Source organism: Rhinolophus sinicus, linkage group LG07 (assembly GCF_036562045.2).
Source record: "Rhinolophus sinicus isolate RSC01 linkage group LG07, ASM3656204v1, whole genome shotgun sequence".
Lineage (NCBI taxonomy): Eukaryota > Metazoa > Chordata > Mammalia > Chiroptera > Rhinolophidae > Rhinolophus > Rhinolophus sinicus.
In genome coordinates, this window is record NC_133757.1 from 101932776 (window position 1) to 102221133 (window position 288358).

Sequence of the window (288358 nt, forward strand, 5' to 3'; positions counted from 1 at the left end):
AAGTTCCCTTAGTCTTGTTACAAATTACAAGACTCAAGTTTCATTTGGTTTGCATGAATATGCAGACATAGTATTGCAAAACTCAGAAGAATACGCCAATATACTCACAAACCAAGTAAACTTGGGGGGGGAAAGTCCTAAAGTCTCACTAACACTAATCACAATACTTTTCTCAAGAATTCTTTTCTTTTTAACACTTTATCTAATTATTTATTTTGACATTCAATATTATTTTATATTAATTTCAGGTGTACAACATAGTGGTTAGACATTTCTATAATTTAAGAAGTGATCCCCCTGACTAATCTAGCACCCATCTTACACTATGAATACTTATGATCATATTACTGACTATATTCCCTATGCTTTGGTGATCCATGACTATTTTATAAGTACCAATTTGTGCATCTTAATCCCCTCTTTATCCATTCTTCCATCAATGGACACGCAGGCTGCCTCCACATCTTGGCCATTATAAACAATGCTGCAATGAATATATGAATGCATTCATCCCCTGGAAGGAGCATTTTAGGTTTCTTTGGACAAATACCCAGAAGTGGGATTACTGGGTCCTTCTTTGTCTCTTGTAATAGTCTTTCTTTTAAAGTCTATTTTGTCTGGTGTAAATATTGCTACCCTAGCTTTTTATTTTTCTGAATTTCCATTTTCATGAAATTTTTTTCTATCCATTTACTTTCAGTCTGTGTGTGTCTTTTGATCTGAAGTGAATCTTGTTGACAGCATATATAGGGGTCTTCTTTCTTTTTATCTCTTCAGCCACCCTATCTTTTGATTGGATCACTTAACCATTTACATTTAAAAGTAATTGTTGATAGATATGTAGTTATTGCCATTTTGTCTTTCATAGTTTTGATTTTTTTTCTTTTCATCTTAAAGAAGTCCCTCTAAGATTACTTGTAATTCTGGTTTGGTAGTGATGAACTCTTTCAGCTTTTATTTTCCGGGAGGCTCTTTATTTGTCCTTTGATTCTAAATGATAGCTTTGCTGGGTAGAGTACCCTTGGTTGTAGGTCTTTACTTTTCATCACTTTGAATATTTCTTGCCAATCCCTTCTGGCCTGCAAAGTTTCTGTTGAGGAATCAGCTGACGGTTTTATGGGAGCTCCCTTGTAGGCAACTAACTGTTTTCCTCTTGCTGATTTTAAGATTCTTTCTTTGTCTTTAACCTTTGGAATTTTAATTATGATGTGTCTTGCTGTGGGCCTCTTTGGGTTCATCTTGTTTGGGACTCTCGGTGTTTCCTGGGTTGGTATATTTATTTCCTTCACCAGGTTAGAGATGCTTTCAGTCATTATTTCTTCAGATAGGCTTTCAATTCCTTGCTCTCTCTCTTCTCCTTCTGGTACCCCTATCCTGCGAATGTTGGTAAGCTTGATGTTTTCCCAGAGGTTCCTTACACTCTCCTCGTTTTCTTGGGTTATTTTTTTTTTTTATTTTTGCTGTATTGATTGGGTGTTTTCTGCTACCTTATCTTCTAAATCTCTGATTGATCCTCTGCTTTATCTAATCTACTATTGGTTACCTCTAATTTTTCTTCATTTCAATTATTATATTCTTTATTTCTGACTATCTTCATTTTTATGTTTCCTATCTTCACTTTTTTATGTTTTCTATCTTCATTTTTATGTTTCCTATCTCTCTGTTGATGTTCTCTCTGAGATCATTGAGTATCTTTGTATCCAGTGTTTGAAACTCTGTGTCTGGTAGACTGCTTGTCTCCATTTGGTTTGCTTCTTTTTCTGGAGCTTTGTTGTGTTATTTTACTTGGGACATGTTTCTTTGTCTTCCCATTTTGGCTGTTTCCCTGTGTTTGTTTCTATGTGTTAGATAGGGTTGCTATGCCTCCCAGTCTTAGTAGAGTGGCCTTATGTAGTAAGTATCCTATGGGACATAGTGGTGCAGTCTCCCTGGTCACCAGAGACAGGTGTTCCAGGTGTGCCACTTGTGTCGGTTGTGTGTGCGATTTTGTTGTAGTTGAGCCTTGGTTGCTGTTTGCACAGCAGTGGGAGTGACTGACCCTCAGGCTGATTGGTTATGAGGAATAGTCATGACTACAGTGGAGGAGCTGTGGTGCAAGGGCTGACCCTACACAGCAGAATTTTCTTTAGCAGGGCTCTGGTGCATATCCAGTGCTCCCTTCAGCAGTGTCATCCTTGGAGGCAGCTAGATGATGCCCCAGCTTGGACCGAAGTTGGCCACCAGGTGTGTCAGCCCTGGGGCCTCCTGGGAGGGAACCTGCTGCAGGCCAAGTTTAGCTGCAGCCTGTGCCCTACCTGGGGCTAGCTGGTATGAGCCACAAAGCAATCTGCACTGGACTTGGAGGTGTCTTGAGAGGCCAATCGGCAAACTGAGACCTGCTGCTGCTAGTTCTGGGTTTAGGGCTACTCAGCCAAAGTTACGGGACATGCTGAAGTCAGATGCAGCTTGTTTGGGTTTTGTGAACCTTTGAGATATTTTATGAAAGCCTGCAGCATGAGCTAAGGCAAGTTGTATGAACAGAAAAGCTGTTGGAAGTGGCTTGGGTGGGTGTGGGGACAGAGTCCCAGAGAGCAGTTTCCAGGCTCTCGGCTTCACGTGGAAAGGTACTGGCTTGGTTATTAGATGGCCATCAGCTGTAATCAGATGGCCATCTGCTGTGGCTGGGTGGCCATCAGCTGTTACTTGTTAGCCATTAGCCCACTAATATAACTGCCATGGCTATGCTAGGGGGTTGGTTGGTTGGCAGAGAAGCACACGACAGATTAAGATCACGTGGCTCCTGCTTCCTGTGTTTCCAACCCAGGCTCTAGCAAGAATAGTGATATATCTCCCCTACCCTATCTATGGCTCCATTGGTGTTCCTTTTTGGCCTCACCATATGCTGCATTCTTGTGCAGGGGTCAGGAGCTGAGTCCCTGCATGACAGTGGGCCTACAAGTTGGGTAGGGCAGGGCCTGAGGCAATCACTAGGGTAGGGCAGATGAAAGGTGTTAACCAGTTTGTTGGAGACTTTGATATGGCATCTGCCTGCGTCTGCACACAGGAAGGAGAAGGGCTCAACAAAGAATGGTTTCTGTCAGCAACTCCATCGGGGAGAAAGCTGCCCCTCCAGCCCTCACCCGGAGGCTAGTCAATTCAGCTCTTACCGTATGTCCCTGATGCCTTTCGAGCTGCTGCCCCAGCGCTGGAGCTCAGAGCAAGCGAGTCCGTCAGCGAGTAAGTCTGTGTGCACATTCTTTAAGGGGAGTGCCTGGGAGTGCAGCTGCCTTCTGTCTTGCTCAGCCACAACCTCTGCTGGGTTTTACAGCCAGAAGTTATGGTGATTTCTTTCCCTGGCACTGGAACCCTGGGATGGGGAGGGGCTGGGGCCTCACACTCCTTCAGGGGGATGTCCACAGCTAAGATGTCCCTTCTGATTTTTAATGGCCACATGTGAGTGTGGGACCAGCTCATTCCATGTCTCTGCCCCTCCTACAAGTCTCAAGGTGGCTTCTTCTGTACGCATGTAGTTGTGGGCCCTTGGTTCAGCTAGGCTTCAGGTGATTCTCAATGATGGTTGTTCTGTATTTTAGTTGTAATTGATGTGGTCCCGAGATTAGGTGAGCACAGTGTTTACCTATTCTGCCATCTTGACCGGAAAATCTCTCAAGAAATCTTAAGAGAGCTCCTTTACTTCTTCTGTACTTCTGGCTGTGATATATATATTAGGTTGGTGCAAAAGTAATTAAGTTTAAAAGGTTAAAAATAATTGTAAAAACTGCAATTACTTTTGCACCAACCTCTCTCTATATATATTGCACAACCAATATATATATATTGCCTTAACCTTAAGGCATTTTTCCTAAATATTGAAATGTTTAGTATTTCTTACCCTTTGTCAGAATCACTATTGGCTCAGACTAACATGTATTTTCACCAAAAGAGTATATTTATTACTTTTTATATTTATATGAATATATTCATATGAAAACTGAAAGATAACCCCTGGGGTTTCCAAGTATTTTATTCACTATATCTCAATTGAAAGTATTTTACCCACATTAAAAAAAAATTACTTTTATATTTGAATTTTACATTAATTTGGTAAGTTTTGAAGTATGACCTCTTTATATATAGGGAGGATATATATATATATATATATATATATATATATATATATATATCCTTTATTCAAAAATAAATTTATTGAGCAACTAAAATCTAGGCACTGTTGAAGACCTTGGGAAAAATTCAAAGATATAATGTGTCATTTGTTAATTTATTCAGCAGTTATTACTGAGTGTACACAGTGGGCTAAATCTCAGAAATAGGCACTAGTACAGATATCTAAGTTAGTTAAGTCAGAGCTGTTGCTTGCAAGAATTTTAAAGTGTAAGTAAATTTTAATGTGGGTGTTAATTGATGTGGGTGAGTGAAAGCATGTGTTGTAGAGGAGAGGGGTATGATAGATTAAAAATGGCTGCAAATGCAAATTCTTTTTACTTTCCATTTGAGAAGCAGCCCATACCACTGATTACACATCCCTTTAGAGTTGTACCATTAGTAATACAACTCTTTCAGTAACTTTGCTGATTTATGTTTTGATTCTAGGGCTGTAGCCATGTGAAAATTGCTTTTGAGCCATGTCTCTCTCCCTAGACTTAGTTACAAGTACTTTATGCTTACCAGCCCTCCCTGGGACTAAGTTCTGTGTCACTGTTCCTCTGCCAATTTTATCCAACTGAAGAGAATTATTGGAGGTCACAGGAATCCAATCAGAAATCTTAAAGAAATTTGTGATTGTCTCAACCTTGATTTGTTTTTGCCCTAAGGCTGTGTCATGAGTATTAATCAGCATTTGTAGCTCAAGGGATTTCTGGGTTTTGTCTTTGACTAACTAGAAATGAGAAACTATTGCATTTTCCAATCCTCCAGGTTTCCTTGGATTCTCTCTGTCCCCTTGCAAACAGTATAGATCTTTTCTGAGCTTATTCTTTCTTTAATTAGCTTTACAAATATATCAAATAACAACCAATTTTAAATACCAAATATGTTAAGTACATTCTCAACCTCCCAAGTATTTTCATTGAAAAGTTCAGCCAAATATTTCTTTATTGCAACATGGGTTGCCATTTTCTGGACTCCTATAAGTTTCCTTGCCACACCCAAGACAATGCCAGAACTATCCATTTCTTTGTTATTATTGTGAAAAACACCTCACTTCTTTGTATAAATATCTTCATTCATCAGCTTTAAGTATATTATGCTTCATTACAAAAAAGAAAAAAGAAAAGAAACTGAAATAAAAAAAAATACCACAGTTACTGAACTTTGTTGGCCTTACTAAGATGTGAATCAACGAAAGGAAAGGATGACGTATAGGCATCCATTCTATGTAACTAAAGACTAGATGCTAAAATATCATGTTTCTGGTATTTACAGAATAGTTTTAATATACTAGTTATTATTTTGAAGTCAAGCTGAAACATATTTACTCCTTGCTCTCACCATAAATGTCTTTATTAAAACAGTGTACTAACTTTCCTACTGTACACATACTGAAGTAAATGAGCCTGCGTAATGCCATTTAAATCTGGTACTGCATAAGTTATGTGTAATTCATAATATAAATATCAATGAGAAGTGACAGTGCTTTCTTGATCTATAATATCAAAACCTGCAAAAGAGAATTTATCACCCTTTTGGACAAATTTCAATGTCATTAAATCACCAGAGTGCTGCACTGAAGTATATTTAACAAATAAGGTGGCTTTTAGTATCACCATGATACTGTCAGTCTGCCTGTCAACCAGGTTTACCCTGGGTTTCCATTTGAAAACTAAGAAAAATAAGTTTTTGTATACCATGACCAGGCATAAAGTAAAACTTCTTCCACTACTCACCCTCCATCCTCTCCTCCCAGCATCGGTAGTGGGGAGTTTGGAATTCTTTTGAATTATATAAATTTTTAGCCTCTATCTTTCAAATAATATTTACATACAAGGGTCAAACTTAGAACAGTCATCCTGAGGCTTTACTGCCAAAAAGGAAGTGTGAATCGCAGCCGAATGTGCTTCTCTGACGAGAGGAATTTAGCTTATCCATTCTCAGCACCTTTAAAAATCTCACTCAGCACCTGATAGTCATTTCAGAATGTTAACAGATCTCTGGCACTCTACAATAAGCAACTGTATCTGTGCCATTAGCCTTGTACATGTGTCCTAATATTCAGCCATTCTCTAACCATTATGTTATCCATCTGTCAGATCTCATAACTGCAGGGATAAGAGTAAAAGTTTCAGTGCTTCTAAAGGAATTTTATACCAACTGCTGATGTCAGTTTTCCACCTGTTCGTTTTATAACGAGCTCAAATTTATAAGGAGAGGTCTGTGTAACTACTTTCAAGGCAAATTGTGGGTCCATTAGTTCCAGAGTTAGGACTGTCACCTCAGTTTCTCAGGGTAGTGTCATTTCCTTCACTCACCACAGTGGTTTGACCTGCACTTGGATATAAGCCAGAAAATACTGGAGTGAGGGAAGAATGAAGTAGATTGAACAGAATTTTAATTTTTTAGAGGCATCTTCTTCACCTGAAATCTCCTCTTGTTCATAAATCAAAGTTGAGTATAAGACCCAAAAGTGACCTAAGACCCAAATAACTTAAGCCTGGATTGTCAGATATAACCCCCAGTTCTCTATTGTTTTCTTCCACTTTTCATGTGTAATCAGGGCAGCTTTTGTCTGAAAACAAATGACAGAATTAAATACCATGAAATCAAAATTTAAGAACCATCGCTTACCTATTAGAATGGCTAAAATCCAAAGCACTGACACCACCAAATGTTGACAAAGATGTAGAATAACAGAACTCTCATTCATTACTGGTGGGAATGTAAAATAATACAGTCATTTTGGAGGATGGTTTGGCAGTTTCTTACAAAACTAAATTCAAACCATATGATCCAGCAATCTTACTCATTGGTATTTACCTAAATGAGTTGATAACGTATGTATACACAAAAATCTGCACATGAACATTTAAAACAGCTAAATGGATAAATAAACTGTGGTGTATACCGTCAATGGAATATTGTTCAGCAATAAAAAGAAATCAGTTATGAAACCATGACATGAAAGAACATTAAATATATATTGCTAAGTGAAAGAAACCAATCTGAAAAGACTACATACTGTATAATTCCAACTATATCACAAACTGGAAAAGCGAAACTATGGAGACAGTAAAAAAGATCAGTGGTTTCCAGGGCTTCAGAAGGAAGGAAGGAAGGAAGAAAAAACAGAGGGAGGGAGAACAGGAGGGATACACTTTTAGGTCAGTGAAATTATTCTGTGTAAAACTGTAATGACGGATTCATGCCATAATCCATTTACAACACATCACCTGGAGTGAACCCTAATATACAACACAAACAGTGAACCCGGATATAAACTACGGAGTTTAGTAAGTCGTAATATATCAATATTGGTCCATCAATTATAGCAAATGATTATACACTTCTTGCATGCTATAACATCTTGCATACTAATGTAAGATGTTAATAATGGGAGAAACAGTGAGGAAGCGGGAGGTATGTGAAAACCCTGTACTTTATGATTAACTTTTCTGTAAACTTAAAACTCAAAAAATTAAATTCTATTAATTTAAGAAAAAGAATTTAAGAAGATAGAGGTGTGCAAAGAATTAATTAGGTTACAACATATGGCATTATGCATTAAAATTAATTGAACTGATTCTATATTATACATGACCTAATTATAGTAGACATTACTTTTTATTTCTTATCAATCCCAGATATATTCAGAAAATGTTTAAAAGTGTGAGTACTGACCCAGTATTTGCTATGTGTTTATAAGCTATATATTTTTAAAACAGCTTGTTCTCTAAAGAAGCATATATTTTTTAAAAGTAAATATTCTATTTTTAAATAATTGAAATTAGAGGTACTTTAGTTACTTATATTGCATTCTGCCACTGCCATAGTTAAAGTTACATATTATCTATTGCCTTCCTAGAATACTCATTCACTTATTTTCTCAACATATGAGGTCTGACAATTAAGTTCATGAACTTGTTGCAACAATGTCGCTAATGTTTTTTGTTATCAGAGGGATTATTCATTACGAATTTGTACCAACTGGACAAACAGTTAAGCAAGTTTACTATTTGGAAGTACTGAAAAGGCTGCATGAAAAAGATGAAAACGACCTGAACTTTTCGCCAACAATTCATGGCTCTTGCATCACAACATTGCACCAGCTTACACAGCACTGTCTGTGAGGGAGTTTTTAGCCAGTAAACAAATAGCTGTGTTGGAACACCCTCCCTATTCACCTGATCTGGCCCTCAATGTCTACTTTCTTTACCCAAAGGTAAAGGAAGACATTTGATGACATTCAGGACATCAATGGTAATACAACGATAGCTCTGATGGCCATTCCAGAAAAAGAGTTCCAAAATTGTTTTGAAGGGTGGACTAGGCACTGGTGTCGGTGCATAGCTTCCAAAGGGGAGTACTTCGAAGGTGACCATAGTGGTACATAGCAATGAAGTGTGTAGCACTTTTTCTAGTATGAGTTCGCGAATTTGATTGTCTGACCTTGTATATTGAGTACTTACTACCATGTTTCCCTGGAAATAAGACTTAGCCATACCATCAGCATTAATGCATCTTTTTGGAGCACAAATTGGTATAAGACTCGGTCTTGTAATATAATATAAGACCGGGTCTTATATAGTATAATATAAGACCGGGTCTTATATTAATTTTTGCTCCAAAAGATGCATTAGAGCTGATGGTCCGGCTAGTTCTTATTTTGGGGGAAACACAGCATATGCTAGACATTGTCATAGATACTTCAATAGAGTAAGAGATAGAAATAAATGAAGTAAGATCTCTGAGCTCAGAGAGCACACACAATCTAATGACATAGAGACCGGTTAATTCTGTAATAAACAATGTTGAAATTTCAGCAGCTGAACACAATGAAGTTTAATTGCCAGTTTATATCGCAGCCTAATATGGATTGATGTGTGTGTGTGGTAGGTGGTAGAAGTTCTTGAAGAGGGCGGTGCTCCATACAGTGACTCAGAAATGCAGGTTCTGTCTACCTAGTGGCTCCATCAACTTCAACATGTGGTCTTAAAAGCTGCCCTAGAAGGAAAAAAGGAGGATAGGATGTGAAACACTAAGTAGGAGTTCTTATAGCCATGTCTACTAGTGATGTACATCGTATGGTCTCAACCTAAGTATAAAAGAGGGTGGGAAATAGAATCTTTCTATTTGGCGAGGAAGAGATGAAATGGGTTAACAGAGAACACAGTGTTTTCTCTGTCATACAGACTCATAAGAAAATATTTATAATACAATTGTGATAGTTGATATAGCAGAGATATGTGTGAGCAGTCATATTTTATTCAATGGCGGGGAGAAGGTTTCCAAAGACTTTGAATTAAAACTCACATCATCAGCTAATTTTCCCATTAAAATAAATGTAAGTCAGAGGAGATATGTTCTTGGATATTATAACTCTCCCACTATTTTAGTACCCTTTTGCTTGACACTTCCCTTTCATTTGCTCAACCTAGGCCCAATATTTTAAAGTTTCTCCTTTTAAATGAATTAGCAAAAATCGTCTTGCTGCGTTTAACCTTCTTGGCATTTCTTTACATTTAACTTCCATTCCAAAAATTGCAGCCACATTATTTATTCAGCAAATGCAGTAATGCCACCACTACAAATGACCTCCAGATGACACTGTTATAGGATACAAACATATCCTACATAATAATCTTATATAATAAAATGTAACCCATATCCCCAAATCATCCATAGGCAGTCTGAGGCTCATAAAAAAGATACTGACTAAATATGGATGGCAGACATGTCTGTTTGTCAGCCAAATTGGTGCCATAATGTGGCAATAATGTTAGTATAGTTTACAATTTCCTCTGCCTGATAGCTTTAAAGTGCATGATCTTGATAAACATTTTGAATTTTTTTCAGATTTTCAACATCACAAAAACGTGACATTATTAATATTTTAACTATTTAGAATCACATAAGGAACTTTGCATAAAATGTGACCAATTTTATAAATCATTTTTCAATAGCCTCAGAAGCAACAGACCAATCTGTGGCAACTTTTCATCCTTAGGCATTTCCAACTCCTTCCCCATGTTAGCCCCAGAAAATTATAAATGAGAAGCAGATATTTCATCATGTTCTTCCATTAAGTAAAAGTCTTTATTCAGTACTACTAGCTTCACTATCTAGAAGACAAAGACCAATCCCTAAAGATTTTAAATACAAAATCACAATGAAAATCTACTAGATGCCAAGTATTTGAGAGAAACAAAACACAAAAAGTGTTCACAACCGAAACTTACTTTTCCATCTGTATTTTCTACCACTGTCTATTTTGGGCTCCAACAAAGCTAGCAGCCAGTCACTCCCTGACCACAAGATGTTTTTCCCCCTATCTCTTTGCTTAGAACATGCTGTATCAGCCAGAGTTTAGTGTAGTAAACAGATATTTTAAGCAGAAAGGGATTTGACACAGGAAATTAAATGCTTACAAAATGATGGAAGGGCTGGAGGAGCAGGAGTCTGGGGGTTGCTACTGGACCGATGAGTTCAAAGACACACTTGATGCTGATAACTGGACCCAGGTATGCTGATCTGACTCCTACAGTTACTCTGACTGCCTTTAGATCCACTAGACACTAAAATATTAAGTCTGACTGTTACAACTATCTATGCACTCTAACATCTCTGTGGCTTTATTTCCTAGTTAGCCTAGCAGCAAGAAAATGGCTTTTTCTGCACAGCCACATTCCAAATTTCACATGAATGTATCCCAAAGATAAGGCGGCAGGAGGTCATCGGTTACCTCCTGTACTTGCAGTGGGGAAGTCTGAGCAGTGTAACATCATGGATGCCACAGGCATCTTAATTCTTTTCATGTAGGAGCCAAGAGAATGAAAGTGGAGCTAGAAGCAGCAATCTGTCATGTTAGTCAGGAGAGGGGGAGGTTTGGTTCCTTCTATGGTTGCAGAGTCAACTTTTCTTGTCTGAGCATTGTTTATGTGAGTTAGCAACATCATGGAGACTGGCTACTAGCAGAACCACTTTTTACTTTTTCATGATCTTAACAGTGCGTATGTTATTGTATACTGTCTTTATAATCTTGTAACAGGTCTTTAATTACTTAACTTACAGGCGATAAGTTCTCCCTCCCATCTTCCTACCTGGCTCCAACACAATTTCTTGATTAAATCACTTAATGATGTCCTATTCTATATTGTTTGCTATCCTAACTGGGTGCTTTACTATAATATTACCAGACCATGCTTTTGTTCACATACTTCCCTTGGCCTGAAATGGGCTTGCCTGTGTCATGTCCGTTTAGGATTTTATTAATTGCTTGTTGATTTACCATGAAATAATAACAAAAATTTTATTTATAATATAACATATAATAATAACATACATATTATTGCATATATATATATATATATATATATATATATATATATATATATCACTTATTATGCCAGTACAATGAGGGCATTGACACTACATTGAATGACATTGACATTCTGGTTAAGATTAGTCATGGTACAAGAAAACTTGAAATGTCCTAAAAATCATACAGTTCACATGTGAAATTAACTGGATGGAGCTTTTCTTAATGGCTACAGTCTCAAAACATGTGTAACATATTTCCAAAAACAAGTGGAGAATCTGAAAAAATGATTTCTAAACCATGAATAATAAGAAATAAATTTTGACCCAGCATGATATAATATAGGAATGAATAAACTGTTTTTCTGTTCTCTCGATAGCAGATGTAATTACAAAATTATGATCGTGTTCGAATGGTCCAAAATGGCTGCTAGAGCCATGGTCATTATGTTTGCATTTCAGATAACAGGATGGAGGAAAACCTGGGAAGGGTATACTGAGATCCTTCAAAATAGATTTGCATTATAAAACAAACAAACAAAAAGCAAAAAAAAAAAAGAAAAAGTCATTTTTGTTACCATTCATTGGCCAAGTATAGTCACTTGGCCATAACTAGCTGCAAGGAATGATGGAGAATGCCCTGATTTTTTTCCTCGACTTCAATTTGTCCATTAAACTCTAAGGCTGTTCTTACTAAGAAAGTAAAGCAGAATAAATATTTGTATACTGCTAGCTGTGTCTGCAACAGCTCTTTTATCCTATCTTCTAAGAAGCTATTGCAATTATTACACTTTATTTCCAAGAACTTGTTTAGGCCCTGGCCCTCCAGTTTCTTCCTGATTTCTGATCCATTGTTTTAACCTGATATTTTTGATTATTGTTGTTTCAAAAGAGAACTTCTGGTCATTCTTTTGGACATCAGCCTTACTTCTGAGTTGGCTTCTTCCTAACAATGCCTGTCAAATCGTAGCCTCATCTTGGCTCAGCCAGTGAAATCCACAGGCAAGTTATCCTGTCCCTGACTTCCAAGCCTAATTCAGTTTGTTATTACTCAAGCCTGAACCTAACACTCTGGCTCCCTTCTTTTCTAGGAGGGGAGATTATCCACTAATAGTCTAAGCTTTTACAATGTATACTGGAACATTTATTTTTGGAACTGTTTCTAAATTTTATGCGACAATAGATTTACATTTTTCAGACCAGTTGCTTAGTGACTACATTCATTTATTGTTCCACTCCCTTATTACCAAAAATGTGTTGACTACCTACCATGGGCCTGGCACTGAATAGCAGAGGATTCTTTTGTTGTCCACATTGACGTATTTTGACAGGACATACTCTCAGGATGCAGGAACAAAGGTAGGTTAAAGCTTGATAAGATTTTTCCCCACAACACTTTGCCACATAAAACAAGGAATCACTGTGTACTTTCACAGTGCTTCCCAGTCTAATATTTCAATATTTCAGGACAGTTATAGCTCATTTCCTTATTTATCTCCCTAACTCTTTCAACTCCTAGGTTTCAGTTGTTGGCAGGTATACTTTGGCACGTTCCAGTGGATAGTCTTATACACCTTCCAATAGGAATAGCTTCAAAGAATTAGCCTATTTACTGTTACGGATTATGCAACACATCATTTTTGACAGCCATAACACTACTTCCTGGAATTATGAGAACACATTGTACTTAACTGGCAATTGTTGGATAAAGTATAAAAAAAATCTTGCAAGAAAACAGTGTGTGTTTGATTAATTTAAAACAATTTAAAATGTTTCTTATATCAAATGCTATCTAAATATATTTCAATAATCCAGAAGATACAGTGGCAGCAAATATTTTTGGAAAGAATAAAGTGACTTAAAGTAGGCCTTTACTTTCAGTGAGGTCCACTTCTTGGCAAATCACCAAATGTGTGAATTCTGATACAAGTTTCCAACCAAAGAGGGGGATCAGAAGGTAAAGAATGACAGTATCTGCCAAAAAGGGGTTAATTTTATGTTCTAAAGTGTTAACTTGGAATTTCTTTGTCTTTAGCATCCAAAGTTTAGAAAATTAAATAAAATATAAAACATGTGCTTTTTCTATTAGGACCTTGAAAACTCCCTTCTTTCCCTCCTTTTCTTCATCATCAAAGTTATTCAAACCATAATCTATACTTTTTCAACCATTTTGTTATGACTTTTTCATTTTTGTCACTCAGAATTTGGAGTATAGCATTACTACAAGTATTAGCTGGAGTAGGATAAGGTTTGCTGCAGAAATAAATACATTTCTAAACTATAATGGATTCTCTCTCTCTCTCTCTCTCTCTCTCTCTCTCTCTCTCTCTCTCTCTCTCTCTCTCATTGTATTTATTGCCTACAGAAGGTCTGCTGCAAGCCTAGTGGCTCTCCAGGATACCTCTATGTAAAAGAGTCAGGGACCTATTCTGGTTCCATCTAGTGGCTCCAGAATCTCAGTATACAGCCACCACAATCACAGTGGTTGGAAAGGAGCTACCTAAAGGACCATCCAACAGATTTGCATTGCCTCAGCCCAGAAGTAACACATGGAAGTTATTCCTGCTCATAATTTATTGGTCATAATTAATCACATGGCTTTGCCTAGTGGCAAGATGTTTGGTAAGTGCCACAAATTCAGAAAGAAAAGAATCAGATATTGGGAAGCTTTAGAAGGTATACCATACTGCTTCATTGAAACCGCACTGTTTATTTTAAAATTTAACAATACTTTCCTAATGACACATTTATTAATTTTATTGTTTTCTTCATGCATTATTCTGTTTCAAAATTGGGATACACTCAGAAATCCTTTTGAACTCTTGGCCAAGGTTGCAGGCATCTAAAAAAAAAAAAAAAATGCAAGAAGATACCTTGGCCTCTGTGGTCTGCACCTCATGGAATTCACTTAAGTGTCCTTTCTGACCCCTTGGTCTGACCTACTGACTGTGATTTGGTGTCTCTGGTTGCTGTGGAGAATTGAAGGTAGCTACCTTTACATTCAGAAAGGACACTGAGAATAGAAACCACACTTCACTATCTATGTTAACAGCAATTTGCTAGTTTACTGTCTTTATTAGCATTACTTTACTTTCCCTGGAGATTCTTACCCAGGGACATGATCTGCTTATTCCTTACTAGATGTTTCTGAAAGACTCATTAACTTTTCAATGGAAAGCATCAATAGTTTGAGCCCTACGGTTCTTTGAATCCCTCTCCTCACAATCTTTACTTTGTTGTATCCAGCAGCCTGCACTGCTGTACGTACTCCTTACCCAGTCCTAATGAAGACCCTGCATTGAAAGATGCACTTTAAATCAGACTTCCTGTTGTCAATAAACTCCGACCTTACCCTCTCCTGATTGTAGCTACAAAGTTCTGTGGAGGTGGGGCTCTTTGCACCTTTGCCTGACCAATAGATCATGCTGGTAGTATTTGGGGAGCCAAGAAACTATTATTTATTATCTGGTTTCTGTCTTTTGCCTCACTAATATAAACAGAACCTTTGTTTAAAAAAGTTTACTTTTTTATAATTTTTAATTTCACTGCTGATTCCATCTGTTATAATTATTATCATCATCATTATCATCTTTGACTCTACACTTTATAGTCAAGAGTCACTCTGTTCCAGCCTCTGCCATGCACAAATCTGGCTCTCAGAACTCCAACTTGAATCTACCGTCCCAGACAACTGCTTTTCCAAGAGGACAGAGAAGGCCATTTATTTCCATTCATGATCCCACATTTCTCCAAGTTACCTGAAGTGGGTTGAATCGTGTGTCCCAAAAATGTATGTCCACGTGGAACCTCAGAATGTCACCTTATTTGGAAATAAAGTTTTTGAAGATTGTTGAGGATTAAGAGGAGATCAGATTGGATTACGATAGGCCTTAAAATCCAATGACCAGTGTCATTACAAGAAGAGAAGAAGTCATACAGAGGAAAAACAAAGGTGATGTGAAGACAGAGGCAGAAATTGGAGCAATGCATTGACAAGCCATGGGATGTCCAAAGATTACCAAGAGCCACCTGAAGCTAGGAAGAGGCTAATAAATATTTTGCCCTAGAGCCTTGAGAGGGTACATGGACCTGCTGACACCTTGATTTGAGACTTCTGATCTCCAGAACAGTGAGAGAATACATTTCCATTGTTTTAGCCCATTGACTCTGTGTTAATTTGTTAAGCCAGCCCAAAGAAGCTAATATAGGTTTTTACCTAAACTAGAAAAATTGGAGTCACCTTTTATTTCTTTCTCTCCCTTGTCGATTCCTATCCCCACTTAATTCCATGGCAAGACATTGCTGCCAAGTTGTATAAACTTTACTTCTTGGTGGTATCCTTTTCTCAGTCTTTGCTTTATGCTATGCATTCTTCATATCTCTGCTAGGTTAAATAAATCATAATATTGCTCTTACCATGTAAGTAAAAATTTTGAAAACTTCCCATGGTTCTCCTTTACTTATGAGTTAAATCAAAATTATTTAGTTTGATATTCAAGATCTTTGAATGACCCCACAATATTTCTAACTATTCTAATCTAAGATCCATTTTTTTGTTTGTTTGTTTCTTTTTCCATGAGTATTCTATGCTCTGCTACAATTTGTGAAAATGTAACATCCCTGTTTATTTATTTCTGGTTTTTCCAACCTAAAATATTAGCTCATTAAAAAAAATCCAGTAACTTATTTACCTTAAAAGAGTTATGTTTTGCCTGGTAATATAGCTATACGTGTGTTCCCCTTGACTTGTTCAACTAGACTATAATTTCTCTGCAAACCATTCTATGCCTTTACATCTGTTGCGCATATAGCAGGCTTATAAATTAAGTTTGCATTTGTTGAATTAACTTGAATGTGTTAACAATTTGAAACTGGTAAATTAAAAGACTCTGTAAGGTTGAAAACTTGGTGAGGGTGGGGTGGGCAGCAAGTTTGGGGAGATGGCACAATTAGCAAACCAGTGACATCAATCTCATTTAAGATACACCCATGTAAGGGCAAGCATGCTTTCAATGTTTGCTTTTTTTTTCCTTAAGTAAGCTAAGGTAACCTCAGGATTTATTTGGATATTGTATTATTGTAAATATGAAGAAAATTTTAAATGCTATAGGGAAGTTTTATGACTATACAGGGGTGGTATTCTACATGCATCATTATTTTGCTGAATTCAAAGAAAACTAGTTATCTACAGCAAGAGAAGTATAAAGAAAAACCTGTGCTTCAGTGGAAAACTGCATTGCACAGACTCTAGAGGACACCCTCTGGGTTATCTGGTTCTGAAACAATGAACGCCATTTTTACAACTCCATAAACTGGAGATAACTGATAGCAATGTAAAATATTCCTGTCTTAATACATGTAAATTCTGTCCTGTCTGATAGAGGTTCAATTGGCAATCTTCCACCATCATGTTAAAAACAAGTTTGGCACAATCATTTCAATATTCCTGATCTATAAATGTGTCCATTCTTTGGATTTTCTTTTGAACCAATTCTAATATCTTATTGGTTTCCTTATTATCAGTTTGATGAGATAATTAATATGTATGCATTTTTAGATCTATATAAAAGTCATGATTTTACCCTTGTTTGAAAATTAACTTTTAACGGAAATGAGTTCCTGTTTCAGTCTTCCTGGTATTATTATAAATTCTGGGTATTATAAAGTCTTCCTGGTTATATCTTTATTATTATTAATTCTGGGTACCCTACTGTTAGTAGGACATTGGAAAAAAACTGAAAATAAGAAACTAAAATAGTAACGAAACTGCAAAACTTGCCATAGAATGAACACTGAAAAAAATTGGGGAAATATAGGTTGGAGAAGAGTAATCTAAAGGAGAAATGATCATTGTTCTTAAGAAACCGAACGGGCTATTATGTGGAAAAGTGACTGGTTAGGTTTTATGAGTTTTCATCTGATAAATTTGCAAAATTGGGTAAAACTGACTGAGAAGTCAATTTTGACTTGTAAATCCAAACTTGCCAACAATTAGAACTATACAGAAATGGTTTAGTTAGCTTTAAGCCGTAAGGATTTCTTTCTGTCCAAGGGTATTCAAGCAATTTGGACAAAATCTTATTAGGATTACTTTACTATTGATTAAATCCCTGGATGGACTAGATACCTGTTGAGGATTTCAACCCAGAGCTATTAATTTCATAATTCAGTTAGATTCTGGTTGTATATGTGGATCGGAGCTCCTGGAACACTAGCACTAAAGAGGCTCTCCAAAAGTTATTGAATTCTTCTTCTTGTAGCAGGATGTTAAAATGAGGCTTTTCCTATTATCTGGGAGTTTTGGCTCGAGTCTCAAAGCTAAGGACAAGGAGTAAGAACCCTTGATGTGGGTGATTTAAGATAGTCACTTGTAGAGAATGGACTACTTGTCAGCTTGCCAGAAACATAGAAATGCATCTCTGTACCCAGCTGGGTGCTCATGAAGCTGCAGAAACTCAGGCCCTCTCTCCAAACACAGTGGCAAAGTAGTTTGTGATCCCCAAGGCTTTGGGAGTAAGTGGCTGGTTGTGACACTGGTGATTGATTCTTCCCTGGGAGAGTCAAAGACTAGGGTTGGAGTTACTTGAATATCAGAGCAAAGATTACAGCTGCCAGGGGAATGGCCAATCCTTAAAGAATTTGGTGGGCAAAAGAAGTGTAATATTTCCCAAAGCCAGAGGCAATAGCCTGGAAGGTAGCCAGGTGTGAGTCATCGGGAAAGAACGTGACACCAGCCAACTGCTCCTCTGTGAATACAGTTGGGGCAAGAGTTGAGTGGCAATTGTAAGGAAAGTGTGAGCCAAAAAAATCCACTGCTTAAGTTAGGAAACCGTGCAGTGTTAGAGAAGGGAGGTGGAGAGGGGAAAGGGGAGTCCCCAAATCCAATAGAAGAGAAATGTTATTTGGGCATTTGCCGTGACAGAAGGCCCACATTCCAAATTGCAAGAGCACCAGTCCCTTAAGAACATGTCCTTTCCCTCTCATTTTTCCCTGCTTTCCTCATTCTGGGGAGCCATTGGCAGCATGGTGAGAGGAGAAGGGATAATGGGGGAGCAAGCTGGGAGTGAGGCAGCCTACTTTCCCCCATGCTGAGCTGCAGAATTCATGGGCTGGGTCTGAGCTGGGACAGGAAGAAGCTTTGAGCCATTGAAATTATAACATTAGATTGGAGCAACATTGTAATAACTGAAAATGTGATTGTACTAATATCTGCAAGACCCTGGGAGGTGGAGCCTCTGCCTAATGTACTGTGCAGAAGCCGGGGAGAAGAGCCCAGAAGGCAGGTCTCTAGGGCTGAGGGGGGAGAAACAATGGTTGTTTTCACCTTGCGCTCCATCAGGTATGGCTAATTTTATGAACCTGCTTCAGCTGTCACTGCAATCATTCTTTTCCAAAAATAAGCTACTCATTCCTGGTCACGCTTTGCAGTTATGAGTAGATCTGGTGATAAAATGGACTATTCTGTGATTTGAATTTTGTATCCTTCAGTTAATACAAACCCCATAGATTTATTTAAATTGTTGAAGAAATTCTTTTCGTGGCCTCATCAGATGTGCAAGTTTTCCCTCTTTTCTGTCTTTATCTAATGAAGTAGAAAATGTAATACACATAAAATATAAAATGTAATACATTTTTGATATGAGGTATTTGAGAACATTAGTTTATCTCATATGTTGATGTGTGGCTGGAGGATTATTTTCTCCCCCTTAACTGCATCTTTTACCAGTGGCAGCCCATTCTCTATCCACTTGAAGCCTGGACACAAAACAAGTGGGTGGGAAGAAAAAAAGAAATACACACACACACACACACATATATCATAAAAATATATATACATATATACATACATATATATATACACACATATATCATAAAAAGGAGAGTTAAAAAAAATAAATTGAGGAGGAAAAGATACACACTTGTTTAACATAATCCTGGAACCTCATGTTGTAGAAGGTGTTCTAGCCAGAGGTTAAATTTTACATTTAAAATCTGATATTCTTTTAAATAGTCTATCTAGAGGCTAGATGATTTTGAAATTCTCTGTTATAACTCCCCCTCCCCCTCCTCCTCTGCCTCTTCCTCTTCTACCTGGGAGGTTGGGGGCAAAGAGAGGGGAAGGGATGGCTGAAAGCCAGGAGTGCTGGTTATGAAGGGATTGGGAGACTTGGGGAATGAGTGAGAAAATAAATTGAAAGAGAGGATCGGGGAAGTACTTGCTATAAGGTGTACCCCTAGAACAGAGACCCCATGTCTGGAAATTGAACTAGGACTAATGTGGAAAGAAATAGAGCACTCAAAAATTTTCTGGCTCTTTTTGGACTTTGTCTGGGTCAAAATATTTACCTGTTGTTCTTGATCCATCTCTGATTCAGTCTCCACACAACTGGAATATCTTCCTAAAATACCATTCAAATTAAGTCATTCTTCCTTCTTCTTTTTCCCCTTAGGACAAGGTCCAAACACTAGATTAGGCACAAGAACCCTATTTCCCTCTGCATGTTTGGCGTTGTCCCCTCCCCTTCCTCAGGAACCGGAAATATTGCATATCTTTGTCTCCATATTCTCAATAAGCTGTACTCCCTCTTGCCTCCAGGACCTAACACCTTATCTATATATTTTTTCTGATTAGAATTTTCTATCATTCCACATCTATTTGATTATCTCCTTTAAATTCTGGATATCTCTGCTTAGAGGCACCTCCCTCTAGGACAGCCTTCCCTGCCCCCCAATCTAGGTTAAGTATCCTTTATATGTTTTACAGATGCCTGCTTTTTCTTCTCTAATAGAATTTGATACATTATGCTAAAGGGGGCTTGTGCATATGTCTGAATATTCTGTCTGCCCTTGGGCTGGGTAAGAGCAGGAAGCTTTTTGTTACTGATTGATCCTTAGTACTGTGGAGGAGGCAGTTTCCTCTACCCTCAAGTTTCTTCTGGCTGATCTAATAATCAAATAGACATAAGATCAGCAAGAGAAAATAACCAAACTTAATGCATTCATATGTGTGGGAACCCTGTACACAAGAGAAGGTCAGAGACTCCACATTCATGAGAGTTTCAAAGATAGAAAGGGAACATGGGTATATAAGACATTCTGAGCTGGGGATGAGGTTAAGGTGCTTTGGGAGCTTCAAAGCATCATTGCAGAATGATAAGAAGAATAGATGCTTAGTAACTAGAGGTTTGTCCTGTTCTATAGATAGGGCAAAAGAGGTTATCTCTGATAATCTTATTATGGGCAGGGCCTCTAATTCAAGAATTCTAGATAGTTAGGGAGAGGCAGAAGTTACTCTTGAGCCTGCAGCTAAAGTTGCCTTTAGCTCAAAACAATCTGCATACCAGTGGCACATCTTGGGGTGACTGGTTCTGTACTTAGCACATGCCTGGCGCCTACTAGATCAGTGAATGACTAAATATTAAGGTTTAGTAGAACATAACATTTGTAAATTGGGTTCCTGGACCCAGTTTCAAAGGGAGGAGGAATTGTCTCCACACCAACAAACAATTCTCAGACATGGTATCTGAGAATTCAACTCCATTCTGATACTCTCTACCTGGAGATAGAATCATAATCCACAGGCTAAGCATTTAGACCTTCAAGAGTGCACCCCACCCTACCCCACACGCCCTTCAGATGCCCATCTTAAGCCCAGGCTATTAACCATGCTGCTGACTGACTGGACACAGATTGGAGGTCCCAAGGACCCTTTCCTTGGACTTCAGACTTCAGTCAAAAGTCCAGATTCTGACTGGACCATAAATCAGTGGTTCCCCTGGCCCCCTGCTTGAGTTCCTTTAATGTGCTAGAGCAGTTCACAGGACTCAGAAAGATGTTACTTACTAGATTACCAATTTATTGCAAAAGGATATAACCCAGGAACAGCCAGATGGAAGAGATGAATAGGGCAAGGTTTGTGCAAAGGGATACAGTGCTTCCACACCCAATCAAGTGAGCCATTCTCCCTGCATCTCTTAAGTGCTCACTAACCAGCAAGCTCTGTAAACCTGTCCTCTTGGGTTTTTATGGAAACTTTTTTACTTGGGCGTGATTGATTAAATCATTGGTCATTAGCCATTGATTCAACCTCCAGCCTCTCCCCTCTCCTTGGAGATCAAGGGGTGGGACTCAAGTTTCAATCCTCTAATCACTTGTTTGGGCTCCAGGCAACCAGACACATTTATTTCCCTCAACACAAAGGAAATTCCTAGTGTTTTTTGGTAGCTCCGAGTCAGGAACTGTGGATAAAAACCAAATATCTTATAAATCACAATGTTGAAATTTGACTGCTGAAATTAAAATCAAGATTTGTGGTTCTTGTCTTCTGAAGTAGAATCAGTGTCAGTTTTCCAACATTTCTTCTACAGTTCTAGAGTTTGATGTCAGTATTCATTTGATCTGATACTAGGACCTTCATCTGTGTTCCTGCAATTGCTGATATTTCTTTCTTAAAGACTTCTACACTTTATTATAAAAATTTAGTTATGAATCTGTTCTGTCACCAGATTGCCAAACAGAAGCAGCAACATGTATTCTTCATTTTGGTATTGGGTTGTTCACATAGTAGACATTCGTTAAGTGCTTGCTAATGTTTAATGGAACCTCCTACATAAAGTAATCCTTTCAGAACAGTGGTCCCTCTAGTGGTTAACTTATGTCAGTACATATTTTTATTTTGATAAAACTTTTATGAATCAGCTCATCAAAATATATAAAGTGAGAATTAAATTTTGGTCTATCAATTTTATTATATAACATTAACAATACTTTGTCTTTTGTATACCTTTTCAGTAATGAGAAAGAAAAGATGTGGAAAATAACTTATTAATAATTTAGAAATATTTTGAGCTTAGTACATGTGTAATGGGCAATAATAATTCTTTAACAGCACTTAAAAAGAAAATGTTTTTAATTTTTGAGGATATATTAGTATACGTTTTAAAATAAAATAAGTTAACCATCAAAATTTTAAATAATATTATTGTTTTTCCTACATTGCCATGCATCTGGTAGCAGAAAACATGATGACCCAATGATACACATTTCCTATTTGGAATCTATTAGATTTTGGATGCATTCATATGGTTTGGTCTGTTAACATTTGACTTAATGCCATGATTTAACAATATATATATTTTAAATCTTCTGTTCCTATGAGTGGAGCCTACCAGTTGTTGAAAAATTGTTATTTGATCTAAAATACTCTTCGCAGTTTTTATATTGTCTATATAGGAATGGAGAAAATAACAAAATATGAGAGACTCCCATTTGTACACATGTTAAGTGTACTTACAAGAAATGTTTTCTAGTAGTTTCATGATATAATAATTTACTTTTTAATTTATGCTCCTAATACAACTATCTCCATAAATTAATATGGTTAATTTCATTTTTAACAAATGTACTTTATTATACTCAAAAAAGTCTTTGGGATATCAGTCATGTATACCAATAGGGTTGACATTGCTGAAAACATACTTTTTAAAGCATATTATATTCGTATTAAAACATATCATGTTTAGATATTAGCTCACCTGTATATGCATTTATTTATTTAGTAAACATTTAATAAACATCTTCCTCATGCCTGACTTTGTGACACAATTCCTGTCTCAAGAATCTGGGGCTATTAAGGTGGGTGGTAAAGACATATAAATAGATAATTATAACAGAACATGGTACTTGAAGTAATGGAGATGTTCACAGACTCTTATGGGATCACAGGGGAAAGTCTTCTAACTCAACTTGGGGGTTTATAAAAAGTTTTCCGAGACAGGTGGTGTCTAAGTTGTGACTTAATATAGAAATGGTCATGAGATAGGGAGGAGAAAATTATAAGTAAAAGAAAGAAGGCAAGAAAGAACCCGATGTCTGGGAGAAAATTAGCTCCTTGATAATTTCCAGCAGATTGATGTTGCTGGAACCTAATGCTGAAATAGCAGTGTTGAGAGATGAAGGGAAAAAGGTAGACAATCTGATCATAAAGATAGTGCAACATTATTTTATAGTGATGGAGAAGAGCTAAAGAATTTTAAGAAGGGGAATGACATGGTCAAATTTGGAAAGAAGTGTGAATTTGAGAAAGATAAGAGCAGAAAGAGTAAGACCAATGAAGAGGCAGCTAAAATAGCTTAGGCAAAGATAATGAAGGCCTTAAATAGAACAATAGTAGTAGAACTAGAAGGGAAAGGATGGATTGAAAAATATTTAAAAGGTCAAATTAACAGTATCTGAACTATGAGGAAGAATGGAGGAATGGAGGATGACTTATACACTAGCTTGGATGAAAAAATAGCTACAATAAATTATTTTACAAGAGATGGAAAACCCATTTCAAACTGGCTTAAACATGAATTAGAATTAGTAAGTGAACTTAGCTAAATCAATGATATCAGTAACAAAAGTTGATATCAGTTTTATTTACTAGGTACACACAATTTGAAAAAGAAGTCAAAATTTATAATTCCATTTATAATAGCATTCAAAAACAAGAAATATTTAGTGGCAAATTTCACAAAATACTTGTAGACTGAAAACTACCATACATTGCTGAGAGTAACTAAAGACGTAAATAGGTAGAGGGATATAATAATTTCATGCATTGGAAGATTTATATTATTAAGATGCCAATTTCCTCCAAATTTATTTCATTAAGAAAGACATAAAAAAAAATTCCACCGATCCTGAAATTAAAACATGATGAATCAGACTTTTTTCAAAATTTAAATCACTTTGTTTTTGAAATATACCACTGAGTAACTAAAACGGCTAACCACACAATGGGAGAAATTGTTCTCAAAATTTCTAACAAAAGACATATCTAAAATATATAGAGAACTCATAATTTAGCAGGACAAACAGCCCAAGGCAATGGAAAAGCACACATTTGTTGTATTTGTTAGCTAGGTCTGCCATAACCCTAAGAAATAAATGACTTAAAAACAATAAAAAAGAAAAACAAACAACAACAAACACAGACTAGGTGGCTTAAACAACAGATACTTATTTTCTTACAGTTCTGGATATTAGAAGTCTGATATTAAGGTGTGGGTACGTTTGGTTTCTTAAGTCTCGCTCCTTTTCTTGCAGATTGCTGTCTTCTTTCTGTGTCTTCATCTGGTCACCTCCCCTTGCATGTTTCTGGTGTTTTGAATTGTGACCCAAGTTCTTCTTATAAGGACCCCAGTCATATTAGATTAGGGCCCAGCCTAAAAACCTTGTTTTAACTTAATCACCCATTTAAAGACCTTATCTCCAAACATGATTATATTCTGAGGTTAGGACTTCAACATATGAATTTTGGAGGGTTGGGGCACAGTTCAGCCCATGACACTTGTACAGACCCTTGAGAAAAGAAGAGTAGTAAATGGCCACTAAGAATGTGAAAAGTGGTGCACATCACCAGTCATTAGAGAAATGCCTATTAAAACCACAATAAGATATCACTACACACTCATTAAAATGCCTAAAATTAAAAAAATATTGACAATAACAATTATACAGCAGTTGAAGCTCTCATACGCTGCGGATATAATTATAAAATAGTACAACCACTCTGAAAAACTGGCAATTTCTTAAAAAGTAAATACACATTTCTCTTGCAACCTAGCAATTCCACTCACTCAAAGGTATTTACCCAATAGAAATGAACATGTATGCCTTCACATAAATGTTCCATGGTAGTTTTACTTATAATAGAAAAAACAAACAAACAAAGAAACTTCTAGATACTTGAAATGTCCCTCAATAGGTAAATACATAAACAAGAATAGTATGGTGATAGAGCAGTATACCCATCAGCAATAAAATGTAACAAACTACTGCTACTAATAACATCATGAATGAATGTTAGAATCAAGAAGAGTGAATGAAGCCATATGCAAAAAAGTACATATTGTATAATTCCATTTACATAACGTTCAATAGATTTTTTGAATTAAAAAGCAATCTGCGATTAACTCTTCAACTTCCTCCATTCTAGCTTCTGTCATTATCACTAAAACTGTTTTTGTACAAGTCACCAAGTTTCTATGCTTCTAAATCTAATATATTATTTTTCTAGTTTTACTATACTCTATCCTTTAGCTATAAGCCCTTCCTTTGGCCACTGAAAAATATACTTTTACTTCACAAGGCTGGCTTTTCTTAGTCTTCAAACCTTTTCTACCCAAAGTCTACATATTAGAGAGTCTCAGGGCTTCCTCTTGAGTTCTTTTTTTTCTTGATCTACTGTTGTCTTTTAGGACCTTGCATAGTGCCTGATACCCGTGTTTCATATGTTGAATAAAAGAAGTAAATAAAATACTGACAATGCAAGCTCAGAATGCATCTGCATTGATACAGTATTATGATTCATGATCTGGAAAGGGATATCTTTCTAAGATGTTAATAATGGCACTTTAAATCAAGTAAATACTACAAGATAAATTTATTTCTCTGTCCCTTCATTCTAAAAATGATTTTGCTCAGCATACTCAAATCAGATATATCCATTATATTGCAATTCCTCTTTATGATTCCTTTTATGTTAACATGGCAGTACACATCAAATAAGTGACAGAGATATATTTGAGCCAGATCTGGCTTTCTCCAGAGCATATGTACTTAATAATAATGATTTAACTATTTCTAGAGGAAAACAAAAGTTGTGGTTTATTATCCTTAAAAACTCAGCTTATTTGTCTATACTGTTGAAATGAGCTATATTTTCCTTGAGAAGACAAATAGGAAGCATATGACTTTAAACAATTTTTAAAACTTGATGTCTAATTCTCAGCAATAATTCTAAAAAAGGTAGACAGTATTATTTTAAATGTATGCATGCGTGATGGTTGCCCTGTTTTTAAAATATCTAATAGTCACCATGGTAACAAATGCAGAGTCTTCTCTGTGTGCTTCCTGGTGTTACCAATGTGAATAACAACACATTAGAGTCAGAAAGGCAAAGAACAAATCTATAGCAGAATATCCTGAGATAACTTAATTGTAATGTTTTCAATTTACATTTAAATATAGAAAATATTAATATTCATTATTATTAAACAATAAAATAAATAGTTCCTTTGTATCTAGAAAATATTAATATTAATGCAAACACAATTTTCATATGAATAGAAGAACAGACAGGGCCATCAATCACCATCCTTATACTCTGTGGAGTTCAAACAGCAAAGTCTTACTACTGCTGAATGACCACACAGGCCAAAACAGAAATTGGCCACTGTCATTTTGTAACTCATATTTATATAAAAAGATAATGACCGAAGGCAATATAAAAATCCTCAATTGGTAAACACTTGAAGATTAATTTGGATACTAGATTTTTCTAAACAAAAGGAAATTTTGATTATAAGATCTTTGTGTTCCTCCCTAGGGAGCTTCCTTCCTTCTTTTCTTAGACTCTAGTTTTCTTAGTTTTTGTTGTTGTTGTTTCTTTGTTTTAGATAATTTAAAATCTTCTTAGTATCATCTATACTCTGCCTTAGGCCAGAAATGTCTCTACAGCCTAGATAGGAATGTCTTTAAGAAATAATGGCAGCTTTGATGGTATATCCAGCTAAATGGAAGCCCTCTGGACTAATGTTGCTTTCCTCTAAAGAAAAAAAGTATTGTTTAACAAGCGGTTCTGTCCTCACAAGAAAGAATAGGAGAAAAAAAAAAAAAAAAAAAAAAAAAAAAAAAAAATATATATATATATATATATATATATATATATATATATATATATATATATAGTAGAAAATAAAAGAATTGATAAAAGTTTTTTAAAAAAGAAAAGAATTGGATATAGAATCAGAAAGTGTTCAAATTGGAATGAATCTTGAAATCCACCAGGTAAACTTTTGTTTTCCAGTTATGGAACTGAGGACAAGAAAAGTTAACTGTTGATGTCATATGTCTAACTATCGTAGACTTTAGAATTTCTGATGTAGAGCTCTTACTATTGTACCATAATATCCTACAATAAATTTACATCCTGGACCAATAATTTAAAACACTTTATGTATATTTTAAAACACTTTGAAAACCTTCAAAATTAAGTTAGTAATGAAGACTCCTAGTTTCAGAAATATGCAGCTTTCTCCTGTGAAACTTTATTCCTGATCAGTTTCATGAGGGACATTTAAATGTGGCTGAAAACCCCATATGTCAGCTGCAAATGCATTTCAGTATATGAAATGTATTAGATGAAACCTGCTAAGGGATAAAGAAAATATGGTTGTAAACAGCATTTTCATATCAATAAATACAATACATTTTTTTGAGTTTGAAAAGTCATTAAAGTATTAATTATATTTTATTTGAGCTCATTAAGGAAGTTTATTATTATATATGAATTTATTTTTTTTTTCAGAATAAAATCTCAGCATATATGCTGTTTTTAATGTAATGAATTGGTGTCAGATAAGAGGAAAAAAACATAAAGCGGCATGTTTGGTTCGTTCCACGGCAGTTTCTTCATTTTTTTAATATAGTAACTCAGAGCTGAAGTCTAAGATTTCATAGTAAAATTAATTGCACAAGGCACATGATGCAAAATGAATTGTCATTTCATTAATTTATTTTGCATATACATATTCATAAAATAGTAACACTTCATACCCCATTTTAGTTTGGTGGCTCCTAAAATTCTTCTACCCAGGCAGCAGCAGCAGTCAGCAATTATTATTTCAAAACCACATGCTTTCACACATCTACGTATTTTAAATTGTAACATACAAACTTTAAAATTTAAAAAGAAAAAGACATTCAGAATCATATTTTCAAAATATGGAGAAGATACTTTCATAAAAGTTATTTTTCAAAATTATGACATCTTGGATGTAACAGATTGACTATTAAATAGACAGAGACTTGTGAACCATCTGCTACGTAAGATTTATCCATCGAAAATAATTAACTCTATTTAAACCACTCAGGCAATATGAGTATGGGCTGTTTGCCAGGCTTTAGAAATAACTTTGTAATATCGGAATGAATGTTATTGAGTGTTTGTAAAAAGACAGATTTTGTACTCTTCCATTTTGGAAAGTGCCTGCCTGGCCTTCTTTTCGTTTCATCCAATAAAAAAGTTATGTGAATAATTTCTACTTAGGTGTGAGCTTAGAGATTAGTACAGCTTGACTGCTGTTTTTCATAATTTAGTGCTTCCTTGTACAAGATCCCCAAATTTGACTGTCAGCCAAGCAAGAAAATGAACTCCACATGGCCCGTCACCCTAATTATGTCAGAAGAGTTGTTCTTCCTTCTGTTTTTCTTCCATGAGGATTTATCATGGATGGATCTGCATTTGTCTACTTCACATTTTTTGTTAATTTCACTCAGCATCTATTAAAAGACGTGTTACATGGAACTCCACATGCAGGGGTAGACGATGCAGTGAGAAGGTGGGGCAGGGATGATTAGCAGATTTAAAAGAAGAAGAAAGCAAAATGTCTACCATCAAAGAGTTTATAATCAGTAGTAGAGATATAGCTAGAAGATATAACTATTAATGTCGGGCAGTGAGGTTTAGGATTTGCCTTGGAAAGTTTTTAGAAAGATAAGAGCCCTTTTCTGGTATTGTAGCAGTGATAGTGAAAAAAGGAGAGAAGTTAGTGAAAGTCTTTTTTTATTTAATCAAAATACTTAATGTTGTGTTCATTTTAGACACTATGGATTATAAAGTGTACCTACTGAAATAATAACTTTTTGGAGAGAAAAAAAATAGTTGCAAGTTTTACTTTGACATTGAATGTAAGACATCAGAAATGTTTAACAGAAAATAATAGTTTATTTCATAATTCAGAAAATTCAGATACACAATTAATTCCATATGCTACATGTTTAAAACATACAGGGCATGATATCAAAGGCTTTGAACACATTTAATTCCCACAGACTTCTGAGGTAGATTCTATTATTATCTGTTTATACTGTAGGCAAGTCTAATGCTATGAATATTAGGTAGGTGGTACACGTTTCCTAAACTGGTAAGTGACTAAGATGTTAGTTGTATCTCTGAATTCAGTGCTTGGATCATGACTGAGAGTCTACATTGCCTCCAAATATTGGTTGAACACCCTCTCTTAGAAGCTGAGTGATGGTCAAGTGCATGGACTCTAGAGAAAAGGACTTGAGTTCAAAACCCAGCTTTGGATTCTAGAGAAAAGTACTTGAGTTCAAAACCCAGCTTTCCATTTACCACCTGTATGGTCTTAGGCCATTGCTTAGCCTCTCAGTATCTTACTTTGCTCCTTTATAAAATCTATTAAATATAACTATATCATGTTTATTGTGAGAATGAAGGAATGGATATGCATAAAGTCCTTAAAATAGTGCCTGGCACATAGTAAATGTTACCTATTATTGTCTGTTAAGTACAGTATGTTAAGTGCTGTGAAAAAGATGAAAAGAAAAGTAAAATAGAATAGAGTAAGTTCTATATTATGTATTATTGCAGAAGGAGCATAAGAAGCAAAGACAGTAAGTATGAGGGCCTGAATTGTGGTGTGTCAGGAAACTACAAAGCACTCCCAGTAGGAGAACTGGGCATGTAAGGAAAAACAGATCGTGCCTACAGGAATATAGGTTTTATCCTGCAGGCAGTGGGGGGCTGAAACTTTTAGAGTGGGGCATGGGATCATAATCAGATTTGTATATTAAATAGATCAAACTGACAATCTGAGGACAGTATAGAGAAACATAAGCTAGATAGAGCAGGCAGAGAGCAGTTGGAAAGCCTTTGTGTAAGAAGTAGATAATACAAGAAAACAGAGATTATGTTCGTCGTGGAAACAAATGCAATTACAGATTAACTGGATGTACAAAATAAGGGGGGACTTGTTGAGGACAGCAATCATGTATTTTTACATACCTTGTAACTTTTGGGGCTCAACAGCATGCATTAATGTCCCCAACAGGTTGGTATTTTGGTAAAGTCCATGATACTCTCTAGGTTAGTGGTAACACAAACCCTGTCTCTCACTTATAATTTCTCCTTTATCAAAAGTATAGTAAGTCATCTCACTGACTCTACTTTTTTCTACTAATGACCTTCAGAAACTTATTTGAATACACGTTAAGTGTTTCCTTCATCATAGGTTGTCAGAAGCAGCAACATGATAATGGTGATTTTATGGCAAGGCTTTATTGCTAAGAATAAGGGCAACAGATCTTTTTCCTTTATATGATTTATGAAGATTCATTTCTCATTTCTATAGCCGCTGAATAGGGTATACAATCTAAGACGCAGTGACGTTTTCATTGACTAAATGCCTAGTTCCTGTATGCTTGGGGCACCATCCTTTTGATGTCAGACAAAATCAGAATGATTTACTATTTATTGTTGGCAATAGAATTTTAAGTTACGTATTTATGACTAGAATTGTGTGGAGTGATAAAATAAACACCCAATGTTTAATATCAATGTACATTTCAAAAGTTTGAAATGTATTTGTTGAGCCATTACATACTTAGCACTGTGCTAGATGATACGGTAAAGAAAAACCAAAACCAAAAAACAAAACAAAACACCAAACAAACAAACAAAAAAACCCTACACAAATAAACAAACCATGGTTGGAAGTGTCAGTTCTGGAACCAACCACCTGCATTTGAGTTCTGGCTTTAATACTTACAAATGGTGTCACCTTGAGCAAGTTACAAAACCTTTCCAGGGTTCAGTTTCTTATCTTTAAATGGGAATTCTGTTAATATTTGCTCAGAGAGTTGATGTAGCTAATTAATTTTAACAAGTGTTTGTTTAATAGTGGTGGAGGATTTGCTATTGTAGAATACTTCATTGTGAATATTTCAATAAAGAAAGTAATGTGACAGCCAACTCCACAAGTAGGCAGACTACTAGGGTTCCCAGAATGGGTGCCAGTTGATTTATATACCAGACTTCATAGATTCTGAGGAATAAGAGATCTCTTTCCCCAAGGAGGGGTTAGAATGCTGAATGTGGGTGTATACAGTGACAATAATCTTCAAACAGAAATCTAGATAAGCAGAAAGAAAAAGATATTAGGAAGTGCTTTGAATTTTTAAGATACCATTTTTTTTTTTTACAGATGAATAGTATAATCATCTGCCTCAATAAATATGAACAATAGTAGTTATAAAATTAGCAGCTTCTCACATTTTTCTATTTAGTTTTATGTGTCAATTTAAAAAGCCATTCATGGGGGAAAAAAGAAAGTATATAATTATTTTCCACTTGGTGTCCAATGGGACAAAAATTATATCAGTAGAGTCTTTTCACATGGTAGGTCCCTTCAGATACAAATGGAATTTATCTAAGGAATCAGAATTTCCACTGTAGACTTTGCTTGCCTGAGGGCTTAGCAAGTCACTAGCTAGTTCATGTAGCAGTCTGTGCTTTGCATAATGCCAACCAATCTACAAATACCTTTGTAAAATTATCAATGAAGATGCAAATTTAAACCCACAGACCAGGAATGTTAAATTAGAAACATGTGGAGTGATACGTAATGGAATTGTATAAATAAGAGAGGCCTAGACTCTGACATCTATAGTTAATCATAAATCGATTCTTCAAAGGGAGCAACTGGGAAAATGGTGTGTTTCTTCCCAGCCCCGATGCTTTCATTCAGTAGCAATCATGAGTAGGAAAGGAAGAATGATAATTCGTTCCCTTTGTCCTCGAGGACAAGAAGATACAATCTTTGAAGTAACTGTCCACAGATGGTCTAGACGAAGGCATCAGCTGGATGACTAACGGGCCAACATAAGCAGGACACTCATGATAGCCCACACTTAGGGTGCGCTTCAACCTCATGACCAGCTTTCCAAGGCCTTAGTCACCACCACTGTCTCAAGTAACCCATATTCATTTTGGCATAAATATTTTATTTGAGCTGTTCCAGGAAGATGGATGTCTAGCGTTGTATTTGCGTTCTTGAACATGTGGGAAAGTTCCTCTACATATCCCGTAGTATCGCTCGAATTAAGCAAAGGAGAAGAAAGTCATTGTGAGTAAAACTTAGAGGAGGCACATAAGAAAGCTTCGGATAAGAATGTGTTTGTTCCAAATTGGGCCTGAAAGTGTCAAATTAAAAGCACAAGACTAGAAGCGGAAGACCTAGAGTCCGACATTAACTGTACCTGTTTTTCATAGTGTCCCTCTGGGAAAATTGATTCTCCTTTTTGAGCTTCAGTTTCTCTTCAGTAAAATGGGGGAAATTCTGACCTTCCTCAAAGGATTGGTGGGAAGATTAAATAAGAACATATATCTCTAGGTATTTAACAATTCCTGCAATGTGATAGTAAATTTAGACATGAGTAACTCTTATTTCATTTTAATTTTCCATGGTTGGCCTTTATTTAACTATAAATCATTTTGAGCTGCCTGTAAGAGGAAAATATGACTTTTCCCCTCCTAATTTCATGAAGGACAGTGAAAGAAGATTCAGATGTTAAGAAAGGAGAGAAGATAGTACAGGAAGATGAGGAAAACATCAAAGCAAATTGTGATGATAAAAATAAAATTGGGAAAAAATAAAATGGTGCCTTCAAAGGTTGCAAGGCTGTTTTAGGATAGAATACAGCAAACACCTTTCTTATTATAAAGATGACAGAGATGACAAGTAGTAATAATGATAATAGAAAGGGGTATGAGAATGTCTTGAACTATCTGGAACTTCAAAAGCAGTTGAGGATACTTTTAATGTTAGATTAGTTAAGCCATATTTTCCTTTTTGTGACCAACAACACTTTCTAAATGTTCATTAAGTAGTGCGCTGAGGCTATCCACCTCTTTTACAAAGACTAGTAGCCAAGGAAAGGACTGCATTTGAAACAATGATCACAAAGTGAAACGGCCCTTCTCCCATGACCTTTGAAATAAGAGGGTCACTATCTGAGAAAGGAGGATCTGTAGCTGTGTCTTGACCTCTTTACTGTGATTTGTCACAATGCAGACAACAGCTTTCATATTCTCTACATGATTTCAAGAGAGAGAAAAATGACATCTTATTGACTGGAGGATGTGACCAAACACAGAGTCTGGCTGCTGTCCACGTGTTTAGTGATGCCCCTTGCTCTTAGGATTGTCTCACATTCCTCCAGTTCTGTTTTTGACTAATAACAATGTGATTTCCTTATTATTTACAACTCACTTACGTCTGTCTTTCCTTACCTTGGAATCACACTTTGCTTCTTTTGATAGTGTCACCATGATACTAAACAAATATTTAAACATTAAAACGTGGATACCCACACATAATTTATTTAGTTTCCTTGAATTCTGTAAAGTTCCTGATACTTGCCCTAATTAATGATTTCCAAACTTTTTTTTTCCCTCCCCACCACCACATTTTTTGTTTTGGTGATTAGTAGAACTTGTCTTTCCAAACCAAAATCCTAACAGCTAAAAAGAGGACTACCTTGATTGGACAAATTTAAGGAGAAACACCAGTTCATCTCTTGCCAGCCACTAAGATACCTTTGAGTTAGGCTAAGAAACCATTGTTGTAGTCATGTATTATCATTGAAATGCAATGCAGTTGAAAAAGTATTGCTGTCACTATCTATAATAGGTTAGAGAATCAAAGGACTCTAAGCAGTAAGAGGATTGAGACTGAATCCAGTGTATGTTTCTCATGCATAGAAAAGGGGCAGAGAGGATTTCTAGATCCAGGTTGTACTGTTTGTTAGTAGTAAAGACAGATGAAGCCCCTGGTCTCCCATATCCCAGTGAAATGACCTTTGGTTGTGGTAGTTCAAAGGTTACTCGGTCTCCCCTGTTTTTTTTTTTGGGGGGGGGGTCCTAACTATTTACACTCTTTGAGTTCTGAGTCAGACAGGCACTTCTGAGATTTTGAAAAAAGTTTTTGCATACTTAATTATGATTTCAAGAAAGAGACAAAAGCTTTGCTTCAATGGGGAAGATCACAGAAGGTCACACAAAGGCCAATTCCTGTTACCTGTTTCTCTCAGCCACACACCTTTAACTTCCCACCTCCCAACTCCCTTTCCCAAAAAGTCAAAGTTAAAAAGTATGGTTGTTCCTCTGAGAGCAGGGCCTTAGCAGAGCCCTCTATCATTTGCCACAACCAAGTAAAGCCATTCTCAAATTAGCAGCTGTTACACTGGGAGATAAAGGGTGATTGATCTAGAAGAATAAAATATAAGGAGTGTTTTACTATTTTTAAGTTGGAAAAACAAAGTATTAATGTATCCTAAATATCTAGAGATAGCAGGGTCATATGTTTCTCAAGATGGGATAGTTGGAAAAAAATGGAGCAAGGAAAGGATGACTCTAAGAGAGACTACTTCCTTCATTTCTTTTTTTTTTCTAGAACAGTCATTATTTCTGCTGTAATCAGTGGGCATTTACTTTACTTACTAATCATATCGCCAGCCCCTGGCCTATTTATGTATGTATGTGTTGCTTATTAACCATTTTGGAAACATAGTGGACACTTAGGTAGATCAGAGCTTTCTGAACTTCAGAAACTCATGCTCAATTACCTGGCGCTAAAATGCTGAAAAGTTCTGGGAAAAGTTTTAAAATAATTATGTGCATATGCTAGCATGGGCATGTGTGTGTGTGTGTGTGTGTGTGTGTGTGTGTGTTGGGTTTGAATCAGAACAAGAGAGCCAGAAAACTTGTATATTTGATTTTCTGAGGCAAAAACAGGTCCCAGTGGTTCCTGCCCTCCTGGGTGTTAAATAACTCACTAAATGGGTAGTTTGCTTTAAATCTTATTTCACTTGAAAAGATTTAGCAATGACATGAACCTTCCCTCCCCAAAATTATGATCGTTAAGAACGAAGTACATTCTACCATCTTCTCCAACAGGAATTTATAGGTAACTCTCTTCATGCATTCAGCCGGAGTGGGTACTCCCTAAGGTTTAAGAAAACATGAAAACCACAAAGAATGTTTGCTATTATTTTCTCTTGGTGGTAGAATAGATGTCTTTCCTCAAAGAAAATGCTTTAGGGCAAAACAAAGCCGTGTTCATTAAAATGTATATTATTTAGTAATTGTGCAGACTATGGATTATATAAAATTCGCTTTCAATACAAGGACCCTACTTTCCTAAGAAAGGTTTATAAGCAAAACAGAGCAGGAAGGCAGGCAGAGGATGAAGTGTTAAAAGAGATCAGCTAATTCCAAGGGCAAGAACAGTTCAAGAAAGAATAATGCAAGTATATGGAAAGGAAACAAGGCAATGTGGACGTGATTTTGTCTGGAGGTTATGGCTGGCGTTATTTATAAGGCAATTGTCAAATCAATCTGTAGAATATGGATGAGGCGAAATGCAGGGGTAGAGTATTATTCTAGATCATCTGTAAGTTTTCAAATATAACCTTCATGCTGAAATTCCAGGGAGAATGTAAGTAACTCCAATAAAGAAACCCGTCAGTCAATCAAGAGTGTTTATTTATTATCCCCCCTGGGCCAGGCACTGTTCTAGCTAATATGAAATGATACAAAATAAAGAGTAGTCATCACCTTTATAATCTCGTAGGAGCAAATGGATTTTATCTGCAGACATACACACACACACACACACACACACACACACCCTCTATGTGGGTGGTCAAGAAACTCAAGTATATGGACATATAACAGCCTTACTTAGTAAAATCATGATTCGAAAATTAAATTTACAAAATTAGAAAATCTGGGGAGTAGTTTTATTATAAATACAATCAAGCACTGTATAAAGATGTTTGGGTCAACGATGGACTGAATATACAACAGTGGTTCCATAAGATTATTATGGAGCTGAAAAATGTCTCCAGTCTAGTGACATAGTAGCTGTTATAACATCATAGCAAAACTCATTACTCACATATTTCTGGCGATGCTAGTATAAACAAACCTACTGCACTGCCAGTCTTATAAAGCATAGCACATACAATTGTGTCCAGTACATAATACTTGATGATGATAATAAATGACTGCCACTGGTTTATGTATTTACCATAATACACTTTTCAGTATTTTAGAGTGTACTGTTTCTACTTACCAAAAAAATAAATAAATAAAGTTTGCTGTAAAACAGTATGCAGTGTTATGCGACCTCATGCATCTCATGTTCACCACCTCTCTTTATTACATCATTTTCTCTTGTGTTTGACTAAATCTCAGTTGTTTCCTATGGTAATACATTGTACAGGCTTAGAGCCTAGGAGGCTATACCATACAGCCTAGGTGTGTAGTAGGCTGTGGCATCTAGGTCTGTGTAGGTGTACTCTATGATGTTTGAACAGTGACAAAAATCACCTGATGAAGCATATTTCAGCACGTATTGCCGTTGTTAAGCAGCACATGACTGTAGATTAAAATGCATTCACAAAGCATGTCTTTTATACAACAAATCTAATTATGCTATTAAAATTGGGGACACTCCTACTCCCCCTCACGTATCTACAAAACAATTTCAGGACGTATTTATTGTGCAAATGATGGATTCACATTGGTGTTGCGGAACTACAAACGTGAATTAAATAAGGCTGTATCCTTTAATTTTAAGTTCTTCAAAGTTAAAGATTGGGCCTTACATCCTGCACTCTGAAGATAGAAGGGGTAAAGGAATAGAAATGAATGGATGGGATAGGTGAGTAAAGGTTTCAAAGAGGAGCTGAGTTTAGAATTCTAAGAGGGGGAAAAAGAGGTTAGCTGGTCTCCGTTGGTGTCCAAATTCAGAAAGAAGGCTTGGTATTTTCAGCATGCCTGAGAAAAGAGCAGCTCCCGGTTTGGTCCAGGAATCTTTCCCTACCTAAGCACCCCTGGATTATTTTTCAGGGTCGCTCTCCTCAATAGTCAGTAGATGACCTTGCAAGGCCAGGAAGAGGGCATCTCAAAAAGAGGCATTTTGGATTCCACCCTATCAGCATACAAGTACGTCTTAGGGATTGAGCTGTCAGTCCTCTGATCCCTTGTGTAGTGCCATTCTTGGTAGAATTGTTTGCATTGACTTAACAAAAGGTTGAATGATATTTCTGATTAGCTTGATGTTCATTTAATTTAGCCCTGTAAGTATTCAAGCTTCAGAGGACAGAAACTTTGTGTTTTCACTGCTACAGTCCCAGCTCCTAGAACAGTACCTGACACAGGAGGCATTCGATAAATATAGTATTTGTTAAATGAATGAGTGTTATTTTGGTCTTTAGTCTTTACTTTTGCTTTATCCATCCTACTTCAGAGAGCTAGAAATTGGAGGGAACTTTATGAATTCCAGTTTACATTCTTCCTTAGGCCCAGAAACTCTGGCCAAGGGTCCTGGCCAAGCCCTTTGGGAATGAGGATCCCCTCGGAAATTAATGACCAGTCAAGGCCACGGGGCGGGGGTGGGAGGAGAGTTGCAAGGAGTTCTTCCTCACTTCTTTTTTGCTTTTGCAACACCCTTTGCCACGTATCTTGATCTTTATTTGGGGTGGGGGCGTCCTGTGGAAGGGGAACCAGGGGCCGCTCTGGCTGCATTCCTCACCAGGGCCCTTTGGGTCCTGTCTGTAGGAGTCCCGCAGCACCCCCTGGCTGTGCCAGCACCTGTTGGATGGCCACTTGGCGGCCCTAGCCAGTGCAAGCTGACGCGACCCGGAGTGCGCCTCCCGGAGCCTCAGACCCCCGCCCGCCCCCCTTCGGCCACCAGCGGGGGAGAGCGGCTCAGCCTCCTAGCCGCTGGCCCAGCACTCCGCCACGGCTCGGCCCACGGCCCCCTCCTCCCGATTGCCGCCAGCGGGGGAAGGTAGAGAAGGGGAGGGGACAAGCAAGAGCCTTGGCCCGCCCGGCCTTCTCTCTCTACCCGGTGCTGAGACGCCAAGCCGAGCCCCAAGGTCTGTGTGGAGCAGGAGGCGTGCGGGGAGAGAGCACAGGGAACGATCGGAGCCCCGCGGTGACCCCCAGCTGCCGAATTTCCCCGGACTTTGAGGAGTGGGGGACGCACCCAAAACAAGGTGAACTTTGATCTCAGAAAACTCAAGCCAGGTGCCGGGATCCGTGCTGCGGCGGTTGTGAACAGGCGGCGTAGGCTGTGCGCTGGGCTGAGGAGCGGGAGCCCCGTGGCCTCCCTCCGCCCGCTCCCGGGGCAGCCTCGGCCCAGAGACCCTCCACCCGGCTCCGGCTCCGCGGCTCCGGGTCCCGCGGCGGAACCTTAGCCTTGTTTCTTCCCCCTCCCCCTTCGGGGGTGGGGGTGGGGCGGGGGAGAGGGGCACAGGGAGAGCTGAATCTATTGGCAGCTTTGTGATTGATCAGAAAGTGCTCGCAGCCAATTTGGTTTCGAGGCTGGCTTCACGCGACCCTTGAGTTTTCGCCTCTGTCCTGTCCCCCAAACTGACAGGTGCTCCCAGCAACTTGCTGGTGACTTCTCACTGCTCCCCCAGCTCCCCCGCGTCCCCACCCCCTCTTTCCTCCCTTGCCTTCACCCCCACCCCCACCACTTCGGCACAGCTCAGGATTTGTTTAAACCTTGGGAAACTGGTTCAGGTCCAGGTTTTGCTTTGATCCTTTTCAAAAACTGGAGACACAGAAGAGGGCTCTAGGAAAAAGTTTTGGATGGGATTATGTGGAAACTACCCTGCGATTCTCTGCTGCCAGAGCAGGCTCGGCGCTTCCACCCCAGTGCAGCCTTCCCCTGGCGGTGGTGAAAGAGACTCGGGAGTCCTGCTTCCAAAGTGCCCGCCGTGAGTGAGCTCTCGCCCCAGTCAGCCAAATGCTCCTCTTCGGGCTTCTCCTTCTGACATCTGCCCTGGCCGGCCAGAGACACGGGACTCAGGCTGAGTCCAACCTGAGTAGTAAATTCCAGTTCTCCAGCAACAAGGAACAGAACGGTGAGTCTTTCCCCCCATCTCCCCCTTCTTGTGTCTCGCTGTGTGTGTTATACTGGCATTGTGCATTGGTGTGTGATGTACACCAGCCTGCAAGGGTATAATCGTCTTTCTACACATGCAAATGCGCGCTGCGTTCATTGGCATGGGATTTTGGAGGTTGCCGTGCAGTTTGCAGCAGCGGGAGCTGCCACAAAGCTCTAACAGGGCAATAGGAGTGCCACTGAAGCCTCACCTAAAGAGAGGACCTTCTGCAAGTGGTCGTGAACATCAGTTCAAACGCGCGTTACAGGACCTCTCCTGTACAGTTATAAGTTCAAGAACTGCCTCTAAAATCGAATCCAAAAATGAATGAGTCTTGGCATGTTTGACTTTACTCAGATTTTTTTTTTTTTTTAGTGGGTTGGGGGCTGTTTCAGGAAATGTATCAGCTGCATTAATTGAGCACTCTTAAGTGGAAAGGCATCAATTCATCAGTAAGTAGATAGGAAATATAGAGGTCAAGAGGCCATGTGGACGCTTTTAGGGGGAATTTAAAAATGTATTTCTCTGGTGCTCTTTTTTTTTTTTTTTTTTTTAATGTGCCTTTGTGTGTACGCTGAAGTCCTTACCTTTTTGGCTGTGTGTTTTTATATGTGTTGGTGAATGACTGCTATTTTGTGTGTGCGGGAAACGACTTAATCCTGCATAGGAAATGAGAATTACTTTTAGCTTTCAAGTGTACCTGAAATGTTTAGAAAACTCTCAGATGCAAGTTCCCTTGGGCTGGGATTGCACGGAGCTGGAAAAAGGCTCCTTTCATAAAGCTAGCGCAGCTTCAGGGTGTGTAATTTGCTTAGCCTCTGAACCCCATATGATTTACATCATTCAATTTCTAAACTCTTTTTCTCTTGATCTACCATTATGAAATCATTTTTGAGAATACTTTGTAAATAGAAATTTTATACTGCGCATGAAACCACAATGTTAATGTAGGCTGTCTAAAATTAGAATATTAAACACCCTGTTTACAAGTGGTGGCTCTTAATGTTATTTGAAAAGAAATGTACATGCTTTGTATGTCATCCATTCAGAATGCAAGAATGGTGTCACTTCGTTAACCAGGAGACATGAACACAAACAACATACCTAGAAAATCAGAATGGTGTGTACTGTATTTTTAGGTCTCAGCAACTTTTTCTTTATGTATTGGGGTGTTTCCAAGCTCCAACTTTGAATTTAAACTCTCTAAAGTGTTCATCTTGAAGGAAATACAGAAAATTCTAGAGTACAAAAATAGATTAAATAAGGATTCATAGGGCCTTTGCAGATACTGTTTGTATTTGTTGTGTGCGCAGCAATCTGTGGATCACATTTATGAGGCCGTGTTGATGTGGTTGCTTCTTACAACTTGCTAATATGATGGCACATGGCACCTGCAGGCTGCTTGAGCTGCTGATCAAAGGACAGCCAAGGGATCTATCTCTAATCACTGCTGCTGAGGACTGGGGGAAAGTGATCAAAGGAGCCACAGCACCAGCTGTACCCTGGCAGGAAACAGATCAGACCAACCTTTGTTCTTTCTCATGTAAAATAAATGTCCAGTTCAAAATATTGCTTCTTACTAGACAAGCGTCTCCAGAATGACAATGCCCAACATTCCTGGCTTCTGACTTCTATTTTTTATTCTTCCTGTCCCATATCATTTCTCCTACTGCTCTGACTTATCAAGCCTGTCCTGGCATCTGTCATCTTCCTGATTCCCTTTGCTATGTGTGCCTCTCATTGTCCTTTCCACGTCATTCTTTCTTGTGATCCACATACCATGATCACTTGGTAATGGGCCCCAGAGCTCTCTCGTGGTCATTGGCCACTTTGAACGAGTAGGATCACACCCGAGTGGTAGTTCATTAAGCCAGGCCACACACATTCTGTTGCCATCAGAGGCTGGGCCATTGCCATTCTTAAGATGCATGATGCTAAAAATAGCCTGGTTGTTTCCTAATCTGTGGGCAGAGGATTGGGCTATGTTTAGCTCTTGAGAGGCTGGCAGCAGGAAGTAACTAGAGGTAGAGGAACTTACTCACTCACCTTGTAGTTTTCAGCCTAAGGAGAAGTGAGGCAGGCCAGCACTAGGGGGCAATATAGAGCTATTTTCCTGCACATGCTCAGGTTGATTTTTATTCCTCAAGATTCCAAGATTTGAGGATAACAGGTAGGTGCCAAAGAAGATTTCCCTGGAATGTGAACAAATTTGTTAGAACCTCTTCCTCCTCCTCCTCCTCCTCTTCCTCTTCCTCTCCTTCTCCTCCTCCTCCTCCTCCTCCTCCTCTTCTTCTTCTTCTTCTTTTTCTTCTTCTTCTTCTCCTTCTCCTCTTCCTCCTCCTCCTCTTCCTCCTCCTCCTCCTCCTCCTCCTCCTCCTCCTCCTCCTCCTCCTCCTCCTCCTCCCCTTCTTCTTCTTCTTTTTTTGTGACTTTCAAATTTTCCATTCCGTATGTGGGTATTTTTTTTTGCCCTCATATTGAATTATGATTGGTTTTTGATGGACCTATTGCTGTTCTCAATTTAGATGATTGTGTATTTTTGTAAGTACAAACCCACTTGAGGGTTCCACAAAGAAAATGCCATTAGCCCAGTTTGTGCATTACATCATTTTGTGAAAGGTCTTCTAAGTGATAAATATGAAATGTTCACATTGATCTGCTGTGACTTTAGTTCAGTCCTGCTTTCAAGGACTCCTCTCCAGCAATATTCTCTTTCGTTGAGCATTCCAAAGTCTCAAATGATGTTGACTCAATTAAATCCCCAGGCCTGCTCAGTTTCAATATTAACTTGGTATCTCAAGAGGTGTCATAAATGGAAATCGATCGCTATAGCCGATGCCAGATATTTGGATTTAGACTGGAACATGTGGAGGTGCTTCAAAATTAGTTTTGAGGGATCAGTGTCATTTACTCTGCTACCTGGTTTTTGACTTACTACTATATTGCAATTTCTGCTACTTTACTGTAAAAATAGCTTTATCCTCCAATACTATAAGCTGTCTTTGTGTCCTTCATTATTAACCTTACTTCTAATCCTGAAATCTCACATATAAACTAAGGGTCTCCAGATTTAGCTTAAAGAAGGAGATGAAAGATAAAAACAAATTATGTAAGGTTTCTGACCTGTACTTTCTGTATGACCATAGGAAAACATTACTGTTATCTGTGTGCACTCATTTTAGAAGACAATGCCTACCATAAAATGAGTAAGTTCTGGGATGGCATTCTGAGTTGTAGCAAAAACCAAAATGAAACAAGTCTTACTTTAATCGATTACATATAGTCCAAATAGACACCAATCACAAAGTTGTTGATGGAGTGAGGCCTCATCCACCTGGTGTTATTGGTGAGCGATTTTAATTTACCCATAGACCCAAAACATGTTTCTTAATGGTCTCATTTTCTTTAACCATTTTGAGTGAAGATTTGGAATAGGCCTCTGTTAGTAAGGGTTATCCTTATAAACATCGTTTATTGTATGTGCTCTTTTCCATAAGGATGTTTTGGGGCCTGTAGGGCCATTGACTTTGGAGAAAAATGGTCCCCTAGTACTAGTGCCTTTCTGAGAATGTGTATCTTGTGTTTATGGCTTTTCTGTCTCTTTTTCTGTGTCAGCTTTCTCCTCCTCCTACGACCTATCTGTCTTTATCTAACAAAATTGTGCCCACCCCCCAACCCTTTTTAGGTGGCAGCTCCAAAGGAGTACTTTACTAAAAAAACAACAACAGATAATCACAATTCCTAGAAAAACGTCCAAGAGTAAATAGGCTCTGACTGAGGACTAAACGGACTTTCCTGTTATAGTGCGTGATCATCGTGACATTTATTTTTGTGATAGAGGCTTTAAACAACAACAACAACAACAACAAAAAGACAGAACTTCCTCCTGGTTCTCTGCTCTGTTTGAGATAGTTGAGGAAGTTGAAGAAGTAAATTGCCATTATGTAATAATGAATTTTGTTTTTCACAACAGGTAACAGAAAAGCCCTATTCTATGTTATGGTAACTTTTCTCCCCTACCAACTGTTATCTTTTACATTTAATCTGATGTATTTTGTTTTGACCTCTAAAAGGTAGTCAGAAAGTACAAACGTCTGGAAGAAGCTTCAAGGACTAGAATATCATTTGGTAAATAGTCTAACTGGATGCTAGGGTCTCACTAAACTTTCCCCAAAGGTACTATTTTGTAGAGCTCTGTCTCAGGCACTGAAGTCTTAGTTTTGTCTATCCTTACGTCCTCCTTCCTGAAACTTATTTCTTACTTACCTTCTTTATACTCTCTTCCACTTCATGTGTTTTCAACCTTTGTATTGCTAAAATTCTGTTTTATCTGCAAACTTGAATGGTTTTTGTAGGAACCAAATTCTAACGATAATATGATGTGTTATATAAATATAATTGAATCAATGCATTCATCATGTCCAGCCCCCTCCCCCCGCAAATGTTTCCAAGACTGGTGAAATTTTCTCCATAGGTTTCTATTAGTATAAAGCAAAATGGTGGAATTCGTAATAAAAGTCACTTCATTTACTTAGTCTAATTTTGGTGTTTCTGATTGTTTTATTTGGAAGTGTTATACATAGCCAGACTATCTCTATATAACTCTATATAATTTCTCTATAACTCACTTATGAAACAGTCTCTGTTTATTCTTTTTCCACCACTGCCTCCAATTGCTATTTTTTCAAACTTCCCTTTTCTGTCACCTAAGGATACCTGTAGTGGTTGATTTTCAGTTGGTACGCACTGGGACTAGTTTACAGATTATTAAATTCCTGAAATATCCCCAGTGGGTTGGAAAGGAGCCAGTGCTACTCTTCCAGGACAAGCAGACCATCTCTGGACCAGACTGTGGAGTTAATGCCTCTTTGCACAGCTCGGCACCTCTAAGACACTACTCCAACCCTCTTGGTCTTCTTCCTGATTAATTGGCATGCCTTCCAGATTGTTAAATTTTGACACTTTTATCTATGGACAATCTAATTCATATTGGACTTCAAACTTCCATCTCTTCTCTCTGCTTGACAGCTTGGGCGCAGCCCTTGGCTTGAAGGAACTGTAGTATGGAAGGGTATGGCCACTTTCAAGCCTCCTTCTTTCAGCTTCTTTGGTTCTAGTTCAAGGGTTGGGGCCTGGGATGTGAGATGGGGAAGGAGGACATGACACACATGGTAAAAGATTGCAAACCTTATTTGGTTTTCCTGCTTTCCTGGACAACGCTGATCAGCTGCTTTTGTGTGGGTAGCATCTTCCTGTCATCTAGATTAGATGGGTTACCTTTTCAGCAAGGTCTTTTTTTTCTGACCATTTAATCTAAATTAGCAAGCCCTCACTAGCACATCAAGATTAATTAACTACATAGCATGTATCATTCTTTGATTTTCTTCTTGTTAATTAATTAATTAGTTAATTAATTAATTGTGAACCTACCCCAACTGCTATCCCCATAGAATGTAAGTTCTCTGAGAGCATGGACCTTGCCCAACTTGCTTTCTGTGGGAGCTCTAGCACCTGCAACAAGAGGTGTTATATAGTATGTATCGATAAATAGTTCTGGATGTAGTGCCTTAGTAGAGTAAGACTATAGTGTTGACTAGAATAGCAGGCCATCTTTGAAGATCTCTTTTTGGTCTTGGAACTTCTACATTGTTTTACCATTGTCATAGGAAGATAAGCTTGTTTATTGATTGTGATAAGACATGTCTATCTGAGTACTCCTTTACCATCTTGTTGAACACAGTTGAATTTTGAACAACATTGATTTGACCTGAGCAGGTCCACTTATGTGCAGGTCTTTTTTTTTTTTTTTTTTTTTAAATAAATACAATAGGCCCTTCATATCCAGGTTTTGACATCTGTGATTCAATCAACCACGAATCAAAAACTATTTTCACATTCCCAACAGTTGATTCCTAATTGCAGATTGAAAATACTGTTTTTTGAATCCACAGATGCTGTGGGCCAGCTATAGTTAAATTTTGGGGAATCAAAAGTTATGCACAGATTTTTACTACGCGGGGATCGGAGCCCCTGCATTGTTCAAAGATCAAATATATACCATGTTACTAGATGAGTATATACCAAGTAAATGGGTAGGTTTCCTAGAACTGGTACTGCTTGCTCTCTTAAAAGTGCCATTGCTGTGTGTACCTCTATATTTTCTGAAGACTAGGCTGTTGTTGATATGGACCAAGGAGTCTTAAGAATGGTGAATTGTGAATGGTTGACATGCCTCTAAAATCAGTGTATTTTCTTTCCATCTTTTGCTTGTGGCTCATAGATAACTTGCAGGGGCTAGAAATCAGCAATAAATATGGTTCATGGAATGTGAAGACTGGAAAGATCCCAAAAGCTTATCCTCACAGATGTGTAAAGTAAGGCCTAGAGGGCTGAAGTGACTTCGTCAAGGTCACTGTTGAGTACAACAGTGTTAAAATGCTAACATGGTGACATATTTTTCTTTATGTGAGAACCAAGTAGGTGAATGGAATTCTAGTTTTAAAATTCTGATGCTTTGTATAAAAGCATTTATTGTTTTAAGGGATAGCATGCTTTGCAGGTTGTGAAAGGAGGCAGGACTGCCTTGATTGTGAAGCATTCTTTACAAGAACACTGAGGAAAACGATCTCTGAATAATCACATTAATTAAATAAAACAGATAATCTGACTAAGGTGTATTATAATATATCTGTTGGGGTAACAATGTGACAATTTGGCAAATGACTTGAAATGCTACCTTTAGAATTGTTACTATTACATATTCGGATCTTATTTTAAGCAGGTATACCAGATCCATTGATGAATGATGCTTATTTTAATATTTTGTTGATTAATTGATGACAGTGACGAGGATGATTGACATTGGAATGCATGGATCCATAGGGAGGGTTTTTAAAAAAGATAACTTTGATCATTTTATTTAGCAGGATGTCTCAGTGGTAAAACTACCATAGGAATGACTGGGTAAGCATGGCTTGCAAAGAACAGCCTACTATTCTTTTGAATGGCTTAACAAGTGACCTTAATTTTTATTTACTCTATATTCTGTAAGATATACTAATCAGAGGTTCAGATTTCTCTTTGAAGTCGAAAACATCATGAAAGAAATTCATAGCTGTGGACTTGAATGGGTTGCCTAAAACAGGATTAATTTACCTTTTTAAAAGTTTTGTTTGTAAAGTTCCTAAGTCTGAGAACAAAAGGAGCTAAAAAATATTAAAAAGAGTGATACTAATTAATTTGATCATCAAAGCCAAGTTATTAAGAGTGATATTTTTGGGTAACTTTAGCTCATTTTGTCTTTTACTTCATGAGCATCCGTTTTAAATTGAGTTTAGCCAGTTTTATCAGTTATCTGACTTCACATGAGCCTTCATGTGCCATCTTCAAGCAGTGATTTCCAGCGCCCTGGTGACTGAGCAACTTCCTCCCTGGACATTTGCCTGGTTTCACAACTGAACCATCTTTGCCAGGCTAGCTTCAATAATTTTGCTTTCTTGATGTTAGGCTTAATTCCACTTTTATTTCAAACTATGGTTTGTTTGTTTGTTTGTTTATTTATTTATTTATTTATTTTTGTACTTGACTTTCCCCCCATGGATAGTAGCTGAGCCATTTCTCAATCAAATAGGGTGTGTATTGTGTCCTTGCTGGGGTTTGGGGGACAAAGGCAAAGTGGGACAGCTGGTTCTTTGAGGGAAACCAACATCCCCAAACAGCACAAAGCACATTAAGGGTAAGTGCAAGGATCTAGATTTGCATTACTGCTGTGTACACTGTGTGCTGATAAGAAACCTGTAAGAGCTCCCAGGAAGGACGCTGGAAGGGCAGGATCTGTATGTATTCTTTGCAGGGAGTTTGGATGGTCTAAAGAGCTCTTAGTGAGCCTCTGGTTTTGTCATGCTTAATAATGACTCCCCAGGAGTGTCTGCTCTACACACAATGTTTGCAGACAGTATGCAGTTGATGTTCATCACCATCCCATGAGGTATTAGGAAAAACACCAAGGCTTCCCTGGCTCAGTAGCTTAGCCAAGGTCCCACAGCTGGTAAACGTTTGAACCTATGTCTGACTCCAAGCCAGGACTCAGGGCCACGTGCCTCTTCCTTCGTGAGTTCAGTGGTCTAATGTTTTATTAGAACATTGTTTTTCTTTTTCTTTTTTTATGATTTAGCAAATATTTACGAGCATCTGCTCTTTGCTAAGCTTTGCACTAGGTTCTGGGTCCACAAAGAATGAGACGCAGCCCCTGCTCTTGACAAGCTCTATCCAAGAGGGATGGCAGATCCTTCTTTCATCTCGTGGTCTATTAGTTCTGCGCTCCAAGTGCTCTGGGAACACAGAGTGCTTTAGCCGACTTCAAAAATCCTCTGTTGATTGACTAAGTGGTTGGTTCTGCCTGGAAAAGTAGTGCAAGGAGAAAAGTTCTCACAGAAGAGGTGACTTAGTTTTGAAGTGGTTCTGCAATTGAGAAAGAGGAACGATTCTAGGCAGAAGAAAGAGCCTGCATAATAGCACAGAGACATGCCAAGTCCTATGGTGTGTGAGAGACAAGAAGAGTCTAGTGTTGAGTATGAGCAGAGCTGGGAAAAGGTGAAAAGGAGTCCTGGGTGTGTGTATCCAAAAGTCCTGATGCGCTGTTTGCAGTATATGCTTCCTGCAGACTTTCCAGTTAACAAACAGAATAAAAGAAAAGGTCTTTGTGTTTCAGATGGAGTTGAAAACCCTTTATTTTCAGTTATTTTCTAAGCAGGCGTGGAGTAAGAGAGTTCTGCTTTGGGGTGTGTAGTTAACTGCTTAACTGTTGGAATTTTCTCCCAGTCATTAGGTATGTTTGGAAGTTCTGAACTTGTTAGAAGGGCAGGCTGCACAGCCTCAGCTACACTCAAATAAGCTAAGCCTGTGTCCACACTACTCTCTATTGCCTTCTTTATGTAAACAAAGAGCTATTTTCACACTTCATTCACAAAAATGGATGGCATGCAGAATGAGCTTGGGTGAGGGATCAGGAGATTGTGATAAAAGGGCGGCAGCTTCCAGCACACTGAATTAGTGTAATGAAGCTATTACATTGCAAGAAGCAAAGAAAACAGCCCTAACACTTTTAAGGGAAAGGATTTCAAGTTTTGTGGAAAGTTAATTCCTCTACATTGAGTAACTGCATCCTTTTCTAGTGAGGTAGGTTTATTCTGGTCCCTTGTATACAAGGCTAGAAATATTTTGTGGTATTTAAGGATTTGAAATAAATGGATTCTCTTGATGGATGTGTTATGTGTTATCTAGATGTCATGCCATTTTTTTTTTTTTTTGAGGCTATGCTCTTTGCATTCTAGGAAAATCTTGTTCATGAGTGGATATTATTTTAAGCTTTTCATTGTTTGCAAGATGGAGGTATGCTTCTGTACTTATATATGCCCAGCTGGCCAATGCACCTGCATTTTGATTCACTATAGAGATCAGAAACCCCGAACAACAGAAGTTGGACTTATGTGATACTTGTCTCATGTTGTTTCTGGCAGTTTTTTTTGCTGGGTATTTGTAAGGACATGTGTCTTTTAAAGAGTCATATTATTTATTTATTTCCCACTGAGGAATAAATCATAGCTGGTTTCCCATACTTCCACAGACATAATCACAGAGGTGATTAGAAATTGGGAATCCTTAAAGAATTATAATTTCTTTTTCTATGGCAGCAGGCAATGTTTAAAATCAGTGTACTAAGGAGGAACATATGCTTAAAATATGATTAAGATGTGAACAAATAGGAAGAAAGACATATTTAGTTCCCTACTAGAAATTTCTAACAGGGTTTGGAAAAAAGGGGAACCTTCAGGGTTCATTTGTGATTTATTGTAATGTCAACCCAAGACATGACAACGGGAAGGGTGCAAATTGTTTAAGAACACAGGAAATAACTTCTAGAGTTTTCAAATTGCTCTATGGAAATATACTAAAGACTCCTTCTTACTAGAGTGCGATTTGCTATAGTATCATCCATTCAAAGGACAGTTAGTTATGTGGACACTATAAAAACAAGAAAAAAGTTGGATAGTGCTAGTATGAAAAGCATAGATCTACACACCCAGAAGTAGAAAAAGAATGTACAGGAGGCAGATCTCTTCTGCTGGAAATATATTTATGGTGTGGGTAATAAAAGGTATTGGAGTACACTTCTTATTAAATATCATTTTGCTACTGGCTTTACGTTTATTTATAAACAAAAGGACACTCTATTTTCAGAGGTCTACATGAAAATGAATTGTCTCTGTAATACAAGAGACTAGACCTCACAGCATACTAGCATTTTTTATAGTTTCAGATGCAGTTTTATATGTTATGGATATGTATTATGGGCTCAACTGTATCTTTGCTTTGTATTAATCACAGAACTGCCTGACTATTTCTAGAAAAATCAACAATCTAAAAATAGCAGGTGTTTCCCAGGTCAAAACCTGGCCACGATGTTGGATATTGAGAGAGTCTAGATACCTAATTGATAAAATGCTAACCCTTGAAAAAGTGATTGTAATCTTTGCTTTCTTGAGAATATTACCAGGCTTAAGGTTTACAGGCATGATTAAGAATGTAAAATTAGGAATTGAATATTCTGTGTGTTTATTTTTAAAAAGCACTTTTTCTTCATGGTAGAAAATTTATCTTTAATCTGTACCGATAACTTTTAATAGGCATCAGTTGGGCACCCCATTAAACTAACTGCTTTAAAATGGTTTCCTTTTAGAACTAACATTTACATCCTAGGAAATCAATTAGGCTGTCTGGATTTCACATTTTCTTGCAATCTTCGTTTGCAGTCATTTCTGAGTGGTCAATCTACCATAGCAAAACACTTAGAGGTGAAAATCTTCTGGAAGAAGTGCAAATGCCACACTTTTACTTGGAAAAAATGGGGGGAAAATTGGACTTATTTAATGCATCTACTGAACATTTAGAACTGCATAAAGCACAGGAAATACTTTTGGTGTGTGGGAATGTGTGGTGTTTCCAAACTACAAACATTGTTTTGAAAATTTCCCCGGCAGTGGTGAATTATATGAGACCACGTCCATCTAAGGAGAGCTTGTTTAACTGGCTTGTGGTTCTGGGGCTCATTCAAACACTCTTAAACAAAATAAAGGGAATGGATGTAATAACTTCTTTATAGAAAGGCCATAAAAAGGTACAGGGCCATGTAAACAAATTGGGTCATTTGCTAGATGTTTAAGTGATAGATTTGTAGTCCAAATCCAGGGGTGTGTATTATAGTTTATAGTATCACAACCATGGTCTACCTTGAAAATGAGGTTACCAGCTTATTTTTTGTTTATTTGTTTGCTTTTCTTTAATGCATGAAAGCTCATTATTGCTATTTTATACTACAGTTTGAAAACATACTTAAAATTTTGAGCATTTACATTTATGTTTGTTCAACTTTGAACAATGGTTAGAAACCCATGTGTGAATTGTTGAATTGACCTGATTTTTGGTAGCACTGGGTTCTGTTCAAGGAAAATAAAATGATTGAAATAGAAATTTTCCTTCTGGGCTCAGACATGTCTAAACTAATTGTAAAATAATTGTTCTGGCTTACAAGAGTAGACTCATAACTACAACTATGTAAAGTAGAAATCCAACAACAGTTATGATTTACAGTTATTGTAACTATGCCAGTCTTGTAATAAAACCACTATTATAACCAATCTATTGTGACATTCGTTTGTCTTACTTGAGACCTAGGCAAAAAGTCCTACTCCAGGTTGTCTTGCTTTAGAGAGCTGCTTTATTGCATTAGGGTGTTAATTTACCTCCTCTGAAATTGGTATGAGGGTGTATCAGAATGTTCCAGTGGAGGGAAAGAGGGTGGTTGGGATTACAAGAATGTGTGGCCTGGAGCATTGGTGGTGATGACTAGTGGCGATGGAAGCCAAAAATAAATTTGGAAATTGAAGTGAAGAAAGGGAACTAAATAATTTCTATGTTGATACCCTAACATTTATTCATTCTGTAACTTCTCTCAATCAGGGTTGGCGCTCTTGGCCTTAAAGGAAGTGGATTGTGTAAGAAACCTCAGTAAAAATCAATGAGCCTTTCTAAGTTTTAAAAACTGATGGCATCATACCATACTGGCAACTTTTAAGTGTTACTGCTGGAAGTTTGGCAGAGGAAACTCCAGCTCCAGCTCCACAGGCCTACAAAACAACGGACAATGGTGCATATTATAGTTTCTGTGTAATGTGTGACTTGCTAGTTCCCTTTTTTTTTTTTTTTCTTTAATGAGTAACTTCAGGCTTAGGTGGCCTTCAGTCTATGAAAATCCTAAGATCTGCCTTTAAACTGGACTCTCTTTGATTTTGAAAACAATTCACTTTTTTTGCCTTAGTTACCCATTCACCTCTTTTGTGTAGCGCAGAGTTCTGCATGCTTGTATACTATCTAAATAAAAGCTCTCCAAAGTAAGGGTTCTACCACAAAATGCCACTTGTACCTGCCTGAAACTATGAGGCATTGTGGAAGATGCAAAGTTGGCTTAGCAACTTAGTTGCTGTCTTCAAGTAATTGATAGTAAAAAGGGGATCTAAGGCATGCTGCTAGCTATTATACAGAATAAAATATTAGGTAATTGCGTTTTTTGCAGTGATTTTTAATCTTTTAAACCACAGTTACTTTTGCACCAACCTAATACGTTGTTTGTGAAGATGCAAAGAAAGGCAAGATTATTTACAACAGAGCAATTGGAAAAGGCTTAGAAAAATTGTGAGGGGAGAGGTATATTTTGAGGGGTCTGGATGTGTAGGTACATGTAGACTCAAGGGTAAGGTAGAGCAGATTTTAGGAGATGGGAACGAGTGAGTAAATATGCAGATTAAGGAAGTATGGGAAATTCATGCAGTCTAATGTGTAGTTTGTTTTGACTGAGACCTCAGAAATAGATTCAGCAGGTAAGTCATTACACTGAAGAAGGGACACTGATGCATTACTGAGGTTTGACTAATTACAAGAGTGATTCTTCATGCTTCGCTGTGAACACCATTTTTGTTCCTCTCACCCAGATCTTCAGGCAGCCAACCTATGATTCCTCATGGTGTGTAGCAAATAGAGACAGAATGAAGGTTGCTGAAAAGTGAAGAATAAAATTAGATGGGACAGGAAATCCCACAAAACTATGAAAAGGAGGCAGTGAAGGAAAGGAAAGAAAAAGAGAGGGGGTGGGGAAACAAAAGGAAAAAGAGAAGAGAGAAATAAACCTTAAGATAGGTGGAAAAGGCTTCCAAGGATAGAAAGATAAAAGTTAAGGAAATTGGCCTGTAGCATAAAATACAACAGAGATTCAAGAAAATGAGGATCAAAGAATAAACAGCCCAGGATATTTCAATAGTGACAGAAAACAAAAACAAAAAACGCTTTGTTGTAATGAGAAGTATAGAGGTGGGAGGGAGAATAGTTATAAAGTGAAGAAGTTAGACATAAAGTGTTTAAGACTTTCGGGGAAGTTTTAGTGATCTAGGCAAGGAGATTTTGAAGTGGTTCCAGAATCAAGAAAGAAAGAGGAAGTAAACATGTTTTGTTTCTTTGTTTACTTGTTTGGTGAGTTTGGGAGAGATCCAAGAGAAAGGAAAAGGTTAACTATGTAACATGAGATAAGACTTTGGCCTGGAAAGTTCCTGGACAGTTGTTGATGGGACACAGGTGAAATGACTGCAGAGAATTAGGCATCGTATCAAAGTATTGCAGTAAGAATGGAGCATACATACCTGGTTGAGAAGTAGGCATTAAATTTTGGAAGAAGTGAGCCTTGAGACAAAGTTTGCCAATGTGAGAGTGAGAGGAGATGCAAGAGAAATTTTAGCAGTGGTTCTCTTGCAATGGAGTTGGTTGCTTTAGTACAACCTAGTGTTTAAAATAGAAGTATAAATAACATGAGAGAAAAGATAACAAAAATTGATGGTTTTGCTTGGTCAGTCCTCTAGAGGGATATCGAGATGATAAGTTTTGGGAGATAGAGATGGAAGAAAGAGTGGTGTTAGTAGGCAAAGAACATTCATGCAATGGCAGGAGTGAAATCATATGTAGTAGTAAACAATACTTATGGGGAAGGGAGTGACGTGGAAAATATATGGTAAAAGGCACATCTAAACCAGAATTAGCAAGAACTTTTAACCTATTAAAAAGCTACAGAGGTTTAAAACATGGAAAATTAAATGATCACTTTAACGTCCCTTACTCTATCTTTCTACTGCTGATCCCCTTAAAAAGTGTGCCCTCAGAAATCATAAAAGGCAAGGAAAAACGACTGCAAGCCTCTGGGTTCTCTGCTGTGGCGCTCTAGCATCTGCTGCAAGCACTCTAAGGTGTGTTGGTTTTTGTTTTGATGTTTTGTTTGTTTTCAGTAGCCATTAAAGCCACATAGAAATGTCTTGAGGATGGGTTCTGGTTATGGCAATTGTTTGCTCAAGAAGAGAGTATACCTTGATATGTGTATTCCATACTCTCTGAAGAGGGCTGTGTGCTGTGTGTGTTTGCAGAGTAGGGATTGTGTGTGCTCCTAACATGGGAATCTTTCTTTATGTATAATCATTGGCAACTTATACATGGAACTGGCGTGTGCTGAATAACCATGACCCTTACAGTCTTGATCAAAATACAATTTTTACTTGCTCCTGAATTTTATTGAGCAGGGGAAATTTTCGCTTATACCAGGACGAATAGTTCTGAAAGAACATGGTTTTTCAGCTCACTCAAGAGACAGAGTTCTAGATTAACTTCAACTATAAACACCCTCATGATTTGGAAATGATTGTCCAGTCCTTGGAATAATTAAAACTCCAAATGTGACAGATTGGGATCTCTTCTCTCCCTACCCAGGCCTGCTTCTGGATGGGAGGTTGCTGGGAAAGGAGGGGCAGGAAGAATCCTTGATGTGGGTGAGGGATTCAGCCTTCATGGAGAAGCTTCTTATTGCTGCTTTGGTATCCTGGTCCCTATCCTGTTGGTACATCAGACCCATTCTAGCATCCTATTACACCTATGTTTAGAGAACTGCCTACTTCTCATAGCTGGGCTTTCATTCAGAGAGAGCTGCAAGTCTGAGTGTGCAACTTACAACTAATAATAGTTTTTGTTCATATATCCCTTCACAAAAATTTAAAAGGTATAGTAAGTAGATTAAGCACACAGAAAAGTATTGGCAAGTTAATGAATGGATATTGACATTTCCATTTTTAAATAATTATATTTATATTTGTAATTTCTGCATTCTCACTGTCATCATTCCGAGCCAGGTGCTGTTTATCTAAACTGTGGCAAAAGTATCCCTATTCTTGGTTCTGCATCCAGGATTTCTGCATGCCCTCTTACCCGCAATCATCATATATAGGATGTTGATTCCAGATAACCTTCCTAGAGTAGATTTCTAGTTGTGTTTACTCCCATCAAACTTGGATCACTGCTTCTCAAATTTTAATATAAGAGTCATTGGGGGGGATCTTATTAAAATGCAGATTCAGATTTTGTAGGTCCTTGGTGGGGCCAGAGAATTTGCATTTTGGCAGGCTCCCAGGAGCTTCTGAGGCTGCTGACCTGAGAATCACACTTTGAATGAGAAGGGGCTACTCTGGTGTTCTCAAGGTCTGCTGTGATCTTACTTCAATCTTTCTAATCAAAAGTTGGCACAAAGCTGATCTCTGCTCACCCTAGAAATGAATCCATGTCTTTGTTCTCACAACTCTTTAACCAAGAAGTCATTTAAATCCAATAAACATCAAGGGCCATGTGTTCTAGTTACCATGTCACTTCCTGAAAATAGATAATCAAAATGCAATTCTTCAAGTACTTGATGTTGACAATCAGCGTGGCTTGTGATACACTAAAGATATGCTTAGAATGCTAAAGGAACCCAAAGATTTTAGTCATAAAAGGTTTTTCCAAAAGCTATTATTATTTAAGTTGGGTCTTGAAGGATAAAGAAAATTCATTAGAAAAGGAAGAGGAAGAGAGTTCTAAGCATAAGGTGTAGACTTATGAGAAAGCACAAAGGCTATTTAAAAATCAGCTCTGTCTGGTGGGAAATAAAATAGGGAATAAAAAGGAATTAACTATGGAGGACTTTGTCTGACATATTAAGGAGTGTGTTTAGACATTGTCACATAGATCCTCGGGAGAAGGCTCTATGTTTTCTGTACTAATTCCTAATGGAAAGGGCCTAATGGTAAAGGGTATTTTCCTCCATTTCCATCGTCTTACACCTACAATAGATTCCTAACTATCCCCTGAAGGATTCAATTTTAATTCTTTTGTTTTTATTTGTTTTTTTTGCTTTCCAAACAAAGAAACAAACAAACAAACAAAGACATCCAGTTGATGATAAAGGACAGAGAAGCTAAAGACAAGGACACAAGTTGGAAGGCATTTATAACAGGTCAGATGCTGGATGATCAGTAGATGGAGCGTCACAGACAGTTACAGCCTGTAGGGAGAGTGGAAGGGTAACCGTCATCTCCTTTATTCTATATATTCAAAGTCTACATGTATATAAGGCCCAGCCTGCCTGGGGCCCCTCCACAAAGCCTTCCTGTTTCTCTCAGTCTGGGATGTTTACCTTGTCTAAACTCCCAGAATAGTTCCGAGTTTACCACTTTCTATCTGAAATTCTAATTAGACATGTATCTTATTTTCCATAATTTTCAAGTGTCAGAGAGTAGCACGTTGAATGATCTTTAGCTTAGTATCCCATTGGATGGTAGATCTTTTAAGTGAAGTGAAAACAGCCCACTTAGACCTAACACAGCCAGTTCTGTTGTAGTTTTGGCATCTGGCCTCATCACTGATAGACTCTACAGAAGTCATATGCCTTATTTCATAACTGAAGGATGCAACTAATGTCTGGCTTCATTTTGAGGAACTAAAAGGGGATACACTGGAGGGCCTCTTAATCTTTCTGCTTAGACTGAGGAAAATGAATGTACAAAGCACCTTATTAGCAAAATTATAATGATGACTGCTTAGAATGTTATTTCCTCACCAAGAAAAAGAAACGTATCATTTTCAGGAAAATTATTTTTAAACAGGGAACTTTGCGATAACATTTATTGCAATCAATTTATTCTAAGAAGAGCATGGCTATCAAAAGTCTATTTTCAATTGTTTTTAATTATTTCCCCCTTCTCTTCTTTCTAGTTAACATAAGATATATTTTTATTTCAGTTTGCTTTTGTCCATATTTTGCTTTGGGGTTTTAAGATTGACAACTGTGATTTATCTCCTGGGAGACAAAAATCTTGAAAAAGTCATTATTTCAAAAATCACTCAAATAATGCATTTTTTTTTCTTGGAAATAAAGTCGATTTTCTCAGCTCTGATCATATGAAATTATGGGCAAGTAGTCCTTGTTCTGGCATGTGGACAAAACAGAAGCAGACCCTGGAGAGAGAGAGTTCAAAATTCATGGCAGTAAGCACATGTTCAGTATGCCAATATTTATGGTGTCACAACCAAATTAAAACCATACCCTCTGCTATTTACATAAGTACAGTACTCAGACTGCATAAGTTTATGTCCAGGTTTCTCAGTAGATTTAAGACAATACAAATGTTCAGGACTCTTAAAAACCAGACTATTTATTTTCACATTCATTTTATTTCTCTCTCTCAGAGAGAGAAAATTGTCTTCACTTATATTCCTTTTGAAGTCAGCCAGAATGAGAAGGGGAGACCTTTAGAGGGGTGAAGACCAGCTTTGTGCTTCCGTATGCAATGCATTCAGGGAGTTGTACCCTCAATTCTTAGTACCCGTGTTGGGGGCAGTTAAGAGTATCGGCCACTGAGAGTGAACGTGGGTTGCTTCTGAGATAGATGGGTAATTCTCAATCATTCATATCTAGTGTCTTACTCATGCTACAAGAGAACCTGTTTTGAAAAAAACCGACACATACTTTGGGTAAGAAGACATATTTTATGTCTTTTTATGGCAACTTTTAAAGTATTACCAGCTGGTAAATTTTTAAGAACAAAAAAATTTCAGAAGTATTGTGGGAGTACATCTTTTTTCTCTGCCTTTACAAGACGAAGAAATCTAGTAATTTAAACTATAATAAATAACAGTATGATGCGCTTGTACAGCAATGTGACAAAGATAATACAAAAATTACAGTGGTAATGTTGGAAATAGGTTTTGTAGAAACTAGCATATCACATTTGCTTGTGGATGTGACGTTTGAGTGTGAATGCATTCCTAATGATCCTTATGAGAGTCCTGGATACTTCCCAGATTCCTGCTAATTTTTCATTAGCTGAGACTCTGTCATCTAGAAAACAACCTGGAGAGGAAGGGACTAGAGTGCTCTGTCTTTAATAGGTTGGCGATTTGGCTCTTTGAGAGATGGTCATATAACTTAGTATCAACTGAAAATGTTTCACAATTGGTGAAGCAATCTTTTTTTTTTTTTTTTTTGACTTTTATTTATTTTAAGTGTGTTTTTCCAGGACCCATCGGCTCCAAGTTAAGTAGTTGTTTCAATCTAGTTGTGGAGGGTACAGCTTACAGTGGCCCATGTGGGGATGGAACCGGCAACTTTGTTGTTCAGAGCATCACGCTCTAACCAACTGAGCTAACCGGCTGCCCCGGTGATGCAATCTTTTGTGTAAGGGGAAAGATTTTCTTATTTATAACCTAAAAGTAATGTTTTTTTAAGAGCAACTCCTATGGGAGCAAATGAATCTTGATGATGCAAATCTTTCTTTCACGGTGGGATAGAATACAAGTTATTAAAGAAGTTACCTGATTTTTTGAGTTCAGTAATTTAAACATTGTGCTTAGGCTCTTTTTTGGTACTCCAAATATTTATTAGTAAAATTTCCTTTTGTCTCCTTAAAAAGACAAAATTAAACATTTTTTCTTTGTAAATGCTTGTCTTAAGCATAGACAAAACAGAAAACAAACTTTCCTCTGCCTCTTTTTTCAGACTAATTATCCAGTTGTTTTTATACCCGAGAATTTAAAAATGAACATAGAATTTTCACTAATGTTTTTATGTCTTATTTTGGTGCTGACAAAAAAATTAAAAAAACAACAACAACTATGCAGATTACTCTGGGTGTTTAAATTCTGTACAGATTAGTAAAAAATACCAAGGAAATTTGCTTGATCATGTTTTAGAAGGTTGAGGAAGATCACTGGCAGTTACAGTTCATTAGTAGGTCAATTTGTTGAATGTTTAGTGGTAGCTGTCTCATCTATCAGGCAGTGTCTTAGGCATTGGGGAGAATTGGCCTATGCTATTTACATTCTCATCTAGCTGCCAAAATTGATTTTCCCGTGCTGTATATAACTTAGGTCTTTGTACTGGAATAGATGCCAGGTTAAAGAATAGTTTATCTTAAAACATTAACAGATGAAGTTTCAATGCTGTTGATTGCTGTTGATAATTTCAATGAATGACCAAAAATATACTTTTACTTAAATATTCTTAAAGATTTCTATTTGATTTTCTGCATAAGAATAAATATTAATACTGACTTCAGTGAAAATTGACACATAACTGTTACATTTCCTAAGAAACTTGGCAGTATCATCATATGTCTCTGTTTAATAACTAATCCATAATTTAGGCTAACTTCATCATTTTGTGACTTGAAATTCTTTGTTTTTGGCTGTTTCATGATTCCTTTTATATTTTATAGAAAATACCGTATTTATTTAAATGCAAAGGGGATGTTGATAAAATCAGATATTTAAAAGCTCTAGAAAGAAGTTTTGCTTATTTGAAACCCAGTAGTTTAAAATGCAGCAGCTCCATCCTTTTGACTAAATATATTGTGCCTTATGTTCTAAACACGGCATTTTTTTGTTTGTTACATTTCAGTGTACATATTATAACAGGTTACGTTGCAAATAAGATAATGTGAGCAACGCTTGTCACTTTACTGTTTTTCGGAAAGGAAGTCTGAGGCAGAAGAATATTTCTGGGGGAAGGATCTGGGTTTTTCTGTATCAGTGTACACAATTTTCTGGCCGTCCCTTTACCCCTAAAATTCATGTTAGAAATGCCCCAGAGTTTTTAAATGTGGAACATTTTGGAATTCTGAGTACATTTGTGGGTTTAGGAATGGCTTGCTTTGACCCCTTGTGCAATGAGTCTGCAGTAAAAAGCAAGGATTTTATGTTTTCAACCCGATGGAGTGTGGATCTGCAAGCTCCGATTTTGGCTACATTCAGAAAGACCTTTGTCCCTCCAAATTAGTATCACAAAACTAAGGCAGGCTTGGAAATAGAGGCAGGGGTGGCCTTCATTTCATTGTTGGGTATCATGTGAATTGTATTTGCTAGATTAACACCATGATCTTGAATGTGAAACCATTCAGGAGTCTTGGTTAACTTCTGCCCCGTCAGGCAGTCTCATAGAAGATAACTGCCCTTTCAACAGACCATTCAGTAAGAAACAGAAACATCCACGAATTACAACTTGCATGGTTAATAGTCACTTCAACATTAAAATAATAAGAAGATGCTGTCATATTCACAAGCAACCATATATAAATACAAAAACATGTATATTGCACATTCCCTTTAAACTATTTGCCTATATTGATTGTGGCAGAACTCAAAAATTGAAAGAGTTAATAAGTAAATTTTTAAAATTATAAAAATAGACTGTTGATTTTATTTATTATAATGACTTATCAATTGGCATTTTTATTTTGACATTTTGCCAATTTTTGTCAATTTCAAAATTTTGCATTTCACAAATTTATAAAATCTTCGGCAGTTATAAATATTTCATAGATCTAATGATTTCTGAGTGCAAATAAATTTTCCAAGTCAACACTGCTTTTCAAATTTCCTATTGAACTGTAGAGAAGGGGAAAACAAACAAATACACACAAAAAACTTTTCCTCTACTTTTTAAAGTTCATTTACCACTGTGTGTGAATTAAGCTGACAAAAAACAGATTGACAGGAGAATAGGAAAACACATTTTGTTACTATTTTTAATTTTGTGTGCACAGGGGCTTCACAGAATGGAATGAAAAACCCACAGAAGCAATTAAACTAGGCGGCTTATATACCATTTTAACAAAGGGCTATAAATTGTGGGAAAGTGACTAGGGAATATATGGGGGAAACTGATGAAAGATAAAGGTTATTTTAGTGAAGTCTGTTTATGCATAGTCACCTCCGTCATACTGCTGTCCATCTCCAGTGATAAAGGTGTCTTTCATGCTGGTATGGGAAAGGGGGAGATATTTATGCCACCTTCACAAACAGAAATATGTGTTCTGCTTTGAGGCAGATAAAGGGAGGGCAGAAATATTTTCCTGTATCTGTTATTTCTCAGTTGCCTTCAGCTCAAAATAATCTTTATGCCAAGTGGTGTATTTTGGGATGTCTTTTTCTGGGCCCTTCTATAAACATTGGTTACAACGTTTGACTTTTTCTAATAGTATATGTAGCCTAGGAAAGGGTCATAGATGGTGCTGGTGGTGGTAGGGGATGCTGGTGCTTATGTACCTCTGAGTAATGCCACTCTTACTCACCAGTCCACTTCTTCTCTTCTTGTAGGTAAAGTTGAAAGTTACGAATAATATGTCATCCAGTCTTTAATTGCTTTTGCCAGGACTGAATCTATACCATCTCATTTATTTCTTCAAACATGGTATGGAAAGGGGCAAAGGGAAGCAGTTCTACACCTCATTTGTGCCATTCTTGATTTCTGTAGAAAATCAGAGGCCATTCTAGTAATACAACAGTTAGGAAATGTGAAGCATTCTGACTCATTTTATTTTGGCTTTGCACAGTATAGAAAATTTCTTGGCTAGGAAGGAATTCCTTTTCAAACTGCCAGTCCGCCCCAAACAATTCTCCTCCCTTCTGATTAGGTAGTTCTCTCTTTGCACAGACATTCTTCTGGGCTTAGCTGCTGTGTAACCTCCTAACCCCTCATTAATAATTTCCTGAGGCTGGTTTGTTATAAAGAAACACTGCAGAACAGACTGTGTGTGTGTGTGTGTGTGTGTGTGTGTGTGTGTGTGTGATTACTCCTTAATGACCAACTCAAAAGGTATTAATGCTCTGAAGGAAAAAACAAGTGAGCATTAGATTCCTTCCCCATTAGTTTGCCTGCTAATTAAGGAGATCACACCCTTAGGCAGAGGTAATGAATGCTTTTTAACTTCTCTCCACTATTCAAGTGAAATGGCTCATTTTCTATATTGTACACACATTTAAATGGATTGAGTGTTTAAAGGAATAATCATGAATCTTTCAAAGGCTTCTTAATATTAGGATACCAGATAATAAATGTGTCTCTTTTAGGTTCTTAACAAAAGAGTTTCCTCTGTCTGGTCTTAAAGAAATCACCAAGGAACCAAGTGTGTTTGGCGATGGGCTTTTGGGCTTCCACTCTTCTACACTGTAATCCTTTCTCACCTTTCTCAGATTTCAGCTATACATGCCATCAATGAATTTAACACTAGTCCCATGGTGGCCAGTAGAGCAATAAACGTCTCGTGAGAAGTGTTCGGAATTACACAAAGCTGTCATTACTCATGGGATATGGGGTAGTGATCAAACTGCTGTCTCCCTGGGGTAAAATGCTCACACTGTAATATCAGGTGAAAAAAAGCATGGAAAAATAGGATTTCAAATATTGTTGTTGTATGCCCACATAAATTTTTCCATGTACATAGAAGTACTAGAATGAAATATACTAAAACGTTTTTAGTATAGTATTTTATCAGTAAGGGCTAGAGGTAAACAGTGGGGCTGTTGATATTTTACTTCCTAAAATATATTTAGTATTTCCTAAGTGTTCTGTAATGATCTTGTAGTACTAGTATAGTAGAAGCAAAGCTTGCTAAATTTTTAAACCTAATTTAAACATTGGGGAAGGGGTCAAAAACAAACAACAGCTTTTATCCTATTCTGAAGGAAAGCACCTAAAATGCAAGACTTGTTTTTAGAAGCCTAGGAGATGGCATTCCTAGCGGTGGCCCTTCGGGGTTAAGATTTATAAAGTTGGCTCTTGGAAACTAGATGTGGATACAGTCAGGGCAAAAAAGGGCTGCTGCAGCAGTCGGCAAGGCAGAGCCATCACAACAATTATCTCTGTTGTTTTTGGCACTTTGCAAAAAATGTTTTCACAAGACCTAAGTAAGAGTTTTGTCTGGGAAGAAAGAAGATAGCTGCCAACACTTGGCACCATATGGGGTTTTCTTCTTTTTCCTTTTTTTTTTTTTTTTAAAGCTTAGTGTGTAGTCTGTACATCCTGCTCGTAAGCCTTAAAGATCAAGAAAATATTGTGGGTTTTCTCTCTCTCTCTCTTTTTTTTTTTTTGTACACTTGTTGGAAACATCTGGAACATGCCATTAGGTTGCACACCACAGCCTTTGTTTACAGACAAGTGTGTGATATAAACTATGAAAAAAAGAAAAAAAGAAAAACTTTGCCTTCCTTTGCAGCTGCATTCTGTGGCACATGGCAATCTAAGCTCAGTATTGACCATATAGACACATTTATTGAGATGGGTAGATTGAGAAAACATACATGACTTGCTTTCTAAGTACAGTCCATCCTTCCGACGTAGGAGCACCTTGTCCGTTACTGAAATCAGGCAGCTCCTGCCAGTGCTGCACTGGCCCTGAGACTGCCTTCTTCCTTAATTTGCAGTGCATAAGCTCATCTGTTCTGTGACTATCTTTTAGAAAAGCAAGAATAAACAGTATTTCCAGTTCCAGGTGTAAAGCATGTAGAAAATTCTTCTGCAAGGAATACTGTTTGGTTTTTAGAAGAAGCACTGCAGTTTATATTTATGACACTAAAGTTTCAGTTGAGGGAGTGGAAAAAGAAGACTAATAGTGATGACTTTGTTTTTATGCCTGTGATTATATCTTGACTAAGGCATGTCTTTTGGAATGTCATCCCTCATTAGTTCGCTTACTGCATAAGTAATGAAATAAGTAATAAATTAAAAAGCAAAATAACAAACAACTACACAAATATTTTGTTTCCTGAATCTCATTTTCCCATGCTTCTATTATTGTTCATTGTCTTGCCTTTATTTTGAGTAATTATTATGGTTCCACGTTTCAAATGAAAACTTCTGTCTGCAGAGTCTGGAACCCCTCAAAGGGCATTGATCTCTGAGACTCGGCCATCTTGGGGAGAACCCTAAATTAAAAGGGAATATTGAGTAGGGAAGTAAATTGGGAGGTTTTTTTTTGTAGGGAAGAAAGTGCCAAAGCCACCCTCTGTGTAAACTGTGGAGGGTGGGGTCCAATTATGGCAAGGGTTGGGGTGTCAAGCTGTGTATTTATACAGATCTTTAACACCCTTAATACGAGATAGCTAGTCAGTGGCTTCTGTGTGTTCATGCTACCCCCGCCCCCCTCCCACCGGCACCTCCTACCTTTGGTCTTCCATTGTGTTTACTTCCTAATGGCAAGAATTGTGAAGCGATCAGAGGGCCATTATTTTGTTCGTTCTGCTGACCTCTTCCCATTTTATACTTTAAGATTGGTGATGGTGACATCACCGCTGCTCCTGGGGTATCTGAGTGGCGTGGTTAATGCACATTCCTCTTCCATCTTTCTCAGCATTGACACCGCGATTCTGGTTCTCTACCTTCTGCACTGAAGTGCTTACAATTTAAAAATTATTGTAAGCGTTCTGTTACAGACTTGAAGATGATTTTTAATGCTTTTGTTCTGGAAATTTTCAGGTCAGACAGAGTCCTTAAAAATCTGAGAACATGCCCTGGGAGGGATGTAAGTATGGTCTTGTCATCCCTCAGCTTGTTTTCTAAGTGATGAAGTCATTTTCTTAGTCACGGAGTTCTTGGCTGCAGGACTAGAACACAAGTCTAGCCCTGGGCTCTGGGCTTTGTCAGCGTCATCATGACATGCCTTTCAGTTCAGGTTTGCTTGAATAGTCAATTTTTGAGAAAAGGCAGAAGCTCTTCCTTCAGTGACCTTAACAAATTTGAGCTCACTGTTGCCTTAGAAAAGGGATTTGTTTGTTTTAAAAAAAAATACTATGCTCATTAAATGAAGAAATAATCCAAAGACCGTTTTTCAAAACAGGTAAAAATCATGCTCTAACAGTCTTGTTTATGATTTTCATTCTTGTTTATGATTTTCATTGACAAATAAATGAAATCATCTTGGGTGTAATATTGTATAGCATACTTTAAAATGGGTTGGTTTCTTTTAATGGTTTATACATTTTGTGTTTCTGGTTGGTTTGTGTACCGTAGGCTCTGAAACAAGAATTATTACATTGACCTCAATCTGAGTGCATATTCCCTGTTCTGTGTGATAGATAAGGAGACATTTCAGAATTTCCCTTAAATTGATTGATTTTTAAAATTACTTTCCCTGTATCTTCTCTGTCGGATGTGAATAATATTACTAAGTAGTATTTCTGCCAGACTCACGGTACTTGTTTTTGCGTATTCTATTGGCTGTTTTAGGTAAGACATAATATGCTTATACTCCTTTTTTTATGAATATAATAAATGCTCTATAGTTTACAAGAAATATCAAGGCTAAAACATCTTGTTGTGGAATGATAAATATTACCCAACTAAACAGAGAAGAGCACAGACTGTGAACTCTAATTTCTTAGTTCTCAGCGGTTGATTTGAACAAGATGTGATTAGCTTGTGGGAGCAGAGGGTTGGAACCCTTCTGATAATGGCCCGGGTAATTCAGGAGTCCTAATTGAACTCATGAGTGGATCTCATCATAGAGAGAGCCTGGTACAGTATTGGATGTTTTTCAGATTAGAATTAAAACTAAACCTGCTGAGTCCGTGTAGTCATTAAAATTCCCAAGGTGCTTTTTGCAAGATTATGAGTTGTTAGCCAACAGGCTGGCCAAATGAGTAATTGCTCTGTCAATTGGTCCCTGCAATTTCATTTGTACAAGGTCACTGCATTCACTTCCTGAGCTAAACTGTCACATTAAGGAAGAGTGGCCTCTTTAACTGAGAGGATTGATCTCTTTAATTTACAAGCTCATAAATTGATCATTCTCCCCTCTGCCTCACCCCTTCCCCTGCTTTGGCAAAAGAGAGAGTCGTTTAGCTTCTATAAATTGGAGAATGTTTTTCCCCCTTTTCTTTTAAATTTTCGGGCATTGATTTAGATTTTATGCAGGAAAAAAATACTGCTGTCTTAAGTTCAGTGTATTGTATATATTGAAATTCTAGATGTTTACACTATTTATTAGTCTAGGAATGAATAGGGTGTGAATAGATGCTCCCTATTCATTTATTCTTTCAACAAATATTCACAGAGCATTTGTTACACATGCAGCATGATATAGACACAGGTGATACAGCAATGAACAGAATGTGCAAAACCTCTGACCTTGTGGACTTGACATTCTAATGAAGAGAGAAAGATGACAACGTACATAAGTAATTGTTGGGATGATAGGACATGATCAATGCTGTGTATTGGGAGAGGGGACATGTGTGGGGTTAGAGAATGTTTGTCATGCGGGGCGGCCTGCGGGGTCTCTGCTCCCGCTCCCCCACATAAGAACACAAGACACGGTGAGGCCAAAAAGGAACACCCACGGAGCCATAGATAGGGGAGTCATACCACTATACTCTCACTGGCGGCTGGGTTGGAGACACAGGAAGCAGGAGCCAAACTGTTCGCAACCCTCACTGCGCCGAGAGAATGTACCTGGAACAACAAGGGGTATTGCTGGAGTGGGCTGAGCAGATGAATGAGGCATTTTGTAGAGATTATTAAATTTGTTGGGTTGCGAATAGTGAAGGAATGGAAGAAATGTCATAGTGGAGGTTTAAACCAGAGTGAAGTAGGGAAGTGGTCAGATTGTGGATATTCTAAAATTTAGAACTGTTAGAATGTGCTAGGAGACTGGAAATTGGGTGTTGTGAATGGATTATAAGCAACAACCCTGCAGGTCTCCCCTATAGGTGTGAACACCTATCTTGGTCTTTGGCCTGCTCTTTGTCTTAAAAGTCTGTAGGCTACTTGTTAATTGCTCTAACTAGGTACCAGTAGATACATGAATTGTTTGTGGCAGTGAAACCATGTAAAAGATACAGGTTGGTGATGGATTTTGTTCATTTTTAATAATGATAAGTGATCAATGTGAATTTAAGATCAACAAAAAAGAAAGAAGCAAATGTTTGTTTCGGAAGAATATTACCAACTGCTTAGCTAAGTATAAGAATTTTTATTTTTATTAAAACAGAGGCAGGTTGTCCTACAATAAGAAATTCCATTTAATAATAAATATAGTTAACATTCATGGAATGCTTACTATACCACCACACATGCATTAATGTGTGCTTTCTGTACATTCATTCCTTTAATCCTTGCAAAAAAAAACAAAAAAACTCTGAGGGAGATTACTAGTAATGTTCCCAATTTAAGGAGAAGGTAAGCCAAGGTCAAGTGGCTGAGCAGGGATTTCGACACAGGCAGTCTGGTTCCAGCGTGCATGCCCTTAATCATAACATTATTCTGCCTGTAGTAGTCACTTGAATTTGTTAGAACTAAAGCTCTCAATTGGTTCGGAACTGAGCAGACTTGCTCAGTTTATGATTTCACTTCTTAAATGCAGAGTGGCCAATGAGGGCTGTAAATACCTGGGAGTGTTTTGTTGCCAACACCACCTGTTTGTTTTAAGGGAAAAACTGGACATTTGAGATAAAAATCCATAAAGGAAGAAAAGGCAGAGTGTGAAAATATGACTCAGGGAAGCTTGGAACTGAGAGCTAAGTCCTGGTTTACCCACTTGTTAGTTATGTGATCTTCCTAGCTCGATGGGGTGAAAATGAACAGGGGTTTCTAAAAACAAATTGGATAGAATGAAAAAGAAAAAGCTTGACACACGAGGCTAGCAAGACAATCCAGTGTTGTTCCACAGGAGGATATGAAAGAAATAATCTGCATGCATTTACTTAGTCCAGGCTTCTCAGACTTGAATGTTGATTTGAGCCCTCTGGGATCTTGTTAAAATACATGTTCTGCTTCGGTAGGCTTGGGTGGAGTCTGAAATTCTGTGTTTCATACAAGTTGATATGTGATGCTGATGCTGCTGGTCTATGGACCACACTTTGACTTGCAAGGACATCAGAATAAATGTATGACGTGCCATGGGATGCTACAGTGGGTAACATTTAGGTCATTATCAGTAAAACATTTTATCAGACCTTTGCAGGCATGAAGAGAGCTGCTTCATAGGTGTTTGTTCCCCATGCAAGGCTGCATCTCAATCATTGCTGATCTCTGTACTACTGATACATCTGACACTTTGGAGGTTGAGCCACACTTGCATTGTCTCTTACCCATTGGTAGAAGTTAACCTTAAATAGAAGTGGCAGAGCATTTAAGCATTATTGGTTAGATAGCTTCCTGGGGAAAAGAGTTCAAGTTTCTCTGGACTGTGAGACCACTAAGCACAGATGTTTTATAGGCAATACACACACTGGAAAGATAATCAATCATATTCGATGCCGGCTAATGTTCATTCTAGCATTATGATGGGTCGTTAAGTCAAACACTAACTCTAGCTGAGAGGGATAATCTGAGATCTACAATGTGTCTCTTGAACGTGTATTAATTACCAAGCTGAAATCTCAGAATTTCCCAGGGGTTTTAAACAGAAACTGTTCATTGTTTCATAGTCATCACCACTTGTTTGCTTTCTGATTATAGTATTGTAGTTATTCATACACACACACGCACACACACCCAAATAATGTATACCTGCATTATGCTGTTCCTTCAATTTATTGTTACCTATTTTTTTGTCTGTTTCAAGTCACGGTAATTTGTGCGCTCACTGTTTCTCAGAAGTTTTCAAACTTTGCTCTTCTAAGTTACTCGAAATGTAAACGGATAGGGCACTGTCATTGACCACAAATACGTTCTTCTTTCTTCCTCAGTTTTCACACAGCTGTAATGTTACTAGAAAAAAGGGACTATTTATGGGAAATGTGCTTTCTCTCCTCCTGCTGAATCTTAAAGGCTTATTTTCAAGGATTTCTAGAGCCGCCACCTGTTAAATTATAGTGGTCTTATGCTTTTTAGATATTTTTATCATGAAACAAGATATGTTGGAAAAAGAAAATACATTCGATGTTGGAAAAATATCATAGACTTTCTGAATCTTTTTTGCATCGAGCCCTTGGGCCCTCCTCTCCTGGCGAGTCTTCAGGAGAGCCTGTGAGCACAAAGGAATGGCATGTATTTATACTTGTGTAAATAAGATCCTGTATACTTTCCACTGAGAACATGCAGGCAGCCCTTTTATGGTCAATGAGGGGTTTTCCCTCTGGCCTTTGGATGGACCACAGGGCTAGGTGCTCAAGAGTGTATTTTTGATACCATCCATAATGGCTTCACAAGCTGGTTCCCTTTTATAAAATCTTAGAAGTGGTTTTGTTAGCCTTACTTTATTCGCTACTAGGTCATCCAGGAACTTCTGAAGGGCTTTATGCAAAAAGTTAAAGTTTGTTTTTTGTTTTTTGTTTCTCCCAAAGTTGCCTTTGTGCCTGTTCAATGTTTAGTTTTGCTACAGGTTCCACTTGCAAAATAGGCAATGTCACCTTATTATTTTGATCATAACTTGTTATGTTCAGAATTGCTAGTGTTTCTTTAAGGAATATATGGTATCTTACTTTATCACCTAAGTAACTTAAAATTTTGTCTTTGGTGAAGAGTCTCATGAATTCATATATCCAAAGAAATTATTAACCAACATGAAAGTTGAAAGAAGCATAATGGGTGAGTAATTTTAGAAAACATCATTGAATAAATGCATACTTGGTATTTTCTTGTGATTTGACATTATTTTTAATAGCAAGTAATATTAATATTGATTATAATAACATTTTAAAACTGATGCAATGTACAAAATGATAATCTTTCCCTCAGCACAGTGTTCTGTGAAAGATGGTTGGACGACTGCCTTTAAATACAGGATTTTCTCTGGAACTACATAGTAGAGACTGTGGAGAGGCATTAACTTTTCATGGCCCTGGGCCCCTCATCCTATTCAGTTTCTCATTTGTAAGGGAACACTTCAGTTTTAATCATTTTCTACAAGTTGCTCAACTGCTTGGAACATATTTTAAATAGCACTACTTATAAACTGTGTACATTATTAAAGAAAAGTTCTCCTTTGCCCCCTCCCCCGTCTTGCACTCACCTCATGGATCTCTACTCATCCCTTCAAACCTAGTCCAATAATCACTGTGTTAGTATGCCTTCCTTCTTAATTCACGATTCAGTGCTTACTGAGCATCAACTATGTGCTAGGCCATTGGTCTTCAGTCTTCTTGGTCTCAAAATTCTTTTACTCTTGTGAAGACTATTGTAAATGCCAAAGAGCTTTTATTTGTGTGGATTACATCTACTGATATTAATCAGGTTAGACATTCAAACTGAAGAAGTCCAAACATATTTATGAATTAATTTAAAAATAGCGATGATAAGCATAAAAATAATACATTTTATGAAACAAAATTATATTTTCCAAAGGAAAAATACTTAGTAGAAACAGTGGCATTGTTTTATATTTTTTGAAAATCTCTTTAGTGTCTGGCTTACTAGGGGAGACAGGTGAATTCTCATATTTGCTTCTGCACTCCGTCCACTGTGATGTCATACATTAGGTGATGTCAGAAAAAATGGACTGCACACTTGTGGGAAAATAACTTTGATGTCACAGAACCCTAGAAGGTTCCCGACACACACTTTGAGAACCTCTATGCCAAGCTGTGGGTATAGATCAGTGCTCAAGGAGACACCAGTTCAGGCCTTTGTGGATGTGGTATTTCTTCGCATAGAATTTTTTGTCTTAGGTAACACTTTTAACTGTGTTACAACTGTAAGTGTCGTGGTACAGTAACGGTCTCCAAAAAGGCAGAGATTCCTTGTTTTTCATTCTCACTCATGGGTTTATTTTTCTGGTTTACATTATTAAACATGTTTTCAGTGAAGAAATAAAATCAACTGTTCATAGTGTTGAATATTTTCTAATTTCTTTATTTAGGGCATTCACTCTACTAGTATAGACATAATTCAAAAATCTTAGAGAAACCTGGCTTAAATTTCTCTGGATTAAGTGCTATACCTTTCAAACTTTCTCAGGATAGTTGGAATATATACTCAAGTACTTAGGAAGGAAATTATATCATCAAATTTTAATATAATTAATTTGCTGTAATAAGATGGTTTTCTTTATATAATAGTTCCTTGCAAATTGGTAGTTTGATTCTTTAAATATGTATTTTTAGTAATTCACACTGTTCGGTGTTATAAAGGCCTTTCATATGTGAGGAATCTATCTGAATTACTGTTAATTGTTTCCGATATCATGAGGAAATGAGAAAATCAATTCTTCATTCTTTGTGTTGGATTGTAAGTAGGGAACAGTAGTTTCAGAAAGTAGTGTTGTAGACAAACTGCCATTGTTTACCAGTTTCCATGACTTTCTTTCCAGTAAGCCACTGACAGCTTTATATGTTGTAAACCCTATAGGTAGAATTCCATCTTTGTTCTGCTTTCTGTCAACATGAAATTGGTATCAGTGTTGACAGTTTCGCATCATACGGATAATATATAAGAAGTTAAGTTATAGAAGAAGGATCAGAGTGCAAAATCAAAATTATTATATAAGTACTTAGAATTAATATTTCTTAGAAGGACACATTAATTTGATTTCTTTTGAAGACACATTGATGATATAACATGTTTGTAAGCTATTTTACTTAAACAAACTAAGACTTAAATATACACTGATAAAAGATTTTCTTCATATATTTCATTTAGCTCACAATGCAATTCTGAAGTGAATTTCTCATTGCTATTTAAATGAAAAATCTGTTTTCTTATATATGAGATTTGTATAAATTCATCTTTTGAATACCTCTCTTATGAGCCCAATTTTATTTTTTAGGTTTATGAGAGAAAAATCCAGTAAGTGAGAAGAAGGCCTTGCTGATTATAGGATTTTCTTTTATGGAGGGTTGAAATTGCTTGTTCTTTCTTGTTTCTACATCTGACTCATTGAGTTATTTTTCTAGTTAATTTACACTGTTCATAATGTCAGCATTATAGGTTTACACACATGTTGTTGGATAATATAATTTGAGATATTATTTGGAACCAGAAAAAAAACATAACTTTAAAGTGGTGATATAGTAACTACAATAGAGGTTGGAGTAGGGTGTGTGGCTTGGCATACTTTTGAGCCTAAAGAATAATAATATGTAAATTAAATATCAAAGGATTTTTAATTAATAATAATGTGGGTTTAAATTTTATTAATCCAAAGTTTGAGAGAGAAGCCATTGTATAGTAAATTCTTGGGCAGTACTGAATCACAAAACCCAGATCCTAAGTCAGTATATCCTGTATTGGTTTTGACATCTATTTAATAGTTGGGGGTGGGTGTGAGGGTAAAGGTTGTGGGGACGAGAGAGAACTGAAGTATGGTGGAAATTATCTTCTAAGGGCTCTACTTCTGAAAATTCTGAATTATTCTTGACACAGTCTAGGCTTGAAGTTTACTCTCTAGGAAAACAATTCTCATCCTGGACAAACAAAACACAGATACTTTTTGAAACTCAGTCTATGGAGATGAGGGGCATATATGGATTTAACTAATCGATACATCAGGCTGTGATAAGAAGTTATACAACTAGCACATAAGCTGGGCATTTTTAGTATCACCTGCGTCCAGCCAAAGAGACTGGTAATTTATATTTTAATATTAACCTCCAATGACTTGATATCTGTGTATCATATATAATCAGAAAAGGAAAGATACACATTATGTTTATATTTTAAGTCCAATGAAGTGTGTACTTGACATTTTAATTTCCTTGAGAGTAAAGACCTGTGTTTGTTTGTTTTTTATTGTGTTTTCCTGTTGTTTAACATAACACATCGCATATGCAGTCAATTTCTATAATTTGTGATAGTTATATTCTATAAAGTCAATGAAAACATTGAATTAGCGAATAGTGAACTATTGCTTTTAGGGGAATTATAGGATCAGGTTCCTGCGAGCCCTGCTCACAATATTTTTGTCAATTGATCAGTATATAATATGGTTTCTGTTTCAAGACACTTTGTTTAAGATACGTGTTGATTCATTAACATTGAACTCCTGGCCAAAGCCACTATATCTGTTGTGTGAAGGAAGCTCATCTAACACAGAATTTTTCTTCATAAGGCACATCACACACCTCTCATGCTTATGAACACTAGATAGCACTTCAGCACTTGGGCTATTTAAAACAGTGAAATCGCCAATAAAAAGCACAAAAATGCGAAACGTGTCATTAAGCACACTGCCAGAAGGACAGTTGTTTACAGTATGAGAGCTGAAACAAGAAGGTGGAGTGTCACCTTGTTCCACATCAGCAGGGAATGTATTCCTGGGTGGCTCTGAGGTATTGCCACTCTGCAGGGGCACGTGTTCCCGAGTGACCACAAAAGTGCTGCATATTATTTTGGGGGCTGCAAATACATTTTAGCCCATTGCCAAATGAGCAACTCTGGAATCCACAAATGAGAATCTACTGTAGTTGGTTGGAATATTTCTAGTAAATACCTGAGCAACGTTTCATTTTCTCGGAAGGGTATGCAAGTAATACCTAGTGAGGTCTCCTGTGGGCCAGCATTTCATGAGCTTTCTTTCATTTGGGTGTTTAAGCAAACCTATGAGTTAGCTGAGTTTCTTGTGCAGGTGAGTCACTCGGACTCCCAGAAGTTATGGAACTTTTCCAAGGTCTTACAGTTGTGTGGGAAGTGACAGAGCTCGGATTCTCAACAAGCCTGTCTGGCTCCATCCACCAGGTGGTGACTATGATTAAATATTAACTCTCATTTCACACTTTTTTTCTCCACTCTTTGAGCACAAATAAAGTGTGTCATTTCTGGGTTTATTTCCTTTAACTAGACAAAGTAAATGTTATGCCTGCCTGGATATCTGAAAGCTAAACCTAAGTGCATTCATTTATAAAATTAAAAAAAAAAATGTTGCCCTTAGAAATGTAAATTGTAGGAACTGTGAAGAGGAATTTAATAGGGTCAGACTGCTGATCAAAACAGACTCTTTGGCAGATTAAAAGTTCCTAATAATAGGTTAAATTACTATTGCATTAGTGAAGTAAATACTCCCTTCTTACGCCTTTTATTTATACATTTTCTAAAAACTGAGCTATTTTTAAGCCAAATCATATACTATAAATGTCATGACCAGGCATTGTAAATATCTTTTAAATGTTGCTGTAGTATACTTTTTATGAAGAATATGGAACAATTTTGAAGGGAAAGAAGATTCTAAAATAAAATTAAAGCATATTCTACTACCTGAGAGTTTTCTGTTCAACAGATGTAGTTAAAAAAAAAAAAAAAAAGGACTCCTATAAATGTAATGTTTATAATTCATACAAAGATACATTCCACTGTAAGTATAAACCATTATTCTGAATAAATATCTCCACTTTACTTTAAGAGGATAGTGATCATAGCGAATGTCTGGGTGGTCCAGGGTTTCATGGGACTTGAGCTTTCGAGGAGTAAGGGCCAGTGGCTTCATTTCTGATATTACCATCCTTGCCTTTGTCTATTATCAGGGCCTATTGTCCAGGTGCAATAAAAAGTTAAGGTGTGATGTACTGCAAGATTATCTCCGGCAGTTTTGTCCTGGGTAGTAATAAAAAAGAATCACTACTGACCCTCCTCCCCCATCCTGTGATTGTCATGTGTCCTGAAGCATATAACCAAAGAGGTTAATGTGATCCTGGGCAACTTAAGCCTTCATGGATCTTTGTCTATAATTTAAGTGTTCTCAGTGGAAATACAATACTCTTCGCCCCGTAGCTTAGAGGCCCTCTCAACAATCTTTTTATTGTCACTGTGCAGTTATCTTTTCACAAGCTCTGCATTACTCTTGGGAAGGTAATCCAAAAATGTTTTAATAACAGGAAATGTTTGCCATTTTAGCCATAGTACAAAAGAATTCATGTGGATTGGCGAGCTGAGTCATACATCTGGTTTCAAGTTCAAAAGGTCAGAATTCTGAGGCTGTCACATCCTTTGCTTTTACAATTCTTGTCAATTTTGTCTATTCAAAATGATTTTGTTGCATTCCACACTTTTCTGGCTCCCTTTCTTGCCCTTCCGCAGGTAGTAGGGAAAGAAAGTTAAAATATGCGATGGGGTTACTGAACAGGGAAATGAGAACCAATAGTAAAGAGATAAGAGAAAAGTGAGGCTCAATTTCCTATATAATAAAAACATAAACCTAGATTCTTCATTGTGGCTTTTATTGCACGGAATCTCAGTTTTATAATGGAATTTTATTTTTGTTTACACTTGTATGACTATTGTGGTACTGCCTTATTTAAATAAAATGTCTTTTACGATAATGCAAATAATTCGGTCTACACATTGCCTCTCCCTCCAGAAAAACTAATAGCATTTTCTATCCTACAAATCTTTCATTGATCAAGATCAAATATCTTATTGCCTTCCTTCCTTCACCTCAGGTTATCTTAAGTCTCAGCTCCGCCGAAACCCTTTCAGTTTCTCAAATTTGATTTTTGCATGATTTTGTACATGTTCTTCCCATTGCCTGAAGTTCTTTTTTCAAATTTCTGCCTGGAAAATGCCAGCAATAAGGGTGAACTATCTAGAATGTTTTTAGTTTAATCTGCTTTTGAATAAGATTGTTTCTTAAAATTCAACTTTAAGAAATATTTGCATACGATTGATATAAGATACCCAGTATTCTCACAGTGACATACAGGTGAGGTGAAAATTAAAGTTGTTTTGGGGGAGTTAGAAATGTGAGTCTAGTGACAAATGAATCCAGCTCCTAACCCAGTTCATTTAGTTTAAATCCCAAATCAAATGGGAACCCATTTGATGTTCTAGCATCTGGCATATTACCGTCTGTGAACTGAGGATTTTTCCCCCCAACATTTCCACTTGTGTGGGCCCCCTAAACAGGGCTGTACTTCTCAGGATACTACAAGCTCTGGCCTGTCAATACAGAGATCTTGAAAGGGCCATTTGAAAGTAGGAAAGGTAGCTTGATATGAAACAAAGTCTTTAAAAATATTATGCGCTATTCCTAATATCCATAAGTCACCGAAGGATAAGTAACCAGGGACTATCTTCTGTTCTGCTCTGCTCTGCATAAACGTGGAACAGTAAATCATTCATTGAAGGAGGAGAAGGGGGAAGAGGAAAGAATTTGTCACTTCGGATAGTTCCTTTGTGTTTTTATGCTTTCCGGAAGGCTAGAAGAAGAGAAATTACAAATATGCAGATGTCATGGGGGCAAAATCAGTTTTTTAACTGCACAGTAATTCTGTAATTTAGTTTTTTGGTTGTTGTTTTTCAGCGATGAATAATTGATTTTATGAACTTGAAAAAATATTTTTATAAAATATGATACTTTTTCTCTCCTTTATTTCCGTTTTCTTCCCCTTGCTCCCCCAACTGGAATCTCACCTAGAGAGCTCAGGATGTAGAATATGTGATATTTTCATAATTGCTAAATTTTTAACAGATGGTGATAAATTTTCTTTGGAAGCAGAAGGTATTTAAATACTGGTTTAACATTATTTGCGTAGTACTTTTATTATTATTCAGTCATTTTCCAAAGGGTTAACTGATTTGTATGTTGTATTTGCTTGCTGGTTGTCATTTGGTACATTTTTTTTTTTTTTTTAACTACAGGTTTCCAAGTTGTTGAGGTTCTATAATGCTCAGTTTATGCAGGCGTCACTGTTCCCTTTTCTGTTGCGTCCAGTTGACCCTCCTAAATTGTCCCTCATGGATTCATGTATTGCAATTATTTCTACACATTTTTTTCCTTGAAAGAGTTCATGCACATTCTTTGAGTTTATCATTTCTTTGCCCGTTGTGTTTTCTTTTTGTTATTGTGTTTGTCTTTCTTGTACGTGTAATCATGTACTGTTAGCATGAAAGTCCTCTTGAGAACCACCATAGAGATAAACACTTGGTCCTTCAGTAATTATAAACTTTATTCTTATGACGAGCAATTTGATGAAAAAAAATGGAATCTCTTGTACACAGTGTTTTTCATAAAGTCTTTTATGGGTAAATTCTGTTCTTCAGGAGCCATGTACTAAAAAGTCTTTAAAGGCTACCATAAAAGGATGTTTCTCATAGTCTCTTGGAGAATGGTAAGAAGAAAATGAGCTGATGGATTTCAAATGAAGACCATCTAAAGAGATAAGTGTAGAGCATGGAACCGGGTGAAATAACTCTTTTGGTCCATGCATTCGCCTATCCTCTCCATCAGTCAGTCATTCTTCCCACCAGCATCTCACCTGGTAGTGTACTGTTCTGAGCCTGTATTCTTGTTACCCAGCCCAGGTCTTTTTTTTTTCTTCTCCTTTATACTGAACAATAATTAGTTCCCACCTCACAGATCCAATTGTGATATGTGAGTTTTCAATCTTTATAAAATCAGATAGATAGATGGAAAAGGTGCTATAAAATGATTGACAATATGGAAAAATGTAACCAAAATTGATAATATAAGTGAGGGCCGAATTTCTAAATGTGCAATGATTGTTCTTGGTACATTAATACAATGGAAAATATTATTCTGTAAAATGGAGGTGAAATGAAATTATGGCTTTTAAGTTTTTTTCTTAAACCCAACCAAATATATATTTGGGACCATACAAAGTGAATTATTTCCTTACATGGAATACTTTAGAGATGTATTTAATAAACCTGGTGTTTTAGCAATATCCACCACCTATCCCATTCAGATATTTTATCATCTTGCAAATTGAACTATTTAATGAACTATGAAATTATATGTCCTCCAATGTCCCATCTCTGTGGTTTTGTTCTTTAAATCTCACTCTTGAAATGCCCCAGCTTAAATGCTATTTTCCACTCAAAACTTTTATGATTTTGCCAGGTAGAAATAATCTTTCTCCAGAGTTTCCATAGTCCTTTTTCTGTTTCTCTTTTAGGACAATTACCCTGGTCAATTTTTAATCTTCAAGGGACTGTAGACCCTTCAGAATGAGGATTAATATATATCTTTACTTTCCCACAGTTCTCAGTGTAATGCCGTAAGACTATTTTATATTCATTAATCATTGAAAGAATGAATGAAAGAATGAGTTGTCTATGATTACTGAGGGACATTTTACAGTGACACAGTAAAATAAAGCATAACTTTATTATTTGCAATATGAAAGTCTGTCCTTCAAGCTCATTTCTTTGTTATATATAATACTGCCCATAGGTCACATGATCTAATCTCTTGCCTTCAGATGCAGTCATATGTAGATGACTCTTATATCTATCTGTAGTTCTGATGTTTCTTTGGTTCCAAACTTGGATATTTATTTATCTGCAGATATATAATAGGAATCACAACTTTAGCGTGACTGAAACAAACTTCATTTTTTTTCACAAATATACTTCTCCCCTTGTCTTCTTCCTTCTTAGTAAAAGGTACCATTGGCACTATCATATACAGAGCTGCGGATGAAGAGAGTATGGATTCTTGATTCCACCTCTTCCCCATCCCTTTTTACACATCCAGCTAGCTCATCAGCAAGTCAGCGTCTTCATATTAACATCATCTCTACTCCACTGTGGCAGTGTACTGAACCTCTGACTCACACTCATGATCCCACTATGAATTTGCAGCAGAGTAATCTTCTAGAAATGCAAAAAAAAAGATCTTGTCAAGTGTGTGCTTCCCATCTAGGTCTGTCTAGCACAATTAGAATAAATTCTGCCTTTCAGAGACCTGCGTGATCTGCTTTTATATGAGTCACCCCGTTGCTCCATACATTCTGTCCAGGTGACCTTAGATAAGCACGCCAAGCTTGATTCTTGTTCCTTCTGTCTGGAAATCTTTGAGCCCTCATCCCGTTGTTCATTTAGAATCCAGCATAAATGTCTCCTCCTCTGTGAGACTCCCTGCTGGCCCACCCATGTTCTCTGCGCAACTGCAGCACCTGGCTTTTATTGCCTGGGTGCCGTCTCTTCCCCCGGTGAGCTTCCCTTTGTTGCCCAGAAAGACCGAAGTGTAGTCGGCCCTCCACGTCTGCAGATTAAACCAGCTGAGGATGGGAAATAGTTGGAAAAAAATGTTACGTTGTTACTGACGTGGACTATGTATTTAGACCTACAATGGCTGTGTCTGTACTGAACATATACAGACATTTTTCCCTAAACAGTACAGTAAAATTTTCAAAGCATTTGTATTGTATTAGGAATTATATGTAAGCTAGAGGTGATTTAAAGCATTCGTGTAGGTTATATACAAATAGTACATCATTTTATATAAGGGATTTGATAAAACTCCCTTATCTGGACTTATATAAAAGTCCCAAATGTGGATTTTGGTATCTGCGGAGGTCCTGGAACCAATCCTCCATGGATACCCAGGGAAGACTGTCCTGAAGAATTGATTCTTTCTGCCCCATCAGCTCTCAGCCAATGGCTGATAGGATTTGATATATCGATACCCCAGCTCTCCACCCCTCAGAGGTGAAACAGAAGCATATCTATGTTCACTGGGCCCCAGAGTTTAACCAGTAGGATTAACTGATGTTAACAGTGGTAGCTGTCCTGACAAGGAGGCTTTTATTGGCTACTTGGTTTCCTTGTCTTAGTTCCCTACCCTCCTACTGATGTTTCTTCCACCTCCCAAATAAACATTTTGCCCCTAAATCCCTGTCCCAACGTCTACTTCTGGGAAAATCAAAACTAAAACACATGCTGTGACCACCAAAGGATCCCTCTTGTCTCTAACACATCACACCATTTTAATTCTCTGTGTAGCACTTATCACTATCTGATATTTCTTCTTATTAAGTAAAATGTATTCATTTTTTTCTTCCAGCTGAAATTTAAGAACTGGGAAAGCAGGGCGTTTTTATCATGTCAGTATACTGAAACTAAAAGAATGTCTTATATTATCACAGGTACTCAATAAATGAGTGGTGAAGAAGTGAGTAATGATTTTAAACAGAAAAAAAGGACCCAATTTGAAAAATGCAAATTGTAGGTTAAAACTGTTCAGCTGCTCATTAGTAGACACTCGACTGTGCACTAATGAAGTTTTGAACTTTAATATGAACGAGTCTTGTAGGGAGAAAAAAAATGGTTATTCATTTGACCAACATTTATTGAGTGGTTCTTCTGTGCATTTTAGACTAAGCTGCTTGGCTGGGGTGGCATATTAAGCAGCTCCTTGAAAGAATAACATTTCAACTGATGTAGCTAGGCATGGGGTGGGAGGCACAACATTTTTTTTTTTTTTAAATGAATAGGCATCAGCAATTCCTAACCCAACTCCCCACATCCATGTTTGCTGCTTTTCTGTCCTGTATCTGTCTCCAGACCATGAGCTACCAAATTGCAGGAACTGATTTTTTAAATCTCTTTGTTCCCTGTCTCTTGCATGTATTAGTAAATGGATGAATCAATGTTTGCTGACTGATTAGATGTCTGGTGGAGTGTGGGTTTATGTGTTATATGGTCCTTTTTTGAGAATTATATACGTTATTTTAAAAGAAACTAGTAGCAATTGTTGGTAATTTTAATGACACTAAATGGAATTTGGAAAAAAGATTCTGTGCTTTTATATTTCATTTAAAAAGATGACTTGAAAAAAATGGCTTTTGAAACCACTTCTTTGTTTATTTACAAAATAATTGCTTTCTACAACATTTCCTTTCAGTGCTAGCAATGAAAAGTATATAAAAATAATTAGTAACCACATCCAATCCTGATTTTCTATGTCTAGTCACTGAATAAAATTGAATAGTGTGGTTATTTTATCTTTATTGTTTTTGGGCTAGTTTAATGAGCTAATTTTTATTTATTTATTTTATTTTTTTAAGGCTCACAGAACATTGAGTTTGATTCATAGATTTAAAATAATCTTCATTTAGGGCTAGTTGGCATATAACTAGCTCTAGCCTTTTTAAATAGTATACTATAATTGTAGGAGAATGTGAAGTGTAGACATGATAAATTAATAATTATATCTGTTTATGAATATATGTTAATTTCCCCTATAAATTTAAATTTTATTTGAAGAACAAATTAATTGCTGTAATTCTTGCATCACATGAATTATTTCAAAAAACAACAAAATAAACATATCTGGGGATATTTTAAACAAACGTTGCACAAAGTCAAAATAGCAATGGCCAGGAATTTCATGTCTGATGTACAATATTTCCCTGAAGGGCTTGTTTATGTAAAAAGCTAGAAAATGCTAAGCTCGGTTTGACACTTTATCATGAACAAATGCCACTCTTCTGGACTGACTTTAACTTAAGCCATTATTAAGAAAAGTAAAATGGGTAGGCCTTGCTATGGGGTATGTAAATTACCAATTACCCTTTTTATACCTTTATTGTGTACATTATTTGTTACTTTTGCTGGACATTATTGTCATGGGGTTAATATGGTATTCTTGTACTTTATTATTATAAGAATACCACCTGATTAAATTAATAGAAATTAAACTAATTGATGGTATAATAATTTATTATGCTCCTATTGAACATTTGTAGGTCTTTGACTCTAAGATGCACTTTTTTCTTTTCTTTTCTTTTTCCTTTTTTTTTTTTTTTTTACAGTTTCTTATTGCCAAAGCTGTGTTCTACCTTAGAGTTGGAATACATTTAGTATCTTTTTTTTTTCCTTCAAAGCTGTTATTAAATCTATGATGGGTCTTAAAGTTGACCACATCTTAGGTATATTAATTATATATAAAGTGTAACCCTTTTAAAGTGTGAGGTATAATGATTTAAAACACATCTTTTTTGATGGGAAAGACTATAGGTTATCAAATGGCTGATTAGTGCACAAGTATTTGTCTTATTGACAAGGCAGCTGAGGTCCAGGGAAATTAAAAGAATTATTGCCACAGCTAATACATTTATGAGTAGAAAAAGGGGACTTTAGTAATAATGTTCATTATCTAACCCTTTAGAAATAATATATTATTTTAACTGTCATTCTGGGTTGGAGGAAAATCTCATTTCGTGTTGGTGGGAGAGAAAGCAGCAATGTCATTTCACACCAGGTTCCATTCATGAGTGCTAAGACTACAGCTGTGGCCCAGCTGATCTTTCCAACACGTTGGCCACTAGTCACATCTAGCTATGTAAGCGTAAACAGATTAAAGTTAAACACAATTTAAATTACATTTAAAAATGAATTTCCTTGGTTGCTATAGTCATTTTGAAGTTGATAGTCACATATGGCTAGTGGTATCGGAGAGTGCAGACATTCCAATCATCCCGGAAAGTTCTAACAGAAAGCAACATTTAGGCAATCACCTTTCAAGCTGGATGCATGAATGATGGGAAGGAAGCAACTGTTCCAAAACCAAAGGCAAGAGTTTCTGGGCAGAGAGAAGAAGAATTATAAAAGCCCTGAGTGGAGACTAACGTGGCCTGTTAAAGGGCAAGATGACCCGTCCAGCTGGAAGGGATTGAATCAGGGGTTAACAGACCCACTTGGGAGGTCAGCAAGAGACTATGTTGTGTAGGAAAACTTCGCAGGTAATGATAAGAACTTTGAATTATATGCTAAGAGTGATAAGAAACCACTGGAGGGTTTTACAGAGAAATAAAACAATCTGATTCATGTTTTAAAATCATCTAGCTTCTGTGTGGAGAATAGGCAATCAGTGGGCAAGAGTAAAAATAGAGAGCAGAGTGGGCAGTTAGGAAGCTACTGAGTAGTTTAGGTAAGAAAGATGATGGATTGTACATAGTAATTAGGGTAAATGGAGCTGCTTGGTATTTTTCTCACTTCCAGAATGACTATGATGTATTCATCTTTGTACTCTCATCCTTTCTTCCTTGTTCTTCCTCTGTCTTAACCTAACTTCCTACTGCTCCCCTTCCTCCCAGATCTTTATACTAGCCCATGTGGAGCACCCCCTTCCCAACACCATTTCACCAGATTCAAGCCCTTTCCCCTTCACTGTCTTCTGTGAATGTTCCCTCCCCCTTCTTGCATTAACTGGCTCACTTCTATTGCATCTTGTTCTCCCTCCCACACCTCTGCATGTAAACGTAGAGTGATAGTCATCAACGTCCGAGGACACTCCTACCTTAGTGAATACTCCTCTTTGGAGCTTCATGCTATTTCATCATACCAGCCCCTGCCATTCCTCTGGTTGTCATAGTAACACATCACACCCGTGGTAATTATATGTTACTTTTAATGTTTCTAGTATATTAAAGTTTCTAAAAGAGTGAACCTGGGTACATTTTGTTCAATGTTGTATTCTCAATGCCTACTATATGTGAGGCACTGAATGAATAAATAAATGATTTTTCGAGATTGAAGGTGGGAGTGGAACAAAAGATTCTGTCCTTCAAAATTCAGTACTAGTGAATTATATTTAACTGAATATGTACTTTGTACACTAACTGAACTAGGAATACACACACACACACACACACACACACCACTTAGCAGATGGATGAATCCTTGTGAAATAGGTACAATTCTATGGAGCCTCTCCTCAGGAACCCTTACAATATATTTTTTAATAGCCCTTATTACACTGATTTTCATTTCTTGGTTCCCCACTAGGCTGAAATCCTATAGAGCTGGTGATGGGCCACGTTTATTGTAATTGTCTTCATACCTATTATTAGCACAATTAGCAGTTTATTGCATCAATTGGCAATTGTAATAATCACTGTGCTGGGAGTATAAAGAGGTGTGTGTGGGGGGGCAGTGAATGAGAAGTATAAAAAGAGTTGCTGGAGAGGGAAAATTTTTGAGATGGAAAGTTAAATGTCAGAGAAAAATTAGAAATATCAACCCAGGAAGCTCAAATCAGTAGAAACGGCTCTCTGTATTTCTTTTAATAACAGAGTTCCCTAACAGGTTTGTAAGCTGTAAGTTGAGAATGTTTTTCCTAAGTGATTTTTTTTTCTTTTTTCTTTTTTTATGATAAACTTTCAAAAACAGGTAGTAAAAGAAAAGAACATTGGAATAGGAATCAGGAGGATTGTCAAGACAGAGTTGTAAGACTTTGGCAGGGACTTCACTTCTCTGGAAACCACTTTCCCCTTTTATAAAATGGGACAATTGGACTAGATAAGCCCTGAAGACTCTTCCAGCTCTAGTAATCCCTGATCTTTGATCATAGAGGTAAAATTACTCAGTTTAGATTGTCATTATACATTTACAATTTCAGGCATCACATTGGAAACATCTTTCTATCCCCTGGTTTAATCACCAAAGTGGTAAAATAAGTTCTAGTTTAGTGTTTTACTCCTGTCTTCCCTCCTTCTTTCCTTCCTTCCTTCCACTCACCCCGTCCCTCTTTTTGAAAATTTACACCTATCTACCTAACTCTCCAGATCCAGGATCACATTCCCTTAATAGCTAAATATACCCCAACCCATTTTTTATGGGGTAGTTCAGCACCACTTTCAGTGTTTTTCAGTCTGGAGAAGAATACTTATTCTCTGATTATCTATTACTCTGAATACCTGGTTATTAGATTCTTGGTCGCCACTCCTCTCCTTGCCACCACATGTGCTGTAGCTTTGCTCCATATCTGAAGCAGTTCCTCTCTTCTTTACTAGTGCAAAATGGTTATATGTTATAGACTTTAATTCCAGCCTTCGGGATAAATAGGAGAGGCAGACTCACCATGGTACGGAAAGAAAACAACTTAATTTTTTTTTTAGAAATCTAAAAGTTCTTGACTGCCTGTCTCATGGAGACTATCATTGGTTATCTTATTCATTAGCCTAACTTGCAGTCATGTTCTTACTGTTTCAGGGGTATATTATCTATTGCAACCCATCTTTAATCTCGACATCTGTCTCCCCAAGTCACAGATTTTCATTTTGTTATGCAGAGAAACTTAACTTTCAGTCTCTAACCACTAAGCTCCAACATAAGTTGGCATATACAACAGGGTTCATTATATTTTCCCAGGCTGATGATGCACTTAAAGCATATATCAGTCTATAAACTTGTAGACTAGAAAAAAATAGGAAAAGTTTTACAATTGCAGTTTTCATTTAAGTTGAATCAAAGCAAATTCTTAGGCACCTACAGGACAAACTACAGGCGTGTGTGTGTGTGTGTGTGTGTGTCTGTGTGTGTGTTCCCTTCCTTTTAGACTTTTCTAAAGCAGAATTTATATACTCTCAAAATACCAACACTTTCTCAGATCATTTGATTTTTCTTTTAACTGGGGAAGTCTGCTGATTTAAGCTAATTTAAAAATTATCTTGAAATTAAGGGCATTTTTCTTGAGGTAGTGCAGAAGTTTGGAGAGACTATAGAGTTTGGAGCCAGACTCTTCTGTATTCAAATTCCTGTCTCCTATTTTTAGTTATTTGATCTATAGCCTCACTGGTTTCCATCTGTAGAAATGGGGGTAACATCCACATCACGGAATTGTTCAAGGGACTAAATGACACAATGTTCAGGCAGTGGCCTACTTTCTATGTAATGTATTTCTTAGATATATTAAAAATTCAAAACAGGGAAGTTGACCATAGGCTTGTAAGTTCTGTTTTTGGAGAGCTACAATATTTTGAAGTTCTGGTTAAGCTTTCACAAATAATTCTGTCCGAATTAATCTTGTCTGGTCACTAGTCAAATGCCTACATGAAATCTCAGGTGACTGTAATGTGCTTTAGGTGCAGGTGGTTTCTCTATGACGTTATCCACAGAGGGGCCAACAACGCATTCTGGGGAGCCAAAACAGAAGTAGTGTATCATCACAGTAGTTCTTTTGTTTAATGTTCTTGTGATGACAATTTCCCATGCCAGTCAATTTTTGTACTTTTTATTGTTTAAAATCAGGAGAAATGCCATGCCTCCTGTGCTTCTAATTAAGTTTTTGTTGTTTTTGTGCTGTTTAGCAGTGGGCATCATTATATAAATATCTAAATGCTAAATTGGCATGTCTAGATTGAAATAAAGAATTGTGTTTACATAAATGAAGAGAATGAAGAGAGTTAAATTATTTAGTAAATTGCCTTTGATGAAATAATATACATTTCACCCACTATGCTAGTAATTAGGATAATGTGTGATGACTGTGCACTATAAATGTCTTCATATTTTATTATTTCTATTAATATTTTATTATTGCCTTAAAGCTAAGCTTTATTTTGTGAAATGTGATATGAGGGAATGAAGTTCTCAGATACTGAGATTAATTAAAACGTGCAAAGTAAGAAGAAAACAAAATCTTCATTTCATCCTTTGTACAATACAAAACACCTAAACCTTTATGTTCCATTTCTCTGATTCCTAAAGTAAGTTTTAGACATACTTGAACTTCCCTTTTTAAAAAAATTGGTGTATAATTTTACTCATATATAAGCAAATCTGTAGTTTATATTAGACTTAGGTGCTCTTTTAAGAAAATCTGGTTCGGTGAAAAGAGTTGTCTTCCTGGCTTGCAGACAGCTGCCTTTTCACTGTGTCCTCACATGGCCCAGAAAAAAAGAGCTCTGATCCGTTTCTTTTATAAGGACACTAATCTTAGATGGGATCCCCACCCCCATGACCTCATCTAAACCTCATTACTTCCCAAATGCCCCGCATCCATATACAATTACACTGGGGGATAGGGCTTCAACATGAATTTTGGAGGGGGCACAACTCAGTTCATATCACCTGCTAAATAGGCTTCCCGTTACCAGTCAGGATCTCTTTAGAAATGAATATAAAATTAAAACATGTTAGAAATTATCCTAGAAATAAATAAAAAAGCATGATTCACTTTTACAAGTCCCATTTTGCATTACACTCTGCTACCTAAAATATATCTGCTCCCTAAAAGAAATATGATCAAATTTTATTGACTTATTATGTAAACGTAGGAATATCCTTATAACTCAGGAAAATAGATTTTGGGTGACAGCTTTTGTTATTTTTTTATTATTAAAGTTTATTGGGGTGACAATGGTTAGTAAAGTTATATAGGCTTCACGTGTACAATTCTGTATTACATCATCTATATATCACATTGTGTGTTTACCACCCAGAGTCAATACTCTTTCCATCACCATATATTTGATCCCCTTTACCCTTATCTACCACCCATTTCCCCCTCTTACCCTCTGGTAACCACTAAACTATTGTCTGTGTCTATGAGTTTTTGTTTCTTTGTTTGTTTGTCTTGTTCCTTTGTTGTTTTCAGTTTTATATCCCACATATCAGTGAAATCAAATGGTTCTCGACTTTTTATGTCTGATTTATTTCACTTAGCGCAATAATCTTAAGATCTATCCATGTTGTTGCATGGCATTATTTTATCTTTTCTTATGGCAGAATAGCATTCCATTGTGTATATATACCACATCTTCTTTATCCAATCACCTATCAAAGAACACTTTGGTGTTTCCATGTCTTGGCCACTGTAAATAAAGCTGCATTGAACATAGGAGCACGTATATCTTTACGGATAAATGTTTTCAGATTTTTTGGGTAGATACCCAGGAGAGGGATCACTGGATCATATCTTTTTTTACATGAAGAAAACATAGATAATTAAATTGATTAGTAATAAGATGATAATTTTTTTATAGTTATCATGGAAAACAAGACATCTTTAATTTGTTTCTTTGTCAGAGCATTTACTTTCCCCTCACTGGTTTACCTGAAAATGGTATGTGCCTCAAATAAAATATAGTTTGTAATATGGTATATTTTGGTTAAACCTGGTAAGATTATTTGCAGAGATGCCAGAAGCAAACTAGACATATGAAAAACTTACCATAAAACCTAGGCCCTCACTTGCTTACACTTGGTTGAACAGGTTTCTGAATATATAGCCCCACAAAACTGAGCCAATTTATGACAAATGGCAAAAACAATGAATGTCTTAATATTTACAAGTCACATGCCATTTGTAGGGTTCGTATGCTTCATGGTATAGCTATACTGATGGATTTGGGTATTCACTACCACTGTTTGTTTTCAAAGAGAATAAATATATGAAATAAAGAGTGAAAGTATATCTAAAGTTTGCAGCTTGTGTATATCCAATCAGTCAATACTTATCCCTACTGTAACCACCATTTTAACACTTATCACTATTGATTATTTTTGCTTTTTCTTAAATTTCATACAAATGGAAACATAGTATTAATTCATTATTTGAATGTCAATAATACTTTAATACTTCAACTGTGAAATTATTGAATTAGATTAAATAGTAATATGTACCTTCAAAAAGCTACCTTAAGTAATATGGATATATTATGTATACATGCAGAAGTAATCATGGAAGAGTTATATAGTTATGACTGCTGATAAATTTTCCTTTATATTAGTCATTTCAAAGAGTTGTGAAGTTTTTTTATCCCTCTGTTAGTATATGAAGAATTGTTTCCCTATTTTTTTCTTTTTTTGGGTATTACACTTGATGAAAACTTTAAATTTACAGATTTCCAGTGTTCTTATAGAAATGTATTTGTATCTATTTTAATTCTTGATTTTTTATTTGGTAGATACCATTATCACCAATTAAAGTAAACGTCATTGATGTTAGAATTTTGAACCAATGTCTACATTGTTATTTATGTTTTTAATATATCTTTATGAAATAATTTAAGAATTTATTTAAATTACATAAGGTGATCATTTCTTAAAAGAAGTTTTTAATGCAAGTTTTGTTTGGTTTTTCTAAATGAAGTTTTCTACTGTGTTTTTTGATATCGATTAAATAGGGAACATTGAAAGCTTTGTTATTCATTATATTTTAAAGGGATATTATAGTCTCTGATACATTAAAATTGCCAAAACTAGAAGTAACTATTAAAAAAATACATATTAAACCCAACATTTAAACTAATATCCGTGAGTCTATACTGATATAAATAAATGATTGACTAAATAAGTAAATGAGGAGAGTAGACAAATTTCTTGTGTGGAAGAAATCCAATCATATATGTTCAGACTTGCTCTCCAAGTGGTGGAGCAAAACTCCCCACTCCTTAAGTATGATCTGCGCAACATAACTTTCTTCCAAAGAATACAATAAAAGGGAAAAGAGTAATTTTAGAGTGGAGAAACTTGACACATGCATCTTTGCCAGGTGATCAAGATTAGCATCAACAGTGATGTCATGTTGATAATATGTATTCGTGATATAATGTGATAAAAATGGCATTTTCTCCTGTGGTCTTCCTCCTCAAAATTCTTAACCCCACTGTAATCATGAGAAAAACTAGAGGCAAATCTTTATTAAGGGACATCCAACAAAATATCTCAAAATATCAAGATCATCCATAAATAAATAAATAAATGGAATGTCAGGGAAATTGTTCAAGTAAAGGTGATAAAATGATTAAATGTGATATCCTGGAACAGAAGAAAAATTTTAGGTAAAAACTAAGGCAATCTGAATACAATATTAACATTAATAGTAATGTTTCAATATTGATTCATTGATTGTGACAAATGTACCACAAGAATGTTAACGTTAATGACAGAGGAAACAAGGTTTAGAATTTATGGTTACTCTGAACTATCTTCATAATTTTTTCTGTAAATCAAAACTTTTCTAAAATAAAAGTTTACTTAAAAATTACATGAAAGTACATGTAATTGAGGGGAAAAAATTCAGTTGCCAAATTTAATTGAGCTATGAATAGAGCCCATCGTGTCCTCCTTTTTCCTCACATTGAGACTCCCTCAGAAAAGTGCCAAAGGAGAGCCAGAGACCTGTCTGCAAAGAGGAAATTATAAGTGCATTATGAATCAGAAGTCTATTTCCACTTTAATTATATCCCCAAACTTCAAAGATAAACCTTTGTCCATGCTTAGAACTTTTTGAAAGTACGTCATAAATCCTTTTTTAAAAACTGTCCCCCTAAGCTACCTTCCAAGAATTCTTAATTACAACTCAGTGAAAAACCAGGAAGTCAACTCCCATTACTCATCTGTCTACTCTTAAGATTATAGTTTTACATTCCATTGTATCACGTTTTACAAGTGATTATAAAAATACAGTAAATCAAAGGGAGAAAGTGTTTAGTCCTATTTTATATTACACAAAAGAGTAGGCCAAACCACCCCTCATCATGAGCCATAAACATTCTAGAATTTTAAGCAAGGAAATAGAAATTGAATTTCAATCACGATTGTTAACCATGGGCATACATTTCATGAAAAACAAGAACAGAAAAAGCTTAAATTTACTATCTTCAAAATTTAGAACATTAAGAAATCTAAGCAAGCAATATTCTTAAATGTTTGTATTGTTTGGGTACAATAAGCATATGACATACTTTAGTTTTTAAATTTTCCAACTTTATAACTCCAGAGTGCCAGTATGTAAAATGTATTTTACATATATTGCATGTATATATAGAGACATAAATATATGTGCATATGTGTAGACTATAAATGTGTCTTTATATATACTTACCCACAAACAGACGCACACACACACACACACACACACACACACACACACCCCACAACACAAGCAAACAAAAGAGGGAGCATCTTTCTTCCAATAATACTAGGTTTTGTGTATTACCTTTGATCACTGACACATTTGCATAATGGATATGTAGGTCGAGCTAAGATGTATGCTTGAGGTGGCATATCAGCAATATATTATATATTAAATGTGAGGTAGTTAGGACAGTTACGTTATTTTACTCTATTTGAGTGATAAAATGTATGAGTATGACTAGCATGCTTCTTGCGTAATACAGAAAGGCTTTTCTAATGTAATTAAAATAACACTGAGCTCTTTAATCTCTAAGTAGATTTACTTTGGTATCTGGGCAAATAGTATTTCCTCAGTAATGAATCAGTGGTTGGATGCACATATTTCTAAATAATGGAGAGGGGAGAACTAGATATATATTTTCCACTTTGACTTGAACCACTTGATCATTTAGAAGATCTGTTTTATACACATTTGGAGTGGAAATGTAGTTTTTTAGACGGAATGTGAAGCTTTGAAGTTGTAGGTTTGGACATGAGTCTTGTCTCTGGAACCTAAACCTCTTGTTATTTTGGTAAATGTTACTAATCTCTTTGAGTCACATTTCAGTTTACACATCAGCAAATTATGGGCAACTGTCTTATCTTTGAGAAACAAAATAAACATATACGATTGTGTGAATCCCTTAGCAAAATGTCTGGTGCAAAGACAGAATTCAAGAATGGCACTGGAGCCCATTCAGGGTTTTAGTGTGGATTCAATGAAACCATAACTATAAAATATCTAAAACAATGGCTGGCATATGGTAGACACTCAAAGAATGGTTTTCATTATTCAGCAGGTTCTCTCAGATTGCTGTGCTCGTCTTCTCTAAGAAATGCTTTTATTCACTAAGAAATTATCATTAATTTATTCCATAAAACTTGAGGGTTACATCTGAAATCAGTGTTTGTGTTCGGTTCTAAGTCTGTTCGTAGACTTTGCTAGCTCCAGCATCTTCATGCTTTTATATTTTGCTTATGTGTTAAGGAAGCACAGAATCTGGTCCTGCCAACACCACAGTGCCAAGACACTGCTGCTAACATATGGGAATTTAAGCCGGGGTGGTTTTCCCCTTACAGTGTTCAGTTTGCTTTAAAAGTCATTTTCTTTTTAAGAGATGGTCTCTAGGTAATTTTTCTTTTTAACTCATGCTTTTATTCAGCAAATATTTATTGGGCACCTTTTATGCCAGCAATTCTGCAGAAGAGAGAGAGAGAGAGAGAGAGTCATTGAGCTCATTCCAGTGGGGGTAAGCAACTAATAAACATCGAAGTGTAGCTATGTCAGGCTGTGAGGAGTGCTAAGAAGGAAAATAAAGCAAGAGTGACAGATTAGCGAGAAAGATAGATATGGTGTCTCACAGGTGCTGTTTTATGTAGTAGCTGAGGAAGTCCTCTCCAGGATGTACATTTGAGCTTCAGGTTAGAGTAACTAGTTGGAATTACTGTAAAACACATGCACACTCAGATGGAATTTTCTTAAAGCTCATTCATATTTCCTAAAGTTTATGCTACACAAAAATATTAAGAAATAATGAATTTTTATTTGGATCTTATACATGAGAGAACTAGTGTTTCGACAGGTGGGCAAATGGTGGCTATTTTTACTAAGTAAATGATGAGCTTTTATGGGCAAAGGCACTATTAAGTTCAAAACCCTTTCCATGTGTTATTTAATGTTCACAGTGGTTTAAGAATGTGTAATTGGCCCTGTTTTAGAGGTGATAAGGCTGAGTAAAATGAATTTCACTAAGGTCACTATTAATGACAGATGGAAAAGGATTTTAATCATGATCTCTTACCTTTAGATGAGCTTTCATCTGTGACTTCACATGACAAGTTAGGAGGACCACAAGGATGAAAACATGTCAGTTGAAAAGGAATTCAGCTCTCTACTCAGATAAAGAATAATGATCCTTCTCTAGCTTTACCATCTCATTTTAATCCCAATTGGATCCAGTTTTACTTGTAAATTGTAGTCTCATTGCAACAGAAAGACAGTTAAGTTCACAATCATTTTCAAAATTGATTATTCCACTTTCAGGAGTTATAAGTTTATTAGGTTATCTGGTTTTTGATTACCAACAAGACATGATTGAGTAGAGTTCTTAAAGGTAGGTATCACTTTGAATGGTAAATCATAGAAGTGAGATTAAAATTGGCTTTAAAAACAAACTTCTTTAAAAACAATCATTTTTGATTCTTACTTTCCTTCCTCTTCCTGCCAAACCTATGTAAATGTTTATTTTTCTCTATACTTCACTATATTTTAAAATTAGTTTTGAAATTATGTCAAGAGATCCCACGGAATTATTTGTGTCCCAAAAATGAATTGTCTAGTCTGTTTGCTGATTTTGGTAAGGCACATTCTTTTGCACACTTGGATTTGTTTCTGTTTCTTATAATTTGACAAGTGTATTGTCTTGAATTTCTGTGTCTAGACAATTAGTTTTATCAGTCAACATTTATTTTTTTTTCATTTTTGAGTCTCTTTCTTAATATCTGTTTCTGAAACAAATATTTTAGTTTTCAATTTGGATGTATTTTTCTACTGTTCATAGTGACAGCTTCTGTCATATTTACTTGTTAGTGTGTATTATTTGTAATAAGTATAGATGAAGAAGAAATACTTAATTTTACTATCTGGGAACATCATAAATTTTGATGATAAGCTCTTTTATCACTGTTGCTTAGTTTGGTGTGGTCTTTTTATTTTTTTTCTTTGATGCGGTCTTCTAATTGTTAGTGTACCCCATTAAGACTTAAATGTATACATACATGTGGTAGTAAGGCAATACTGTATTTTATTGGTTTGGTTTTATTTGTTTGTAATTATGATAGGTCTAACTTGAGCATATGTAAATGCCAAAAGGATGAAATTCCTGGAAAAGAAAAGTTCCTTAAGAACCAAGAAGGATTAGATGTTGTTGATATCAAGAAGAATGGGAGGGTAGACTATCATGAGCATAAGTAGAGTAACTTCAACTTAAGTAGGGGGACAATTGCCTCTTCCTCTGGACTGCGAAGTAAAGAGAAAGCACAAGCTGCAGTTAGAGACACCTTTGTGAAGACGCGGAAAATAGAGAGCAAGTATAGAATCGAGAAGCTTTGTCCGTACCAAACTCATTTATCTTATTCTCAATTATAGGTTCTGGAAACTTCTACTAGTGTATTTAACTTGTTTGTTAAGGTACCATAGCGCTTCATCTCATCCATCTTATGCAGGTGGCTGTGCATGAGTGTGAAGCTCATAATTTTATTTTATTGTAAAGCCTCAAACCAACAATAATTACTCGAAGTCTCAATCATGGTGAAGGGTTAAAGCAAACCTCTTCAGAACATAAGTTTTATGTGTCTTGTGCATTAGACACTCTCTTGTTTGGTGATTGAATTTTCCCATAGGAATCTCTAACAATGGAAATAACTTTAACTGTAAGTAATGTGTATCTACAAAAATACTAATGCTTATTAATGTAACTATTGATTATGAGCTTTCTGGAAATCTGTGTAGACTATTAAAAATATTGACTCATATTTTTTCTCATCTTTTCAACTCACATTTAATGTAGAAAAAAAGCTGTATAATTTTGCATCCTTGCTAGGCTCTCTTCTGATCGGTAAGGTAGAGCTCATTCAGTTAGTTTAATATGGGCAAACAATCATGTAATTTTAGGGTCAGAAAGTGTGTATAATAACTACAGGGGGAGAGAAGGCAGAATGAAAAGTAAAAGGAGACTAATCTGAAGTGTGTTGAGTTTAAGAGAATGATTTGGGCCAGAATATAGTGAATTCAAACAGTTTCCTTTGGGGAATTATTAAATAAAATGTAGCTTTCAAATAACTAAAAAAATAAGACTTATTCACTTTCTTTTTAATCAAATGTCTTTCTGTTTACCACAATAACACTTAAAAAGTTAACCTCACTGCCTCTAAATTTCCAAATAAGTTTCCCTCCTACTTCCTATTTCACACAGAAATCTGTGTACATTTAAGGGTTTCCTTATTACTGCAGAGGGGTATTGGCTGGCTTTCTGTATTACAGATATTAAATTATACTTCTCCTAAAGGGAGTGAGATCATCTCTGCCAAAAGTAATGCCATCATTTTAACAGATGGTTGATAGACACATTGTTAGTATTTTCTTGGCTTGATTTCAGTTCTTCATAGAATATCTTTCTTTCAAAAAAATCTATTTCCAGATACAGTACTTGGTGGTACTCAACACTTGCAGTTTTCTCACGAGTGCCTTTCGGTGGCCTCCCTTGCTTTTGTGAGCTTCATGTACCTGAATAGTTGAATTACTTTCTGTCTTCTAACTACTTTTGTTCCTATAGTAACTTGCTGTTCACATAGCACAGTGGAATCTGCATAGTTTTCTTTATTTTTTCACCTCTTAATGCACATTTAATGTGTTCTATGTGTCATTTTTCCAAATATATAACTGACATTCTGATTTGTTCATTGTCAATGTTGTATCTGTCTATTAATTAAAATTTACCAATTTAAAATTGTGATAAAAGTTTGTCTGGTTATGTTGGAAGTAGTAGCTATGATATAGGGCTGGAGGAATTTGTCGCATGTCATTTCTCTTTGCAGTCCAACAACCTATAGACCTTTGTGACCAGGTGCATGAAAAACTCCTCGATTCTTAGGTTCCTAAACTATAAAATGAAGAGATCACTTGCGTCTTAGGTTGTTAGGGGGGTAGATGAGAATATATTAAAGCATCTGACAGTCATAGATTTAGATAGTCATAAATGTAAGTGGAGAGCTGTTGATCCTCAAAAAATTTTTTGAGACAACAAGGAGTTGTATATCTCATCTTTCGACACTGTAAGGTTTTTAAGTATTTTTGAATTCTGCTAATAAGGATGAAAGCATGCCCTATATATTTCTAATTGTGTATTTGGTAAAAAAGGTACATTATGGTTGATGTATTAATCACTTTGGTTAATATTTAATTAACTAGAATTCCTTATCTTAACATCAGGTTTTCATTATGATTCATTTTCTTTGGAATCTTTCATTGAAATGCTATACTCATTTCTAATTTTACATCATTTTTGTGGAGATTTAACAAAGTTACCTTTTTTTTAATTCACTCAGTGAAAATAGATTAATTATTATAGCAACATTAATGTTTAATGTATTAATAATGCTTGTTTTCCTAGTAAATCATATTTAGCTCTTCTGTTACTTTACTAACTTTTCTGTTTCAATATTTCATTCTTCCCTGTTTACTTTCTTTCAGTTTTCTATGTGACTTGTTTTAGTCTCATGGTTTTTAAAACCACTTAGCATTTTATATATACTGTATATTGTATTATATACACGCACACATAGATTGTGTATCTCTTTGTAGAATAAAGGTAGAATTTATTACTGTTATAACACCCATGTTTTTATATTGATTTGTTATCTCAAGTTAGGTATAAAAAAATAGCATTTCAATTTTCATTTTTTTTATAGTGATTTGTGTTCACTTGTTTTTCTTTTTAGAAATAGAAGAGTTTGAGAACTAAGTGGCCCCTACATGCCGGTTAGGTCTGTTGTCTCACTATTAATAGTAGGGTCCCCATTTACTAGCACACACACACAAAAATCTCTGGACAATAACTTACCTGGTCATCCTGTGAAGCGCCACTTATATGGTGCAGGTAGTAGTAAGTTCTATAAGGAGTACAGAAAAAATGTAATATATTATCTGAACTCAAAGAACTTCTGCTTTTTTTGCAGAGGAAAGAGTAACATATAAAGTGAGCAATTCAAATTGGTTGTCATTTTGTACTAGCTTGCGTGTAGAATTGGTGAAATGAACTTCCAGGGGCTGTGAAAGTACCCTGAGGGTAGTAAAAACCAGAAAAGGTTGACTGAAGAATATGGGACAGGATCAACATCTAGAAAAGTGGGACTAAAATGAGTGAAAACCCTGTTGCTTGGTTTTTGTTCATTCTTCTGGTAACTTTTGAGACAAAATCTCTATCTTCTTATGTGTTAACCACAGAGCCTTTTTAATTTCCTATCTGGAAAAAAATCCCAATTATTTTGCAACCCCATGTTACCAATTTCATCTTTTGTTTAACAGATTTCCTGTTTACAATCTGCCTGTGAACTAGAGAATTAATCAGTTTTGAATCCAAGATTTTGGAGGTAGAATTATTTTTACATATTTGCTCAGTTTAATTGATTAGTTGCTGATTTTTTTTAAATGTTATGTTTAAATACGTATTGTGTACACTATAGTAATGGTGACACCAGCCCTGCTGGAACCGATCATTCATAAAGGGGAAACTATAACATCCTGTTGAAATGGTCTTTAACATCTTTGTGGATGATCTTAAATCTTAGGCATTAGCATAAATTTGAGGGAGAACTAAGTAATGAAGTTGCCCCGCTAGGAAGTGAGAGTGATAATCTAATTCATGAGATTTTACATTATATATTTATTCTATTAGGTTACCTATTTCTCAAAAGATTTTAAAATAGTTTTCAATTTAAAAAAAATCAAAATTATTAAAGTGTAGGTCATCAAAATTGTAAAGGGGAAATTAGTACACCAAAATTGTTGCTAATATATTTATGGCAATACAGTAATAAATTTGGACATGAATGTCCTTTTAGCCATGGAATAACAAATGTGAATAAATTATTAATTAGTTTAACAATTGCTTTTAAGCACCTTCTATATATCTGACACCTTGGGAGATGTTAGGAATAAAAGGTGAATGATATATAGTTGTGGAATTCAGGAAATGCACAATCTATAGGGAGTCTTCAAAGTCGAGTTGTGTCAGAGCAAAATTACTGAAGAGAAAAAAAATGTGACCTTTGGTATGCTTTATATGGATGCCTTTAAAATACAATCTTTGTGTATCTTTTTATTTGTATTTTTCATCTAAGTTGTTAAAACACTTTGAGTTTCTAAATTATACTTGTTTTTCTTGCGCCTTGGATTTCTTGGTGTACTTTACTGCTGGATAACCAAGCAGAGAAACAGACCAGTGAGAGCAGTAATTGTCCCAACTATTGCTTCACCAAGAATTTTTTTTTTTTTAATAGTGATGACGGATTTCAGAAATAGATCTAGTAAAGCTTATTTATTTATTTTTATTTTACTTATTTTTTTTGTTTCTCATATCCACAGGGGCCTTCTCACTATAAATCACAGGACTGAAGTTTAAAACATGTATTACTACTGCTTTATGTAATGAACAGATTAGCTCTTTTCACATTAACAAAATTAGACTCTTCTTATCATAACCTTTTTTTCCCCATTAAAATTCTTTAAATGACTTGCAAAATATTTTAAAGGAATGATGGCAAATACTGTTATTCTATTTCCAAATGGATAGTATTGCAATACAAAATATTGGGAAAGAATGTTATAAGGTCGTCTTAAGACTTGTCTGATGTTACCTAATCAATCTGTGTGTTGGAGTTGGTAGTAAGGACTCTGTCAGGCATGGGCCAGATTTCTCTACAGTTTCACTCCTAGGCCCTTAGTAGGAAGGTGAAGTCCACTAAACACAACAGCAAGTACATACCCTGTTTCCCTAAAAATAAGACCTTGCCAGACAATCAGCTCTCATGCAACTTTTGGAGCAAAAATTAATATAAGACCTGGAATTATATTATATCATATTAGATTAGATTATGGTAAAGACCAGGTCCTATAGTAAAATAAGACCTGGTCTTGTATTAATTTTTTGCTCCAAAGGCAGCATTAGAGCTGATTGTCCAGCTAGGTCCTATTTTGGGGGAAACACGTTAGTAGCTGTGCAAGCCTGAGCCCTGCCCTAGAGGATGACACAGTGAATAAATAGCTCGAGTGATAGCGGTGGAGTGCTCTGACTGTTAGTAAATGATACTGCTGTTCAATGAGAACGTGCGGTTCAATTTATGTCATTGGTATCATCATCTGCTGGGAAATTATAAATTCAACTGAAACCTTTCGGTTGAATAGTTCATTTATGGAATTCCTGTAATAAAAGCATATTTATGTTCCCATCCATATTTCAATTTGGTATTTATTTATAGTTTTCTCCAGTTTTTCCTACCATAATAGTCCTCTGGGATTGTTTTGTCCTTTTTAGGACCTCCAGTTTACCATTCATCAAAGATGAGGACAGTGTTCTGTTATGATTGTGTTTTATTTTTGTTTGAGAGTTGTGATAAGAGAAGTGATGGTACCATGAGAAAAGTTAAATAGTAATGAAAAAATCAGAACAACAATTTAAAATACACCATCGTCTAAGAACTGCTTCTGGGGAGGAGACCATTAATTCTGCTTTAAATGTGTTGTATTTTAGTTGCTAGCACGACTCAAAGCTCACTTGAGAACTCTAGATCACTTTTTTTAATTGTGCCTCAAGTTTTTTTAATTATTAACATCTTTAATTGGTGCTGACGAAAAATTAATTTTTAGTGAAAAATGGTCAAACTTTTAATTCAAGTCTTTCCCTTGGTATAAATGAACAGTGAATTATTCAGTCATAAAGCCAGCTACTTTAGTCATCATTATGTGTTAGGCCATGTGCTCAAGAAGGGAAAAAGGTTTATATTGTTTGTCTGAATCTGCACTTAACTTATTTAACTGAACACTATAAAAGTTTGCTCAAAGATTAATCTGAGGTCATTTTAATTTGTCTCTGGTTATTGGCCAGGTGGAAATCACTGTTTCTAAGGGAATGGTGACTCTGAGGGATAATGTCATAAGACATAGAGGGTAATGTCCCCAGCTTTGCCGTTCCTCGGTGAAAAATGTAATACATACGCATATGTATTACTAAATGAATATATGCAGACATACAGAAAATTGAATATATGTGTGATACAGAACAATTTATATGTTGAAATAATACATTTAGGGAATATTAGGTTTGTAAAAGGTATTATATAAATTTATATTTGCTCTTATGTTGCCTTAGCAGTATTTATATGCAATGTAATACAGTTTATTAACATTTGTTGTTGTTGTTGCTTTTTACAATAGCTTTTTACTCAACACATTTATGGAGCATCTATTTACTCTGTGTTATAAACTGAGTAAAGAGAGCCGAAAGATCTTGCTCCTGCTTTCAGGAGATCTCAGTTTAGTAACAAAGACAGACAAAAGGGGATGGTGAGCCTTGGTAGCATGGAAAGGAAGTTGGCTTCACTCTCAGTAAGTTACGAACACATGTGGTGGTGGGGCAAAGGGGACCACTTAGTCAGGACTTTACAGGAAAGCTGACGCTTTACTCAGGCCTGGAAGGTTAAGAGGAATAAGTTAGATGAAAAAGGACCTTCTAAGCAGAGGCAGCACATGTGCCAAATGCTGACACAGTTAACCTGAGATGAGGAGGTCGCAGAAAGTTGGCTCAGTTGGAATGATGGGTGCAGGAGCTGGCTCATCACTTTCAGACTAGCAGAATCTCAACTCTCTAAGAGGAGTACGCTGTTCCTTGCAGTGGTCAAACCCCTTGCCTGCCTGGTGTCTCCGCTGTCTGGATAAGTGCACAGGCTCCTCTTCTTTTGCGATCAGATTCCTGACTGCTTGTCTTTGTGCCACTCTATGGGTCACTACTTCTAATTGACACACCCCTTCCTCTCTGTTTCACTCACCTTATTTGACACATGTAGCTTCAAGTCAAGTCCCAGCCTCCTTGTAACCCCAGAAGCTAACAAAATGTAGAGCACTCAGCATGTATTAACTCAGACTACCTGCTTAAGTAAAAACAAACAAACAAACAAATAAATGAAAAATATAATCAATGAATCAAATAAATAAGAGAACCCATAAGCTTACTTCCGGGTACCATATACCTTTTCCCCTGAATGGTACTTGGACCATTCAACGTTTAAGACATAACTATTTGCATACAGCTTTATTAAACCTTTATAAATAAAGCTTGCAAGGCTATTAATTAGATATGAACTAGGTTTCATTCATAGAGAAAGCCAGTTGGCTGCTGTTGAAAACTGGGCATACTGCAAGATTAGAGAAAAATAAAACTATACATGTAAGTTTCAGATCTCCTTTTAATCTTGAAATTGGCCATACTACATGAATGAAATTGGTCCATTGCATTCTGTGAAGTTGTGTGGAGGAGCCTATGTATTCATGCTAATGAACAAAAGGTTCAAGTCTGACACGTGTACTCCAAATTACAATATTGGCATCGTAGACTTCTGGACAGGTGATGATGAATGTTATAGGCAGTGTGGCAATTAAAAACATTGGCCTCGAAAGTTATACCAGTTGTAATCCCAGTTTTAACACTTAGTCAAATTACTTTCCTAAGCCTAAGTATTCTTGCATGTACAGACAATAATACCTGGTCTTTCTCAATAACCCCAGGACAGTTTGAGGATCAGATGACATTGGATATGTCTTGGAAAGTATAAAATGCAATATAAATTAGATTGGGTGTATAATATGAAGGTATGTTTAGGGAAACTACTAGATCTGTATGTGAGATTTTATCATCATAACCGGGTAGATGAAAAGATAAGGAAAAAAATTGTAGCTGTGAATAGAGTTAAGTAATCATGGCTGAGGGGAAGATAGGCCTCTGTCTGGGCAAGAAAACTAGATTTCGGAAAATAATAGCTTTGAGTGAAAAATGAAAGATTTGTAATCATCCAGAATAATGAGTGTCTGAATTCTTCATCACACAATAATAGACACACAGTGTGTTTTTTCTCTCAGAGTTCCGAGGACAGTTCACAAAGGAACCATTACACACCGTGTAGTTCTATATTAGACTACCCCAGCAGAGTGAATAACTAAAGGAATTTAACAGATTGACTTTGAAAAAAAAACAACTTATTTTTTCTCCAGCATATAGTTCTTAGATGAACGGTTCCCTTTCTAATTATGTTAGAGCTGTATGTGCCCCATTTCTTCCAACATATTATGAATACTTAATGTGGGTAGCTACCGAAGGTTCACATACCCTTTGGTAAAGAAAGCAAAATTGACCAATAGTAATATACAATATTGTGTGTGAGGAAGGTGGGGTATTGGAGGATAATGAATGAAACATTAAGAAAGAATGATGTGAATTGCAAAAAAAAAAAAAAAAAGATAGAACAAGATTGAGTGTTATGAGGAGCACCAGATAAAAGAAATCAATCAAAGTTAGGCAGAATATACAGGAAAGGGACTTCTAAGGAAAGATTTCTGAGTGATGGACCAAGAAGAAGAAAAAGCATCATGTGATGGGGGGGTATTTTGATCTCAAACCTAATTTTATGTTGAAATTTATAATCAGAAAAGGTCTTGTTTTCTTAAGAGTGCTCTCAAACTAAATTAAATTGTAAATATTAGGTGGTATAAATATGTACACAAAGTTAATTTCTAAACAAATGTTTGTGTAGCATCCAATTAACTGATTGCAACCTTAAGTGACTTATCACAGTATTAAGGTTTTGAAAAATATTATTCATTTAATACCCAGATAAATGCAATGTTTCTGATAAATTCATAATGAAGAGAACAATATACAATTAGGGCAGTAGGCTCAGGGATCCATTTTCATTACTTTCATCTCCAATAGTAAAAACAAGGACTACTGTTCACTAACTCCGGGGTCTCTCCATGAGTCCCTGCATGGTTTGACATGAATTTAAACTATTGTAACCTCGTAGGACTCTTTGATCTATAGTACACATACATATGATAACCATGTTTGAATTTCCTGTTGATATTTATCAAGAAAATATTTTAAAATGGTGTTATTTATAAGGGCGATTCTTATTAGAAAGCTTTTTGAGCTATTATAGAAAGGGGTTGTCAGTTTTCTACTTTTCCTCTACTAGTTTAATCTTGAACACACATTTGTCTGTTCTTGTCCTGTCATGAAAATGGACTCCTAAATTTTCTTTAACAATTGATTGATTTCTTTTTTGTTTTTAGAAGAATGTTATTACTTTTGTAAGATTGTCAGTTAACCCATTTGTAAGATTGTCTGTTAACCCTAAGAAAGACTTAAAATATGTGACCAGAGACAAAACACCAATGCCCACATTTAATGATAATATACATAATCTGTTCTTATTCCTGAAAAGAAATAAGATTACAAATAGAAAATGGCACAGTAGATTTGAAATGAGTAGTTCAGTTGCTATTACCTTGCAGAACTAAAGGACTTTTTTTCTATCAAGTTAACAGTTAGATTTTTAAATAAATAATTGGTATATATGCATTCCTAAATCAGATTTTCACACCTTCATTAAACTACGATGCTATGAAACATTCATGGTGATCTTCCTCACATTTAAAGAATATATTATCTAATGAATGTTTGAATACAGAAATACGTTTTTAAGAGTAGGTCATATGGCTTTCTTTTAGTATGCATATTATGTGTATATACCTAGAAAAATTCTAATATAGTTTCAAAACTTAGGATATTTCTAGCTGAAGATAATAGAAGACTCAGCTCATGGCTTAAATATTCATTGTCTCATCTAACAAAACATCTAAAGTTAGCACAGTTTCAGGCTTACTTAACAAGTGCTCAATGACATCACCACTAGGTTCTTTGAACCTTTTTTGTCTATCATCCTCAACCTGTAGACTTTAGTTAGACTTCACGCTAGTGCCAGCATGGCCTCCTCACCTAGCTGTACCCACACAAGTCTCTGTTTAAGTACAACTTCCTCTTCATTGGACAGAATTGGGTCTCATGATCCTGTATAGAACAGTCACTAACCAAGGGACAAGGAGACCACCATTAATTGTATTAGGTCATTTATGATTCAATACTGGGCTGGGGAGGGTTTAGCCTCCACTAAAGGACCTGGTCACTTTGAGGAGAAAGAATAAAATCAAGATTCTGTTAACAGAGCATAATGAATGTAGAATGACAGCTGGGTTATTAAAAAAGCTGTGTCTGCCAAATATCAATTCAAAATATTTTATATAATCTGCAAAACAAACACTATTTTATATTTTTAACAGAGTTTAAAAAGGCACAAATCTCAACTAAACTACACATCTGCAGAAACAATCATTAAAGATGAAGTAACAGTTAATAATTTGGTCTTTATGTTTGACATGTTACTGACAGGCAACTGAAGTCTCAAAAAATTGCCCCTCCCCCCCGAAAAACATTCTTAGATCAGTAGTTATGATTTTATGTAAGAGACTTTACCATAAGTTTCTCTCTCTCTCTCTCTCTGCATATATACATATATATATATATACACACACATATTTGTGTTTGTGTATATATATGTGTATATATGTGTGTGTATACATGTATATATATACACATATATTTATATATATGTATATATATATATATATATATATATATATATATATATACGCATGTATACACACACACATGCACACAGTGCCAAAAAATGTATGCACTTTGTAAGAAAGGAAAAAACTATATTAAAATTGTAATACTCAATATATACCGATAACAAAAGATGAACACAAGTCACATTTGACTTTTGCAATCACAAGAGGTGCTCAAAGTGGTTACCATCAGCGTCCAGACACTTCTGATTATGGTGAACTACTGCTTGAGCAACGTTGACCAAAGTGTCCGCTTGTATACATTTTTTGGCAACCCTAGTATATATATAACTTTCCCCCCTTCTAATCCCCACTTAAGTGTCTATTCCATTTCCACTCCCCCCACGTCCATTTCCAGCTTAACCTGCTCTAGTTTAACTTTTGCAAGGCAACATTTTAATAATTTAACAAGCATTAGACAAGCATCTAGGTGATCATTATCAACCCAGGAGTTGTGAACTGTAGTGTAAGATTAAATATTAGTATGAGTGTGCTAGGACACTGAGGAAGAATTTCCAAAATTATTTTGTTATATTGGAAGCTGAAAATAAGGAATATAGAGGTCTGCATCTTACTATGTAAAATGAAATGGCAGCAATTTGACATAGAAGGTGAAATTTATATTTATATGACATTCATATTTAAATTGTTAGAAATTTAAAATCATAAAGACACTAGCTGCTTTCAAAGGGTTCCACAAATATTTGAAACCTCACTAAATGCATTTTAAATAGTTATTATAGTCTAGAAAATGTTGAAATGATGGTTTCATTGCTCAGTTTGTTTAACTCAATTCTACTTATTTAGTTTAGGACATGTATGTAATGCAAGATTTCATTGGATGCTATTAAAATAAAAGAGACAAGATAAAATAAGCACATATATCTTCTATTTATAGAGCAGAACTGATGGTAAAACACTTAGATATTACATGTTTATATAAGTTCTGTGTATGTGTATGCATGCACACACAAATGCATGTGCATGCATGAGTCCATTTTTCTCCTCCTATTTCTGCTTAAGTTAGGATATTCATTCTGAAATGTCTAACTTAAGAAATATTATCATTATGGTCTCTCCAAATATGCAACACCTGAAGCAACAGTGCCAGTAATATTATGAAAATGTCTTTCATCTAAAAGTTTATAATACACATATCTAGACTGGAAAGATTATTTTCATGAGCGGTTTGCCTAAGCCAAGCCTGAACTCCCAGCAAGTTGAGGCCTACAGATCCCATCATTCTTTTCTAAGAAAACTTTGATAAGATTCTACTTTTGTAGAATCCATTAGTGACTTAGTGTGTTTTATGACAGCAAGGTAATAATTTTGTACAAGTACATATGTAAAATCACTTTCACATAAAATATTTGCAGCAGAGAGTTTAGGTTCTCTGTTTGCCAAGCCTCGGCATGCCTGCATCTGAAGTTTGCTTCAGATAAGCATCTCTTTAGCCTCTACATGAAAGTGCTTGTCAGGTTCAGCAGGGCTTTTCAGAGTTAAATCAGTGGGTTCTTTCTCTCATTTTTTGAGAGAACTGGAACTTTTAAATTAATCCAAAGTAGACATTATGTAGCTAACGCAGCTGTACAGACAGAACAATGCCATCTGTGAGAGTCGAACAAACACAAACTTTCTTTCTGTGGATGACAGACCTCTGATATTAAAAGTTATATGCACAAAGATATATATATATATACACATATATATACATATACACACATATATACATATATTAAAATCAACTACAGAAACAAATATTTAAGCCTAATAAAATATAGTATTGTATACTTAAATATTCCTAAATATATCTGCATTTTAAATAATTAGTATAGTCTTTGGTTGCATGACCTATTTTTATTACAAGGAAAAGGGGGAAAATAAGGACGAATAATTCTTTAAATGTAACAAATGTCAAACATGCATTATTCATCTGATTTTATCTAATTAGTATAAAACAATAAATGAGATGTTATTGTGGAATCCTAATGTATTTGAATGTAAAAAGTACACAAGAACTATGAAGCATTCACTAAACTCTGAAATTGATTCACTTGCAGTTGTTTATATAGATAAAGAATTTGATCAGTATTCCTTCATGGATGCCAAGACTGAATTTTAACTAGAGCCTAGAACTTAAAATTTGAAAGAATGGGACTAAAAATGAAAACAAAAACCAAAATCAAACAACTACTTATGCAAGTAATAACTGTTATATTTATTATAAACATTTGATAGAATAAAACAGAGAAAAAAGGGAATAAAGGGCAAAATTGGGGAATTTACCATTGTTATGATTGACCTTATCAGTTTATTTATTTTATGAAAACAGAAATGAAGTCATAATAAACTTGATACCATGTTATATATTATATATTTCTCATTGTTGAAACTTGTTTGTAGAGAGTGTTGAAACGGTTGATCATGGCATAGAGTCACATATTGATTAATCTGTTTGCATATTCAATAAAATATTTTGCATTGAAATAGCTTTCTAATGTGTATATGATATTGATTTGGATATCAACAAATTGAATTCCATAATGTATTTTAAATTGAATATTAAAATTTCACTTTTCATTGCCATAAATAATTAACAAATCATCACACACGTCTAGATTAAAACATTTAGAAGATACTTATGTGGACAAATAAAAATACAAATAAGTGAACATTTTTCATTACTTTTACTTTTGTATCTTTAAAGAAGGAGATACGAAGAAGCAATATCTAGTGGTTATTTTAATTTTTGGATCCAGGTACTCCTTTAACTTGTTAAAATTAGCTTTATTATTGACCGTTGGACAGTTGGAAAGAGAAAGGGCTGGGAACTCATATCTGTGTCATATTTTTCTCTAGTCCAGTAAAGTGTAACTGCATCCCAGGCTAGGTTCTGAGTGATCTGTTAGCCGTAGGACACTCCAGGAAAAAGGAACGTTCTTCATTAGTAGCCCAATATGACCTTGGAAACCACAGAAAGTCTTTCCTCAAGCCTAGACTAGTACCTGCATATGGGGTCTGTTTCTTGTTTCCTTTACGTTAGGATGAGCCCTGGGTTTGGCCTTACACTTTTGTATCACACTCACTGAGAAAGAAGTTAGTTGAGAAGATAGCAAGTGCCCTCCCAAATGAATAGAGAAACTCAAGCTATCCTTCCTTTTTGTCTTCCCATAGGTTTCTTCATGATCTTGTTTAGCTTACCTTCTTGGAGGCACTCTCCAAGCAGACATGACCTTAAAAAAGGAAACGGATCCTTAGGGGTCCACGATAGAATACATACCTTTATTTCTTCTGCTTAAAGTCAGGGTGGATTAATTCTAAATGGCCAATTGAGATAGAGATCCTTAACTTCCCCCTCAAGATAGACGTGTGAGTAGTAAGTATTTACCAAAGGAGGCCCTTATCTGGTGTGCTTGGATTCAGGTCAGATTCTCTTAGCTACAGTGAAGGCTAGTTGAGAAGTAGCACAGAATCCTTAAAATGCTCCTCCTTAGATATTATATTGTTAATTAAATTTTCAAGAAATTGAGATAACAATTTAGAAAATAATAGCATAAATAGGTAGCTATAAGAGTATCATTAAGATGCTGAAAGGGTGAAAAAGAAGTCCCAGATCATCATTGATGTCCATATCTTTATCAAGAAGAAAGTTAAGAAAACACAACAAAACAGATAATATGTATATATAAAACAACACAATTTTATATTTTAAGTCTTTAATATTACGAAGTTCTCACCTGTAACCCTCTACTATGAAAAATTAACTGATGTTATAATCTCATAAGAGTTAAGCAGAGAAATAAGATGAAATCCTGATAACCAAGATCCTTAGTTATGCGAACAGTGACTCAAGTTTTTACAAGCTTCCTCAAACTTTTTCTCATAACACAGTATATATAAGCCCTGCCTCATGGTTATGTGTAATTCTCTATGATTCAATTTTCTCATCTATAAAATGGGGGATTAAATGGTACTTATTTTAAAGGTGTGGTGGGAAGAGTAGATAGAATAAGTAATCTGAAGTTTACAGCAGGATTTTTTCCTAATATTTTTATAGTTTAAAATAGTGTGAGGAAATTATTAGGAATGGATTTCCTTTCATTAAATTTGTAAAAGATATGGGTAAATGTTTACCTGCAATTCAGGTCTTATTTTTTTTTCCCCCAGAACAACAAAGTGTTTGTGTTTGATTAAGTTTCTGTTGCGACTTTTATATTTTCTTCTGCAGGAGCATCTATCATTCTTAGGTTGTCTTTCCATTCTTTGTGTTTCCTATCTAGTAATTTCTCCCGCATCTCAGGGTTAATGGTTTCTTAGCCTTTCACTGATAATGTAAAACAGTTTTTAAATTATTTCTTCAAGTTGCTGTGCTAAATCAATTTTGAGATACATTTTCCCCTCTCAAATTTGTCAGGATAATATTACTTTTTACTTGTGCTGCAATATATATATTTTTATAGTCTCTATTGATTTATTTTACAATTTACCTTATTTGAAGAGATGTCCAAAGAGATCTGTGTTTTACTGGAAGATAGGGTGTGTGGATTTCTCTCTAATGGGTCATGATATACTTGAATGTTGGTTATAGTCCCTCTTCAATCCTGTAACTAACTAGAGGGAAGGTTGATATGCTTAGATCCAGCCCAATTCCCGGTAAGGTGTGGTGTCTTTAGTATTTATTGCCTCTGATTTTGTTATTCTGATCCCAAGAAGGACATGAGAAATATATAAATCCCTCCATACACAGTTACTAGGTATATTTCTGAGAACATCCTGCTCATAATAGTTTACTTTCTGGACTGCAATTTAATGCCTGACAACTCTCATCTTCCTTCTTGCACTCATCAATTATTGTTCGTTTTCTGATAATTTCAATTTCTGAAGGTGCATACACATAAAAGTCTGTGAATACACATAAAATGGTTCCGACCACTTAAAAAATAAGTTTTAAAATAAAGGAATGTTTATTTAAACTGGTATAAATCCAGTGTTTTTGACTAAGAGGTAGCTGAAGGGAACATGTACTAGTATCTTCCTTTCTTTTTTTCAAATGGATTGGCTTTTTTGTTTTGGTTTGTTTCTTAAGCTAAATCATGGGTGAAGCGACTGATTTAGTTTTCATTTCAGCTGCTTTGACTTTATAACTCATGGAAATTCTCCTAAGAGAGCATAATATCTGTTTTTCTAGTTATAGTTTTTAGTGATGCTTGAGTTTTCAGCATTTTCCGTGGTCTGCCTTAGAAACCACTGTAAACTAAAGTCATTCTTACCTTTAAGTCTTCAAGACCACAGATTTAACAAATATTTTAAAATTTAAATAAATATTGATGCACAGCCAATGACCTATAATATTTTACTTTTTTAATTATTTGAAAATGGTAATCTTTATGGTATATATTAATTTTTCTTTTCTTGTTTATTGTAGTTAAGACAGTTTATTAACTACTATATAATACACAGTTATACTTTGTTATCACCTTTTGTGAACATCTCATAATTTAATGTCTCACATCAGAGCCAATGTTCAAAGGGTTGTTAGCCTCTTGATTTTGATTTTAACGTGGAAGCTACTTTCTGTCTAGTATTTGGCCATGCCACAATCTCATTAGTCTTATAGGTCTCTCTTGAGAACTACTACTACAAATAATGATATTTGCATATGTAACAATAAACATCAAATTTGTCATATAGTTGTAACTCAACTATTTGTATATCATATAGTTGTAACTCAACTATATGATTGCCTATAATTCATTTGTATGCCTGGGCCGTCAGTGCTTTTACCAGAAATGACTCGTGATAGTTGAGATATTTTCATAAATAACAACAAAGTCTTTGTAACACTAGGACTTTGGTATTCTTTGAATTACTTTGCATAGAGAACTAATTGTCTTTTGCTTACAGCTGATATTTTTCTTTTTTTCTTTTTCTTTTTTTTAACTAAATGAATACTTATCCATCATATGCTTTTAGCAAATATTTAAGAGCGTAGTAAGTCCAAAGAATGTGCTAGGCCCTTGGGATAAAACAATAAACACATCACTCTTGTTTCCATCTTTATGACCTTGTAGCTTTTATCCCATATTTGACATTGCATTTCATATGTTCACAATTTTTACCAAAATCATATTCTCCTGTGCTATCATTATTCCCTATTTTTTTCTTTTACTTAGTAACTTTTTTCTTAAATAAATACATTTTTTTAAACACTGTGTAGGAAATGCCCATGAAAACAGAATAAAACCCTAGCTCGCTAGGGTTGGGGGGGAAGAATAGTTTGACCCTTTCACTCACTCATTCCTTCATCTCCAACTCCCGAAGTGATTATGTAACAGCTAGTCTCCTTCCAAGCTATCCAGTTCAGAATCATTGTTCTGGACCACTGTTTCTGAATGTGTGGTAATTTAACCATTAGTGTTTCTTAATATGATTTTTAGGAATAAAAAGACACATTCTTTATTTTAACAGATAACTCACTTTAGTAGCTATTAAATATATATAAATTATATTTTGTTTCTTTCACTGAGTAACTTTTTTTCTTAAATAAGTATATTTTTTAAATTGTAGGAAATTCTATATTCAGTAGCTTAACATGAAATGTTCCAAAGGAAAACATAATATTTTGTGGCCTTAAGTAATTTTCAGTCTAGTTCAGGAGATAAAACTTAAACATATCCTTCAATTAAAAACAGTGAAGTCCTATAAGCTTAAATTGCAAAATGTGTGTCTGACAGATGGGCCTCAGGCATTCAGACAAGATGAGATCATTGTGTGCTATAGGTCCAGTGGCTTTGTGCAAGAAACCAGACTCTAGCTGGTCCTTTGAAGCCTTGAGTCAACAAGGTATTCCAATTGGAGTGCACCAAAGCGATACCACCAATGATGTTTGCTAATGTACGGGCTAGAAAAAACAAATCTGTAATCAGTTTTTTTGGAAAACCTGGTCTTGTTTGAACTCTTTCAGGCTGTAGACTCATTGCTCTGGTTCCCCAGAAATCAACACCTGTGCTATATTTTTTGACATTTGAGTTTAGAGTTGAGAGAGAGAGAGAGAGAGAGAGAGAGAGAGAGAATACATTTATGTATATATATTTATGTACCCATAAATTTCAGTATAATATCATAAAATCATATGAAAATAAACATAGTAAATGACATCAGTGTGACTTGTGTTAAAGTGGTCCCTCTGGTTATAACTGTATAGGGCAAAAGTATTATTTTTAATCTATAGTGGTAAATAGAGTTTTAGTGACCTTATATTATGTGTGGTTTTTCTTTAGAGGTTTATTTTTGTAATCTTGGTTAGTTTTTTGTTGTTTGTTCTTTAATTTATTAGTCTTTTCCTTTACAATGTACATTGAATTTTTGAAAACCAAAAAATTTGTAGATTTATTAGAAAACTGTTTGATAAATAGCCTTCAGAGTTATATAATTTACAGTACAAAATAATTATAAGAATGAATTCAATATATCCTAGGTGACATTTTTAGCTTTCTGTGATAAATACATAATCAGGTTTCTAATCTTCTGTATAATAATACTTAAATGTAACAAGCCAGCCTATACCTTTTATAAATAATCCATAGACTCCATTACATTTGGAATAATACTTTTAAAATAGTTTTTATTTAAGTTCGTGTCTAAAGTACTTAAGCGGTATATTCTAAGCAGCATATTCTCCTTAATAAATTGTTTTCCTGGAGTCTGTCAGAACTCATTTGCATTTCAATTTAGTATTTTAAGCACATATTATATTTAGTCCATATACAAAAACATAAACTTGTACATATTGAGCAAAATTTATTGAAAGCTTTAAAATAGACGAGAGCAGTACCAGATGAGGACGCTTATGCACGATCCATTAAAAAAGTAAATGTCTTCATTCATTTTAATGTTTTGATTTTACCTGCAATGTTCCTGATCTCCAAATTTATAAACCAAAAAACTCACAATGACATAGTAATTTTTTGGTTAGAGTAAGTCAGTCTTTGTTATTGCTTGTTTGTTTTTTTGATTTCCAGTCTTTGCCAGGAAAATATTTTTAAATCTAATCCTTTTTAGGCATGTTCAGCTATAAATTGCCTAGATTTGTTCCGGTTCCTGCCATTTGTCTCCTTTTTTTAGTGCTAATATTTGCAAGGAGTTTCTTACATACTTGCCATCATAAGCTGATTAAAATCCCAATGTTGGCATCTACCTAAGAGAAGTTGCAGCTGCTACTACAAACTGAGCAGTTAATAGGAAGGAATACCAAGGATTATGGCCTTTTCCTTCCCACATTGGTATTCTTTGCACCATGCAGTTAGCTGCTGCTTGTGAATAATCATTGTTTACCTATAGGATTTTCTCTTCACATTTACTTTTAGTATTTTGAAGCACTCAGAATTCAGTGCGTTTTTTTCTTTTTTCTTTTTACTTTTACCTTCCCCTTTATACAGTTTCTTTAATGAAGCTTTCAACAGTTTTACAAAGCAAGATATATTATACAAATAAATTGCATTAAAACTGGGTCAAACTTTAGAATACTGTGTGAACATGTATTGGTGAGTTACCCTTAGGAAATGGCTATGTATTAAAAGGATTTCTTCATTTTCATGGTGTTTATATATCAACTGCATAGGAATTGAATAATCTTTGGGAGCACACATTCCACATTTCTTTAAAAAAATAAGTTTAAATAAATAAGCCTTGTGGAAACAACTGTATAATATCAATTTATTTGTAAGTGAAAAGGAGAAAAGCCATTTTAATACAACAGGTATAATGTCTTCTTCAGAAAGATTATGGAGAAGAGTTAATTTTACAAAGACAGCATACTTAAAAGGAAACTATGTTAGAAGATAATATGTCATGTGATCATCTTTTTATTCAAGACTTAGAAACATTTCTTTAAGTTCACTTCAGCTTTCTGGTTTTATAACTCTATGAAATATTGTCTATCTTTAAACACTTCAAACTTTTGTTCTATTGAAATTCCTTTGGGTGAGATAAATGAATAGGACTTGGGGGGAGAGGAAAAATAGAATCTTAGGAAAGTAAAATAAGAAAAAAATATTTGTTAACATGTAATTAATGTGTAGAAAAAGGTGAAGGGAAGAAGAAATAGGTATAGACATGAAATGGGGAAGTAAGTCAATCATTTTTGTTTAGTAGACTCTCCTGATTTATTACGGGCTTCTGGCTATGATCCAGTTCTCCTAGTATCTTCTTCATGGATAACAAGATTATAATATCATAAAGCAGTTAAGTCAAATGGGCTGACTTGTATAATTACATTTAAGATATATCTTGGTGGGAATGCAGATTGGTGCAGCTGCTATGGAAGGCAGTGTGGAGGTTCCTCAAAAAATTAAGAATAGAATTACCATATGACCTAGCAATCCCTCGCCTGGGTATCTACCCCAACAATCTGAAAACATTTATCCATAAAGACAAATGTGCTCCAATGTTCATTGTAGCTTTATTTATGGTGGCCAAGACATGGAAATAACCAAAATGTCCTTCGATAGATAAATGGGTAAAGAAGTTGTGGTATATATACACCATGGAATACTATTCAGCGGTAAGAAAAGATGAAATAGTATCATTTGTGACAACATGGATGGATCTTGAGATTATAATGCTAAACGAAATAAGTCAGACAGAAAAAGTAGAGAACCATATGATTTCACTGATATGTGGTATACAAAACTGAAAACAACAAAAGAACAAGATAAACAAATGAAGGAACAAAAACTCATAGACATAGACAATAGTTTAGGGGTTACCAGAGAGTAAGGGGGGAGAGGGGATCTAGAAGAGGGTAAACGAGATCTAATATATGCAGATGGAAAGAGAGCTGACTCTAGGTGGTGAACACACAATGTGAGATATAGATAATGTATTACAGAATTGTGCACCTGAAATCTATGTAACTTTACTAACAACTGTCACCCCAATAAACTTTAATTTAAAAAAAGACATCATTAGATAAATATCAATTTATTAATTCAACAAATATGTATTGTACACCTCATATCAGCTATGTACTATTGTAACTGTACAATAATAAACAATACAGACAAGATCCCTGCTTTCAAGGAACTCACCATATGGAAGAGAAGGGCAATAAACACATATATTATATAAAATGATTTCAAAGAGATTTATGTACAGTTGACCCTTGAAAACTCTGGGGGTTGGGTCACCAACACCCATGCACAATTGAACACCCACATAACAATTGACTCCCCTAATCTTAACTACTGTCACAGCTTGGTATCCACGGGAGATTGGTTCCATGACCACTCCCACCGGAAACCAAAATCCATGTATCCCCTGTATGAAATGGCATAGAACTATGCGTACAATTGACCCTTGACATCTGCGGATTTCCAACCATGGATGGAAAATGCTGTCTTCCATCCGTGGTTGTTTGAGTCTATGGATGCAAAACTCAGGGACATGGGGGACCAACAGAATCATTATTGGAAAAAAATCTACATATAAGTGGGCCCACACAGTTTAACCTGTGTTGTTCAAGGAAAAACTTAATGTGTTAAAGAACCCATGGTAAATATAATTAAAAACTACCTTATTCATAACAACTACAAAATCTATACCTTTTAATTCATCTAAAAAATCAGATGTGCAAGATCTTTGTAAATATAATTAAAACTTTATTGAAATAGTAGCTAGACAACTATTAAAGCTATGAATATTACTTAAAGTAAGGTAGTTTCAAAAAGATTTGCTTTTGGTGATGGGGAGGGAACCAAGATTGAGAAAATGTTAACGTTTGACATTTTTGAGGAATATGGCAGTGGTTATTTTTTCCATGGTGTATGTTTTTATTCCTTATCCTTGAATTTGGCTTTGGAATGCTGTCAAAAATCTGATATTGGAATTTCCCACTTGACAGGGGTGCAATGGGATTGCCATTGCTCATTGAATATTTTGGGCAGTTTTATTTGGGTTTCCTCTATTTTCACTATCTTTGGAGTTGTGCAAATAGTCTTAAAAAGAAAAAAACCCACAAATACATAAAATGTAAATAATGCAACAGAGGAATACCATGTTTGCTGGTGGGAGAATTTAATGTTACAGTTATGTAAAGTAACCTCAAATAATTCTATAAGTTAAATGCAATTTCAATGAAATTGTTATAGAAGTTCATAGAACTTGGTAAGCTAATCTGAAAACTAATGTAGAGAAGTAAAGGGCCAAGGTATTAAAGTTTATTTGAAAACTTAGCAATGAAATGGTGTTTTTATACAAAAATAGGTGAATAGTACAATTAAAAAGAAAATAAAGACCAGAAATTGAGTCACCTACACATAGCAGTTTAATATATGAGACAGAGAATGGGAAAGGTCTAAACTGTATAATAAGGGATATTTAGAATATTGGCCATCCATACAAGACAATAGATACAATTACACATGATTCATATCATAAACAATTTTTTTAAACATTTAGGGGTGAAATATAAATTAATAGCCTTTTGACATTATAAGATAATAGTTTCTTAAGACACCAAAGACCCACAATTTGACTATTAAAGTTAAACTTTTGTTTGTGTGTGTGACAAAAATCAGTTTAAGAAATAAAATATAAGTGAGAACTATACCTTCTCATTTTCATTCAATTAAAAATTTACTTTAATAAAAGCTTACATGAACAGGCATATTTGATGAAATTAACAATTCAAGTTAATAACACCTGAGTGTATAACAGTGAGACAGGACAGTGCAGAAGCCTGGCTCCACGTCGCGTGCCCTTAACTCAGTAGGCGGTCGATGAGGTTATTTAGGCAGAGTACTGAAATCCAATTCTACTTAGAATATGTTCAGTACATGGTTTACTAAAAATTTCAGTTTAATATGTGTTCTAAAATATTATATCCTTCACTAAAAGATGAACTTTGTGGGTAACAAAATATATGTTTTTTTAATTATAATTTAACTCCTTCATAGAACTTTTATTATATTGAAATTTTTATACTATGAGTATATTGTTATACCGTATATTTTACAGAGGGGGAAAATGAAAAATAATGAGATCACAGTTCTTGACTGTCTTTTCCATTCCATTTACCCTCTTCATTAACAAGTAGAGAAGTGATGATTCCAGAGCATTCTATGAGCTTGAATCCAAGGATGATTAAAAATGTACTCGTTGTACTGTTTTATTATAAAATTTCTGCAATATACTTACTAAAGAACTAAAGGAGAAAACCTACTCACTGTACAGTTTTTAAGAAAAAAAAAAATTTAATTAATGTTATTGAATGAAAACAGTTAATTACCTATATAGGAGTTAAATACATATGGTAATGTTATCTTTTTAAACGTTCTTTAATATCCTTTATGGTGAAATATTTAAATTATATTGTTATAACCATTCTTGAAGAACCAAAAATAACAACATATGCAATCCTTGTGTTACTGCTTTTCTACCTGACCGACAGAGCATATTTTTGGCTCTGGAAAAAAAAAAAAAGGAAAAAGGTGGTGGGGGGAGTTTTTTAAAGTTGTCTCAAGTATCTCATGAAAATGAATCACTATCAATTTAGTCACAAAATAACTAGGATCAAATTAGATGTATTTGATGCCATCTGGTCTCCCTACACGGTTGGAAAGAACCACTGCTAGTACCGCTCACCCTGAGGGCACTATTACCAGTTGCCACAGAAAGGAGCAGGTTCATTATCAACCCATGCCTGCAGTTGGGTGGGGCCCATGCTTGTGATTACCTTTTTGTTCTCTCTGTTCATGATCTTAATCTAGTTCGAAGTTATGTCCTTAGCAGAGTGGTGATGATTATGTCTTCCTCACAGTAGATATTGCTGTAAGAGAGTTCATGTGAGTGTCTAATAGTTTCTAGTCTATTATTGGGACTCAAAAGCTTTAACTGCTTTTGTAATTTGCACTTAGAAACTATCATGGTAAATAAATACTTCTTGTGGAAATATGGCAGTGCAATTAAATGATGTGCTATATTCTTTAAGTATACTCCTCTTGATACCAAATCTTTAAAATTTCTCCAGAAAAGATATTATTTTTAGCAAATGTAAAGAATTATGAGCTTGTTCTCAATTACACGGTTTAGATACTTTTTTTTTCCGGAAAATACTTAAGTACTTTCATACAGCTGCATTGGAAATAGGTGAAATATTGTTATATGTAAAAATATTCTATACCTAATATATATAAATATATATAAATATATACACATACTATATATATATATATATATATATATATATTTATATATAACTTATGTATATATGTATATATTTTTAACCCACTCTAAAGTTCAAGATAGTCTTTCAAAATGCACTTCTTTTTAAATCCCTGATTGCTTAATTGGTTACTCATTTACACTGATGTTGTTGTACCAAAATGGCACTGTAGACCATCTGAGCATGGAGTGAAGAACTCACTGTTTTGCTTTATAAAGGACAAGTTATTTTTGGAGAAGGTGTTCTTAACCTTGATTTCGTAGGAAAAAAGCGTTCATAGATAGTTTCTAGGGGATGGATGAATACTCTGAAATTATATGCTATTGTGTGCAAACTATAAGGGTATGTGTTTAGATATATAATTTTCTGTTTTGAGCATCCATACCTTTCATCAGATTCTCAAAGCTTTCTCAAGCCATTGGTTTAAAGGATCAAAAAATAGCTCTTGCTTTTAAATGCGTGGTTCAAAAGTTTAACATACTTGAGGAATTCTGAAGCCTAGTTTTATAATTGGGGCAATTATAAAGAACAGAGGATTATAGGCATTATTTAGCAAATCATATCAAGGTTTGTTTTGTCTCAAAAACTTTCTACATTATTATATTCTTCTTTCCAGATCATCCTACTGGCATGCTCTTTACCATAATGGTGCTGCTGTATTATTCCACAGTCCATAATACTTACAATCAGTTCTAAACATTGCTTTTATACCTCTCATCTAAAAAAAAACCAAATACATAAATAAAGCATAAGGCTAACTAAAATGAGTTTGCAAGCTCCACACAGATGGTGGCCCCGGCTGGGAATCAATATTTTTTCTCATCATTATAATGAAATGATGAACAAAATGACATTATTTGAGAACCTGCTGTCCTTGACTTCTGATTTTTCAAAGATAATGGTGAAGGAATCTCAAATGTGAATTTAATATAACTCAATTCCATAGAAACCTATTTGATGATATGGCAATAGGTTGTTGGTGTCTTTGCATGTAATCTGAGGAATTTTGGTCAATTATTCTTAAGCCAGTGTTCTTCAGACAGCAACAGTAGTCCAGGAATGAACCCAAATGTCACCCTTTTTATCTACTAAATTTTCTTTGTAAATATGTTTGTAGGTGAAAAGTGAGCTTTATTCCTAGGCAGTTTACCCAGTCAAAAAGTATTTATTGAATGTCTATTATGTGTAAGGTACCATGTTATGCTTTGGGGGATACAGTAATAAAAAGCAAACAATGAAAAGAAAACAAAAACCTACACAGAATGCATGATCTTTTTGTGTTTGCTAATTAAATTACACACGTACTCAAGTAAGCAAATGAACATATATGTGAGAGCTGCATTCATGGTGAAAGATAAGTAATTTTTACTTTTAGTATTTTTCTACATTTGTTAACCCTAATGATTGACTGCATTTTTGCAATGATCTCTCATCTTCTCTAAATTACAATGAAATTTGTCATTTTTTAAGGAGTACCAAATTCTGGAAGAATGTTTATAACTAGAGGTAGAATTAATGTCAACCCTATTGTTCCAAGCAGTGAAATGGAGCCAGAATCCAGCAAATGAGTAGTAATTGGTAAAAATGTCTGCTGCTCCATTGAGAGTGTTAGAAACATCTCGCAAATAGTCCATTAAAAAGCAGTTAAACAGAGCAAGTTATTAGGATTGTTGTTTTTATAGTACTTACAAAACTAACAAACCTGCTGTTGTTTTAACCTACTTAAAATAAAATACTTTAAATGTAATAGATATTACCGAGTTTACAAAAACAAAGTACTACTTTGTGGGCTAAGTTGAATAAGGATGTAAGCAGGACAATATACACTTAAGAATTAATCACACATCTGTCCAGGTTGAAAATTTTCCTGGAGTCATGCGATATAGCATAAAGATAATAGGATTTAGATTCAAAAGATCTGGCTTGAAGGTTAATGTTGTCATTTGTCATTAGGGTAACCATATGTTCAAATTTTCTGGGGACCATCATGGTTTATATCTGTGGTCCTGACACAATAATACCACCCTCTTTCATTTTTAAAAGTGTATTGATTTGGACAAGACATTTTATGGTCAACTTACTTACTATGACAACCAACTGACAATAATAAAGTTTGCATAATACACTGGTTTTCAAGATTGTTGTGATAGCCAGAAAAAAACTTATGTATAAGAAAGTGTTCTGTAACCTGAAAATCATTACAAGAACTATAATGCAGTAAATAAATATTCATTTGGGCAGAGTGATTAAGGTGACTGAATAAAGGAGAGTGGTTTATTTTAATCAGTAATTCTTGAACAAATTGGTATTACTCTGGTTTGAGTAGTTGTGTGCCCTCTTTTCCTGAAGTGTGTTCTGTTGAAATCAAGTCATCGAGTATGACTACCAGGAATATTGAAACCTTGACTTTACTTGTAAGAAGGATAAGTGATAGGTTCCATTTAATTAAAATTTCAATGGGTTTCCTAAATTGAGTGAGGAAAATGGAACCAATTATTTCATAATCCATCAACATTCAATTCAGTTTGGAATGTTCTTAGTGTTTGCTTCTTATCATTTCAAGAGGTACTTACATGTCCTTGTAGTAGCTTTGAAAAATAATGATTTTTATTAGTTTCATAAGCCATTATTAGTGATCACAAATTTTAATGTTCAGCCCTATGAATTTGATATTAAGTGCTTAATTTCTCAAAGAAAAAAAAATTCATGTAGTGCTGTTCCTGAACCCCATTTTATTTCAGATGATTTATTTAATCTGTGTAGAATGGCTACTCGTTAGCCTTTTGAATTTTTTCCCCTGAGAAGCTGTTAGAGGACTTGTGTTAATTTGAAATAAAATAAGACCAATTAGTTTTTACCAATAGCAAATGAATTTCCAACAACTTCAAGGTCCCTTTATCAGTAGGAAGAAGAAACGAATTCTCCCTAAATTTGAGAAGCCATTAACTGAACAACCAGGAGGACAACCAAAACTTGGCAAGCAAGCATCAGCTCACCATATGGAACTTTAAAAAATATAGTTTCTGTGACAAGATGTTTGGGGATAATAATTACTACTTCACAGGGTTTTTAAAAACATTAAATAGATAATGTATATGAAAGCATCTGGCCAGTTACCTGCAATTCTGAGTACATACTCAATAGATATTTGTTGAGATCTAGGAAGAATGAAGAGTCAAGGGAATATATCCTACAGAATAATGCTCTTTCTTTTATTTTTTTCTATGCCAGCCAAGACCCTCTCCCTTAAAGATTGGTATTAATGACCATGATTAAAAGTTTATTTGACTCAGATAATCATTTTTACAAGCTTTATGTGTCTTTTCAATCATTCAAAAAATTTTATTTTTACTTCCAAAATCTGAAATTGAAGATTCTGAACCACCTAGATTAGGATTTGAGGTCATCAAAAGACTCAATTTTACTATCTCCATCTACTGGCAGGGAGGAACTATACCCAAGCATGTGGACTGGCATAGAAAAGAGGAGAAAGAACATTTAAAAGGTAAGCAAAACATATATTTTTATTTACTCTGAATTTTTCAAGTTTTCTTATCATACACTCTAATGTACTCTCAGATAATTAAGGTTGATATAATGAACCATATTAAGGAAGAGAAATTTGTTCAGGTGGTACGATATTTTTATCTGATTCTTCAACATGAACAAGTACAGATTTGAATGCCCTGCTTTCATAATGGGAGTCTTTTCTATTCTTGTACTTCTAAATTTCTATCTGGTCATTCCAATACTCCAGTGCTGTTTTCATATTCTTAATAATCTTCAAACTGCTGTGTGCTTACTGAAATATCTCTGCTCTCATTTCTGTATTTTCTGATACATTAAAGATAACTTCCCGTGGCATGTTATTTTGATTATTAATGGTGTAGAGAGAGTAGAAGTATGTTTCTCAAAGTACAATTGATTACTCTGGTGTTTCTTATCCTTTTTGTCCATCCTTCATTTGTAAGTATTTTCCTTTGGCATAAAATACTGAATAAAAGTTTCTTGTTAAGTAATGAGTAATGTCTTAATGCATATTTATATCAGGTTTTGTTTGTCTGTTTCTTTGGTACTTTGCCTCCTCATCAGAACTCTTTTGTTTTGGTTGACTTTTAACAAGAATACAACATGGCAAGCAAATTTTGAAGTATGCAACATATCAAATAAATATGTTGATGTTTGTGTGGTTGTACAGAAATAGATCTCTGTAAATTTAAATCATGTAGTTTAAATGATTAATATAGTTATTCTTAAGGCTTACGCTATGCAAATCTGTTTTTTTAAAGTCCTACATCTACTTGAGAATAAGACTAGTAGCCATTTCTCAAGATAATTACTATTGTAACACTTGCTGCAATTAAGTTTAATTTCTAAACTTAATTTGTACTTTTTTTCCTGTTAGTTTTGTCTTGCTCTTCCTCATCCCTTGGACATTTATTTCCATATCTTTCTTCCATTTTTTTGGACAAAATTCTCTTTCAGAAAAGAAATGGATGAATTTATAGGGAACACGGGTGGAGAGGTTTCAACATCAAAATTGGATTTCATGAGCAAGAATTTTCAAGGAAATGCTCTGTTCAAACAGGTCTGTTCACTTGCTGGGAGGTGTGAATGCAGCTGGTCCATTTATTTGCTGGCTGGGGGATTACACTCATGCAAACAGTGCGGATATCATAAAGAAGAATTCTCAAATCTTCTTGTGACTTCTGATAATGTCCAATCTGACAGACATAGCCTCAAAGTCTTCACTGAGATCAGATCATAGGGCAGTAGGTGTTTTTGAATAACGTTGAAGGAACTAGTGATAATGAGGTGTTTAGAGAGTAATGTCTTCTCACAAATGAAACTTCTGGTGGACTTTTGTAAAGTCCAGTTTAGTCCCTGTTTTGAGTAAAAGTATGTATCTTCTTGAATATCTCCCATCCTTCTCTTTTTAGATCTCTTGCCTCTGGATCTTTGGTTTGATTTTTAAACTATTGTTTGAAAGCTAGCTATTGCTGAAAAATTTTCTAATGGATATATTCAAGCCAATTCTCGAATAAAGTATAATTAAAGTATACTTAACATTTTCCTGTTTATGCTCATTCACTCTTTTATAATAGACAAGCCAGATGATAAAATAATGTAATCTCAGATGAAATAGCTTGGCATAATTAGGTAGTCTCATGATCGTTACTAAAAATGTCTTTGCTTTGAGAAATAAAATTTAAGCAACCTATTTTCCCACCAAAAGTGTGTTTTATTAGTACTTTATGGCTTTCATTTCTTTTAAAAGCCTCATATTTATATTTTATTCATATTTTTACATCACTTTAAGATTGACAAGAGTTATTGAGGGCAGAGTGTGGGGTGGGGAGGTGATGTTTTCCAACAGGCCAGAATGATTAGAACATTTATGAGCATACTTAATAGTTAATCAAGCCTACGAGGGGCAATCATATCCCAGTATAATTGCTCTTCATTTATTCCTGTTCTCATTTTGTGCAGTTACTACTGAAACCAAAGATGTTGCTATAAATATAACTTAAATATCTCAGATATTGCTTCCGGAAATGCAAATAATTTATCACTTACTTATAGCATTTAATAATAACATTAAAACATAAAATAGAAGGACATGCTTTGTATAGAAGTGACCAAATTTATTATTTTCCTTATCTTAGGATACTATTCATAAGGAATTCATAGGCTCATTGCGTATAAATTGTATACATTCTCAGAACATAAAATGCTAAATAGAAGTAGAAAGTAGTAAAGTCTCATTTTTCAGCTGTTATGATTGATGAATATGTTAAAACTGAAACAAATATATTCCTGATTTATTGTTTCTTAGGAATTATTTATTTTGCCTAATTGAGTGCTTACCTTAAAATAAAAATTTAAATGTATTTTAAATATTCACTAAATGCAATGGTGTTATTCGTTCTTTTCTCTGAAAGAGTAAGTCTGTATTGATTACCTTTTCAGTATTATTTTCCCTGATGAATTTTAAACATCTTCCCATCAAAATGTCAATATGGTATCTAGACATCGTGTGCACACAAAGAAGTAGGCAGCTACTTTCCATATTTGAAATTGCTGATAAATTCCAACATGAATGCTGTAAGTTAAATGTCCAGTGCAGGTAGAAAATTGACAGTTGTTGAATCTCTAAAACAGATGTGGTTCTTTTCTGAACATATTATCTCTTAACTAAGTTTATTTGTTTTTTTAAAGGTTATGTAATATGATTTGTACTTAATCATGTTAGCCAATTTTTGTCATATTTCATACAAATGTATTTTGCTACTTAAATACTTCAGAACTTCTAATATTTTATGTAAACTTTCTACAATGAATAATGGTTTTAATTGGACAAGATTAAATACTGAAAAAAATGAAATCAGTAGTGAATCTTTAAAATGAATGTTTCTTTTGTAATATGAATTAATCCTAGTTTGTCTCCATTCTGCATTCTTGTTTTGGCCTCTCTGTGGTACCTAAAGTAATGCACAACTTAACACAGAATGAAAAATAATAGCATTGCCCAAACATGTTTTACTATAGTGGTATGTGTGATTGTGTGTGTATACAATTATATTCATTACTAATTGGTTGTGAGATAAAGGCTTTAAGAAGATTCTGTGTTTATGTACTTGTCTATTTATCCTGCAGCATAACAGGTAAGAAGATTATTGCCGGTTTGTCTTCCATAATTGAGCCTTCATTTAAAAATGTTATATCCCAATGTATAAAACCAAAATGGGTTATTTTTACCATTACCTTAAGGCTAAAATACCATGCTGTCAAATCTTTACCATTTCTATATCTCATACCTCAATACCAGCACAATTTTATAGATTTTATTTGCTGTATCCTTTATGATGCCAATTCAGATATTTTAGGGCATGAAAAGGGAATGTTAATAATAATTACACCAGAATAACAGGTAAAAATCAAGACCACCCCTGGCAAACCCAAACATGTTCACTATATAATGATTTGGATGGTATGCATAAAAATTATTAACTCTAGTTGGCTTAAATAGTAAAAATGATCTATTTAGTCATGTACCTGAGAAGCCCAGAGATGGGATGAATTTATTGTGTGGTTTGAACTGAGATCCAGCTCCTTTTTTCTGTATTACTATATACCTGCCTAATTCTGTGCACTGAGTTTTTCATCAGATTGGATTCTATTATGATGGCTTAATAGTTACAGAAGTTCTGTACCTTATTTTTGCACCCCAAAAGGTCTAATCCCGTTCTACTGGGGGAAAAAAAAGCCATTGCATTCACTCTGATTGGCTCATTAGAGCCATCCATGCAGTGAGGGAAATGGACTTACATTGACTTTCCAGGCATGCTTCTGGGTAGGGTCAGTCCTGCTTTATTTATTCAGTGGCTGCTTCACAGTGGTGATGGGGGATGCTGGGAAGATGCTCACTATATTAACTCTCTTTCATTGCATATGGAAGATTTGCTATTAACTTCCTGAACACAGCCCCCCTTTAATAGTACCATTGTTCATAGTTAAACAGGAGCTAGTGGCTAAATTCTTATATTTCTCATTAGATACAAAATGAATAAATAAATAAACAAACAAACAAACAACCCCCCCCATTTTTAAAGATAAGGAAATGGCAACATTTCTACAAAGTTGTCCCTTTCCTCCTTCTTTAATCAACCCATAGAAGGGAATCAACAATTTGAAATCACCGCCTAAAAAACACTGCTTTTTGCTTACTCTATTTGAACTTCGTGAAATTGAAATTGTTATACATATGACTCATTTTGTATTATTTTACACAGCAATCTTCTATTTACTGTCATAACAAAACCTTGATACCTGAAAATAACTTTCCTCCCTCATTGGAGAATATTCTAAATATGGACACAGTTTCTCCTTTATATACATATTGATTTATAATTATCAAAGTGGCTAATTTATGCAATTATCATTACATTGAACTTTAAAGTAGCCTGTGATTATCTCTAGTTTGTAAAAAATAAATTGTGATATCAAGTGTCTTGCCTAAAATTACAAATTTTATCATCAATTGATTTATATATCAGAGTTAAGATAAAATAATAAATGTTATTGTGGCATTCTTAGAATGTGGCAAGATTATAGAATGTGTTTTATTTTTTTTAAATAAGTGAGTGTATTAAGAAAATGACAAATCTCAATAATGAATACTCTAATATCTATCACCTTCAGCTGAAATATATATGTAGATTATAATAGATAAATTTTGAGTAATATATGAAATACAAATTAAAGGGACTTTAATTGGGGAGGTGAATAAATTGTAAAATCATTTTATCCTTGTATGCACAGTCTCTAGGAACTTAGGAATTAAGGGTGAAATTTTAAATAAACATAAAATTGTTTTCAGCCATGTTCTGGGCTATTAAGTTTCTTTATAATATCAATATGTATGAGGTAGCGCCATGTGCTGGGCACAAAGCTAGATACTGGTATGACTTTTAATAAAACGTAGTTTTGCCTTCTGGGAATTCGTAATTTGGTAGAAAAGTAAGAAAGATCAGCCCATACATATGTTTGAAACATGCAGTCTTAAAGGAATGGGCACAGGAATAAAAAATGGCATTCTAAAAGAGGGAACAGTCAAAGTGGGTTTTGATAGTGGAATGTTAGTTTCCTAATATACCTAGTCTAGTAATGATACTAAATTACAGTCCTAGAAGTTGTCACATTAAGAGGAAAAGGTTTTGTTTTGTTTCTGATGACCCAAGCACCTGGAACAGTACATGAAACATAATAGGTTCTCAATATATGATTTTTGACTATTTGTTCCCTTGAGGAATAAAATGATTATCTTCTGAGATAAAATCAAGAACCTCAAATGAACATGTCTGAATTATACTGTTTTATGGTTTACTTAATAACAATCTCCTATTTTATTTTTCCTTAGTAAATATTTATTCTTGTAATTTGTAAACAGTTTGAGGTAAAGACTTTAATCTTACGATTGTCTTTGTTTTATTCTGCTATTGTTTTAAAGGTAGGTATGGGAAATGGTAGATTGAGCTGACGATAAAACAAAAATGAGTCTGAGTTTCCTTTTAGTGTATTAGACTGTTGTATTAAATATGAAAATGCACTTCTATATCATTTGGAATTTATGTAGAGATATTTGTTTACTATGTGGAACTCAAGTATATCTTCTTGCTATAGCATCTAAGTGGATCACGGTGAGATGACACTGGCTTTTCTAGGGAAAAAGGTGTCAGTCATGGAGCCAAATTAGCCATATATCTATATATATTCAAAACCTGAAGCTGAAGCTAAATAATAATGAACGTTAACTGTAATATATAAATATGTATATATATATAACTGTTATATATACATAACTGTATATAACTGTATATATATGTATACAAATATATATATATATATAGTCACAGGATGTGGAGTACAGCATAAGGAATGGAGTCAGTGGAATTGTAACAGCTATATACGATGTCAGAGGGGTAGTAGACTGGGGGAGGGGGGTTACCACTTTGTGAGGGGTGTAAATGTCTAACTATTACATTGGTTTATACACCTGAAACTAACAAAAATATATACCATGTTTCCCCGAAAATAAGACCCGGTCTTGTATTAATTTTTGCTCCAAAAGACGCATCAGGGCTTATGTTCAGAGGATGTCATCCTGAACAGTCATGCTAGGGCTTATTTTCCAGTTAGGTCTTATTTTGGGGAAAACACGGTATATATATATATATATATATATATATATATATATATATATATATATGTATATATACACACACACACACACACACTGATAACCAAAGATGAAAAAAAGGTGTTTGTTTTTTTAAGTATATACATTTTGCCCATGAGGTTTTATATATATACATATACATATACATATATATATATATGTATATTTATATATGTCATATGATTTTTACTATTGTTAAAAGTGAAATCTGTTAATTGAGAGTCAATGAAAGCAAAAATAGTGAAAACAAAAATAGCTATTATAAACAAACTAGCAAGATTAGGAAAAAAGATTAGGCTTAAAGAAGGTTTATCACATGGGGAAAAAAAGCAGCAGAGCAAAGCACAGATAAGACCAGTGAAAATGTATATTTATCAAGTAAGGATTTGAAAATGGATACTACTGCCTATTTCAGAAATACCTTTTGTTATACACAATGTGAAGGTTAATATATATTTGGAGGTAAACATATCAAATAATCTTATAGGATTTATGTGAAGTCTACCGTCTTATGGGTGATGCCGTGTCACCACAGCCTTGCCTATGTGAAACAGAAACCAGTATTTTTCACAACTCTAAAACTAAACCAAGATTGGAGACTCATTTCTTTTTACCTAATTGTTAATCTTAAAGTCCTTTCCTGTTCCAGTCAACTGAAAACGTCAGCATAAGGGAAGGAAATGGATGATTTATCTTTCTTTATGTTATATATTATCCAGAAACCTCTTTTTCAGTGTTATCTTTATTAATAATACAACATTTTCAATTGTTATGTTTTTTATTGCTTTTTATGAATCCTCTTATTCCTATCCTCTTTTATCTATAATAAATATAGCTTCAAAGGGACTAACAGTATGTAATGGATGGCAAACATTAGGAAATTATTTTGATTTCAGTGCTAAACTTACTGAATATATGCAATTATACAATGACTCTTATAAGTCAAATGTATGTATACATATATAGTCAACAATTATATTGAATTTACATTATTAATATCTCTTCTTTCCCTTTTCTATTTTTGTTTCATTTTAATTTTCAATACTTGTAACATAAAAGAGGTTGTGCAGGATAATATGAAATGGTGTCCATTTATAATTTTATCAATTTAGTGTGTATACACATTTTCATTTCTCATGCTAAACTCATCTATGATGAGCAAGATTTATTCTTGCTTAGGGTACATTGAAAGGAATATGTAAGTATTTTAGTGATTTGACTACAAACACGTGTTTTATTTCATTGGTACTTTCTTGCTGTGTACTGTCCATGTCCATTGGATATAGGAAAAGCACACGTTCAATAAAATAGTCACAAAATATATACTAGTCTCATCCCTAAAATACCAGTAAAGTTATATATTTGGAAAGATGATTTTTTTAAACAACAGAGTTATAAATGCAGAGTCTTAATTTGGTAGAATTTAATGTTCGTTGCTTTTTTTTTCCCTTTTTGATTATAGGCCTACTTGTTTGAGATTTACATAAAATTTTGACAGTCATTTCCGAATCATATGTTTTTGGTGGCAAACTTCACTTCATTTTGAGATGAATTTTTGGGCACAGCCTAGATTTTCAGGCTATAAATTATGTTTAGTTAGAGTTTAATGCAATTGTGAATTATAAAGGGAAAACAAAGATGTAGGTAATTTAAATATATGTATTTTATCCACGAGTTTTTTTGACTGAAGATATAAAAATAGAATTCAGATCTTTTAATAGCCATGTGGCTTTCTAGATTGTTCATGAAAAAGTAAACATCGCTATATTTGTAAAAAGAACCGAGGATATAAGGCATTTGTTTTGAGACAAAAAAGGGACACATATTACATTTTGATAAATCTGATTTAAAAAGTTAATTCATAAATAATATTAGTTGTAAAGTGTGAAGGACTCTTGATATAAACTACTGCTATAAACACCTCCTGAAATAATTAGATTATTGGAAAAAATTTAGAGAGTGAGGTAATACCTCATTTTTAAGAGGTCTCTTTGAAAACAGAGAATGTATCAATTTAATTTTAGTGGTAAATTATCATCAGTTTCTTAATAAAATCTGTCAGTGTACAGGAGTGTTCGTCTATCTTGATAGTTCTTCCTGTCTTCTTAGGAGATACACTGATACGAAGTTATTTGCATGCAAGTTATCGATCAATTCATATATGTTAAAATAGTCGACAGCAGTGTCAAATGTTATCATCCAGTAAGACGGAAGATGTTTCTGTGTACGTTACTTACTGCTGGGGACAAGTTTAGTCACCGAGAAGAATGACGGCATTAAATTATTTATTTAATTATAAACTCCATTTGTTTTCCCTCAAAACATATTTTACTAATATGGTATTCCCCATAATGTGAGCTGTGTCTTTTCAAAGAAAATTATATTTTTCTTTACGTTGTCTTCCTAATTATAATTTATGCAATATAAAATAATACTTACCAGACTGATTATTGAAACTGACAAATCTAAGAGAATAAAAAAGTTACTTTAAGAATCATAAATACAAGTAAAAATTTTTTGGGGTATTTTCATAATGAAACAGATTATATTTTTAACTTTAATAATATTCTAACTAATATGTAACCCTTGCCATTGTCTTTTAAATTCACAAATTTTCTTATAGCAATATTGTTAAATTGAATTTTATCAAGGTGAAATAATGTATTTTGCCTAACATAAATACTAAATGAAAAGTTGCTGTAGTTACTTCAATTGCTGTTGAACAATGGGGCAAAAAGAAATACTTACAATCCAAATAGTGTTGTGTATAGTAGAAGATGCATTAGGTTGGTGAAAAAGTAATTGCGGTTTAAAAGGGTAAAAATAATTGCAAAAACCACCATTAATTTTGCACCAACCTAATATTTGGTTTCTAATATTATATAAGAAATTACCACAAGCCTAGCAGTTTAAAACAAACACAACTTTATTTACTCTCAGCTCTAAGGTCCGAAAGTGGGGGACTGTGTGAGTGGGTTCTTGCTTAGAGGTTTTGCAAGGCGAAAATCAAGGTGTCAACCAGACTGGATTCCTGTCTGGGGTTGTTGAGACAAGAGTCTGCTTCCAAGCTTGTTCAGGTTCTTTCAGGTTTTTGGACTGAGGTACCATTTCTTTGCTAGCATTCAGCTTTCCACTGTCTTCAGCTTCTGGAGGCTTCCCTAATCCCTTGGAATATCACCTCCTCCATTTTCAAAGCCAGCAACAAAGAATTTCCCTCCTGTTGAATCTCTCTCATACTTTGGTTTTCTCTGAGTTTAGGAAAGGCCCAGCTTCTTTTAAGAGCTCAGCTTATTAGGCTAGTCCCAAGCAGATAATCTACTCTCTGATTAACTAACAATTATCAAAACTAATCATGATTAGAGGACTTTAATCAGTATTTGTATTTTTAAAACTAGAGTCATATCGAGTTTCTTTTTATGCTAATGACTCATTTGATAAATTCTTGGAGATTAGAGTCTTAACTTTTTGTGATTTTAGGAATCTAAAAGGGTTGTTTGGCATCTCAGTAATTAGATTAAAAAAGACTCATTGGCTATATTCTTTGAAGTATAAATATACACGGGTTTTTACTCAGTAATGTTAAAATAATATTTTTTTCCTGGATAAATTATGAAAAAAATGGTACTTGATTTATTTTGAAATGTGAATGAGAAAAAACAAAACAAAACAAAAAGCATTTATCTTGAAACATATTCTAAATATATGTTTATGTGTATGTTTTTGCTTTAGGAGTACAAGATCCCCAGCATGAGAGAATCATTACTGTGTCTACTAATGGAAGTATTCACAGCCCCAAGTTTCCTCATACTTATCCGAGAAATATGGTCTTGGTATGGAGATTAGTAGCAGTCGAGGAAAATGTATGGATACAACTTACATTTGATGAAAGATTTGGGCTTGAAGACCCAGAAGATGACATATGCAAGTAAGTGATCACACTTCAAATTCCAATGCGTATAACAACTGTTACAGTCTTTCAAGTTGCTTCATTTTGATGGTGTGATTTTTAAATGGCGACTTTTGTTCTGTTGTTTTTCTGGTGATTCAAGAGATTTACAACCTTATTTTTTAAGTTATGTTTCATTTAAAGTCTTCATTTAAATTTCGAAAGCACCTACATGTACATTTACAGTCATTCGTTTCTATCTATTTCTGAAAATAATTTGAGATAATTCATGGTAAAAAAATAACATAGAGATAGTAAAACAATTTAAAATAAGAAGTAGAGAATAAAAAGTCAAGTAAAGGAATGCAGTTGTGGCAGAAAAACTGTTACCTTGAGTGCTGAAAATTTTTACATTTGAGCCTCCTGATATGTACTAAATCAATAAAATAAACAATACGCTATTAAAAGAAAAAGCAGCATCCATGGGTACATACTATCCATAGTCTCCAGTATTCGTAAGTACACCTGTGGATACATACACACGCATAGGACTAAGAAGTTTAAATATTTCATCACAAAGAAAAATACAGTTCTGAAAGCTGAATTGGAAATTTAGGCTAACATTGTGGTTTGTCAGGTAGAAATTTATCATTATTCTCTTAGAAGCATTCATGAACTAAAGTCAGCTGGAGTATTTCACCCACGCAAAAGACCACCTACTGTATGTCATACAAATATTACTCTTTAAATCCTATGTGAATACACTTGTCAAGGTTGGGTGGTCTTATTGAAGATTTTTCACTTCAGTGGCATTTGTATATCATAAACGTATTTTACTTGAGCTTCTTTGTGGGGTTCTTTATTTTTTCTTTGATATACAAGTTAAAGGAGAATTTTTATTTTATGGTATATTAGAGATAAATATTTCTGTACAGATGAAATAAACTTTGTATGGGCTGTCATCACAATTTGTACCTTTAACACTTATATGGTTAGGTTTTTTTCACAGTTCTTTCTGCAACTATGCATTTCATCTATAATCTTATAGAACAGAAGCTGTTCTTGCTATCTATAGAGAATTAAAGTAGCAACTCTAGATCTCATTCATATTTCATATCTAAAAAAAAGCCAAAACCCATTTTTCCTAGCATTCATATAGGTAGTTTTTCACTGTGCTATGTATTGCACCACTTGTCTCCTTTTCATTTATAGGAATCCATAATCTTGTCAAAAATTGTAAAAGTTTTAAGATTTTGTCCTACTTGCAAAGTAGCAAATTAGCGCACCACTATTTATAGATGCTGATTGAAGATAGGAGATGTTTGGGTTAGAGACAAAAGACTATATCATATCAATAACACTAGCCAGAGTATTAGCACTTTCCTGTGCTTCTTCTCCTAGTTCCAATTCCCACAGGTGAGTGCCAAGAGGGTCACATGACGCCTGCATACCTAGTGGGTTGTGTTATAGGACAGAAGTATTATAGGTATGTGCAAATATGAGGGTGCATATAGGTGTGTAATGTACGTTCATAGTTAAATTACACAAAATTAAAGTATCATCTAGTATGCCTCACCTAAGTGGTTATTCAACTTCACATAATTTGATACTCAACTTAAGAAAAGTGACTCTTCCAATAGTTCTAAAATCCCTTCCCTTTGTTCTTCCCTGATTACACCTTCTTCTTGTCCCTGCAAATTTAATCGTTGTCTTAAGTTTTATTTTTCTTCACTCCATCCCCTAAGTTTCTCTATAATTTTGGCACATGTACATATTTCTCTATGTACTGTCCTATGAAAATAAATTATTTTTGCCTGTTTTGCAATATATACAAATGGTATAATACTATGTGTTTACTTTTGTGACTTGTTGTGCATTTCAAAACAAGCACAACTAAAAAGTATGTTTTTTAAAGTTAGTTCATGAAGCAGATAGCTTAAATCAGTTGTTTTCCCTGATGTATAGTATTCTATTGTATAAATAGTCAACATTTTTTGTCTGTTGTACCTTGATGAATGTTTGGCTTATTTCCAGTTCTCTTTGCCCAAAATACACGAAAACTTTTTTTGAGTCTATCTGAGAATGGTTTTACTGTCTCAAGATATTTATATTTTCAACTTTACTGGTAGAATTACATTGATTTTAAAAGTGAAAAATTTACACTTTTACCAACAATGTACAAAAATTTCTATTGTACCACATTCTCATCAACCTTTTGATTGGTCATTCTTTTGATGCTTTGGTAGTATGGTATGTGTAAAATTATACCTCAATATTAATTTTTATTTTTTCCTGATTACTAATGAGGTTGAGATATTTTCATGTTATTATCGGCTACTCATATATCCTTTTCTGTGAAATGCCTGTTCATGTCTTTTGCACAGTTTTTAGTGGAATGTTTGGCCATTTAAATTAAAATTAAAATTTTGCTTTTGAGATTTAAGTCCGTGATCCAACTGTACTTTGTTTTTGTCTATGGTGTGAGGTATCTCATAATATCCCCACATGATTTATTGAATACACACTTTGCCACAGTGATGTGCAAAACCAGCCAACTAGAAGATCAGATTTCTGTGTGTGATCTGGTCTGTTTCTGAGCTCTCTGTTCTGTTCCTTCGGTCAGCTGTGTTTATCTGTGTAGCAAAATTACACTGTCTTAATTACTGTAGCATTATAGAAGCTATGTAATAGGGAAGTCTTACCTCCTTTTCTTCTCATTTTGTAGCATCCTTGCACTTGCACTTTTTAACATATTTTTTAGGAGTAGTTTGTCAAGCTCCTTGAGAACTCCTGTTGTGATTTTTATTGCAGTAGCATTGACTGTAGAGATCATTCGGAGAGAACTGACATCCTTATACTGATGACTTTTCCTATCCTTGAGCACTTTATGTTTCTCCATTTATCAGGCTCTTCTTTAATGTCAATACAGTTTTAGAATATTCTTTATGAAAATGTTATGCATCGTTACTTAGATTTATTTTTATATTCTTTATAAATTGTTTCTAAAATCCTTTTTTCAAAATTACATTTCCAATTGTATATTGCTAGCATATAGAAATGCAATCAATTTTTAGTATTGATCTTATACTTGGTAAACTGACTAAGCTTTTTTATTTATTTTAATTCTGGGAATTACTTGGGATTTATGCAAAAAATCATATGGTTGTGAAAAAAGATTCATTTCTTCCATTCAGTTCTTTAACTCTTTTCCATCTCTTATTAAGCTATTGATTGTATTAGTAGGTAGCTCTGTCTTCTTGCTGATTTCAGAGTTTCCTTTAAAAAATTTAACTTTAAAATATGGAATAACTAGATGTACAGAATGTTCCAAAGATAGTACAGAGAATTTTCATGCACTCGTAACCCAGGTTCCACCAGTATTGCCATCTTACATAACCATGGCACATCTGCATAACCAAGAAATTAACATTTATACAATACTAAAATAAACTACAGACTTTATTCAAATGTCAGCAGTTTTTCCACTTTATGTCCTTTCTTTGTTTTAGATTACTGTCCAAGATAAGCATACTGCATTTACTCTCCTGTATCATTTTTTTTTTTTAATTAAAGTTTACTGGGGTGACACTTGTTAGCAAAGTTACATAGGTTTCAGGTGTACAATTCTGTAATACATCATCTATATATCACATTGTGTGTTCACCACCCAGAGTCAGTTCTCCTTCCATCACCATATATTTGATCCCCTTTAACCTCATCTACCACCCCCCACCCTCCTTACTCTCTGGTAACCACTAAACTATTGTCGGTGTCTATGAGTTTTGTTTCTTCATTTGTTTTTCTTGTTCTTTTCTTGTTTTCAGTTTTATATTCCACATATCGGTGAAATCATATTGTTCTCTACTTTTTTATCTGACTTATTTTGCTTAGCATTATAATCCATCAAAATCCATCCATGTTGTCACAAATGGCACTATTTCATCTTTTCTTGTGTCAGAGAGGCTGTGGAGAAAAAGGAATCCTCATACACTGTTGGTGGGAATGCAGATTGATGCAGCCACTATAGAAGGCAATGTGAAGAGGCCTCAAAAAATTAAAGATAGAATTACCATATGACCCAGCAATTCCTCTCCTGGGTATCTACCCAAAAAATCTGAAAACATTTATCCTTAAAGATATATGTGCTCCGATATTCGTTGCAGCTTTATTTACATTGGCCAAGACATGGAAACAATGAAAGTGTCCTTCGATAGATGGTTGGATAAAGAATTTGTGTTACTTATACACAGAATGGAATACTATTCTGTCCTCCTGTCTCCTTAGTCTCCTCCAACTGTGACTGTTTCTCTCTTTCCTTTTATTTCATTCCTTTGACAGTTTTGAACTGTATTGGCCAGATATTTTTGTAGAATGTCCCTCAATGTAGGCTATTCAGATGTTTCCTCACGACTGTACTGAGGTGTGTTTTGGAAAAGGATCCCAAATAGGTGATGTGGCCTTCTTCTCTTACCACATCAGAAGGTAATACTATCAACCTCACTTATCACTGATGATGTTAACCATAATAACTTAGAATTTCTCCTCTAGTAAGGTAATACTGTCCCTTTCTATGCTGTTATTTGGAGGCATGTAGTAACTAAGTTCAGCCCACATTCAGGTAGATAATGTTTAAGTTTCATCTCCTGGAGAGGGGAGTATATAAATATATCACTTGGAATTTTTTAGTAAAGAAAATTTGTGCCTTCTCTTCTCTTGCTTTTCCCCTTTCTTCCTCCCTTCCTTCCTTCTCCCCTTCTCTCTTCTACCATTTATATCAGTATAGACTCATTCATGTTTATTTTATTCCTTGTGTTATAATCCAATGTTGTCATAATTTACGTTGTTGTTGAAATTGTTCCATCTCTGGCCACTGAGAGTAAAGGGTTTGCTGTTAACAAATCTATATTGAGTATGATAATTGACGAAGATTTTTAAAAATTTATTATTTGGAGTACTTCCTTTTTTACTTTGCTGAAGGCATTTTTCCCCTTTGGGAAAATGTTTTTGATTCTTTTAATTTGTACATTTAAAAATAAGTTACAGTCCCAATGGTACTTCATACCTCAGCATGTATCACCTAAGAACAAGGACAGCTCCTATGTAATTTCAGCACTATTTTCATATACAAGAAATTTAACATTACTATGAAATGATTACCTAATATATAGCTGATTTTCCAATGTTTCCTAGGATTTCAAAATGTTATCACTTCTTTATTTTTTTCTTATTATGTTTTGATTCTGTAATAAATCACTTATTATATATTACATTTGATTATTGTAACTCCTTTCTTGGCTTCCATGACATTAGTATTTTTTTTAACAGTTCAGGCTATTTGTTCTATAAAATACCGCTGAGTATCAATTTGTCCTAATATATATTCATGATTAGGTCCTGCTTCTAAATTTTGGCCAGAATGTTCTCTAGGTGACGGGCCCTTTTGATTGCTCATAATGTCAGTTTATTGCATTATCAATGACATGAGTTTGCTTTCTCAATCCTGGTTTAGCATCCTGCCAATTTTGATAACGTGATGTTTCTATTTTCGTCCACTTGAAGATTTTTACAACATCCATTGTTTCCTTCTTTTAAACCGTAGCTCATAGAGAAGCATATTGCTCATTTTCCATATAAATGTATAAGGTTTTTAAATACATTTTAAATATAGATTTCTAAATTAATTGCATTTTTGATATAGCTAATCTGTCTGTGATTGTCTGAAATTTAAGATTCGGCTTCATTTGCTTCAGATCTTTAAATTTTCCAAATGTGCTTGAAATGAAGGTATAGTCTTCGTTTGTGGGGTACAATAGTCTGTCTATATGTGTCCATTACATCAATTTGTGTAATTGTGCTGATCACATCTGTATTGTTCTTGATTTTTTTTTTTCTTCTTGATATATCAGTTACTGAGAGAGGTTTTCCATAGAGGATAAATGGATTTATCAGTTTGACCCTACAGGTCTGTCAATTTTTGCTTTACATGTTTTTAACTTAGGCATACAAGTTCAGAGATGTGACATTTTTTGATCTTTATTAATGTTTCAGTTTTTTCTTCAAAGTATATTATGCCTAATATTAATAATGCTACATCAGGTAATTGTGGTTATTACTTGCCTGGCATTCTTTCTGTTCTTTTACTTTCAACTTTCCTGTATCCCTTTTTGTGCCTGTATGTGCACGTTAGTATATATGTCTATGTGTGTTTTGGTTGTCTTATGAAAGGATAAGTAGCATTACAAAGAAAGATTCAGAAAAAAAACAAAGCAAAACTCTATTTTCATTTAGGAACTTAATCTAGGACGTTGATTCTTGTTATGTACATTTTGGATTCAGTGTTACTGTTTATTTTGTCCATTCCATTTATACTCATTTTTCTGTGTCTTCAGTTTTCTTTCTTGCATCATTAGTTTACTTAGTCTATTTTTCTTTTCTACTAAATTAGAAAGTATAAATCAATTTCTGTTTTATTGTCTACCTTAGAAATGTATATTTAACTTAATATCTAAAACTAATTAATGTTTACCTTCTTCCCAAAATATGAAATTACCTGAGACCATTTTGACTACTGTGGAATGCTTACTCCCCAGATATCACACACTATGTTGATAAGGTAGAGCTGAGATAATTGCTTCACACAGAGATGGAGAAAACCACCTTGATAACTTCAGTAGTGTCTGGGGAGGAAACGAAAAACCAAATTTTGTTGAGAATTTAATGTTTGGTTTAAAATGGATCATTCAGTCTGGAGACTTGATTAAGAATGGGTAAGAATCAAGATTTAATAGTCTAGAATTGGTGGGAACAAGGCAAGGTTTACACGCATGGCTTCAGCAGTGTTAGATAGTGAGCTGTTGATGCTTTTAGTTGAAGGAGTTAATGTTTCTTTTGAGAAGTTCCTGTAAGGAACAGTAAAGTAATTTTCCTGAGCAATAACGAAGATAATAAAAACAGTAATGTCATCTTACTGTAAACAGTTCAGTGGATGGGGTGAGTGGTTTTGTCCTTATTGTCCAAGATGGATTGTTCTCACTATAGTTACCCCCACTGGTGATTGGTATGCAGTAGTTACTGAACGTGTTCTGTTTTTGTTTTGCTTTTTAACTTCATAAGGATGACATTATTTTTATTATTTTGTGTAATCCATACTTTTTTAGCTATACCTATGTGTCTACTTTTTGTGTTATACATTTTTTAGCACAGTACAGTCTTAAAAGTCTCTTAAGTGAAAGCCAGTTATTAGTAAATACTCAGTTCTTATTTATTTGAAAATTTCTTTATTTTTACTTTCATTCTTAGAAAGAAGATAGGCAGACTGGATATAAAATTTTAGGTTGAATGTTTATTTTTTTCTCAGTACGTTGAAGATACTATCCCACTGGCCTATGCCTGTTGAGCAGTCAGTTATCAGATTAATTGCTGACATAGCTGAATAGTTTTCCACTGGGTGGTGCATTTCACAGATGGAGACATGTGGATAGCAGGGGATGAGAGGGAAGGAACAGAGTTAGATCCAGCTCCAGGCTTCTTCTATACCACTTGTGGCCCATTAAACCCCCACTCTTGTACAGCAGGGTTCAGCAGATACCCTCAGGACTGCAGAGCATATTCACCCCAATGAAATCTTGATTTCTTATGCTTTTTCCCCCTCTTATTTCCTGGCAATGTAATTACACTAAAACCAATGCTTCATTTTATTTTATTTTTTTTTAAACCATTTATCAAGCAATTTTAGTTGTAATGTAACAAAAGGAGTTCTTCTGCTTAACTTTGTCTATCATGTGGCTAGAATGTAGACCTTTGTCAAACAAGATAAAGTTTTTTCCTGAAAAGGTCTGGTGTACTAAAATTCAAGCTTAAAATTGTTTTTTAAAAAATGGTAAAATCAACTCTTCTCCATAACAGTTTTGTGAAAATAAAATACAAATACTCCCTCCTCCCCTTAAATTCATTTTAATAATTTAAACTGCCCCATTTAAAATATTTTCTCAAGTCTGAAGCATACAAAGTATTGTCAAACTATGCAGTGAATGCTGCTGCCGAATGCCATCCAACGTAAAGGCAGGGATCTTCAATGTGGGAAGTCACGCATCGAATCTTCGTAACTGTGTGACAAATTTCCACTTGTTTGGTGCAGGCAGTCAAGTGTGAGCTATAGTTGAAAGAAGGTATATTTTAAAGTGTTCCATAAATCATGGATCATGAGCAACACATGAACATGAAATGGGCAAACGCTTTCATCCTCCATCATGACAATGTTCCATGTTACACATCGCTTCTGGTGTGGCAGTTTCTGTCAAATAAAAACATTACGGTGTGTCCTCATTCACCTTATCCATGGGATCTGGCACCATGCGACTTCTGACTCTTTCCCAAAGTCAAAATGACTATGATAGTAAACGTTTTGAATTGATTCAGGACGTCAAGGCAGCCAAGACAGAGTAACTAAAGATACTCATGAAAGAGGACTTGCAGAACTCCTTCAGGAAGTGGCAAGAACAGTGGGATAAGTGTGTTCAAAGCAAGAGGGAGTATTTTGAGGGGGATTAATGGAAGTGTGTCTTTGTTTTTTACTTGTGAATGTAAACAGTCACCATATTTTTTTGATCACACCTTGCTCATAAGAGTCTAAAACACCTGAACCACTCTTTTAGTTGTACCTTTAAAAGAAGATGGACTCAGATAAGGTGTTTCACTTTTTCCCTATAGCCCTACTACCCTTCTCAAATTCTTTTATAAAAAAAAATATAAAATGGGTTGTGTTTATGCTTTGAAGATTGATACTACAAAGAACAAAACAAGTCATATGCAAATTAGGTTTTATTGCTTTTATAGTCTGATAGGATATGCAGGCAATATAGTTGAAAGCATTAGAGTGGAACAAGTAGGGCAAAGATGAACTGTGTGTGTGTGTGTGTGTGTGTGTGTGTGTGTGTGTGTGTGTGTTATGAGGGTCTTTGATCTCTTATGGAAGAGCTTAGAAATCAGTATTTGTTTTTGTGTGTCCCTGTAAATAGGTGAATAAATGTAGAAGTTGAACACAGATGTATTTTGGGGGTTCTAGTCCTCTGCTTTGCACAGTTATATCTTACTTGTTATTTACTAATTGTGTCTTCTCCAATGCTTCTGATAGTAGTGACATATGGTGTCTTAGGAGGGCATATTTTCAGTGGAAAATTATTTTTTTTATTCTTTTTTGTTTGTGCTTCTTCTGATAAACTACTTACACACACACACAAACACATATATATACACATATATATTATATATATACACACACATATAATTATATATATAAAGATTTTACAAAAAGAATGATCATAAGAGACAGAATTTGTAAAAGGATGGATTAATCAATATGTCCAATTTAAAACTGTGCCTCTTATTTACCAAACAATTGAATTTCTCTTGGAGGAAATGCTATAATCAGTCTAATTAGGAAAAAAAAAAAAAGAATGATTTGTGAACATGCTAAATATGCTAAAAGAAATAAACAGATATTTTACTATTTAGAATTTAAGGTGATCAAAAATTATTTTTTTAATCAAAAGAATATATTTAGGACATTTTTTCTCTCTTCCTGCTATTTATAATAGAATTAATATAGCATTATTATTTGCTCAGTTATTTACCCTTACATTCAATAAGCACCCTCGAGTATGAGCACTGTGGTAAGTAATAGGGTGACCGCAGTGAATTCATCTATGTCACCACCCATGAATGGCTCATTCCATCATGCAGCTCATAGTCTGGGTAAAGAGGCAGACAAGTAAATAGACAATTAAAATAAAATACTGGCAATCCCAGGATATGGTAAATATGGAGTGCAGTTATTACTATAACTAATTATGGTTAGATAGCTTTGTTGACCATTTTCTAATTCATATCACAACTGTGTATCTTACTGATAAGTCTATAAATAATGGTTATTAATTTATTGTGGGGAATTTGGAGTGGATGAATTTACCCTGTTATGCAGACCTAAAAAAACTGAAATACTCATTGTCTGTGTTTCACTCTAGTAAATACAGCTTTCAAGGATAGTATAGATTTCTTATATCAATTTTACAATGCCAGTGTAAGCTGTGGGTGATAATATTTCATAAGGAAACAATTGTCTTATGAAAACTTTATAAAATATTCTTTCATTGCATGACTATACAACTGAAATAAAGGAAGCCAAGATTGTTTATTTAGCTGATAATGACCTTTGAGATCCATAAGTGCATCATAATTTATGAATTTATTTTCCAAGGAAAGTATTTTCATGAGTCCCTTAAAAGGACTGAGGAAAAGAAATGGCACCACTAGCTACTGTTTGGCATTAGTGATCCTAAATTTTAGCCCTGAGAGATCCTAAGGGGTCACAAGAAGCCCTTTACCTACATACTAATTCCCAGGATAAATCTGCAGAACTAAGCCTGAGAAGAAGTAGTTGGGCGTTGGACTTTAATTCAGAATTTCAGTCTTGTTCATGATGACAAGAAAAATATAGGGTAAACAACAAACATCAGTACCTTTTTAAGTTACACTGTGAGACCTTGCTGTAGACCTGATAAGGTTTGTCCAATGTTATGGATGATGGTATAGCTACTTTCTGTGGTATGCCCACCTCAACCACTGGGAAGAGGAAAGGGGGACCAGGTTGGTTTAGGGAATTTCTTATTCGCCTCCGAAACTTTTTTAAAGGCCCATCAGTGCCAAAGCACATGCACATTGGTTACCTAAACAAATCACTTCGGGAAGAACGGGGGCGTGCATTATAGTTGAGAAGGCCAATAATAGTGTCTGCTGTAGTGCTCTGTAATAACTAAGAATGAGGTAAGTAATAAAGCACAGAAAAATTGGTTATAATCCTGAGAGGAATGGGAATATAATGTGTGTTAGGACTCAAAGAATAGGTGAGACTTCAATAGCCAACTAGCATCTAATGGGTTCTCAGTATGTTAGTTCAAGCAATAAATAGGTGGATTAAAAAAGAATGAGTACTCCAGACAGAGACAGACTAGAGATGGCGTAAGTAGGAAATAATTTGCGAATGATGAGTCTCTCTGGAGCGCGTGATGCTTTGGAGGTGTGGTAATGGTGAGGCTGTGCTGGTGGTTTGGATCAAATTGTGAAGAACATTGAATACCAAACTGATGGATTTGAACTTCCTTGCTTATGCTGTCAGAAGCTAAGGGTTAAAAAAGAAAAAAGCTAAGGGTTGTGTTGCAGAACAGGGTCATATACTGGTCTATATTTTAGAAAGAGAATACTAACAGAAGCATGCAGAATAGATTGGAGGAGAGTTAGAAGGCAATTGGAATAACTGGAGAAATTTTTTATTTCTCAAACACAATACTTTACAGGTAGATATTCCCTCAGACTTACACTTTGCCTAATTCTTTACTGATTGATCCAGTAACAGAAAGCATACGGCTGTCTTACTATTGCCTCCTTCATTGTTTACAATCTATGTGTGTGTGGGTGGATGTGTAGGTGCCCACACACATATGTGCAGAGAAAATCTAGAGCTATCCCAATATATTTTTTTTTTTTTTAATTTCAAAAATACATTCTCTTTTGCACCAAGGCACAAGTTTTGGGAAGAACAAAATGACTAATTTCAACATTGCTGAAATTAGAAATATTTATACTAAAGACAATCCAAGGAATAACTTAGAAGGTTAAATGGACATTCTATTACAGAGAACAGGCCTTCCCCTTTTCTCTGAGGGTTATGCCAGGGTTACATGAGCTGTGAGAACAGCCGACAATATAGACCAATACTGCATCATGTCTAAAAATATTACAATTCTGCTACAGGTGTGTCTTAACAAAATATGTCCCTAATAGATAGTGGCATAAATTGATGTATGGTGGAATTCATACAAGGAAGTGTAACTTCAAGACCCTTTTAGTTTCAAGTGACCACAAATAGTTGGCCAGTGACTGTAACCAGCTTAAAAAGGAAATGTTTGGATTATGTTACCAAAAATTCCAGTAGTAGACTTTATCCAGGTTCTGAATGATGCCGTCAACTCTCTGCCTCTTTTTCACTGCCTTTGTAGAGTTGCTTCTCTGTGGTTGACTTCATTCTCAGTTAGTCAATCTTTACAAAATGGCCGAGAAAGACACAGAAGTGTCTAGATTTTAGCACTTGTAGTCTTTGAAGGAGACAGGAACTTTTTGTGCAAAAGTTCTCAGAAGAATTTTGATTGACCTAATTTGAACCAAGTATCCATCCCTGGACCAGTTACCATTAGGGGGTTAGGAGCATGTGTTACTGTCCTTGGCAAGATTTGGGATATGTACCCATCCCGCAGCCAAGCAATGGACTGTGATTGGTGGAGAAATGGTCCCTGAAAGCAGAACTGAAAGAGGAAGAAGTGCTAGTGTTGCAAAAATAACAATCTCCACTATTGATGATAAGAACGTAAAGGAGGTAAAGTGCAGCTTTCAAATTTACACTTACTGTTTTTTCTACCTGCACTTTTGGCCACGGAATAAAGTTCTCTTTAGAGTGAAGATTTTGCCAGTGCCCTTTTCAGCAACTCTTGAGTGTAGTAAGCTCAATGGCATAATTTATAGTTTTGTTATCCTTTGACCTCTGTAGCAATTACTTTTGTAATTTAAAAAAAAAAAAAAAGAAAACTTTCCCAAGGGGCCTTAAAATGAAGGGTGGGGATCTGACCAAGTCTGAGATCAAGGGACTCTGCCCTTGGCTAATGAGATGTTTCAGTTTTATGTTTTGAAATGTTCAAAATCAACATTCCAAGTAGAGAAAAAATGTATCCTGTAACTCCCAAAACTCATGTCTGGCTCACCCAATGTTTGTCTCTCACGAAGATTTTACCTTTTTCCTTGCATCTTATTCTCTCCTCTTCTACCCCTGGTTGTTGCTCTCGCTTCTTTTCCCACCATCCATTTTTGGTCATTGCCCAGAGGTCACTTTCCCACATTGGTTGAGAAAGAGTTTTACAGTTTGCACTCTTGAAGGATCTGGGGAATATTGTGATGCCATTCTTGTGCCCTTTCTTTCTGTTGCTTCCTTGCTCTCACTGAGGTAACAATGAGATTGCTTCTTTGGGATGTCCAATTGGCACAATGCTGAAACATGGACAAATTCTAGGACCAAAGCAATACCCATATTACTAGCTAGATAGCAAGTTGTCCCTATACTATTTTACCTAAACAGAAAAACCAAGCAAGAGCAATAGAGCACTAATCACTAATCATAAAGGACTTATAAATATGCAAAATTTAAATATACTCATAATTCTGCATTGGTGTTTCTTTTCTCAGTTTCTTCAATGTTTATGCAGTTATATCTCCAACATTAAGTTAATAACATTTTGCTATATGAGCTTTCAAGTAATATACTTTCTTCAATTCACCAGGCACCGACTCTTGGAGAACTAGACTGTGTTCAGATCCCAGCTCTTTTCAAGGAACAGCCTACCTTCTAAAGAAGTTGATCTTTAAATAGGCTACTGCCTGTGGCATTTGTAGTACAGGCAGATGCTGACTTAGTGTTTATTTCTAAGCAATTGGTGAAATTGTTTCTAATTTTTATTTGATTCCCCCGCTAAGGTTTTTGCCAGAGTGACTCAGAATAATCTAAATTTTACAAAAGTATTATTGTTTTGCTATGTGATTAACAAAGGTTAAATTAACATATATAACAAAACCCTTTCAAGTTAAGCTTAGAAGATTTCATTGCCTCTGATTCACGTGTGACAGTACCAAATGGAAGTTAAGCACCACTTTGCCTACTTCCTTGGCAGTGTGGGTCCTACTTACACATCCATTTTTGACAGAAGGAATTATAGGAATAATATATCCTATACTTGTTTACTGATGGTAAAGTATCATAAGTGTGAGTCCCAGTAGATTGATTCTGTGAAAGCAGAACCAACTATTATCATTCACAGAAACTTATAGGAAAAAACAAAGAAAAAAGGATTTTCTGTTGGCATATAGATAATCTTAAAGAAACAAGGAGAAAGTTATTTCATTGGATTGAAATATTTAAAGAAAGATGCTATAAAAGTACCTCACTTAATATTTCATTAAGTCAAACCAAGAGAATCTCATCTTAATTTATTACAGTGCTCTAATGGGTTTATAGTAGCTATGATTCACCTAAAGATGAGTTGAAACTGAGTGTCGGTTATGATGGATGCTTGCACAAGGCTTAAGAACAATTGGTAAGACCTCTGTGTTCACAGATTTCCACTCAAAGGTGGCCAGTGAGGAAAGAGGAGGTCAAAGGTCTCTGCCCCCATGGAGTAACCTTTGCCTTTGTGACACCAATTCAGAGCACTAGGATAGTAGGTGATCTAGATGCTTCTCTTTATGTAGATATAGAGAACTATGTTCTTATCCAAAATAAGGTAAACCTTCTTAATTTCTATCAATGGGGATGTTAGGTTAGTGGTACACAGAGCTGTATGTCTCTATTCTGTTACTAACATCCCAGAGGAGACCATGAGGAGAGGAGATTTTTCCTCCTGCATCAAGGTAATATTGTGAATGCATTTTTCAGTACACACATTACTGCGGCTACAGGAATCCTCCACTTTTGGAAGGTTTGTGTTAAGCCACTTCACTTTTACGAAGAGACCTACATTAGTACCTGGTTTTGCTAACTAAAAGAAATCTGAAGGATTTTTGCGTTTTCAAAAAAAAGTGAAATGCAAAAATCGCATTCAGTGTCTGTGTTGCAACTAGTGTTATAAAGGCAGCATGCACCCTGAGCATCAATAGCGTCACCAAGGTCCCTTCCTGGGAACCACACTCAGCATCTCAGCACTTCATGCTACGGCTTTGAACTGTGTCAGCTTTGTCTCACTTTATTTTCTGCATTTGTTAGCAAGATGTGTAGGAAGATATCAGACAGGCATAAGAGAGCTCATAAGGATGTTACACTAATTAAGCGTTTCCATAGCAGTGAACGAAATAAAGACACTGTGTACACATTGAATATGGGATCTGGGAATGCTCAAAATGTTTCCATGTAAATTAATGGTAATTGCTGCTTTGCTTTATGCCATTTCACCTTGCATAAGGTTTCATAGGAACACTCTACTTTTGCAAAGTGGGGGAAACCAGTACTAATTTAGAAAATGGGAATTTCCAATTGTGCTGTGCTCCAGGTACCGTACGATCACATAGCTTTCTTGATAGGATGAATTGGCACCTAACTTATGTGAGAGAGTTTAATTTATTAAGGAGAACACTGGCTTGGAAGGCCTAACATGTTTCAGATTCAGTTTTGTCACTAATAGCTGTATAACCTTGGTTAAATTACTTAAGCTGTTTTAAAATTATGTTCATAAGATATAATTTGAAAGAAGGGGATTGGATTCCAGATGAAGATGTTAAGTCTCTTCCAACACTGAAAGGTCTGTGTTCCCCTAGAATATCCACAGATAGATATATGGAGACACTAACATCTGTTCTGCCTTCATCCAAACAGGTTATATTTTTATAAAGTTCTTTGACAATATTAAATTTTAAGGTAATATAACTTTTCAGTTTCTATGAAAAAAAAATCACTTCCGATTTCTTAAACTGTTGATTTTTACATGATCTTTTGGATTAACAACCATTTTTAATGTGATATTAGTTTTAAATGGTAAATTCATAAAAATATGATAAGCCCCATGTTGTAATCAGTTCAATAAAAGGCATTTTCTGGAAATGCCACTACTATAACATTGTCCTGTCCATTGTCTCATCATCCCACCCCTCTTCTAAGCAAGTAGTGTAAACAGATTGCCTGCATTTTTCCTAATCCAGTCCCTTCCCATTTTTGAGCTTTAAGAATCTTTTTCCTTTAAATTACGTTTAATATGACAAAAATTTCACTGGTTGGAAATTCATCAGGTATTCAGTTGTTTCTTTTGTCATTTTTAAACTCTTAACTATATGAATCAAGACCATGAAGAATTCCTAAATGTAATTAAACGAAGATTTTTTTTATTCAATATGCTGCTGATAGTTATGAAATACTAAAGAACTTATCCACCACATTCAATACATTTTCAGACTTCATTGCCCTAAGAATTTTTTTTCCTACAAAAACGATTATTCCTCAGAGCTGTTTCAAGCACTTGGAAAAATGTTTGAATACATTTTCAAATCTCAAGGACATTACATTCCCTGTCTGCCTAGAGACAGACTGTTTCCCCATATGGCAGCTGATTTAACCCCCTACTCCTTTCTCACCAGAAACCCCATACACTAACTTCAAAAACGTCATCTACTTCTTGACCTTTCTATCTGTAGCTCTCCATCCTCAGTTTGAACATGCTAGCTAGTTCATGATATCAAAATATTTGTATAAATGGAACCCGTCATAATTTATTGCTTCTAAAATTATTTCATGGGATTGTGGTAGCACTGTTTTTGCTGAGCCATTGGGGTTAATCTCAGAGGAAATGAGGCCTGCATTATATGTTATCCTGGGGTGTTTTGAGGAAAAAAAAAAAAAAACAACTCTCTGATCAGTTTGCCTACTATTTGTATAGGTTAAGAACTTCCAAATAAATGACAATACTAGTACAATATTATGCTGCAAATTGTGACACGCCTCTTTTTAAATTTAGCAAAATTCAAATATTTTTGTTCATATACCTCAAGAACTTTAATATGAGGAATTTCTGAGAAGATAAAAAGGAAGTTTCAAAATCTATCCCAAGTTTTTCATGTAACATGCAAAGGAAGGAAAGAAAGAAAAAGAGAAGGGAAGAAAGAAAGAACAGAAAAAGGGAAGGAGGGAGAGAAATGAAAGGAGGAAGGGAGGGAGGGAAGGAAAGAGGGAGGGAGGAAAGGATAAGAAAGGAAAGAAGGGAGGGAAAAAGAGAACCTCTGAATGTTGAAGGCTCTTTGCAGACTGCATTCCTTTTCTGATATTCCCAAGTAACTGAGGACCTGGGTAGAGAACCCAGGCCCATAGGTGCCACGTGATCAAGGCTACCATTTATTGAGCATCTTCTATTTGCCAACCTCTGAGCTAAGTTAGTTACCTATGTGAACTGTAATCTTTTAGCAATCCTTCAGAGTAGGCATTGTCCTTATTTTACAAAGGAGGGTAAAGGCTGTAAGAGGATATAAAAAGTCTCCAAATATACAGAGTAGTAAATGGCAGGGATGGTATTCACACCTTTGCTCTGAGGCATCACGTTATATAAAAATAAAATTCTCACTATCTCTATTAATTGTTAGAGTATTTACTAGGCAAGAAAATCATCACTATCTGTCTTTCCTGTTCATCATAAAAATAAATAGAAACAACACCTTGTAAAAGAGTTGCATGGTCATACTAACAGTTTACTTCCTATTTGGTGATTTTGATAATAAAGTAGCGACTCGTGTACAGAACATGATTCTGTCCCAAAACTGTTCTCCAGTAATAAGAATTTGTAGTCATTAAATCTTTCACAATTGGTGCTAAGTTCAAGTTTAATATGCTCTGGTTTTCGGTGCTGTGGGTTAGATGATACGAGTTTATACTCCTATAATGAGAGAATGTGTGCTTAGTGACTGAGGGTAAAGAGGCTTGAGTGACCGAGCAGAAGCATTAACATAATCCTTGCCCTCGGTTAATATCTAAACTAGCCAGAGATACCTATGCTTGAAAGAAACAAGATAATATAAAAATAATTGCTAAATTGTCAAGAACACATTTGCAGAGTGTAGAAGGCTAACAGAAATGAACAGCCTGGTAGAAGGTCACCAGCAGGGTGGCTGCCGGGAGAGATTAAAAGTTGATTCTTACCTTCATGAATTCACCACTAGAATGTGGCCTGTAGCTGAGAAGACTCAAAATCTGATTTGAATAGCATATTGAAAGCAGTGATCAGTTTCTCAATGACAGGCTCATATTAACCAAACTCTCAAAATACCAACCTATACACCAGAATTAAACGCATACATTTAAGTGAAAACTAGAATGTCCAAAGTTCTGATTTGACAAAGAACAAAATAATCATTGATAGTTTTGTATGTGGGATGTGTGTCAGTGTATGTGTTGTGAAAGTGGATGATAAAATAAGGCCTGTTTCTCAGGTAGAGAAGTCTCACAGTGGTGTAGAGAAATGGTGTGTGGAAGGAGGAGGGGGAAGAGTAGGGGTTAGAGGAGCTTTTGTGGAGGCTGTGAAATCATCTGGATTCTGTTAATGAGAGCCTGAAATTATAGGATTTCTGTGTGAAGAGCGGAAATAAACAAAAATGTTTTGAAATAAACAAAAATATGTGAACCAACAATTTGTGGGATGGGCTGCATGTGATAAAGGAGAATGATTAATCATAGAACACTTGATAATTCATTAAGCTCCTGTTTAAGAAAGCAGGTGGGAAGCATTAGGAAAACTCATCTTCAGTCCTGCTTGTTACTTCCTTGGAAAAGATAAAATGTTTAGCCAAAGAGCGTGTTGGTAATAAAAATGAGGTGTGAGTTTACTAGAGAACATGTAATTAGTACTAGTTTTCCAGTCCTTTATTCAGTATACTGACCACTACTGAGGATGAGGTATATAAATATGGGTCCTCAGTTAGCTGAGCTTCCGATGGGATCTGAAAATGTCCCTAGTTGGAGCCAGATTTGAAAAAGAAACAATAAGATATCTAAACCATAGAACTAAAATACAGCACGTCACATAACAAGTATTAAGCTAGTGTGCCAAGTATATATAGCGAATCAAAGTGCTCACCACTTTGGTAATGGTTAGTATGTGAGAAAAATGAAGGATAATTAACATTATAATGAATTTCCATAAATAGTGTGCAATTTATTACTTTGAATAAAGTCTAGTGTCCTCCTTTTTAAAAACCTATTTGCAATTATTTTGAGAAAATTAGTTATACTTATTTGTAAATAGCAAGAATTAGAGAAAAAAGAGGAAAATGTTGAAGAGCATACATATTAGTTATATAGGAAAATTTCAACACCACATGTATAACCGTGATTATTTGGTAGCCTACTCTGTCTACATATATTTGTATATAAATGTGTATGTAAGCATATTATATATGCGTAAACTCCCCCATCCATCCATCCATCCATCCATCCATCCATCCATCCATCCATTTATCCATCAAGCAAAAGTCATTTAGTCCCTGTTATGTATGGACCAAATCCCATGCTCAATTTTGGGAATAGAAAGATTATCAGATGGGCCGCTGGCCACCAGAAAGCATTGACTAGTAAGGAGACAGGTATGCAAAAAATATAATTCAAAATCGTAATGGGTGTGGTGTGGACCATACTGTGAAACGTTGCAACCTTTGCCTGGAGGACTCACAGACAGCTTCTCTGAACAGGTCTTACCTCTTCAGAGCTGAAATCTGAAGGATAAGTGAAAATGTGCCAAGTAGAGTAGTGGAAGTAATATTATCGGTGGTAAGAGATTTAAATCAATCAACGTTTTAAATATTGAGCATGGAATCCTTTGTTTTAGAGGATTCCGTGCCCAATATTTTAAAAGTTGTCATTATGCAATTTCTAAGTATATCCCATGAAATGTGCCACCATTATGTGTTTGGAACCCATTAGTCATAACTTGGTGATATAAAGTACGTTCTTGACCTATGACAGGACTATTGTTGCTGGAGTTGCTTTCCTGAAAAAATGTGATCATATTTGCCATCTGGTGAAATATGCTGTCTCGCCCCAGCTGAGGTTCACAAATGACTAAAGCCCTGAGTAGCCCACAATTACTCAGTTGCTCAAAGGCCCACAAGTAGAATGGGAAGTTGGTGTGTTTCATCAGATCCCTGAAGTTTGGGCTGGGGGCACAGAGAGGAGGCCCGTTGCTTTATCTTTTCCTTTGTTGTTTGAAATACTTCAGTTTTCATATTAACTAAATGGAATGTGTCAGTGTTCATGCCATACATGCCATAGTGTCACATAGTAGGTGAAGCCTGGCGACATGAAGGTTAAAAGAAGAAAAGAAAGAAAAAAAGAAAGAAAAAGAGAAAGAAAAAGGCAGTTTCTGCCTTCAAAGAGCTTATATTCTGCATTTATTTTTAGAATTGCCCTATACTAAACAATAATTTAAAGATATTTAAATATGTAGTCTCTTATTTTAAACTCTAGTTCAAATGAAAATATAAACAACTTTGTAATGGAAAGTAGAGTATTTAACATCACTACAATTAGCTAAGTTATTGGACCTCAATTTTTGCCTTTATGCGTGATTATTAACATAGCTTTTCTGAACGAATGAGGTCTAGTTTCTGTTTGGTTCTGTTAAATTGCTGAAATAATAATATTGGAAGTTTTCTCACACTACCAAGTAATTTGGTATTCTTATCTTTTTATTATTTTCTTGTTTATCTATAAGAATAATAAAATTAAGAACTGAAACACATAATTGAAACTCCTTTTACAGGATTTTCAGAGAGGGAAAATGAGGTTCAGTGTAATAAGTAGGTAGATAAGAATTTCTGACTATGTGAATAGAAGTCATGAGACAATCCAAAAAAAAAATAAAAATCTCTCCTATGTTTTCTGTCAAGGAGAGAGAAATCTAAGAGAAAACATCTGGATCAAAAGAGGAAATGTAGTGAGTGATATATTTGAAACTGTTAAAAACTGCTAAAGTTTCTCGTAGCACAGAACCCTATTAAAGATTAGGGTAGGGATCCTGGATATAAAAGCACCTTGAAGAGGTAATTTTAACAGGATAAGGAAAGAAAGAAATACAGAGCAAGAGGAAAATTTTAAAAGTGAAAAGACGAAAATAAAACAAACCTGACGCCAAAACACCCTGCATAGGGATATTGCCCAGGAAGGTGGATTTAGCCAAGTGGGCACTAAGCCTAGTATTTCTTATTTCCCTTTTCATGCCGCAAAATATGAAGTAATCGCCTTAGCAGGACTTATTAGAGTGATCAAATGACCTAACAATCTGAAATGTTTCCTTCCATATGAAGATTTGTTTTGTTTTGTTTCTTGAGAAATGACAGTCTTTTTTCTTTTTTTTTCAACCTTATTCTCTAATCAGCGTCTGTGGAACATATAATCCCATATAACCCATAAATCTTTTGTCATTGGAAATAAAAGTGAACATGCAAGTCAAAAAGTTGTTTTCATACTTTTAACATGTGGTATGAATAGGGTGACTTGTTTCTCTACTTCCTGAAATTCTAAATTTCCCATGAAAGAGGTTAAATTATTTTTCTTCAGTCAAGATTTGAAATCTCAGAAATGTCATTAATGTCTATACTTCACTAAATTTCCATTAAATAGTTTATTTTAGTCTCCACAGACTCTGGTTCTCTAGTGAAGATTGATTATTTCAAAATTGCTGAGTAAACCCATATATATATATATATATATATATATATATATATATATATATATATATATATATCAGCTTTACCTAACTGTATCTCTGGAATCTACATTTTTTCTTTTTATGTTTTTAAAGTATTCTAAGAGATTAATTGCATAGATTGGTAATGAACATCCTTAGTATATACATTTACCTAAGAGGTAATTATAAAAATGAAATTTATATAAGTAGAATTTTACCTATTCTACCTATATTCTTAATATTTGTACCTTAAACACACATGTGTATACAGGTATATATGAACATGTATATATGAGCTCATATATATATGTGTGTATATATATATACACATTATATATACACACATATATATATATATACTATGTACATAATATATACATATATGTGTATATATATATATATGTATACCCACACATACATATATCCTATATAATGATCAGTGAAGAAAAGGTAGAAAAGCATACAGAATAGCAGTAAAATTCCTGTTAGTTGTTTGAAACATACTTATACCTTAAATTAGAAAGTTTAGGTGAATGAAAAACTAGAAAGTCTAGAAAACTAAGAATTTTCATTAAGTGAGGAAAACTTCTTCCATTTGTTAAGCATCTTCTTTGTGCTAACTCTCATTTTGTTATTGCCTCTTGGAACCACACTGATTGGTGTGACGTATAATAAGGAATAAGGGATATATTTCTTATCAGGAGAGTCAGATGGAGCATATGTCAAATGAATTTCAAAATGTGCTTTTGTGTTTTAAATGATGGCATTTTAAGGTATGATTTGTGCTACACAGTACATAAAAAGGGTTTTGTCCTCCAAGACAGTGTTTGCAGTCTATAGTAGCTATAGGTCATCCCCCTTCACTAGCTGTCACTTTGGAAGAGTGTTGTGAAAGAGACATAGTTAGGAGGAGACACTAACAATTTCAATGGAGGTGGTGTCACTTCCCTTGGTGGGATTAGAGTTTCTCCTAACCTGGGACCTGCATGGTCAGTCAGAGGGTATACCTTGCACAATACGGCAGTTGCTATGAATGCGTTTGCTTGGCTTCTCAACACTGTCAGTATTTTTTTTTCTTTCTCATTTCATACTACATTGGTATTTATAAGTTGGTTTCCATGGATATTGACTGTAGACAGTTATGATTTTGGTGATAACAGTGCTATAAAGAACTTGGAAAATGATAAAAATTTCTGGAAAATATTGTAGTGGGTAATGTTCTAATAACATATTTTGTGTATAAGCTGCATTTTTGTTTGACTACATACAGAAGATAATGTGATTTGGTTCTCAAACAAGAAAAAAAAAGCTAAGATTTTTAAAAATGACCTCTATTCTATCTAATTTGTTCCTTTGTTTTGCCAAAGAGGAACCTGAAGCCTAGAGCCATTTTATATTGAACACCTATTTCCTTAAATAGTCAGTTCATCAATCAGGATTGAAATGCTCTGCTCATCTGTTTGTGTTTGATAAAGTTCCATATATGGATCTGTTCTTACTGATTTCAAAATGTTGAATAATGAATTATGCTGGAAGGACTAAAAGTTGTTTTAAACTCTGAAAATATTTTTTCAGAATGCTTTTAGGAGAAATCATTTCATTGTAAAAATAAATATTCAATCAGTATAAATGCTCAAAATAAATATTTACTGTTTTCTGTAACATTTCAGGAACTATATTTGAAATACTCTAATATCCTGAAGAGGTGAACATTTTCATTTCACTTTGGTATATTATAAAACAAACTCATTTTCTCAATGTCACAGACGTGATCATCAAAAGGTAAATTTGTATATTTAAACAGATGACCTTTTTAAAATGCCTTATGCTGTTGACCAACCATTTAAATATTTTCTTTCAAAATCAGGCCTGAAGTTCTGGTAATGCTTTGATAAGTATTACATGAATTCTGGCCAATTTTTTTTTTTTTTTACTAAAAGTTACTGGGGTGACAATTGTTAGTAAATTTACATAGATTCCAGGTGTACACTTCTGTAATACATCATCTATATATCACATTGTGTGTTCACCACCCAGAGTAAGTTCTCTTTCAGATTTTTTTTTATCATGCCTCTTAAATGTTTGTCTCAGCCATAGATAAATACATATCTAGAGTACCTTGGTATTTCCAAGTGTAGCAAGAATGCAGCATAGATAAAAACTAAAAGAACCTAACATACAGCAAACTCCTTTACAGATGTCTTGATTGATGATATCATGACCTTTTAGAAATATGTTTAGGCCATGAAATTCAGCTATTCAAAGACTGTATGGAAAAAGTAGCCTGTAATTCACCTTTTGGTAGTGGTTTAATGTGGATTTCCTAAGCCTACAATAGTCTTGGGGTTGGATAGACAAGAAAGCATATTCATAACCCTTCCTATTTAATCTTAAATTGTGATGCCACTTAGGTAAACCTTAATATATACATTCCCATTTCAATATTCCTAAATATCCTAAGGTCAATAGTTGGGATGTATTGGAGGAGGTCTTATCTTTTTTCTATATCAACCTACCTCTACTGGTATACTCTCACTTTATTCTTAGCCTGTGTGTTGAAAGTAGAAGAGAAAATGACGAGGTAATAATCCATGAGAGAAAAATTTAGCTTTAGTCTAAATAGAATGTTGATTTCATTTTGTAAATTTAGTTCCTCAACTTTCTTTCAATACTACAGTGGTTCAGTTGTTGGCATATGTAATAAATGTAGATTGTCAATCATTCATATGAAGTGTTATTTAATTATTGCTAATTTAATAGTGACTCACTCAATATGCATCTAATAAATAGCTGCACACCACAAAGCTTCACACTATGTAGGCCGAAAGGTTAATGAGGATTCTTTTGTAAAACTAATTACAAGACAGTAATGAAGAGTACTAGATATGGTCCTTAGAGTAGAGTGGAACATGAATGCTTTACCAAATCTCTGAATTGATGTAGATTAGCTGTCTACATCTTGGTGTTATTTCAGTAACAGTACAATGATGTGATGTGGTGTTTCTATAAAAACACCTACACACGGATGGTTATTGATTGAGGATAGGCAATCATGCATTTCAATGAGTGATCAGTCTTGGGAAAAATATACCAAGCACATAGGTAAGTGTTTTTTGTATATTGACTCAATGAATCTCCATACCAGTCATAAAATTGATACTGTTATTGTGCTTATTTTATAGGACATAAAATACTGACACAAAAATTACATATACATCATTTCCAAATCTATTGATGACTCTGTCTTCTACTACAATGAAAGAAACAATGGTTAATAATAATGACAAATACATATATGCTTATATCGTTCTAGGCAGGTTAGATTCAGGACAGTTACACCCACATGGAAGAATGGCCAAGGAGGCCAGAGTCTGTCATAAATCAGCAGAAGTGATCTGTGGGACTGTATGAGGAGTTCTAGGATCTGCTATTCCACAGGGTGGAGTTTTCCATGGGTTGCATATGTAGTTGCAATGATAGCAATTATTTAAAAATAAACAAACAAAACTGACCACTTATTGAGCAGTATATTTGCAGGTACTATTCTAAAGACTCTATGTACACTTTCTCATTTAATCGTCACAGCAACCGGGAAACTGAATGGTTTCCCTATTTTAAAGAAGAGCATCTGGATAATTTAAATCAGAATTCTTAAAGGTGGATTATGAATCGTGGCATATTGAGCTGGATGAGTCTTTGTTGTGTCTTATTTAATTAGATACATGATCTTGTAATGGTTAAGAATATGGGTTCTAATTCCTAGAGCAAGGTTCCTACCCCAACTCTATTACTTGTAGCTAAAATGACCTTTGCCTTGTTACATTACCTCTTTGTACCTCAGTTTCCCCATTTTTAATATGGGAATAATAACAGTATTTATGGATAAGGTTGTATTTGAAGATTGAATGAGTTAATATTCATAAAGTATCTGGCACATAATATGTACCACATAATGTTCGCTTTATCACTGTGATTATTATTTCCTACAAACATTTAGAAGCTTTATTGGGATTTTCATTTAAAGAATTATAGTAAATTTATGCTTTTTTGTTCTGTAATATTGTATACATTTCCTCATATAACATTCATACTTTAGTGGTTATATTTATTACTGTGCATTTTTATAATTCTACTTTGAAGGACATTTTTTCCTATTCAGTTTCTGTTTTTTGCCATCATAAGGAAAAACTATTCGTATTTGTATATTGATCTTATATTCAGTCACTTTACTAAATTATTTTCCGGTTCTATATTGTTTTTAAAGCAAAAGACTTTGGAATCATTTTCTCTCTCATATGCCACACCAACTAAAATCAAATCTACCTGCAAAATACATACATACAGTATATAACCATTCTTTACCCTACAAACTCCAAATCAACCCATCCCACACCTGATTATTCCCAAGCTTTTCCAATCTCTGTCTTTACCCTACTACAGTCTGTTTTCAAGGGAATATATTGTCAAGTATGGTCATTTTTCTCTTCTGTATCTATTATGACACTTATTTTCTTTTATGTCTTACTAAAATAGCTAGAGCCTCCCCCTAAAACACTGAAAATAATGGTGAGGATAGCCAACCCTGTCTTTGTTCTAACTTTAATGGGAATGACTTTATTTAATATAAAACTTGCAGTTACATTCTGTTAAATAATTTTTACCGTAATTTAAAAGTTTCCTGCTATTCACAGTTTACTCAGTTTTATCTAAATAGTTGATTTTATCATGTTGTTTCAACATTTATTAATATGATCATATAGGTTTGTGTGTTTTTTTTCATTTTAATATTCTAAAAGGTCATTCCTACATTCATCCTCATATTCATGAACTAAATCCATACTCTGTCATGAAGTGTTGTATCTTTTAATTCACTGATGGAATGTTTGATTACATTTTATTTGAGATTTCTGCATTTCCTTCAATTTATGAGTGAAAGTTTGTCTTAATTTGTAATGTTTGATATTGCCACTTAAAAGATCTGTGATACAGATTTTTTCATTTATTAAACATTTGTATTTTTCTAGCTTTATTGAGACTTAATTGACACAAAACACTGTGTAAGATTAAGGTGTATGTGTTGCTTTGATATACATATATTGCTATATGATTAACACCATAGAGTTAGCTAACAGCTTCATAGTGTCACATAATTCCCTTTCTTTTGTGTGGTAAGAACATTTAAGATCCAGTCTCTTAGCAATTTTGAAGTGTATAATACAGTATTGTTAACTGTATTCACAAGATTTAAACTAGGCTTACTTTATTATTAATTAGGGAGATCTCTGTCATTTTTAATTTTGGTACAATTGCTTATATAAAATTGGAGTTAAATGTTCCTTTGAATTCAAATAGAACTCTCCTATAAACCCCATATCATTGCTTCTTTTTTTTATTGCTAAATGTTTGACAGTCATTTTCATTTCTTCTAGAGTTATTAGTCAGTTCACTTTTTGTACTTTTTCAGTCAACATCAATAATTTACTTTTTTAGTAGGTCATCCATTTCATGTAGCTTTTCAGATTTAGTTGGCATAAAACATACTTACAAATTTTAAATGCGTTTCATCTATGATTATATCTTCTTCCTTACCTTCACTGTAAATTCTTGATTCATGCATATTATCTTTTGCTCTCCTATTCTCTCACTCTCACACTCCTTTCTGAGAACCAGCTTTTGGTTTTAATTCTAAATTTTAATTTTGTTTTTGGATATAACTTACACCTTTTGATATTGTTAGTTTTTACCTTATACTTTTGTTTTTCTTCAGATTTCTAGCTTTATGGATTAAATTATGGGTTATAAGTTTCAAATATTTTTGTTTAGTCATAAGATCATTTTAATCTATTAATTTCCTACTATGTACAGCATAACTGTATCTCACAAGTAGAACTCTCATATTTCCATGAGAATTACTCCATCATGTGTCATCATTCAGTCCTCTAAAGTGTGCTTGTTGATTTGACTTACACATTTCCTACATAGGTTTAAACTGTTCCTAAAGAATTTTAGAGTCCCTAAAAACAAATATTACCAAATTAATGAAAATAAATACCTGTAAAATTTATGTGCCCAGATTACCAAGTTGACTGATTGGTTTTATTTGAATGAACCTTAACGTTTCTCCAGCTATTGAACAAGACCTTCTTTTTGGCCAATTTGAGCAAAGACGCACAAATTCTCTGCAGTTAAGCCTCAAATAAAGCAAATATAATCATATAAGCATATTTTAAATACAGTACACACCATCGTTTAGTTCTTAAGAGCATGAGCTCTGGAATTCAACTGACAAAATTGAACCCTTGGCTGTATATTTGATTGCTGTGTGACCTTAGCCAAGTTCTTAGCATAGAAAAAAATTATAAAATGTAAGACAGGCACAGTAACAGTAACAACTTTTTTTTTTAAAGATTTTGGTGAGGATTAAGTGAGCTCAGGTGTAAAAGTCAATTAATAAATATAATAATTATTTAAAAATATTTTCAATGTAAGTTAAAGCATGGATAAACATTTTGGTTTTCAAGGAGGAATTTCAAACTTATATTCTGTATATGAATTACATTGTGCTAAACTGAAGTATAAGCCAATACGCACTATAGAATAACTGTCATCTTATTAATTTTATTACCTTTCCCAACAAGCTCAGACTCCAGCTGACACTTGCAGAGCTAGGCCTTTTTAAGATCCACATCTATTTGTTGGCAAGGTTTCCACACTACCGTCAAGTTCGATAATTCATGGGGCAGATTTAATTGACAGGGTTTTAGTTAGTATGAACTAGAAACAGCCTGTTTTGCAGGGTTGGTTTATTTTTGTTGAAGGGAGCTGGGTGTCTGACAATTATGTTTACCAGTGAATTTATTTCTTTGGTATACTCCTTACAATTCTTAGGAGTAAGAAAGCAGTCCTCATGGCCTCACAGTTTTTAAATTCCCACATGAGAATGAAAATTTTGTCTACAATACCAGACTTGTTTGTTAAACATAAAAGAACATAAATCCTCCTGGGTCCCCAGGGGTATGTTAGAGAAAGGGAGTGATCATTATAAACCACTTAGCACTGTGCTCTCTGTATCATGTTGCCGTGAGAAAGTGATGTTTGATTGGCTCATAAAATAGGTTTAGCAAATCCTTTAAATACTGATGTGAGCAATTGTGCATGCTGGAAATTAATACCTGAGAGTGTATTATAAGATTACCATGTCTCCAGAGCAGTCATCTGGGCATGTGTGGATTTCTGCATTTAAGGATGATTGTGTTTTGCGATTTCACTTTTCTGTGTCAAATGGTTTTATCATTTCCCTTTCATTTGGCGAAGGCCTACAGATTTATTTCGTCATTGTTTTCTCTCTTCATTTTCTTCTTGATGTTTTGAACTGTTATATCAACCATCCAACTTCTGCACTGTATCCCATATTCTGTCAATGGCATTCTATCAGAAAAGATAAAACATTTCAAAAGATAGGGAAGGCAGCTGGATTGAATACAGTAGTCTTTTTCCAACCATGCTCTGTATTCCCAAATAAGTTAAAATTAAATATGGAGTCAAGTGGCAATGTTTTTTTTGTTTTGTTTTGTTTTTCTATTTTGAAGACTCAATAGCACAATGAGGCATGGGGATACTTTCCACGTAGATCTACCCTTGGTCTATTTTCCATGATCTTAAATATGATTTAAGTACAAAAAAAATGCTATATTTATAACTATATCCTTTATCAAGGGGATTTACTGTTTTCATTAAGAGGGAAAACTAAGCTTAAGTAAATAATTATATTATTAATAATTTTCAATTCCATAGACATTTAAACAATTGTTGGATATGACCATAAAATTAATGGTAGAATAATTGGATGATTAATATATGATACTACTTCTGAAAAAAAAACACATTAAAATGCCTAGTTTACTATGAAACAGCAGCATATGTTAAGTTTTTCTGTTTTATAAGCAAAGGACATAGTAATTTTTTAGATTTCATTTCATTTAACCTTCATGGAATGCAAAACTGTGTAGATTTTAAAGCACTATGATAAATATATGTGCCAGACTTGTATGAGCATGTAAGAATTAATTGCCAGCTGTCTACCGGCAAATTCAGAAATTGTTATTAAGATTAGTGTTAGTGTGTGTGTGTGTGTGTGTGTGTGTGTGTGTGTGTTGGTTTTTACATTAATGACATCAAATTCAGAAAATCTTCATGAAAAAAGTAATCATGTACTTGTCACTCTCCTCTTATTTGCAGGGCAGTGATTTTTATATAAGGATATAAGTTAGATAAGACAAAGCTTAAGACTTACTTGTTCCTTAATAAATTCTTAACATTTTTAATCCAGGTATTTCCATGTGTAGTTAAAAACTCCTTTTAAATTTAATCCAGTAAGATAGTTACATGAGTTGTTAGTTTTAACTTTGTTCCAGGTGATATTATTTTCTCTTAAAATGCTTCCACTAGAAAGATTATTCTAGGTATTTTGAAAATGGTGTGAAGAAAAATGTTGGCACTAAGTGTTTTGCCCAACCAGTTTATTGAAAATGACTTCATAACTGCCAAACCAATGGATGTATTTTGATTTTCATCTTCTTTGATCTTTCCTGGCACTTGGCGCCATTGGCCAGCTCTGCTTCTGGTAGACAGTCTCTCCTCCCTTAATTCTGTGCCATCACTCACAGTGGTTTCCCTGCTGCTACTTTTCAGGATGTTTTTGTTAAAAGACCTTTCCTTTCTACCCACGTTTGAAATGTTATTGTTTCCTGGCATTCCTCGCATATGTGATGATTCTGTCTATGTTTCTCCCTTACTGAAACCTCTGTGGCTGTGCCTCAGATGCTGCAAGGATGACAAACTCCGATGCCTACATGGGCGAGTCATATAAATAAATGAAGATCTGGGTATTTTAAAACTATGTAGAAAGTACGTATGGATTTTTAAAAACTAGAAAGACCGTATCCTATCAAAAGCTATTTCCATTTCGCCTGAGCCTCAACTGGTATGAAGAAATGAAGAGCCAACGTTCACTCCTTTATTCAACAGACACTGACATAGTGTTTACGACGTGCCTGGCATGTAGGTGCTAGGGATAAAGTAGTAAATTAAAGAAAATGCATCCTCTCCTGGAACCGACACCAGTTCTGGAGATCTGAGCTCTCATGGAGTCACACTAGAACTAATAATATTTAGTATTACCAGAACATCAGATTAAAAAACAAAAAACAGCAATGCAGATTTTTTTCTGTGAATTTCCACTTTTTAAAATGCTGTCTTAAATTTTTCAAAGAAACATACTTTCTATTAAAACTGCTTACCTGTTTGCAACATTTGGCCCACAAAATAATATTTGATTATCTGACTCTGAAATATCAATGCCTTCTCACCTGTACCTATTTTTTCCAGTTTGATCTTCAGCTACTCCTTTGTTTCCCATCCTCTATTCACAATTGACCATGCCTGGCCCCTTCTTTCTTCTATTACATCTTATGTATTGTACGTCTCGCTAGAATGCATTTCCATTTCCCCCCTTTTCACCCCTGGTCAATCTGTACTCATTGACAGTCCCCATGTTTCTTTGTAAACTGACCCTAATCTCACTGTATAGAATTACTCTTACTCTGCCAGTATTCCACAGTATTTCCTACCTCCCCTCATTAGAGCACTCACCAAAGTGTTTTATGGACCCTGAGCCCAAAAAAGCTATAGTTTCATCTTTGTATCCGGAGAATCTAGCATAGCACTTTGCACCAAGTCAGTGCTTCATAAATACTTGTAGAATGATTGACGAGACCTGAAATCTGGCTCTCTGCAAACTAGCAGTGGTGGTAGTCAGATAGGCACAGAACAAACAGATACTCTATGAACAGAAGGTTTATTTCAAAAGTAAATATCTTGATATAAAAATGACCCTTTGATTTAAAATGGTAGTTATCAACTTCTGTGTATCTGAAATAACAACTTAGGTCTATTCTACTCCACTCCTGGACCCCCAACCCTGCCATTTCCTGGTCCCACCATCCACATACACCAAAATTCCTGGAGTGGTTGGTTACATTGGCTGTCTTATGCATTTGTAATTTATAACCCTGGAGTTGTCACATGATATAGCAGAAATAGCCTCTCCTTTGTGTTCAAGTTTTCTTATTTATTGCTTTCAAACTTGTGAGGTTATAGTAAAAGGTAGGTATGGGTTGGGGGCAAGGGTACAGGATAGAGATGAGGGGCAAACTTTATTGAGTGGCAAATGGGTGCCAATGATGTTTTAGGTACTGCACATGTGGTGTCCTTTTTTCTTTTCTTAAAACATCCTTGTGAGTTAGGTAGCATTATCCTCAATTTAAGGACAAGGAAAATCAGGCTGAGACAGGTGAAGTTACATGCCATAATAGAGTTTGGATACTTCTTTGGAACCAAGATTTATAAGTAGACTTTATAAGTATAATGATATGTACTGTCCTTTTTCAACAATTTTTTTCTTCTGTAATTTCAATACAGTACAAAATATATTATTTTTAGTGGTTTGGTACTTTCTGAATTTAGACTTAAAAAAAAAATTTACCAATGGTTTTCAGCTTCCCTTTTAACAAAAGTTATGCAGTGTCCAATTTAGTATCCTGAGATACAATTCATATAAGCAATCCTCTATTTATGTATGCAGTCATTTTTAAAATACAGTGCCTGCATGCTATATAAAGCTGATATAATAACGAAGTAATTAAATATTAAAAGTAAATAAATATCAAAATAACATTAAAATACATAAATGCATATGTAGAATTACACCAGAAAAATAAAAGGAAGTAGTCAGATATTTGCATCTTTTAAGTAGAATCATTTGTGATGATGACAGCTACGAGTATAGACTGATGTGTATATTTTTAATTGTTTTAATTGTGATACAAATAGTATAAGTAGTGTTCCTGTTACTGATATGTTTTTTTTATTTTTGGGTTGTTGTTTTTCCCCAAAATAGTAACTCTTGGTAAAGTTCCAAAGTATTCAAACTTTCTCCTACTTATTTGATAGTTGAATTTCTGGAAAATTGGTCTTAAACTGAACTGCAAACATATCTATATTGATATGTGAGACAAATAGGTTCCAGGCTCCGCAGAACAATAGAGAAATATCACCTACATGAATGCCCAGTGAACTACTTGAAAGACATGGAGACTGTTGGGCAAATGCTCACTTTGGGGACTTTCCATTGTTGAATATCCATGGACCTTGCCTGCTAAATTTCATAGTGCCGTCCTCATCCCCAATCACTGAAATAACTTAAAATGCCTCTACAAATTTCCAAAACATTGTCTAAACGGGTAATATTGCTCTCTTGAGTACGACTGCTCTAAACCTTCCAAACCAAATGTAACATTTATTTTAAAAATTAATATTTATTCCTTATGTTTAAGATTCTCTATGTAGTGCAGTGTAAAATAAAAGTATGTACGAACGGATCTCTTTCTTCAGTGATTTAACAGCCTAAGAAAGAAGATGGATCACTTGCATATATATGAAAAATATGTGTTTATCAAAAAGAGAAAGATGACGGGGAACTGAGAACACCCAGAAAGGTCTCCATGGAGACAGTGCAGTACAGAGTGAGATTTGAAGGATGCGTATATGATGAAGTGGTTCTAGAGAAGCTTTTATCACAGATGAGGAAAGGGAGCCAAGAAGCCTGGCTAGGGTGAAAGAGTTATGTCACATAGTAATGGGCAGCAATAATAGGAATTAAGATTGGACAGCCGTCATGTCCAAATGGAAATTGAATTGAATATTTCATGAATTGAAATATTCAAATATGATTGCTTCATACAAAATATTTCAATTTTGAGATAACTATTTAGTGAATTTGGAGTTCATTAACAGTAAAATGGGAGGGCTATTTAGTGAATTTGGAGTTCATTAACAGTAAAATGGGAGGGCTATTTAGTGAATTTGGAGTTCATTAACAGTAAAATGGGAGATTAAAAGACTCATAAATCTTTAGCTAGGATGCATTTTTCAGTGTGTCTCTTTTTTTGGAATATCTGATTACATTTATTTATCTAGTTAAATTTGGTATGAACTCATAGCTGTGGTCCATAGACTCATTGCATGGACAGACATGGAATTTGAATGGCCAAAACAACAGACCATGGTTTTATGTCTCTGTTCTTTTTTTTTTTACTCTCTGCAGGTATGATTTTGTAGAAGTTGAGGACCCCAGTGATGGAACTATATTAGGGCGCTGGTGTGGTTCTGGGACTGTGCCGGGCAAACAGATTTCTAAAGGAAATCAAATCAGGATAAGATTTGTATCTGATGAATACTTTCCTTCTGAACCAGGGTTTTGCATTCACTACAACATCGTCGTGCCTGTAAGTACCACGTAGATCTCCCCTATATAATTTGGTCAGTTTTTCGTTAAGTCATTAACTCCTTCCCCACCCCAAACAGGGGAATCAGGAAAAACAAAAACCAAAACCTTTCTTTGACTGTTATTTGTTTTTTTTTGGTTTTTAAATAAACGTCACTCTGGTTATCACAAATAACTTAAATTACAGCACTGTAGATCATTGGTCATGTTAAATAACTTATCAACACAACCAACTAAAATGTTTTGTACAACATTCAGAAGATTATAGCGTACCTGTAACCACCCAACAGCAACACTGTCTGGTATTTCAGTGTTGATGGAAAATTTGATAGAGTAGATAGAATTTTCTCCTGAAAGAAATAAGAAAATGTGTGTATTTGTTGCTCTTACCATTTAAGGATCACCATCAAAATTTGGGTTATATAATGTCTTACTGAATTAATTTCAAGTTTGAGTCGTATTAAATAATAAATGATGATTTTAGTTTTCTAGCATTTTTGGTGACTTATATGATACACTTGCTTTTTGCTAAATGCTACTGTAACTTTGAAAGATGTAAATTTTGAAAGTTACACAGGACTCTGGTGGTTCTTATTTCTAAATTCATACATTGTTTTTGGAATGAATTCATTGTAGAGCTAGATAGCCAGTACTCTTTGATATTAATATCATTTTAATTAAATTAATGTCTGTATTGACTTAGTTCATGCTCTTATGTGATGTTTTACACACACACCCCTGCCCCATTACCACTAAGGTAGCATTATACTTTTCTGTATTCACCCAAAATTTATTTCAGATGTGTTTTATACAAACATGTACATAACATATTTATTTTTAGTTTTTTTCTGGAGAAAGGTAAGTAGTAAATATTAATTCTTTTCAAATCAATATTTTAGTAAAATATATTTTTAAAAGTAGTTGGTGTCTAAATTTTTTTACTTATCTTAATATTTATCCTGCTTGAATAATATTTATGGCCTTTTGTGCTTCCCCCCCAAATTTTGAAATTCTCACCAGAACTTAAGAAATCTATTTTTTTCTAATTGTAATTGTTATTGTATTTTTAGTTTAGTATCATGATTGCTTGAACCCTTTATTTTATGTATTATCACAAATAATATATCTATGTGTTGCCCTACAGCAGAAATATTGAAAACCCTTTTGTATTTTTATCACATTCTGCTTATAATAAAAATCCAGAAGTAACTATATGAATATGATTATGTCATCTAGCATAATTTTTTTTTAAATATGAAATTCTATCACCATTTAAAAGAATGTAAAATTGATATCTTTTGTGATTTTGACAGGAGATTTAGCAAATCAATAGGCACACCGGGAACACACCATGGTGTGGGCTGCGTGCATTAACATGTAGACTCTTATTGGATATAAAACAATGCACTCCGCAAGCTAACAATTTATGAGTCAAATTAAAAAATACGGAATCAATGCTTAACTTTTGAAACTTAGGCATTATTTAAGATACAGCTGAAAAGAAACAATAAAATGCAAACTGAAGTTTGAAAGTAATAATGTATTCATTTAGTAACATAATCATTTATTATATAAAATTGAAGTTAAGAGAGATAATGCTATAAATTTATACTGTGAATCTGGATCAATTTCCTTATATAGATTATTTAAGATATACATAGCTCTATACCATTATGAAATATTTTTAGTCAGTACAATAGATTTTTCTACCATTTCCTTTGTTAATTTCCAAAACTTTTCTTAATTTATTCATTTAATTTTTAATTAAATTTAATACAATTTAATAATTTCAGTTGGAAATGAAAAGTGGTAGTAGTAGACAAGGATTAAAAAAAACACTACAGGTAATGCTTTAATACTGTGATCATTTGTTTAAATAAAGCCACTAAGAATCTGTTTGACAAACTTTCATAGTATCCTGCTTCTCAGAATTTATGCTTCCTGTTTGTTTGTTTTAAGTCTCAGATGGCCTTGGAAGCCACGGCTACACTTTCACAAAAGTGTAGAGTCCACATTTTCAGTTTGAGTTTTAGCACATATAATGCACTTAAATATTTAAATACAAAACAATTAAATTTTTACTATGAAATATGTAATGGTAGATCTTGTAGCCCAGCAAGATTGTATTTATCCCAAACTTGTGACAAAAATAAACTTGAAACTGAGATTTTTGTGTTTTAAATGAATTATTCTCTTCCTAGTATATTAATTTAAATATGTATAAATAGCAATCTATCATGCTATAGAATAAAACGAAATCTAAATGTATATATGCCGACACCAAGGGTGTCCTTTTCTGATTTTATGACCACATGGGTTATCTTGTGCATTACCCAAGGAGTTGTATAGATTAACTAAAATACATAAAGATAAAAACACAGGAAATTTACAGTGCCTGGCTTCCTTCTGGGCACAGTAAATGCTTGAATGTTGAGTTGATCCTACAATTCACTCACCCCAGATTAACTAACAGAAGACTCACTGACTCTTGTATTTTTATCTGTAAGTGTATATCAGATTCATGAGCCCCGAGATGAGATAAAGAGCCATCAGTATCTTCTGTAAGTATCGCCCATCCTCTTCAGTATGAAGGGCTCTGCTCCCCACGTTTGACCTGTTACCAGGGATTTACTGTGACTAAGACCAGAAACTGCATCTATAAGATTTTAGGTGAACTGTGTATCATGGGTTACATCATTAAAGTTAAACTTAGAACATTTGTAAATAGTTATTGAAATGGTTTGATAAATTGTAAATATGAACTTTGGTGGACTGAGAATTGACATTCTCCCTACATCTCTGGAGCCATGTTTGGAATGGCAACTGTTGGCCTGTGATGGGCTGTAGAAAGTGGAGATGTGCAGAGAAATAGCATAGGAGACCTTGTATTAATGTACCTTATGCTTAGGAAAACAATAGGCTTTGAGCTGGAAAAAATAAGAAAACATGAAAGTCAGGTCCTACATTGCCTAGTAAGTGACTTGGAGATGATTTTAATTTCGCAGATTGCTATCTGAAGTGATTACTGCTATATGAATTATACAGTCTCACAAGCTTTGATTCTTTTGAGTTTAAATTTACTCTGACAATTTATCTGCCATTTCTTCATCTGTCCTTTGTCTTGGTTCCATATAGCCATCTGTCCTTCCGTACAGCCACATTCATTCTACACAAAATAACGGCACACAGAAGGGCAAGATTTGAAGACTGAAAATGTGACAAGTGATTTTGCTTTTAAGCCTTGCAGAATGTTTTGAATGATCATTGTGTATTGCTAAATGACATCTCTCCCTCCAATACTGCCCCCAATGTTATTATCAGTAGGGCAGTAATCCATCAATCTTATCTGTGTATCAATGAATGAAAGCCTCAGGGAAGAAAGTTTGCCTTTTGCAGAAAAGACTTAAAAGTTCTTCTGTCATTTGCTCAGGGGCAAGTGCCCCTCCACCCAGCCATCATCTCTGATATTTTGTCTTTTTCTTTCTTTCTTTTTTTGCCAAGGATGAACTTCATAATTAACACACCCGGTTCCCCAGAGGCAATGGTCTCAATGACTACAAACCCATCACTACAAAATAGGACCTTAGGGACCACTGGCTGGGATGGGTTCTTAACTTTGCAATGATGAAAATGATATTAAGCACAAGTCCTTAGCAGAATATGAACTTCCTACTTTACGGTTTGTTACTGAGTGCCTAGTACAAATCCAGACACATTGCAGCTGCTCTTTAGTATCTCATAGAGACTCAGCCATTTCCCCTTAGAGTTGTCTAAACCTATGTGGAACTGCAGTAACTTCTCATTCACTGAATCTTACCTTTATTGCTGTTGTGTAATAGTAATGATTCTGAAGAATCACAACTTCTGGTCCTGATATAGTGGGCTATATTACCGAGAACACACTCTAGCCCTTCTTAAAGATTGAACTATTTTTTGTTTATTTCTTTGTTCCTTTGTTTCTGTTTTATGTGTGTGTGTGTGTGTGTGTGTATATATATATATATATATCTGTATGTATGTATGTATACGTTTACTTTTGATGAGGAGTGGAACAACAGCTATCCAGTGTACTTAAAGAAAGTAGTGCATATTATGACGTTTTAACCATTAATGTATATGATCATCTTTACCTGCTTTTTATAATTAACTTAATGAATTTTTTGCATCTATTCATACACAGGGAAAAAAATAAGCTTTGAGTTTAGTCACTTTTTTTTTTCTGGGACAATGATGGAGAAATTTTATTTTAATATCTCTTATATTTTACAAGTAAGGAGGATAACTCTATTGCCTTCATGAATGGATATTTGAATCTAGTCAACCTTTAAGGCTCCCTGTTCTGATTACCAAGTATCTTAGCAATAGAGTTTTACTACATTAGTTAAAATTCTCAGAAACTGTTTTTGCCGTACATGTTACCATTAAAATTTTGCTCACCTTTGTCAGATGATTTGCTCATTCTTTTTTCCTCAACTAATAAATGAGGGAGCATATAGTTAAACAACGGATTACTTATTTTGAATAAAGTGATGCTGATCTAATCTAATATTGAAAGATTTGTATATATTTTTAATATATAGATAATCTTTCCTCTGTAATGTTATGATTGCGGTATAATTTCCTTGATTCCCAGGTACCTTAGAATAAAACATAAATAAAATTTATCTTTCAATTTTATTATTTTAAATTGATATTATAAGCTAAGTTTTACTTTAGAAAAAATGTTAGCCTAAGATATTTACTTGAAATTATAGTCGTTTACAGCTTAAAAAATAGTACATTTACTACATAAATTTAAAATTTTAGCATTTCAATGCTATTTTCAAGAATTATTTATGAAAAAATATATATATAGCCAGTTATACCCCATTAATAAATAATGAAAAAATAAATCCATGCAAATTGATGGCAAATGATATATGTTTAGCTTTTATGATTGTGCATAAGGAGTTAATAATGTCTTTGATTTTTTTTTCTTCTTCATGCTAAAAGAGAAAAAGAAAAAGCCCTGGTAGATTAGCAGTGAGAGATTGTTTGGGAAGAAATGAAGCAAAACTGAAATAAAACAGTGCAAGCTTGTTTCTGTTTGGAGGCCACACACATTGAGAGCCCAGCACACATTTCAGATCTCTTAGAAGAAAAGAAAATTTCTTGTTTAATTTTGGAGTAATTTATAATTGATTATGTATGTTTTACTCTGTGTACTGTAGCATAAGCACCATTATTTAAGAATGTTAAAAAACCTACAAAGGCTGAAAAAATAATGTATTTTCTTCTAGTATCAAAAGACCTTACAAAAGTTTTATTTTTAAAAAATACCCCAGCCTTAATGTAAAAAAAAAAAAAAATGCATATTTTTGACAGAAAATTACTTCAAAGAACCTTACTTATTTTTGAAACTAAATATACAAATCTAAACCTGAATATTTTGCTGGTTTTATTCTCTATAAATTGAACTATTCTTCTTGAGTACAATATTGCATGTAATATATATCTTTTAAATGATTATAAGGTTTGAGGAATTTCTCTTTTTCCCTCCAATCTGGTTAACATTTTGAAGGATGATTAAACTACTACTGATTTCTTTTAAAATAGTTTTATTGATCATATTTTTAAAGAGTTTTAATCTAAGCTTTCCAATTAGAACTAATAACATAATATTTTCAACAATGTGTTTACTCTCATTTCCCAGTTAGTGAATGGAGCAGTTTAGACTGAGAGAAATAGATGTTACAGCTACCACATCAATTGACTCCATATATTTTTGTCTTTTCCTTATTGCCTGATAAGGGTAATATGGAGGGATGAATGAAGTCTTTGAACTCACAACAATCCAGTGAAACTCACCTTTTTATTTATTTATTTTTTAATTTGCTTCCAAATTTGTTCTATGTATACTTTATTAGTATATTTTTTCTTTTTTTAAGTATGTGCAGTAAGTGACACTTGTTTGGATATCACATATTTTTATTGTTATTAAAGTTATTTATATATTTCATCTATAAAGAGATTTAAGAATAGTATGTAAGTATCGTGGCCACTTTATAAGCCCAACTGTGTTGCTTAATGGTGATTTTGTAAATGACTTGTCCAAAGTTAAGTCAGCGCCCAGCCAGTGCACACTGTAGAGGGGTGTATGGTTTCTGTGGGGAAGGTTTAGAAGGACACTTGATGCCTGAAGTGCCATTAAGGAATGCATGACTGATCGCCAAAGTAGTTATTAATTATTCAGGATACAGAGAACAAAGCAGCTCAGTGAATATTGAAGTTGGAGGGAGAAAGGAGGGGGGAGGATATTTTTTCCATCCCTTCTAGTGTTTGCCAGTAGGTTATTTCACTGTTAATATCACGTAAAGAAAAGACTTAACTAAAGGCCAAATTTGCTTTTATGTGCAGGTTAAGAAAAATTTCAGCTAACTCATACAAGGCATCCAATTCATTGGTTCACTTTCTTAGGAGAAAAAGAAAAAAAGTAGCATGTCTGGAACAAAAATACGTAGAGCTAGAGCAATATCATAACACTAATCCCATAGGAAAAAAAAAATCAGTGTCAGAATGTACTCAAGATTTTTAAAAATTATAAAACTTTGTTCTCTAGAAGTAAGTTTGTTGCAATTTAAGATGATAACAAATTGCACTGCCCCTCTATTATTAGACTTAATTGATTTTAAGAAGTGAAAATTTAGGTTGAAACCCTTCAAAATAAATTTTTATTTACTTTAAGATAAAAATTTACTTTTTATTTACCTTAAGGGAAAATTTAATTCTTAGAAATTTTTATAGTATTTCGAGAATGGAAGAGGTGTTTCGAATACTGTCTGTCAATACTATAGTCTTAAAGACTTCACATGATTTGATTTTTATTAAAATATACAATGTACTTGCATATTTATGCAGGAAGTCTTGAGATTACATTGTTTTATTGCATCAAAGAAATTATACAAATGCTGCTAAGACTAAACTCTTACTTGGCTAAGAGATGTTTAATATTTTTTCCTACCAGCTTCTACCCGTAGACACATTGCTCTGTTTCACATAAAAGTCACGGTCTCTCCCATTTTTACCAATCCTTTTTTTTTTTTTCATTATTGTTCCTAGCTAGCTAAGAAAGAATTTCACAGATGGTATGATTTGTAGTTAGGAAGAAAAAGGCAGTTTGTGCTATTGCAGGAATGGTAAAAGGCAGACAGACCATTGTAAGTTGATATACAGGAGGTTATAAATAAGAATTTAGACTAATTGAAAGCTTGAAGTTTGAATCATATTTTACATCTAAAAACACAAAGTTTTAAAAGCTTAGCATTCCTATGGCAACCCAAACCTAGTGGAGAGAATTGTTCTCTGGAAGTAACTTTGTTACAATATAAAATGATAAAACAATATTGTTTTCAATATTCCCATCCATTTTCCTGTGAATTTTTTCAACATTTGTTTAAGAATATTCGGTGAAATAGTTTGTTGTGAGGAAATTCTAAGAAGTATTTGATATTGCCCTTGGTATCGAAGAATTTACCTTGTTTTGGGGGAAAAATATGCATACCTATATAAACACATTCTATGAGTAAGTGTCATATAAGTGGTTTAGAAAGATTTTGAGAATGAAGAGAGGCAATTGTTGAGAGCAGAGGGATGTCATAACTCTGATTAAGGGGAAAAAAACAAGCAATCAAACAAACAAATACAAAAAAATTTGATATCAAATATATTATAAAAATCTCTCAGGAGCTTATTAAAAATGCATATTATCAGATGTCAGAGATTATGATTCTCTTGGTCTGGAGTAGTGCCCAGTTATCTGCATTTCATCAAACGTGCTTGGAGATGGTGATACAAAACGTTCTTACAATGAATTTGGGAGGAGAAATTGCTCTAAACTATAAACTGAGCAGGATACAGAGAGTTTTACTACAAGATGTTGGGGAAATAGTTTTCATATTCAAACAAACATGAATATTTTATGAGACAGATTGGAAACTCTGCATGCATATTTAACAGCTAGCATACCCATGTGTTCTCTATTTTTCAGATTGCAAAAAAAGTGGGACTTTCTCATAGAACTGGATGGATAGATTTCAAGTTTTAGTACTTGTATGTACTGTACAGACTTTTCTAAGCCATGTATGCAAACCTATCAATTTTGTCAACTGTCGGTATCCGTTACCCACGGAACTAGGATAAATGACAATCTGCTTTCTTTTCTAGTTCAACACTAAGCTTGTCTGATAATTCACAGATGGCATAGTTCTAGCACTGAAGCACAGTTCTAGAGTAGCTCCTCATTCGTTCTGTGGTGTGATAAGACACTGTTAATAAAACAAGACAGTTCCAGCCATCAAGAAATATTCTTTTATTCTCCTCATAATCTTTTTTTTTTTCATTTAATTTTAATTTTTGTCAGTGTTATAGTTGCACATAGTTTTAAAAAGCAAATATTTCTCTGGGACTTGCTACAAAAATAACAGATGACCCCACTTGGCCCTGCCCAAACTATTTTCCTACTCGTTGGAGGCAAGCACTTCCAGTTCTTTTTATTGATTCTTTAAGAATTGACCTCTCTACCTTCGCATACCTTGCTTTTGTTACTACTTCTTGATTCTTTGGTTTTAAGAATTATCTTTTGATTTCACTGGCATCACACTCTGGAAGGTGAGGCTTTCACTTTCATCCTTCTGCCGTTATCACACATGTACACACTTTCCATCACCCCATCTTCTACTGGATCCTAACCACGTCAAGACCAATTTCACCGTGTGCATGATTGTGGCTGTATGATCATTTTCCCCAACTGAGCTATGAAGTATATACTATGACTACATTTCCTCTCCTGACCTTTTGTTTTGTTTTCCCTAGAGTTGTACTGTTTGTTTGTTTGTTTGTGCATGTCCATGTATTTATCACTGATTCATCCTCATTCCTCAAATTGTGTGAATCTCGTCTCAATACAGTCAGACATATTAGGTTTTCTACTAATAATGTCATCTTCCAGAAGAAATCTCTGCTGAAACAATCTAGTGCCCTTCAATTCGGTCTGATTGGCCTTTACACCTGCTGCACAGCTGTCATCCTGGGGATCTCCCTCTGTCATTATCCTAAGTATTTCCTTTGTCATTTTCTTTCACTAGATACCTTGTTTGCAGGATTTTTTGTTTTCCTCTCTCTTCATTTACTTCCTTGTTTGGACAGGGAGTAAAAACCCCCAGAAACTCATTGAGAAAAAGAAACAGCAGAGATAAAAATGTTGTGACCTTGCATAACTAAAAATACCTTTGTTTAATCCTGAAACTTTGGTAAATACTTGGCTAAGTCTATAATTCGAGGTGACCGCTTAAAACCTGGCTGGACATTCTGTGCATGCAGATGGATCTGGCCGACCATGGTCTTGATTATATTGTGAGTTGGCCAGGTCAATTTTGAAAACCTCCTGATTTCCTTAATCTCTTTTCTCAGGGTAAAATCCTGGCTGTTAATTCTCTAAAATGAGAGCTGAGTGGATTAAGACTGAGAGTCTCAGCATTACAAATAAAACTCTACCCCCTCTGTACTCCCATGTTCAGAATAATATCACTGCTCTCAACTCACGTGGGTTCCCCAGTCCTTAAATCTTTACTCGGTTTTATTCTGTTCAGGGGACAATTCTGAGTAGGGGATAAGTCAGTCTGATGCCACATTGGGGAAATAGGTTTGGGATGTTTGACAGCTTCCTAATTTTCAACCAGTCCTTCTGTTTTTACCCCCATTGTCATTCCCACTTCCACAGGTACCTGATGCCACCAGATTCCTGAGTTTTGGGTTGTTCTTTCATGTAAATCAGGTTGCTTCTTGGCTTTGCCCTCTGCTGAACTTTATCAGGTCCACCGATTCAATAACTATATATCCACCTGCTTTTCATTTTCCAAAATTTTATCGCTCTTGTCTCCTTTCCAACTTTATTTGGCCTTAAAGGACTATACATTTAAAAAATATGTATCTTTAGAATCAATCATTTTGGGAAAGAACAGAGCTAAAATCACCATCTTGTCATTTTTCCTTTATTCACATAGCAATGTCCTTATCAAAGGCTAAGTTTATATTTGATTAAAAATAATCAGAAATTCTGCACAATATACTGAGGACATAGTACAGTAGTCCTCTCTGATCCATGTGGGATACTTTCCAAGACCCCCAGTGGATGCCTGAAACTGTAGGTAGTACCAAACCCTATATATGCTATGTGTTTTCCTATACGTACATACTTATGATAAAGTTGTATTTATAAATAAAACACAGGAAGAGATTAACAACAATAATTAATAATAAAACAGAACAATTTCAACAATTATTACAAGAAAAGCTATGTGAATGTGTTCTCTCCCTCCCTTTCTCAAAATATCAGTCGTGCTGTATGTATAGCATTGATACTGGACAGAGGGATGATTCATGTTCCAGGCAGAATGACAAGGGTTTTTTTTTGTTTGTTTGTTTGTTTTTGGTATAAAAAGTGTATATTTACAAATACATCAACACCAATTTGTCCTCTTTAAATAACAGTGAACATGAGCAAAATTCTGCCTAATCTACTCTATGGGTTTACCTTTGATGCTTAGACGCTGATAAAGAAAATAGAGCAAACAAACCCAAAACAAAAGAAACAGGTTAACCCCACAAGTAATTATTTTGCACAAATAATATTTTCAGCCAAATGTGAATACAGTAAATATCACTGTTTTGTGGAAAACAAGTAAAGTTTCATGTGCCCTTATTTAGTAACTACATTTAAAAGTCTAAGTTTATTCCCATTATTAAGATTGGACATGGTTATGATTGTGATTCCCTTCAAAAGAAATATTCTAGCTCTAGTCTCCTAGCTTCGAGGTAAGAATAATGAAATATTAAAATATAGTTATTTGCAACAATTATGTAGGGTATTTTGTGGCCCAGTTGTAAAATCCTTTAAGAGCTACTAAGAATGGCATACAATGTAAAATTTATGAACTGCTTATTTTTGGAATTTTTTTATTTAACGTTTTCAGACCGTGGTTGATCCCAGGTAACCCAAACCACAGAAAGCGAAACCGCTGAAAAGTGGAAACTGTTGTAGGTACCAGATGCCGTGCTCTCTAATTGGCTTTCAGAAACAACACTCCATTATCCTCCCAGGCCAGATAAAATAAGCCCCTAGAAAAGTTGCTTTGCGTGACTATGCTAATATTGTTTCCTTTTTTTAATGTTAGAGATATATAGATAAGACTAGATATTGATTAGCTATTTAATATATTCTGAATACTGTTTCAGTAGCATGTCTGAGAGTGTCCACTAGGACAGCAACCATGATTCCTTCATTATATATGTTAGTTGTAAGCAAACAAGTCATCACGTGACCCATACATTTGAGAAAACGCTATCCTCATATAAATAGTCTTCAAATATTCATTTATTTGAATAATGCTGTTAGTGTATTTGCACGCTTTGGACACTAAAACTATACCTTTCAAAAGTTTACCTATCTCTTTAACTAAGATAACGTACTTTTGCTGTTATTTAAGATTGCTCTGACATCACATGAATCGGATTTTATGTATATAAAAGAACTATTAATTTGCATATCCTCTGACAGTCCTAGAACAAAACTAAATAGTAAGTGCAATTAGTGTTACGCACTCTGAAGAGGTTAATTTTTGAAAGTCGAGTATATTCTAAACATATTTTAGAAAGGAAGTACTTAATGATATCAACTTGGAAATAATTGAATCGAGCATAATACAATGAACATAAATTGAAAGAAGTGCTAAACTCAGTGGTTGGTTTTATATCATTTAATCCCCCATGATGCAATATTATCACCATTTTACAGATTACAAATATCCTCATGTAGAAGTGAGGATGTTAAGTAGAGTTTTCCTAGTTCTATTTAAAGCCAGGCTGTCTCTGGAGTGGTTTTGGACATATACTAGGAGGATCATTGAGGAAGGAAAAGCAAAAGTTAAGATTTTTCTCTCACCATCTTTGTTTTCCTATTAAAACACTTACATATTATTTGTGTTAATTATGAGGTAGGTCCTGGATACTTGAGTAACTTTGAGAACTTGGTGAACTAAATTAAAATTTGCCATTTTATTTCTAGTAAATGATAGTGGTAATACATATTAAGGGCTAAACTATACTTTCTCCACACAAGTACCTTTAAAATGCAAATAAGATATAAGCTCTTCTGAAAGTCACTTTCAAAGTCAACACAGCATTAAATGTAAAAATTCATAGGGAGTCAATATTTCACTGATGGTATTTCACTTATCAGTCAAATTCTATCACTATTGAAAAATTACACATTTACTTGCAAGTATCCTAGCAATCCTTTCAGCTCCCAAGAGTTTTTCAGAGTTGTGTCATTAAGGAAACTTTGAAAAAAATTATACAAAAAAAATAGGAAAATAAATTTAAAACACAAGACTTAATTGGAAGTCTCCTTGTAAGCAACTGCTTCATGTATCACTCTGAAATACAAAAGACCCATAGTATTTTTAGGTTGAAATTATGCAGCTTGTGCAGTGTCTGAGATATAATAGGTACTGGATGATACGCAAATCTAAGGATTATGATACAAGGGGAATGTGATTTCACAGGTGTTTGCAGGGTGACCGCTTGGAGGCCACCAAAGGCCCCAGGGAGCTGAGGGAAGAAATTCCTGTACCAGGTTGTCTTTGTGACATGGTTCAAGTGCAAAGGTTCTGTACCTGCCTAGGTGTTTCCACTCTAGCTAAGTCAAGGCAGCTTTTGTTTAAAAGTGTATAAAAGCAATTATGGAAATACCTGCCGAGTACCTTTCCTTGTGTTTCTCCACTGCGAGTAGTTATTCAGCAGAGGGATTAAAGCTGTCATCTTTGCCTTAAAAGACTATATGAATTATCTTAAGTACTTCCAAGGCAGGTTTGCTTAACAAAGCCAAAGTTTATATTAAATCTCCTCCCCCCTTTGGAAGAGCAGTAAGAAAGGCATTGAAGTGGCAATTATCTAAGTCTCTAAAATAAAATCTGAGATAAGAATTGGAAATGAGTATGGATAGCTCCAAGTCAGCCTATCCAGTATCTAATACCGCCTCTGAAATGGTGCTTTTAACTTTTATAGCATGGCTAAAGAGGAAATGCCTTTTTCCAGGAGAATAACTTTCTGATAGGGTGAAAAAAAAAAGTGAAATGAAGGCACTTTCCTGCTGGGTATAAGTTAATGAAATAGCATTAAGTGTAATTAGTTGTTTTAGGAAAAGACATGTGAAAGACACTGAATTGTTAGAGAGACAGAGAGACACTGCATGCCAAAACTTGACTTCCAATACCTGAGTGAAGCGATTTTAAAATATATGACACATCCTTTGGATGAGATTCTTTAGAAGTCATCTGAAACACTCTGACACAAATATTTTCCTTTCTTTCTGGAATATGATGAGTGATGCTTTGTACTATTCTAATCCCATCACTGATAAAAGTAATACAAATAACTTCCATGTCTACCTAGGCACACAGTGTTTTGTTTTAAAGTCAGGATCCCTTTCAGACTGGGTCTTCAGGAGGATACTGACTTCTCTCTGAATTATATTTTATGATGAGCTATCAAGAGAGGTACATCTGACTAAAGTGTGTAATTTTAACAATACTGATTCCAAGGTGTGCATTTGTACTGCATGTTTAAATAGGTTTTCCCAAACCTTGGGATCATGCTTTTATTTATCCACAAGTTATATTTCTCTTCCAGTAGAATTCCTGATTACAGAAAAGAACTTGGCTGTTTCCTCTGGCTTGCTGTAGTCTTTATTTTGCATGAATGACCCGGCATAATTCCATGTTACTGAGCAATTTAAAGACCTTAAATCTTTTAAAGGACATGCAGTCTTTTGATATGATCTTGGACCTTCTGTTGTGGTGCCCTTTGCATCTGTTTTTACTTTTTTATTTATATTGCAAGACTGTGACAAGATGTAATTTAGCTTAAGTAAGTATTCAGTCATTTAATTTGGAAATATATGTAATTTCGTATTTTAACTTAAGTTTGTAGTAAACTGACAAAAACAAACAAAATCAGCCTACCTACATAAATAATAATATACAGCATTTCTTGAACACCTACTACTGTATTGAGTTCTTGATTTATGTCATCTCATTAGGCTTTACAATAACTCTATGTGAAATTATCCTCATTTTACCTAGGAGAAAGTATGCTCAGAGACAGAATGCAACTTACCTAAGGTTCAGAGCAAATACATAGGAAAAATTATAGTCAAAACATGAATTTCAAGCATAGTATATAATATCTCCTAATCAACTTTTGGTTAATAAGAACTTTTTTAACATTTTATTTGCAATAATTGTAAATGCAGTCTTCCCTTCACCTGATTTTTCCCAGTGGTAACATCTTACGTAACTATATATAGTAAATATCACAACCTAGAAAGTGACAGTGATACAATCTATCAACCACAGAAAGAAATTTTTGAAAAAATAAAAACATACAACACTGTAGAAGGTATTAAATAAAAGTGTTACATGAAAAGATTTTCATAAATTAAAGTTAAAAGGATGTTTAATTTGTTCTAAAAATTGCTCAACCAAGAATAACAAGAGAGAGCATACGTTTTTGTATCAAGAAATGGCTTCAGAATATCCATTTAGCTAAGGAGGGAAATTTTTATTCTGAACTAGATGATCTCATAATCTTCCTGTAATATTCTCCAGTGCGGTGCAGAACAATTTTGCAGTTGAGAATAGAACACCTATGATAGATTAATGATACAGAATCAAAAATCATAGCATAAATCACTCCTCTTGATGTGGGATTCATAGTGAATGTGCAAAACATAGTCACTGTAAATAAATCCATGAATAAGACTTTGCGGCCTTTGTGACAGAGATTAATGAAGTTTTAGGATGCTAAAAGCTCAAGATATAATCTATAGCTTTAAACTGATGTCAAGATTCAGAACTGATTGCTTAAAAAGCCCTTCATTTCTCCAAAATGGATTGATGACTTTACTGCTATTAAATCTCTTCTCATGCAAAATGTTTATAATTTAGTTCGAACAGGTATGATATGTGGGAATATTTACATATTAAGTATAACTCCATAATATGTAAAAGTTAAATTATTTCAAAAATAAAATATGATAATATGTATGACATTTTCAATGTATTTTTTACTTTAAAATTCAGTGGAAACCAGCTCATGAACACATGGGGAGTTGATAGCTGATTCGTTAGTTGACTAGAGTAGTTCAGATGGAAAATCACAAAAATGACACACGTATTCTGTAAGCATTTAATTAATTTTAGTGCTCGTCAGTTAGGGCCAAGACCTCTTCTTTAAGTAGGGATATACTGATTGGAGCTCTGTTGTATTTCTTCCAAAAATCATAGCCATAATGCCTTAATTATGACTTTCACTTTGGGTTACTTTGAGTAAAATAGAATTCAAAGATTACTTTAAGCAAACTAAGTGCAGACTTCCTCTGTGATTTTATGACGTTTTTCCCTCTTTCATTTTGAAGTTGTCTTTCTCATACCTAATTGAACAACGGTTTTTTTAATAGTAAAATTCTAAATTCAAGATCTTCCATTGACATTGGTCTATTCAAAGGTTATTCCTATTAGGAAATTGTACTCGATGATCACTTTTCAGAATTATACATATGCTTTAATGGTGATAGGAATTATTTATTGAATGCCTGCTTATACTCTATGATATTAAAAAATGGACAACTTATTTCAAATGATACAGTATTGGTTTAGTTTTCATTCCATTGATCATTTTATATGGAGTCCTTCCAAAGCATTCATCTAAGTTTTCAAGAGACAACAACTCATATTTGATTGAGTTTCATAATATTTGAATAAGGAAAATTATAATAACAAGTACTACTGATATGAATAGTTTGGGGAACAAATACAACTGTCTCGCAGGTGTAAATTTCAACTGGAGGAAGCAGGAAGGATGCAGGTAGCGTTCCCTGTGTTATGAGTATCGTCGATGAGCATGCTTTTACATGTATAGGAAACTTAAGCTAAAACAGGAGGTCAGTTAAGTGAAGGTCAGTTAAGATAATGCCTATTGTCCTTTGTTCATAATTGATATTGATACTGCCTTATAGTGTATCAATGGAACATTATAAATTAAATATTTGTGGCCAATAGAAAGCTAATTGGTAACTGTGCCTTGGTATGTATTATCAAAGTAGCTAACAATATGCCTGGCACAGGATACCCATTTGATATATTTCTATTCTCTTACATAATTTTTTTTATGATTTAGCTTTGTTATTTTTCAAGATGCAGAGAATAGTGTGGCTTCCTGGAAGTTATTGGGAATATGAAAGAGTGAGTTTTCCACTAGTAGGCTATCCTTTATGTAGAACTCCATATGAAGATGGATGAAAAAATATTTTTATCTTATTGAAAAAGAAGCATGGCTTCTGAAAAATATTAAATATTCATCAAACTAATGAAAGAACAGGGTTTCCTGTTTGTCCCTCTCTCCCTCCTTCCTTTCTTCCTTCCTTCCTTCCTTCTTTTCTTTTTTTCCTCCCATTTGTTCCCTAAAAGTTTTCTTATCCTAAACTATTTCTTATGTTATTTTCAAAGTTAATATTTCATAATCTTGTCTATACTTTACCACCTCATGCTTACTTAGGAAAAAGCCATGCTTTTTTGTTTTGTTTTGTTTTCAAATCTTCTTTAAGTTAAAATGAGTCTTTAGTTGAAATCAGGTATTTTACTTTCTAATATAGAGCATCCTCTTCTTACATAAAGTATGCTCAGATTTGACCATCTCCTTGCACTAAGGAAGAAAGGTTGTGGAGTTTGTAAACTATAAGCATCTAAACTGCTTCAGCTTCCCCAGTGTCATCAGCCACCCCATGACTGTGAACAGATCTGCTGAAGAAACACAGTTTAAAGTGAGCTCTGGTTTATTTTCCTTGCAAGTTATCATAACCCACAGTCATGAATACTTGCATATAACAGTGCTTTATTATACAATTACGTCTTCTGTGTTAGCAATAGTGTTTACTCCTCTAAGTTCTTGGTCTATACTGAGGTGTCCTTAACTCTGATTATTGACCTTGTCCAAGATTCTTTACTGAGGCCTTACTGCAATGGGGTTGTTTTCTCGTGGCCTTGAGGGCTACAGATCTGGCTTGAATTCTCACTCTTCCCCTAATCTGTCTATATAACCCTGGACAAGTTTTCCTACCCACAGAATGTGAATGACAGAAGTTTCTGCATTACAACTTTGTTGTGAGGATTAAATACTAAATGCTTAGCTCAGTGTTTGGCAGGCAGTGGTGAAACAATATGTTACCTTTATTCTAAGGTCAGAATTATTAGCATGTTCTGATTCCAAGCCACTCTCTCCCTAAATGGGATTTTTAAAAACTTTTTGTCCAAGACTCCACCATAACAAAAAAACGTAAAGTGCGATCATACACATGCACACTCACACACACACACACACACACACATTTACACACAATCACATTTAAAAATATTATATATGTATACATATGTATTATGAAATAATACTTAATGTGCAATATCAGTGTTGTATTTTCTGTTCTATTTCTGTTCTTTTTTTTAAGAATGCTAGTCACAATGTATGAAATTGATTTCACAATCCACTAAATATATCATAACTTGAGTTAGAAAAATCCGACCTAGATTGCAAAGGATGTATCATTTATAAATGAAAGAGTATGTCTTTTGGCCATTTCACTTGCCTTTCTAGAAAAATATATTATACTAAAATATATAAAAATTCATTCTTAACAATCCCTAAAATTGGTATTTAAAAACACTTTGATTATAACCTGCAAAACCTGAAATGTGTTTTAGAAAATCTAGATTCAAGGTCTTCCATCGCTGTTGGTCTATTCAAAGGTTATTCCTATTAGGAAATTGTACTTGATGATCACTTTTCGGAATTATCCAGATGCTTTAATGATGATAGGAATTATTGATTGAATGGCTGCTTATACGCTATGATGTTAAAGAGTGGACAACTTATTTGCAGTGATACAGTACTGGTTTAGTTTGTGTTCCACTGATCTTTTGAAGAACTCATCAATCTTCTAGTGCAGGAATTTGTGGAGTTCAATTAGTGGGTTTTGAATCAACAGTCAGTCTACCTGCCCCTATAACTGGTGCCAATGGCCATAAGCACAGGTGAAGGCGATTACTTCCTGCCTGCCCTCCAGCTATCTTTACATTTTCAGTGAAACCAAAGAAGAGGCTAGCGCTGCAGTTTATGCATAGCTGTCTCATTGTGGTGCTTTCAAATGCGGAAGTGTGAAGTTTGTTCTCTGTACTCTCCATGGTATAATTGGAAACATAGATTAAAAGTTTTAGAAAGCATAGTTTTTCATTGTTTGGACAGATCTCTGGGCTTCATGAACTATGCGCACTACATGAAATGGGGCTTTTAGTGGTATTTACTCTCCTTGTATTAATGGCATTTCTGCCTGAAGATAAAGCATTTTTGGTAAAAAATAACTTGTCACTCAACTGAGACATTTCGCTTGGGAGATGCTATAGTCTGAAAACATTTCTCTGCTCATGCATGCTCATCTGTTACCCTGTGCTTCTTATGTTGGCTGATCTTGACATGTTTTTGTTTTTAAATATCTGCTCTGTGATTTTCACCTTTGTATTACCTCTGTGTAAGGTTACTGCTACAAACATGTTTTATTACTTTCAGAACAATTCCATTGGGATATATGTAATGATAAACAATTAAAGCTAAACATTTACCATAGAGTGCCATGTTTAGCTTTTAATTTAATTCCAAATTGGCTCAACTGTCCCACAAATATCCTGCCATTTTATTCATATTATGAATAAATTGTATTAATACCATTGTATTTTCCTTCATATATTTGGATGTGGCTCCAAGAAATCTGTATTTTTTAATCCTTCAGCTAAATTGTAATTTATAAAGATATTAATATTTATTTAATCATTTCCTATCCACCCACCCATCCCCAGTGCTCTACTTTGGCGAGCATTAAGAATTTCAGTCTGTTGTCACATTTGTTTTAAGCATAGACAAAGACACGAGGCTTTTTTCTTGACCCCTGGGATTGAGAGAAAATATTTACAGATGTTAACCATGGTGAAACTACTTTTGATATATCCCTTTTGATCTCTATGAATAATAAACAGGAGGCTTTCATTAGGTATATCAAAGTTTCCAGTCCTTCCCAAAATAGTTTTGAAAAAGTTGATGGCCAAATGGTGATTAGGCTTTCAGACCCATCATAGGCAGGGTGTTCCATTTTTGCTACCATAGCCATATGTATTATGCAGTGAGTACATGTTTTTAATGTTTTAAGACTTGCCTCTGTATTGCACCTCTGTAAGGTTACCATCTCTAACATATTACTTTTAGAATAGTTTTGTTGGGATATACGTAATGCTAAATAATTGATATGTAGAATGTAGTTTTAAAGACTTACATAACTTGTATAAATTTTTTGCTTATCCTGCTTTGTATTTAGCAGACTTTTTCCAGTTAATACACGAATCAACTCTTCCAAGCCTTATTTGAAATAACCCTTCTTTACGAACATGAACATCAACAATAATAATTATACTTTTTTTTGCAGGGAAGACCTCAGTTCACCTAGATGCCTTGTTATTCAAGACTGTCTGATTTCCTATTGTAGTCTCACTTCCTAGCAGAGTACCTGGCACATACTAAACACTCCAAAATTTTAAGTGAATGAAGGAGTGATAAATAACAATTTTTATGGATGCTCTGGTAGCAGAAAATATTCCTGTGATAGCCAATAGCACAGTCAAAAATAGCACTTGCTGGAAAAATGCCAACCTGTGCATCCAATGTGGTAAACCAGAGTCTTAAAGCCTGAGGCCAGGGTGCCTCAGCCCCATGCCCAAGTGAATGCTAATCCTGGGAAAACCCTTGGTGGTTTGCAAGAGAAATCATCACCACCTTCATGATATGAAATTGATGCTTACATAAGAATTCATTTCAAAGTGGAAAAGAGAATTCAGGTCATTTGAAGTAATAAAAATGTTCAAGACCCCACCCTGTTAATTAATGACCCATTTCTTAGTATTACACCCTAATATCTATACCTAAATTTGTATCATGCCTTTCAAATTACACATACTTCACATGCATTGACGTGTTTATTTTAATAGGTAATTATGATAAAAAATAAATAATTGGTACAGATACCTGTATTTACTTCTTGAAGTTAATATTTTTATTTAGAAAATTTGGGCTGGGTAGAATTTGTAATACACAAAGCAGTGGATCCTGGTGGTCACTTTAGGGCAAAGATTCCATTTGTATTATTGATATTTGAATACTTTTACTCTATTCAAATTCATAGAATTTCAAAATTTGAAGAAACCTTTAAATTAGTTTTGCATATCTTCCATCTTATTCACAATCCCTTTGCTTTTCAAACAAAAAGAGTTTGTGATTTTGGCACAAAACTTATGAATTCGTTGTCTTTTAGCTATTGAGGTCACTCCACATTTAACCAGTATTGTTTTTAGACATTCCTTTCTTGTATTAAGCAAAACTTTTTCTCTCTTACTGGTACTAATCTTTTCTTTGAACAATTTTATGTAACAATTTTATGACTTTCTCCATTACTAATAATGCATAATCACTTATGACCTTACAAAATGTATTTGTGCTCATTTTACTTGAGCTTCAAAACAACCCTGTGAATTAAGTAGCTTATGTATTACTTTTGTCATATAGATAAATACTCTAAAACACAGAGAAAATAAGTGTTTTGACAGTGGTCACACCCACAAATAATAAATTGTGGATCCGGGGTCCATGCCCAGATCTTCTGATTCAAAATTCCGTGTTCTTTACCTGATACCATGTTGCCTCAAAATATACTTTCCAGTTTTAAGTGATGTCCCATAAATTACTCACTACTTCAGACTATATACCCTCAGTTTCCTCAGTATCAGAGTTTTGTCAGCCATTCCTTAAGTGACCTATTTTCAGTAAGAGAAACTTTGTGGTGCTAGATGATGGTGTGTGTGTGTGTGTGTGCGCGCGCGTGTGCGCGTGTGCACACATGTCCATATAAGCCCATGCATAGCTTGCAAAATATTCATAGTCTCTGGTGGCTGCATTCATAAAGCATTTTGTAATTATAGCCAGTCTTTGCATGCCCCCCCCAATAGATACTTTTGGTTTATCTCCATCTCGTCTTATGTAAAAATTTACATATTTTCAAAAACATATGCGTATATCATTTACCATTTCAGAATACATGGTTTCCAAGTGAAGAATTGTGGGCCTCATTCTGATTTTGTACATTACTGTTTAGTGAAATCAGAAAAACTCATTTTCTGAAGAACTGTTTATGATTCATAAGTTTTTCTGTCTGCACTCCATATTTGGTTAAAGGGAAAAACCTCACATCTCACCGACTTCATCCAGTCTGGCTAGCACAGGAAATAAATGCTTTCAGGTTGTTGCAGTGGACTCCATAAAACCTAAGTATTTTCAGAGTTCACTGAGACACTGCCTTACCAAGTTGATACAAGATTATACCATGCTCTGAATATCAAAGAAAGAGGTTAGCCCAGTATCAACAATTATATAATTCTGTACTTTAAACCCCAAAACAAAACTAACCACTTCCTAGACTGTGAATAGCAGTAACACAGCTGAAACCACAGTTGATCAGAGCATCTGAAACCACAGTTTTGCTGGTACTGGTATATAATTATTTCCATATATTCTGCATGAAATCATCAGAAGCCAGAAAGTATTTTCATAGCAATGAATAGGAAAGTCATTTAGAGAGATCAATTAATTTAAAGTAACCATTTCTGAAAAACGGTTTAAAAAAATAGCATCATATTTATTGCATGAATATTCATATTATCAGACTTAAATAATCTTTAAAACTGTGAAAAATGCTTTAAAACATAGCATCATATTTATTGCATGAATATTCATATTATCAGGCTTAAATTGTGCTCTTTAAAACTGTGATTTGTCTGAAATTATGTTGCTTATGTGGAAAGTTTCAAGTTCCTCATGAAGTTAATACTTTTAACCAAATATCCTTTGAGGCTAATTATTTAGAAAATGTTTAAATTTGGATTATTAATTTCAGCATTTTTTCACATTGAATGTGAAGTAACATATTGAATTCACTTTAAAGACTAAATCACCCAAATCACAATTTGAGTAAGGATTTTGGGCTTGGCTGCATTTCTGATACTGAAATTTACCCTTTTTTGTAAAAAGTTTTTGGTATCATTTTGTGTGTAAAAATCTTTAAAATAGATTAGTATAGACTTTCATTGAATCGCTCATAGTCATGTTTTCAAAGGGCCTCAGTTACAACGTTCTGAAAGTTCTGCTGATATCAGAATGCTTTGGAGATTCTAGTCACTCTTTATGGACCCCGTGACCTTCCCTGAGCTCACCATTTCTTTGTCTTCCTTGTGCTAGTGTTTTCTCTGGGCTTTTCTTTGGCCCCAACACCACAGTGTTTGCCTACTTTGAACACTTATTTTTGGGAGTCCTAGCCTGAGGTTATTGGCAAGCGTACCTGAATGAAGAAAGCTCTGGAAATACCCAACCACAAAACTACACCACCACGCTATGTATGGTGTCCATGAATGAAATCCTGCTGTCATTCTAACTGAAATTGCATTTATTTTAGATTCAAATGTTCTGTTTCTCTGTCCATCCTGCCTCCCACTCTCTGAAACTACCATTTTGCAATTTCTTCTCTCTCTGCAAACCTCTAGCATCATTTCTCCTGTTCTCACTCTCAGATTATAATTATGCTACCTGCTTCACAAGAATAGAAGCAAGCAGAAAAGGACTCGCGTAAGGTCCCGCCATGTTCTTTTCCCACCCTGTACCTGAACAACTGAGCGTCCTTTCTGAGACCTTTGGTGAACATTGGGGAATTGGATTGCTTGCTAAATATCATTTCTACCATCTGCTCTTGTCTACTTCTACTCAAGGGGTGTTCCTGCATTCTTCTCTCTCTCCTGCACTATCATATTTTTCTTGTTACTTTCTATTTATAGGTCCATTCCCCTCAACATATAAATATACTATCATTTCTCCCACTTAAGCAAAATATGTCTTTCTCTTGAACCCACATCCCATCCAACTGCCAGTCCTGTTCGCTCTCCTTGTCAGCAACGTCTCAGAATAATTCTTAGTGTTCCCTGTCTCTAATTGCTCTCCTTTTATCCTCTCCTAAACTCACCCTCTGTCAAGATTTTAGCCCTGACTACTCCACCAAAAGTGCATCTGTTAAGGTCTCCAATGAAGACATTGCTAAATCCAGCGGAAATTTCTCAATCCTCCAATTAGACCTGTCATCAGTGTTCAACACACCTGATCCTTTATTTCTTCCCACTGAAAACTTTTTCCCCTGTTTTACAGATCATCACATTCTCTACATTTTCATTCTGACCTTTCTCAGTCCCTTTTTACTGAATCTTCTTCCTTTCCTGACATAGAATTATGGGAGTATCCCTAGGGTCATTCCCTTTTTCAGTCAAGACCACTTTATCCAGACTTTGAAACCATGATCAACACTCACTCATTCGGTGACCTCATTCAATCTTGTGGCTTTTCATACTATCCAAGCCAATAGCTCCTCATTTGTATATTCAGTCCCTGTATATTACCTAAAATCCTCTCTTGAATGTCCAACTGCCTGCTCAACCTTTCAATTTGGATTTTTGCAACTACCTCTAAGTGCCTCCCTGTTTCCACCTTTGCTTTCCTGCTGTCAATGTCTAACATGGCAGTTAGCATGACCTTTTCAAATGTAAGTGAGATAATATCACTCCTTTGCTTAAAATTCTCCAGTGCCAGAAGTTGCAACTGAAAATACAGGATGACCAGTTAAACTTGAATTTCAGATAAACAATGAATGATTTTGTATCTTTTGGGCCATACTTACACTAAAAACGCATTTGTGATTTATCTGAAATTCAAATGTAGCTGTGCATCCTGTAATCTGGCAAGTCTTTTCCCAACTCACCGAGCGTAAGTTTTTAATCCTTACAATGACTCTAAAAGGTTCCATGCTATCTGGCCTCCTGCTATCTCTGACCTCCAGTCCTGCCACAATGTTCTTTCCTTACTGTTCCTGCAGTGTACCAAACATATTTTCTGCTTCTGTTCATTTGGCCTGCTCTTTCATATACCTAGGAAAATTGTCCTCAGATAGCCACATGACTTATATTCTCACATTCTTTAAATTTTGCTTGAATATCACCTTTTTACTGAGGCCATCTCTGTCTCTCTTACCTCCTCCCTGCTTTATTATTATTTTTTTTATTATACATTCTGTATGTTTTTTATATTCTGTACGTGGTCTCTTTCTCCCCAGTAGAATATATACTCCATAGAGATAGACATATGTGTTTATTTTGTTCACTGCTGTGCCTGGCCCTTATTAGAGTCTCAGTATGTTGAATAATTTATTTATATATATATATATGACCCGTGAGTAATTAAAATCCTATTAGTTATGGATGTACCTACTAATCTATAAGGTAACAGTTCCACATTTTTCTATCTTCAGTACCCTCTCTGAAATCAGCTGAAGCAATGAGGATTTTTAGAGAGCAAGGGAAGGGCGAGGATCAAAAATGAGTCCAGAGCATTGGATTCAGGCAATGGGTGGCATGGGGCAGGGTAAACGGCAAGGCAACAAAGATAATGTAGGAAAGCACCTATAAATTGACCTTGAACTTTATTATATATACTTAACTGTAACTTTACATCTCTGGAGTATTATAGCCCTCTTAATCCATGTGTTAGGTTCCACATGCAGAAAATACTGGCTCTTTTAATAATGCAATTAGTTGATTCTGGTTGGGAAAATTTTACCTTCTGTAAATATATGTAAATGTTACCATTTTTTTAGAATCACTCATAGCTCCTCTCACTCATTCTAAGAAAACAGTGCAGTAATCCCCTTAGTTAATGCTAGCTTAGTTAATGCTAGCTGCTCTCTTTCAAGACAGTTATGAATCCAGTACCGTGTTTCCCCGAAAATAAGACCTAGACGGACAATCAGCTCTAACGTGTCTTTTGGGCAAAAGTTAATATAACACCCGGTATTATATTATATTATATTATATTATATTATATTATATTATATTATATTATACTATATTATACTATATTATTATATTATATAAGACCCGGTCTTACATTATAGCAAAATAAGACTGGGTCTTATATTAATTTTTGCTCCAAAAGACACATTAGAGCTGATGGTCCGGCTAGGTCTTATTTTCGGGGAAACAGGGTAGGTGCTCTGCATATCAGACTGAGGTCTGAAGGGTCTAGTTTTAGATGTTTATTAACCTTCAATTAGGGAACAATGAACAAGATCTTAGGCTGGTTGTTTTTTATTCTCTTTTCCTATACATGATGTAAAAGGCTTGTTTGCTGTATAGTTTAACACATAGGGGTAAAAATATCCCTAAGCTGTTAGGGCTCATTTCTGCATTGTTCCCATGTACATCGGAAATTATTGACAGCATAGTGAACTATTGTACATACACACAGTATAATCATTTATTTACTAATCTTCTTTTCATGAACATTTTAGTTTTGATTTTAATTTTGCTTTCCTCTATTAGTATTGCTACAATGAATATTCTTGGATTGTACCTTTGATTATTTTCTTAGGATAAACTACTGAATATGAAATTATAAGAGCTTAGAAATTGGGCATTTTTAAGGCTTGTGGAAAATATTGTCTAATCGACTTACAAAAATGCCGTGACATTTTAGTCTTCCGTACAGCTTATGAGATGGACATTCTTGCCTTATCTTTGCCTATAGTGCTTATTAACTGTCCTCTGTTCTCAAATTCCTTTTCTTCATTAGGTCTCTTCTTTTCTGATTGAAAATTTACAGTTTTCACTTATTATATATATTACATCGTCTTCTAATCTGTCCCATAAATCCATTATTCTTTTTTCTCCCTGTCAAACGTAATGAAGTACGATCAACTCACTTTCTTCATGTATGTTCCATTTCTTCTTAAAGGCCCTCTTCCTTCCTTATCTACTTTAATGGAAATTCAGTATATCTAAGGACACAGAAGACCACCTCTTTAATAACCTCTTCAGTGGCCTATTTGTATCCCTTTTCCTTCCAGCCCTTTCCATCACTTTGATGTTGCTATCTACCTCCACTTCTCAAAACTCGCTTGTCCTTTGGCTACAAAATCACTAATGCCTCCAAAGGCCGCAGGTTCTCTTCCAGCCACTTTGATTTATTCCAGGCACCGGTGCTGGTTCCCATGCCTCGGCTGAACATATAAATATTGGGAAGCCAGAATTTCCTCTCCGTGATCATCTTCTCATTTTATTTGTACTCTTACCCATAGCTTTAAGTAATAGACATAGATATAGATGTAGATACAGATATAGATATAGCTATAGATATATTACTCTTGAGCCCATCCTCAATGCTTAATGCCAGGGAAATTTTGCTGTTGTTCATTGAACATATGAGTCTATTTCAATGCCCCACAGCTTCTCTACTTAAATGACCCAACCTGAACTTTTTTCTTCTCCTATCCTTACCTATTTTGTCTATGCTGGGTAGTTATGTCACCGTCAACCCATTCTCTCAAGCTACCAATATTTAATATCATGCTGAGTTCTTCTCTCCCTCACTCCTTATTCCACAGCTACCAATGCCTGTTGACGCCACCACAGTCACATACTTTGACACCGTTCTCATTTCCTTTTCCTCAATTGTGGCGATCAGTTCATAAAGTATTTTCTTTCTTTCTTTCTCTCTCTCTCTCTCTCTCTCTCTCTTTTGGCATTTCATTAATATTTTTCTGCCAGATCCTAAAAGCCATTAGGGATCAAAATGACGCAGGAGATATGAAACTCGTCCTCTGCCCTGATAGAGCTTATAGGCAAGTGGGTGAGAGATGTGCAATGATTTCAATTCAGTGGAGTGCCGAGATCTTAATAATAGTGGGATGGAGGGAGGGATGGAGGGAGGAAGAGAAGGAGAGAGAGAGAGAGAGAGAGAGAGTCTGGTTAGTGGAAGCTTCCTGGAGGAGTTGAATCTTTATTGAAGAGTAGTGATTAGCTGCATGAACAAGGGCAGTAGCTAATTGTTGACAAAGGGAAACACTGTGGCAACAGTTCAAATGCCAAAGCCTTATTTATGGCTCCCACTAGAGTTTACACACCACGTTCCCTAATCTAGCATACCTTATATAAACTAGATATAGAAAGCGAAAAAATGGACAAAACTTGATTATATCCTACCTTTCTTAAAATTTCTTTTGACCTCCTTGCTGCTTTGTGATTACATCCAAATTTCTTAGTTTGGCACACTCAAAGGCTTCCCAGTGAGACACCAACTTGTCTCCACAGCCTCACCTCCTGACACCTGCTGTCCCATCCAATGGTGATGCTTTAGTCCTGCTCTTCCTCTTGCTCTTAACCCAACACCATTCTTTTCCCCAGTTTAAGTTCTTTGTAAATAACTAAAGTGCTTCTCCCTTCTAATCTATATAATAAGTACTTTTTTTATTCTCTAAGTTCTAGATTACCTTTCCCCTCCTCTTTGTAGTCCCCATTAATTCTTTCAGCACTGAGCTTTTAACCATTGCGTAGTCCTTACCAAGGGGCACAGATTTGTCCATCAAGAGATACAAACTTCATAATGACTATGTTATTCCTCTGCATCTCCTTAAGGCAAGCACATAACAGGGCTATAATGGAGTTTATGGCCAAAAACTATATTTTTACCCACCCCAATTTTCAAAGCCATGTCTTGCTTCTGTCAGCTGAAGAAAAGGACTTCTCAGGTATGTTTGGGAGTGATGGCAGCACTTTCTCACAAAAATATTCTATGTTCTTTTCTGCCTTGGGTGACTTTATCAACCTTCCCACAATTCTGATTATTTGACACAATTTTATTTTAGTATAGTGACCAACATGAAAGAGCATATACCTGTTTACCCTTTCAGTTTTTGGAGGTAGTCACATTAGCAGACGAGCAGTGAAGACTTTATAGCATAAGAGAAATGTCACAAAGTGATTAAAAACTAAAGGAAATGACTTAGCACTTGATAAAATCATTCTCATTCATATTTTCCTCCATCTTGAAATGTGCACTGCATGGTGACTATTTTATAGAAGTTTATTTTAACACACTTCTATTCACTGTGATTAAAATAACCGTTACGCAATGAGCCTGACTAGTGCAATCCAGCATTTTCGGTGGAATTTTTGTTTGTTTCGTTTCATATAATGACTTTGTAGGCCAGGAATAAGCGTTTAGAAAACTGAAATTAGAGATGTGAGCTAAGGGTATTATTATACTTTTTTTGAAGTTTCTCAGCATAGAGCTATTCATGGCCATCAACATACCTAGACTTGCATTTACTGAACCTCTTGTTGTGAAATGCTCATTTCTCTCCTCAGAATAGCTCTTGAATATAAATCTGTTTTAACAGAGAAAGAAGTTTGAACAAGGATTTTCCCTGTGGGGCAGGACAAGCTCTGATTTGCCGTGTCAGGGTTATAAGAATGTTGGGTGGGGAGATCAGTGAACACTGACTAAGTAGGTAATGTCACTCCATACAGCACAAACCTACAAAAATCATGATGGGAGTTTTTAAAAATAATTGTTTATCTTGACTAAGGTTGATACAATGGGGATAATGAAACATAATACAAAAATGTGCATAATAATTCCTAAGTATGTCTAATGCTTAATTGTTTGTTAAAATGTTACATTATACCATTTTACTTAATCCTTGAACGATTTCTAAGATAGGAGCTATCATTCCTGCTTTAAACGTATTCCTACAGACACAAACATACATGAGGTGCTCATCATGTAATTTACAGAAATGCTTCATTTTCTTTGGCTGGCGGACATTGCTCTCCTACTCTGAAGAAGAGAACATTGTCTTTATCTGTAGGAGGGCCAGTGATAGCCTGCTGAGCAGATAGAATGAGCCCCAGGGGAGGATGAATGGCAGATTTCTGCCAGATGGAAGGATACACAGGGCAAGGGGTGGGGAAAGGATGCAGAGCTCCCATGCCTTCTCCAGGCACACCTCTCTCCCCAAATCTCTATGTTCACCAACCTGGAAGCTCTCTGAACCCTGTCCTTTTGAGTTTTTATGGAATCTGCATTATAGTAGTTACAATTGGCTTAATCCTTAGCCATTGGCAATGGATTCACCCCCTCCCCCCAATTAACCATTGGCAATTGATTCCCTGGAGGTTGGGAAACGCTGAAAGTGCAAACTCTAACAACCTCCATATTTAGGTGTGGTCCAAAAGTCACTCATTAACATAACAAAAGACACCTTCATTGCTCTTATCACTTGGAAAATTCCAAGGGTTTAGTTGCTCTGTGCCAGAAACAGGGATGAAAACCAAATGCATATTTCTTATTATAAACCACAATATCACAGATTCTCACCCTAGTCTGAAGGTAGAATCAAGATAATTTGATGTGGGGTTTAAGCAAGGGCATGAGCAAAGGATGACTCCGACTGACAGAGCTTCCATTTATATGGAGATAGCAAAAGGTGTAGGTTATAAATAGGGATTTGGTGGTAGGCAGCATGTAAATCACAGGGAATGCTTTGAAACTGTATGATACCAGTCAAAGAAAGAATGTAGACAGATAATAGAAGAGGTCCAAGCAATGAGCCTTGGATTACTCCAGATATAGAAGTGAGGGGATCAAGAGGAACCAGCCAACAGAGCTAAGAAGCGTCTATCGAGGTAGGAAGAAACCTTGCAGAGCCACCTGTCAGTTAGGACGAAGACTGAGAAAATGGGCTATTAAATTCAGCCATGGTGGGGGTGGTCATTGGTGACCTTAATACTTTATATACACACTAATTACTTCCATTAGACTATCTTATTTTCCCCCCGAAAAGCATCTCCTGAGGGATTTTTTATTACTATCCCCAATGTCAGCTACTTGCGCACACTCTTTTTATACTGTCAAGCCATTTAAAAATAACTCTGCACTGTTGTTTCTCACAAAATAAGGTCTTTCACACCTCTAAAATTTGAGTGAAGTTGAGGGTCTTATCTGACTATTAAACTTATTGAACACATCATTATTGAAAATATCTACCAATATAGGCACCATTTCTCTGCCAGAGCCCCCAAAACATTCCACACATTTCCCTTAATGGTTGTTGAATGCATTGAATAAATATTGAACTATAAGTAAAATTTCTGTAAGAAAGAGTTTATAGGGATTCTGGTTTGGGGTACACGTAAATTCAAGTGTTTTAGTGAAGGTGTGTTTTTCTTCTAACAGTTCTTATTTTCCATTCTCTTTCACTTGAAATTCCTTACTATTGATCATTTCTGGAGCACGGTAACAAAGCAAATCCACAAGCATTCAATTTAATAAGATTAGGGGGAAAGTCATGTGATGCTTTTTTGTCAAACACTCGCAGCTGCTAGATGTTGTTTCAGTTTTTTATGGCCTGTCATATATGTGTGTGTGTGTATATATATATATATATATATATATATATATATATATATATATATATTTTTATTCAGACGAATAATTCTTAAAATCTTGGTAGGAAAAAACCCTTAATTTTGGCTTCCCACAGATGCCATTGTGGAAAATGTGGAAAACATTGGGACGGAGTTATTTATCCATCTCATGGATAAATCCACAATTTTACCTAGGAAGTAGAAAGCTCTGTGTTCACTGATTCACTAGCCGCACATCAACCTGCTCCCTGGTAAAGGGTTGGCATCTTCGGAGACATTTCAGCCTAAGGCTCTGACATCAGAGTGAAATTCTCTAACGGGTGACTGCAGACTTCTAACTCTTTAGGTGCGGAGGATTTGAGGGTAGCAATGCTGTAATTTGTAAATGTAGTCAGATGACAGTAGTTCTCAAGTTTCCTGCTGATAGGAAAATTGAACCAGTGGCAGCTGTTTCATCCACTAATGTAGTAAGACACTGTTCTTATGAACATAAATAATACTTTTTTTAAAAGATAACATTTTCAGAAAAGCTAGTCATTTCTTTCTCCATGGTTGGACCCAGGCAGAATGCTGCTGCTATCCAGGGTTTGCCTGAAACCATGAAACTCATGGGCATTTGAAGGTAGTTTCAGGTTTGAACCTTGAAATTACTCTTTTGAAGTGTTAGATGATAAACATTGTTCACTTTTCATACTGGACTGTCATTGTGAGTGGCTGTATTGATATGTCAAGTTTTATTGAATTACCATGCTCTTTCAGTAAGAACCTCTCAGTATTAAGATGGGATATGAATACAATTGGCCATCTTCCCTAGGATTTCTCACTTAAATATATAATCTGCATTATCCACACAGTATTAAAACATCTGTTCTTGAGTAGGAATGCAAGCATTTGCTTTTCTTTGCTGGCTTAAAAATAATTTAAAAACATAACCCAGATAACTTTTGGGATGAATTCAGATAAGAACAGGGGGAAATGACAAAGGAGCATGTTTAAATTAATTGTTCCAGGGTATTCTTGTGTCTTTACAGAGCCTCCCATCAGTTTTTCCAGGCACGCATTTTTGTGTACATGCCCTGTCTGCTTCTTAAGCTCTTTAAAAGTCAGACCTATGCACAATATATCAGCTTGACAATACATAAGTGAGATTGGAGACACCTTTAAGAAGTGATGTAACACAAGACTGCACTTTTTGTTTTTCCTCTCTGGTAACACCTGGAATATTATTTGGTTGTTGTTTTGTTTTTAATGACTACAACAATAAAACCTAATCTTCATTCCTAACTTTTCTGCTGGGCATAAATGAAGTGAAAGCCTCCTTATCAGTTTGAAATGTACTATATGCAGTTGACTAAGAAAGCTTCAATATAAATCTTTCTAGGCCTTAAAAGTTTTGCAACAGTTGCTATGCTACTCAAGGTAAACATTTGCATGGGTGTATTTGTCCAGAGAAGATTCCCTGCAAATGTTGTATTTTTAAAATTGTACTCTCCACAAAAACCCTAATAAAAAAGACAGCTATATTTTTTTTTAGAGGTAAGTATTTATTGTGAAATTTTAAGCAGTTCAGATAATACTATTCCAGACAGGAAACCAACTTTTTGTTTTCCTAAAAAAGGAAAAGATGATAATAAGTGCATAAAATATGTATGGTAGCCTAAGATGTTGATTTTTTGAAAGTAACACTAGAGAAGTCAGGAAGGGAACTTACTCTTGAAGCCAAACCTGCTGTCTTGTGCCTGTTACACAAATTTGTATGGCCATTACTTTGTCCGAACACATGGGCTGCCAGTTATTTTTCAATAATAAAAGCAGAAGTATATTTGTTTTTCTGTTATTCTTTCATATTAAGTTCACTTTTTATGGTCCACACTCCCCAGGATTTGTGAGATACTTGTTGGGTTACTGATGTGATACCTAATAGCAAATTTTCAGTTTTCCTTTGTTTTGGCAAAGGAAAAATCTCTCCTATGATACAAAATACTTTGGTTTATCACAAGGGTGATAATTTTGATCTGTTTTGTTCACAGTGCCCACCTTATAGAGTTTTTAATAAATCTTTGTTAAATGATTTAACACAGTATTATATTAACCTTTTCTCTGCTGCTATAATAGATTTTAAGTTGTGAAGTCCATGACAGCATGCATTAGTTTCCTAGGGCTGCTGTTACAAAGTATATACTACAGACTGGGTAGCTTAACCAACAGAAATTTATTTTCTCACAGATCTGGAAGCTAGAAGTTTGAAATCAAAGTGTCAGTAGGATTGGTTTCTTCTGAGACCTTTCTTTCTGCTTGGTTTGTGGATGGCTGTCTTCTCCCTGTGTCTTTCTGTGGTCTTTCCTCTGTGTGTATCTGTGTCCAAATTTCCTCTTCTCACAAGGACCAGTCATATTGGATTAGGGCTCATCCTAATGACCTCATTTAAACTGAATTACCTCCTTAAGGGGCCTATCTCCAAATACAGTCTCATTCTGTGGTACTGAAGGTTAGGCTTTCAATCTAAAATTTTAGTGGGACACAATTCGGCCCATAACACAGCATATATCTATATGTATTTGAAACGTGTTATCAATTCTCTAAACATGAATCTGTTGTCTTCTGTTTTTAGATTAACACAATTTCCTTTCATAAGCTAGATAATGTCTTTCTATGGATGTTTACATTCTTAAAAAGCAGAGTAAACTTATATGCACTCTCAGGACAGGGAAAAAAAAAAAAATTCATGTTGTTTTGTTAGTTGTACCATAGAGTAGTTTTTCCCCAAATCCACTGATTATCTAAAGCAACAAGGAAGATTTAAAGATAAAAAATAGACATCAGCCCCACCACAGACTTACTAAGTAGTAGTAGGTTTATTTTCGAAGCTTTCCAGATAATTTTGCTAAAGCTGTGTTAAACCCATTTTTCAGCTCTTTTTGTAATTGAGATAAAATCGACCTATAACATGTGTAAGTTTAAGGTGTATATATATTGATTTGATACACATATACATTGCGATATGATTACCATCTTAGCTAACACCTCTATCATGTCACATAATTGTCACATAATTTTCAATTCTATTTTGTGGTAAGAATATTTAAGATCTAGTTTCTTTAGAGCTTTGAAGTATATAATATAGTATTGTTGACTATGTATTAGATCTCCAGCACTTATTATCTTCAAACTGTAAGTTTGTACCTTTTGACCATCTCTCCAGGTCTCCCACCCTCCAGCCCTTGGTACCACCATTCTACTCTCTGTTTAAGTGTTCAGCTTTTTTAGATTCCACATTTAAGTGAGATCATTCAGTATTTGTCTTTCTCTGTGTGACTTATCTCACTAAGCATAATACCCTCTAGGTCCATCCATGTTGTCACAAATGGCAGGATTACATTCTTTCTCGTGGCTGAATAGTATATACAGTATACCACATCTTCTTTATTCATTCTTCTGTGGATGTACACTTAGGTTGTTTTCATATTTTGGCTATTGTTAATAATGCTGCAATAAGCAGAGGAGGGCAGATACCTTTTCAATATCCTGTTTTCATTCCCTTTGGTTATATATCCAGAAGTTGGATTCCTGGATTATGTGGTAGTTTTCATTTTAATGTTTTGCAGAACTTCCATACTGTTCTATAGTGGCTGAGCAAATTTACGTTTTCACCAGCAGTGCATAAGAATGTTTTGGAAATGACAGCAAAGGCACAGCAGCAAAACCAAAATCAAAAAAGTCGGAATCCATCACACTACAAAGCTTCTATAAATCAAGAGAAGCAATCAACAAAATAAAAAGGCAACCTGTGGAATGGGACAAAATATTTGCAAAGCATATATATTGGATATGTTAAAAGTTGTAATGTGTAAAAACTCATACAACTCAATAACTTTAAAAATATCATTAAAAAATGGGCAGAGGAACTAAATAGCATTTTTTTTCCAAAGAAGTCATCCAAACAGTACATGAAAAGATGCTCACCATTAGTAATCATCAGAGAAATTCAAATCAAAACCACAGTGAGATATCACCTCACACCTATTGGAATGGCTATCATCAAAAGTACAAGAAATAGGAAGTGTTTGGAGGATGGAGAGAAAATAGACCCTCTAGCAATTATATAGAATTACATAGAATTCTGAAATTTGAAAGCTGGAAAGAAACTTAAAAGTCACTGAGTTCAGCAGCCATGCTTTACAGAGGAGGAAACCGAGACTAGGCTTAAAGGGGTTACAGTATTTGCCCGATAAATTGTCTTTCTGAAATGTGAGCGTCTTCAAATTGACAGTCCAGGCTCTTTGACTCCTGATAAGGATTTTTCTCTCATATCATGTTGTCATTCAGAATGACTTTCACCAAGGAATTTGAAAAAAAAAAAAAACTCATTTGTATAAGACCCTTAACACATGGTACTGACATTTTAGAATTGCATGGTTTGACAGGGCTCTTCATTGCAGAGATTTCAGGTTCCTTTTCTGCTCTTTCACCATCTATCTTTCCAAAGTAATGTACCTGAAAAGGTCTAGCCTAGGACTAGGATATCCACTCAAGTTATCCCTACAACCCGGCAGGTAATGGTAGAAAAGCTTTTTTTCTGGCTTACTAAAGTAGAGATGTTTAGTCATTTGCATTATGGAATACCAAGAAACTCTGCTTTTCCTTACTGACCATTGTCATCCACTAAATAGTCTTAGAACAATTCATAATTTAGTAATAAGTATATATTTCCTTGGTGACTAAAAGAGATAAGGGGTGGGGAATGTGAAAATCCAATTGAGTTTGAGGCACTTAGCCCAATCATAAATATTTTTAAGTAACACAGATATTATCAGAATTTTCTAGACACTAAATATGGGGGAAAAATCTATGAGCCTGTACTGAAAATAGGAGGTTTTGATTAAAGGAAAAATTAAAACTTAAAAAAAAAAAAAAAAAAAGCATGACATTTTTTTCCTGTAACTTCTTTTTCCCATTGCTCCCCCTTTTCTCTGAAAATCCCTTTAGGCAACTTAGAAAAGCAGAACTTCTAAAGTGAAGAACTTGGTTGTTCCTTGAACCAATCAGTGGGGTGACTGTCATGAGAATGCCCTTAAAAGCATTGCTTCCTCTGTTCTGTCTAAGGGTTGATGCTTTAAATCCAGGGCAAATGAGTTGATTCTCCCCTCATGTTTTGTTGGGTGGGCACTGCTATGTGTGCTTGTGTGTGTTTGTGTGTGTGTGTGTGTGTGTGTGTGTGTGCATGTGTGTGTGTGTGGTTTATCTCCTTAAATTTATCTTAATTTAAATATTTAAAAGCTTGGAGCTTTATGCCATCAACCAATATTTGCGTGCACTAACATATGCCAAGTTAGTTTCTCCCAACCTTTGACATTTGAGGGGATTGTTTTATATTGTCATAGTCCTGAGTAACAACTCAGTTATTCTTTGAGTATTACTGACCCTTAATTTTCACTTTATATAAACATATATATATATTTTTGGCTTAATTTTAAAAATTTGCATTAACAGTTTCACATAATAAATTTAATCAATATTAACCAAATTGGTTAAACGGACAATTAAAACTTTTATCAGATAATTGTTCATTTATGTATGCAATATAGTTATCAGTCATAATAGTACTCTCTGTCAAAACAATTATGCATTTCTTGGACAATTAAAAAATACTGGGAGTAAATAGGGAACGTATTAAATCTGGTTTCTGCTCTCAAAAGTTCACAGAGCAATTGGAAACATCTTAGTAGCAATATTTTATCCAGAATCTCCACATTATTGAAATTAGATCTTTACAATAAGAATAAAATCAATGTTGACCCAAGGCTGCCACAGTCATTTCTGCCGATTATGCTCTATAAAAATCCATCCCACCCCCTTCTTCCCACTCCCCTTACTCCCCTCACTCCCCGTGTGCAAAAGGATCTCTATACCTACAAAGCTATGAGCCCCAGCAGGGGCTGTGCCTGCCCCAGAGAACAGTGGTCCTTTTTCTAATTTACAGAGCAGCTTCTGCTTTTCAGGCCATGTGCCCACAGGATAGCCCAGAGAGGGAATCTCTTGCAAATTGACACAATTGAGATATATGGGGCAATGATGTCCCTGCTCTTGAGGAAGTTTTCATGGATGAATTGGGTTTCAAGAAAGGCCATTATAAATGGAAAAGATTTATTATGTGGATCACAGGAGGGAGAGTTTGCATATGGGGGATGGCAACAGCATTTAGCATGGGTGGAAGTACAAGGCCTGAGATGAATATGACATGTGCAGCAGTCAGTGAAGAGACTAGATTGATTGGAACAAAATGTGCATGTCTTTGATGAGTAGAGGATCAGATGGGAAAGGGCAGGAAAGGTCAGATAGTAAGGACCCTGAGTGCAGGGGAAGGAATTTGGATTTCATCCTCCAGATGAGAATCACTCTAGAGGCATTTGTTCAAATTCATCACATGATCAGTGATAACTTATTTTAGGTAGATTAACCCAGGGTTATGCAGCATAGAATAAAGTGAATAAGGAAAGATTAAAGGCAAGGATACAAAGTTCGAGGCTACTATACATAGTACCTGGTTTTTCAGTATCTAGCCCAGTATCTGATGAGAATGAAAAGGAAGAGCTGATATGATAATTTTTCATTATAACAAATAGTATTTTTACCTGATCTTCAAGAGGAATCCATATGTATTATAGAACATGTTGGAAATAAAGATATATATAAAGAAGAAAATTAAAAAAAAACATTCTCATTTAAATCATAGGTGAACACTCTCAACATGCTACGAACTGTTGATCTTCTTGTTTTGTTTTGTTTCTATTTATGTATGTTGAAATGATGGTATATTTACACTACATTTATATAGCTGTTTTTTTGCTACATAGTAGGCATTTCTTTTGTTAATAAAAATTCCTAGAGGACATCATTTTTAATGGCTGTATACTATTTCAGTTATGAGTAGTACAGTGTAATTAACTGTCTCAACTATCATAAATTTAGATTTTTCCCAACTTTTTGTTCTTATAAAATGCTGCTGTAATGAACATCAGTCAACTAAATGCTTTATTCTATACTCTTCTTCTCCACTCCTCTGCAAAAAGTAATGATAATAGCAAAACTAATCCTAGCATGTGTTCATTTACTTGTTTTGCCTATTTTGATTTCAGTTCTGCTCTACCATTCCCCACCCTAAAAATTAGGGTAGTTCTTCCTGAACTTCTATTGAAATTATTGGCTCATTTTGTCACTTGCCATTTATAAAGATGGATTGCAATCCATTGCTCTATGTATGAACATTTAGGTTGTTTCCGTTTTTCCTCTATTTCAAACAACACTGCAATGAATATCAGTATACATATTCCCCATGTGCACAAATAAAAGGTTATAAACCTCAAAGGTGAATTACAGGGGCACAGGACATATAAATCTTCAACTCTAGTTTCCTATGTAAACTAAAGTGGTTGGACCAATTTATACTCACTTTTGCAGGCAGAGAAATTCCAATTTACCCACATACTTGGTAATCCTTTTTTTAAAATGCTTGCCAATCTCATGTATGTGAAATAGTGTCTCCTTTTTTATATGTGACATATCTCACTTTGTTTTGCATTTCTCTGATAACTAGTGAATTTTAGCATGTTTTTATGTCTGTTGACCATTCAAGCTTCTTGTCTGAAATTTGCCCATTTTCTATTGAGTTGTTTTTGTCTCTTTTTATAGAGTTTGGCCACTATTATAATCCTGTGATAGTTACATAATTTACTAAAGTGTTCCCCCAGTGTCTGTCTTTCAATCCTATTTATTAAAACACTTGTAGGCAAATTTATTAGAGTTATGTTTTATAGTTTGGGAATTTTCTATTTTGATTAGCAAGTTCTTCTCTAATGTCAAAGGCTTTCCCCCTGCATTTTGTTGTTAATTCTCTATGAGTTAATTATTTGATATTAAATTTTTAATCCATTGGACATTCATTTGCATAACTACCTAGTTATTTCCCAGACTAAGGAAAATGGAAAGTGGAAACAAAGAAACAAAAATTTGGTCACCTGTATTACAGTTTCCATTTTAAGTCCGTCCATGAACCACGAGACATTTTCTTTTTTATTTAAGCAACAGCTATCCACATCCACCTTGGTTTGTAGGAATGGAAATTAAAAATCTTTCTCATTACCTACCTGGAAAATCTCTCCAAGTTCATCTACATGAAGTCTTGCAAAGGAATTGCTTCTGACTGGAGTGGAATACAATTTCACTTCTCATGTGTTTACAGCCTCAGTCTATCTAACTTCATGCTTCAATCCAGAAGGAAAACATTGTCATTTCTGAACTATATAACACACGATTCCTTTTACTTTCAGCAATTCACAGAAACTGTGAGCCCTTCAGAGTTACCCGCCTCAGCTTTGCCACTGGACCTGCTGAATAACGCCGTCACTGCCTTTAGTACCTTGGAAGATCTTATTCGGTATCTTGAACCCGATAGGTGGCAGTTGGACTTAGAAGATCTCTATAGGCCAACGTGGCAACTTCTTGGCAAGGCTTTTGTTTTTGGAAGAAAATCCAGAGGTAAGCTCTCTCTTCAGATTAGAACCTCACGTAATTCTTTTAGCAGCTAATGTTTCAGATTCTTTTGCCATAGAATCTGAAACATTATGGGTAGAGTTTTAAATCCTTCAGAGATATATTTAAATACTCAATTTTCATAACATTTGAGCATGTGTACATACTAAATAAGAATACATACGAATGGGGGGGACGTGCTTATTTAGAATGCAATGGGTTTGCAAAATTAAAAGGGATACTTTCGCTGAAAATTCTTGTAATTTCTTTAATTAAAAAATATCATTTTGGTGAAGTCCTCTATGACATTTCACAAGAACCATTGCTTATTTAAACCTAATATTTGGGGTATATTGATTTAGAGATTCAAGAGATTATCATAGTTTTCTAAACCCGTTTGGGTCTAAAGTAGGGAAAGCTCTATCAAAATCATTATGTACTATGTCCTCAAAGGTCAAGATTATATCAATTTCCATTTCCAAAGCCTAGAACCTTTTCTAAATAACATGAAAAATAACTGTGGCTCACCATAAAATAGAACTAATAGTTTCCCAGATAGGATTCAGAGCAAGAAAATAATGATGAAAGGAACCCATACCATTCACTTTTGACCAAAGGAACATATATCCCTTCAAGAGTGAAAGTGTTGATAATTAAACTTAATTCCATATGGTCAAGAAATTGGAAATAATGTTAACTGAGTTTGCTCTAAGTTTTAGGTAATTTCCTTGTAAACATTGGAACTAGAAAGCATCCATATCAGACATAAATAAAAATGTCATAGAAATAACTGATTAGTGACAACGTACTCAAAAAAATCTGTGTCAGTCTGTCGAAAACATTGAAATCTACCCAGCACCACTTTAGAGAATGGAATGACAATCTGAAAGATATATATAGAAGGAACAATGTTTAGTGAATTTGAGCGATTCACAAGGGCAGATTGCACCGGACTTGTTCTTCTAAATCTTGTCAGAAAGAAACCCGATTCCTGCCCTTTCCTGCTAAGTAAGAGTCGCAGCCCTTCTGGATGAGGAGCTTTAATCTCAGCAGGTCATGTTCAGACTTGCCCAACCATGGTATTTGCTATGCCAACAGAGTGGTTTCCTTTCAGCAATATTTGAAAGCGGTGTTCAAGTACAGGGGCAGTGGAATCTTGTCCAGATGCTGAAAGCTGTTACATATTTATAAGATTTGATCTTGATGAATAACTTGATGAATAACTGACGAACAATACTTCCCTTCCCTCCCATTTAGGACTAGGAAAATGAAGATCTGCAAGGCTAGCAGAAACCCATGAATAGAGCCTTTGTTAGCAAATTTGAAGTAGATTTTCATGTTGATCTGTAAAAGGAAGGCAGAAGGAGTAAACCAGGTTCTAAGCTCAGATCTAGTTTTTTGATGGCTGATCTCAGGATTTGAGCCTGAAAATCTCCTTCTAGCCATGCCGTTCCTGCCTGTACCTCTCCACGTGGTGCTCAAGGATGATTCAGCCCTCAGCTAGCACACGTTTAAAAGCATCCAGCACTGAACCAGATCTTTCAAATATTCATTTAGCACTTTGCAAATTGAAGCCCTTTGCAGTTTGCCAAACTATTAACTTTTTAAGCATACAGTAAGTGTGAGAAAAGCAGTGTATATTTTTGGAACTTTACATAAACTAAAATGCAGGTGTGGGATATCATCTATATAGACAAAACCAACTACCCTCCCAAGAGTCTTTCTACAAAGAAACGAGGAGTAAAACGTTTAAAAGCTTCTAATTAGACATCAAAATAGATTTTCCACAGAATAAACATATCACAGTGTTACCACATTTATCTTAGAAAGACCACCCTCAGATTGCATTACAGTAATAGAATATTCTAGGGCTGAATATCTCAAAAGAATGAACAACTTATGAAGTAAAATGTGACTATAACTTTTTTCAGTCAGTATTACCCTTTTTAGTAAAAGTCTGCAATATTGATAAATCTAAACACAAAAATTTACATTATAATAACAGCTCTCATTGGTGACATGCTCAAAACATCCATCTTTTAGAAAGACAAATTAATGCATGTATTGTCTTGGGAGTTAGTTATGAAGAGGAAATAAGGAATCTGAAGTCTGAGTTTTTTTGTTTGTTTTTTGGTTTTTGTTGTTGTTGTTTGTTTTTACTTTAAAAACATTTTCCATAATATTATAGTTAAGTTATTAAAAAGTATATGTGGGGGCATGATCTTTCTCTCCTTTTTGTACTTTTTCCTTGCCTGGATGTTCTACATAATATTAAAGAATTTGTGACCCCAATTTATAATCACACGACTTATTTTAATGAAGCTTAGATGAGTTTGAAGCCTTAGAAGTAGGAAGCATAACTTTCAAATAAGATATGGCAAATTCAAAATCCTTATTGTATTTTTAGCCCAGTGTAGACTGCATTAATGTTTTTTTCTGTTTTGTTATTTTCCCTTTCTTCCTCTGTTTCAAGGTTTTCATTCATACCTTGCTACTACAGGAAAAAAAAAATTCTAAGTCAGGCTTAACTAGTACTTAAAAAGGGCTTTTGACTTTTGTGTCAAACATGATAAATGAGTGGAAGCTAAGTTGAAAGTGTGTTTAAATTTTCACATTGTAGCAGGTATCATAACTTAGTTCACTTGGGAAATCTATCTAACCTTTTATTGTGGTTAAGTAAACATTTTAAAGTGAACATATACAGTCTCATTTTCTAGTTTCATGAAATAGTGTGTTTAAAACTATTTGCGGTAGATGAATATCCTTTCAAAGCTAAGAGCTTCATTCACATTCTAAAGAAGAATAAATCTTAAATAAGCATTGCAAATTTTGGCAACTGGCTTTTGTATGTGTGTGCATGTTTTATGTTTTCTCCCTCCTTATCCAGACAGTAACTTCTAGAGAAAAAATTCAAATAAGCTCATATATAGCTTTAACAATGAAAGAGCAATATGTACATATACTATTAGTTCAGCAAAATGAAATCAGGTAAAATATGTGGTATCATTTAACCTAATTATCTAATTAACTTTATTAGAGATAAATTGGTCTTTTATAGCATTCAAAAGCATGAACTCATCTTCCCTTAAATATTTAAAAGCTTTACTTTCACAGGATCATTTTTCCAATGAAAAGGAAATTTTTAAATGCTCAAATGAAATAGTGATTTTTCTACTGAGTTGGGAAAAAAATTTTTTTAGCTAAATAAGATGTTGAAATGAATTGATTGAATTAGTCTTTCCTTGGTGCTTTCCTAAACTTGACCAAGGTTTCAGTCAACTATATATTACATGTGCTTATAATTTATGATTGCTTATGCATAATTTATAATATATTTTTTGAAAATACATTAGTTCCCTTTGACATTTAGAAAAACTTAATCACATATACAATGTAACATAGCCAAGAAAACAAGAATCAAAAACCATTTGATTCTTAATAACCTTGTCATTTTTAAATTATTTAAAATATTGGAACTTAATTTTTAAAACTGAATAATTATCTGAAGCAGTCTTTAACCCAATTTTTTTTTCCTGTCAATTCTTATTTATATTTCCAATGTTAGTGAAAAGGTATTTAATAGATTTATTATATTTTAGATAATTTTTCTAAATTTTAATAAAACCTTTATTTTTGATGGGAAAAAAGTCGTGATGAATATATGTTATCCAAAACTCTTCAGTTTTATTGGAATTGCTTTTATTTGAACATTTCTGTGTGGGGGGTGGAGGAGGCAGAGGCGTAAAGCAGAAATTAAAATTATATGAGAGATACTTATCCTAACAATTCACTACTATTTATATGTTACATATAAATTCATATTAAACATTGCATGTTACTTTGATATAATTTATCTGAGGTAATATCAGTTTGTAGTTAAAAACAACCGTTCTTTGAGAATTTACTGCAACAATCTGATGAAAGGATATTTTGTTTGGTCTTTACAAGTAGGTATTCTTTTAAAGAATAAAGTACAACATGATTAACCAACTTGTTAAAAGAATAGAGACAATGGTTATAAATTAGACATTTCTTCCATCCTTTAGATGGGGAAGAACAGAAATCTGAAAAAGTTAAACTAAATTTCAAAGACCAGAAATTACTCAGTTCATGAAAAGCAATGTTTTCCAACATCTGCTCTTTTAAAATGTATCATTCTTTTCACTTCATGGTCCATTCAGCTGTCTTCAGAAATTCATTTTCTTCATTTCCTTTTTGCATTTTATGATTCTTATTGCCAGAAAGATGATAGGAAGTTCTGTTGACAAGTTTCTGTAAATTGTTCTTCATTAATTGCATGAGCGTGTAATCCTTTTTAAAAAATGCATTTATTTATTCATCAAGGCATTCAGCATTTTACATTCTCTTCTTCCCTCCAATGCTCTCCTTTTTTACTTTTTTACTAAGGTTAAAAGGTGTAGCCCTCTTTTTCCTCTATAAAGTTTCCTATTTATAGCTTTCAACTGGTTTGTTGGCTCTGTTCATAATATTGCACAATGGCATCTCTTTATTGGTCACTAAGTCATAATGGAGCTTTGTTTATTATGAAATAGAAAGTCCAACTTCTTAGCTGCCTAGCCCCCCAAAACCTATTTACAATAAGGAGGGGTATTGTTAGGGTTATTGTTCATGAAATAGCTGTCTTTATGAAAAGAGTTTAACAAAATACATTCAGCCTCAAAGCGTGAACATCTATTTTTCTTTGCTTTCTTATGCCATGTAGTGGTGGATCTGAACCTTCTAAAAGAGGAGGTAAGATTATACAGCTGCACGCCTCGTAACTTCTCGGTGTCCATAAGGGAAGAACTAAAGAGAACCGATACCATTTTCTGGCCAGGTTGTCTCCTGGTTAAACGCTGTGGTGGAAACTGTGCCTGTTGTCTCCACAATTGCAATGAATGTCAATGTGTCCCGAGCAAAATTACTAAAAAATATCATGAGGTAGGTATATCATTTTCTTTTTGGGTTCCTTTGGGTGTTTTGTGTCTTAAAAAACAAAAAAGCAAAAAAAACCAAAAACAGCATATCTAAAATGGATTTTTGTTTGGAAAGGGATGTAGCATTCATGGGGGGAAAAAAGGTTTACAAAATAGTTCATGTCTTTAAATTAGTACCTGTAACTCAAAAACCCAGACATTAAGGATTTTGAAAACATATCCTCTGATATTACATCATGGGTGGTCAGTAAACAATTCATCTCTAATAGAAAAAAGACAATGTGTTCCTTTGTAGGGTAAAAAAGGGTAAAACTTCAACTTTTAATCTTTTCAAAATATGAAGGGAAGGTATTATAAAGACAAACTTGGACGTAAATTATTGTCTCTTTTGGAGAAGAAAGATCTTTGATATTTATTTTTTCCACCTGGGGCAATGTGGGCACATAAATCCCAAGAAGAAATATTCATAATTACAACAATATTCCTATTACTCATGTTGTCCCAAATAGCATCTTAAATGTTTTTTTTACGGATTCTTCACACTTTATCTCTTTATTCTATGGAATTAAGGAAAATAGAATATTAAATGTTAGTAATTTTTGTTTTTCAGAGCCTTAGGAACCTTAGGACTTACATAGTCCAAATTTTTGGTAGCCCTTGACTACCCCCAGTTCTATCCCACCCTCTCTCCAATAGCCTCATGTAGCATTCACACATCAAGAAGCAGTCTTTGTGGGAATCATTACTTTTTCTGTGATCATCTTTTTGTTAATAACCAAATTACCCTATGAAAAAGGTTTCTCTATTTGGTGTAATTCGTAATTTCTGAGGCCTGAATTTTTCTCAGTTTTATATTTTGGAAATTAGTGCTTAGTCTAGTGATACTTCTAAACAAATGAAATTATGTTTTAAACATGACTTAAAATAGTACTAAAAGCATTAAGTCATTGAATACAATTAATCTGGAGATTTAACTCACTTAAAGTGAAGGCCACCTTGGGCTTTAATTCTTTTTGATGAGCATTGTTCCCGTTTTCAGTTTAAAGATTACTTTATCTCATGGAGAAGGCAAAAGCAAAGTCAGAGCTTAGTTCTAATTGTTCTCCCTTTGTCTATCTCTATTACACCGGCTTCCCTAAATATTAAGCTGAAAATATTCATTGTGTTACTACAAACTGAATCATTCCCTCTTTTGGTTTCCTCTAGCCTTTCATTGGGTTTTGTTCAACCATTGTATCAAAAGTAAGTTTAGAAAATTAAGAGGCTCATAAAATACAAGAATGATATTGTTATGTTTTGATGTAATATTATTACATAATAATAAGAATAAGATTCTTACTACTTTTGTATCTATCACTATATACTGATTGTTGGAAGCCATTTTAGTTACTATATATAATATATGTTATATATACATATATATACACATATATATATCATATTATAATATGAGATATATATTTCCTTAACAATTTTGCTACCTCCCAAACCTAGTTTTTAGAGAAGCAAGACAGGAGCTTTACATATGTATAAACTTATATGTTACCTCTTCTTAACACACTATTTAGATTCCAGTCAATCCCAGCATAACTACTCCATCCTCTGTGCATGTGTAGGACTTTAAAAGTATTTCTGTTGGAGAACTTTTACTATTTCATAATTATTGTTTATTTTTATTTGCTTCTACAAAATTGAGAACTAAGAAAGAGCAAAGATCACTACAGTGTAGTGCTTCAGAACAGACTCCAAAGCCAGACATCCAGCATTTGAATCTGACATTTGTTAGCTATGTGACGTTGAGCAAATTACTTAGTCCCCGTGCCTCAATGATTCACCTGTAAAGTGAGCTTCTAACCCTCACAATACCTTATTGTGAGAATTCAAGGAGTGATATTTATAAAACAGTTAGAAAAGATCTGGCACATTTCAAGCCCTTGCAAGTTATGCCCTCAATTATCTTTATTTCCTCCCCTGTGCCTACCCCTTATTCTTCGATTATGGCAAATAATCAATAAAGATTTAATGAACTGTGCCCAGAGGTGAGAAGGATATTCTCTTTCTGGCAAAAAGATCTATAGAATACTCTGGCAATAGAAGCATATCTGTTCCTTTTTTTTTTTAAAGGCGGGCACAGCTCGCAGTGGCTCATGTGGGGATCCAACTGGTAACCTTGGTGTTATTAGCACCACGCTCCAGCCAACTGAGCCAACTGGCCACCCCTGTTCCTTTTTTATTCATTCTTAATCAGCCAGTGATTTTCACCTTGTTTACATCTTAATGTATTTAATTTCATCTTTTCATAACATATAGTCTTATTTTTTCTTGCATAGATTTGTTTGTTTTTTGGAGGAAAAGTATGCCTTAGTTGACTTATTCTAGTAATGAGTCCCATCCTCCAAAGTTCTATAGCACCCAAACTTTTAAGGGCATGTTGCACATTTTGGGCAATGGTACATGTATATCTATCCCTTGATGGTTCTTTTTGTACCTTATCTATTATTTTTCACAGTCTCTGATTTTAGGTTTTCCCTGAATGAATTTTTCATTGACTTTTAGTTTTAGTTTGAACGTCTACCTCAAAATTTTGTGAGACGTGCTTCTGTCTGGTTTCTTTTCTGATGTCATAAACTATGTCCTGAAAACCAAATTATCATGTTTAATATTATCCAGGACCTGCTGGACATTTTCCAAGTTTATCTTTCTCTTCTAAAACTTAAGCTTTCAAATGGGATCAAGAAGGAAAACAGTAATTATGTCTCTACCACCATGTATTTGAATCTCTTTTCCAAGACTTTAACATCACTGGAACATATGAGATTCTTCTGCTATTTGTAAATCTTCACAAACATCAGTGGCCAAAACTGGGGGGTGAGATGAGGGCTTTCATTTGGAGACTGCATCTTGACATAAGCACTGTTACAGGAAGGAAGGATTGTAGGATTGCGGTCTGGTTATGACTGAATGTTAGGGCTGGATAAGGTGGCCTTTTTAATTTTCACCTTTCACAGTAAACTTCTTTTTTCTTCCCCTGACACCTGGGAAAATGTATACATGTGGAGAGAGGAATGGAAGACATTGGCTATATCAATATTGCAATTTATCTGTCCACCTAACCTCATTCCAGAAACGATTTGTAACAAGAACATGATGATAAGATATGATATAGCACCGGTATCTTAGGAATAGTTAATTTTGATGCCACCTTAAGTTGTGCAAAAACAATAAATTAGTACCGTTACATAAAAATATATTTAATAGTCATTGGATTAAAGTTCACATTAAAATAATATGTTTAGTAACCTTTATTCTAGAATTGTGAAATGTAATAGAAAATCTATTTGAAAAGTTGACTCTCATAGTTATTACAAGACTTTGCAGTGTATGTCTCTACAAAGAAAGTTATTAAATAAATAGAATATTCTGGTAATATTCTGAGTCTTTAGAAGATTTTTATCTATCACTCTAACTTTACTAATTCATATTTGGCCGAAGTACAAATACTGGCTATGTCACTTATTCTCTCTAAGCTATTCACCCATGTGTAAAATAAGGGTAATAATTGTAAATTACTTCACAGAATTCTTCTGAGTTAAAGTATGTAAAAATATTGTTTAGTGACTGGCACACACAAGCATTCAAAAAATGTTAGCTTATTAACCTTTGATATGACCACAGTCGCCAAATAAGGTATATACATCCTCTGTTTTTGTGTTTTGTTTTTTGTTTTTTAATCTTTAAGTAGAATAGTCATAAGACCTGCCTTGTGCTTTTTGGATTAATGAAAATTTCCAGGAACTTTTAGAAGTTTCTTTATGAAGTTATCTATGTGATACCCAGAGAGCAGAGAAACTAGACAACTCCATGTTATTATGTGCTCTCGTCTATGTTCATAATCCAAACATAATTTCTAAAACCTTATCACTTCTATGATAAGAAATAAAATACAACACACATCGAATAGGTAGATTTTATCAAGTACACCAGATAGTCTTTTATAGAATACAGATCTAGGTCTTTTTGTCACAGTGTTAAAAGGAAATATGTTTAGTGTGTCTATTTTGCTATATATTTTATTTAAAACTTCAGCAATCCAAACTGCAAATAACTTCATTAAATAGAGGCATTATTGTTATTATTGCCAAACTTCCGTACACTGCACGGTAGGATCCAGCTGCAGAAAGCTGTGACAGCGGCTGATGTCTATGAAGTACATCTAATCCATCTCATCAAGTTTATAGAGAACTTGAAGTGTAGCCAAGAAAATTAATGAGTGGCATAATTGAGCAAACTCAGCTGTAGGGCGATCATGTTTCTTTTCACAGTATCACAGTACTTGCGTGTATTGCTTCAAGTGTAAATATTTGCTAAATGTGTGAATAAATGAATGAGTGAAAGAAACTAACCAACAGAAAAAGGAATAGGGCAGTAGCGGTTCCAAAATACTTAGTCAAGGTGAAATTGTCTCTAGTATGGTTAGATGGGTGAAAGAAAGGGTGTATAGTTAGTCTTTCAGTGTAGAGAACTGTTCGCTAAATTGAAAGAGGCAGCATCCTTCCAAATTGTTGGTATTGAAATATCCTTTCTTTCACGGAATACTAATCATTTATGATTTTTTTTTTTTTTTTTTTGAGGCGTGGGAGAATGTATTTGGAATGCCTTCACTAAGGAAAAATGAAAATTTGTTAATCTTTGTTGGGCTCCAAATTTGATTGCTGAAATTTTACTTGTGAAATCAGGAGTTATAGACATCGGTTTGCTTTAAAGGTGGTTCCCATTATTGCTTTTCAGGTCCTTCAGCTGCGACCAAAAATTGGTGTCAGGGGATTGCACAAATCTCTCACTGACGTGGCCCTGGAACACCACGAGGAGTGTGACTGTGTGTGCAGAGGCAACACCGGAGGATAACCACGTCACCAGGCGCAGCCCTCTCCCAGAACCATACAGCTCAGCGACTGATTCCCTTCTAGAACTTACGCATTATCTCCATCCATAATCTCAGTTGTTCGCTTCAGGGACCTTTCATCCTTCAGGATTTACAGTGTGTTCTAAAAGAGGAGACACCAACCGGAATTAGGAGTTGTGCAACAGCTCTCTTGAGAGGAGGCTCCGATGACAGGAGGAAAGGTCTCCGGTCGTGGAACAAAAAAAATTAAATGTTCTAGGTCACTAGCTAGTTACAGAGTTACCATGTACTTCTAGCTGTGTTCAATATGTCAGTTGTCTTGATGTGACTTAGGTTAATTCAGTACAGGAAAAAAAAAAAAAAAGAACTGTGCACAAGGGAGCACCTGATTCTGTTGCTTTGCTTAACCCTCAAGCTCCATGTTCTGGGCCTAAAATCAGAGAAATCTGGACTTTTTTCCTTATATTCACATGTATAAACCAGAGTGTTCAATGTTCTACAAACTTGGTTTTAAAAAGGAACTATGATTCTATAAATCAAACTTGTGTCATGCTGATAGGAAAGACTGGATTTTCCATATTTCTTATTAAAATTTCTACCATTTAGAAGAAGAGAACTACATTCATGGTTTGGAAGCAACAAACCTGAAAAGAAGAGTGGCCTTATCTTCACTTTATAAGTTGGGTTATTTTATTGTGTACATTTTTATATTCTCCTTTTGACATTATACCTGTTTGCTTTTCTAATCTTGTTAAATATATCTATTTTTACCAAAGGTATTTAATATTCTTTTTTTTATGACAACCTAGATCAACTATTTTTAGCTTGGTAAATTTTTTCTAAACAGAATGGTTATAGCCAGAGGAACAAAGATGATATAAAATATTGTTACTCTGACAAAAATACATGTATTTCATTCTTGTATGGTGCTAGAGCTTAGATTAATGTGCGTTTTAAAATACTGAGGTGGGAAATCAATAGAATTTGGTAAGTTTCAAAGATTTTTTTGAAAATAAACAAATTATCATATCCTCCACTCCTATTATGGGAGATGCAAATAAAAAGTGACATATGAAAATAGGCATTCAGATCCAGTCATTACTAACCCCTAACCCTTATTTTGGGAAATGTGAGCCTAGCTCAGAAGAACATGAAGCACCTTGAAAAAAAGAGACTTGACAACTTCCTGACAAAGTGCTCTGCTGTCCTGTTGGAACACATCCTATTTATTGTGATGTTCTGGTTTTATTATCTTTAAACTCTGTTCCACACACTTGTATAAATACATGGATATTTTTATGTACAGAAGTATATCCTTTAACCAACTCACTTATTGTACTCTTTGGCAAATCAGTAAAATACTATGCTTGTAAAATGCTTAATATTATGCCTAGGTTATGTGGTGACTATTTGAGTTAAAAATGTATTGAATCACCAAATAAAAGAATGCAGCTATTTTGGGGAGAAACTGAGTGTGCGTGCAAGGTTTGTCTCTTGAATTCCAAGAAAATGAAAGTGATAAAGTTTTGTGTTACCATGAATTTCCATTGTGCAGCAGCTGACGTCAGTTTAAAACAGGTCGAAAAGTGAACATGTCTGTTGCGGCTTTCCTGCCTCTTGTCTCCAGTGCTTTTGAGCAATAATTTTCTTTTTCTCACTGGTCTTGATACTAATTTCTGGCAAATTAAATTGCAAATGACTTGGAAGTCGCTATGTGATTTAGGAACTACTTAATGATAGTTATAGGGTGGTATAAAACTGGAGGAAAAAAACCTGTAACTTTCCATTCCTGGGTTCATTTTCAATGGCAAATACTAAGTGGGGTGAGCATAAATTGGATTGGCATACGGATTAATGTGTTTTACATAACAGACTTCAAGGTGTGGCTCCACAATTTCCGATGTAAATTTCTGCTCAGTGCTGTTATCTTATCTCTGCCTTTCAACTTGCCTGAGACTTCTGGGGCTCAGAGCCAGGCTGTCTTCAGACACCTCTTCTAAACAGTACCCTCTTTCCATACTTTCCCATCTGGCAGTCCTACCTCGTGCCAAACCACATGAAAAGCAACAAAAAAAATGAAATGAACATCCGTGTTCTGTGTTATTGGCTTACCTTTTCAGAGTTTTGCCCCAGCCTTATAAGGCTCCTAGATACAGCTTAATGGTGCTGCACTGAAAATGCAGTACAGCATGTCTCCCTCTTGGCAATTTACAGATCTCATTCTTATAGTAAAGACTCTATGAAATCTTATAGTGAATACCCTGTGTAACTGTGTTTAACCAGTATTTCCAACTATTGAATGGGATACCTCCTTTCCCTTTTATTTTTTCATATTTTTTTTGTTTGTTTGTTTCCTTTAACATGTTGAAAGGCGAAAGAAATTACTCTGTAAAGGTAGCAGTCCCAAATCATGTTGTTGCCAATGAGTGGGAAGGCTTTGAGACCTAACTGCTGCATAATACTTACTCACTCATAGTTCTTACTGTGCATTTTACTGAAGAAAAAAAAAAAAATCAGCCCATTAATGGCACATAGAGACCATAATTTCTCAGAATTCTACAAAGTATTGACCATGTTAGCCACAGTTTTGTGTCTGTGGTGTGTGCCTTTGTTCCGGAGAGAGGGACTGTTTTTCCTAGTGATTTTATTAAAATAAGACAGCAAGCTTAGTTGGCAGAAGGCAGGTTTTCATGTGTACATTTTTCATTTCTACATCTTATTGCCTTTCTCATCTAATAATCATTGTACGTACTGTGAAAAGGTACAGATAACAAAGCAATGAGAATCTACACTGTGAAAGCATCACTCACTCCAGGGGCATTTACATATCCTTATGATTGGGTTTAAGGAAAGGAAGAAAATACAAGCCTTACTTAGTACCACTTAATATACACTTACTATTATGTAATGGCATTATCTCCAAAAGGATTGTGATATTTAAATCTATTTTAATTACTTATTATAAATGCATTTAAAGCTTATAACTATCACTATCCTTTACATTCATAGGAAGGAGTATGAAAATTGAAAATGTAATAGATCAGTTGCTTTCTATCCTGTTTTCCCTTCAAGTTTCACATATAAGTAACCAGCAAGTCCCACTGACTTTGCTTTTCCCATTTCTCTTTTATTTTTGTCTCCCTCTCCATTTCTGTAGCTCTTCCTGCCCTTATTTAGACTCATGCCTCATCCCCATTTTATTACAATGATCTTTTTCCACTCTTCCTGCCTCTCATCTTACTATCCCCTGATCCAACCTCCATATTACTAACAGAAAGGTCCTTCAAACAAATCTGATCATGTCAGTTGGGTGGAAATTTTACAATGGAACTCCACAAAATTAAATTTTAATTCTTTCCACGGCACTCAAAATCCTTTATCATCTCATTTCCAGTGTTTGGTTTTCCAGTTAATGATTTCCCTACCAACCCTATTTCATATATCACTTCTCTTCACAGTTAAAGTGATTTACTAATACATTTATGTATTATTCATCTTTTGGATACTTATTTAATAAGACGATTTAAATTTTTTAAGCAGAATTTAAAACAGTCTTTAAACTGTGAGCATATAGACATATCAGGACTTGATGATTCATGATGTCTTCATCATTTACCTGTTGACTCATTTTGCATCATCAGACCTAACATAGGGTTCGAGTGAATACTCATAGTTTCCTGAAAACACCAATGCAGTATTTCTGCTCATCCCTGTGCCAGCATATGCTATGTTCCCTTTGTGGAGTGATGCTCCTACACTTATCTATTGTGATAATTTCTTCTTGTGTCTATTAAATTGTTAATTATATCTTTTTGTGCTCTGCCTCAGAGAGCAATTGCACAGCCACCTACATCAAATCCAATTTCTTTCATAACTGCTAAGCCACTACAGTAAATCTTATTCAATATAAATCTATTTAAAATGTAAGGAAAGTACTTAGTATTTGGGTAGGCAGTGTATCTTTTAAGATTAATAACTTTTATCATTTAAAATATACATGGCATTCCAGGTGGCTTTATTTTTTTTAATTTTTTTGCAGAAATTGTAAAGGTGATCCTAAAATTCATACAGAAATAAAATAGCCATAAAAAATAAAAATTAAAAATAAAAAAAAAAGAAATAAAATAGCCAAAACAGCCAAAAACATCTTGAAAAATAACTGCAAATTCAGAGGACTCACAATTTCCAATGTGAAGATTTACTACTCAGCTATAAAAGTACTGTGGTAAGGTTCATAAGTTTAGACATACAGAGCAATGGCATAGAATTGAGAGTCCAGAAATAAACCCTTACATTTGTGTTCAATTTATTTGGACAAGAGAACCAAACAATTGATGGCAAAAAAGCATCCTTTTGAACAAACGATGCTAGGACAACGATATCCATCCACATGCAAAAGAATAAATTGGGATAATTTCCTCACACCATATACAAAAATTAAAATGAATCAAAGATCTAAATACAGAAGATAAAACTATGGAGAAAATTCTGGAGACCTTAATTTAGGCAACTATTTCTCAGATAGGACACCAAAAGCACAAGCAACAAAAGAAAAAAAAAAAAAGATAAACGTGACATCATCAAAATTAAAAACTTTTGTGCTTCAGGACACCACAAAGAAAATGAAAAGATAACCCACATTATGGGAAAAAAATACTTGTAATTCAATATCTGATTAGGGTCTTATATCTGGAATATTCAAAGAACTCTTACAGCTCAACAATAAAAAGATAATTAACTCAATTGAAAAATGAGCCTCAAGTGTGCTTGCACAGATGCGCTTCCTCTCTTTGACTCCCACCATTACCATGAGAATATGCTCTAGAATGCTCATTGGTCCCAAAGGACACCTGGTGCATATCTGAACCCAAAAGATGACTTGGAGTCAAGTCTTGCTGAGTCCAGGCAACCCACAGATGCTTGGGTGAGAAATGAATGATTCTTGTAAGCTGCTGCAATTTTGAGGGTGTTTGTTATGGAGCATTATTTGGCAATGGTTGACCAATAGGTTTTATTTCCTTTAAAATGAGGCCATATCATACATGATATTCTTCAATTTAACTTTTCACTTCACTTGAAACTGATATATACTTTCACCTGAAACTTAAGGACAAAAAATTGAAATGCAACAGGAGAAAATGTACTTTGGAAAATGTTTCATCAATGCAAGATAGAAACTTCCTTAGCAATCCCACTAAAGTCGTGGAAAAAAATGTTATTGAAAACATTAAAAGCGTGGAATCATTTGGTATGTGCTTGCTTTTATTTCAGTCAGTATCTGCCGATTTACTTTTAAGAAACAAGAGGAAATAAGCTCTCTGATAATTTAGTCCACCTCTGCAACAACCATTGTCATCTTTCTAGTTATATTATTTATTTTGTGTTTCAATAAACACTTAACTAATACAAAAACATTAAAATATTTAATACAAATGTCTTATGTTTATATTTTAGTAATCTCTTTTTAAACATGAAGTACTTTGGATAATTTTCTTCTGTTCTTATTTTTCTTTCCAAACTTTCTCTCTCTCACTTTCTCTCTCCCTCTCTCTCTCTCTCTATCCTCTCTCTCTCTCCTCCCCTCCCCCCGCAATCCCTCTCTCTCTCCCCCTCTTCTCTCTCCTGTCTTCTCTCCTCTCTTTCTTCCTCTTTCTTTTTTAAACATAAGATTATTTGCCTAATTCCATGGTTTTAAATTTTTTTTCTGATCATTTCCATAATGCATGGTTTGTGTCTAGACTACTGTTTACTCTAATGTGGGAAGGGTGAATTCTTTATTCCCTTCTAACTTTTCTAAAATGAGTTTGCCAAAAAGAACTAGTGTGAAAATTAAATATTATAGTCTGTTTAATTTTCTGTTTCTTTGGAAGAAGGAGGTTGAGAACACTTGGAGGAATGTGCAACCTTTGATGAAAGAATTCTGCTCAGCTCTCTTGCAAAATATCTTTTGCTGGGATTCACTCTGGTAGAAGCATGTATCCATTCTGCATGGAGCTGGGGGAAAAGGAGACAGATAAAATGGGTTTTAGATCTGACTCATAACTCAGTGTGAAGACCTTGAGGCTATACTTTCATCTGAGGGCATCAGTCCCCACTTTTCAATTTCCATGTTTCATCAGAATCTCCCCCAAAACCACTTTTCCTTCCCCTTCTCTACTCACAACAGAAGAAAGATAATGCTACCTCCTCTGACTGCTTTTTTTCAAAGTCCGTTGTATTTGTGAGGATGCTTCAAATTTTATTTCAGTACTACATTTGGAAAGAGGTGGGAATGGGAATTACCCTAAGCCTCACCATTCTTAAACTACTCTTTCATTCTTAGACTCTCACCCTTCGAAGTTTATAGCATAAATTTTGTTTCTTTTATTAGATACTCTTAGCAAATGAACTTTATGTTGGAATTGTTTCTGGGACCTAACTCCCCTTCACTGTTATTATCCTGATATTAGAAAATATTTTAATATTAAATAATTATGATTCTAACAATAATTTAAACTTTGCTTAAATCTTTATTTTTTTGCTACTGAAATAAGCTATTTCCATTTTTATACATACAAATTAAATATTATTTGACCATATAAAAGCTTTGTATTCCGTGTTTAAATCTTGTTGCAGATTTAACTTAAAAAGATACTAATGTTATTCAACATTAGGTGGGTTCTGGATATTCTTCCTATTTGTAGATTTTACTCCCTTCTTATTTGTTGTGAGATGAGGCCTTCCACAGAACTCGGGTAGAAAGCACAATAATTTTCTAAGCTAAATTTAGAGCAATACTGTACAAGTGTTTGTTTGTTTGTTTGTTTGTTTGTTTTTTAATCTCTTGTTTGGAACAGATAAAATTATTATAAAATTTTAATTGCCTTAAATTCATTTAGCAAGTAAATATTTTACTACTAAGTACAAAATTTAACTCTGTTGAAAGAGCTTAGTATTACTCCCTTAAATGACACCTCCAATATAAGTCAATTCATAATAGCCCACTAAACAATATTTGAGTTTCCTGTTAACCCAAAAATAACCTAGAAATAAATGATCAGTTTAATGCAATTATTCAAAGAAGTGCCTGCTGGACTTACTGATAGACAACCAGCTCTAATGACATCCTCAGATAGAGAGATGTATACAAAAATATTTTTATGAAATAATGTATTGTGGGTACAGAGCCAGGAGTTCAGTTTCCAGGCTCTTGGCCTCACATGGAAAAGTGCTGGCTCGGGTAGTAAATGGCCATCAACTGTGATTGGATGGCCATCAGCTGTGGCTAGTTGGCCGTCAGCTGTAACCAGTGGCCACTAATATAACTGCCGTGGCTACGCTAACAGAAAATGGGGGCCAGCAAGAAGATGGTGGCTGAGCGAGCAAGTGAGGTTGGTTGGCAGAGAGAAGTGGACCGCAGGTTGCGGAGCGTGTGGCTCCTGCTTCCTCTGTCTCCAACCCAGCAGCCAGTGAGAATATAGTGGTATGACTCCCCTATCTATGGCTCCATGGGTGTTCCTTTTTGGCCTCACCATGTCTTGCATTCTTATGTGGGGAACGGGACCAGAGACCCCGCATGACACCCTGCATGACACCTAGTTTCTGACATAACTATCTATATATTTAATATTAATAAGCAACATGCAGATTTTGAGAAGTAATTCCCTCAAAAACCTGGAAAATAGTTTTTATTCCTATTGTTCCATATTTAACTTGAACAAGGAATAAAATCAGTATCTCCTCATCCAGATGCTATTTTATTTTTATTTTTTAAAAGGTATTAGTGGTTATCTTCTAAATTTCCGGACTGACAGTCTTAATTTCAAAGGAGTAGTCACAGAGCAGATATATATATACACACACACACACACCATATATACACACACACACACGCCATATATATATATATATATATATATATATATGGCGTGTGTGTGTGTATATATATATATATATATATATATATACCATATACATATGGTATATACATGTAGTTATTCATATATAACAAGGAGAGTAGGAATTCCCTGAATAATTCATTAACTAGAGTTTTATTTCTTTTGTTTTCTTTCCTAAAGCTGTGATCTGAAAAATTTGATTTACCTCAGTTTGAACATAAGCATAAGAGAGGGAGCTGAGTGTACTTGCAGCTTAACTCATCAAAACCCTAGAGCTTGAGAGGCTACTGTACTATAAGAAGAAACTAACTGTAAGCAAAAAGTATAAAGTGAAAAGGCTTAAACTGACCAATTCTATGTTGAATATCTTTAGACGTCTTCTAGAAGACATAAGAATTTAACCAATGAATTTTGATTAGTATCGTCTATTTCTATGGCTTAATTTGATTTCTGAATCAAAATCTTATTGTATTACATAAGGCTTACTTGGTTTGACAATATATTGGGTCATGATTGTGGAATAAAGGCCTACAAATTGTTGTTAACAAGACTTAAGCCTTGTTGCAGTCTTAACTGGCATAGTAATAAATCATAGTGATTTGTTTTTAAATTGTCTTTTTTTCCAAATATACTTAAATACTTTGTAATGATTACTTTTGTGGAAAGTTTTTCATCTTAATTTTTACAGCTGGAGATTGAGTCAGGAAGTGGGAATGTGACATAACTGAATAATTGCTTGACATCACATACAGACATATAGAAACATTTGAAGAGATCATGAGGTTCATATTTGGTTCCTATTCATGGGAGAAGACAAACTATTTTTCATGCACATGCATCAACTTTTAAGATTAGCCTATGGATAAACAAAGCCCATGCTCTTCTTTATATAAAGCAGCTTCATTTTTTGTCTTAGACTAGATCGATGCTGTTTCCCAATATCTATTTTGGAAAACTTAGACTACGGGTGCCTAGCCAAATCTTGGAATCAAAATATGTCATGAAACCCTCTCCCCTCCATCCCAGACTAGATATTTCCATCAGGTATAATGAGGGGTGTATAGAATCACTAATATGTCAACTCATCACCTGGCAGTTACAGCTTATCAATTTTAGATTCAAACGTACTTAAATACTCTGAGAAGGAATGGCTTGAACCTTTCAGCCCAGACTCTCTCCTTCTCAAATTTCACAGGTTGCCCTCCTTCCCACAGTCATCCCATAGAAGTAAATTAATCAATAAGGAGCCTTACATCTCCCATCTAGTAATTACTCTATGCATTTTGAATAAATAAATGTAAAAGCCAATATCCAAATTACTTTCCTAAGACCTCTCAATGTTTTAATTGGTCAAGGAGATTATTTTCACCTGATTAATCATGTATAACCCAGGGGTAAGTACCTGGATGGTATCCTGATATTATTATAGATGCAAATTCCTGCTGTGTCTCTGAATCTCACACCCACACACACAAAACAACAACAACAACAACAACAACAAAAACACACAAAATTTCTTTTTTGTTTACTTAACAAATTAACCATAAAATTGACCCCTAGAATTAAGATTTGTTTGTAATTGCTCCAGTTTATGAATGTAAGGGATAACTGGAGTTAAAAATGGTGGCCATCAAGTCAATGCAATAATGAGTTTTACAGTATAAACTGAGTGTTACATATAAACTTCTACCTTTTTTCTTCATCTGTTATATTAGTGAGTAGTTTAAACTAGATGATCTCTGAGAGTTCTCCCAGCACTTACATTTAAAGCTTTGTTTGAAAACATTCACGGAGACTAAAGACACTACTTGTTGGCTCAGGATTCTGTTGAACTGTTCAAAAAACAAATTTTCTTCCTATAACTTCCATTCATCAGTCCAGGTTCTGATGTGTGTAACAGTTAAGATTATCTCCTTCAAATATTGGAAGACAACTTACATATTCTTTCTATGTGTTGCCTTCTGCAAATAAAGATTACCAGGGCTCATACCAAACTTCATATGTCATGACTTGATTATTGTGTTCTGTGTGTTGACCATTTCTTCCAAAATTGCATCACAGATCACAAAGAGTGCTGAGAGTAGAACCTTCTTTGATGTGGATGTGGTGTTCCTCTTAAAGCAACCTACGTTTGCATTAGCTGGTCTAACACCTTGTAATAAAAGCGGGGTTCACACACTAGTTTCAGCATCACCTGGAGTTTGTTATGTATACAGACTATTGAGCCCCACCACAGACATACTAAATTGGAATCTGTATTTAACAAGCCTCCTATTGATTCATTCCCACATTAAAGTTTGAGAAACACTGCTACGGTGAATTTATCCAAGTTTTGATATACACTGAGCTTACAGTTAACTACAACCACTAGCTATTTTACAAATTCTATAGGTACTATTTATTTATTTTTAAAGGAGTTTTATTCAAATATATCCAACATATAAAATGATATTACTTTTGGGGCACACCATAGTTACTCAGCTTTCACATACCTAAAGAAGTGATCACCATGATAAGTCCAGCAACCACCTGACACCATATGTACTATATTAAAGACTATATTCCCTATGCTGTATATTATATCCTCGTGATTTATCTGTTTTATACCTGGAAATTTGGACCACTAATTCTCCTTCACCTTTCACTCCTTTTTTTAAATTTTTCAATTACAGCTGACACTCAATATTATTTTATATTAATTTCAAATGTAGAGCATAGTGGTTAGACATTTATATAATTTAAGAAGTAATCCCCCTGACTAGTCTAATACCCACCTAGCACTATAAATATTTATTGCCATATCATTGACTATACTCCCTATGCTTTAATATATACCCCCATGACTATTTTGTAACTACCAATTTGTACTTAATGGCTTCACTTTTTCATCCTGCTTCCTAACTCCACCCTATGTATCCTTCCAACAAATCTAGTACCCATCTAACACTACACATAAATATTATAATATTATTGACCATATTCCTTATGCTATACCCAACATCCCCATAAATACTTTGTGTGTAATCTCCTGCTATAGTTGAGCTTTAATTGCTATTGGCATATCTGTGGGTCAAATTGACCTTCTGGCTGATCCTCTGTGGAGTTTGGCCACATCCACAGATTATGGGCAGCTGTGTGTGTGGGGGTGGGGCTTACCCTGTTGAGTAGAATTTGGCCCAGCAGGCACTTGTTCATGCTGAGACTGCCCTTTGCATATGCTGCTTGTGGGGCTAATTGAGTGGTGCTCTGCTGTGGTCTGAAGCCATCCTCCAAGTATGTTGGTTCTGAGACCAGTTGGGAGGGCCTCCAGTGCGGGCCCTGGTCAGCCACTGCCTTTGACCGGCCAGGGACTACCTGGTAGGAGCTACAAAGTAATCCGCGTTTTTTTACTGCCTGTGCAAAGCCTGAAGGAGTGTGGGAAAGGTCACACTGCAAACCTAGGATGGCTGCAGGGTTGGGGTAGCCCTGCAAAAAGCCAGGACATTCCAAGGCCTGCTGCCACCTGCCGGCTCCCTTAATGTTCCACCAATGATAAAGCCTCCTAGAGTACTGGAGTTGGGAGATGCAGGGTCTAAGGGAGTCACTAGAATGGGAAGAGTTTTGGTCACCAGGTTAATTTAGGTTCTGGTTTCGTGCCAGCACTGAGCCTGGAGTGACTCAGCAAAATCCTCAGAGCACACTGAGGCCAGTCGCTGCCTGCATGGAGCCCAGGGGCTCTGATATTTTTCCAAGAAAGAGTGCAATGCTAGTGGGGCTGGCTGCTTACCAAAAATTGCCTTCGGCATGGGGGAAATTGAGTGTAGTAGGTTACCATGAGTCAGCAGAGTGGATCAGTGGAGCTCACCAGGCCAATCAGATTTAGATTCAGCTATGTGGGGAGGGGCTCAACGCAGGAAAGATGGCACCTGCCTGCGGCTGCATGGGAGGAAGACCTCACACAGGAAAATGCCAACTGTCTTCCAGCTCTGTCCCCACAGCCACACACCTCAGTCTGTTCCCCCGTATGCCTCTGACGACCCTCAAGTCACCGTCCCTCCGCTGGAGCCCAAGGTGAGTGACTGTTTGTTAGTGAGTCTGTGCTTGGGACTTTTAAGAGGACGTCTGGGTTTCCTGCAGCCTTCCTTCCCACCCGGATGGTTGGAATCCCCACTGTTTTACACAGCGAGATGTTGTGGGGGCTCCTCTTCCTGCCACCAGTGCTCTGGGCTGGGGAGCCTGTGTGTGCCTGGGGTCTCTCATTCCTTGTGGGGGGACCTCTGCAGCTGAGATATCTCTCCTGATTTTCAGCCTCCATACAGAGGTTGGGGCCAGCCAGGTTTGTGTCTCTGCTCCTCCTACCAGTCTCGACGTGGCTTCTTCTTTATATCCTTAATTTTAAGATTAAGATTCTGTGCAGGTAGACTCAGGTGGTTCTCCAGGTTCATTATTCTATAATTTCGTTATAATTTTAATGTCTTCATGGAAGGAAGCATAGTGTTTATCTACTCCATCTTGGATCTCCCTCAAACTATAGGTACTATTTAAATGTAATTCACCTTACCTACTTCATCTCTCACACTTCTTTTTTCCTCTTCTGTTTCTGTTAATTAACGGTATCTACCAAGTTAGTAACTTGGAAAGCATCTTAAAACTTCATCTCCAACCCTATTGTGCATCTTAACCACCTAACACTGTCAATTTCATAGCTCAATCAACGCTTTTTGTGCCCACTCCCACTGCCTCAGCTTAGACCAGCATTGTCTTTCTAGCTTAATTACCAATTTCTTAATTGACCTTTTCTCCTGACTGTTACTACTCTATCTGCACTACTCCTGCCCCTTCTCTAGCCCCTCCTCTCACCAAACACACAAAGGACTTCTTATTTCTGTAAAGATGCATCTAAAACACAGATTTCTCCTGTCCTCAGAAATCAACTATGTCACATCATGCAATGAAGCTCGCACAACTTTATGGCAATCCTGGTGCTAACATTCTACTGAATCTACTCTCTCAGTTGCTTCCTCCACCATGTGTTGCCTCAGCTCAGTACCTTCATAGATGTCATTTATTCTAACTTAAATGCTTTTTCCTTTTCCTTTTATTGCAAAAACCTATTCATTCTTTCAGGCCTAGCTTGAATGTCACTTCTCCTGTAATACCTTCACAGATTTTAATGCTTCTGTTAAGTGTATGCCTCACACATGGTCTTATACAACAGCTGTGTTGATTTGCAGGACTTTGGAGTCAACTTGCATCTCTGGCACTAACTACATAACCTTTGGCCATTTATGAATCACTTTGATCCCCCACTTTGCTCAAGTGTAATGCAGAGATCACTAGACCACTACTGAGGTTAGATTACATAAGTACAGTGTTAAGTGAAGCGGCTGGTACACAATAGGTGTTAAGTAATGATTTGTGCCTTCTAGGCACTTGCAACTATTATATTATACTTAGTCTCCTCTTAGCAGATTGTGGCCAACCTCATGGAGGCACTGGTCTTACTGAATGTATAGCATTTGCAGCGAGCCCTGAGCCAACCATAGCATAGGCACTCAGTAAATGTTCGTTTAATTCAGATTCTCCGCAAATCTTATGTTTTGCCTCAGTGCCCATTTAGAATCTAGAAAAGGAAAACATTCCCAAATCCCTTCGACAGCACAGTTGTCTATGACAGGGTCCAGTAGCATGGTCCTTTTCATCTTCTTTGCTTTACCCAAATACTCTCCTCCTTTTTTACTTCTTTAAACAAAGTATACCCCTTGCATTTCCATGTTCCTCTCATCAGCAGCATTCTCTTCTGTTTCTGTTAATTAATGGCATCTAGTACCCACCTAGTACCCATCTAACACTATGCATCAATATTATAATATTATGGACCATCTTCCTTATGCTACACCCTACATGGTCGTAAAATTGTTCTCAGTCCTTCACTATCTCAGTCCTCATTTTATTTATTGATCATATTCTGTGTAATCATGGATAGATATTTCAGTCATAAAGATACCCTTCCCTGTGTTCCTGGGCATGTACTCAAATGAAGATTTTTCTAAACGATATCTATACTTTTCAAAGTATGCTGTTCTATTATTTCCTGCTGTCTCACATTGGAAGCTATTCAACAGCATTGCCAAATCACCTGCCAAAGATCCCTTCAATATTTGTAAAAGGTATCTATATCCAGATATATTGTAAGATAGATTTCCTAGGAACTATAATGGTGAAGCGCGAACAAACTCAATTTTTGTTTTAAAAAAATATTATGGAGAACTTCTCCATTGAGATAAATTTCCCATCCTGCATCTCAAAAGGCTTTTTAATTTCAGGGTTTATTGTTTATTGATAATGTTATATTGGAAAGTTACTGTTTCAGGGATGCTTATTTATGAGTATCATTTTATTATGTCTTTCCATAAAAACAAGTTAATTAGACACACATCTCTGAAATTGCAATGTAAATCAATGAGCAAACAGGATTCAATTAGAGCATTTTCTCAGAAAATCTGCATAGCTCTGAATTACAATGTGTCCCTATTCTAAAATCCTACTACAGAGAGCTGCTTAGGTATTTTAGTACTTAGAGCAAGAGCTCTTAGACTGAGGTCTATGGATACACTTGAAATTATCTACGAACTTTATGATATTGTATGTAGACATTTTATAAACACACGTATTGCCATTTTTCTAACACTGCCGCAGGACTTGATCCAAAACGTTAAGAATCAGTGGCACCACAAATAGAGGGAACTAGAAGGTAAACAATGTGGTAAGGATTTTTAAAATTATAAATTCCTGAAGAATAGTGATAGGAACAAGGCTTAATCAGTGGATAAAGCAGACAGTAGACTTGACATGTTAAAAAAGGCCACACAGCGGGAAGTGGGAAGTTTTACTTAGAGATCACCTCTTTTATCAGCACTGTAGCTGTTAGGTTATATTTTTAGTTCCAGTGAAAGCAGTCCCTACAAATCAGAGCCCATGGGAATCAGGCTAGCAGCCTAACTACATTGAAAATTTAAAGTTCAAGAATGCTTCAATGCAAGGTGAATTTGACTTACAAAACTACAGGAAGATTCCCATGGATTAAGTTGCCAGATGTACGTCAGTGATAATTACTAAGAAAGAAAACAGAACCTTCTTTGGTGAAATTACGGGAGAGATGACAGAGAGTGCAACAAAAGCTTAAGCACATTAACCTCTGGTCAATTTTGGACTCACCTCCAACATTGCGACCACCTAATTTTCATATGTTCAGATGTTGAGGCCCTTCCCTCCCAGGCTTCCAAAAACCTAAGAAAGTAACCGTCAACCTGTGCTCAGAGAAAAACCATATGGCTCAGACAACATACTTCAGATTTAGAATAGAATAAAATAGGACAAGAATTTTTGCCTGGAACATGAAACCCATAGGTTTCCAACTTATTAGTAAGTTGCGTCCCTGACATGATGTTTTCCAACTTAGAATTTGGTTTCATATATGTCTCAAAAAATACACACACATTCTTCAATACATTCAAATATAAAATTTACATGTGAAATTTTATTTTTCCCCAAATGAGGCATACATGACAACTGCAAGAAGAGTCTCCATTGATAAAGACTATCATTGAATGCAAATTTCAGAGTTTTGATTAGATTTTTGTTCATAAAATGTTTTCTCTACTTTTGCTTGGTAGAACTATTTCCCATATCTTTTATGACATTTGGTCTCATGTCAATACTTTCCCCTTCCTTTTTTGCTATTACGGTTGTATGATGAACATTTTCCTTATGTCATTAAAGTTTCACAATTTAATTGAATGGTTTCATCATATTCTAATACCTGACGATATCATAATTTAGTTATATCTTCAGTTAAAATTTTATATATTTTTTCTTATTAGGTGAACATCTTTAAATCTATTGATGAATTGATTACTATGACAAACATGATGGTGGTTGGCTAATATTTTAAATCCATTATGAATAAATTATAGCAAAAATATGTGTATTATTTATGGGTAATAATGATACACACGATGCAGGTAATTTTTTTGAAGAGGAGCGTGCCTGTTGTTTTACTGAGTGTTTTAGCAGTCCAGGCTATGTTCTTCATGGGCAGAAACACTTTTTCTACAGCTTGAATTGTGTACAGTATCAGGGCAATCAAATAAAGTTGTTTGATCTTTTTAAGGGTCTTTATTGCACAAAGATTCCATCTACATTGGAAGTTAATTTTTAAAAATATGTTTCTAATAAGTGTATAACCCACATGTTTCTTGATGGCAGAATGTTAACCCACATAAATGATTGTCTCATTTTTTTTTCTAGAATAAATGGAAACTTATTTTATTTTATTTTTTTAATTTTTATTATTGTGGTGACATTGATTAGTAAAATTATATAGGTTTAAATTGTACATTTCTATAATACATCATCTGTATATTGCACTGTGTGTTCACCACCCAGAGTCAGTTCTCCTATCACCATATATTTGACTCTTTTTACCTTCTTTTACCACCCTCCACCCCCCTCACCTTCTGGACCACTAAACTGTTCATATAATTTCTTCTTTGTCTTGTTCATTTGTTGCTTTCAGTTTTATATCCCACAGATGAGTGAAGTCATCTGTGGTTCTCAAATTTTTCTGTCTGACTTCACTTAATATGATAATTTCAAGATCCATCCATGTTGTCACAAATGGTGGTATGTCATCGTTTCTTATGGCTGAGTAATATTCTGTTGTATATATGTACCACATCTTTTTATCCAATCATCTATTGAAGGACACTTTGATTGTTTCCATGCCTAGGACACAGTGAATAATGCTGCAGTGAACATAATGGTACATATATCTTTATGAATAAATGTTTTCAGATTTTTGAAGTAGATACACAGAAGAAGGATTTCTGAGTTATATGATAATTCTATTCTTGATTTTTTGAGGAACCTTCATACTACTTTCCATAGCGGCTGCACTAATCTACATTCTCACCAGCAGTGTATGAGGGTTTCTATTTCTCCACAGCCTCTCCGACACTTGCTATTACTTGTCTTGCTGATAATTGCCATTCTAACAGGTGTGAGGTGGCATCTCATTGTGGTTTTGATTTGCATTTTCTTAATGCTAGTGAACTTGAGCATTTGTTCATATATTTGTTGGCTGTTTGTCTTCTTGGGAGAAGTGTCGTTCAAGTCCTCTGCCCATTTTTTAATGGGATTGTTTTTGTTGTTGTTGTTGAGTTGTATGAGTTCTTTGTATTTTTTTGATATTAACCCCTTATTGGAAGTGATATTTGCAAACATCTTCTCCCATTCATTTGGTTGCCTCTTTGTCTTGTTGATGGTTTCTTCTGCTGTGTAGAAGCTTTTTAGTTTGATATAGTCCCATTCATTTATTTTTGCTTTTACTTCCCTTGCCTTTGAGGTCAAATTCATAAAATTGTCTCTGAGCTCAAGGTCCATAAGTTTTGTTTAAGGTCTTATGTCTAAGTCTTTGACCCATTTTGAATTAATTTTGGTATATGGTGACACATAGCAGTCTAGTTTCATTCTTTTGCCCTTGGCTTTCCAATTTTTCAGCACCATTTATTGAACAGGTTTTTTTCCCCTCCATTGTATGTTTTTGGCTTTTTTGTCAAAAAATATCTGCCTATATAATGTGGGTTTATTTCTGGGTTCTCAATTCTATTCCATTCATCTGTGTGTCTGTTTTTTCTACCAATACCATGCTGTTTTGGTTATTGTCACTTTAGAGTATAAATTGAGGTCAGGGAGTGTGACACCTTCAGCCTTATTCTTTTGCCTTAGGATAGCTTTGGCTATTCAGGGTCTATCAAATTCCAGTGGCATTTTTTAAAGAAATAGAACAAAAAATCATCAGATTTGTATGATTGTTTCTTTTTGTCTCTTAATAATGCTTTGGTTCAAGTATGGAGCCCATTAAACTTCAGCTGTATTTTGTAGATTAACTTGATAATTTTCACTATTTTAATAAAATCAAGTTAATTAAATTGTCTAGTAGTGTAGATCACCTTTGTTATGTACAGTGTTCCCCCCTTTATCTTCAGGGGATGTGTTCCCAGATCCCCAATGGATGCCTGAAACTGAATAGTATAATACCAAAATCTTTTTTTTTCTATACATATTTGATGGTGATAAAGTTTAATTTTTAAAGTAGTGGCACAGTAAAAGATTAACAACAATAACTAATAGTAAGATAGAACAATTATAACAATATACTATAATAAAAGTTATGTGAATGTGGCATTATTAGGTAAAATAAAGCGCACCGGAGCACAAGCACTGCATTACTACAACAGTCAATCTGATAAGCATGATGTCCACTGACTAATGGACAGAAACGAATATACAGCATGGAGATGCTGGACAAAGGGACAATTCGTGTCCCAAGCAGGATGGAGCTGGATGGTGTGAGATTTCATCACACTACTCAGAATTGTGCTCAATTTAAAACTCATGAGTTGTTTATATTTGGAATTTTCCATTTAATATTTTCAGACCATAGTTGACCCTGGGTAACTGAAACTGTGAAAAAGGAAAACCATGGATAATGGGGTGACTACTGTAGCTGTCATTAGCTACTTACCATTAATGCAGGAGTAAAACTATCTGTATTTTCTCTAAAGTTTATTGAAGATGCTTTCTTCTTCTGTGTCATGTGAGGAATTAATTCTGTGTTTGTGTGTTTGAAGCAATGGATAGACCTAATCTAGCCAATAATGCTAAAGACTCGCAACATAAACTCAAAAGGGCTATCATAGCATAACAGAGAGTAATTGTAAAACCTCAAAGGGTTTGAGGAAAATGATGGTTTAAACCAGAATGAGAAACAGACACTGGCTGTGAAAAATTTCCTTCTAAATCTTGGCAATTTCAGATTCATCAGTTGTTGTGTTTTTAATGCCAAGGAAACCTCAATGTTTTGCACAGACAGCAATGAGGAATAAAAACTGCTTTATGACCTTGTGGATTTACTAACATTCCATTAGTAGAAATGCATTCATGCATGCACAAAAACATATACACAATCATACACATAACATACATGTACATGCACATCATATCAAAATGTACACTGTGAAATATAGAAATAAGGGATTTAATACAGAATATTGTTTCCTAAAAGTGCTAAATACATTTTGGAACTGTGTTGGACACTTGAAGACTCAATGAATATATGTTGTTGACTGGTTGCATAAATAAAATATTAACATAACCCAAAAATATTATGAGCTTAAAGTTTAAATTTACCCAAAGTAAATAAATGCTCTAAAACATTCACATTTTAAAAAGGGGAAGAGGCAGAAGGAAACTTCTTGAGCTAATGGATATGTTTATCACTTTAATTGTGGTGATGATATCACTGGTGTATGTATATGTTCAAGCCCATCAAAATGTATACATTATATATGTGCAGTTTTGTATATCAACTACACCTCAAAAAAAAAAACACCAAAAACAGTTTACAAAATAAAAATTTAAATACCCAAAGTAAATATATTCAATGCTCTAAAACATTCACATTTAATGTTTCCTTGACAAAATCCTCTACATTCTGGTTTTATCTTAAGTAACTCAATTTTGTATTGTATCAAACACGGATTAGATCAAGTGTTTAAAATATTCTTTGTACCCAAGGTTTATCTACTTGGTATTTTTTCATGTTGTTGTCTCCCACTGTACCTAATATTCTTTCCTTTAATGTGTTTATAACCTATTTTAAATCCTGCAAGCACATTCCAATCCTAAGACTTAAAAAAAGCAATTTAAAAAGTTTTGGATCCATTTATTTATTTATTATATTCCTGTTTCTCAGTGTTATAATATGGGCAGGGAGACTTTCTAATTAAGAATCACTGAGTTTTTTTTCCCATTGTAGCAGTTCATTATTGTACATTGTCATAGGGAGTGAAATTACTAATATTGTATTTCTCAGAGAATTTCTTTTTCTCTTTGTCCCTAAAGGAGAAGTGGGATTGCTTCATTTGCCCTTGACAAAAGTTTGGAAGCCAGAAAGAGCCTGTTAATAGTTTTCAACTCTGAAATCTGCATTTCCTATATTAAGCTACCTTTTTCGTGTACTTCCAGGAATGAATTAATCTCACTGTCTTGCTTACTTCTGTCGGATGGCTAATGATTTCCGTAAAATTGATTTCTAGCATCTGTCTATACTACTATATCTCATTATTGTATATCTGAGAATGTGTTTCTTGTAGTAATGTATGCACCCCAAGAAGATATTTCTGGTGACAGTATTTAGAGGCATAAAGCCTAATGATTTATAGTTAAGGGCTCTAGGGTCACAAAGAAAATATTTAATTCCTAGAGATAACAATAACCAGCCATGTTGCCTTGGGAATATCTCTTAACCTCTCTAAGTCTCAGAGTTCTCAACTGAAAAAAGAAGAGTTATAGCAACGATACCAACCTTTTCAATTGTTTCAAGGATTAAATGAGAAAGTCCACAAGAAACACTGAGCCTAGTGCCTAGAACACTGTAGACACTCAATAAACATGAGCTTTTTATTGTGTTTATTATTAATTGGATTCAAATTACTATTTTTATCCTGACACTTAACTTTGTTTCTCCTTGATGTGTTACCATTAGAAATCTAGGTTCTATGACTAATTGCTTAGTTACTTGCTCTCCTCATTGTGAACTACAGACTATTCTTCCTGAGCTTTAGGGTCCTGGTGTCTCGTTTCTCTTCATTCTTAGAAGGAGTTTCCTCTGATCATAAACGGTGAGCTAGCAGCATAGGGTACCTACCTATATTGGCTGTACCTGATAGGATAGTGTACGTTCAACGTAACTGAGCTTTTATTTTAGGATTTTTAGAGGCCTTGGTTTATAATCAAGTGTGTTCCAAGCAACAGTAGAACTATTTAGTCATGTCAGAGGAAAACAAGCCAAGGTAGTGATTTGAAAGGAGAAAAGAGGTCTGATGGATCATGAGTTATGGTTATAAACATATTTGTTGAGAAAGAAGAAGGCAGAGGGTAGATGAACCCTCATGAACCCAAGGGAGTTGTTTTAAGACAATTGAGTGGGGAGAAGGTGTCTGGCTATAGGCTCAAAGAGAAGGAGGGGGAAATGTGAGGCTACAAAACACAGGGATTGATAATATTACCAGGCATGCAATGGTTGACTTCCCAGAGAACATCTGAAAAATCACTGCTTTTAACATTACGTCTTATTACTTTTCTAGTATTGAAACATAGATGGTTTTTGGAACACTGAATTTCTTTAACCAGGATACATAAAAGAAAATGTCAAAAAGGCTTATTTCCAAAAATAAGAAGGATTCACATTGAAAAAAAAAAAAAAAATTCTGAATTTTTCTACATGACAGTCATGGATTTTAACATACCTGATATTTCTCTCTTCAATGGTGCAACAGCAGATACACATGACCCCATTTTTTTCCTTTAGTATATTCTATGGCACCCATTTGTTTTCATGATGCATCCATTATTAGATGAAGAGTTTCTTGAAATGAATTTCTAAGTTTTATTAGCAAGGCCTGGTCCCTAGGGCCTGGCATAGTAAATATTGAAAAAATAATCCTTAAATCACACTTTCAGGTTTTCTCATTAAATTACAGAAATTGTCACTTCCTAATTTATGAGCTTACTATATCCAACAATTTATCTAGATCTATTATATCTTTTGTATATGTTGCATACTATAAGCTGCTAAATTCAATTTATTGGATAGTCTAAATATTCTCTGACAAAATCATAAAATTAGGATTAAGTTTATGGTCGCATCTTTTTACTAAACCTACATAAGAAGTCTGGGGCTCCAATGGCAGCATCTTAGCACTTTATAATGGTGCAAGTCTACAATCTCTTTTCTGAAATACTAGGAAGTCAATATGTTTTGGAATTCACAATATTTTAGGTTTTTGGAAGGCAAGTGGTGGGACATAGTCTGGATATTGCATAACATCCACATTAGCATCTGGGGAAGAACCGCACATTCAAACACTTAAGAAATGTATGAATAAATACAAAATAAATAAACAAATTCTCTAAATAACCTCATGTCAGCTCAGGTTATGTGTTTCTACCCAACAAGTTAAGTTCTTTTAGGCTTTGTGGCCAAATGAATTTAAAAAGGCTTTTGGGTTTTAGAGTTTTTTTGAATTTAGGAATTTAAGATAAGGAATTGTGGACTTATTAATAGCTTTTTGCATAGCTGTCTTGTTTTAAAATCTTTTTTTGTTTGTTTTTTCCAGAATAAGTGTTTCTAAATTACAAGAGAGCCAGTACCTCTTTTCTAATATAATTTATGATATTATTTTTGTACTCCTTAACTAGGGCAGAGATTAATCTATAGGAATGTTTTTTAAATTAATGCAAAACCATCACATGTAAAGCTGAAATGAAAGGAAAAAATGCATTCAGTATATTAATGCATTCAATATATTAATTTAAAATTGTAACATGTAAATGTCCACATTCCACCCTACCAGAAAATATAATGAAGCCACCCAATATTTGCACTATGGTTGGAATTACTATGATTGGGCCAGCTGCAAATGTAAAGAAAGTATGTTTTATCGGCTATGCTCATATCTAGGTATTATTCCCATGGGCATGATTTCCAAAATGCTAACCAGCTCTAGGTAAAATTCCTAAAAAATAACACACACACACACACACACACACACACACACACACACACACACACGTGTGTGTGTTATTTTTTATGATAGCTGTTTTCCTGCAAAATTTAGTATTACTTGAATCAATTTTTGAAAAAAACAACAAACAACTTCACAGTTGTATGTGAAATGTTAGGTGTTCTAAGATCAGATAAGCATAAGTTGGCTTTCCTTCTCCACGAATGAGTGGCAGGATACTGGAGGTTGCATGGAACCTGCAGGATTGCTCTGTCTTGCTACTGCTGAACAGCTCTCATCCTTGGCTCTTTCCATAAATGTCAGCAGTGTTCCCCTAATCATTTTGGCAATAAAACTGCCACCACACATTTGCCAAATGTCCTCAGCCTCCCATGAGAACTACCAACCCCTCACAACCATCTAGTATCTTCTTACTCTCATTTTGTATACGGGTATGAGGTAATTAAGTTATTAGGAAGAATCATTGATTGGCAAAGCAGGATTCTACCTAACATAGACATTTTAACTCCTAGTCCAGCTGTCTCTTCACCATACAGGTCAACCCTTATGAATCTACATAGCTTACTTTTTCCTTCTCATTTTCACATGCTTTTGGGGTAACTCTGTTGCCTTGTACTTTCTATCCTCTCCCTGAGAGTACTTAACTCCTGATATTACCCATTTCAGGTTTTTTAGGTAGAGGACCAGTTGGTTCTTGAATGTCAGCTACCTGGAGAGCTAGAATTATTTGCATTTTTTGAGGATTCCTCCTATTCTTGATGCTCTGCTGCATTCTATTTGTAAATGAATGACCTAGCAATTGCCTTGTCCCCTAAAAGAAAGCCAGGCCAATCAACAAGAGACCAAGTGGTTGTGTTAATTATCTATCTCTGTATAACAAATTATCCCCAAAACTTAGCACCTCAAAAGAATGAACATTTGTTGTTTCAAAAAGCTTCTGGGGATCAGTCATACAGGGGTGGTTAGCTGGGTGGTTCTGGCTTAAGGTCTTTCATAAGGTTTTATTCAGGATACCATCATCTGAAGGTGTGAATAGGCTTGGAGGATTCACTTCCAAGCTCGTTCCCATGGCTGTTGGCAGGAGCCCTCAGTTCCTCACCATGTAATCGAAGACAGAAAGGGGGGGGACAGAGAGGAAGAGGAGAGAGGAGAGAGGAGAAAGGAGAGGGGGGGGGGAGAGAGAGAGAGAGAGAGGTAATTTTTGCCTTTTATATGCCATATATAATATGATGTAGTTCCCAGGTCACAACCACTTCTGCCTTATTGTATGTGTTAGATCAGAGTCACCAATCCCTGCCCATACTTAACAGAAGAACAAAAGTTCCACTTCTTGAAGGAAGGAATAGCAATGATTGTGGACGTTTTGTTGTGGTGGTGGTTGTTTGTTTGTGTGAAGCCAACATAGTTGTGTTTCCAGTTTTGAGAATCTCGTCTGGTGTTTTGTTTCAGTAGGAAAATAGCTCCACTCTTGATGTCTCACCCAGAGCCCCTCAGATCCCTTTCCCTAGTTATGTGCAACCATTCTCCAGCTTCCATTTTGCTGCAACAGCCTAGCGCTTCCTACATGTAGAGGTTTCCTCTTGGCCACTGAAGTGCCTCACTCATATGGAAAGCCAGACCACTGAGGAGGGGACATGGCCCCCACTGATGTCTTAGAGGAGGAGTTTAAGTGAGATCTCCCTGAATGAGGAGGAAAAGAAACTATGGCCAAAAAATTCAGTGCTAGGTCTGGTGGAAATTCAGAAAATAGTTTAGAAAATACAAATCACTGTTTTGTAAAATACTTTAGGAGTCATTATATGTATGTAAAAGAGTGAGCCTTAACTGAAGTTCCACACATTTAGATGATGAAGGTAATAGTCAGAATGACGTGCGAAATCAGCTTATATACTAATCATACGATCATAGCACACTTGAGTTAAATCTATATAAGTCAAAACTTTACTGACCCAAGATGAAAAGGATCTTAATTTAAAATGGTTCCTTTGGTGCTTACCCCTTTAAAACACACTAATGCATACACTTGCCTGCATGAAAAGGTAAAGCAAAATGTTTGTTTAAAGTACATTTTAATTCCCTTTACCATGATTTTAAGATGGCACTTAAAGAGGTAAGTGCAGCATTCCTTCTAGTACAAAAGCCATGAACAAGACTCATTGTATAAATATTTTACTCTATGGCACTAGCATTAACATATCACGGCTATAAAAACAACACTCAATCATCGTGCCAAAGTTTGGGTCCTGTCTTAAATGTGGTAGCTGAGGTTTAAATTATTGTAAACAGAAGGATTCCCTTGAATGATGTCTGGGAAGGTCTACTTTCAATGTACTTGCCTTCTTCATTCTCCTTACTGCGGAGGGAAGGCAGAGAAATAAGTGTATGAAACACTTTCACATGTATAACCAGGGTGGTCTGCATGCATGCTGACTGGCCAGACTTTCCTATATTCTGAGATCTCAGGATGGTGCTATGTCAGCTGAGGTTCTTACTTGCAAATCGCAGAATCCTTTTTGACTAGCTTAAATAGAAAAGAATTGAATGAAAGACTATTAAGTTGATCAATGACCCTCTGCAAGGGCCAAAGATTCATGTTGCAGTCTTCTCTGCTTGCTCTTATTGTCATCTTTTCCTCTGCAGTTAGCCTGCAGTGGGTGTTGCCAATTACAAAACAACAAAAGAGTATCTGAATTATTAACTGTGATGCTTATTTTAATTGAATCTGTGATAATAGAGCAACCGTTGCATGCAAATTCCAAGGACAGAAGTATTTGAAATATCTGCCTCTGCAAACACAATGCTTTGTCTTATTTATTTATTTTGTCTACAAATTTTTCAGATAAGTAGTATCCTGATAATTGCTACCTTAAGTATATTATGTAACTTGAAAATTTTCAGGTTTTAGTGGATTAATTTCAGATGAATATTTTCAACATTGTATTTCTTGTTACATTTTCTGTTTTCTGTTCACATTGTTTTAATATTTCTTTTGTTTTATAAAACTAGACATAATTTTTAAAAGTAAAAACAAAAACAAAAATGAAAGTCTATCAAATTCAATCATGACTCAATCAATTTGCCCCTTCCTTTTATCCTACTTCCCCCCCGGGCACTGGCACAATGTGTATATATAGTTGGATGTCATTTTATTGCATGTGGAGATTCATTAACCACTGCTGCGGTCAAGATGGAGAACTGTTTCATAACTTCAAGATTTCCCTCATGCTACCTTTTGGTAGTAATCCCCTCCATCATCTCCCTAACCCCTGGAAACAACTAATCTCTTCTCCATCTCTATAATTTTGACATTTTGAGGTCTATTGTGTTTTTTAGTACATTTCCTTGTATAACTTTTTTAAGTGGTTACTCTGAGTTATTATATACTCATATGTAACTTGAAAATTTTCAGGTTTTAGTGGATGAATTTCAGATGAATATTTTCAACATTGTATTTCTTGTTACATTTCTTATCATAGTCTATTGGTGTCAACAGTTTACCAGTTCAAGTGAAGTGTAGAAACTTCTTTGTCTTTATATCCCTTTACTCCCACTGTTTATAATTGTCTTAAGTATTTCTTCTACACTGAGAACTGCATTAGACAGTGTTACAATTTTTGCTTCATCCATCAAATGTAATTTAGAAAACTCAAGAGAATATTTACCCATATTTTCTTTTGTTGTTGTTTGTATTTATTTATTTATTTATTTATTTATTGTTTCTGTTCCAAGATTTATTTTTTTATTGTTTCATTTCTGGTTAGAGAATTTCCTTTAGATATTCTTTTACGGTAGATCTGCTGGTGATAGAGTTTTAGTTTCAGTTCTTATTTTTCCATCACCTGAGGATGTCTTGATTTCTGAAGTTTATTTTCACTGGATATAGAATTATGTACAGACAGCGCTTTCAGCACTTGAAAAATGGTATTCCACTTCCTATTGGCTTCCATGTTTTCACATAACAAATCTGTTGTCATTCAAATTGCTTTTGCCCTATGTCTCATTACTCAGACTACTTTCAAGATTTTTTTGTCTTTAGCTTTTAGAAAAGTTTGACTATACTATGTCTTGGCATGTATTTCTTTGAGTTAATTTTATTTGATGTTTGTTCATCTCAAATATGTAGATTTATATCTTTTGTCAAATTTAGGAAGAGTTCAGCCATTATTCAGTTAAATATTTTTCAGCCCTACCTTCTTTCTCTTCTGTTCCTGGGACATAAAAGCTAGACTTTTTGTTATAGTCCCACATGTCTCTGTCCATTTTATATTCTGTCTATTTGTTATCTGTTGCTCAGATTGTGTAATTTCTACTGTTCTTTCAAAGGTTTTGATTTCAGTTTTTGTATTTTTCAATTCTAAAATTTCAATTTGGTTGTTTCTTCTTTATATCTTGTATTTGTTTGCTGATCCTTTTTATTTTTTACATTTGTTTCAAGCACGTTTATAATTTCCTGTGGAAATGTTTTTCTGGTGGCTGCTTGAAATCCTTGTCAGATCATTCTTACGTCTGTGCCATTTTGGTGTTGGTGTCTATTGGTTGTCTTTTCTCATTCAAATTGAAACCTTCCTGGTTCTTGGGATGAGTGATTTTTTTTTTTTAATTGAAATGTGGACATTTTTGGTATTATAAGGCCTGGATCTTACTTAGTTCATGTATTTTAGCAGGTCTTTCTTGACCCTTCTTTGGCAAGGTAAGAGAGTACTGCTTCATTACTGCCTGGTGGGAGTAAAGGTCTAGGTTCTCCACCAGGCCTCTATTGACAAGGGGCTCCTTGTTACTTCTGGATGGAGGTGGGAGTTTGAGCTTCCCAATAGGCCTCCATTTATAACACCCTGGCAGTGAGCGAGAGGGTGCCTCCTGACTGCTCTTCACACAGTCTCCCCTGACACTGGAGGACGGTTCCATTACTGCTGAATTGTGGTAGAAGTCCTGACACTATTATATCTCCTACACATCACCCTAGTGAGGATGAGGAGGGGGTGCTTCATTAATGCTGAGTGGGATGGAAGTCGAGCCTTCCCACTTGGCTTTGTCTGACACCACCCAGGCAGAGAAGAATGTCTGCTCATAGCCTCCTAAGGGCGGAAGTCTAAGCTCCCCATCTGGGCTTTGCTGACAGGAATGGGGATAGAACATAGATTTTTTTCTGTGGTGATTGGCTGGCGCAGAGTGGCTATGTTCTAAAAGTTCTCTGTCTTTCTCGAATCCCTCATTCCTATTCCTTTGGTGAATGAGCAGCCTCTTCTTGGACTTTTTTGGTCTGACTCTATTAGCATTTTTATGTTGTCTGCTTCTCCAGTACCTCATATATTCATTGTAGGCATGCTAAACAGAACCAAATCCACAAACAACAATCAATAAATCAATAAATCAATAAATAAATAAATAAATAAATAAATAAATAAATAAAAGAAAAAACAAGACAGTAACAACTATGTCATTCTTCAGATCCCAAGGTTACTATCTACTTTGTCTTCTTCTGTCCAACCTTCAGAGAATTCTTAAGTTTGTTTTAGATATAATATCCAGGGCTATTACCTGTACTTACCGGGAGGAATAGAGAAATTATATGTACCCCATCTTTCCAGAAGCAGAAGTCCAGAAAAAAAGTTTTTAAATACAACTATTTAATCATGATTAATACTTCTTCTTATTTTATGCCAATTACTATTATTATAGTTTGACTAGTATCTAATATATTTGTTATAATTATCGTAATTGATATATATCATTCAGTCCAAGAAACTAATGGTCCCACTGCTCTGTAACATTTAATTTTAATGTATTTAACTAAAAAAATGTTTGACACTTCTGCATCTATGGTAATATTTGACTTTAAGTTCTCCTAAGAGTGATTTACAAGAAGTGTAGCTTTATTCCATCTCACAGTGAGTTAGAGATCTAGAAAATAGCTCCCAATTTTTTATCTAGAGCTCCTTCCAGAATTCTACCCTTTGATACAGTTTAATTCATTTTGAGAAGTGATGCTTATGGGTCTATCACAACTCATTGAATGCACACACCTCTTCTTCTTCTTCAGTTACTATATATTGTGCTTAGTTAGTATCCTAATTCTGTCTAAATTAGCCTTACAAATGGAGCACGTAAAATATAGTCTTTCAAAAACTGAGCTCTAAATATGTCAAGAGTAAGTTGCCACTGATATGATGAGCGTGGTGTTAGCACTTGGACAACCAGAGTCATGAAATGGGCAATAATTTAAGAAGCAAATGGAAAGACCTGTAATAGTATTAACCTGTTTTGGGAAATTGCCTTCATGATTTATTTTCTGATCATTTTCTCTAGTATTTGTGAAGCTTTCCTGGAGCAACTTTATACTTTTGCAATTTACTTTATGTTTACTACCAGAGTAGAGTAGTCTTTGAGGTAAGTTAGACTTTTAATTTTATAGTATTATCTGTTTCCCTTTATTAATGTTATGGTAAGCTGTTTATCAGCGACTAAGCTCCCAAAAGATCTGATAAAGTGTACACATGAAAAAAAAAAAAAGAAAGAAAGAAATGCACCACATTTGATGGGGGTGATGAAGGTGGGAGCAAATCCTAAAGAGCGTTTTAATAAGAAATTCATTTTACTTTCTACAGGTTGCATTAAAATATGGTTGCTAATTCTTTAGTCAATGGCATAAAACCCTACCTAATTATTACCTGCCACTTATTTCAACAGTTACATAGTGATGACTTATGGCAGGCAAAGCATTGCACTACATACACTGTTTGGGGTAAGAACAGAGACATAAAAAAATGACAAACTTCTTACACTGCTCTCAAGAAAATGATAAATCTGGGTCTAGAGGGAAGATACACACTCATGACAATGATGGCAAAAGGAAAATTTTGAAATGTCAAATGAATTGTAAAATCCAAGTATTGGAAAACCTGTTGGAGGAAACTGAATTGATTGGGAGGTGAGGGGGCAGAAGGAATGGAAAGAAGGAGAGAGCAGCGTGAGCAGTGTTAAAGAAGTGATAAAGCATGAAGCAATAATGGGTCCAAATACTGGACCAGGAAGAGTGAAAGATACTGCTGGATAATGGAAATCAAGAAGGAAGGAGCATTTTAAGGAGATGGGTAGAAAGAAGTGAGAAGTGACTTGGGGTCCAATTTCATATTTTGACAGCTTTGGAAATTTGGTCGAGGAGTTTCAATATTATCATGAGGCCACAAGAATGCTTGCCAAGGCAGAGAAAGGCAGATGTCTGATCAAAGTTTTATTTTAGGCGTTACATTCTGCAGAAGTATTACTCTATATATTGGGAAAGTGAAATATTAGCAGCAGACACACCTTAAAGATTAAGATGGCAATGTCGGTTTTGAACCCATCAAGTCTAGTGATTGCAGTAGAAATAAAGGGAAAAGAGGATTATGAAAGAAATAGCAATGTTTCTGCTGGATGGTAAGTGTGGGAAAGGTGGAAGTTGTCAAGGAAGAGCTAGGAATGAGGAGTAACCAACCAGGACTCTAAGCCTCATTTGCTGTTATTGTTGGAAACCAATTTGTAAACTGTTTAAATTGTTTGATTATAAAATGGAGATTACCTTTTTAGGATACTTATACAAGAAGTTGTCCAAGGAAAGAAGAGAAGTAATAAGGTGATTGGTTGTAAGAGACAGCGGAGGTCAGTGAATATGTTTGTTGGTCAAATGGAGGGGGTGAAATAAAGTAGAAGGGAGCAAGTTGTTTGACATGATTAATTGAAAATATTGAGTAGACATTATAGTAGACGAAGAGGAGAAAATCAAGAGATGCAGGATCAATATTGTGGTGTAGGTAGAATGGATAGGATGGGGAGCAGAGGCGGCCTTTGCAAAGGTACCACTTAATTTCTTGCTCTCTGAGATGGTAAAGCATCAGAGTGGAGATATTTAAGAGGCAATCTGTGTAATAGTCAGTGTCACAGATTTCGGAGTTTAGTTCAGTTGCTTTCCTACAAGTTCTGTAACTTGAAGCAAAACACTTACCTTTTTAAATTTCAGAGCTTCTCAGATCTGTAGATACTACTACTACCTATCTGGTTGGGTTATTGTAAGCAATAAATAAGATAAATTATATAAAGCATTAGCACAATATGCGGCATTTTTCAATCTAATAAGTGATATTGCTATTCCAGATATTTCACTCTGAGGTGAAGATGAGCTCATGAAATTCTCTGCTTGAAATAGCACATAGATAATTCAGAGACTCCAGCCAACTTCTTTTCCTTTGCCCTCAGGGCTCTCTGAGAAAGTTAATCCACCCAGAGAATATTTGCATTTTAATAAGGGCCTTCAAGCCCAGGGGAGAAAAGGAGCTTTTCTGCTCCTCAAATAACATCATATAAATGAACACTTTCATGCCTTTGTGTGAACCAGTCCTATTCAGTATCACATTTGTAACAGGACTGAAAAAAAACTTTCTTGTTAGTCTCACCTGGTTAAAGGCATGTTTATTAATATGTTTAGCGTTAAGTCATTTCTAAGTTCACGTAAAGTCTTATAGTGCTTGTTGGATTGTGTTTCATTTAAGGGTGGGAATAAACTCCTGTAATGTCACTGAGCAGAACACTTGTCACATCCTTTGTCATCCCTCATTTGCTTTTCTGAAAAGCAAGCTCTCAGAAGCCTAGACCTATCTGTCAATGCACCTATGTTACAATAATTAAATTATCTGGAAGATTATTACTTCTAAAAAGGGAAAATTAAATCAGAGAATGATTTATTGATTTGCTTGGTGCTCCTTTGGTTTTGAGTTAGTATAACACAACACCAAAGATTATTCGTGAGAAAGAAATATCTGCCAAAATTAGTAATTACATTTTGAGCTGAAGTTTTTGTATGGTATTAATTCATTGTCGTAAACATGTTTTTAATTTGTAATCATGTATGTATTTGTGCTAAGAAAGCAAATACTGAAGAACATTCATGTTTTTACTTTGGAACTTCAAAATGTTTTTCTGAACTGTTTAGCACAGGTTTTCTCTGGATTTAAAAAATAAATTAAGTGGAAGATAGGCTATCCTTGGACCCAAATCATTTATAGGAGTTATTTACTTATGTGACTACTTACAGCATGGATGCTGAAGACAATTATTCAGACACCTCAATGAAAATAGGAAAGATTCTGTTGAATATTTAATCAGAATTTAAAAACTTAAAGTGCATATCTTTGTAGGTAATTTCTTTTGTAGGACTTAAATTTAGGACATGGAAAAGTCTATGAATTACTACGTTGCACAAAAACAAATGAACTCACTCCTCTACATCTTAGGGCAGCGTTTTGCAACTAAGACAAGTGAAGACAGAAAAGATTTGGCACAGCCACTACCAAGAACCGTGTAATAATGGTCTACTTGATGAATGAGCTCACCCTTGGTTCCCATCCATAGGTAGACGCTACAGTCATGACTGCTTCTGTGATTCTGCAAAGGCGACAGGTTTACACTGAAACATGGAACACAGCTTATTCCTCACTGATAACAGATCAGTTACCATCAAAGACAAGATTAGTATTTTGCACGGTAGTGTTTCATATCCTGCTTCTCCCTGAAGTACAGGAACGCAAGTATATATGTTTAGTTTTGAAATTGATTTGGCATCTTCCTCTTTTTTTTTTTACCATCCAATTTATAAAGAACACTTTACTATCAAGGTTTTGATTCCAAATATCAACCTAGTTGGTGCTGTCTTGGTTTTGAATTAGTATAAAACAACAAATTCACTCTTTTATAAAAGGAATGTTAACTATAAACATTAAGATAATTTTGTGTGCATTTTTAATTTTGGGTGTTATCAACTAAATTATCTCTTTGATCAGCAGTTTCTTAAATTTGCCAAATCTATGGCTGGATTGATTGCATAACTTAAAATAAATACGCCTGATTTTCTCATTAAACAACTTCCTTTTCTGTGAATGTTTTTGAAAAGGACATTAATTGCAGTCAGGGTAATGTTACCAGCAAATTTCTTCATTTCCTAGATATTTTAGATTAGAAGAGTATTGTAGGTCTGCTTCTCTGCAGTGCAGACTCTGAGATGGTGACTAGCACGCAGAAAGTTCATTAGGGAGTGTTCTTGGGTTCAACATCTATGGGGGAGAGAAAGGAAGCAAGACTGGGCAGAGGGAGATGGTGAACTTCAATGCAGTCTCATCAAAGGCCTCAGCCAGCTCTGTGAGGAGCTCTGGAGTTGGAATGGCCCTTCAGAGTAGCCCTAAATTAGGACACGTAAGTGCCAGGCTAATATTCTCCTTCATAGAGCACTCATTGGATGCAGGCTGCAAGCAGGAAGCAGGCATGGCCTACATCAGCAGATTCCTGGAGAGGGCTGATCGCTGTGGACTAGATCCTCGGTTCACTCCCAGAGCTGGAGGAATAAGTCCTTCACAGCTGGGGGAGAAGAGGCTGCGTATCACAGTGTCACTAGGAAGTTATGTGGAGACTATTTCCCAGACTTTGTCATCATCTTAGAAAATGAATTTAATAAAGTTTAGGTAAAAGAAAAAAAAAAAAAATATATATATATATATATATATATATATATATGTCAAAAATCTGAAATTCACTTAAATTATAATAATTTTTGAGATTATCATAAATTATACCACTCAAAGAGATTTTTATGTTTGCTGCCTTTTCTACCCACTTTCCTCTCATCTTCTTTTTTCAAACCAGTTTTTAGCAGCAAAGGTTTATAGAAACAAACAACATGGGCTTTGGAGTTAGATTTGGCAGTGTTCAGACTTAGGTGTTACTCCTTAACCACCTGGGCAATAATACCTCGGAACCTCTGTTTCCTTATTTTTACAAATGAGAACAATCATGGGCATGAGAATTGAGCAAGATGGCATTTAAATAGAGTCAACTTCAATGCCTTTGACTTAGAAATAGCTCAAGTTTGCTTCTTGTCTTCCAATGATTGCCAATTGAAACCTGTAGCATTAACATTCAATATTAATTTTAGTAGTTTGTATTCGCTTATAAACTTAGAAATTATTCTTCCATTTCTGATAATGACATTCTTCTTTGCTGAAGTTAGTATATCCAAGAAAAAAATTGGAGTCTATAGGTCGGTAGTTCCGTTAATGTTCCCAAGGGGACTGGTAACATTCACCACACTGAAGCATCAACTTTCTAAATAGTTAGAAAATAATGCTTGGAAGCAAAAAAATATTGCTGACTATTTTATTAACCATTTTTATGGTCATTAACTTTTTACCTGTCCCTGATTAATACAGAGTGTGCCAAAAAAAAATGTGTACACATTTTAAGAAAGGAAAAAAACTGTATTAAAATTGTAATATTTAATATACCCGATAATAAAAGATAAATACAAGTCATGTGTATACATTTTTTGTCACTCCCAGTAATATGTAAATTCTCAAGGCCTTCACAAAACTAAAATTAATTTATTTCAAAATTATTAGCGAAATTAAAAGTTCTCTCAGAAGACTGTCAACATTCTATTTTTAATCACTTACCCCTCCACAAGAAAGGGTGAGCTAGCTAGAAAATAGTGCCACCTCAAGTAAGAATGATGGCAGTGGTGGTTTACTATTAGATATTAGAGACCCATAGTTTCTTTTTCCCTATTTAGTTCTGACATTTAATTACTTCTTACTGTTCTGTAAAATCTATCTTTCTGATCCTCATTTTCCAAAATGTACCTTTCTTCTCTCCTTCTGAGTCTAAATAAATCATGGAGTGGAAAAATGAAGAAACCAACTTAATGGGCTAAACCTTTGGAGAGAGGATGTATGTATGTGTGCTTATTTAGCATCCCTTCAAGAGAATTTGGGACAAAAGAAATCAGACTAATAGAGAGGGGCTGGACACAAAAGGCCTTGTGCTAAGGAGTTTAGGGTTTTTTTCTATGTGTGATAAACATAGTTAAATAATTTTCAGTAGGGAAATTGAATGATTACATTTACATCAAGGATAATTAAATCTACAATCATAATAGCCGTATTTTGTTCAAAGTTCTGATATCTAAAACATTAATGAGATACAAAGATTTTCTGATCCAAAATATTATTTTTTAGTGGACTCCCTACTCTATAAATGACCTTGATAGGATCAGCCTAATTTCTCCTTCATCCTAGGGCACACCCTTGGAAGCTATAAATGTTTCATTTAGTTGAACACATATTAAAGATGGATTGGCTGACCTTTAGGAGTTTTCCTAAAACACCAGTAATTTACTCTCAGTTGAGGATGACAGTACTACTTCACGAAGGAAAAAACAGGTTTTTGTCTTCCCATGCAATTCAGTTTCTTTCTGTTTATAAGTAGATCTATATATCAATATATCGATCAATATATCGTCAGCCGTTTTCATATACCTGTGCCACTCACATTCTTCTCTCAATATTATGGAAGCCAGCTCATTTTCTGTCTCCTGCTTTGCCACTTACTAACTTCTACTGCTGTATTCTACTTCTAATCATTCATAGAACTCTTGACTGTCTAATTGAAAATAAATCTCGAATATTTGCCCTTTTTCCCTTTGCATTTTTATTGCTATACTGGTTCAGGCCCTTATTATTTTAATTCTGGAATGTTGAAATAGCCTCTTGACCCTGACTCTGTCTCTAATTTTCTTATCTCTCCAGTGCACTCATCATGCTGCCATCATTACTATCTCTCTAAAATACAGCTTTGGTCATGCCATTCCCGTGGAGAGCCTTCTGTTGTCCCACAGAATCAAGTCCAAAGTCCGTCACAGTCGGCTCACATTCTTTCTTCAGCAAGATCTCAGAAAAGGGACTCTGAGCATTTAGGAGTAAATTTGAGGTTGAAAGTAAAATTTTAAAAAGTCTGAATGGCAGAGGAAAGGTTAAAACTGTCCTGTAATGACTTGTTTTGCAGACAAAAAGAAGGAATTGGTTATCTGACTGTGTAAACAGGTACGGATAAAGGGGTCCTTTAAGGTAAACCAAGTATGGAATTTAGGGAACAGTCACTTTGCATCTGAAAACTCAGTTGGAGTAGACAAAGAACAGCTGCTTAAAATGGTTGATGGCAGAGCTTTGATAGGGACTTTCTTTGGGAGGGCAAGTGATAGACAGGCAAATTAGAAAAAGGAAAGACTAGGGTGATCCTCCAAGTGGCCAGAATCCTAGAGAAAAAGAATTCTTTTGGAGACACACCTGTGAATTCCCTGCCTGACAAGAAAGCGAGTGAATGTTTTCACAAGTCGAAGAGAACTGAATTAACTGGTTTTCTGCAAGCCAGAATTTAGGCTTGGCATGGCTTATGAGACATATCCTCTAACATTCTGCTGGACTCACCTCCTATGCCATGTTTTCTTTCTTCCACAAAATGACACAATCTCTCCTGAGCCATGCTGGCTTGTTCATCGGTACCTTCCTGAACCTCTAGATTCTTGCCCCATTGGTTTCCTCATCATGAAATTCCCATTAAGGGGCAAGCCCCAGGCACTATAGTGTTCTTACGCTCCGTTCACCCGTGGGTGGGGAATATCTGTATATGCATGTAGCTAATCCCACCTCTTACATCCATATGCATTTGCTACTACATTACCAATTTCCTCCATGCAAACCCCTTTCTGACACTCATTATTTTGCTTAGCAAAATATATATTACTTGAGATGTGAACAACAAAACACTTGTAGTAGCTGTCTCTGATGGGTGCCCTTTCTGACATGATGCTGGTAGAACACCACTGGAGCATGGGTTTTTTCTTAGAGCAACCAACTAACTGTCACATATTTATATCGCTCGCTGCTGATGGTCTTTAAAGATATCATAACGGTCTGGGTCATAGCATGATGTAAGAAAAGCATATGCTTAATGTGACTCTCCAGTAGCCAGAATTCTAAGAAAAAATCTCTTTTGGAGACAACCTCATGAATTTTTGGACCACCAAAAGTCCTTGGCAATCAGACAGATCTGGATTAAATCTTAGCTGCACCACTTAGTTCTTGAATGACCTTGGACAAGTTGCTTAACTCTTCTGATCCTCTCTTTCCTCCTCTATAAATTACGATAAAGATTCATGCATGCAAATATTATGTAAACATAACATTGAGTAGTGTGTTGGAGCTGCTGTGGAGCTGAAGTGATTAGGTGGGATTGAGTGGTAAATTTTCAGGAATTTTGTGTAACAGTTGTTAATGCAGCCATTAAAAAAATCAAATTACATAAACTTGCAATTAAATAAGTTATATAAAAAGTAAAGGCAAGCAACACTCAAAACATACCACTTCCTAATTACATTTTACTATTTTCTATGTTCTTATGCTACTTATGTTTACAGTATAATGCTACACAACTGCAAATCTCTCCCCAGCTCTGTTTTCACTGACATGTAACTTGGGAGCTTACACTCAGATGTGGTGGGAGTATTTATACATTGGAAGTCAGCAAGCACTAAAAATCAGTGTTTGATTTATTATTTTGTTAATTGTCTTTGGATTTAAGAAAGTAATGAAGAAAATCTCAATAATGTGGATTAAATTTAAAAGTCTGCCATATTTGTGGGTTTTACATAGTGAATAGCACACACACATAAAATTGAAGATATACATTATGCAGTATCCAAAAACTATTATGTGCAAAGTTGCCCACATCATATATATATATATATATATATATATATATATATATATATATATTTTTAAGATGAGGAAATCGCATGCCAGAGCATGTAATAACTCATCTAAGATCTTCCAGATAGTGAAGGACAAAGTTGGAATTTGAAATCAGGCAGTCTAGCCTCAAAGTTAAATTTGTCGAAGTATTTTTTTACATTAAATTTATTGGAGTAACATTGGTTAATAACATTATATAAATTTCAACTGTACAGCTTTATAATATCACATCTGTATACTTGACATCCCAGAAAGAGACTGTGTTTTGAGAGAAAAGTAAACTTTTTGTGTTCTAAATGATTAAAAGCCTGAAGGAATCAGAGCATATAGTTTAGCCATAAACCAAATTTGAGAAGAATTCATGATAATATAAAAGGTAGATTTCCTTCCAAAAGGAGATAAAATTTTACTGTCTGAGAAAAGAAAAGAAGAAAAGCTAAGGAAAGCTAACCTCTCCAGGGTTAGATATTGGTGTGGTCTCAGAGAAAATGATTGTACACTGGTAAGCTCTGCCAGGTTGGTAAAGGAGCGGAGAGATATCCTCAGATAGCTGGAGGTGGGCGCAAGAGCAGAGACAAGTCACCCAAAGAGGTCCCTACCAGAGCTCTTCCTATCTGTGAGGAGAAATGGCAGCCTGGATGGCCTAAGGCAGGGGGGACCTGAGAGAACTCCATGAGACTCTGGGGTCCCTGGGATCACAGAAGAGCAATTCAACAGCTTCCCATAACTAGAGAGGGATGAGAGAGTTGAAAAGGGTCCTAGCAGTCATGATCATACCATGCTATTAGACCTCCAGTGGGTACTGGAACTGATCAAAAGACAAGACAGACGGGGTGATAGTTCCACACAGGCCATATGATATGTAGCACTCTCCACATGTAAATGCAGAGTTAACTGATTTTTAGTCTGGAGTTATGGAGTAATTTCTAATTTTACTGAGTTTACCTGAGGGATGGTTAAATAAAGTTTTATGCAATAGAGAAAACAGGGATTTAGGGAAGATATTAAACTGAGTTACAGAAACTAAATTTAGGATTCTTGCAAACTAGAGTTAGAAACTATGAGAAATTCAAACTGGCCATCTACTCTTTTCAAATAGTGTATAGGTCAATGTAGTAATAACTGAAATCTCATAGAGAATTAATATCTTAGTGGGCATGTATTCATTTTATATATGTATATGCACATACATGTACACATATGTGCATACCCACGTACACACATGTACATACACACGTACACACACACAACCTTTGACTGATTTATTGACTATTTGTCTATTTGATCATTTGTTTATAGAAAACCATACTTCTCTAGGGCATATTGCTAACTTGTTAAAGATGCCATAATAGTTAGTAATGCAGGGCTAGGGCCAAACTCCCAGAGTTTAAATCCTGACTCTGTTTCATACTACTTGTGTGACATTGAATGCATTATTTAACCTCTTTGTGATGAAGTTTCCTCATCTCTAAGTCCTCACAGGGTTATTGGGAAAACCAAATGTGTTAACTTCCTTTACCTATATAAACGTGTATGTGTGTGTGCCATATAAATCCTCAGAAATGTTCACTGTGGTTATTCCATGGGGCTTTCATTTTACTGAATGTCATGTTCAATCTTCTTTCCTTGTCTTCAGTTTGATGACACAGGACTAGAAGTTGTTGACAGTTTGTATGACTCTATGCTCTTTGGATTCCTCTGGAATCTAGAGCATCACATTTGGAGAAATTCGGGCTCTTCCTAGGAGCAGTTCTTTTGAGTGTTTCCACAGTCTACCAGATCTCGCTCCAATTTCTCCACTCACTTATCTACCTTGTTTGTTTATGTATGTATGTATGTATGTATGTATGTATGTATGTATGTATGTATGCATTTATTTTGGCTTTTTATTGGAAAATAGTTTTTGAAAACAGTAGAAGAGCAATTAAGAATAATGATTCCCAGGAGATCACCTTTTAAAAAAATTATTAGTATTAAAGAAAAGAAAAAAGTTGGAAGAAAGTTGTGGAATGCTCTGTGTCATGAAACTCAAGTCACCTTTGTGTTCGTTTTTATTGATGTTATAAATGGTATTGTGTTTTCTGTCTTTCATCATGTTCTCCAATTTCCATTATCACAGATTGTTGCTTCTAATGAATGATTTTGCTGTTAATGCTTTGAAGTCATGAATCCATTTTCTGATCTACCAGTTTTAGAGGTGTTTGTTTTTTTCCTCTTAAAGAAATAGTTTTGTCCTTAGTATTTAGATTTCTGCATGAATCTGTTATCATTTAGGGAGTATTTACTTTTAAAGTTAAAAAAATGAGTTATCAATACTTGGATAATTGTTTCTGTTTATCAACATGTCACCACCTACGGCCCTCTGGTTTCAGGAATCACTTTAATAAGGAGGCCAGCAAAAACACCGTGAACGATGTTTTTAAGAGAACAGGCGTACACGGTCCAACATTGCTGGCTAACAGAAGGTGATGAGTAGTTTGTGTTTCTTGCCCTTAGATTCTGTAGTGACTGAGTTATCAAAAAAACACTGATCAAAATTTGAATCTAAATTGAAGTCAAGCTATGGAATAAAGAAAATCAATCTGGAGTTAAGTCCCTGCAAGATGACAAATGAAGATTAAGTTTCTGTGATTTTATTTGATAATGTTTTAGAATAGTTATGAAAGTATTTTGAATTTTTGTCCTGTAATTTAACAGAGTATTTCCTAATCTGAAGGGGAGAGTACATGCATCTCATTTAGTGGTCTCACAATCATTATTGAGAAGCTTTAAAAGCCATTTCAAGGACTATATATTCTGAAATATTTTAGAGAAGTAAAATTTGAGCTAAATTGACACAAAGTATATTTTAAAAGAAAATTTTAGAACAGAGACTAACATTACACATCAATTTTTCTAAAACCAAAAAGAATTGCTTTACTTTTTCTTCTTTCAGAGTTTACAGTGATTTACTGTTATAAGGGAATAGAAGACTGAAATGTAATCAAGGCTGTATATTTAGTGTTCTTTAATATTTATTATCTTATTATCTTTATTTTATGTTAATAAGATAATTATCTTATTATATATCTTAATATTTATCTTATTATCCTTTAATATTTGACTTTATGGTTTTGTCAATGAACTATTATTTACAAAAATAGTTTCTAGAAAGTAAGACACGATTGTCCTTACTCTTTACTTCGAAATAAGTATTTCTTACTTAGGCTGACATTGAATGAAATTCTGAAAATTTCAGAAAATTATGACATGGTTTCTTGGGAAGTCTGAGAATTCATTAAAAACATGATTTAGTGTAATGAAGTCATTTACCTTTTTACTTGCCAAAATGTCAATTTCATATCTTTTCAAGAAAGAAAACTTGAAATTGCATATCTCAATGGGAAAAAAGAACCTTTTTCATGAGACATATAATTTAAGGCAGGCTTTGGGGCCCCGGTTTTCTCATATGTAAGATGAAGTTTATTAGATTATCCATTTAGCTCTAATATTTGTAATTTTCATAAAACCTCTAAGTGAAAAATAAGCAAATATGATTCAAAAAGAAAATATTTATCAAAGATGCTTCTAATGATTTTTCATCCCATATTTCCACCAGAGTAATTGTGGAATTAAAGTAAAGCAACTCTGTAATAGAAGCTACTTAGCTTGTTGCTCCGTACCTGATTAATTTCAGGCCACTGCATTCCACGATGAAACTTCAGATTTCTGTGGCCTTCGTCATACAATCCACTATAGTGCTGGCAGTGTACACTTGAAATTTGGGAAAACACTAGGGATTATAGCCCACCTGGACTAATCTAATAGTAGTTTCCATGGGGGAAAAAAAATGACCCATATGACTTCATCAGTTTCTAGTTTCCTTGATACCCCATTTGCATTGCCCAAGAAAAATGTCACATTTTATGTCATCCACAATCTGTGCTGCTTGATATCATTATTGTTCTTTGCAGATGTGTATTCATTTCAAGACTGTCTCGGCTCTTGCCATAAAATATCATTTATAACTTTAATGCCGATTCTGTTAGGTTTTATTAATTCCCCAGTGCATCTGGAAACTTAAAAATGTTCGGTGGAAGGAAACAATTCTCCATAAAATTCTGGAACTCTTTCAGCAATGAAAACATACATGCATTTTAAATAATTAAGACTGGACGACAATGTGGTTGTGTGCTCTACTTTGTTGAGCAATATACCGGAGGCGCCAAAAAAAAATGTATACACATTTTAAGAGATGTTATCTATGCTCAAGCAGTAGTTCGCCATAATCAGAAGTGTCTGGACATTGATGGTAACCACTTTGAGTACCTCTTCTAATTGCAGAAGTCAAATGTGACTTGTATTCATCTTTTGTTATCTGTATATATTGAGTATTACAGTTAATGCAGTTTTATCTTTTCTTAAAATATGTGTACATTTTTTGGCTACATATATATATATTTATAAAATAATTATTTCTATAAATATATACAGTGGTACTCGGTTTTCGAACGTAATCCACAAGTTCTGAAACGTTCAAAAACAACGGACAGCTAGGCCTCAGGGTCTTGCACTCAGCGGAAACCGTGTGACATGTTTGACTCTTGAATCGTGTTTGAAAACCGAAGCATTTACTTCTGGGTTTACAGCGTTCATAAACCAAAATGTTTGTCAATGGAAACGTTCGAAAACCGAGGTACCACTGTATATATATGTATACATACATATATATATATATATTTATAGAAAAAATTATATATATATATATATATATATATATATATATATATATTCTTCCAAATAGTATTATTCTGCTTTAAACTAGAAATTTCAATGGGATCAGGCTTTCTCAGATAACTTTTTAAACAAATAAATCTGCCACAGAGTGACATCAGTATCATTGAGAAGCTCAGTAATGCCTGCCCTTATCTATGCCAGGGCTGATAGAAGGATACGCTGTCACAGAATGGGGCTCCCTTCCAGCAATGCTGATAATAGGGTTCCAAAATAATAAAGGCCACGTGGTGGTGTAAGATATGTGTAATTATCACAATTAGTGGCAAGCTTGCAGCAGTAGCCAAGGAGGCGTAATCTTCAGAAAGATATAGAAATGGTATTCCTAGAGGCATGAGTGAAAGGCTGTCAATGAGGGTACTGTGTAATTGATACAATCAAAACTAAATCCAGGATGGATAGGCAGGAGACTGACAGCAGCTGCCCCAATAAAAACTCATGATTCCTTACCCAGTTTCTCTACCTGAGCCATTTCTCAGACTTAGAAACCATTACCTGAAGGAGAAGCCTGTGAGGAAGGAAGCGGCAACACCACAACAAGTCTATTCAGTAGTAATTCCCCAGTCCTTTCCTGAAGTGAAGTATAAACATTAACTCATGAAAGTGTGTATTGGGATGAGGAAAATACCCACTTCTATAGAGTATTACTGGACAAAGGGTCTAAGTTTATATTGTTAGCCAGGGACCCAAAGTGCCAACATGATTCTCCTGTTAGTGTATAGGGACATGTAACAGCTAAGTAATAAATGGAATCCTAGCTCAGGTCCTGCTCACAGTGGGGTGCTGTGTCCACAAACCTATCCTGTGGTCATTTCTGCAGCGTATCATTAGAATGGGCACTGGTAGTTGACAGAATCCTCAATTGGTTATTGATCTTTGGGATAAAAGCTATTATAGTAGGAGAGGCCATGTGGAAGCCTCTGAAACTGTCTCCTTCTTTCCAAGACAGTAAGTCGATACTGCATCTTGGGAGTGAATGGCAGAAGTGAGTGTTATGTTCAAAGAATTCATGGTGGACTCTTTTATATTCCCATTAAATTAAGCAGTCTGGTCTATACAGAAATATGATGGATCATGGTGCATGACCGTGGAATCCCACAAACGTAATCAAATAGTAGGCTTAATCACAGCTGTTACGTTGGATGTGGTTTCTTTGCTAGTACAGATTAACAAATATCATAACCATATGCTATCATTGATCTGATGAATGCCTTCCTTTCCATCTGTATCAGAAAATTATTTGCCTTTACTTGGGACAGACATTATTATACATTTGCTGTGTTGCCCAGGTCTGTGTTATATTTCCCACTATCTGCCATAATATACTCAAAAAGTGACCTGGACTAGACATTTTGTGGTATATCACATTGGGCTAATGTATTCAATATATGCTAATATATGCTAATAGGACCAGATGAGCACAAAATGTATGTGCTGTGTTAAGATACAATCATTCCATAGGTGGGAGAAAAACCCTATGAAGATTCAAGGGCCTGCCATATCAATAAAGTGTTTAGGGGAGTTAGTGGCCTGGGGTGTTCTATAGAGTACATCCCTTACAAAGTAAAGTGCAAATTTGAGCATATCTCACCTCCCACCAATAAGAAATAAGTACAATTCTTAGTAGATATTTTTTTCAGGTTCTAGAGTAAGCATATTTTACAGTTGAAAACACTCTTCTAACCCACATGCTGGTTATGTGTAACGTGGTCAGTTTTGAGGGGGTGCCCCAGGCAGAAAAGAGCTCTTTGCAGTAAACCCAGGCAGCAGCAAACTATATATCATCCAGAAGCAGCAACTGGAATGTTACTGGTCCTTTGCAGAGACCTGACCATGGAACATAAGAGACCAACCTCATGAGGTTGGAAATGCCCATCCTTAGCAAGATTTTGCTGGCCCACCAAGTCATAAGATCAGGTAGGTCCAGCAGTAATCTAGTAGAAGGTAGAAGTGATTTGACAAGTCCCAGGCACAAGCAGGACTGGATGGACCAAATAAACTATACAAGCAGGCAGTGCAAACTCCCTTATCATCTCATCTGCTGCCTCTCACCTCTGGCCTCTTGTGGGGGTTGAGGTCTCCTATGACCATCCGACAGAGGAAGAAACGTCAAGCGTGGTTCATTAATGTCTTTTCTCAGTATGTTAGTGACAGCTGAAGAGGAACTGTTGCCCCTTACAATCGCTTTCACGAGGGCTCTGAAGAACAGTGGTGAGAGGAAATCATCACACCGGGCAGAGTTCTGGGTTGTGCACTTAGTCATCTACTTTGCGTGACCAAAAAAATAAACCAAAGTAAGACTATACGCAGATTCTTAGGTGTTGGTGCTGATCAAACAGGGGCCTGAAAGGAGAAAGATTGAAAGATCTGGCTGAGGAGGTCTGGGGAAAATCATGGGGACGGATCTATAGGCATGAATATGCAAGAAGTTCTTGTCGTGGTACTTGGTTTCAGATGTAAACACCCACTGGAAAACATCAACCATTGAAAATACATTAAACAAGCAGACGGAATGACTTGGCCATTAGATTTCAGTTAGCTTCTATCTTTGGCTACCCTAGTGCTGACATAATGAATGTATGGAGAGTAGCCATGGGGTGGGTGAGGGTGGGGGCAGATGGAGCCTATGAATGGGGCCAATAGAATAGATTTTCATGCACTAAGTTTAATCTAGCTATTGCAACTGCTGAATATTCAACTTGCCAGCAATGGCGACAAATACTGAGTTCTTATACAGAACCATCTGAGACCAACCAACCACTTGGTGCAAATTGACTATACTGGACACCTTACCTTGAGGGATCAGTAAGCATCTGGATTGGGTTTGGCACTGGCACTTATTCTGAGTATGAGTTTTCCTTCTGTGTACACAGAGCTTCAGCCAATGTCAGTATTGGAGGGCTTGTAGATTCTTTGATCCAGGAACAGAGGATCCCAAATAACATTCCATTGTATCAAAGAACCTACATTAGAGCAAAGGAATTACAGCAATGGGTACATGAATCTATCACACACTGTACCACCTGTATGCTACTGGACTGACAGAGAAATGGTCTGTGGAAGATGCACTTGTCACCTTGATGATCCACCCTGAGAGGATGGATGCTGAGTCCCCAGAAGTAGAATACATGGATACGGAAAATACAATCACAGGTATGAATGGTACCACTGCTTTTAGTGACCCCTTTCTGTGCCTCTAATGTTCCTGAGGCTCTGTGGATGGAGAGATCTTGTTCTCAAAAGGGAAATATTTCGACCCAGAAGTGTAGTAAGAGTCTCATTGAACTTTACACAAAATATGTTGCCTGTTCACCTTAAGCTCCTCATGCCAAAAGACCAGTAGGCAAGGAAATGAATCATATTACTGGCACTGGTAATTGGACTTGATTATCAGGACAAAATGGGGTCGCTATTATGCTATGGGCCATGTGAGAATGTTTTGTGTCAGATGATCAACTGGAGCATCTCTCGGTGTTTCATGTCCACTTTGATGGTAAATGGACACTAGAGCAACCGTGGCCTAAGAATGGGATAAGATTCATTGGGAATGAGAGTCTCTGTCATCCGACCAGGAAAGACAACCTGAATTGCCAGCCCAGCATGAGGGAAATTCAGAATGTGTGGTGAAATAGAGGACTAATGAGTAACAATTATAACCTTGGAATCAAATGCAGTATCAGGGCTATAGTTTGTTCTGCTAACTCTTTTCTTCTAAGTGCCTCTGGAAGCTTTTCCCAGTTGGGCCAAAATTAGCCTAACTTACTATAAGAAGCAAGTATATCTAAGGGGGTACAAGGTTGGATTGCAGGGTATATAGTAGTTGTCTGCTCTGATTGTTAATTTTTTTTTTTAGCTTTATTGAGGTATAATTGACTGAACTATGCTTTAGGGTTAATGTACTCATTGGTACATCAGTTTCCAGTTTCTTAGGATTGAGTTTTGTGTTGTGTTGTGTCATGGTGTGTTTTGTTTTGAACCAGAATTGCCCTTAGTTCCAAGGAATTTCCTCATTTGAAGTTATGCTACTTCCTGTGCAGAGGGGTGTGTGTGTGTGTGTGTGTGTGTGTGTGTGTGTTTTCATACCAATACCTGGCTAACTGGCTGAAGTGGGCATACAAAACCAGACCCCTCTGCCTCAATTTGGGACAACTCAGAAGGACCATTAAAAAGCTCCATAGCTCCTGGTAGAATTATCAGAGTTCTCAGTTAAAACTGCTGTGTACTCAGATTTTTCTCTTTGCCAATCCTGCCTTCCTCACTTTTATAGGTATTTCACAGAGTTTTCCCTAGTAAAATTTCTCCACGAGACTCTTCATCTCACAGTCTGTTTCCACTGAACCAATCTAAGACAGATGGAGATAACATTCAGGTCATTTATAAACCATAGTAACTCGGGGAATGCTTTTAGTATTAAATTAAGAACCACATACTTGGAATTGTGGAAAGAAAATTCTCCCCATCTATTCCTTAACAAGTTTGTGGGTATTTGAACAAGGTATAACCTATGTATTATGCTAAAGTGAATTAATGTGATTTAAAAAATAGATTCTATATTAGCAATTTTAAGGATGACTTTTTCCACTTTTAAATCCCTCTGCTCTCAGAAGTTGTCATACTGCATTATTTAGCATGTAAAATCATATGTTATAACTCAATTTACATAAAATTAAAGCATGGATTTTCTTCCTCTTTTAGACGCATTTTTTTCTTATTCAACCCGAACTTTAAAACTTTCTTTGACATAAATTTATGTCAATTCAACTTCTCCAAAATGCATAGCATAATCCATGCACTCTTTTAACAGCCCACCACACAAAAACAAAATATTATTATCAAGTACATATCTGTGGCTTAAATTTCTGACTCAAATGTAGTAAATTCTTTCTGGTAGTATCATATGTGTCACAAAGTAATACAGTGCTGTAATGATAATTATGTGCTATAAATGTGCGTTTGCATGGGGATTCTGAACTAGTGTGTGAGGCCCATATCCTCTTTGCTACTCACATAACATCTATAGTTCCTGTTTTGTCTGACTAAATCGACTTAATGTCTTACCATTCCTTTTTTTCGTAAATTCGATGGTGAAAGGGAAGTCTTAGTGTTAAATTCTGAATACACCCTACTCAAATCTAAATAAAAGGACTTATTTTACACTGACCAACATTTTAAATGTCTTAAACACCAAGATGTTTGACATCTAAATTTTAAGCCACTATATATCAAAGTGTTACTGACAGAAATTGAAAGGAAGTTTTGCTTATTTTCTGGGGAAAAAATTAAAACTAAAACACATTTCTTCCCTATGTCCTTTAATACACACACACACACACACACACACACACACACACACACACACGAGGTATACTATAGTTTGTACAATAGACTAATAGTTTGTACAATTGCTTTGGTCTCAAAGTTTGGATACGTTCAGAATCACTTGGAAATCTTAGAAAATTACTCATGTTGTGGAGATTCTGATTCAGTAGTGTCAGCATAAGTCTTGGGCATATGGATTTTTTCTCAAAACTCAGGATGATTCTAAGTTACACCAAGTTTTGGCCCAAATTAAATAAAAAGAGAGTTAAATGACATAAACTAGCTGTAAATATTTTATACACAAATTGTATATGAGGAATTCAATGTTCACTTCTGGAATGTAAATACTGTTTATCTATGTATCTATGTATCTATGTATCTCTCTCTCTCTCTCTCTCTCTCTCTCTCTCTCTCTCTTTCTATAAATAGATGAGTTTCTATAAATAGAAAGAGAGAGAGATATATATATATTTTTTTAAAATTACTTTGGTGATAAAGCCAAGGCTCTGAGATGATCTGTATTAGAATATTGGTCACTTTTGTCAAAAATTAAATGTCTCTATGAATAACTTGGTATCATATTTGGGGTTTCCCAGACTTTGTATAAGGTTTTTTCACAATAGTGAAAATATCACCAACACCTAATTTTGTGACACAGCACATCACTAATCGGTTCTCTTACAATGTAGGTTAAGTTTAAATCAGTCACCGCAATAAATTTAATTAAAAAAAAAAAAAAAAGGAAATATCGTCATGTTCATACTGGCATTCTGATTTCAAGAATTTCTTCCCCCTTGGAAATTTTTGGAGCAAATTTAAAAGTTTAGTTGCCATTCTCTACTACTGAGCTGCATAATCTGAACAAACTCACTTTACTTCCTTGTTTCATAACTTTCTCATTTGATGAATAAAGGATGGTCCTGAGGACTCTTTACTAAACTACATGTCTAAATTAAAAAGTTTAGAAAAGACAAAGGACAGAACTTCCCCAATAGCAATACAAATAAAGTTATAAAAATAAATAGCTAAGCTTGTTGGCAGTTATGGGGTTGGGTATGTGAAAATTAACTGTGTTTCACCTTTGGAAGCTCAACTTTTCAGACTATTTAAGAATCAGCATCTTTCATATCTGGAAACTCATCACCTTCTTAGAACAGAGAATATTGAGGTGGTAAATGTATTTTGTTTCTTATTCTCTAAACTTTACATAATAGATTGTTTGGGGGAAAAATGAAAACCTAATAGAAAGTTTATTAAAAAAATGAAGATTTAAATTTGCCATTTCTTCCTAATTTATTGCAGAAGATGGACCATGTTTTAGTTCAAGGGATATTTCTACCTTTGCCTAGGTTTTCTTTTCTTAGTAAGTATGAGAGAAGTATCTTGTCTAAGAAGAGACTGAACTGAAAATAAAATTTACCTTCCCCTTTGCTCCTACAAAAATCTGATATCTATAGTGAAGTCCTATTCGAAAAACTCTCATTTTATAATAAGTGAGATTACCTAGAAGATTCCACTTTGATTTTCAGTATTGTACTTAAACATAATTTTAGGACATTTCCTTTAGGGTATTTTCTGGGGTTTGTCTATAATCAGATTCTTCTTTTTCTTTAGAAGGTTAATGATAATTTTTACTAGCCTGTTGGCAAATGAAAGTTTGATAATTTCAACAAGTTAGTAAGGACAACATTTCCTTTCACAATATAGTATCATTCAGAAAATTTGTTGTGGGTAGAATTTTTTTGAAATAGGAAAAGCTAATTTCGCAGTATTATTTATATATATATATATGAGTATTATTTATATTTATATATAAATATAAATAATTTATATTTATATTATATATATATATATATATATATATATATATATATATATTAGGATAATTACATCAGTGAAAGAGTAAACATTAAACAGGTTTAGGATTGAGGGGGACAATAAGATAGTTATTTGTCTCCTCCTTTATGGTTCAAGTTAATTATCTGCAGCCGTAGAAATGAAGGACACTCGCCTTATAATTGATGTTTGCATTCTTTACCTCACCTAATTTTCTTGAAATAAGGGTTTATCTATACATGTATCATTGTATTTCTTTCATAACAGTACTTGTGATCTTTCTGTGTGCCTTGTTGTGTATGACTCAAATACATGTGCACATTTTTGTGTGTGTAGTACTTGTAGAAACAGATAACACATTGAATGACCCCTTTTAAGAATTCATTATTGTAGTTTATTTCTGAGTTTTTACTTCTGAAAGATCTTTTTTTTATAGAACATTTAGAAAAGTCTCTAAAGACTATTAATATAATTCCTACCACAAAGGACACCTTGCCAATTACAATATTGAAAACTGTCACATGAAAATCAGTCCTGGGTGTATTTTCACTAAACATAAAATGCACATTTGACACAACTTACCCCAGCAAAACTTGATGCCATATGAGGCTGTATTAGACGCCAGTGTCTTTGGTGGGGGAGAAGAAGAAGAATATGCTTCCCTACTGGGTGTACATTATCACTGAGCCCTTGACCTACATTCTGGCTGTTCACTGATGCTGAAAAATGTACTCTGGCTAAGTAAGATAGTTGGAATAGAATACAAAATTGTTTTGTAGAACTTGTTACATTACCAAAATTCAAAACTCAGGTTAGGAGAATATTGTTCACCCCACAAATTCAATGCGTGATTTATGATCTTGAAATTTGAAATCAGAATTTTCATTAAAAGAAAACTCAGGTATGTATATTTTCTACAAGAATATACAACATCGATCATAGAGTTTCAGACATTTAATGAAAGGTGTTCTTGAAACGGGAGGGCAGTATCTTTCAGCCACATGATTTGGTTCAACAGGAAAAGAGAAGACCTCATTAGGTGCTTAGAAAGTGGCAGCATTCAAATTGGCTCATATAGTGAATCATTTTTAAACAATGATTGAGAGATTTGCTCTGAAGGATTCAAAATTGGTATAAGACATGGTCTCTAGGCAAAAAACAAACAAGAATACAAATAGACAAACAAAACCTCATATACACAGAAGCAAAAAACCTGTGGTCGAGGAATGGACTTATCTACTATTCAAGGGATAATGTGATAAATATCCTAAATCATACAAAACCAGTACTCTAGGACTAAAATTAAAAGACTTTTCTTTGACTATTGGGAAAAATGGGATTGCAAAAGTAATCCTACTTATGTTGAAGAGTAGAGAAGATGGGGCCTGATTTTAGTGCCTCTTGAAAGTCCCAACTAGTTTGGTCCTAAATCAACTCTAGGGAATACAGGACTCTGTCGGCATGTCACTTTAGGTTAACATATCCGGCAGGCTCTGAGCACTATTGAATAAAAGAAAACTGAAGTGAGCCTCTTCCCCCAGGCACTTCTGTAAAAGAAATAAATAAATAAGTAAATAAGTAAGTAAGTAAGTAAATAAGTAAGTAACTAACTAACTAACTAAATCAATCAATCAATAAATGCAAAAATAATGGTAGTAGAGAACAGGTCTCAATGTTGCCTTGGGGAGAGATTAATAATACTAGTTGGCAATGACCCTTCTATCCCTTTCTCTCTTCCACTGAGGATTGTTTGTTTGCCCAAACACTATCCACAATGTTTTTCTCACACTCGCTGTCTTAAACATGTTTCATCTACTTTATGTTAAAAAAAAAAAGATAGGAAAACACGATTATGTAAGCAAGTGCCTCATGTAAATGGTTTTCACTCTCATCTACTGCATGTAAGATGTGAAATTGGTGGTTTCTGGCTAGGAATTCAGGTGAAAGTAAATTTGATGACAGTCACCAGTGAGTAATTCAGGAGAACTGATTTACAGAATGCAGATAATCAGGCCAGATGACTACAAAACAGTATGGAAGCCAGCAGAGCACAGACCCAAGATTACTGAGGAAGTTAGGAATCTTCCCCGTAACAAAGTGTTTCTCAAACTTTCATGTGCATAGGTAGATCTTGTTAAAAATGGAGATCCTGCTTCAGTTGGTCTGGGGTGGGGACTGAAATTCTTCTTGTCTAAGAAGGTGTAGGGTAATTCTGCTGCTGCTGTTGCTGGTTCATAAACCACATGTTGAGTAGCAAGGCTATCCAAAGGCTTGTGAGGTCTGACTAGATGGAAGAGTGAAATAAGTGTTGTCTCCTTGTACGATTGTTGGAAATAAATTAAGGCCTCTTTGTTTACCCACAGGGTAGTCATAAAGTCAATTTTAAGATGTTTTGATCTGTGTTTTGAAGGCAACAATACCTATTAAATGAACATTTTTTAACAGCGGAATGGCATAAGAATACTTCTTCACAACATGACATGTGGACTGGAGGGAAGAAAGAATGAAGGCAGGTAATTTGATTAGATGCCACTCATATAATCTGGTTTTGAGACCCTAAGAGCCTGAGCAGAAGGAACGGCAATAGGAATGTAAAGGATGAAGTTGAGCAGGTGTGAGACTTTGATGATGGAAGACAGTGGAGAGGAATAGCAATTAGAGCATAAGAGGGAATTTAATAAAAAGTACAATATAGAACCATGAGACACTAGTCTTGTGAGTTATCTCCTTATACTGGTCCACGGACACATTCATTCATTTTCTATTTTACTATCCTGTGTCTTTTTATCTCTTCATCCTATCAAGCGGTGATGGACGTAGTGTTCTCAGGACCAAGTTCACTTTTTTCCTCTACTTCATGTTTTAGTAATTGTGAATAATAAACAACTCTAAACTACAGCTACTGGGGCAGGGACAAAAGGCCAAAAATATAAAGGTTTTATCAGCCTCAGTCAATTCCCTTTACTAAAGAGAAACAAGAAAACTCTTTTTGTTGTTATTCTAATGGAACCTGATGGTCACAGTTTTTAAGCAACTACCTTTGGTAGATTACCTTGAAACTTCACAAACTTTGAAGTATAATAAATGGGAAATGTAGTGCAGATAAACCCTGATTTTAGCTGCAAAATAAAGGGAAATTCAATACCCTGATAGTATTAGCATTGAATTTACAGCTGTTGCTGCTGACCACATGAATAAATGCTCCCCATGGACCCAGATCAAAAGTGTAGTCACAGTGTGACAGAGCATGGGACCATACTATATAATTTTACAGATTTAGCAGAATGTTTCAGATGAAAGTGCATGTGATATAAGTTGCAGGTGTTCATAAACATGATGCAGGGTTCAAGCTGCTGTTGGCTTGGAGCTGGGTTACTCTACTTACCACTTTCTCCTGAAAATATGTCGGAGTAGATCAATCATAGCCAGGGGTGACTCCCTTTTGGGAGTGATATTTCAGCTCTGCGCCTGTGTGTGTGTGTGTGTGTGTGTGTGTGTGTGTGTGTGTGTGTTTAAATTTTCAAATTGTATTTCCTCTGTCCTTATATTTACATTTGATTTAAATGTGTAATGAACATGCAATGAATAGATATTTATGTATTATATATATAGTATATATGGTGATATATGCCTATATCTCAAAAAGTGCTATCTGAAATGCTAGAGGGGGTACAGTTTTGAAACTTGGCATATTCTGAGGACTTTTAGGCTGGTATTTTAATGGGAGTTAAGACATTAATATTCTACGTATGAGGGGGATTGACGCAACCAATTTGAATTGTACTTTCCTACTTTCCAAACACTTAAGAACTCTATTAATTAACAATCTTCTTTATTTTTGGACAATTCTTAGTTATTTTCAATTCGACAAATGATACTTAGGCCCTAACAAATGGCTCGACACATAACTCCTGGCTCTATCTCAATTTTAAACTGTAAAATGACTAGTAGCCTATAGAATCATTTGTTTCAATTTTTTTTCCTATTATTGGCTGGTTCCAAAAGAGTTCCATTAGGGAACTCAAGAATATTGTGCAAGACAGCTGTACAGAATTCATACAGAACTTTGCTTAGAATTTTCTCTGGAGAGAATGGGCAAATTTGATTATGATTGGTTTAAAGTTTGACAATGTATGTTAATTTCACATTTTAGAATTTCATAAATGTATGTAAATAATATATGAGAAGTTTGAAGTGGCATATAAATATAACTATATAGCCATTATTAGTTTTTTAAGAACTGCCATAGTCAAATGTCACTTAATTTGATCTATGTGCCCATTTTAAAACAAACTCTGTACCACAGTCATGTTTGATATGTTTCATCAACTATACTTATTCTGAAGTTAAAAACAACTAGCAGTGGGACTTTTTATTCCCAGAGATATTACTAATATAATTCTTATCATTCTTACTAAAAAAAAAAAAAGATTTTGAAAGGAATTATTGAAATTAATGGTATGTGTTTTACTGGGGAGGCTATTTTTGACCCACCTGGCTTATTTCCATCTAGTTTTTGGATGGCAGCAGCCAGGGTGCACCACTTCATCTTGCTTCTGTGCTTAAAACCCTTCAAAGCCCTCCCAACTTTCTCAGAGGAAACCCCAAAGCCTTTAATTTCCTGTTTTCAATATAATTTTTGACCAAATTGGCCGTTAGTAAGGAACGTTTATGTTTTTCTTATTTATAAAGGGAAAAAATAAGCTATAAGAACAGTTAACGAGTTTGTTTTGGAATCAGTATAAGTCTGCCCAATAGAATAGCTTGGATGTCTGAAACGCTGGTTTTTCAGGCTGCTACAATTTATGAATGATATGCAGATTACCCCAACATTAGCGGAGGCAACCCCAATGTGCGAAGACAAATTTTTTCCTTAGTAGTTAAATATTTTTAAACCAAGAGAGATTTTAAATAGGAATAGAGACATAATAAAGCAATTCTCTGATATTTACATTTTTGTGTTGTTTAACAATAATTTGTATATTTAGAATATGATAAGCACTGTGATAAATATTTGGGTATCTCTTATCCAGTTTTAAAATGCATAATTAAGAAAATTATGCTAAATATAAGTTTACAACTAAAATTAAAAATGTTTGAGAACTTAAAAGTTACCATATTTATAAATTCATTTATTAAATATATAAGACTTTTTAAGTGTGTGGAAAGGTTTTGTGTATTATGTCAGACAATTGCAGTATTTGTAAGGAAATTGCATATATTAATTTTATAAATACCTGGTGAAATAACTCAGAGTAACTAATTGATCAAAGATAAAAATCCCTGTAAAATGAAATAATATTTACAAGCTGAACTTAAAACTTCCAGGGGAACTTCACTCTTGACTTTGTAATTTTAATAAATGTAGAGGGTGCCAAAAAATGTTTACTCATTTTAAGAAAGGAAAAAACTGTATTAAAATTTTAGTACTCAATATATATCAGTAACAAAAGATGAATACAACTCACGTTTGACTTTTGCAATTGCAAGAGGTGCTCAAAGTGGTTACCATTAGCGTCCAGACACTTCTGATGATGGTGAACTACTGCTCGAGCAACATTGACCAAAGTGCCCATTTGTATACATTTTTTTGGCACCCCTGGTATTCATTAAAAGTAGCAAGTCATTTCTGCACATTATTTCTATATTTAAAAAAGCCGTAATGGACTCACATAGCTCAACATCAAAAAAAGCAAGCAATCCTTTAAAAAATGGGCATAGAGTATAAGTAGACATTTCTCTAGTCGTTCCGTAACCTTTTGGCTAAGTTCAAGCATAGAAGAGACATTTCTTCAATGAGGACATACAGATGGCCAGTAGACATATGAAAAGATGCTCAGCATCACTAATCATCAGAGACATGTAAATTAAAATCACAATGAGATATGAACTCACACCTTCGGAATGTCTGTTATCAATATTTCAACAAACAACAAGTGTAGGCGAGGATGTGGAGAAAAGGGAACACTTGTTCACTATTGGTGAGATTGTAAATTGGTGGAGCCACTAATGGAAAACAGTATACGGGTCTCTCAAAAATTAAAAATAATACTACCATGTGATCTAGCAATTCCACATCTGGGTATTTATCAGAAGAAATCCAAAAACACTAATTTGGAAAGATATATGCACCTCTGTGTTCATTGCAACATTATTTACAATAGCCATAATACGGAAGCAACCTAAGTATCCACCCGTGGATGATTGGATAAAGAAGATGTAGCACATACATAAAATGTAATATTACTCAGCCATAAAACAGAATGAAATCTTGCCATTTACAACAACATGGATGGATCTAGAGGGTCTTATGTGAAGTGAAGTAAGTCAGAGGAAGAGAAGAAGTACCATATGATTTCACTTATATGTGGAATCCAGAAAACAAAATAAACACATCAAAAACAAACTCGTAGATATAGAGACCAACCAATGATTACCAGATGGGTGAGGTGTTGGAAAGGTAGGTGAAAAAGGTGGAAGGGATTGAGAAGTACAAATTGCCAGTTGTAAAAATAGTCAGGGGGATGTAAAGTAGAGCATAGGAAGTATTGTCAGTAATATTGTAATAATTATATATGGCTCCAGATAAGTACTAGAGTTACTGGGTTGATCACTCTGTAAGGTATATAAATATTTAGTCACTATATCATACACCTGAAACTAATATAACATTATATGTCAATGATAATTGAAAAAATAAATTGGGAAAAAAAAAACTAATCTTGAGAATATTTAAAATGCTCATATTGATAATTTAAAGGATATTATGAGTATTTCAGCTAAGGGCTGATTAAAATGTGACCACCGAGATGTGGAAATGGTTTAGAATTTTTAAAGGGATAATTTTAAATGATCTGAAGTGTGAGAAATTTGATTCTTATTCAGACAATTTTCCATTCAAAGGAATTGTATGTATGAACAGATCCACATAGCAATAGTTTTCCAGTGGAGAAGGCAGAATCAATATTGTAATTTTCCCCCACATTTTCTGTTTCTCTGTGAGAGCACTTTACTTTTCTTTGTATATTGGGTGATTGGTAATTTTGTGTATGTGTGTACTAATTTTGAGCCAACTTCTTGGGGATCATTTTAAAGTTTAGTTTAAACTTTAAATTGTTTAAAGTTTAAACTAAATCACCAGTTTCTTATATACTATAGAATATGTTATTGGCTTTCCAGAGTTTCAAGTGACTGCCAGTTGCAGTTTCATATACATTTTGCAAAACCAATTGGTGAGATTGGTTGGTATCGTAATTTCTTCTCCCAGTTATAGCTGTTCTAAGGAGTAGGATGAATTTGCACTCACAGTCACCTGAAGGATTGCCTGTGGGAGCATTTCTTCACTTCCTAGCCCTTTAAAAGAGTTCTGAAGCAAATTCATCAATTTGTTAGGCATAGACATTACAAGAGGGGAGTCAAAGAGTTCCCACAATTTTCCAACTGGGGTGGTGATACCCTTAACAGAAGAGGAGATGCTGAGGAGTATGGAAGATAATTAGTTCATTTGGGATACACTGAGTTTGAAATTCCAACTAACTGATGGTTGGAAACGTAGGTCTGAGGCACTGGATAAAAAAACAGGGTAAAAGAGGAAGATTTAAAAGTTAATTTTCTAGAGCTGGTATTGAATCCTTGAGATTGCCAAGAAATTGTGCAGGGAGAAGAGATTCTGGAAACACCTCTGCACAGACTGCTGGCTGGGGAGAAGCTCTTGAGGTGTAGCTGTAGATGTATACATGGGACTTGGGTTGGCAGAACTATGGGCTTGATTCTGCTGACTAATCCAATATGACTGTATCCTCATAAAAAGGGGACATTTGGACACAGACACGCACACAGGGAGAAGGCAGATGATCTACATGTGAAGGAGATGATGAAAACAGATCTGTATTCAAAACACCAAAGATTGCCAGCAATCCACCAGAAGCTAGGAGAAAAGCATAGAACACATTTTCCCTCACATCCCTCAGAAGGAACGAACCCTTCAGACACCTTGGTCTGAGTCCTCTGGCCTCCCAAATAGTAGGACAGTAAGTTTCTGTTATTTAAGCCAACAAGTAAGTGGTATTTTGTTAAGGTAATCCTAGCAAACTAATACAGATGGAAAGTGTATTCTCTCTGATGACAATTTTTTTTGCCACTTTTAAAGATCATAGGAAAATGTCTTTTTTTCCCAAGTGGTTATGAATAATAAAATTTGAAGAAGAAAACATGCTTAAGAATAACATTTGGCACAGTTAGAAAAAAGATATCCATTCCATTGACTGTGTGAATGAATCACTCAGCTGAGAGACAGTTAAGCCTAGGTTTGAATCCTGTTCCTCCCAGGACTGATTTGAATTTGGGAAATTGGTACCAAATTTATTTTAGCCTAGGTATCATCTCTAGCTAGAATTCTAAATTGTATCTATCTCACAACAGTGTTTAAAAGGAATAAGTGGGGGAAAAGAGGACTAGCATCAGGGTAAGTACTCAGCAAACTGTAGCTTATATTATTCTGAGCAATTATCATTCTCACTTACTATTTAATTTTAAGAATTACACATCAGAACGTCAAAGTTGTACTGAAACTCTTGGGACTGTAAACATCCTGATTGTGTGTGTGTGTGTGTGTGTGTGTGTGTGTGTGTGTGTATGTGTCACTATTGAGTTCTTACAATAAGCTTATAAAAAATGCCTGTGACTTCCTGATATACTAGTGTGGAGCATAAGAAAAAAATACAGAGTAGCCCAACTTAATTGTAGTGGAATACTCTGAAAAATGTTAGTGTGTCATTCTAAGGTGTTTGCTTTAGAACCCATGTGGCGTTCAAGTTCTCAGAGTCTACTGCACGTAGTAGTTATTACTAGACAGGTACAGGTGTCTTATCACATTCAGTTTCATAACTGGTGTATGACTTCATTTCTATACTTGGAATGTGAACTCCTTGAAGGCAGAAACCGTGGTTCAGTCTTCCTCTTCTCTAGCCTCAAGACAGTGTTGTAGTTAATGCTTGCTGAATATATGGGGAGCAATTCTCAGTAAACAAAAGATGCAATAGTTCTTAAAAGATGATATTATTCTAGCAGTTCTGCAGTCTAATGAAATTAAAATTAAGCTGGAGGAAATGTTGGTTAGGGAAAGTTATGGAAAATCATTCCTTTAAGTCTGATTTTGCTTTTCACTTTTAATGAAACTATCTATACTTCCTTAAGATTAAACAAACTGTTTTTGATGATTTATATTAAAAGGCTACATTAGTTTGGGCTATTTTCCAGATCTTTTCTACAATTACTACCATTAAAACTTTTGGAAATGCTTGGCTACAGTTATGCCTGGTTAAATATATTATTCAGTCTGTGAAGCCTGCAGTAGAGACCCTTATGCATATATTAAAGTTAAAAATTGGCATTTAACGTGTAATTTTATTTCTGATCCATTTTATAAATTCCATCTTTCTAATTCATTTTAAAAGCCAAGTGTCCTACAAAGAATTATTTTTAAACAGAGCATGAGTGAATAGACTGAAAATGAGATACCATTTGAAATAAAATATTGTTACTTAGGTTTTACTAAACTCACTGCTATTCTCTTTTACATGTTAATCTTTAAAGTACAAACCTGGAATTAGACAGCCCCAGCTGGAATATAAGATCAAGAGCCAAAAAAATATTTCAGCCCAAAATTCACAGAAAAACATGTGCTTTTTATAATCTGATAAATGTGAAAATTTATACCTATATATACTATGGTAAAAAAGGTGCAAGACTTTAATTTGTAAAAGTTTTTCCAGAATAGTATAAACAGAGAACAACCAGAATTTTGTTTCGAGCTTTTGCAGCTTTTCACTTTAAATATATTTATATTCATAATAATGGAAATATGTGGCTATTTGTGTTTTTGGTATCCTATAGAGAAAAAGATGACCTCAGTTCAGTACTAAACAGCAGCTGACAATATTGCAAAAAAACCAAATCCATGTAGCATTTTATTTATACATAAAGAATTGAGCAAGCACAAAAGGCCACCTTTACTTTTATTACCTAGATAATCTGGTTGACTTGGGAACATGTGGTGTGTGTGGGTGGCTTATTATTTCAGGTTGTGTTTCAGTTTAAGTCAGTGTAAAGCATGTGTGAGTGTTTGTAGGTGAGGGGGAAAGAAGGTATGAATAGGTTTTCTTGGAATGAATAAAAATCACTCTAAATCAGGAAGTCTTTTGAATTAAAATTCGCTCACGTATCAGTTGGGGGAGACAATCCCCCATGTGTGCTGTGTCCCTGTGCTCGCAGCAGGTCCTTGGATAATACCATTTTGTCCAACATCACTGAGCTCAATGTCGTTTCATTATAACATTGATGAGAAAAAACAAAATGGATTCCCAGCTGGGGGTCACTGTCCATGGGGAGTGTGCACAATTCTCCCCACATCTGTGTAGGTTTTCTCCATGGATTCTGGTTTCCTCCCACATCCCAAAGATGTGCAGTGAGGTGACTGGCGTGTCTACATTGTCCCTTATGACTGAGAGTGGGTGTGTGATGTGCCCTGCAATGGAAGGGGATCCTGGCCAGGGTGGGTTTCCGCCTGGAGCCCTGAATGCCTGGATGGGCTATGGCCACCCTAGAGCCTGAACTGGGAAAACAAGTTTGGAAAATTACTCTCTTCTTTGTTTTTATTAATCCCTCTGAAATGTATGTACAGCTCACATTTACTTCAGTGTTAATATTAGAAGTGTTTGGGTCTTTATTTAGAAGTTTGGTGATATTTTTGTGACCAGAGATAGGCCATAGGCACTGAACTCTTCCTTACATTAATTAGCCTATGGTGAAATCGGTTTCGTTATAAGTCATTTTACTTCAAGTTGTAATTTCCAAGAACCTATCAATGACGTTAAGTGAGGACTTATGGTACTGGCTGGGTATGCCAAGAGTGCAAGGCCCTGACAACCCGTAACACCGGCCATTTCTTAAGCTTGTGTCTGTCCCTCAGGGACAAAGGGCAGGCTTGCGTCGTGCTTGAATTTCCCAAGCTGTGTTTGTCTGCTGAGATGCAAACCCACCTCATGCCTCATGTCCCACTTTGTCTCTGTGTTCCCTGGTGGAACTTGGAGGATGTGGAAATTGATGCAAACTTGATGCTCATGCTGCTTGCTCTGCTGTTTTCTTGTCTCGGACTGAGGAGATTGTGTCTTTCCTCCAGTATCCATAAAATACTGACAAACTCTTAATAATTTATAAGTAGGGCAAACCCCAGACCCAATCTGAACTCACATTTGAAGTTGTATGCAGTAAAAATAGTGTCAATGAGAGGGGCATAGAAGACGATTTTGTGTTAAGAATATACCTGACTCTCTAAAGTACAGCCAAATTATAGTTAATGTTTCCTTCAATTCACCAGTTTTTGGTAGACAGATCTCAATAGAACCAAAATCAGTTACAAACCACATTCAACATGCTTAGATTTAACAAAAAGAAATCATTTTGTACTGAAGTAAGGTTTTTAAGGCTAGTCTCCATTCAAAGAAAATATTTTACAACTACTTAGACAGCAGGTTAGGAAAAATGAATACACTTGGGAAGTCTATGAAATGAATCAAATGATGGCAGATTTTAAATTACTAACATCAAAATAATAAGAATGTTGTTTACGATTTAGTTGTTACTAGCAGCATTTATTTGAAGTTTGGGATCTCCTTATTGAATACGGTGTGGAATAATGAAACACCTGTAATATAATTTTAACTATCCCGTTTTTCTTTTATGAACAATTTTGGGGACAACAAGCTTAACTTGAAAGCATTGAGTTGCAGGTACTCAGCATGGAACCTGAAATATCTCCAAAAACTGCAATTAAAATGTGTTTATATTCAGAGATAGGAGATTCTGATTCTTTAGGGCCTCTTAAATTAGGTGCAAAATGATATGTGCATGTTTGAATTGGAAAAAAAAAAAGTTGTAAGAGCTGCTTAACATCTGGCAAAACAATCTTTTAGTTTAGAACAGAGATCCCTGTACATTGATTGCTGTCACCACGATTATGCCACCACAAACACATGCAACATCATGAATAGGGAAAGAAAATAAGCTTTATAAAAAAAAAAGTATGTATACCCTATATGTATAAATAATGCTTCAATTAAAAATGAGGAGACTCTTTTCGTCCCTTAATTTTACATTTTGTAGCTCTTACCAGTTGTGAGTTTTTATGGCTCAGAACTGATTTCATCATGAAAATGTGCCTAGTTGGGATCATCCCATCCAATAATGAGTTAATGACTTCTTTTTTCCTATGCAGTTTCTGCTTATTTCTCTCTCCTTATATGGCATGGCTAAAGCATGTTGCTTATTGTTAAATTTACTTATTTCCCTGTTTCTATGTGCCTTCTGGGTATTGCCTTTTAAAAAAGATTTTTATTAAAAATATAGCTAACATACAATAGTATATTAGTTTCAGGGTTACAGCATAATTATTCAACATTTATATACCTAAAGAAGTGATCACCATGATAAGTCCAGCAACCACCTGACACTGTACTATGCTATCACAGTATTAATGACTATATTCCCCATGCTGTATATTACATCCCTATGATTAATGTGTTTTATACCTGGAAATGTGGACCTCTCATTCCCTTTCACCTTCCCCCCCCCCTTTTTAATTTTCCAATTATAGTTGATATTCAATATTATTTTATATTAATTTCAGGTGTACAGCATAAAGGTGAAACATGTATATAATTTAAGAAGTGATCCTCCTTACTAGTCTAGTACCCATCTGGCATTATACATCGTAATTACCATATAATTGACTATATTCCCTATGCTTTACATCCTCATGACTATTTTGTAACTACCAATTTGTACTTCTTTATCCCTTCACCTTATTCACCCTGCCCACAACCCCATACCATCTATCACCCCTACAAATCTATTACTCACCTGACACCATACATACCGTAATCACTATAATATTATTGACTATATTCCTTATGCTATATCCTACATCCCCATAATTACTTTGAAACAACCAATTTGTACTCTTAATTCCTTCTGCTTTTTTTTACCCGTACCCCCAAACTCCCTCCCATCTGGCAACCATCAAAATATTTTCCGTATCTATGAGTTTGTTTCTGCTTTGTTTGTTTATTTGGTTCTATAGATTCCACATATAAGCATCACATCGCTGCTATCTTTTTCTCTGGCTCTCTACTCAGCACAATACCGCCAGGTCCTTTTGTACTGCTGCCGATGGCAAGAACCAATTCCCTTCCATGGCCGAGCAATATTCCATTGTGTATATCTACAACCTCTTTTTTATCCATTCTTCCATCAGTTGACACCCAAGCTGCCCCCACATCTTGGCCATTTTAAACAATGCTGCAATGAATTTACAGATGTACATATCTCCTCAAAGTAGTGTTTTGGGTTTCTTCAAATAAATACCCAGAAGTGATATTATTGAGTCCTTCTTTGTCTCTTGTTATAGCCTTTCTTTCAAAGTCTATATTTTTCTAGTATAAATATTACTATCCCAGCTCTTTTTTCTTTGTTTTCATTTTCATGAAATATCATTTTCCATGCCTTACTTTCCACCTGTGTGTATCTTTCAATCTGAAGTGAGTCTCTTGTAGGCAACATATGTAAAGATATTGCTTTTCCTATCCATTTAGCCCTCTTATGTCTTTTCATTGAAGCATTTAATCCATTTACATTGAAAGTAATTGTTGATAGATATGTAGCTATTGTCATTTCATTATTCATAATTTTTCTTTTTCTTTCCATGTTAAAAAAGTTCCTCTAACATCCTTTGTAATACTGGCTTGGTGGTGATGAACTCCTTTAGCTTTTTCTTGTTTGGGAAACTCTTTATCTGTCCTTCGATTTTAAATGATAGTCTTGCTGGGTAGAGTATCCTTTCTTGTAGATCCTTGCTTTTCATCACATTGAATATTTTGTACCAATCCTTTCTGGTCTGCAGAGTTTCTATTGAGAAATCAACTGACAATCTTATGGGAGCTTCCTTATAAATTACTAGCTGCTTTTGTCTTGCTACTTTTAGGATTCTTTTTCTGTCTTTAACCTTTGCTATTCTAATTATGTGTCTTAATGTGGGCCTGTTTGGGTTCATCTTGCTTGGGACACTGAACTTTCTGGATTACAGTATATCTATTTCCTTCACCAGGTTAGGGAAGTTTTCAGTCATTTTTTTCTTCAGATAGGTTCTTAATCCATTGCTCTCTCTCTTCTCCTTCTGGTACCCCTATGATGTGAATGTTGTTATACTTAATAGTGTCCAAGAGGTCTCTTAAACTATCTTCATTCTTTTTTTGCTGTTCTGATTGTTTTCTGCAACTTTGTCTTACAAATTGCTGATTTGATTCTATGCTTCATCTAGTCCTCTGGTGATTCCTTTCAGTTATTGCATTCTTCACTTCTGACTGGTTCTTTTTTATGGGTTCTATGTCCTTTTTTATGCTTGCTGTCTCTTTGTTGAAGTTCTCACTAAGTTCCTTGAATATTCTTGTAACCATTATTTTGAACTCTGTATCTGGTAGTTTGCTTGCTTCCATTTTGTTTATTTCTTCTGGAGTTTTCTCCTGTTCTTTCAATGGGATGTATTTCTTTGTTTCCTCATTTTGGCTGCCTCTTTGTGTTTGTTTCTGTGTATTGGTAGATCTGCTCTGTTTCCCAGTCTTGGCCTGGTGGACTTATGTAGTAAGTACCCTGTGGGGCAGTGGTACTGTCTTCCTTGTCACATGTTCCAGGTGCTCCAGGAATGTCCCTTGTGTGGGCTGTGTGTGCCCTCCAGTTATACTTGAGCCTTAATTGCTATTGGCACATCAGTAGGTCACATTGGCCCTCAGGTTGATTGGCTGTGGGGTTTGACCACATTCACAGCTTACAGGCTGATATGTGGGGAGCTTACCCCACTGAGTAGAATTAACCCCATTAGTCTCTCAGATTTCTGAGATTGCCCTTTGTGTGTGCCATTGTGGGACCAAATGGCTGGTGCTCTGCTATGGTCTGAAGCCATCCTCCAAGTATGTTGGTTCTGGGACCTCTTTTGAGGGGTTCCAGTGCAGGCCCATGTCACTCACTGCCTGTGACTGGCCAGGGACAACCTGGTAGAAGCTACAAAGTGATTCACAGTTTGCTGCCTGTGCTAAACCTGGAGGTGTGTGGGAAAGGCCACACTTCAAACCCAGGATGGCTGCCACCAGTACTGAGGTTGGAGTAGCTCTGCAAAAAGCCAGGACACCCTGAGGCCTGCTGACACCTAGCAGCTCCCTTAAGATTCAGCCACTGTTAAAGCCTCATGTATGGGACTTGGGATAAGCAGAGTGTCTCAGGGAGTCACTGGAATGGGAAGAGTTTTGGTCACCAGGATAATGTAGATTCTGGTTTTGTGCCAGTGCTGAAGCTGGAGCAACTCAGCAAAAGTCACAGAGCACACTGAGCACACTGAGGCCAGTTGCTGCCCACCTGTGGCCTGGGGACTCCTATAGTTTTTCAAGGAAGAACAGGGCTGACTGTTCACCAAAAAAAAAAAAAAAAAAAAAAAAATGCCTCTGGAATTGGGGGAGTTGGATGGGGCAGGGTACCAGTGAGTCAGCAGTGCAGATCAGTGGGGCTCACCAGACCAATCAAATTCAGTTTTGGCCGTAAGCTTATGAGGAGGGCTCAACACAATAAAGATGGCACCTGCCTGTGAGCTGCAGCTGCAGGGAAAATGGCACAGTCCTGCAATCCTGGCCCTGAAGCCACACCTCAGTGTGTCCCCTGCAGGCCTCTGATGTCCTCCCCCCCAAATCACTGTCCCTCCACAGGAGCCCAGGATGAGTACCTGAGAGTGTTTGTGCACAGGCCTCTTAAGAGTACGTCTGAGTTTTCTGCAGCCTTCTGTCCCACCCCACTGTTTTTCACAACCAGATGTCTTGGAATTCCTCTTCCTGGCACCAGTACTCTGGACTGGGGGGCCTCTTGTGCGGATGGGGTCCCTCACTTCTCTGGGGAATCTTCCATGGCTGAGATATCCCTCCAGATTCTCAGGTGCCACATGGAGGTTTGGGGCCCATTTTGTGTCTCCACCCCTTCTACAATTCTTGATGTGTCTTCTTCTTTATATCTTTAGTTGCAAAAGTTTTGTTCAGCTAGACTTCAGATGATTCTCCTCATGGATTGTTCTATAATTTAGTTGTAACTTTAATGTGTTTATGGAAAGAAACCGGCACAATGTTTTTCTACTCTGTCATCTTGGATTTCTTCTGGATATTGCCTTTTTATTTTTTATTTTTTCTAATAACCCATGTATTTGTAATAAAGAGGTTTAGGTGTTGCCTTGTGTTTTGCATGTTGGGAGAGATGGAGGAATGAAGAAAATAAGTAAATAATTCTTTGTTAAAAATATACTGACGACCAACATCATAGGGATGGAACAACTTGCCTGTTTATGAGGAAAGGATCTTTGGATTGTATAGTTTATCATGGAAAGTTTCCTGTCATTTTACTCATTAAACAATCCCATGGTGTCAAGACTATGTATTCCCAGTGTGGTAGTCACGTCTATCTCCATATATGCAGCTTTAATCAATTGAAGATTTTTTTCATTAATTGGCCTTCAAAATTTGTAGAAATGGTCCTTTCCATAAAACAAGTCACTCTAAGTATTAAAATATGCCAGTTTCCCTTTTGTTCTTCTGAGAAAACTATTGAGATGTAAGAGAAGAGAACAATATGTGAAATAATAGCTGCCTCTGTTTCAGTTTTCCAGCTGAAAGTGCTGCTTTCAGACACATCATTTCCTACCACTAAAAATGTCGCCACCTCATCAGCAATAGTTTGAAAAAAATAATTTGATTTCCCTCTACTCTTTAAATAAAAATTTAGTGTCTCTAAAAATTAAATAAAAAAACTGAATCTTTCAATCACCATTCACGTCCACATTGGGTTCTTTGATCATCTTGGAATACACTGAGCAGGTTTCCTCTTGACTCCATAGCTGTCTTCCCAGGGTGGCCTTCCCTGACCACTCTATAGGAATCTGCCACTCTCACACAACCCCAACACTTCTCATCCTTTATCCTTTCTGTTAGCTCTATCACAATGTAACATAATGTATGTTATATATACCTGTTTACTGTCTGTCTTACTCCTTAGCACATAAGCCCTATGAGAAGAGTTGGTCTGTTTTGTTCCACACTCTCTCTCAAATGTTTTCCATGGTGCCTGGCACACTGCAAGGGAGTTCTCAAAAAACACAATTTGCATGAATGATCCACTATAGTTCTGTCAATCACTTGAGACACAATGAAAATGTCTGAATTTTTTATTTTACTTTATTTTTTTAACTAAGAGTTCTGACTTAATATACTACAATACAGTTGTTTTATGTTTTGTTTTAAACTTAAAGGTGAGGTATTATGTCCCAGGTTTTCTTCTTCTTCTTCATTTTTTTTTTTTTTTTTTTAATTTTGATCTTAGGAAACTTCAAGTGCCCTCATTCCCTGTAAGGATTATGTAATAGAAGCCATTATTATAAAGCTGTAGTGGCTGTCAGGGGACTGAGAACGCTGTAAATGGGAAGATCATTCACAGACACTACCTATGGCCTTCAGTTCTGCTGCACCTCTGAAAGGGCCTCCTTAGAATCAATTATTGTCCCAGGAAAATCAATGAAACTACTGTTATATCTGCTTAAAATGTATGCTTTGTCTGTGTGTGGAAATTTTTTTTTTTTTTTTTGTAAATAGAGTAATTGGATTCTGAATTTTCTCACCAACTATTGCTAAAAATAAACACATATTTCTTCTTATCTTCCATTACATAAATCTTTCCATGCAAAAATTCCATTAACTTAAACATAGATAACAATCTTTTTCTTGCTAAGTTAGAGAAAAATTGTAAAAATGTAAGGCAGTGAACCAATCATATAATTCACACCGTAAAGTGACACAAAGATTTATCATTTGGAGTCCATATGAGGATAACTTTTCCACCAGGTCCTGCTCAGCCATGTCTACAAAGGGTAATGGGATCACTTCCATCCATTCTGTAGAGAGCTACTCTGGGGTCAATGAAGAAGCACTTTAATAGGATATGTGAAGGCCTTTCTAATGATTTCTTTACAAATATGTAAACCCGATAATGCACAGGCTAAAGCTTATCACCTCACACAGTTCTATGGATAAGGTTTGACAGATCAGATTAATGTTCATGGATGATAGCATTACAAATATATTTTTTTTTCTCAGAACCTGCCATGGAAGCTTTCTTGATATTTGTGAAATGATCTTAAGGAGAAACATTAAAATTAAAACACGCTTGTCAAAATTTTTGAGGCACATTTAGAGAAATAAACCACCCCTCCCTCCCCTTTCCATTAAATTTAGCAGAGTAGGAATCTTTTTTAAAAAGGCAGCAAATGTCTTGTTCTAAATGATGTGCTGTTGATGCATTTACTTCTTTTTGTAAATATTAATATGCAGTTTGCCAATGATTGTAACTAAATTAGGGTCCATTCTGTATCTCTAGAGCTTGTTGCTTCTGACATCTTGGCACATATATCACCACCTAAACACTTGTTAACATTCGCAGAGCTGGCTACAATATATACACACAATTTTAATTCTAAGGGAAATAGTGATGTTAGATACATTTTTATACTTTCTAATGCTAAAATGTGAAAACAGTGCGACCCAATATGTTTCCCATGCTTTAGCTTTGCAGTCAAAAGCCTCACAGCCAAATTTATTGCCTGAGTATAGCAATCCACTCAACTCAGATATTTTAGAGTGGTTATTTCAGTTTCCTTCATGAAACTTTATTATATTTATCCCTAAATGATTTATCTCATACTGTGCTTTAGTTTATAATCTGCTTTAAATTCTTTCAGTAGGTCAATCAAATACAAAAAATGAAAGTGAGTTTGTATTTCTGTTATGAATAAACATGGATCTACCTTTAATTCCAACAGTGAATAAAATTTAGATTTCATTGGTTAGAACAGTAGACAGAAGATCCTGAATGCTTCCCTTGTAGGAAAGATTTCCATTAAATCTAGTTCTTTTGGTAACTTAGCATTCAGAATATCTTTTCACCTTTGAGCTCTTCATTAGAGAGCTTTTCTTAAGAGTCAGTTGTCCTGATGTTTTATAGCATGTGGATGACTTTATATGTTTTCACTGGACTCTTATTTTCTTGTTATTTTGTAAATTCACTTATTTAAAAAAAAAACAATGACATATATGCAGAATAATCTACTCAGTGGCAGGCTAGCATAAACCTGCACCTTTCATGAGTTTAATAATATTTTTGTTTTACCATGTCAACCTGTAGCTCTGGTTCAAAACATTATGAAATCATCAGCATGAAGCTGTTATTTTCGTTCCCAGCCAAAATGGATTTCTTTGTCAACTCTATGATTTCCCATGAATCTATGAATTTTGAAACTACTGAGCACCAAAAGAATTGCCCTACTCGAAGGATTAGTGGGAAAATATTTGGGGTTTTCTAGCTCTGACTGAAGACTGGGTGAAATCAATTATTTAAGCGCTATAAAGCAAGGGCTTGGGTCTCAGACAACGATTACAAAGCAGACACACTTTAACACCCAGAACAACCATGTGGATGTTGTTGACTCCTTTACCATGGCAAAAGGGTGAATGAAATATCATTCCTGTCTGGTGATGCCATGGAGATTCTTGCAATCTAAGAGCAGCTGGAGCTTCCATTTACACACACACACACACACACACACACACACACACACACCCCTCTGTTTAGTTGTACAGATGTTAAATACAAAGAATCACTACAGTTTTTACTAAAGCAGTCAGATAAAATAATTGACTTCTTTTCTACTGTATCTGCAACGGTCTTCTGTGTCTCAAACAATTTCTACAAAGTAATAAATGTCAGTGCCTTTAAAAAGGAAAATGGGCTTCTTCCTCTGCTCTAGAAATAGTCAAATGCTATGGAAACATTTATTGAAGACTTGATGTGACTTTTATAGACAGTCTGATTTGTAAATGCTTAGAGGAGATGTGCTTTACTATGTCCGGGTGCTTAGCAGTTGTACTACCCAGTGTTTCACACTGTAGTTAGAATTGTTTCAAATGAATGGTTTTCAGGTTGCTACACCTTCTGATTCAAACAAAACAAAACAAAACAAAAAACCCCACAAAAAACAATACGTATTTTAGATGGTATTGAGGAAAATTGGGGGAGGGGAAGTAGGTAGGGAGAAAACCTTAGAGGAAGAAAAGGAGGTTTTCACAAACAATCATGTTTAGAACTCGTATGTGGAAGATTAGCACAAGCTTAGTGGCTTTGAAATCTAATAATCACATAAAGCTCCCCTCAAAGCTGTTGCAGACTTTGGTGCCAGTTTTCTTTTTCTTTTTTTTTGTATAGATCAACCTGAAGTGATATATCAAGATCAAGGTATATTTCAAAGAGAAATTCTTTAAAAACAAATCATGGTCATTGCTGATTAATCACCCAAATCATAAATCTTGTGTGGTGAGTTAACAGTGACCAGACATCATCACTGAACTGAAAAAAAAATGTTCTTTTCTCCTTGTTTGTAGCGATCAATATGAGGTTTTAGAATTAGCACAGCCTCAATTGCGCTCAGTTGAGTATCTTCTAGTGTCCAAGATTTAGACTAGAGCACTGGACTTCAAATTTTTATTCATTTACCTCTAAAAGTTTTTTGGAAAACTATAGATAACTTCACACATTTAGTTAGCTGTTTGAAAGATTTCATTATAAATATAAATATGGCAATTAAAAAACTGGCATATTGTAAATGATCAAGACTAAATTGAAACTATTACTTAAATGCCATAGCAGCTTGATATGTACCATTATGTATTTTTAAAAATAAAGGAAATATATTTGTTTAAATGCATTCTATTGATCATCCGATTATATTTACAACAATGAAACGTACATATATATGTATCATTGAAATCTAATGTTTTAAAATTTCCTGTGGTTGCAAATCTCTGATAGAAAACTTTGGTCTGAACTGAGTTTTCGCTGTAATTATAATTACACAGCATTGATAAAAACTACTTATACTTACTAAAATTCTGAAAAGTAATAATTATATCTAAAAGTAAAAATGTTATAACATTTTTTAAAGTTAATAAAATTTAAAAATATAGTTGACATACAAGGTTATAGTAGTTTCAGGTGTACAACATAGTGATTTGATATTGATATACCTTACAAAGTGATCACCACGATGTCTAGAACAAAGTTATTACTATGTTATTGACTATATTCCCTGTGCTGTACATTATATTCCCGATGATTTATTTTGTAACTGGAGGTTTGTACCTGTTAATCTCCTTCACCTTTTTTGCACATTCCCCTACCACCCACCTTTGGCCACCATCAGTTTGTTCTCTGTATTTGAGTCCATTTCTGTTTTGTTTATATGTTTGTTTTGTTTTTTAGATTCCACATATAAGTAAAATCATACAGTAGTGCATCTTTTAATAAATTTCTTAATGGATGAAATTAAAAAATTAATTTATGTATCTAAATATTACTTGTTGTTTGATTTAGACATTGTTTAAAAGCAAGCCTATTGTTTTTTGTTTGCTGAGACGTACACGTTCAGAAACTTGTCACATAGGTAAGCAGGTAGGAATAGACATTTTATTATTAGGATTTGGCATAAGTGTTTCCTAGCTATTGTGCCAAATAACACAGAGTATTAAAAATAATCTTGATAATAGATCACTACCAGTTAGGGTTTCCATTAATTTTGTTCAAAACAAAGAATTATAAACTACCTGACTTAGGAAAAGATTTGTCTCCTGTCATGAGTCATTTCCTTTCCCAGAACCAATATTAATGTTTTTTATACTTCTGTTTGGTTTCCCAGAAATTTTTATATTCTGGAGTAATGGACTGTCGTAACTTTGAGATGAACATAGGACTCTTTTGAGAGGGAGATTGGAAAGAACGTCTTGAACCTCAATCAAAAGTATATTCTCAGGAGGATCGATTTAATACAGTGTACACATGGGAGTTTAAAAACATGGAAGTTGAGAATCTGAAAGTTCATGCCTAGATACTCCTTGAAAAGTCTTTATATAACCTACGTGTGTATGCATACCAAACATGGACAACTGCTGATTTAGACCATTTTAAGTTTCCAAGAAGAATTTCTCTTCTTTAATTCAGATAAGGTAATTGTGTGGTCATAATCACAGTTTAGATGTTTATTTTTTATTTCTGTCATTCATATGCATAACCATTTTGAAGGAGGCAAGAGGTACTAGGACAGTATAAAATACTTCTGACAAGATATGGTGGTACAATAAAGGATTGCATTTGACATATGTTTAAATTCTTTGACTTCCAAGGCAGCATTATGTAAGAAATTTTTAAAAAATGACTTTAATTTGTAGAGAAACAAATAAGGTTTATTAAAAGATTTATGTATTACTCCACATTTAAATATAGGAAAGATTGGTAAATATTTAACTTTTACTTCATCAATAGGTTAGCATAAATTCTTTATGTGGAAAATCCATGTAAATGAAACCTACTTATGTTTACTATGATTTTTATTTTAACCACATTTCCTTCAGTTTTCATCTTTCTAGACTAAATAACTTTTTCTTTACCTCTACGCCTATTCAGAAATCTATCTGAATCTCTGAATTTTCATTGCTAAACATTCCTAATCTCTTTGAAGTCTTTGTTGCGTGGTAACTAAAACTACAGAGCGTATTTGTAATGATAAGCATGTTATTTTTGTACTATGGTTGGCTGTTTCCCTTTAAATTTAAAGTTTATTTTCAGTGCTGTTTGATGTTTTGTTTTCCTTCCATCTTTCCTTTCTTCCTTCCTCCCTTCCTTCCTTCCCTTCTTCTTTCCTTCCTTTCTTCTTCTCTCCCTTCCTCCCTCCCTTCCTTCCTTCCTTCCTTCCTTCCTTCCTTCCTTCCTTCCTTCCTTCCTTCCTTCCTTCTTTCCTCCCTTTGTTCCTTTCTCTCTCTCTCTCTCTCTTTCTTCTTCCATGACACATGGAAATATTTTCTTCTTGGAAATGGCGATAATAGCTAGTTGTTTTTTTTCTTATAGTGTTGGGGTAAAAATCAATGACCTCTTACTATTAAAATTTAAAAAAAAACTAACAAACTCATGTATACTATGCTCTTTATACACATAATATCAAATACTCGTAACTATTCTATCAGGAAAATACTATCCTCCATGTTAGAAATGAGAAAACTAAGTTTTAGAGAAGTTGTATATTTTGTTCAAGGTTATATTTCTAGAAGGCGGTCAATCTGGGATTAAAAATACAGCTTGTTTTACTCCAAGGTTGTGCTTGGGTTTGAATTGTTTTCTCCCAAATGCTTTTAAGAGTTGCTGCTTTAAAGTTGTTCTTCCAAGTTTCTAAATTTATTTATTTACTTATTTTTTAATTAAAATTGATTGAGGTGTCAATGATTAGTAAAATTATATAGATTTCAGGTATACAATTCTGTATTACATTATCTATATATCATATTGTGTGTGCACCACCCAGAGTCAGTTCTCCTTCCATCACCATATATTTAATCCCCTTTACCCTCATCTACCACCCCCTTACCCTCTGGTAACCACTGAACTATTGTCTGTGTCTATGAGTTTTTGTTTTTTTGTCTGTCTTGTTCCTTTGTTGTTTTCAGTTTTATATCCCACATATCAGTGAAATCATATGATTCTCGACTTTTCCTGTGTGACTTATTCCGCTTAGCATTATAATCTCAAGATCCATCCATTTTGTTGCAAATGGCTTTATTTCATCTTTTCTTATGGCAGAATAGTATTCCATTGTGTATATATACCACATCTTCTTTATCCAATCATCTTTCGAAGGACACATTAGTTGTTTCCATGTCTTGGCGACCATAAATAAAGCTGCAATGAATGTTGGAGCACATACGTCTTTATGGATAAATGTTTTCAGATTTTTTGGGTTACTTGTCTATGTTATGTCAATAGCATTGTGGCTTTATTTGCTGATAAACTCATAGAGAAAATGAAACTTCCAGTATGTCTAAAGCCATCTCTTCATTAAAATAAAAATTATATGTTTATTAAGTATATATTCTGATAGACTGGTAACTGGAATATTGTCTTATTTCCATTTTCCCGAGTCTTTAAATTTATAAGTAATTAGCAGTCAAATCTCTCTAAGATTATGCACTTCACTTTCGGTTTTCCTCTCCCCCAGGACTCTAGTTCCATTCCTGAGTTCCTGATGGGTTCAAAAGTCTTTGCTAACTGTTTTGGATGTTTGTCATTATCACGTTTTATGTGGCCAAGTCATATCTGCTCCTAGGTACTCATTTTTGTATTTCATTTACCAGCGGAATATCCATTTTGTCTTTACTATTCTTTACTGTTCCTCCCTGCACATTCCTGGATTGTATGTTCCACCTGCCCAGCTTTCTCTTAGCACTTCCAGTGAGATTTTTCTTGCTTCTTAGTATCTGCTTTACCTAATTACCATACATTATTTCTGTTTGCAGTAGTCAGATAGGTAATGTGAGAATTTGTGTAAAGAATAGGTAGCAACATAAATGCACATAACCTTTCAATACAAAAATTGCAGAATACATAAATAGGTGTCCTGAAAGAGGCACATAAAAATCACTCAAGAGATTCAAAGACAGGTGCCATCTGGTTGCAAGGCCTATAATTTTACTTTAAATACTTTAGCATCGATGGGGTAGTATTACGTGTTTCTTATTTTGAGTTGGTTAAAACTCAGTGGCTGAATTCTGCATTCTAATAGGGAATTTACCCTCCAGGTGTTGTCAGCAGTATTCTAACGAGAAAGCCCATGTTCCCGTGACTGCACAGCCTCTTGCCTCATCTCCATCAACACCTCAGGCTTTTCTAATCACACAGTGAATGTCAGCAATGGTTTCTGGTAGTGAGTTAGATTTTTTTTTTTTATTACCATAGTTAATGTTAAAATGGATGCTCATTGGTAAAATTAAAGATATACAAGGTATGTGAATTAGTTTAAATGTTTTCCAGAAACTTTCATCCTTTTAAGAACAATGTATAAGAATCCAGAAAGGCTAGTCGTCTTTATCCTTAGAGATGATGACCTAGCTTAGGGGTATATAATCTTTTTGGAATCTATGTACACTTTTAAAATTTAGTGAAAAGTCCAGAAGAATATACCGGGGTGGGGGTCGGGTGCCAAAAAATGTATACGTGTGACTTGTATTCATCTTTCGTTATCTGTATATATTGAGTATTACAATTTTAATACAGTTTTTTTTCCTTTCTTTTAATGTGTGTATGTTTTCTGGCACCCTCTGTATATTATAAAATTGAAAAGAATTAAAATATTTATTAATTGAATAAAAAATAGTGGTAAGTGGATTGTGTTAAAATACATACTTATGAAAACATAACCTTTTTCTTTAAAAAAGTAGGAAGACGGTCATTGTTTTGCATTTTTGAAAATCTTTTTAGTGCCTGGGTTATTACATGAGACTGGGGTTCTCACAAGTTCCTGCTTTCAGTCTGTTGAGAAACATTGTTTTGGTTGAAGCCTATAAAGAAAACTCATCCTCCTACCTCATCTGATTTATGCAGCTGGAAAATAAGAAGTAGTTTAATAGCCTTTGCAGATAATTTTGGATTTTTTTTTGGTATTATATCACAACATAACAAGTGAAAATTTATTGAAGATCAGTTGCAATGTGGAATCTGAAACACTATCCATGAACATTTTGTATTCTGCTCCATTAAAACATTGGCCTATCTTGAACTCTGAGTGAATCTTTTATCCATGCAAAATTTTGTAATATCATGCCTTGGCCATTACAAAATATCGGTGCACTGATTTATGCAGATCTTCCATATGTTAACATACTTTATTTTACAATATCAAAATAACCACAGTCATTAATGTAATAACTAATCTCATGAGAATCGTTTATAAATATTGGGAAACTGGCAATATGGTGAAGAAACAGTTCTAAAATTCTAAATTTTGCTCGAAAGCTCTGATTTTAATCACTGGCAACAAATATTGTCAGTTGTTTTCTTTGACATAGCAGGCTCACTTCATTCACTTTTGTGAAGATAACGGCCAAATACCCAAGATTGAATAACCATATTTTGTCTTTTAGTTTCTATTTCAAATGAAAATAGTGTTTGATGATAAAAACATGTAATTCAGCTCCAACTCAACCACACAAGTGGTTTACCTGAGACAACTATCACACTTTGGTATACAGCATAAGCACATCCTATAAATTTTAATTTTGTGCATGGAACATTAAAAAAAATGATCTCATGGGTCTAGATTTCATAAACTTAATAAGTTTTATTGCCTTCTCAAGGCCATTCTTAAGTGAAACTCCCCCCCCCTCCCATGTGAATGTACTGTTAGTGAAGAACCCAAGACTCTTAAAACAGTTCGGAACCTCTGCTTTTGTACCATCAGTGTAAGTATTGAAATACTGATAACAGGCAAATAACATCTTAGTATTATTAAAGAAGAGTTTGACCTTGCAAATTCCCCTAAGGAACTTTTGGTATTACATAGCTAAATGATAAAAAATTAATTGTATCCAACCACCAATACAGAATATTCATGGTGCTTTTTGTTGGCATCAAGATAAACATGATCTGGCTTCTGGAATCTTTTTTTTTCTTTTTTTTTTTTTTTTTTTTTGGTTAAAATGAAGCTTTCCTGACTGGTAGTAGCTGTATCCCTAAGAAGACAGAAAGCTGGGCTTTGCTAGTTTACAGTACAGGAGTGTGAACAACTTCTTGCATATTGGCTAAAAATTGTTGATG

The 288358-nt window shown here is 35.1% G+C and overlaps 1 protein-coding gene across 2 annotated transcripts; it reads left to right on the forward strand.

Moving 5' to 3' along the window:
• Window positions 1–37988: 37988 nt before the first annotated feature.
• Window positions 37989–213968, forward strand: PDGFC (platelet derived growth factor C). Of its 2 annotated transcripts, none has more exons than XM_074338398.1 (7): window positions 37989–38382; window positions 39023–39255; window positions 129788–129983; window positions 163416–163596; window positions 202459–202666; window positions 207384–207601; window positions 212386–213968. In XM_074338398.1, exons 2-7 carry the CDS (start codon window positions 39138–39140, stop codon window positions 212500–212502), a joined length of 1038 nt encoding a protein of 345 aa, XP_074194499.1. In that variant the 5' UTR covers window positions 37989–38382; window positions 39023–39137; the 3' UTR covers window positions 212503–213968. The 2 variants fall into 2 exon arrangements, with proteins under 2 accessions (XP_074194499.1, XP_019588822.2); XM_019733263.2 differs by having other exon boundaries at window positions 39028–39255.
• Window positions 213969–288358: the final 74390 nt, after the last annotated feature.

Coding starts and splice junctions, on each gene's coding strand:
- PDGFC (XM_074338398.1), top strand. CDS start 39,138: ATGCTCCTCTTCGGGCTTCTCCTTCTGACATCTGCCCTGGCCGGCCAG. Junction 163,597..202,458: donor ACTACAACATCGTCGTGCCT/GTAAGTACCACG, acceptor TTTTACTTTCAG/CAATTCACAGAAACTGTGAG. Junction 202,667..207,383: donor TTTTGGAAGAAAATCCAGAG/GTAAGCTCTCTC, acceptor TATGCCATGTAG/TGGTGGATCTGAACCTTCTA.